At 47.4% G+C, this 266,940-nt stretch overlaps 10 protein-coding genes and 3 long non-coding RNA genes across 39 annotated transcripts; 8 read left to right on the top strand and 5 right to left on the bottom strand.

Annotated features, from left to right (window-relative positions):
- Nucleotides 1-9,158: 9,158 nt before the first annotated feature.
- CELSR2 (cadherin EGF LAG seven-pass G-type receptor 2) lies at nt 9,159-36,470 on the top strand. Of its 4 annotated transcripts, none has more exons than XM_011285046.4 (34): nt 9,159-13,010; nt 17,360-18,007; nt 19,924-20,146; nt 20,561-20,676; nt 20,853-20,941; nt 21,325-21,482; nt 21,922-22,085; nt 22,239-22,364; nt 22,729-22,895; nt 23,176-23,463; nt 23,547-23,721; nt 23,956-24,097; nt 24,256-24,376; nt 24,776-24,959; nt 25,136-25,237; nt 25,876-25,970; nt 26,186-26,395; nt 26,879-27,062; nt 27,163-27,291; nt 27,378-27,558; nt 27,719-27,886; nt 27,985-28,111; nt 28,226-28,426; nt 28,796-28,970; nt 29,291-29,403; nt 29,534-29,613; nt 29,701-29,827; nt 29,918-30,040; nt 30,664-30,791; nt 31,241-31,329; nt 31,435-31,629; nt 31,758-31,928; nt 32,077-32,311; nt 35,424-36,470. In XM_011285046.4, exons 1-34 carry the CDS (start codon nt 9,680-9,682, stop codon nt 35,707-35,709), a joined length of 9,051 nt encoding a protein of 3,016 aa, XP_011283348.1. In that variant the 5' UTR covers nt 9,159-9,679; the 3' UTR covers nt 35,710-36,470. The 4 variants fall into 4 exon arrangements, with proteins under 4 accessions (XP_011283348.1, XP_019693120.1, XP_003990449.2 ...); XM_003990400.6 differs by lacking the exon at nt 35,424-36,470 and adding an exon at nt 32,632-34,379 and having other exon boundaries at nt 9,160-13,010; XM_011285047.4 differs by lacking the exon at nt 35,424-36,470 and adding an exon at nt 32,775-34,379 and having other exon boundaries at nt 9,160-13,010.
- A 467-nt stretch (nt 36,471-36,937) lies between these two features.
- PSRC1 (proline and serine rich coiled-coil 1) lies at nt 36,938-40,884 on the bottom strand. 3 transcript variants are annotated; one of them, XM_045033259.1, is made up of 8 exons: nt 40,761-40,884; nt 40,231-40,288; nt 40,082-40,139; nt 39,184-39,625; nt 38,687-38,830; nt 38,377-38,495; nt 37,977-38,070; nt 36,938-37,547 (listed from the first exon to the last, which is right to left on the bottom strand). In XM_045033259.1, the coding sequence occupies exons 1-8, from the start codon at nt 40,791-40,793 to the stop codon at nt 37,347-37,349; spliced, it is 1,149 nt and encodes a 382-aa protein (XP_044889194.1). In that variant the 5' UTR covers nt 40,794-40,884; the 3' UTR covers nt 36,938-37,346. The 3 variants fall into 3 exon arrangements, with proteins under 3 accessions (XP_044889194.1, XP_019693130.2, XP_019693131.2); XM_019837571.3 differs by having other exon boundaries at nt 38,377-38,625; nt 38,716-38,830; nt 40,761-40,779; XM_019837572.3 differs by lacking the exon at nt 36,938-37,547 and having other exon boundaries at nt 37,973-38,070; nt 38,377-38,625; nt 38,716-38,830; nt 40,761-40,785.
- On the top strand, nt 40,861-51,854 carry LOC111561790. 3 transcript variants are annotated; one of them, XR_006582839.1, is made up of 4 exons: nt 40,861-40,991; nt 42,408-42,583; nt 47,254-47,555; nt 50,791-51,854. It is a non-coding gene; the product is annotated as an uncharacterized LOC111561790 (long non-coding RNA). The 3 variants fall into 3 exon arrangements; XR_006582840.1 differs by having other exon boundaries at nt 40,863-40,991; nt 42,467-42,583; XR_002744634.2 differs by lacking the exon at nt 47,254-47,555.
- On the bottom strand, nt 42,170-61,642 carry MYBPHL (myosin binding protein H like). 9 transcript variants are annotated; one of them, XR_006582833.1, is made up of 10 exons: nt 58,980-61,515; nt 50,369-50,457; nt 49,613-49,808; nt 49,260-49,399; nt 48,957-49,116; nt 48,718-48,854; nt 47,438-47,624; nt 46,240-46,285; nt 45,648-45,698; nt 44,964-45,059 (listed from the first exon to the last, which is right to left on the bottom strand). XR_006582833.1 is itself a non-coding variant. In XM_045033257.1 (9 exons), the coding sequence occupies exons 1-8, from the start codon at nt 59,230-59,232 to the stop codon at nt 46,275-46,277; spliced, it is 1,173 nt and encodes a 390-aa protein (XP_044889192.1). In that variant the 5' UTR covers nt 59,233-61,515; the 3' UTR covers nt 42,170-44,536; nt 46,240-46,274. The 9 variants fall into 9 exon arrangements, 8 of the variants coding, with proteins under 8 accessions (XP_044889192.1, XP_019693125.2, XP_044889191.1 ...); XM_045033257.1 differs by lacking the exons at nt 44,964-45,059; nt 45,648-45,698 and adding an exon at nt 42,170-44,536; XM_019837566.3 differs by lacking the exon at nt 45,648-45,698.
- A 17-nt stretch (nt 61,643-61,659) lies between these two features.
- Nucleotides 61,660-129,782, bottom strand: SORT1 (sortilin 1). Of its 3 annotated transcripts, none has more exons than XM_023258962.2 (20): nt 129,471-129,782; nt 106,802-106,861; nt 105,290-105,363; nt 95,779-95,881; nt 95,079-95,243; nt 91,329-91,402; nt 87,004-87,053; nt 85,995-86,122; nt 82,726-82,870; nt 81,590-81,745; nt 79,834-79,940; nt 76,862-76,964; nt 76,355-76,523; nt 75,324-75,514; nt 72,901-73,090; nt 69,119-69,235; nt 68,401-68,509; nt 66,865-66,971; nt 66,466-66,589; nt 61,660-66,249 (listed from the first exon to the last, which is right to left on the bottom strand). In XM_023258962.2, the coding sequence occupies exons 1-20, from the start codon at nt 129,780-129,782 to the stop codon at nt 66,235-66,237; spliced, it is 2,499 nt and encodes an 832-aa protein (XP_023114730.1). In that variant the 3' UTR covers nt 61,660-66,234. The 3 variants fall into 3 exon arrangements, with proteins under 3 accessions (XP_023114730.1, XP_023114729.1, XP_044889186.1); XM_023258961.2 differs by having other exon boundaries at nt 85,995-86,125; XM_045033251.1 differs by lacking the exon at nt 129,471-129,782 and adding an exon at nt 129,045-129,064 and having other exon boundaries at nt 85,995-86,125.
- Nucleotides 129,783-129,946: 164 nt separating this feature from the next.
- Nucleotides 129,947-133,854, top strand: LOC123378995. Its single transcript, XR_006582838.1, has 2 exons — nt 129,947-130,164; nt 133,780-133,854. It is a non-coding gene; the product is annotated as an uncharacterized LOC123378995 (long non-coding RNA).
- On the bottom strand, nt 133,745-158,282 carry PSMA5 (proteasome 20S subunit alpha 5). Its single transcript, XM_003990402.4, has 9 exons — nt 158,130-158,282; nt 153,774-153,840; nt 147,326-147,452; nt 144,827-144,894; nt 143,811-143,918; nt 143,613-143,671; nt 142,627-142,729; nt 141,527-141,613; nt 133,745-133,996 (listed from the first exon to the last, which is right to left on the bottom strand). Exons 1-9 carry the CDS (start codon nt 158,156-158,158, stop codon nt 133,919-133,921), a joined length of 726 nt encoding a protein of 241 aa, XP_003990451.1. The 5' UTR covers nt 158,159-158,282; the 3' UTR covers nt 133,745-133,918.
- Nucleotides 158,283-158,379: 97 nt separating this feature from the next.
- On the top strand, nt 158,380-168,902 carry LOC102902651. Of its 5 annotated transcripts, none has more exons than XR_006582836.1 (5): nt 158,380-158,583; nt 158,786-158,842; nt 163,747-165,668; nt 167,211-167,399; nt 167,498-168,902. It is a non-coding gene; the product is annotated as an uncharacterized LOC102902651 (long non-coding RNA). The 5 variants fall into 5 exon arrangements; XR_006582837.1 differs by having other exon boundaries at nt 163,759-165,668; XR_006582834.1 differs by lacking the exon at nt 158,380-158,583 and having other exon boundaries at nt 158,590-158,842.
- Nucleotides 168,903-190,270: 21,368 nt separating this feature from the next.
- On the top strand, nt 190,271-204,609 carry SYPL2 (synaptophysin like 2). Its single transcript, XM_023258963.2, has 6 exons — nt 190,271-190,649; nt 190,810-190,884; nt 197,717-197,841; nt 198,928-199,129; nt 200,274-200,465; nt 201,829-204,609. The coding sequence occupies exons 1-6, from the start codon at nt 190,596-190,598 to the stop codon at nt 201,979-201,981; spliced, it is 801 nt and encodes a 266-aa protein (XP_023114731.1). The 5' UTR covers nt 190,271-190,595; the 3' UTR covers nt 201,982-204,609.
- Nucleotides 204,610-206,281: 1,672 nt separating this feature from the next.
- On the top strand, nt 206,282-214,905 carry ATXN7L2 (ataxin 7 like 2). Of its 4 annotated transcripts, none has more exons than XM_011285161.4 (11): nt 206,282-206,451; nt 208,366-208,431; nt 208,594-208,698; nt 209,103-209,310; nt 209,614-209,900; nt 210,493-210,575; nt 210,932-211,182; nt 211,986-212,184; nt 212,328-212,449; nt 212,940-213,735; nt 214,754-214,905. In XM_011285161.4, exons 1-11 carry the CDS (start codon nt 206,325-206,327, stop codon nt 214,766-214,768), a joined length of 2,259 nt encoding a protein of 752 aa, XP_011283463.3. In that variant the 5' UTR covers nt 206,282-206,324; the 3' UTR covers nt 214,769-214,905. The 4 variants fall into 4 exon arrangements, 3 of the variants coding, with proteins under 3 accessions (XP_011283463.3, XP_019693133.3, XP_023114732.2); XR_002161151.3 differs by having other exon boundaries at nt 212,940-213,903; XM_019837574.3 differs by having other exon boundaries at nt 212,940-214,905.
- A 154-nt stretch (nt 214,906-215,059) lies between these two features.
- CYB561D1 (cytochrome b561 family member D1) lies at nt 215,060-221,921 on the top strand. 3 transcript variants are annotated; one of them, XM_003990404.6, is made up of 3 exons: nt 215,060-216,474; nt 217,009-217,046; nt 217,638-221,921. In XM_003990404.6, the coding sequence occupies exons 1-3, from the start codon at nt 216,327-216,329 to the stop codon at nt 218,139-218,141; spliced, it is 690 nt and encodes a 229-aa protein (XP_003990453.1). In that variant the 5' UTR covers nt 215,060-216,326; the 3' UTR covers nt 218,142-221,921. The 3 variants fall into 3 exon arrangements, with proteins under 3 accessions (XP_003990453.1, XP_003990455.1, XP_044889196.1); XM_045033261.1 differs by lacking the exon at nt 215,060-216,474 and adding an exon at nt 216,508-216,603; XM_003990406.6 differs by lacking the exon at nt 217,009-217,046 and having other exon boundaries at nt 215,060-216,341.
- A 3,733-nt stretch (nt 221,922-225,654) lies between these two features.
- On the bottom strand, nt 225,655-230,388 carry AMIGO1 (adhesion molecule with Ig like domain 1). The gene has a single exon (XM_006934974.5). It carries the CDS (start codon nt 230,386-230,388, stop codon nt 228,907-228,909), a length of 1,482 nt encoding a protein of 493 aa, XP_006935036.1. The 3' UTR covers nt 225,655-228,906.
- Nucleotides 230,389-257,776: 27,388 nt separating this feature from the next.
- Nucleotides 257,777-264,656, top strand: GPR61 (G protein-coupled receptor 61). The gene is made up of 4 exons (XM_045033262.1): nt 257,777-257,891; nt 260,591-260,780; nt 261,021-263,250; nt 263,925-264,656. Exon 3 carries the CDS (start codon nt 261,640-261,642, stop codon nt 262,993-262,995), a length of 1,356 nt encoding a protein of 451 aa, XP_044889197.1. The 5' UTR covers nt 257,777-257,891; nt 260,591-260,780; nt 261,021-261,639; the 3' UTR covers nt 262,996-263,250; nt 263,925-264,656.
- The last annotated feature ends 2,284 nt before the right edge of the window (nt 264,657-266,940 follow it).

Raw genomic sequence — 266,940 nt, forward strand, 5'->3', positions numbered from 1 at the left:
GTTTCCCTGGGGAGGGTGATGGTTAGGCTTTTTATTTGCTGCCTTTCATCTGCAGTGTACAAACACTTCACTTTAATAACACCTTATGTTAGTATAGTGCTTCTCTTCCAGGAGCCTAACAGACTTCCTATACTGATCTCTTTTATCTTTGTGACAGTCCCAGACGAGAGGGTGGGGACATGATTATACGTCTTCCATTGTACAGAAGACACGGTACCAGGCGAGTAAGGGAGATGAGACGACATGACCAGGTGGGAGCCAGGAGTCCCTACTTCTCAGCAGTGCTCAGTGCCTATTGTGTTTCTTTGGAAGATGAGGGCATGGCTCCGAACTGGCCTGTCATTTAGGAGCCTTTACTTGATCTCCACGCCCTTAGTCCCTAAGCAGCAACTTCCCCAGGCCTGCCTGAGCTTGGCACCCAGGAAGGAGGCTGTGTGCTGGTCTTCCACTAGGGACTTGGGACTGATCCTGTTCATCTTGCTACTGGAAACCCTGTCGGACTGGGCCACCCATAAGGATGACCACGATGACTTTCCTGCCACCAGGTAGGCTCCACCAGCCTGCCTCTACTGTAGCCCATTGCCCTCTGCTCTGGGATAACAAAGCCAGGGCAAGGGGATGCAAGAACAAACTGCTCCGCACCACACACACTTCCCCGTTTGAAAAGCCTATTGGGCTTTAGGGTTAGAAACTTTCAAGTGGCTCTGAACACCCCCAACTAGCCCTAGAGGTCCCTATACTTGCCTCCTCTGCGCTCTCCTACCTTCTTCTGCTCTTGGTGCCTGTGACCTTCCTTCCACCAGGAGGCACTGCTTTTCTCCATGCCCTAAAAGTACCCTGGGAGGGCAGTTGCTGGGGCTCTGAGCCTGTAGGGACCTGGCCTGGCTTCTGGCTGCCCTGACCCTGACTCCCTCTCTGCGCTGGCTGACATACGTTCTCACCTGACCAGTTTTCTGGAGCCTTTGGCACCTGGAACCTAGACTGCCTATTGCTTTATGCAGAGAGAGCCTCCTGCTCTATGCTGTTGGCTGCCCAGCTTCCCACACCAGCCTTCTCCTACCTGCCCAATGGCTGGGTAAATGCGGACAGGCCTGGGAGCCTGTGTAGTGAGAAGGAATGAGTGGAGGCCTGGAAAGTAGCCGATGTGTGGCCCAACTCGTCTGTTAGCGGGAAGTCTGTATTCCTTTCTTACTGATGGGGCCGGAGGAGAAAAAACATAGTTGTGAAGGAAAGGATGACCCTGCGGCTGAGGTCCTTCCCTCAGGTCACACAAGAACATGCCAGTAGGTGGGCACACATGGGCAAACACACGCATTTACTGAGTGCTCACTCTGTTCCAGGCACGATTAGGAACAGGGCTTACAGGAAGAATGGGACACAGTCCTTGCTCTCAAAGAACTCACAGTCATTAGGAAAGGTGTGGCTTGCCTGCTCCAGAGTGAGCTGAAAACCAGACTCCTTCCCTCCCTGGAGCAGTGGGATGGACCTGATGCAAGCCTTGTTTAGGATGGGAAGGCTGGCCTGGACGTGAGCACTTGGGAACCGTCCCAGATAACCTTGACTCCACCCTGGCAGTTGCCTCCGCAACCCACAGCTGATGCCCTCATCCTTGGCATCTTGACCTGCCCCATCTCCAACCTCAGCTACCCAGGTTACCTCAGTTGGCAAACAACCCCACAGGCCTGGTGGAGTGAGTCAGAGTCCTGGGTCCTTCACCAACCCTTGGTTCCCACACCCAGGAATTCAGGGCCCAAAAAGCAGGTCTGGGTGCTTCAGGCAAGAGAGAGGAGGCACCTGGTCTCTCTACCAGGAGACAGGGACAGCTAGAAGCCAGACTTTCAGAACGCAATTCTAAAGAGCCAGGCAAGCCTAGGGACCCAGTGTGAGACTGCTGAGAAGTTCAGTTTATTAGCCACCAAGGAGCCAAACGCAGTGGTGAAGCCACTCCTGGGATCTGACACTTTTCCTTGTCCCGCTTTTCCTTCGCTGAAGCTTTTCCGGGTTACCCTGGGTCCTAAGAACGGCTTCTCTCCACCTCGACCTCCCCCATACCTCCCACAAGGGGCCTGGGGCAGCCCTGGCTGCACTCCAGGGATGAGTCTGACAGGCAGAACTGGGATGGGCCCTAGAGAAATGTGCTGCATGTCGGAGCCTGTGCCAGAATGAGGGGCCTGCCCCACTCCCCCGTCACCTCCCAGCATGGGGTTCCCCAAGAGCTCCTCCCAGATAGACACAAAAGGGGGGTGCAACCCCACATCGCCTATGGGTGAGGTTCTGGTGGGGCTGACACCCCTGCCTCTGACGTTGCCCTTTTAAGAGCACCCCCTTGGGGGGGGGCCGGGGGTGCTGCAGGCAGGTTCTTGTTGCAGAAGCCTGGTGCTGTGTGGCTCCCCACCGACCTGCTGGAAGGAAGACTGGGACGCCAACCCTGCCGGGTCCCAACCTCTGGATCCCAGGGGGTTCCCAGCAGCCACTGATTCTGAGAAAGCCCCCTTTTCTGAGGGGAAGGTCATCTCTTTCACTGCTCTGATTGGTTGGCTGACAAACCCTGCATTTTGGAGAGCAGTCCGGTTCCCTCCACAGGACTTGGACTTCCCTCCCCCCACTTAAACCTGCTGTTAGAAATGGTCTGGGAAATTATTTTCATTGAGGTGTAAATTGCTAATAAGATGGTGCGACCCTTCAGGGAGACTTTTTTTTTTTTTTAAACCCCGAAGAAAGGTAAGAATTAAGCTTCCATTTAGAATAACGTTCATCCTTTTCTCCTTCCATCTTGTCTCAGAGAAAGAGAAATATATATATTGTTTTCTTTCCTTTTTCCCCCCTTGTTTCTCTACTCTTCCTCCAGAACCAGCCCTTGTCTACTTGTTCCCTGGATCCCACCACCATCGGGCATCCCTGAATCCCTGCTCATCAGCTAGCTCTCTCCTGAACCTCCCTCTCCCCTCCAGTCTCTCCCCTCCTCACCCATTCCCCTCAGTACCTACCTGCTTAGTTTTCCCATCTTAAAAGAGCTTTCCTCCTGCCCTGCCTCTGCTGTCGAATTCAGTCAGATCCCATCTAGCTCCTTTCCCTCAGAGATAAATAAACAGCAGACACTTGTAGGCTCTCCCTACCTCATCAGCATTCTGGGCCCTCCTAGTCCCCACCCCCTCAGAAAGAAGGTGGAACGTTCCAGACAGAGGGACCAACAGGAGGGAACAGGAAGAAGGCCTGAACAGCAGGAGAGCAGAGAATGAGGGGATATTGAGTTAAAAGTAGAGGAGCGGGGTAGGATAAGGAGATTGTACCTGCCCCTAGATGCTGGTTCCCCGGATCTCTGTCTTTTCCCTGCCCTTTCTCTGCATGCTGTCCTACTTTACATCCCAAATCTGCCATCTCTCACCATGCATCTCCAGCTCTTCTACCCCCCCGCACCCCCCCCACACACACATACACATTGACTTCTCCACCAGGATCTCAAAGTCCCAAGCACAAAGTCCAGCTTCCTAGCTGATCCTCTGCCCTCTCCCTCCTCTGGGTATTCAGACACCCAAAACAAACACCTGAGAGTCACCCTGGACCACTTCCTCCTCATCCCCAGTGGCCTGCCTCACACAGTCTCACTGAGTCTCTTGGTCACTCAGATCTGCCCCCTTGGCAGCCTGTTCCCCAGCCACAACACAGGCTCTCCTCCTGGACTGTTGTCCTGCTAGTCTGTACCCCCAACTCCTCCTTCAGTGGGACTAGTCACGATGTGGGGAGAGGCTTCTGAAGGTACAGCCACCATCCTGCCCTCCCCAGCCCCAACACTGCAGGTGGCTCTCTCAACTTATCAAGTCAAGCCCAGACTTCTCAGCCAGAGTCCACACTCTTCCAAAGCCTTCCCTAACTCCTCCACCCCACATAGAAATACTAACACAGCTCAACACAGCTCTACCACTACATTTGTCTCTGTCCACATTAGACAGATTAGTCTTGTTCATTTGTGTACCTCTCACACCTAGTTTGGTGCCTGGAGCATAACTAAGGGCAGACAGGGCTCTCTCCTAGGCCTGATCTGATACACTTAACATTTAAGTTATTGCAGATGTTGCTTTGGGATATGCTGCTCGTAGCTCAGCCCCAGGCTCCGTCTCTTTCCCTGTGTGCTCGGGAGCCAAAAATGATCTCAGCTGGATCTTGGATGGACTATACATCAGCCGTATGGAATGCTAGACCTACTGAGCCACCCTCAGCAAATAGCATGACACTGCGGGTGGAACCTATCGCTGGGTTAAGGCATCTAGTGCCATCTTTTAATGAGCTTCAAAGAAAGTCTATCTAAGTTGGCTGGGACATCAGGCCTACAGCTCCTGGCTGCACCTGGCATTGGAAATACAGATTTGTGGTTAAAGTAAGTGAGTTCAGGGCTGTCCACAGAGGAGGCCAGAGGCACACCTGGCCTCCCAGATGGTAGCTCCAAGAATGGACAAACACCTGGTCGTTCCTCTATGCCAGCCAGCCAGCCTGCCAGTCTTTCATCCAACTACTCATCTATCCATTCATTTAACCAGTATTTACCAAGTGCCTACTATGTGTCGCCTACTGTGCTCGGTGCTAGTCTTCAACACACACGTATTCTCTCTGCTCCTGGAACTTACTGCTAGTGGCTGAGACAGATGTCAACCAAATAAATTAACAAATAAATGCTGTATGTAATTATAACTTGTGATACGTGCCAAGAAAAAAGGGGCTATTTAAGGCTACCATATTCAACAGCTGGAAGGAAGCCAGGGTGCCCAGAACAGAGTGAAGGGGGTGGAGGCTGGGCCCCTCTGGGCTTTGTGGACCAATATGAGGAAGTTGGCTTTTATTCAAGCACCTCCAAAAAGCCCAGCGCAAGGTTTTCAGGAAGAGAGCAACATGCTCAGATCAGACTTTGCAGTATTACTCTGTGAAAGACAACAATAAGGGGTCTTTTAATCAGATAAATCCAGCATGTGGCATATCCAATAAGAAAATTGGCTTGGACTCTTCAGTCACTTTCACATGGAAGGGAGGGAGGGAGGGAGGGAGGGAAGGAAGGAAGGAAGGAAGGAAGGAAGGAAGGAAGGAAGGAAGGAAACTAAAATTATATACAACCAAAGGTTATATATAAACCTCTGGTTTGAAAGTAGCAGCTATCAAAGACCTCTGAGGGATAGCAAGGAATTTGGATTAGACTGGATATTAGATGATACCAGGAATCATCTTTTGTGTTCCGGGTGTGGCAGCTACCCTGTGGGGTGCAGGAGAGAGCTCCAATGCACAGGGGCGTGCTGGGCTGCGAAGGGTTGAGGCGCCATGCTGTTTGCACTTCACTTTCGTTTCATTCCCTAAAAACTGCGAGAAAAAAACATAGTGTCCACAATTAGTGAATCTAATTGATAGTATCTGAGGGTGCATTGTCCCACCTCTGGCCCTTTTCCTGAACACTTGCCATTTTCCAAAATAAAACATTGGGAGAGATTTTTTTTTTTAATCTAAAAAACGTTTATTGATTTGGAAACAATTACTTGGGCTGCTGAGTGGAGACTGGTTTGGAGGGGAAGCAATCACACGAAGACTCCAAGCATCCTCACAACTCTGACGGAGAGCCCCTCAGTGCCAGGCATGGAGTTGGGGGTCTGTCCTCAAGGAGCACCCTCAGCTGGGAAGAAAAGTGCAGGGAAGCGGACTGGGCACACAAGGCAAGTATGGACCAGAGACACTCAGGTCTTGGCCTGCCCCAACTTTTGGTTCCTGGTCCCTTCCATCCTACCCCACCCCATAGTCCCAGAACAGAAATGTCTGAAGTTCCACATGGCCAGCCTCTCCCCTCCCATTTCTGTGCTCTTTATACAGCAACACCGAGCCCAGAAACAGGATCTTGCCCTCGGAGAATCAGGATCCCTGCACCTCTCTCTCCTGCCTGAGAAACTGCCCTGCCCACCCAGCAAAGGTCACCGTGACCCTTCCCTTTTGCAGCCTCTCTCCACACCCCTCCTTTCAAGCAGGCCGTTGGTCCTAGAACTTCAGCCCACAAGCATCTGCCCTGACAGGGGTCACCTGGTTCTTCCCAAATGTGGCCTTGTCTGCCCCTCTACTGTGCTGGGCCACAACATACCCACCCCAACCTTGGCTTCAGCCAAGGTGACACATCTCAGTCATTCATAAGTATAATGCTTAAAAGCATGAACTTTGGAAGCAGATTGCCTGGGTTCCAATCCCAGGTCTGCCATTTACAAGCTGTGTAACCTTGGAGAAGACCCTTAACCTGCAGGTTAAATGGATTTGCTTATGAATTCCTCTTGCCAGGAATGCTGTTTCTGATTTGAGATGCAACCTAAGTCCTACCAGGGCTTTCTGGAGGATTTACTCGACCCTCAGTGCTCGCTCCTCTGAATTCCTTTAGTCCTTTCTGTCTCGGTTGCTCCTGGAGCACTTCACCCATGCTGTCATGTTCAGCTGAGAGCCAGGGCCAGGCCCTATGCAGAAATGTATTTTCCATATGCCCGGGGAACCCTCAGGAAACAGCCCGGGTGAGGAAGATCCATGAGAGCTGGGGGAGAGCCTGGGGCTATCCCAGCAGGTCACTTTCCCTCCCCAGCCTCCACTGTAAAGCTTGGCCTAGAAGAGCAGTAAATTCCCTTTGAACAGACTCCAGGATCTTGCTTCACCCTGGTTTTCTCCCACATAGGAGGGAGGTCTAAAGGTTCCTTATAGCTGGAAAGTTCCATGAAATAGGCAGCCCTTCTTCTAGGGGTCAAGGAGGACACCACCAGGGCAAGCCCTAGTCGGAGACACTGGTGCACAGAAGATTTGGAAGTTTCCTTTCAGCTTTTGGGAGGTGGATGCTGCTGAGGAGGTGACAGTGGATGGAGAGGCAGCTCTGTCTTGTGCCCCTGGGGGCAGGGCAGGGAGAAGGTTAAGGGCTATTTGCCAAATGCGCTTGGAGATGAAAGGAGAGGTCCATCACGTCCCACAACCGTCTACTTTTGGGTAGAAAGGCCACCGACCCGGAGGAGGCTTCCTGTTCCTGTGCCTTCCATGGCAACCCGTGCCTCAGTGCTAGGTTCCAGAACCGGGATCCACACATGACCCAGAGCCAAGGCTGCTGCTCTCTCCCACCCAGAAAGCTTAGTTTAGTACAAAAGGAGAGAGATGAATGGAAAGCTGCAGTTTCCCCACGTGTTGGCTTAGGCCTTCATCAGAAATGAGAGTCTCATTACCCAACCCTGATTCAAAGGATAATTAACAGATGGTATAATTTCCGAGCATTCTCCGTGCCACATGGCTATTAGGTGAAGAGCAAAATGCCCACGCAGCCCCAGATCCTCCCAAACCAGAGTCAAAGCAAGTCCAGAGCGGCAGAGCCCTGCAGAGGCCGCTTAAGCCATCCCTCTGCTTCTGGAGCTGCCTTTGGCCTTGCCCAGAGGAAGAAAGCTCATCTTCAATCCAGGCGAGAGCATTCCCAGGAGCCACGGGTCCCCCTCCCACTTCCTTCTCCCCATCCTTTCCACCGCCACCACCAGAAATGTAGCCTAACCCTAATCCCTCTTGCTGTCCCCAAGGCCCATCTCCTTTCCTTTCCCCTGAGGAGAAGGTGATATATCAGCTCACCCTAGGCATCACTGTATGGTCACACTGTGACCCTGAGCCCCAGGTCCCTGAGAGGGGATTCATGTTTCCCTCTACTGTGACCAGAACCAAGCGTTGGAAGGGAGCATCTGGTTCAATGCTTTTCAAACTAGGTTCCTCCAGAGCACAAGCCCCACAAGGTGGCCCAGGGATGTATTGATGGGCAGAGGGGTGGGGATAGGGCAGAGCCCAAACCTGCACTTCATTCCAGGAACACTACTTTTATCTGTTTAATATTTTGGACTTCTACTTCAATTTCATTTGAAAAAGGGATTCTACTGCTAATTTAACTTGTGGAAACCTTATACAGGTACCTTATTCAATCCTCTCATTTTACAAAATGGAAATTGAGGTACAGGAATTTGACCAAGGTCACATAACCAGAGGGTGGTGGGACTGAGACTAAAGCCCTACCCTCCTCCCCAGGCCAGCCCTCATACTGCCTGGCCAGGCCCCTTGCAGTCTCTGCAGTTGGCCCTATTGTCCCTGAATAGGCGTCTCTGGTTGGGAGGTGAGACAGGGAAGCCCCTTCCAGACCACCCTCCACCAGCCCTGCCTGGCTTTTCTTCATGGCCCAGTTTCCATGCCTGGGCCACCTCCAGAGCTCCTGGAATCCTACACACCCCTTTCAAGTGCAAGGTTCAGTCTGTAGGCCTACACTGTGCACCAGGCACGGCTGTTTGTTCATCACAAAGCTGTGGGTGGAAGGAGGGGAACAGCAGCTGGACACTGATGGGGAAGGAGGGAGGGGGGCAAAAGGTCATCTCTCCAGACAGGAGGCCCTATGGGGCAGTGAAATCCACTGGTCTAGGATCTAGGAAGCCTGGGTCCTAACGCTTGGCTCCATCCCCAACCAGCCTTGTGACCCGGTAAAAATTTCAGCCATTCTGGGCCTCAGACGCTGGTGATATTAGTATGTTTATACCGACTGGCTTTGGCTTTGGCAGTCCCAGCTTATCGCTCCCTACAAAGCCCAGGGGTGTCCAAGCCCAGCAACTGGACCCCAAGGGGCATCCTAATTAGACCACAACTTGGATGAGGGGTGGGGATGGGGGTCTCAGGACTCTGTGTTCCAGGGAGGTGGGGTGTCACTCTGGAACATGGGGGAGGCTTTATACTGTTGAGCAGGCCCCTTTTAGCTCAGCCTGACCCAGGACCCGAGGGCTCTTATCAGCAGCCGACCATGGTGACTGGTGTGAGGTGGGGCCTTGGTCTCTGAGAGCCCTTCAAAATATTTTTGAAAGCCTGTAAGCACACTTAGGGCACAAACACCGTTATTCTCATTCTCTGTCTGGCTTCTGATTGTTAATTCTTCTCTAATTTGTGGTAGGGATCTGGCCCCGGCCCAGGGGCAGGCCTGGGAAGGGATTGGGAATGGAGGTCTGGCCAGCGGGAATCCTAGGACGTCGGTGCGTAGGAGGGCGCCGGGTGGGGCCCACCTCCTTCGGTGCGGCTGGCGTTGCCGCTTTAAGGCGGCGGCGGCGCGAGCAGGTCTATGGTAATGAGCCGCCGCCGCCGCGGCTGCCGCCGCTGCTCTGCAGAGCTCGCCCGCCCGCCGGGGAGGCGAGGGATCGTGGTGGGGCTGGGCCCTTGGCCGCGGAGACAGCAACAGCCTCGGCGGGGACGCGGGGCGCGAGCGAGTGGCGCGGGGCAGTCGAGGACGGCCGGGGTCCGGGTGCGTAGCTCCGCGGGCTCAGGTGGGCGATCCCGCGGGGGCGAAAGGGGCACCTCGAGACTCGGGAAGTCGGCAGGGCCAGGGTCGCGCGGGGCCCGCGGGCGCAGGTGGCGAGAGCCGGGCGCGCAAGTGGAGGCGCGGCGCCAGCCAGCGGTGGTCGGGGTGACCCGGGCGCGGGCCGGGATCGGGGAGCGGTGCGAGCCCGGGTGCGTCGGAGAGCTCAGCGCCGGGCCCCGCCGAGGCAGCAAAGCGCAGGCCCGAGGGGCGCACGAGTGGCCCCCGGGGACTGGCGCCCCGGCCTGGGCATGAGGCGCGGCGGGGCCGGCTGGAGCCGGAGGAGGAGCCGCCGCCGCCGTTGACCCGGCCGGCCGGGAGCAGGGAGAGATGCAGAGCCGGGCAGCCCGCGCCCCCCTTCCAACGCTACTGCCGCCGCCGCCGCCGCCGCCGCCGCTGCTGCTGCTGTTGCTGCTGCTGCTGCTACTGCCGCCACTGCTGGGAGACCAAGTGGGGCCCTGTCGTTCCCTGGGGCCCGGGGGACGTGGCTCCTCAGGGGCCTGCGCCCCCGTAGGCTGGCTCTGTCCAGCCTCAGCCTCCAACCTCTGGCTCTACACCAGCCGCTGCAGGGATGCAGGGACGGAGCTGACTGGCCACCTGGTGCCCCATCACGACGGTCTGAGGGTCTGGTGTCCAGAATCTGGAGCCCACATCCCCCTGCCGCCAGCGCCTGAAGGCTGCCCATGGAGCTGTCGTCTCCTGGGCATTGGAGGCCACGTTTCCCCCCAGGGCAAGCTCACCCTGCCCCAGGAACACCCGTGCTTAAAGGCCCCACGGCTGAGATGCCAGTCCTGCAAGCTGGTGCAGACCCCGGGGCTCAGGGCAGGGGAAAGGTCAGCAGAAGAGTCCATGGGCGGGCGTCGGAAAAGGAATGTGAATACAGCCCCCCAGTTCCAGCCCCCCAGCTACCAGGCCACAGTGCCTGAGAACCAGCCAGCTGGTACCCCTGTGGCATCCCTGCGGGCCATTGACCCAGATGAGGGTGAGGCAGGCCGGCTTGAGTACACCATGGATGCCCTCTTTGATAGCCGCTCGAAACATTTCTTTTCTCTGGACCCGATCACGGGGGCTGTAACTACAGCCGAGGAGCTAGATCGTGAGACCAAGAGCACCCATGTCTTCAGGGTCACGGCACAGGATCATGGCATGCCCCGACGCAGTGCCCTGGCCACACTTACCATCTTGGTGACTGACACCAATGATCATGACCCTGTTTTTGAGCAGCAGGAGTACAAGGAGAGCCTCAGGGAGAACCTGGAGGTTGGCTATGAGGTGCTCACGGTCAGAGCCACAGATGGTGACGCCCCTCCCAATGCCAATATTCTGTACCGCCTACTGGAGGGCCCCGGTGGCAGCCCCTCTGAAGTCTTTGAGATTGACCCTCGCTCTGGGGTGATTCGAACTCGTGGCCCTGTGGATAGGGAAGAAGTAGAATCCTACCAACTGACAGTGGAGGCAAGTGACCAGGGTCGGGACCCCGGTCCACGGAGTGCCACAGCTGCTGTGTTCCTATCTGTGGAGGATGACAATGACAATGCCCCTCAGTTCAGTGAGAAGCGCTACGTGGTCCAGGTGCGTGAGGATGTGACCCCAGGGGCCCCGGTACTCCGGGTCACAGCCTCAGATCGAGACAAGGGCAGTAATGCCTTGGTGCATTACAGCATCATGAGTGGCAACGCTCGGGGACAGTTTTACCTGGATGCCCAGACTGGAGCTCTGGATGTGGTGAGCCCTCTTGACTATGAGACAACCAAGGAGTATACCCTACGGGTTAGAGCACAGGATGGTGGCCGCCCCCCGCTCTCCAATGTCTCTGGCCTGGTGACAGTGCAAGTCCTGGATATTAATGACAATGCCCCCATCTTTGTTAGCACCCCTTTCCAGGCTACTGTGCTGGAGAGTGTCCCTTTAGGCTACCTGGTCCTCCATGTCCAGGCCATTGACGCCGATGCTGGTGACAATGCCCGCCTGGAATACCGCCTTGCCGGGGTTGGGCATGACTTTCCCTTTGCCATCAACAATGGCACAGGCTGGATCTCTGTGGCAGCTGAGCTGGACCGGGAAGAGGTTGATTTCTATAGCTTTGGGGTAGAAGCCCGAGACCATGGCACCCCAGTGCTCACTGCCTCAGCTAGTGTCAGTGTGACCATCCTGGATGTCAATGACAACAACCCCACCTTTACCCAACCAGAGTACACGGTGAGACTCAATGAGGATGCAGCTGTGGGCACCAGTGTGGTGACAGTGTCGGCTGTGGACCGTGATGCCCACAGCGTCATCACCTACCAGATCACCAGTGGCAACACCCGTAACCGCTTTTCCATCACCAGCCAGAGTGGTGGTGGGCTGGTGTCGCTCGCGCTGCCATTGGACTACAAACTTGAGCGGCAATACGTGCTAGCTGTCACTGCCTCTGACGGCACACGGCAGGACACGGCACAGGTGGTAGTGAATGTCACTGATGCCAACACCCACCGTCCCGTCTTTCAGAGCTCCCACTATACGGTGAATGTTAATGAGGACCGGCCAGCAGGCACCACGGTGGTGCTGATCAGTGCCACGGACGAGGACACAGGTGAGAATGCCCGCATCACCTACTTTATGGAGGACAGCATCCCTCAGTTCCGCATTGATGCAGATACAGGGGCTGTCACCACCCAGGCTGAGCTGGACTACGAGGATCAAGTGTCCTATACCCTGGCCATCACCGCCCGGGACAATGGCATTCCCCAGAAGTCTGACACAACTTACCTGGAGATACTGGTGAATGATGTGAATGACAATGCCCCTCAGTTCCTTCGTGACTCCTACCAGGGCAGCGTCTATGAGGATGTGCCCCCCTTCACCAGTGTGCTGCAGATCTCGGCCACTGACCGTGACTCTGGCCTTAATGGCAGGGTCTTCTACACCTTCCAAGGGGGTGATGATGGAGATGGTGACTTTATCGTAGAGTCCACATCAGGCATCGTGAGAACGCTTCGGAGGCTGGATCGTGAGAATGTGGCCCAGTACATTTTGCGGGCATATGCAGTGGACAAGGGGATGCCACCCGCCCGCACGCCTATGGAAGTGACGGTCACTGTGTTGGATGTGAACGACAATCCACCCGTCTTTGAGCAGGACGAGTTTGATGTGTTTGTGGAAGAGAACAGCCCCATCGGGTTGGCCGTGGCCCGGGTCACAGCCACTGACCCTGACGAAGGCACCAATGCCCAGATCATGTACCAGATAGTGGAGGGCAACATCCCTGAGGTCTTCCAACTGGACATCTTCTCTGGGGAGTTGACCGCTCTGGTGGATTTGGACTATGAAGACCGGCCTGAATACATCCTGGTCATCCAGGCCACGTCGGCTCCCCTGGTGAGCCGGGCTACTGTCCACGTCCGCCTGCTTGACCGCAACGACAACCCACCAGTGCTGGGCAACTTTGAGATCCTTTTCAACAACTATGTCACCAACCGCTCAAGCAGTTTCCCTGGGGGTGCCATCGGCCGTGTGCCTGCCCATGACCCTGACATCTCAGACAGCCTGACTTACAGCTTTGAGCGGGGGAATGAACTCAGCCTCGTCCTGCTCAATGCCTCCACAGGCGAACTGAGGCTGAGCCGGGCATTGGACAACAACCGGCCTCTGGAGGCCATCATGAGCGTGCTAGTGTCAGGTAAGGAAGGGCCCAGGTGGTGTCAGGTGGGGGCGGCCATTGGAGGAGGCCCTGGGCAGCCGTCCAGGGAGAAGCCTTGGACTCACCTCTCTGCCCAGAGGCTGGCACAGAGGTTGAGGGGTGAGAAGCAGCTTGGGAAGGAGCCCTGGGAATCCTGGCAGCTGGTGCAGGCCCCGCCTGCCACCCCAGGCTGGGCTGGGCTGCTTCGGTTGGCTGCCCCCTGCCTACCACCCTGTGACGTGGCAGGGCAAGTGTGGCGAGGCTGCCCTGGCTATGGCTGCCAAGAATTGTAAGAAAAAAAAAGAAAAGAAAAGAAAAAAGGCACGTGGAAGACTGGGGGGGCAGGAGAGCTGGGGGAGGGGTAGAGAGGACTGTGTTGTGTGTGGGGCAGGGAGGTGAGCCGGTCCCCTCAGCACCCCTTCACGCCCGGCAGGGTATTCTTGTGATCTCATAACAGCCTTCTGACAGAGCAGAGGGCTGTGGGGCACAGGGTTGCTGCCGAGGGGTCAGGACCCTGCTGTCGGGCCTCTTCTGGCCCCTTCTGGCTCCCGGCTGAGCCCCAGACTGGCTGAGGGGGACTTTGTCTAGTGCATTCTTTTCCCTCCAGGCAGAAAGAGCCTGGCCTGGCTACCCCTTCAGAGCTCCCGCAGGAAGTGAAGCCAGAGCTCATTGTCTCTGTCCAAACAGACCCCACTGTCAGAGGCCATGGTTCGGGGTCCAGCTTGGGGGAGGGGCTGCGGTGAAGCCAGGGCCAGGCTGAGGCCTCCTGGGCCGCCTTGCCACCCCGTGGGCTCTTCTTAGGATGCTAGGCTTTCCTTGCTGTCTGTGACCAGCCTGGACTCAAGGAATGGGGTATGGGGACCAGGATGAGTGAGGGGACTGGTGGTCTTTGAGGGTAGAGCCCCCTGCTCCGGTGGGGAGAGAACAGAGTCCTGGGGCGTGGGAGCCTGGCCAGGACCCAGGCTAGGCATTCCTGCTGCTTGGCCAAGCGCTCAGCCTGCAGACTCCCTGGACAGAGGGTTGGGGGAGGAGAGTTGGGGGGGGGGGGCGGCATTCTGTCTTCTCTGTCAGCTATGAGGAGTGATTGGCAGTGGCAGGGAGGGGGCCAGCCCCAGGTTGCCGAGTCCCTTCCCCAAGCCTGGGAACAACTGGCACCCCCATGAGGGCCCCTTGTTAGAGACACCCTAGGGATGGATGGCCCAGGATACCCCATTCCAGACACATAAGGGAGGAGAAGAAAAGAGTCTGGCACCCCTCTATTGCCACCTCAGGGAGTCTGGGCCTAGAGGGCAGTGAAAGACCTGTGAGATGCAGGGTGTGGTCAGCCCCCTCCCCGCTCTGGGTCCTTCCTGGACAGATGCCTCCCCTGCCCTACTCCCTTAGGTGGCCACAGGAGCCAGGGGATAAGAGATTTTAGAGGTCATGGACAAGGCTCTGTGCCTCTTGAAGCTTCAGTTTCCCTCCAGGAGGAGGAAGTGAAGGGCTCGCGCTCCTGTATCCTGTACCTTTTCTGCTGGGAGAAGCAAGCTGTGGGGAGGGATGGAAAAGAAGGGCCTCTGCTTCTTGTCCTCCCCACAGCCTGTCCTAGGCGAGTATGGCAGGACACTGAGGAGGCCCCACCCAGCCTTCAGGCTCCTACCTGGGCAGAACCCCTGACCACAGCTCCCTGAGAACAGAAGGGAAGGCCTCAGGCTGGCCCTCCAGCCCTGGCCCCACCATGTCCCTTAAGCCCTGACCCTTGGAGGCAGTCACCACGGCAACCCCAAAGTTAAGGGAGGCTGGGGTGAGGGGGAACTGACTCCCACTGCCCCTTTGTTTTCCTTCTCTTGTTCTTTGTCTCTCTTTCTTACCCGCCCCTGCCCACGGGGCCCTCCTGCTCTGCCCCACTTCATTGCCCTCTCCTGATCTCCTGTGTAGTAGCTCTCTCCTCCTTTCCCACTTTCTCCATTGCTGGCTCTTTTTCTGGGTCTTTGTTTTCCCCTGTTTGGTCTCCATGTTCATGCCCCTCTGACTTCCCTGCCTCTTGTCCCTGTGGCTGAAGCTGCCCCAGCTTGGGCTGGATGGCTCTTCTGAGGCCCCAATTCTCCCTGCCTCTTTCTTACTCTGCTGGAACACACAGGAACTCTTGTGCGTGGTCTGGTCAGCTCCCAGAGCGGCAGACCCCCACCCACTCCCCCTCCAGGCCTACCACTTCCGGTGGCACATCTGCCAGGGGAAGACAGGTTTGGAGTCTGATTCTGCCACAGTCTGGGACCTGGGACCCCTGTTCCCACCCTGCCTTGACACCTGAGGGGTGACCTAGGTCAAGGCAAGGGAGAGGAACAAAGAGGAAGGACTGAGCAGTAGGTTGACTGCTGGGGATGAGGGACAACAGAAGAGGGGGCAGGTGGCCACAGATGGTAGACCAGATGGGAAGCAACAGAGACACATTGGGTGAGGGGCATGGGCGGGGCCTGGGACGGCAGTGGGGAGACACAGGGAGGAGTGCTTGTTCCCGGGGCTGAGTGGTGGTGAGGTTTCTCTTGCTCACTGGCTTTGACTGCCCCCTCCGCTCCCTAATCAGTTAGGGGCTCTGTGTGGACTCTTCGGCAGCTTTCTGCCTGGAAGGACTATCCCATCAAGGAATCACTGGGCAGAGGCACCAAGTGCCTGAGAGCCCTGTGCCAGCTCCCCACCTCAGTGCAGGGTGGTCTGAAAGAGGGAGAAAAGTAGAGCCTGAGGTCATAAATCTGGGCAGGCCTCCTGGAGTAGGTGAGCTTGGGGCAGGTTAGAATAGTAGGAGGACTGTGGGTAGGCCAGGTGGGAAGGCACAGCGTGTTCGGTAGCTCTAGACGAGAGTAGGAGGAGCAGAAGTGGGGAATGACAGGCAAGCTTGCTGGTGAGAGCAGGCAGGCTTTGGCAGTCTCTGCGATGAGGCTGGAGGGCAGGTGGGTGGACCAAAGCCATGGCTGAGATGGGTGTCTGCCTTCAGCCTTCCCTGGCTGAGCTGAGCTGCCTGGTGTAGTTAGCCACCTCCCGTAGGTACGGCAGAGAAGCAGAATCTATTCCCAGGTACCTCCCCTAATCCCACCCCACCCCAGAAACACCATCTTCTGCCCTGTTCCCACTAGGGGTTCCTTCTTAATATCAACTCAGGGCCCCTCCTGCTGTGTTTAAAAGATCATTTCCTCACTATGGAGACATCAGCATCTTAGCATTTACCGGACACCTACTATGTGTAGGACATTGTAGTAAATTTAAAAAATGAATACCCTTTACAGCCCTGCCAAGCCATTTCCTCCTCCCCACTGGCCTCCAGCTTTCATTTTCGAACTAAATAAAATCCAGTGTCACGTATATGTGCATTCAGGTGTGCATGGTATTTCTGGGCTTAGAGTGTGGGTGGAGTGAGACACTAGAGTGTGTTAGCACCTAGCTGTTTATAAGTGAGTGTGTGGCCTGCAGGTGTAGCAAGCATTTGGGTGCAATGCAGTGAGCCAAGTGGGCGATGAATAGCTAGAGGCCCAAGGCCGGAGGGGAGATCAGCCTAGTGGGGCTTTTCTGGGGTTTCAGGTTGGAGAGCTGCCCAGGCCCTTCCATCTCTGCCCCCCACCCCCATCTCTCACAGCATCAGGGCAATGGGTGGTGCAGCCCCTGGAAAGGTGGCTCAGCTGGATTTCCTGGGGTGAGGCCTCCCCAGGCTATCTTCAGCAGCCCAGAGAGTTGGGCGGGAAGAATGCTTTGTGTGGGGCGTTGCTATGGGGATAGCAGGCCTGCGCCCAAGCAGCCATGGGGCTCAGTGGGAGGGGGACTGGGTGGCCCACTGACCCAGTTCACCCCTCACTCTGCCTCGGTGGGGGAGGAGGGAGCACAGCCAGGGTCAGGGTTATGGTAGTGTTGAGGTATAGAGGCTGAGGGGGTAGGATGATCATTTTTGTGGGTATCTCATGGTGCTCTGGGCCCTGTAGAAAGGTAAGAAATAGGCAAAATTGGGTTCTTGTGCAGGGAAGTCCCGAATTTTTTGTAAGAGAGTAAGAGTCATGGCTTGGACAGGGAAAGGTGCACAAACATTAAAAGACATGCCGTTCTTCACAGTGCAGGGTTTTTGTAAAGTATGCAAAGAGAACTTGTGAAAAATGGAATCACCTTAAGTGTGGGTGGGGGCCGATCCAGCAAGGTGTGACTTCCCTACATGTAGTCTCTTAGGCACTTTTTGCCACTGTGGCAACTGGGCAATTCAGTAGTGTGTGGGCTGGATTTCGGCTCCCGCTCCCTTCTTGGGGTGCTCCTGCCCAAGGCTAGGTCTCCGGCTTGGCACCCCTGCCCTCCCAGCCCTGTGCCGGGTCCTGACCCATGTCACTTATCCGCAGACGGCGTGCACAGTGTTACTGCCCAGTGCGCACTGCGTGTCACCATCATCACGGACGAAATGCTCACGCACAGCATCACACTGCGCCTGGAGGACATGTCACCAGAGCGCTTCCTGTCCCCCCTACTGGGTCTCTTCATCCAGGCGGTGGCCGCCACGCTGGCCACACCCCCAGACCACGTGGTGGTCTTCAACGTGCAGCGGGACACCGACGCCCCCGGTGGCCACATCCTCAATGTGAGCCTGTCGGTGGGCCAGCCGCCTGGGCCGGGGGGCGGGCCGCCCTTCCTGCCCTCGGAGGACCTGCAGGAGCGTCTGTACCTGAACCGCAGTCTGCTCACGGCCATCTCGGCGCAGCGCGTGCTGCCCTTCGACGACAACATCTGCCTGCGCGAGCCCTGCGAGAATTACATGCGTTGCGTGTCGGTGCTGCGCTTTGACTCCTCCGCGCCCTTCATCGCTTCCTCCTCGGTGCTCTTCCGGCCCATCCATCCCGTTGGGGGGCTGCGCTGCCGCTGCCCACCCGGCTTCACGGGCGACTACTGCGAGACTGAGGTGGACCTCTGCTACTCGCGGCCCTGCGGCCCCCATGGGCGCTGCCGCAGCCGAGAGGGCGGCTACACCTGCCTCTGTCGCGACGGCTACACGGGTGAGCTGGAGGGGGTCGGGGGGAGGTATTCTGGAGGGCTAACGCTTCAGTGCAAGCACAGATCAGGCTAAGGACCGGGGCTGCCTCGTTCTTTTCCAGAATAAGGCAGGCACAGGTTACACTGGCCATCTGCAGATCCCACTTGCTCCTCTACAGCGACCTACTGGGGAGGGAGGAGGTGGGAGCCCACCTTCTCCCAGCACTCCCCACCCCCATCCCAGGCAGCGTAGTAAGTGAGGTCAGCGCCTGCTCTAGAGGCAGCCGGCTGGGTTTATATTCCAGCTTTGCCACTAGTAGTAGTTGTGTGACCTCGGGCAAGTTACTTAACCTCTCTGTGTCTCGGTATTTTTAAATGGAGATGATGAATTGATTTACCTCACAGCGTGGTTGTAAGGATTAATGTAATTAACTTAATACATGTAAAGAGCCAGCCCTTGGAAGGTGTTGGCTGTGATTTAAGAGACCACTGGACTCAGGCGACTTGTTCTGAGTCTCACCTCACGGCTTGACTAGACCTGAGGCTGGGCCTGGAATCTGGTCTCCCCCACCACTGAGCCAGTTACCTTTTTGGGCTGCAGCCCATACTTTTCTTCCCAGGCGTTGAGAAGAAGGCATAGAACAAACTGGAGGGGTTTGGGTGCGGGTCAGGGTTGTTTCAGAAGGTCTGTGTACCTTTGTGACCCTGAGCAGAATAGCTCCACCCCTGCGCAGGTGCTGGGAAAAGGGTCAGGCCTCCCAGTTGGCCTGTGACCTGGGTTTTTACACATCCCCTCCCCAGCCTCTGCTTTGTGCTCCTGACCCCGCCCTGCAGGCTCCTGTTTCTCCTCAGGACACCCCCTTCTCTTCTCCCTGGGCCCTTCCTTCCCAGATAGGTTAGGCCTACTCTCTCTCCTCCACAGCCATGCCCACTGGCTCTGCCAGCGTTGGCGGGCAGACCCCACCGCCTTTCTGCTGCATCTTCCTGCCCAGAACTTGCCAGACTTGACTCCTCTCAGTCTGCTGTGGGTGGGGGTGGAGGGGAGGGGAGGGCTTGGGGGATGGGAGGGGAGTCTTTGTCCAGGAGGATGGGGAGGGGGGCTTAGAGTAGGCGAACAACAGTTTCCATGGAAACAAGAGCCAGTCACTAGGCACAGGAGCTGAGAACCTATCTCTAGAATCTGGGAATGGGGAGGGAGAGAAAGGGGTGGATTTTCCCATCTGATGTTGTTGGAATTTTCAGTTCCTCCACTGAAATCCTGGTCTGCTCCCAGGGCTCGGTTCCCCAATCTGTCAGCATCTCCCAGGTGCACAGAGGGCCTCCTTCTGGGCCCCAGGACTCAGGGCGGGAGTTCTCTGCCCCATTCCTGGGAGTCTCCAGCTTCCCCCACCCCTCACCCCCCACCCATAACTCTGACAACCGAAGTGGAAGCCTGGTCTCTTCCCCAGAGAGGGAAACTGATCTTGGCGCCTGGCAGAGACAAAAGCACCAGTGGGAGGGTGGGAGGAAGGGGGTTTGGCACCAGCCCTGGTGTTGTCCTGCAGGCTCTTTCCTCCATGCACATCCACCCCTGTGGGAACAGAACACCCCCAAGCTTGCTTGGAAGCCAGGACACCAAAGGCTAACTAGGACCTGGGCCTTATGACCAGAGACCCCGGCAGGCCTGTGCACTTGAGCCCCAAAAGGAGTACAGAAAGGCCTGGGAGCTTCAAGGAACTCGCAGGGGAGCAGTATAATGGGATGGTGGTGAGAATGGCACGGTGGGCCAGACACAACACCCCAGTTTCCTAGATCTCAGAGAAGGTGGGCACATGAAAGGAGGTGCAGATGCTTGGGAGAATTTGGGAGTGTTATGGGAGGTATCGCTGGGTGAGGAGCCGTCCCAGTTACTCTACCCTCTCAGGCACTTGATATCCGCCCTGGCTTTCCCCTTGCCCAGGTGAGCACTGCGAGGTGAGTGCCCGCTCAGGCCGTTGCACCCCAGGTGTCTGCAAGAACGGAGGCACCTGCGTGAACCTGCTGGTGGGTGGCTTCAAGTGCGACTGCCCATCTGGAGACTTCGAGAAGCCCTACTGCCAGGTGACCACGCGCAGCTTCCCCGCCCGCTCCTTCATCACCTTCCGTGGCCTGCGCCAGCGCTTCCACTTCACCCTGGCCCTCTCGTGAGTGGCTGGGCCCTGAGCTGGGGGGAGGGAGTGTGGCAGGAGCCTGGGGTGTCTCCCATTCTGCACGCAAGGCAAGAGGTCAGGCAGCGAAAGTGCTTGGAGCAGGTTGTTGGCAGAGCCAGCTCTGCACTTGAGAGTTGCTTGTGCGCTCTGCCAGCAGACGTTCCTTGCCCGCCAGGGTCCACTTATCACTCTTCCTACCCCACTTTTGAGGGTGGGGAGTCAGGAGGTCAGGGTTCTGGTTTTAGTTCTGGTTTGGGCTCATCTTCCACGTTCCAACTCCACAGCCCATAACCTTAGCCAAGTGTCAGCCCTCTGGAGTGTCCTGAGTAGGATCAGGGAGGGGCTAGTTAGGTGGCTGGGGTTAGGCTGGTGCCCCGCTCCCTGCCCCCATCTCCACCTCCTGCTCAGGTTTGCCACCAAGGAGCGCGATGGGCTGCTGTTATACAACGGACGTTTTAACGAGAAGCATGACTTTGTGGCCCTCGAGGTGATCCAGGAGCAGGTCCAGCTCACCTTCTCTGCAGGTGATCCCGGTTGCCCCATGTCCTTGCCCGTCTCCCAAAGGCCCTATGTGTCGTGGCCCCTGACCCCAAGCCACCCGCCCTCCCAGCCCAACCTGGGCCCAGTCCCAACTGTGAGCACACCCTCCCCATTCCCAGCCCTCATCTGACGTCCCAGCTCACCTGGGTCCTTTCCCCAGGGGAGTCGACCACCACTGTGTCTCCATTTGTGCCCGGAGGGGTCAGTGACGGACAGTGGCACACAGTCCAGCTGAAGTACTACAATAAGGTGAGTGTGGGAGGGGGTCAAGGAGCTGGAGGGTTCTGTCCTTGGCTCAGGTGCTCAGATCTAGGTGGTGCTTCATCCAGGGGGGCTGGTAATGGGTGACACTTCTGACGGAAGGGGGGGAAGGGGGTGGGAACTTGTCACTTTGCCGGGGTGTCTCCCTTCCACCCGGCAGTACTAGATGTCCTCTGTCCTGTTAGACAGGCACACACTCCAGCAGACATTGAGGAATGCAGTCGAGCACATATGTCACGTGAACACACGTGTGCACACCTGTATATATGTGTGTACAGAGCGGTGTCAGCATGTGCTGGTGCCTTTGTGCCTGGCCCGTGAACCTAGTGGGCTTCTTGAACTGTTTCTCTTCTCTGCCCTTCCCTGTCCAGCCACTGTTAGGTCAGACAGGGCTCCCGCAGGGTCCATCTGAACAGAAGGTGGCTGTGGTGACCGTGGATGGCTGTGACACAGGAGTGGCCCTGCGTTTTGGAGCTGTCCTGGGCAACTACTCCTGTGCTGCCCAGGGTACCCAGGGTGGCAGCAAAAAGTGAGCAGGGGAGAGGGCTGAGGGATGGGGTGCAGTGTGGGGCCAGGCAGGGAGGGAAGGTTGAGACAGTGGGCCTCAGGGAGCCCTGAAATGGAAACCAATCCAGATGGCAGCCTTCCCTCATCTTGCTTCCCTTAGCCCCTGCTCAGGCTTCTGCAGAGGTTTGGGTTGGGGAGCAGGAACGGCAAGGTTAGGCGATTAGGGCAGGGTCTCATGGAGCGGTCGGGGGGGGGGGGGGGGCGGTGCAGGGGGGATGGTGGGTGTGAGATGAGAGTGGCTCCAGGTTGGGATGCCCCGCTTTCTCTGTGCTTTCTCCAGGGCCCCTTGGGCTCCTGCCTGGGCCCTTCCCGCCTCTGGCCTGGTGGCAGGGAGAGGAGAGAAGGAAGAGCCAGAAGCTCCCCCGTTTTGCCTCACGTTGCCATCATTTCTGCTCCCCCAGGTCTCTGGATCTGACAGGGCCCCTGCTGCTGGGTGGGGTACCTGACCTGCCCGAGAGCTTCCCTGTCCGCACGCGGCACTTTGTGGGCTGCATGAGGAACCTGCAGGTGGACAGCCGGCACGTAGACATGGCTGACTTCATCGCCAACAACGGCACCGTGCCTGGTACGGGGACCCGGGGCAGGGGCAAGGCCAGGAACCCAGTGCAGAAAGGAGGGCTGGGCCTGGTATGGGGACATGTTGGGGGTTTCAGAGGCCCCTCCGGCTACAGGTTTTCTGTCTGGAGCCCCGACCCGAGCCCCTTTCTCTCCCGTCTAGGCTGCCCTGCCAAGAAGAACGTGTGTGACAGCAATAGTTGCAACAATGGGGGCACCTGTGTGAACCAGTGGGACGCGTTCAGCTGCGAGTGCCCTCTGGGCTTCGGGGGCAAGAGCTGTGCCCAGGGTAGGAGGGGCAGCCAGCAGAGGCTGAGGCCCGAGAGCTGTCAGCAATGCTGGGAACACTGGCAGGGTCGGGGCAGGCGCTGGGCAGGGCCCAGCCAGGCTGGGCTGTAGGTGGAAAAGCGTGTCTGGGCAGAGCCCTGAGAGGGTAGCACTGGAGACAAAGGGCCCAGTCAGAGGCAGGCCTGGGCACAGCATGGGGCAGGCGCAGGACAGGTAAATGCTCTGGAGGGTGGGGCCAACGAGGGGAGTGGGCACTAGGAGGGGCTGTGCCCTGCCTCCCACACAGCCACCACCTCTGAGCATCATACCCCCTGGGGCACTTGGCTGCTCCACCCCTCAGAATCTGCCTTTATCTGCCTCCTCAGAAATGGCCAACCCGCAGCGCTTCCTGGGCAGCAGCCTGGTGGCCTGGCACGGCCTCTCGCTGCCCATCTCCCAGCCCTGGCACCTCAGCCTCATGTTCCGCACACGCCAGGCCAACGGTGTCCTGCTGCAGGCTGTCACCAGGGGGCGCAGCACTATCACCCTGCAGGTGATGCAGGGAGGGGGTAGTGACCAGGGCTGCTGTAGCCTCCAGGGGGCTGGTCAGAGATGGCTGGGCGGGGTCTATTCTTGTCCCCAAGGAAGAGGCCGCTAGAGCTGTTTGTTGGATCACTGCTGCCATCTATTGGCCCCAAGGGAAAAAACACCTTTTCTTCTCTGGCCTCAGCTGGGCAGTAGGATGGGTTTGGTGGTCCAGGAAGGACGGCAGTGGGCTAGAAGAGATGATTAAGGCAGTCTGCTGACCCTCTTTTCTTTTCTCCTGCTGCCAGCTGAGGGAAGGCCATGTGGTGCTGAGTGTGGAGGGCACAGGGCTCCAGGCCTCATCTCTCCAGCTGGAGCCAGGCCGGGCCAATGACGGCGACTGGCACCGTGCACAGCTGGCGCTGGGAGCCAGTGGGGGCCCTGGCCATGCCATCCTGTCCCTTGACTACGGGCAGCAGCGGGCAGAGGGCAACCTGGGCCCCCGGCTGCATGGGCTGCACCTGAGCAACATTACAGTTGGGGGAGTGCCTGGGCCAGCCGGTGGGGTGGCCCGCGGCTTCCGGGGCTGTCTGCAGGTGAGCCTCCTCCCCTGCCTCCCAGTCCTCACCACCTGGAGGCCTGCTCCACAGAGGGCCAATACCGCTTCCGTCCCTCCCAGGGTGTGAGGGTAAGCGAGACGCCCGAGGGGGTTAGCGGTCTGGATCCTGGCCGTGGGGAAAGCATCAATGTGGAGCCAGGCTGTAGCCTGCCGGACCCCTGTGACTCGAATCCGTGTCCTGCCAACAGTTATTGCAGTGATGACTGGGACAGCTATTCCTGTAGCTGTGATCCAGGTATGCTAGGGATCCAGGGAAATGGGGCAGGTTGGTGGGTGCCCAGGGTCTCATTTCAGCTCTGCTGTGTGACCTGAGGTGGGTCATATGATCTCTCTGAGCCTTGTCTCCTGCACTGCAAAGCCATAGCCAGCTGGTATGATTCTCAGACTGGAAGGTGGTGGATGAAGGCAGGTTTGAAGAAAGTGCCAGGGGAGGGTGGGCTTTGAGTCTCTCTCATCCTTATGGTCCCAGGTTACTATGGCGACAACTGTACTAACGTGTGTGACCTGAACCCATGTGAGCACCAGTCCGTGTGTATCCGAAAGCCCAGTGCCCCCCACGGCTATACCTGCGAGTGTCCCCCAAATTACCTTGGGCCATATTGTGAAACCAGGTAAGTGGACCAGGGCATGACCGTTGCCTGTCTCTGGGGTGTCCCTCAGAGCACCATGAACCTGGGTGAGCCACAGCCACAGTCAGAAGGGCCACACAAGGCTGCACCAGACAAGGATGGCAGAGGGAGCTCATGTCCGCCTGGGCTCCTCTCTGCAGGATTGACCAGCCTTGCCCCCGAGGCTGGTGGGGACACCCCACGTGCGGCCCGTGCAACTGTGATGTCAGCAAAGGCTTCGACCCAGACTGCAACAAGACAAGCGGCGAGTGCCACTGCAAGGTGACAGCCCCCACCTGGCCTCCACAGTGGCCTCCTGGGCCCTTAAGTGGAGAAGGCCTTACTGCAGAGAGAGCTCAGGGCTGTGTGCCCTTGCTCTGACGGGGTGGACAAGTGGCCCCGTGCTCTGATGTGTCTGGGGTGTGGGGGACCCAGGATGGATACTCTACCAGTGAACTCTAGGCTGGCCTCACTGGTTGTTTGCAACCAGTTCTGACTGGTTGGCATCTCACTGACGGGCTAAACCGCAAATTGTTACCAGTTAAATATTTTGAATACCATACCTGGGGGGACCTGAAGTCAGCGAGCCTCCCTCCAGAGGGGCCACAGCTGAAAGGATCCATGAGCATCCAGGAGAGAGAGCCTGAGCCAGTGACCCGCATCCTCTGTCCCCCCTCTCAGGAGAACCACTACCGGCCCCCTGGCAGCCCCACTTGCCTCCTCTGTGACTGCTACCCCACGGGCTCTTTGTCCCGCGTCTGTGACCCCGAGGACGGCCAGTGTCCATGCAAGCCAGGCGTCATTGGGCGCCAGTGTGACCGCTGTGACAACCCTTTTGCTGAGGTCACCACCAATGGCTGTGAAGGTGGGGCTCCCATGCTGGGTCGGTGGCTCTCCTGCTGTGTGCCAGGTCCCGATGTCCCAGGGATGCCAGGAGCAGGGGCTGGTTGCAGTCCTGAGGCTGCTGAGGGCGGGCTGGGAGCCTGAGCAGAGCTGCAGGGGGACAGCTACTCCTGGGTGACCCTGTGTGTTTCCTTGCAGTGAATTACGACAGCTGCCCACGGGCCATCGAGGCTGGGATCTGGTGGCCCCGTACCCGCTTCGGACTGCCTGCTGCTGCTCCCTGCCCCAAAGGCTCCTTTGGTAGGTGCTGGACTTGGCCTCTCATCACTAGGACTGGCTGCAGATCCCGGGACCTCTCTCTGGTCTCCAGGTCCTGGAGACTCCATGTCCCACACTGTTGCTCTGCTCCCAGGGTTGCCGGGATGAAGGGCACCTACATCCTGAATTCTTAACAAAAATGCTGAAACACCTGCCGTGTGCAGCCACAGTGACGGGTATAGAGATTCAAAGATGAATCACACAGCGTTCCTTCCCATCCTCAACTCACCGCCTGGAACGGGAATTATGCCACTAGAAAGGCAGTCTGGGGAGTAGGGGCTGTTGGGTGCTGTTCCAGGGGACCCAGCCCCAGTCCTGGTCCTTGGACTGAGATGATGAACAGAGTTCATAAGCAGAGAGTGGCAGAGAGCACAAGGTGCAGAGGGACAGCGATGTCTAGGGGTTTGAGGAGAGTGTGTGCCCTGTGCTCCTGCATCCTTGTTTGGGCCCATCTTGCAGGGGTTTCTTACTCTTCTCATCTGGGCTGCAGGAGGGCAGGGCCCTTGTTTGCTTGTCTCCTGTCTCTGGCCCATGAGGTCCTGGCACCCGGGAACTCTGGCAGGTCCGGGAAGCATCCTGTATCTGTCCTGAGGCCTGCCATCTGGGCTTCCTTCCCCCAGGGACTGCCGTGCGCCACTGTGATGAACACAGGGGGTGGCTCCCCCCAAACCTTTTCAACTGCACATCAGTCACCTTCTCAGAGCTGAAAGGCTTTGTAAGTGAACCTCCTCTCTCCCCTCACTGCTGCTAGCTTTGAGAAAAGGGCTTTTGGAATTCCAGCCCCCAGGGTGCCCCCCACCGGGAGTGGCCATTTCTCCCTTTTCCTGAGGCCCTTTTACTCCAGAGTTCCAGTCCTGCCCTCTGGGGACCTCACTGCTATCCTCCTGTGCTGACCTCCCGCCATCCCTGTCCTGTCCGGGTCCATCCTAGGCTGAGCGGCTACAGCGGAATGAATCAGGTCTGGACTCGGGACGCTCCCAGCGGCTGGCTCTGCTTCTGCGCAATGCCACACAGCACACGGCTGGCTACTTTGGCAGTGATGTCAAGGTGGCCTACCAGCTGGCCACACGGCTGCTGGCCCATGAGAGTGCCCAGCGGGGCTTTGGGCTGTCTGCCACGCAGGATGTGCACTTCACCGAGGTGGGGCTTGGATGGGGCAGGGCTGGCTGGTTAGATGGGGGTCATGGTGAGTGAGCCCGTTTCTGGGGCAACCTGAGGGCTGAATGGGGAACACTCTCCATCCCTGCCTTTGGGGACCTCCCAGTTGGCATGAAGCCTCCGGGAGGTCCCTCGAGCCATGGAATTTAGAGCATCTCCTTCCAGCTCTTTTTCTAGTAAGGTGCTAACAGCATCTAACATTTGTATTGGGGCGTGGCCTGACCAGGTTCCTCGGAGCAGAGGCCTTGCCCACCTTGCCAGGCTGGGGAGGAATCAGTATCTAGCCATGTGTGTGGGTCCAGACACAGGGCTTGGGAAGCTCCTAGTTCCAGAATGAGGAGGGAAGGTTTGAAGGAGCGGCATGGTTGGCGTGGGTAGCCAGGGCTGGTCGAGGCACAAGTGGGGCCCGGTGGTGGGGATGAGAAGGTATGGGGCTGCAGCCCACTGTGACCATGCCTACCCCAGAATCTGCTGCGGGTGGGCAGCGCCCTCCTGGACGCGGCCAACAAGCGTCACTGGGAGCTGATCCAGCAGACGGAGGGTGGCACGGCCTGGCTGCTTCAGCACTACGAGGCCTATGCCAGTGCCCTGGCTCAGAACATGCGGCACACCTACCTGAGCCCCTTCACTATCGTCACGCCCAACATCGGTGAGGCTGGGTCAGGGAGGGGGCTGTGGAAAGAGGCCCTGGCCAAGGTGGCTGTGCTGGGGGCCTGATCCAGGGTCTGACCTGTGACCCTTCTCCCTAGTCATCTCTGTAGTTCGCCTGGACAAGGGGAACTTCGCTGGGGCCAAGCTGCCTCGCTATGAGGCGCTGCGGGGGGAGCGGCCCCCTGACCTGGAGACGACGGTCATTCTGCCTGATTCTGTCTTCAGAGGTCAGTGGGGAGCCAGAGGGTGGGTCAGGGGCCAGGCTGGGGCATCTGTGCGGGGCACAGCTGAGTGGACAGTGTCCCGGTCCCAGAAACACCCACCGTGGTCAGGCCCGCGGGCCCTGGAGAGACCCAGGAGCCAGAGGAGCTGGCTCGGCGTCAGCGGCGGCACCCAGAGCTGAGCCAGGGTGAGGCTGTGGCCAGCGTCATCATCTACCGCACCCTGGCCGGGCTGCTGCCCCATAACTATGACCCGGACAAGCGCAGCCTGAGGTGAGCAGCTGAGGAGACAAGGGGTGGGTGGGATGCAGGTTGGGCGGGTGAGTGCTGAGGCACAGAGAGGCCAGGGGTCGGGGCATGTCCAACTGATGATGGGTGTTCCCTCAGCCATGGGACTGCCATAGTGACTGTGTACCTGCCTGTTCTTCATCAGAGTCCCCAAACGCCCTGTCATCAACACGCCGGTGGTGAGTATCAGCGTCCATGACGATGAGGAACTTCTGCCCCGTGCCCTGGACAAGCCAGTCACGGTGCAGTTCCGGCTGCTGGAGACGGAGGAGCGCACCAAGCCCATCTGTGTCTTCTGGAACCATTCCATCCTGTGAGCCTAAACTGCCCTTCCCCCAAGGCTTTGGGCGGAGAGCCAAGCCCCTGGGTGCCTTACACTCCTGGTCCCCTGCCCCTGCCTCCCTCGTGCAGAGTCAGTGGCACAGGTGGCTGGTCAGCCCGAGGCTGCGAGGTCGTCTTCCGCAACGAGAGCCACGTCAGCTGCCAGTGCAACCACATGACGAGCTTCGCCGTGCTCATGGATGTGTCCCGGCGAGAGGTTGGACCCCCAGGGGGCAGCCGCGGAGCTAGGGGTGGGAGCCCAGGGCACTGGGCTGGATTCTTAGGCCCTGCCCTTCCTAATTCTCCTGGCCTCTTGCCACCTGCTCTGCAGAATGGAGAGATCCTGCCGCTGAAGACACTGACATATGTGGCCCTAGGGGTCACCTTGGCTGCCCTACTGCTCGCCTTCCTCTTCCTCACTATCCTGCGTGCCCTACGCTCCAACCAGCATGGCATCCGACGGAACCTGACTGCTGCTCTGGGCCTGGCCCAGCTGGTCTTCCTCCTAGGAATCAACCAGGCTGACCTCCCTGTAAGATTTCTCCTCTCACCCAGAGACCGTCCACAACTTCTAGTCCTATGAAACTTCCTATAGTCCTCCCCAGCTCCCCAGTCTCTGCTTCTGCAGCAAGAACTCAGAGCCCAGCCCAGCACCCAGCCCATGGTTTCCTCTTCTCCAGCTCCCCCTCACCTTCCCCTACCACGCCCCCCTCTGCCGCCTCCCCCCCCCCCGCCCCCGCTGCCTCCCCGTCCCCCAACCCACCCCCCCCCCCGCCAGCATCCTAGGAGTACCTTCCTCTGGCCCACACTTCCCAAAGCACCACCTTACACCCAGGCCCTTCCCCTGACAAGACGCTCTGGGTGTGCCCTGGTCACTGACCAGGCATGGCTGGGCCCCCAGTTTGCTTGCACAGTCATCGCCATCCTGCTGCATTTCCTGTACCTCTGCACCTTCTCCTGGGCCTTGCTGGAGGCCTTGCACCTGTACCGGGCACTCACCGAGGTGCGCGACGTCAACGCTGGCCCCATGCGCTTCTACTATATGCTGGGCTGGGGTGTGCCTGCCTTCATCACAGGTACCTCCCACCCCCTTCCCGGGCCTGAGGTTCTGCATCCCTAGGCCCTGGGTCCACCTTCATGCCACATTCTCCCCACCCACATCCCAGTCCCAGAGGCCCCATACCCCCATGACCCAGGCTGAGTTCTCCGTAGGCATGCCTCTCAGTCCTTGAGGCTCCCCACCAGGGGCTGGGTCCCCCATCCTGGACAGGTCGGCATGGACACATGGTGGGTGGAACCCTTTGTTCTCTGCACCTGGCCCTGTGAGCCCATTTGACACCTGACTGGTGTCAAGGCCCTACCACCCCTTCCCCTGCTGTTGTCACCATACCCCCAGGTCTAGCCGTGGGCCTCGACCCTGAGGGCTATGGGAACCCTGACTTCTGCTGGCTCTCCATCTATGATACGCTCATCTGGAGTTTTGCTGGCCCTGTGGCCTTTGCTGTCTCGGTAGGTGCTAGAAAGTGGGCTGGGGGTGAGCAGGCTGAGTGTGTCCCCATTTAGGAATGGGGAAACTGCTGGGCCCCCGCAGAGTTGAGTAGAAGCTGTCTGTCCCCTGATGATCGCCCTCCCCTGCTAGATGAGTGTCTTCCTGTACATCCTGGCAGCCCGCGCCTCCTGTGCTGCCCAGCGGCAGGGCTTTGAGAAGAAAGGCCCTGTGTGAGTATGGGGTGTGGGTGCCTGGGCAGTGGGAAGGCATCGGTGTGGGAGGCCTCCTGGCCGGGCTCACAGCCTCCCCCTCTCCAGCTCAGGCCTGCGGCCTTCCTTCGCTGTTCTCCTGCTGCTGAGCGCCACGTGGCTGCTGGCGTTGCTCTCTGTCAACAGTGACACCCTCCTCTTCCACTACCTCTTTGCTGCCTGCAATTGCATCCAGGTACCTGGCCCAGGGCCATGGAGATGGGGGTGTGAGGCTTGGCCATGGGGTGCCCGATTCCACACTTAGCTGCTGTCTCTCCCCTGCCAGGGCCCCTTCATCTTCCTCTCCTACGTGGTGCTTAGCAAGGAGGTCCGGAAAGCACTCAAGTTTGCCTGCAGCCGCAAGCCGAGCCCTGACCCTGCGCTGACCACCAAGTCCACCCTGACCTCGGTGAGGGAGCCAGGGATCAGGGACGTGGGATCAGGGAGGTCTGGGGCAGAGAGGAAGAGGCAGAAGGCCCAAGGAGCTTGTTCTCTGTGCTTTTTGCCCCACTTTTTCTTCATCCTTACATCCTTTCCTGGAAGGAGGAAGGGGTGGTGAAATGGTATGTGTGGCCTGGGAAGAGGGGGACACGGGGGTAGGGAGGAAGGTTTTGACTCAGAAGAGTTGGGTGTAGAGCTGGGAAGAGTAAGGTGAGGAAGTGACCAAGACAGGTGACCCAGTCACGGATGCCCAACATCTGAGAATCCCTCGTGGATCTTGGTAGATTTTCTGTGCCCAGCACATTCTCAGGAGATAATTCCTGGTACCATTTTTTACCAGGAAGCCCTGATATAGCTGAGTCCAGGGTACTTGGCGTGCACAGGGCTGGCCCAGGTACGGCAGAGCTATGGCTACTACCAGGCCCTGATATGGGAGTGGTGGGGGGAGTGGAGATGTGGGGCCTCTCTCTTTCAGACCTGGGCATGTAGGTGGTAGAACTTAGGGCAAGCTCCCTCGGCCCTTCTGCTCCCCGTTCAGGGGCCACCCCGGCCTGCTCCCCCTACCTACTGACCTCTCCGTTCCATGCCTAGTCCTACAACTGCCCCAGCCCCTATGCAGATGGGCGGCTCTACCAGCCGTACGGAGACTCAGCAGGCTCGCTACACAGTGCCAGCCGCTCGGGCAAGAGTCAGCCCAGCTACATCCCCTTCTTGCTGAGGTGAGCCCTGGTGACGGGGGCATCCACAAGGAGAGAAGAGTGCTGTGCCTGCTGGAAACCAGGCCAGCCACCTGCTGGGAGTTGAATAGCACACTTGGTGGCTGGCTGACTGGTGGCAGCTTAAATTAGAAGCAGGAGGGGGGTGCCTGGGTGGCTCAGGCCGGTTGAGCGTCCAACATAGGCTCAGGTCATGATCTCATGGTTCGTGGGTTTGAGCCCTGCGTCGGGCTTCATGCTGACAGCCTGGAGCCTGCTTGGGATTCTCTGTCTCTGTGCCCCTCCCCCATGTGTGCACACACACTCTCTCTCTCTCTCAAAATAAATAAATTAAAAAAAAAAAGAAGTAGGAGGGGCATGGGGCAGGAACAGGGAAACGAGAGAGAGAGAAAAGAACGGGACACTAGGCAAAGGGCTGGGCTGACCCTTCTAACATGGCCTTGTCTTCTCAGGGAAGAGTCCACACTGAACCCTGGCCAAGGGCCCCCTGGCCTTGGGGACCCAGGTAGCCTATTCCTGGAAGGTCAAGACCAGCAGCATGGTGAGAAGAGAAGCCCTTGATGGCCGGTGGGGGGCAGCTGCCTGGCTTTTGTGGAGGGTGTGCAGAGGCAGGTTGGTCAGCCGTGATTTCTCCCCCACCTCCCAGATCCTGACACAGACTCTGACAGTGACCTGTCCCTGGAAGATGATCAGAGTGGCTCTTATGCCTCTACTCACTCATCAGACAGTGAGGAGGAGGAAGAGGAGGAGGAGGAGGAGGCCGCCTTCCCTGGAGAGCCAGGCTGGGACAGCCTGCTGGGGCCTGGCGCTGAGAGACTGCCCTTGCACAGTACCCCCAAGGGTGGGCCGGCGCCAGGGCTTTGGCCTTTGAAGGGGGCAACGGGAGGGCCAAGGGCCTGGAATTCCTAGGGTAGTGAGTTCCTAGCTGTCTGTCTTCTCTGGGCCTTATCAACTTCCTTTCTCCACCAGATGGGGGCCCAGGGTCCGGGAAGGCTCCCTGGCCAGGAGACTTTGGGACCACAGCAAAGGAGAGTAGTGGCAATGGGGCCTCTGAGGAGCATCCTTGGGAGAATGGAGATGCCCTGCCTCGGGAGGGGTCCCTGGGCCCCCTTCCAGGCCCTTCTGCCCAACCTCACAAAGGTGAGCAGGGCATGCCCAGCTGCCATGCTCCCCCCATTTGGCAACCTCACAACTCACCTTTGCCCCGTGGCTGGTAGGGCTCTCTAGGGCAGTCCCATGAGCCTACCACTTGTTCCTCATGGCGCCTGCACCCCCCCTTCCCCCACAGGCATCCTCAAGAAGAAGTATCTGCCCACCATCAGTGAGAAGAGCAGCCTCCTACGGCTGCCCCTGGAGCAGGGCACAGGGTCTTCTCGGGGCTCCTCAGCCAGCGAAGGCAGCCGGGGCGGGCCCCCTCCCCGCCCTCCACCCCGGCAGAGTCTCCAGGAGCAGCTGAACGGGGTCATGCCCATCGCCATGAGTATCAAGGCGGGCACAGTGGATGAGGACTCGTCGGGCTCCGAGTGAGTGAGGCTGGCTGGGTGGGACCGGGCGCAGCCCCTCAGAGGCCCGGCTGGGCTCCCAGCTGCTTCCAGGCCTCGCCAGGCTGCTCTGGCAGGCGGTCGGGGGACGGATGGGCTGGCCAGCTGCCTTACTGTGACATGCCCACAGACCATGGTGCCCCATGGGGTCAGCTCAGCCCGCATCGGGCAAAGTGAGGGAGGGTGGGGAGCTGGGGTTGCTTTTCTGTTTCCTTCTCCTGGTGGAAGCTTCTCCCTGTCTTCTCTGCTCCGACTAACCCCCTGTCTGCCTTTTCTGTCACTTTCCTTTCCTGCCTCTCCAGATTTCTCTTCTTTAACTTCCTGCATTAACCCTGGGCCGGTGGTTCCTACACCCTGAGGCTCCCTTACCTTCCCCAGCTGCACTCATGCCCCCACTCCTGTCTTGTGCTCTATCCTGCCCTTGCTCCCCACCGCCTGCCCGCAGCAGCGACGAAACATCCATCTGAGGAGCCTGGGCCTTGCCGGGAGGGGCGCCCACCCCACCCAAGGCCATCTAGTGCCAACTCCCTCCCCCACCATCCCCTTCACTGCACTTTGGACCCCTGGGGCCAACATCTCCAAGACAAAGTTTTTCAGAAAAGAGGAAAAAAGAATTTAAAAAAGGATCTCCACTCTTCATGACTTCAGGGATTAATTTTTTTTATATGCTGGAAACTGACTCCCCTTTCCCTTCCCAAAGAGGATAGGACCTCCCAGGATACTTCCCAGCCTCTCCTCAGTTTCCCATCTGCTGTGCCTCTGGGAGGAGAGGGACTTTTGGGGGGCCTGCCCCTCATTTGCCATCACCAAAAGGAAAGGACGAAGCCACATGCGCCCAAGGGCATCAAGCCCTGCAGGCTGCACCCCGGCAGGCCTCAGTATGGTGAGGGCGTCAAGGTGGAGGGCACTCCTCACTCTGCCTGTGCTGCCCCTCCCAGGAACTGAAAAAAGCCCTGTCTGGCGAGGGGGCAGAAGGACTCCACGCCCCCAGACCCCCAAATGCTGCATGAACACATTTTGAGGGGAACCCGTGCCCCTGGGCGGCGGCCGGGCCACCCCAGCCCCTCTTCTCTCCCTGGACTCTGGCCACGCGCTGCAGTCCAGGCGTTTGCTCAGTTCGCTGACCCAAAAGTGCTTCATTTCCCTGCCTGACCCGCATGGGGAAGGCCAGTCGTGTGTTAAGTTGCGCTTCTTTGCTGTGGTGTGGGTGGGACGGGGAGGAAGAGTAAATCCAGGGCTGGCTCAGTCGCCCCCAGACGTCTCAAGCACAGGTCTCAAGCCTGGGTTCTGGTGTCCACTCACCTACCCACCCGAGATCAGACAAATCCCACTTTGTCTGACCTGCTGTGGCCTCTGAGACATGTTCTATTTTTAACCCCTTCTTGGAATTGGCTCTCTTCTTCAAAGGACCGGGTCCTGTTCCTCTTTCTCTCCCTGTCCCACGCCCACCCCCAGCTCCCTGCGAAGAGAGAGTTAATATATATTTTATTTATTTGCTTTTTGTGTTGGGATGAGTTCGTGTCCGGTCCCAGGGGGTCTGATGTGGCTGTGACAGGTTGGGTGTGTACCCAGCAATCCTGGCCTGGGGGCCTGAGGCCCTTCCCCTGCTCCAGGCTGTCATCTCCTGCCTCCTCTCCTCCGGCCTCCTCAGTTTTGCCAACTGCAATTCATTTGAGTTACTGTTTATGCTAAGCATGTACTCCTGACTTGTCACTGACTTTCCTCTGGAGCAGGTGGCTAGAAAAAGAGGCTATGGGTGGGGGAAAAAAATGTTCCTGTTCTCACTTGTAAGGCTGGTTTTTGGCTTTTCTGCCATGGATTCTCCCCCTGACCTCTCCCCTCAGCAATTCCTGCAAAGGGTTAAAAATTTAACTGGTTTTTAACTACTGATGACTTAAACAACACAAAGATGCTGGATGCTAACTTGATACTAACCATCAGATTGTACAGTTTGATTGTTACTGTAAATACAGTAGGGTTTTGTGTTTGTTTTTTTCATTTCCCCATACTACTGAATAAACTATAGCTCTGTGCGGGTTGAGCACTGTCATCACGTGCTTCTGTGTGGTACCCTGTCCTTCCAGAGGGCAGCTCTGGAAAACAAGAGCAGGCAGGGCCCTAGGTGGGCCAGGAGGTCAGGGGACTCAGATGCCAAGCAGCCGATGAGCTAGTCCCTCTACCAACACCCCAGCAGTAGCCAAATAGCCTCATCAGCACAGAGCCCATGTCCTGGCACGTCCAAGGAAGATGCGGCAGGTGGCAGGAAGGTTTCCTTTTCACCAGGATAGGAGGGACTCGTGTGGCTGGAGAGGCTGCAAACAGCAGGCAGGTTTCCGGTCCAGTCGCTTAGGGGCTGAGTCCTGGGGACAGAATTCAGGAGGCAGGGAGGGCAGAGTTGAGTGGCTGAGTGGCTGGTAGGAATTCAAAGCTCAGTGACTAGGTACCTCCTGACCACTTCTCTGGGCCACTTTGTGTGTTTTGCCATTGGAAATGCAGCAATTCACACTCAAGCCAACTACATGTTCTGCAACATTACTTCTCTTCCCAAGTTTTGTATTTTCTTCAAAGGTCTGTTCAGCAAACTAGTTAGGGAGTTAACATGGGGGCACTAGAGGGTGCGTAGTGATTAAGAGCACAAGCCCTGGGCACCAGACTGAGTGACTTAATTTCTTTGCCTGCAAAATGAGGATGGTAAGAACATCTGCCTAATTGAGCTTTTATGAGACTTAAATGAGTTAGCACATGTAAGGCGCTTCAAACAGTTCACAGTGCATAGTAAGAGGCCAGTAAATGTTGGCTTCCCTCATTGCTGCTACTGGGCAGGGGCGGGGTTAGAGAGCATAAAGAGACAACTAGAAAGGCGGACCTGAAGGGAAGGAAGGAAGCAGGTAGCTGAACAAGGAAGGCAGCTGTGGCAGGTGGGCCTCCTCCCTCGCTGGCACTGCCTACTGAATGTTGCTTAAGCCGGCTTGGGGCGGGATGGGGGTGGGGCAGGATGGGGGCGGGGTGGGTGGGGATGGGGTGAGGTGGGGGTTACGAAATTCAAGACTGACCGAGAGCAAAAGGAACATGCCTTGTCCTTTCCGGCCACCAGGTGGCAACAGCACATGGGTCTGCGGCTGGTTTTGTCTCCCAAGCTACACACACGTGCCATCTGCTGGCCACACCTAAGTGCTTGCCTGGGCATGCCGACCTTCCAGCGCTTCTGCCAGAGCCGGGACTCACCAACAGGCCCTGCTCGCCAGACACCCGCGCAGGACACAGCTGGGGAACACACCTCAGGTTTTCTGGCCTCTGCCAGATTTCTCCAGAGCCAAATACTCAAGTGTGTTTCCACATCCCCTCCCCCAACTCAATTCTTGGAATCCCAGAGGCTGTAGGAGTTGCTGACAGAGGCTCAGGGAGAGGGGTGAACATCTAGGCAGCTGTCACTGTGATATAGGGGAAACGTGTTACATGAACTTTAAGATCGGCCATAAAAAGAAGACAGCAGTGGAGGGCCTCTGTCTGGGGAAGGGCATTTCAGTGCCTATGTAGGGTGCTTGTGGGCATATGTATGTGGGGGGCAGGGGACACCAGCTGACACTCCACTCCCTCTGCCCAGTTGCCTATTGCCTTCCTTAAGTCACAGCCTAGCCTTCTAAGAGGGAAGTTCTCTCAAAACTCACAAGGAATTGAATTGGTTCTGGTTGCAAGAGTCAAAGGCTGTGAGTCAAAGGCTTAGCGAAATCTGTTAAATGAGTCTCATTCATTCAACAACCCCCCACCATCTTGCACTCAAATTTATGTTTTCAATAAATAAATGAAATTCTCTGCCACATACAAATGACAACACTAGGCACTAAAACCTAGTGCCAACCCTCACGTCTAGGAGGGGACATAAGAGAACACCAACAATATCTAATGATATACGTGACGAGGTGTTCCAGTATCTTCTACTGAAGCAGTCAGTGAAACTGAATACCAGGGGACCCATCAAAGGGTCCCCTCATCTCAGTACCTCAGGCTAGATGATGAGGCATTCTCAGAAGGCTCCATTCTCCGGGTGCCCGAGTGGCTTAGTAGGTTGAGTGTCCACAACTCGATTTTGGCTCAGGTCATGATCTCACAGTCTGTGGATTCGAGCTCCGCATTGGGCTCTTCTCTGACAGAGTGGAGCCTGCTTGGGACTCTCTCTCCCTCTCTCTCTCTGACCCCCCCCCCCCCTTGCTCCCACTCTCTCTCGCTCTCTTTCAAAATAAATAAACTTAAAAAAAAAAAAAAAGACTTCATTCTCTTGCCAGGAAAGGACACCCAAACTTAGCAAGCTTAGGATATAAATAATTGACCAAGACCCTTGATAACCTCACATAGTGTGAATCAAGCTATATTTTACTTGATCTGGACCTTCCAGTAACACACAAATCCTGTGAAAAGGCAGCTTGTTCCCATCTAATGCCAACAAAGGGAGGGCGGATAGTCACAGCTGGATGAGCTGCAATCACAAGAGCCTTCGGCCTATTGAGGCCCCAGCCTGGGAGGCTCCTCCTGGCTCCCTCATTGGAATAACACAGGAGTTTACTACGTATTTGTTTGAAATTGGAGCATTTACTTTCACACATACAGAGATTATAAAAATACATTCATTTTATTTTAGAAAAACGCAGATTGATGTAAGCTTATCATAAACTGGCCTCTTAAGAGTCACAGAATTCACAGGAAATAAGTTCTAGAGACCAGGTGCCTGCCTCTGCCTCTCCAAACAGGCCTGCATCCAGTAGAGGATGTGATTCAGGACTGTTCCTCAGAGAGCAGGGAGGTTAGCTACAGAGGCCATTCACATGTAAATGTCCAGTGAGCCAAAGCCTGGGAAGAAGATCAAACTCTCTGGGACTGAACACAAGAGTGGGGGGTGGAAGAGGACAAACCACTCTCCTGCATTTCTCATTTTCTGCTTGTTAATTTCACTGTTGGGAGGTGACCTCTTTTTCCTAATCCTCTTTCAACCCACAGAGTTTGATTCCCCTCCAGCTCAACCCTAATCCACCCCATCTCCCATCTCTTCACTCCTGGGGCACCAGCCCTGGTGGCATCTTTTCCTCCTGCTCCTGGGCCAGAATCTTCTGGAGTCAGGGCCTGCCTTCCATGAGAGGGCTTGGGAGGTCGAGTAGAGGTGAGTCCAGGCAGTGACTGTAGTGGTTTGCTCCTGAATTTTTGCTTGCTGACCTGATCTCTTTACCTAAAGAGTCAGAAGGAAGAACTGCTTTAAACTGTCCCTCTTCTGGGCTGTCTGTCTAGGTGGCTCAGTTGCTTGAGCATCTGACTCTTGATTTCAGCTCAGGTCATGATCCCAGGGTGGTGGGATCGAGCCCCGAGTCAGGTTGTGTGCTAAGCATGGAGCCTACTTAAGATTCTTTCTCTCTCTCCCTCTGCCCCTCTCCCCTGCTCTCTCTCTCTAAATAAATAAACAAACAAACTTTCCCTCTTCTTCAAGCCTATTTGTCACCGAGCTGAGTTGAAGTTCCTCAGGGAAGGAAGAAATGGGATTCCCTGACCCTCTAGTCTCCCCTCCTCATTCCCATCTTACCACATAGGATTCAGGGCTGGTGTGCCTAACAGTTTGGAAGCCTCAGTGACAGGGGAGAGAGAGCATCTCGACCAGTCTTACCTGGTGGGTCCTGGGACCGCCACTTTCCTGGGGGGCTGCAGGTTGCTGCGAGTGGCAGCAGTGATGGGAAGATTTGGCCGCTGGGAAACAGGAACTTGATGGGGGTTAACAAAAGAAATAAGTGAGCAGAAAGTTCAAGTGACCCTCCCCGAGTGAGTCTGGGATTAGTGCCTTTCCTCCCACCCAAGGTTACAAAACATAAAGTATTTGAAAACCACAGTTCACACTCTTTGCCCGGGCCCACATCTCTCCTTAGCTCAGTCTCCCCATCTTCAAATTGGGCTGTAATGAAGATGGAGAAAGGGGTCACTGTTCCCAGCTCTGGGAGGGTGCATTCAAGCTGGGCAAGGGTAGGCATTCTTCCTCCTGATTTCCAGCCATTACGTCCACTCTTCCTCACCTCTGTGCCCTACAGCACTTGGTCGTGGAAGTCCTTTCCGAGGTGGCAGAGAAGCTGGAGGCAGGGCACCTTTGCTGGGTGGTACACTCCGGCTGGTGAGTGGCATTCGGCTGGCAGGCCTGGGGATGGCAGAGGGAACAGGCAGTCGACTGGAAGGCTTAGCAGCTGCTCCCTGCGGCCGAGAGAGGCGCTGAGAGTTGCCGGTAGGAGGCTGTGGGGCCAAGACTGGTCTGACAGGGGTAGGCGGGCCTGGTGGAGAGCAGTAGAGGAATTTTGGGGTCAGCTCCGTACCCTCCCTCCTCCCATTCACCCACAGTTTTGCTGCCCAAGTCTCCTCACTTGCTGTTGCTCTCCCACTGGGCCCAGCTTTGCCCCGGACTGGAGGAGTAGATCGGGCGAGAGGAGAAGATGCTGGGCTTTTGGATGTAGGCAACAGATTGCAAGTGGGTGACTCCTGAAATACAAGAGAGAAAAAATAGGACTAGAATGGAAAAAGAATCTGTTCTGCTGGCTGTTTGAGGAATAGAGGTGGAGAGCTGCCTAGATCCCAGGAAGCAAGGGCAGACGTTCGCTGCCGACATCGTCATCCTCATCAATACCATTTATTGTGAGCTTATTATAGACCATGTAGAGTTATGCACAGACACTGTGCTAAGTGCTTTGCTTATGGTATTTTGCTCAATTCCAACAGTCCTGAGGTAGAATTTTACTATCCCCACTTTACCAACGAGGAAACCACTCTATGGCTGTACCGAGGCACGCACTGGGTCTGAGGGCACACGTCCAACCCAGGCCCTCCAAACTCACCCTTTTCACACTGGAGGGCCTCTTTCCAGATGCTGCCCGGAGAACCCTGACTGACCCCTTCTTATCGCCGCTCCGGAGTCGGGGTGTCAGGCCGTTTGGGGAGGGGGTGCTCCGAGTCAAAGAACTCACAGTGGGCAGCAGGTCTCGGACAGGACTGTCCTTCAGCACAAAGGTCTCCCGCCGGGGGCTGGGCTTCACCCTGCGAGGCCCCAGGCCCTCGCCCGTGCTCTCCTGCTCCTGCAGGGCACACTGCTCCAGCTGAACTGCCAGCCGGTTGGCCTCGTGGAGAATCTCCTCCAGCTTCTCTGGACTAAGGGGACCCAAGCTGAGCCTCAGCCCCTGGGGGGCTGGGGCCACTGCATTTGGATTACTTCGATTGGAGAGTCCTCTTCGGAGCGGTTTCTCTGGAGTCACCGACACTGCTATGTCTTCCTCCTCACGACTGAGACAGAAAACAAACCAGGCGCCATGCCCACACAGAAGAGAGCAGGAGACTGCAAAGGAGACTGGGCAACTCCTCCACAACAGAGCCAGGGACACAACCCCAAACCCGGAAGCCCATGCTGGCTGTGAGGGTGGTCTCTAGGCGATGAGATGCCCCGTTCTATGAGGCCTCATAGGCCTTTAGCACTTACCGACACTGGAAATTATGCCAGGATGCGGACGGAGCAAATCCACTTACCCTTCTTCTTAACATCCTGAAATCTCATTCCAGCTTATCCCTTTTCCCCTCCCCCAAAAGTGTCACAGGGGCCCATGTCAACAAGTCACCCAGCAGCCCCAGGGCACCCAACCCCAATTACCAACCTAGACCCCAGAGGACAATACTTCAGCACTAAGGGGACAGAGGCAGACACGCACTGTTGGAGGAAAGCAAGTAGGTTAAAGAGGCTGGTACCTGTCAGATGGTGACAGCCCTCCAAAGTCCAAGGTCTCATCCGCTATGAACTTTACATCTGTAGGGGAGGAAGGAAGGAATGCCAGCCTCGGGTCCCTAACGCCGTTCTCAATCGCAGCGCCTTACTCCTCCCTCCTTACTTTCCTTACCTTCCTCTAAATCTTCCATGTTCCAGCCAGCAGGTGCACAAGTCAGATTAGACCTGAGCTGGAGACAGAATACACCTTTTTTCAGGTCTCCATCCTGCCCAAGGCCCCCAGCTAAACGCAGGGTGCAAGCCAGGGGATGAGGATCATGCTGGAGATAAAGCAAGGGTCCCAGGGGTAGCACCTGCCCCTGTAACTAGCCCTGTGAACTCCGGGGAAGGTGCCGAGAAAGCACCATCCCCCTCCTCAGGTTGCCCCGCCGCCCCCCTACAACCTGGGCTCTTCTCACCGAGGGCGGTCTGCGCGCCCCATCTTCTTCCCCGCCACCACCCTCCGGTTCTCTCTTTCCCCAAACCACCTTTCCACTCACACGGCACCACACCCACACCACACCTCCAGCCCACCCTCTGTTTTTACTTTCCGCCCCGCCTCACCTCTCGCAGAAAGCACTTGCCTCCCACCACTCAGTCCCGGGAATCAGCCCTGAGGGGGTGGGGCTCCTTTCGAATCTCTCAGGCCCCACCCACTCTCACCACATGCGCTCCGTGATTGGTGGTTCCCAACATCCCTGCCCTCAGGGGCGGGGCGGCATCGACCAGCCGGCCGGAAGTCTGCAGGTGGGGGCTGTGTGGAGAGCGGTTCTAAAACAGACTTCATCCGGTGGGCTAAGGCGGGGAGGCCGCCTGCGCGCGCGTGTGTCCGGGAGCCTTTCCTTGGAGGAGGCGGGGCCTCGTGGCGGCGTGCGAGGGACCTGACCAATGACTGTACGTTTCTCACCCTGCCAGCTGGGCGGAGCCGGGCTCCCCGCTGGACCTCCGAGCGCCAGTCACCCTAGACCCAACGCTCCTCTTGAGGAAATTTGTTTTTAGGGGCTTACTCCATTTGCGAGCACCGCGTTTGCCATGTTTCCTCATTTGTGATTTTTCCAAGTTATGGAAGCACCTAGACATTTATATTTTAGGTATATTGAGGTTCTCTAAGAAGTACAGCCTCCATTATCTTTTTTTAAATATATACAAGTTAGCATATAGTGTAATAATGGTTTCAGGAGTAGAATTTATCGATTCATCACGTACATATAACACCCAGGGCTCATCCTAACAAGTGCCCTCCTCAATGCCCATCACCCATTTAGCCCATCCTCCCCTCAACCCAACACCCCTCCAGCAACCTTCAGTTTGTTCTCCGTATTTAAGAGTCTCTTGGTTTGCCTCCCTCTGTTTTTATCTTATTTTTCCTTCCTTTACCATATGTTCATCTGTTTTGTTTTTTAAATTCCACATTTGAGTGAAAGCATACATTTGCCTTTCTCTTACTGAATAATTTTGCTTAGCACAATACATTCTTGTTCCATCCACGTTGTTGCTAAATGGCAAGATTTCATTCTTTTTGATCGCGGAGTAATATTCCATTGTGTATATATACACCATATCTTCTTTATCCATTCACTAGTTTGGTATATTGAGGTTCTCTAAGAAGTACATCTTCCATCATTATTTTAAGAGAACATTCAGAACCGGAGGTAAACAGGGTTTTTGGACACGGAGACTTGGGTCCAATTCAGCCGTGACTCCTCTGCCATAAGGCAGGCAGGCTTGAGTGTATTTGACCTCTCGCTTATCTGCCGAGCAAGAACCCTGACCGTCAGTCGTGGTTTCATGGCTAGAACTACCAGAGTCAAGTTTATACCTTGTGCCTTAGGGGCTTTTGAGGGGTGTTTGTAACTTGCTACCTCTAAACTAAAAGCTGTGTCTGTGAAGTGCTTAAGCCTACTTATTCGAGATCTTTTTGTTGTTTCCAAGTGTTGCCTGTGAATAGGCTGGGGCCACCAGTTAACAGGGCTTCTTAGAAATGTTCTAAAAATTTAAAACAATGGCTGGAGAACGTTAGTCTCCAGAGTTTATGACCATTCTTTTGGCTATTTAGAGGCTTTTTTTTTTTCTGGTTTACTTTCTAGTTTTTAGCTGTGAAGCTGACGTGATGAGGTTTGCAGGCACGAGATGTTACTGTAAGAAATGCCACAGGAAGCAAAGGAGCCTTGGGGTTTAGTGGGGGTGCTAAGGCAAAGGGCGGGGGGGGGGTGCAGAACTTGCAGGCTTGTGTGAAGAAGAACTGGGAGAAGAGGATTGCCTGGTTTTCTGTAGGCTTGTTGGTGAGGGTGGAATTTTGGTTGTTTGTAGGATTCAGGTTCTGTGGAGGTGGGAAGACCAGACAGAGCCAGTAGTTTCCCTCTCTCCAGGCAAGTGGTGGCAAAGTGAAGAATGAAGGGAAAGAAGCTGCTCATTAACTGCATTCCTGCTGGGCCAAGGAGCAGCCTGACTGGGGAAACCCCGCCCTTGCTTCTTCCCAACCTCAGGTGAGTGGGGACGCAGTTGTAGCAAATTGGAAGTTAGTTCCTCCTATGGAAACTCATCTCCAATTTCCTGTCACCCAGTTATGATTTTGAAAGCTGTTGCAGTACCAGAAAAAAAGCAATTGAACTACTTTCTCCTCCATCAGAATAACAACAAAACCAGAAAGTACAGATTTCAGGCACAAGAATTCTTTACTCAGCCTAAGGCCACTAACCTGGGAATTATTTGTCCCCCTCAGCCCAACCCCTAAAATGACATCTATGAACAGATGTTCAAGATTTTGGATAAATAGACGAATTAATGAAGAGATTACACCCCCTCCCTGGCACGTGATAGACCTTACTTCAGAAGGAACTCCCTAGTGTTGAGGGCATAAATGACAAAATTAAGGATTCCAGTACAGTTCTTCTTGAATGTGGGAAGATTAACTATGACTGGAAGTCTTGTTCAGCGTGAAGATTTTTTTCCTTCACCGTGAAGGTTCAGCATATAGGAACCTTGAGTACTTTGATAGCAGAGGCATGGGGCGGTGGGCTGAGGCCAGAGGTCTAACTGATCCTTAGGGCATCGTAGCTGGGTGTATTCCACTCCTTCCTGACCCCGGCCCTGCTTCAGCTGAAGGGAGGCCTCCTGGCCGTTGTGTCCCCGACTAGCTGGCTCTGGACTCTGGTCCCCCTCTCTCCCCAACCTGGCAGTTGCAGCAAGGGGTCCCGCAAGGGCATTTGACCGTACAAATAATTTGTGTGGCTAGTTTCTCAGTTTTCCCAAGATGCTACATAACTAGTGACATTCTGGATGCATGGAAAAAGTTAATTATGACATATAATGGATGCCTTGGGGGGCATTGGGGCATTCTCATAGTGCTCCAGTTGAGAAAGGCTGGAATAGACATTGCCTCAGCTGAAAATAGACCTTTGGTGTGAACAGAAAAGCCTGTCTCAGTTTTCTCAGCCGGAACACACCCTCCTCCTCTTCAAAGCCTTGCCTAAGATTTACTGCCTCCTAGCGGTCTTTTCTTTCTTACAACCCATGATCCCACCCCCCAGACCTGCTACAGTTGAGCGTCGCTTGGGTGAAAGAGATGAGAGGAAAGAGAGAAAGCTTGAAGTCAGGCAGACCTGGTTCCAATCCTAGCTCTGCTAACTTACCAGCTTCGTGACTTGGAGCAGCTTATGAACTTCAACTTCCCCATTTGGAAAATGGAGATTAAAAGTGATAAAGCCTGACGTTCAGTGTCTGATGTCGAGAAGACTATTTCAGTTACGTGCTACTGTGTAACAAACCACCCTAGTATTTCGGGCTCGAAACCCCAGATCTCATGATTTTACAGTTTGATTTTACAGACAGTCGTGCTAGGAGGACCTGTCTCTACTCCATGACCTCTCTACTCCAGTCCCAGTGGATTGGACTTGACTAGCGCTGAAAGGTCTCAGGCAGCCACACATATCTAGGGCTATGGTGCTGGCTGTCAGCTGGGATGCTGGGTTGTCCTGCATGCGGCCTCTCATAATTTGGAAATCTGTCCTGAGATTCAACTACTAGACCTCTTAAGGTCTAGGCCCAGACTGGCACAGCATCACCTCCACTACATTCTTTTGGTTAAAGCAGGTCACGTGGTCAGCCCAGATGCGAGGGGAGGGGAACAGACCCCAACTCTCTGGGAAGAGCATGATGCCCTTGCTAGCCAAGATGGGGGGAACTGTTGCTGTCTTTTGTAGATGCCATTACAGAATGGCTTTAATATCTTACTTGTTATGAGAATGAAAGCAAACATGTAAGCAAGAGCACCTCACCTTTATTCTTTCCCCAAGGCTTAGTGAGACTCTGCTCCAATTTCTTCAGTGTCTCCCAGCCCTCAAGTCTTAGTGCTTGGTCTTTAATTAGCTATGTACGTATATGTGTGTTCTGCTGTCTGCATCTCTGTGATGGATGTGCATCCTCTTTTCCAACTTATACTGGAAAGATCAGAGAGGAAGAGACCAAGTCATGTTCAGCACCTCTTTCAGCACCAGGCACAGGATAGAGTTGAACTTAGCTCTGTCATAGACTCTAAACAAAAGGACAGTGTTAGAAACCTCTGTGGAAGAGAATGTGGATATAAGAAGAAAGAGGAGGGGGCACCTGGGTGGCTCAGTCAGTTAAGTGTCTAACTCTTGATTTCAGCTCAGGTCACGATCTCACGATTGGTGGTAGCGAGCCCCGTGCCGGGTTCTCTGCTGACAGTGCAGAGCCTGCTTGAGATTCTCTCTCTTTCTCTCTCTCTGCCCCTCCCCTATCTGCACATACACACACTCTCTCAAAAAACAGACAAACAATTTTAAAAAACGGATTCCAACTTTCTAAATGGTTTTCCCATATAGAAAGGCTCAAACAGATGGACACTTATGCACCAAGGATCCACACGTTTATTTAGATTAGTCCAAAGCAGATGTTGTGCTGGAGCTGCTTAAGGACACAATCTCCCCACAGTCAGGCTTCCTGGAGGCACAGAAAAGAGAGGGTATGTTGTGGCTCTAACAGCAAACAACCAGTGCACACCCAAGACGCTGAGGCAATTCTCCTCACGGTCCCTGGGTCCCGTGCTATGAATTCTCTCCTTACCCTGCTTTGTTGCTGTGTGCTGGCTGAGAGAGAGGTGACAGGGCAAGTCCCGACACAATATAACATTAACACAGAGAGGGAACTAAGGCATGGCCAGAGAGCTATCTTTGCAAGCCAACTGGCAGAGAGAGAGCTCTCTTGAGAAATCTGGACTTTTAATGCGTCCCTGAGGGTTTCCATTTGATCTATATCAATGATGGGCTCAAATAAATGGCATCTGGGATGGTGTTCATTCTGTTTTCGTCAGCCAGGAACTGCAAGTCCCAGGAGACATTGGGAACTGGTTCTCCCTAATTCTCCCATGAGCTGCTCTTTCACCCCACTCATTAGTTCATGCACAGCATTTCTACTGTGAGTGATTTAGAATCTGAAGAAGCTATCAAATTTTAAACGATGATCTGAGTTGTCCTTTGCCAGTAATGTGCTGCTTGGGACCACATACCCGCGTGTTCAATTATTACTGACCTATGATGATAATGGTGGTTTTCTTCTCTCAGAAGGGAAGGAGTCCACAAACTTCAAAGTAAAAAACAAGCAAACGAATCTGTTTCTTACCATGCTTATGACACGGCGGTAGAAACAGTTAGCAGGAGCAGCTTCCTGTCTCTTTTTTCACGCTGCTGCCGCTTGGTGGTGGTGACCCACCTCTACTCCTCTACTCTACTGGCTGTTCCCTTGATGCCTTTTCTTATAGCACCTGCCCACCTCCCTTCCACTGAGCCCCCTTACACTCGGATAGATGCTATCACTCCTTTCCAGAGGACCATTAGATTTAATACCTATCATCACTTTGAGTACAGAAAGAGGACATGACAAAAGTAGTACCAACTATGGTAAAGTCCTTCCATGGAGATGATAGTATTAGCTTACAAAAAAAAGTGGTTAAAAGGAAAATAGTTATCAATGACTGCATGGTCGAAAGGCTTAGTTAGGAATACAGATATGTATTCAGATCTGTATTCTGTATACAGATATGTATTCCTAACTAACACTAACAGATTCAACACTAACTGTAAATACAAAATGCTCTATTCAGAAGCCCAGTCCCTCTCCTTACCTTTGTCAGAGTTGCCCTAATTTTCTTTGGAGTCCTCAGTGAGGAGCTGCAAGAATTCAGACATTTCTCAGAGTTAGCATCTCAGAAATTTCTGGGAAACCTTCTTTTTTTTTTTAATTTTTTTAACGTTTTTTTATTTTTGAGACAGAGAGCGATAGAGCATGAACGGGGTGGGTCAGAGAGAGAGCGAGACACAGAATCTGAAACAGGCTCCAGGCTCTGAGCTGTCAACACAGAGCCCGACGCGGGGCTCGAACCCACGAATTGCGAGATCGTGACCTGAGCTGAAGTTGGACGCTTAGCCGACTGAGCCACCCAGGCGCCCCTAAATTTCTGGGAAACCTTCTTGTGGAGCATTGGGAAGGGATATACTTCTCATGTTTTTTGAGAGTCCATTATGTAATTAGGAGTCTACACATGGGGAAGAATAGGGCACGTAATGGCCCATTCATTCCTGATTCATGCTATGCACACTTAGAGAGTGCCCACTGTGTCAGAAACTGGGCTCATCACCGGGGGGACAAGTGTGAATCAGGCTGTACCTGCCCTCACAGTGCTCATGGGTTAAATGAGAAACCAGTAAATAGGCACTTATATAACAATATGTTAAATGCAGTGATGGAGATCTGAACAAGTTGACAGGCAAAGATAAATGAATGAATACTTTAAAAGAGGTATGGGGGGGGCGGTGCCTGGGCAGCTCAGCTGGTTAAGTGTCTGATTCTTGATTTGGGTTCAGGTCATGATCTCATGATCCTGAGATCAAGCCCCACAAGGGGCTTTGTGCTGAGCCTGGAGCCTGCTTGGGATTCTCTCTCTCTCTGCTTCCTGGACTGGGCCGAAGACTGTATAAAAGAAAAACGGTCTGAGTAAGGAATGTCTTGGGCTCTTTTCCACCACAGTGCCGACTCCTCACTTAGCCAATACTGGGAATCTTGGGGGGAGCTGATCACCACCTTGTGCTTCAGGTTTCTCCTTTGCAGAATGGAAATAGCCATTCTTTCTATGTTACAGAATTGTGCTGGAGAGAAATAAGATATTGGATAATAAACGGCCCCTCAAATACATCCTGATGATGACGGTGCCCAGTGCCGAGAGCACGTGAAGGGGAAGCCAACCAAGCCCTTCTCCATGCAGGCTTGTGGCTCTGCCCCTGAATTTTCCAGCTGTGGAGAGAGGGTATGAGTTCTGCCCTTACCTCTCACATCCACCCGACAGTCCACAGATGCCTCCCCCAGGGGGTTAACTGCCTTGCAGGTGTAGATACCCCCATCAAAGGGACCCGGCTTGCGGATTTCGAGAGAGCAGATTCCCAGGTGAGTGAGGGCTCGGTACTTGGGGTTGCCTTGGATATCCATCTTGTTCTTCAGCCAGATGATCTTTGGCTGCAAGATAAAGGTGAGGGGGCCAGCATGGGAGTGGTGAGAAAGTTGCCCATTCCTTACGTTGGGGGAGGGGTTCCCTTACTGGTATCCTGAAAATCCTCCCAGGCTCCTTCTGTTGGTTGAAATGAGCACCTGAAACCTTGCCTTGTTCATCAAGTATTCCTGAGTAGAAAAAAGGTAGGACCTTCTGTGCTTTCCCCTGAGGCACCGGGCCTCAGAATCCCCTCTTTTTTGCATGTTCGTTGTTGAATCATTCATATTCTGTTTCCACTGTTGGCTAGGGAGTCACTGTTGTCCCCTCTGGTTAGAAAGTAGTTTCTAGAGTGGGCTTATTGATACCCTCTTTCTGAGATGTAGTACTCTGGCCCAGGACTCCTATGCAAAAGGTACTTGGTAAGGTTGTTAGGTTTTTTAAAATTTTATTTTAATGTGTATTTATTCTTGAGAGAGAGAGACAGACAGAGTGTCTCTGCTCAGGGGATGGACAGAGAGAGAGGGAGACACAGAATCCGGAGCAGGCTCCAGGCTCCGAGCTGTCAGCACAGAGCCTGATGTGGGGCTTGAATTCACAAACCGCGAGATCATGACCTGAGCTGAAGTCAGATGCTTACTGACTAAGCCACCCAGGCGCCCCCTTGGTCAGGTTGTTAGTGATGTTTTACGCGGTGTAGTGTACAGAAGTAGTGACTAGATCGGAAGTAGACTTGCTCAGGGTTATGGCCTCAACTCTAGACAGCTGGTAGGCATATGGCCCTGAGCAGGTGAGGCGTGGTGGGTGACTAAGGAGAAACCAGCGGGACTCCATCACCTCTGCCAGAGAGACAACTTGAAGCTCATGCCCAACTGCCAGCAGATCGGCAAGTGATCCTCGCAGAAGAGGAGCAGACACTAAAAGGAAAACTGGAAACATCATCCACGTCAGCCTGTCTTGGACTCTAAGTGCCCTAGCTGTTCCTAACCTACGCAACCTGCGGTGGAAGAGGCAGGCGATGGTGATGGGAACACATGTTTTAGAATGCTCTCCCACGTAGCGGAGGTGAGGGCAGGAGCAGGGAGCGGCACAGCACGGCCACCATGCAGAACTCCTGCTTACCTTGGGAGAGGCGCGGACGCAGCAGAAGAGCTGGGTATCATAGCCCATGACCGTGGTGCAGTCTGCCAGAGGCTGGGTGAACTTTGGGGCTTCAGAGAAATCTCGCTGTGCAAACCCCCCAGTCTTGCGAAGGGTAGCTGAGGAGACCGAGAAGGGCCCTGCTGTAGTGCCTGAGATCCCCCACCCTTCTTCAACTCTCCACCCTCCACCCTTCCCAGCTCCGAGTCTCTGCGCCCCACCTGCTTTCTGGATGTGGGCAAGGTCAGCAGTGATGGGGGCTGTCTCACTGAGCCCGCACTGGTTCTCAGCAAAGACTCGAAATGCATAGGAGTTGCCCACGATGAGGTTGGAGACTGTGAAGCTGGTGCGGTGATAACGTTCCAGCACCGTGAACCACAGCTTTGGGGGCCCAAGAAGATGCCGTGAATGAGATGCCTGTTTTGTGAACTCACTCCACCTCGGCTCACCGCATGGAGGTAGCAGAGCCCCATTCCAGAACGTGTGATTGCTCCCTCCCCACTCCCTCCCTAGCTGCGCCTCACCCCAGATTTTGTGTCAGCCTTCTGCACGGTGTATCCGAGGAGTGCCGTGTTGCCTGTGTCTTGGGGAGGTGTCCACTCCAGAGTAGCATTGGAGCCCCAAACATCCACCAACTTGATACTCTGAGGAGGGCCTGGCCTCTCTGAAAGGGCCAAGCATGGCAGTGGGCAGGGTATGGCTCACATATGCATGGGAATCACTTCGGGGTGCCCTTCCCCTTCTCTGCTCAGCTATGCCCCCCCTCGCCCACCACTGTGCCCCACACTCGGTGTGGGGAGTCACCCTGGCCTCCCCAGCTGTCTGTGATGGCTCCTCTAGCCTGAGGACCAACTCGCTCCCACTCCCCCTACTGTACCGATCACCAGGATGTCAATGGTGGCAGTGGCCTCCAGCTCGCCCAGCCGCACGCTGAGCTGGTAGCGACCTGAGTCAGCACGTTGGGCTTCTCTGATGAAGAGGATGGAGTCCCGCTCCCCATTGCGCACACTCACACGGCCGGCATCCAAGGCACAGCCATCATGTGTCCAGGTGGCTTGAGGTTTGGGTTTGCCCTGAGAAATGGGAGTAAGGCGCTGAGCAGCCCCAAGAGACCTCATGACCCTCCCTGTTGCAGTGGGGACTAGATCCACCCCAGGTCCACATGGTGACTGGACTCGCAACTGTGAATGCCTTGAGTTAGAAGTTCGCACACTGTCCCAGGGGACCTGCATCTTTCAGCAACAGCTGAAAGGATGTGGAGGAAGGAAGGGGTTTGGCTTTGAGTCTCCCGCCCTCTGAGAGTTTAGATCACCCGAGGCAGCTGGGGCTAACAATAGCTGTCTAAACTCCCGAGAACCCTCCAAACTGAGAGCTCCCAGACCTCTGCTGACCAAGGGGCAGAGGTTAACCTCAGCGGGTCACATGGGGGCACGCCCCACCCCATCCCCCCCTCAGGAGTGCAGAGGGAAGAGTCGTTCTGCCTCAGACTTCTGGTGACTTGGCCCCGTCCACTCCAGGCCAGGACAACTTCCCTACTGCTAGCAGGACTCTCAGTATCTGCTTCCAAATCAACACCCTGGCCTGGTCCCAGCCCGGACCCAACACGGAGTCAGCACGGGGCCAGCATGCTTACCTGGAATGGGATTAGTAGGTTCACGGTGTCTCCGACCTTCCGGATATAGGTCTGCCTCAGGGCGCGAGGTAGCCAGATCTTGGGGTGCTCTGAATGATAGAAGGAGAGAGAACAGTGGGTGGTGAGCCTCCTGTAGTGGGAGGCGCAGAGCTCAGAGGAGGTGGACACTGCACCCGGCTGTGCTCCATGGGCAGACGCCCCAGGTGCTCGGCAAATCAGTCCTCTCCTAGGGGATGGGAAGATTGCTCCCTTCGTCTCGCTGGAATTTCGGGATGAGTGATTGGCTGAAATATCCTCTGGAGAGCATTCAGGTCTTGGCAGAAAGCACTGGAATGTGAGCCTGACGCTTACTTCTTTTAATTTGTAATGCTCAGCTACTGACTCTTCATTAACCGAGATTTCCTTTTTCTGTTTGTGCACAGACTGGTCCAGCCTGTAGGGTTTGCCTTTCTACTCCATTTCTGCATTTGTCCTCAACAGCACTCCATTTATCAAAGCCACTTTCAATGTTAGTCTGGACCTCCAAGCGTCAGCCCTGCTTCCCAGTTTGAGGCCACACTGGAGGAGAAAGTTTTCCACTCTGCAGGCAGAGTCAACACCCTGGACCCACCGGGACAGCACTGACGTCACTGAAGAGGGAGCTGGTGTCTGGGTCCCTTCCTCTGTGTGGCTATGCTGCTTGGACGACCTGTGCGATGCTCTTCCAGTTGGTGGAGGATCGCTTTGTACCAACAGACTCTGGGAATCTGGGAAAAATTAGGCCACCCCTCCCTGCTCCTTGATGTTCCAGGCCTGTTCCAGTGAGTCGAGGGATTAGTTTATGTCCCTTGGCTTCCAGGATGGAGGCAGGAGACGCTCAGGAAAAGTGCTGAGTGTGAGGTTTGGAAGACGACCAGGTGTGACCGCTTTCCTCTCCGGATGTCTTGGGCTGCCTCGGCTGAGAAAGTGCAAACATCCCACCTGGTTCCCTTGGGGGCCTGGCTGAGACTGCACCATTTTCTAGCTTTCTCGGGGCTCCTGTCTCCTTCTTCCTCAGGCAGACAGTCGCCTGTTGCTGCTGTCAAAAGTGGAATGTGACAGCGCCTCATTCCTCACTACCTCCCCGGCCTCTCTGCACAATTCTTTTGTGGAGTCGTAAAAAACCTCACCCAGGTCACTACCGAGGCAAACAGCACCACTGTGTGATAGTGGGCTGTAAACTTTCTGATAACGTAACATTTCCCGACGATACATTGCTGAGCACTCCATTCCACTTCACGGTCTGTGTGTTCACTTACAAATTGAACTGTTTAAATATGTACATTATACAATGCAAACTTTTGGTGAAATTTAAAATACAGTACGTAGGGGTTCTACTGTGTTCTTCCTATACCTCAATTTGTAGCCCACTGTTTAGAGAGCAGGAACCTCCTTCCCATGGTCTGCCCTGTCACCACCCCGAGGTCACTTTTTGCCTTTGGAAATAAATATAAACACAGATAGTGCACACTGTCCATTTTTATTTATCTAGTTTCCTTTTTCACTGTGTGGCTTATGTTTCCTCCTGGGCTGTGCTTCTTAGACTGCACCTCACCCACCCCTGCCCCTGGCAAAAGCAGGAACGAAGTGACACGGGGCCTCCTCAGGTGCTCTGAGCGGCTGGCCTGCCTGGGTTGCTCAGGGCCTGGCGCCCCAGTAAGAACGGCGGCGACAGTGATGGAGCCCCAGGCGGCTGGGCGACACTTCTCTGGTTGCCCTCTGTTCGACTTTGGCGGTTTGGAAGGGGGCGGGGCACGAAACACAGAAGAAGCGTTTGTGTGATGTGTTCCTCTCCTGTGGCCCTCTCGGCAAGCGACCAAGGAGTTGAGAATGAGCGGATATGACTTAAGGGTTTTCTGAAAAAAAGAGGGTGGCAGTTGAAAAGGAGGGTCAAAACCTCATCTTGTTGGGCTTGGTTCCCTACTGTTGGATGAGGAAATAGCCCTTCACACTTGCTGGAGGGAGGGCTGGAGAGAAGCCGGCTCTTCTGTCCCCTGCTCTGCCTGCATGATGCAGAGGGAGCTTGATGAGCGCCAGGATCAAGAAGACAGGGAGGAAAGGGCTCGGAGAGAGAAACACACTTGTGAAGTTGTGCTGCCTCTCCGTCTAGAAATGTACGTCCAAAGGGCCTGTTCTCTGAGCACAGCATACCTGCCCCCTTACCTGCCCTCCACTGTCCACCTGGGCCTGCACACCTTGTCAGGGCTCTGACAGTGATCTTGCTCTTAGGAGGAGGCAGCAAAGAGGGGACGGCAGAGGGATACCCTCAAGAATTGAAAAGGTTGAGGCGAGGAAACCAGCCGTCACACCTGGAAGATATGTTGTCTGAGTCCTGCTCTGCTTAGAGCTCAGGTGGGGAATGGGCTTCTATAGAGGGGTGCATGCCCACTGATCTATTTGTGCCCACTTAGTGTTTCTCTTGTTTCTTAGAGAGATACTTTGGAAGATGTTAGCATTGGTTCACCTGAACTAAGGAGAACTATTACAGAAATAATTTTATGTGGAACATAAATTAAGATAGTGGTATTCATGGGGCTCCTGGGTGGCTCAGTTGGTTAAGTGTCTGACTTCGGCTCAGGTCATGATCTCACGGCTTGTGGGTTCGAGCCCCGCATCGGGCTCTGTGCTGACAGCTCGGAGCCTGGAGCCTGCTTCAGATTCTGTGTCTCCCTGTTACTCTGCCCCTCCCCTGCTTGCAGTCTGCCTCTCTCTCTCTCAAAAATAAATAAACATTAAAAAAAAACTTTTTTTAAAGATGGTGGTATTCAGAGGAAGATGAGCAGAATGGCCCGGGGTCCAGAAGGGATCCCAGCGGAGGCAGAGACAGGGGAGAAGGGCCCACAGCTAGCATGGCAGTCTCTTCCTCCCTGGGGGGCGCCTGTGCCAGTTCTTTGTTTGTAAGTGGGATTCCCTGACAAAACGTGAATTGATAGGGGACAAAGTTAAGTTAGTAGAATGCTCTGAATCTGAGGCTTAGTAGGTGAGGATTCTGCTCTCAGCAGGCTCCCAGACCACAGTGGGGTGGGGGGGGGGGGAAGAAGGAGGACAGGCTTGGGCAAAAGCAGCTGACAGTGCAGGAGGTGGCAGGAGACAGTGTGGCAGCTGCAGGTGCCCAGGCAGCGGCACACTCCTTCCCAGCTCGACCTGGGCCCTCGCCCTTTGCTAAGAATGGTAATTGGAGGGCTCATTTGGGGCATCTCTTTTCACACATCTGCAGTCAAGAGAGGTGTTAATTGTACCGACCTTGGGGAAACATGGCTTTTCCCTGAAGCCCAAGGTCTTTCTCCTCCTCAGATGCCAGGAGGGATGTAAGCCAAAGACTAGAGCCCTAAAGCACAACCTAGGTTTTCTTTCTTTCTTTTTAAATTTTTTAAATGTTTATTTTTGAGAGACAGTGAGCAAGCAGGGGAGGGGCAGAGAGAGAGAGAGGGACACACAGAATCTGAAGCAGGCTCCAGGCTCTGAGCAGTCAGCACAGAGTCCGATATGGGGCTCGAACTCACAAGCAGTGAGATCATGACCTGAGCCGAAGTTGGACACTCAGCCTACTGAGTCACCCAGATGCCCCACAACCTAGGTTTTCTAAGACCAAGTTTGAGACAGCCACAATTTGGTTTTCTCCCTTCATGGAGTGTAGGGGAAAAAGCATTTTGAAAACAAAAAGTCCTTTGAGAGACATTGGCTTCTGACCTGTGGGGTCGTCTTTCCCTAAGACAGAATGTGGTCTAATTCTTTCTTTAAAATGAACAGAGAAGGAGACTACTTAAAGTCCAAAGATCTTGATTCCTCTTGATTAGAAATTTCCTCTTAATTCTACCCTAATTTCATTCTGCTGAAGTTTATGCCCATTTCCTTATTCTGTGCTCATGGGGAAACAGATGTTCATATTCTCTCAAAATTTCCCTTTACACAGTTAAAGCCTGTCCTCCAGCAATTCCTGAAGTGCCATGTAGTTCACACTGATGTTATTACTTATGGCCTGGAGAGTGAAGGAACAAGACAGACACATCGAAAGAAGGGAGGGAGCTGTGTGTGTGTGTGCAAGTGTGAGAGATAGAGTGTGTGTGTGACAGGGTGTGCATGAATGTGTGTAAGGGGGTGAGAGTATGCGCATGTGTGTGTGTGTGCTCGGGCCTGTGTGAGTGAATGGCTACCCATACAGGGCAAATGCACAAGGTGAGTGATGGCTTTGAAACAGGCTGTGGACTTGGCCTTATTAGAAACTTGCCTGGAGGAGGTCACAGGAAGGGTGACCTCCAAAGTACCTTGTGGGACAGGAGTGTCACCTTCTTGAAGACGGTGAAACTAAGGTCAGGAAAAAACAGAAGGACGTAGAAACAGGCAACTGCTGTCTGAGAAGATCTGCCACCCTTCCTTTGGGGTGGTCCTCCCCATCACGCTTGCTGTGTGACGGCCACTCTCTCCAGTGCAGTTCCAGATCTTCGTGATCTCAACCCCTCCCCCCCCTTCCAGTTCCTGCAGGGCCCCTCACGTCTGTGCCCACCCCTCTTCCAGCAGTGTCGTCCTCTCTGGCTCTAGCCCCTGGTTCCTTTCGTCATTCTCTAGCTGAGTAACTGCAGCCCCTGTAATCTGAATTTCAAGCGCCTCACTCTCTCCTCACCTCTACGACAGAGGGTGGCTAACTGCCTGCCCAAATGCATACTGTCTCTTCCACGGTGTAGCGCCTTCTGGGAAGGGGCTGCCCTGGCCCCCTCGCTATAGGACCATCAGACTAGCTCTTGCCAATGAAGTGCAAGTGGAAATGATGAGAGTCACTTCTGAGCCAAGCCTTCAAGAAATGCGTTCTCTACATCCTCTTCTGCTAGCTGCAGCCACGTGGCTGAGTACAGGGCCCTGAGGCACAGCAGAGCCACAAGAGGGAAGAGGCCTGGGTCCTGGAATCATTGCATGGAGAGCGCTTTTTAATAGAAATAAATAGAAACAGAAGCTTTTTCATAGAAATAAACATCTATTGTTTTTGAGCCTTCAGTTCTGAGGCCTCTGTTACATCAACCGGCAAACCCCGACGAGCACAGCCTCTGCCCCTAGAGTGCTCCCCTTCTGCCGCTCCAGCTACCAGCCATCCTTCAGCACCACTACGACCTCTGATCCCCTGTCTTCCTACCCCTTCACTCCCTGTCACCCTCTCTGTTACCACTCTCTCTCCCACCCACCTTAGATTCCAGTCATTACACTCCCTCCCTTGTGTCCCCACTCAAATTCCTTACTCCTCTTTTTCTCCACTGCACTCTCCTAGCAATGGCCAACCCCAGTGACATGCTTTCCACCCACTCAGTGCCCACATCCGCACGCTGGGGAAAAACACAAGCGAGGCTGACGGTAAGCTGATGGCCATGAGCAGTGACTACTAACTCCAAATGGCCCCTGGCAGTTCTAGTGCACTCTGCCTCCTATTCTCCCAGGTGACTATTGGGTACCTCCCTCTTCTAAAGCCTCCATACCTTCTCCCTTATCCTCATCCTTAGTTGATGATCTTGCTAGTGTCTCAGGCCTGCCTACAGCCTTTTCTTAGCTCAGCAGCTAGAAGAATCCTTAAACCCTATAGCTGACCATGTCAGTTTCTCACTTAAAACCCTGCCCAGGCTGCCCACCAGTCTCAGAGTTGAACCAGTCTTCACAAGGGTCCTGCTACCTCTCTGCCGGCAAACCTACCGTTCTCTTCCTCACGCTGCAACAGGCCCAGTGGCCCCAACCCATAAGGCACACACTCCTGCCTCAGAGCCTTTGCACAGACTGTTCTCTCTGCATGGAAGACATTCCCTCCAAGTATCTGCATGCATTGTTCTCTCATCTCCTTTCAGTTGCTGCTCAGATAGCACCTAATTAACGGGACCTTCACTGAATATCCTGTTTAAAACTGCCGACATGTTTCCCACCCCCAGCACTTTGTGCCCTCCCTCTCTGCTTCATTTCTCGGCACAGCGTTTATCACATCTGACATCTTACATATTTTATTTATTTATTATCTATCTCCTTACACTAGAACGTAATCTCCACAGGGGGAGTTACTTTTGCCTATTTTTATTTCTTTAGCAGTGTGTGGCAAGGATAGGCATAAAAGAAATATTTGTAGGAGGAAGAAAGAAGATAGGAAGGTGGAGGAAAGCAGGAAGAAGGAAGAAGGAAAGGAAGGTTGCTCCCAGGCATGGGCTCCAGCTTCCCAAGGCTGGAAGACACAGAAGAGTTTGGATTGAAAAGAGTTATTCTGAAAGCAGTTATTCTGAAAGCAGCAGCTGGGCCCTTCCTCTGGGTCTCAGGGTCTCCTCTTCACCATGGCAGGGGTACAGCCTGTCCCCCAGCCTCCCACCCAGCGCTGCCTGCAGGACCCAGTGCCTCCGTACAGTGCTGAGGGGAGACGGAAACTTGTTTCCTAGTGCCGGCCGCCTATGTCTGCTCATCTTGTAGCCACATAGCAGGCTTTCCTGACTAAAAGCTCATGTTGGCCAGTTACAATTTATTTTGACGTTGCAAATGCACGTCTGCCCCTGGTGCCTGCTCCGTTTCCTGTGCACACGCACGCTCGCTGCAATGCTCCTCTGGGTCCGGCGGTGCTCCCCGTGAGGTACAGGAGGGGTTAAGAGGAAGAAAAAGACCTCAGAGCTCACGCGAACATAGGGACCATCTAGGCTGGGTCCATGGCACCTGAAAGACCTTTGAATGGGCTTCAGGGGTTCTGTGGGCCCCCTGAACATTTTCTAAGCATTTTTCCTGGGATAAGATTCTACAGATTTCATCAGATTTTCCTAGGGGTCCACAGCCATCAAAAGGTCATCCTTCAATTTACAGATGAAAAAATGGAAGCCCAGAGAGGTGCAATGACTTTCCTAGGGTCACAGGACAGAGCTAGGACCCTGTCCTCTCTAAGCAGATAACAGATGCAAACATATATTGCAAATTATCACAAGCACTGCTTACCTTCACTGACCTCTGGGATGCTAATGAGTGGAGCTGCTGGCGCGGGGGGGGCGGTGAGGCTGTACTTGGGGCTGGCCGGGGGCTGTCAGGAGCGACGGCCCAGAGTGCCCACTCACAGCCAGAGGGAGGAGCGTGGCGGAGACGGATGATGACCTCCCCCAGGGTCTTATGGAGGGAGACCAGCTGAGTTGGGAGTCAGCAGTCCCGGCTCTCACTCTCTCTCTGCCTGTGTCGCTTATTCTCTGGATCCTTACGGAAGAAATGGTTTTCTGTCTCAAGACCATCCCAGCCTAGTGTGCTCACAATAACTCTGCTCCCCTACCTCTTCTTTTTCAATGGAAGGAACTCAGCCGGCTCTCTCCCTGTGGCATTGAAACAGCTCCTGGAAACCCAGCGCCTCCCGTGAGGATGACGAGTGGCAGCCAGCTTTCCCTACTCAACCCTGTTTGCAGGTAGAACTCTGTCTTCACCCCTAACTTGGAAATATTTTATTATCTACTCACATTGTCATTTGGCCTCTTCCCAGGTACTTTGGGTCACCTCAACAGTCCTCCTAACCCCCTACTAGGTAGACACTAGTAATTACCATTTTACAGAGAGGAAATTGAAACTGAGTAGTTGGTTAGCTTGTCCAAGGGCACAAAGCTGCTGGAGGCAGCCTGGGAATTGAGTCTAGGTCACAGCGTCTTCTCCTACCGCTCCCTACCCTCAGGTTTCATGCGTTTCTTGTTTGTGGTCTCTGCATCCCCTGCACTTAAGATGTCGAGGGGCCAAAAGTAGAGACTTTGTGCAGGTAACTGTCTTAAATGTTTGAGGCAGCCCCCGTGGTTCCTTCTGCCGGTTACTGCACATGAGACGGGAAACGCCTGGCTCCTGCCTTCCACCTCTGGTCGGCCAAGCCAGGCACCGTGGGCGACACCCCAGGTGAACATGACAGAGGCCTCAGCCAGGGGCAGCTGGGGAGTGGGTGGCTGGGCTGCTGGCAGGGAACCTGGGACTGGAAGGGGCGCCCACCACCTCCTGGCTCAAAAGCGCCTCTTCGCTTAGAGGCCCAGAGAGACCACTGTGGAAGGGCGGCCAAATGCTTCTCCTGGATGGGCTCTGCTTCCATGGAGCTCAGACCCTGAGAGGCTGGGATTTTCCATGGGAGCCAGCTGGGGTGTTGGGGTAGGTCCTGGACCTGTGGCACTGCCAAGGGAGAGGCAGAGTGTCATGGGCCGTTCACCACCAGCTTCTCAGTTGCTGTAAGTTTTTCACTGCCCTCTTCTAAGCCAGACGGCCACCATCTCACCCCTCAATCCCTTCCTGGCTGGTATATATCAGGTCCTAGTATATATTAGGTCCTCAGTCCCTGGGACAGACATGTTATTAAAGGTAAAAATATAAACAGATCAGTTTTAGTCGCTGGAAAGCGTCACATACACCATCCCCTGGCTTCTCAGCTAAAAAGCACAAACCCAGCAAAGACACATGAGCAGCAAGTAAGAATCCACCAAGCAAAGGGGTGGGGGCTCCAATGAATGCTCCCCCACCCTAGGCACCAATCCCATGAAGCTTCCCTCTGCACAAACCTGAGGAGGTACAGTCAGGGGGTGAGGGATATCCTCCCCAACTCCTACCACCCAGCAGCCCCACCCTTCCCAACCCCACGGGTCACCTTCTATAGGGGACAGGAGCTGGGGAATGGGGCTGCTGGCTTCCTGTCGAGGTGAAGCTGGGGGTCCTTCTGCATCCGCTGGGCTCGTTTCTTTCACCTTCAGTGTGGATCCTGAGGAGGCCACCTCGGGAGCTGTGGCTGCCTCCATGCTGGGCCGCCCGGAGGCTGGGCTCCAGAGGGAGATTTTCACTGTTGGTGGTGAGGGAGGGGCTAAGCACCTGCTCTCCAGCCTGGCCTCCGGGGTCCCAGCCATGGGCTTATGTAACTGGCCTGGCCTTTCCCCACCCGGCTACTCCCAGCAGAAGGGCTGAAGTAGGGGCTGGGGAAGAGAGGGAGATCAGACAGCAGCCCAGAATAGCCGCAAGAGGACTGAAGTGGCCCGGCTCACACAGCCCGGGGGTGGGGTGGGGGTGTGTGTGGTAGGCTTTGAGCTTCAAACAGCTCCCCTGGCCACGCACACAGATCATACAATGGGGCTCCTGGCTTAGCAGGCTCAGCGGTTCACACGCACACCTTTCACCTTTAACGGCTCCCTCTCTCTCTGTGCCGTGTTCAGGGAGCTGTAAAGTCTTGTCAACTCGCCCTTTTCAGGGTCTGTCCCCATCCCCTCCGCCAACCCCCCTAGTGGTGGGGAAGGTAGAGTCTGCCCTCTGGAGCTGGACTACCTGGACTCACTTTTGGCTCCATCACCAACTAGCTTGTGCGACTTGCATCACAGTCTCTCTCAGGTCTGTTTCCTCATCTGTAAAATGGAGACGGTAATGCCCATAGGGTGGTTGTGAGGATTAGAAGAGGTAATCTGTGCAAAGTGCTTAGCAGAGTAGAGCGAAGTGCTTGATAAATGGGAGCTATTTTTAGGTTGGGCCAGCACGTGGCCCTCTGAGAGCTCCCTTGCCTCTGAGATAAAGTACCAGTAAAGCGAGAGGCAGCAGTGGTGGAGGGGAGCCAGGGGCATGAGGTCAGAGTATATGTGTGTGACTTCGGGCAGGGCTACTCACTCATTAGCTAGGTGACCCTGGGCAAATCACCGAGTCTGAACCTCAGGGCTCTGAAACCAGAGATGATGATGCCATGACTGTGTTGAGGCTAAAATGCTAGTAGTCGAAGGAAATGGCCAGAGCATAGGAAGTGTTGTTGGTTACATACTAAAGGTCCTATAGGATTTCTAGGCTTACCAAGCCATCATTCTACACGTTCTGTACTGTGTCCAAATGGTTTCCTATCATACCCTCACTTTCTTTGTTCCAGAAACCAGCATCCCCTTTGTGTGTGTGTGTGTGTGTGTGTGTGTGTGTGTGTGTGTAAAGACTTTATTTTTAGAGCAGCTTCAAAGGGTTCACAGCAAAGTTGAGTAGAAAGTACAGAGTTCCCATATACCCCTTCCTCCTTGCCACCACCTCTTTTATGGAAAAAAAAAAAAAAAGAGTGTGGTTGAATGGATGAGCTCCTTACTCATTTCTTCCCTCTAGCCCTCAATTTAGAGACAGAGTCGATAGGATCCCAGGAGCCTGTGCTACAATGGAAACTCCCCTTTGCAACTTGTGTAGGGGCTGAGGCCAGGAAAGCTAGTAGACACACTTCTGGCCCAGGAACCTATTTATCAGGAGCTGGGATGACTGAGAGGGAGCTGTGTGGCTGGACCTCTGAGGCTGCACTTGGTGCCACATCAGGATTCGTGTGAAGGTGGCTGCCCGATTTCTTTTGCCTGAGCCAGCCAACAACTTTATAAGTACAGAGTTCCGACATCAGGAGACTCCAAAACCCCCTTTTTCCACCCTACTTAACCCATCCTTTGGTGAAACTGGTCTAGGCTTTCAGTCCAAGCCCTTTGTTGCAATAGAGGTGTAAAGAATCAAGGTAAAAATGGAGACTCTTAGGGTCTGTCCATTATGAAGTCTAATTTAATGAGTCTAGGTGGGGTCTAGGAATCTGCATCAGAAAAAGCAACCTTAGTGATTCTGGTAAAGTCTTAGGACACTAGGTGAGATAGACTTGCTGAAAATAAAATTACATACATAATCTCCTAGGGGAGGAACTCTTCAGCCAGGTGGCGGGGCTCCTTAGAAGCAAAATCTTTTGCCTCTTCAGCTTCAGATCATGATGTTAGAGTAGGTATTCATTGGAAATATCACCCAAGATGGCAGACTGAGAAGCAATTTTCAAGGCTCAGCTAAAGGTTCAAGGGAGTTGGGGAGGAACCTCTCCTAAAACACAAGTTTGGGGAGAGAGGAAAGCGGCAGCTCTTTGAATGTCCTTAAATGAAATGGATCAGGCAGGCTAGGAGTAAGAACAGCAAGAGAAACCTGAGAGAGGCAGGGTTGTTGTCTGTCAAACCTGCCTGAAGGAGCATCTAACTCAGGAGAGTCATTCTATGCCGCTGTGTCCAGAAGGAAGAGTGTAGCAGTGTACTGAAAGGGTGTGTGGGGTGTGAGACCGAGAAAGCTGGCCCCACAAATACCCATGGGAGGTAGACTTTTAGGAGCGGAAAGAACAAGAAAAAACTAAGTAATCCCCCGCAACTTACCTAATACCTCTCATGTGACAAATGCACAGTCCTGCCTCTTTTACTGGCTTATTCTCTGGTGGCTGGAGTTTGATTTCTGAGGCTAGAAAACTGGAAAATCTACCATATTAACAAACTGTACATATTAACAAACTATAGCTTAGTCATTTCAACAGGTCAGGTAACAAAGTCCAGTCTGTTTTATTTCTAACCCAAATATTGCAAATATACAGAAAATTACCAGTACAAAGTTAAACACATCCAGATTTATTTACACAATGCTAAAGAAATTTGAGTTTGATTTCCGTTTTGTGGAATTTTGTAATGGGGTCTGGCTTTTGTTGTGTAACTGACATGGGTCACTGAAACTTGATTATCCCACCCCACATGCAATTTTCTGTCCCAAGGGAACAGAAAACTTGGGTTTTTAGCGCACATGCAGTAATGATGTTAATACTGCTTTACACTTTAGTAGGAAGGCAGCTGTCCCACAACTTGGGGAAGGGGCAGAGAAGTTATAGGACAGGGAGGGACCACATGCTCAGAAAGGGGACAAGAGACAAGAAAGGGTTGAACAACAGGCACATGGGGACCCTGAGCATTTCTGTGCATGAGGATAAGGAGGGTACGACCAAAACCCTCCTTCCCTAGACGTCCAAACACGGGAGGTGGGCAGAATCATCGGGGAACATTCAAGTCACCCGACCACAAACTGAGGGCATGCGGAGGATGAGAATGTCATGAAAGATTTGGGACACATCAATAAATCATTAACATGTACACTATACAGTTTATACATGTATATATGTACATATATATATATATAAAGGTACAGATTAGTTTATGTTATTCTATATAAACAAGGATGCTTAAGAATGTACTGGTGTGAAAAAAATGCATACAGCAAGTTGTTGAAGACAGTTTCAAATTAATGTTCTGATTCTTACTGTTATAATGAGACATAACCAAGGAATCAACATGGTCCTGCTATTTCAATCATCCTTCATGAGGGCAAGGCCCGGGCTCTGCTCGGGCAGGACGATGCTCCCAGAGCTGCTGGGCAAACGGGCAGCAGATGAAACAGAAGGTCTGGCACCTGCTGAGCGCCAGTGCCGGTAAGTCTGGCCCTCCCTATCGCTCCGTCATGTGGCAAGTCTTACACTTTGGTTTTGCTCAAAGGACATTTAAGTCCATGTTTATTTCCCTGCTTGCGGCAAGGCAGTAGCAAAATTGAAAAGCTGAATCTCTTATTTTAGTAGTTCCAAGTATCCAGGGTGAGGGGTGAGGGGAATGTACCAACAATGGGCAGGATGAGCTCTAAACCACTGTATATAGAAGCAGGGCTCTTTGGAGCTCTCCTGAAGGAAAAGAGAACCTCCTATACTTGGATGATTTGCCTAAGAAACAGAGAACTGACTGAAGCTCCGGCCAGCCCTCTCTGTACCCTGGTATTGTGACCAAGGCCACGGAAGAACCGGCTGCGCTTTATAGAGCCGGTGCAGGAGCTGGAGGTGGCCAGCACCTGACTCATCTGTCAGGGATGAAAGGCCAGCTTGGGCATGTAGAGGCCCAAAGACAAACCTAGGAATTAGAGAGGTACACGCTGGAAAGCCTAGTTAGAGGCAGATGGCAAGTTCTCAATTTCAGTTATAACTAACCTACTGAATCTCCTGAGCCCAGCTTAGAACTGCCAGAACCCTCCAAACACTTTTGATTCTTCAAAGTGGTGTTCCCATTCAATCACCAGCCTCGGTATATGCATCTCTGGTCTCTGGACCCACTAAAAACCAAGAACCCCCCTTAGGTCCAAGACACCTGTCACAGGTGAGGGATGGTGAGTTCTCCACCTGAATTTAAAAGCCCAGACCACTCTGGACAGTCTGACATGTCCAACTTATCTTACAATGCTAAATTCTATCACTGAAACCTCCAGCAATAATCTCTCCTGCTACCATCAAACCTGGGATTTTATTACACAATGGTAAGCTATACTTTACGCAAAGATAATGCTCCTAACCTAACATCAGTAGAACAAATTAGAACTTGTCTTCCCTCATAAGCTATCATGGATTTAGGCTGTTATGCTTTCTGGCTGAGGGCATACATTTCTGAGTGAGCAGGCTGATATGGAAAGCTAACTAGCCAATGAAGGGAATGAGCCAGGCTTGTTGGCAGTCCTCCAACCAACGGGAACTAGCTAGCTAGCCGGCCAGGGCTGAGCAAACAAGGAGAATGGAGAGGGGTGGCTCATCAAGGGAGATCCCACGCCCGCAACGAGGTGAGGGGCAGTTTCTAAACACATATTCAAAATCACCATTCATTTGTGTTTTCAGCCGTGAAAAACAGGAGAATAAGACTTGCCGTTTACCAAGGTGACAATAAGGCTTCACACGCTGCTCTGACAGAAATGCCACTGACCCTTCTCCTAAAGAACAGCAAATCATCCAGAAGAAAGAAGCCCTTCCCGCTCCAGGTATCCAGCACCTGCACGCATAACAAGGTCGTGAGCCCTGAAGACGGCCAATGGACAACCGGCACTGCTCATCACACACAGGGACCCTGGACAATTTACTCACTTTTTGTATCTCAGCTCCATCCCCTAAAAATGCGTATTACAAACCCCTGCCTTCAAAGGAAGAATCTCACTGAGGATGTGGTAAGGTTCAAATGACATACTGCGAATGAAGTCCTCTGAAAGCTGCCAGGTTTTACAGAAATCCCAGATACCATTATAAGCAAAGAGCTTTAACCATACTTGGTTACAGAATACTAACTTTCCTACATCCTAAAATGAATCAGAGAAATACTGCATACCGGCACAGGTACTCCAACGGGTAACACGTATATGCCGTGGGCAAAAGGTGTGCAGCAGAAGTGGGTCTTTTCTGGGCATCAAATTCACTTTGGACAGGAGGTGAGGGTGTCTGGGACAAAGGCTGACACTTCATCGTTTGTGAGCCGGTCAAATGAATGAGCTTTTCCTAAAAGACCAGTGCTCTCTAGCTCAAGCAAATATGAATCCTCTTCACAAAAACTGCCCTAACTTTATTTTCTAACTAGGGCTCCCTGACTCATTTAATTTTCCTGCAGCTTCAGAGTCTCTAACCTTCTCCATCCACCCCCTCTCCCACTTTCCCTGCTGCTGTTAATCCATTCTGGGGAGGAGAGAACACGGCCATCTGCTCACTCATTCTGACAAAAGTTAATTTGGCACATTTACTTTTTTGTGACTTTACAGCCATAAAATGAACGAGCAGCAAAATGGCAGTTACCAAAGAATGTCCCAATCATAATTACTGGGTGAAACTGTGGCCAGCACAGTAGGGATGCTAAGACCAAGCTTGTACCATGCTATATTCCTGGCGAGCAAACATCCAAGCCGTATGAAAACTAACTACTGCAGCTCGCCGCTACTATATGGCCATCTTCAAATCCACCTCGCTACATTCTACCGTGAACTTAATTTGAAAAGTGTCAAATGGAAAATTTCCTTAAATTTAAAATACAAACCTAATGTATCACATAAAACATCACCTACACTGGAAGTGTGTCTTCAGTTGGTTCGGCCAAAAGTTTCACGGCAACAGATTCCTTGGCAAAGCTGGGAAAAATGGGTGAGGAGGAGAGCCTGGTAATAAAGTCCTGATTTTCAAAAAAACAGCCTATAAATCTGAAAATGTGTTTAGTCCTGGCTCCATGTATGACAGCAATCCAGGAGGAGGCACGCAAGTAAACGGCCATCCTGATGATTCACCGCCGTGCCAACAGGTGGCAGAGGACATGGAAGACTGTGTGATGTTCAGTCCGTAGGGGCCACACTGGGCGCCCTCCCTCGGCTCTAGCAAAGAGGTCACTTGGCCTGGGCAGACATCCGGGGCAAGCCCTAACCCTGTCCTTGAGCAAATCCACTGGCACAAACATGAAGCACGGTTGGAAAGATCTTGGAAGAAGCAAGAATTTGTCCTTTAATAGGTGCTAAATCTAGTCAATTCTCTGCTGCTCCCTTCTTCCTGCCCCAAGTTAAAAATATTGCCCTTTAGGTTTTCCTGATTTAGTGTCTTAGAAGCACATGGTTAAGTCAGTTGTCAAAGGGCAACTGACAAGGGTATACTCCCCGATTAAACAGGGGAAAAGAAACACCACTGTGGTCTACGGTCCCCAAAAAAGAAAGAAAGAAAAGGCAGGGTGTGTGTGAGGAGCTGGTGTGCAGTGTTCTCGGGGCAGGGCTGTCCCTGGCCGGGGAAAGGCTGCCCGGGCCGTGCCAGTCATTGCAGCCTCCAAGTCCCTCTCGGCAGCTGCTTTGTGTCGCCGGCAGAGCCCAGGGACAGCACCGGGTGCGTTGTGAACATTGATGCTGGGGTTGGCAGGAGCCCTGAAGCAGGCGCCATGCAAAACATGCGAGAGTGGGGTTAGTGAAACGTTCCCTTCTGATTCCATTTCGTTTCCCTTAAAAAACAAAAACAAAACCAAAAGAACCCATACTTTGCAAAAAGAATTTGAAATAAAAAGTTAAAGAATTAAAAATTTCCCCCCCCCCTTCTCAGGGCCAATTATGAGAGTGTTTAGGGTCCCCCCCCCCACCCCCCCGCCCTGCATTTCTTTAGTGAAGGTCCTTTTGGCTTTGGTGGAAGCAGCAGAAACAGAGCTGGGTCCCTCGCAATGGGAAATTTATTCCCCCCATTCGGAGCCACAGGGAGTGTGAGAGGTACTGCGGTTCCATCATCTGTCCTCGGTCCCAGCTCCTTGGAGGAGCTATTCCAGGAGGTCCTGAGAAGAAAAACAGAGACCGTATTATTTACACACTAAAAAGTTCCTATTTTGAAAGTTATGACCTAGTTGCTGGGCTGGCCAACTCTCACAGTCATTAAGTTGCTGCTTCTGGCTTTTACCTTCCTTTGCCTCAGTCAGATCTTGATTATAAACAGAAAAGGAAACACTCCTGTTTTGTACTTGTGGCCCACCCCTCCGGAAGAAATGGTTTACCTCATCTGAGTCGTCGTGATAGCCGCTCTTGTTAGTGTGGGGGGCTGTGTCCAGAGCGTCCACGCCATCCACACCATTGGCCTCGGCATGTTGCTGAAGCACAGAGTATCGATGCACCAGGAACCTGGGGGTGGAAACATCTGTGAGTCCTCATGCGGTGAGGATGGATGTGTTTTTCACAGGAGTGTAGATTTTCCGAGTTTTATATGTTCACAGAATGAGTCATACATATACGCTCCTGGTCGGCGTGTGGAAAATATAAATTCTGATTTGGGCCTCCTGCTTTAGGGACATCACTTCAACAAGCTAGTTTTTGCCCAAGAGCAAACTCAACCGTGCACCCTTGGCTGACTCTGTGATTTGAATTCAGTACTTCTGACTGACTTCCATGCTCCTTACCTTCCCCCACACACGTATTTCTTCACGAGGAGCACCCCCGCTACGACGGTGACCAGCATCAGTCCCACGGTGGCCAGGATAATTGGAACAGAATTGGACTTGGAATTCTTAATAAATTAAAACACAAACAATTTCAGCTGTGCATATTCTAGGACTGAATTCAAGGAGACTGCCCATTTCCCTGGCCTCTCTGTGAATGATCCGCAGTCTCTAGGTATTTACTGCTTTCCCAGCCCCCCCCACGATGGGCCCGCTCAGTGCTATCAGGAGGGCATCACTGGTGGCAGAGGGTAACCAGAACCTCAGCTCCTTGAAGCTGCCAGAATGGTGCAGACTCAGGGGCTTTCACGTCAAAGTAACATTGGGAGCCCTTGGCAGTGAGCTCGGTCAAACAGCAATCGTGACTGTTCCCGGCTACCAGTGTGTAAGTCGTGGAGCACTTAAGGGTGCAGCAGGAAAGGGAGGCACGATGGTAACAGGGGGTTGGAAGAATCTGGAACAGAGCCAGCACCCGGGAAGAAGCTGTGCCAATGCCTTATCAGGCAGGACAGCATATAACACTGAGACGTGTTTTTACTTAATTTTTGGTATGTTTTTACAAATAGGCCTTTTCATATCATTGTTTGAGTGTGACCTACCTGCTTCTGGGTGGGAGATAGGGAATGTGTGTTTTCAATGTATCCAAGAGGAGGCAGAGCTGGATTCTGGGACAAGCTGTGTCCCTGTGGGTGGGAGTCCAGTGCAATCACAGACACACAAACACTGAGGACAGCTGCCAGGAGTGTGGGGTGGGGGCGGGGGGGGGGCGCAGAGGAGGAGGAACCTGCCCCCTGACAAGTACACACACCCACGCATTCTTCTCCCGCTACCTTCCTAATCCCACCTCGGTCAGGCCCTCAGTCCTTAGAAGGCTGGGGAGGAGGGGGCTGCGGACTGTCCGCCTCTCATTTTATGGGTTAGGAAACTGGTGTTCACAGTTTACTGCCCCGGTCCCACTGCTGGTCCAGTACTTCTTTATCAAGAGGTTTCCTCTTTACCATTTCCCACACCCCAGCCAGACAGTTCAGTACTACAGATCTGTAATCAGCCCATGTCAAAACCAACCCACTGAGACCATCGTTCAGTTCTGCACTCGGCACGCACTCAGCATGACTTGGAGCAGAGACCACCTAACCTATGGCCCAGGGCTCCTCTCTTCCACAAGACTACGGTGCAAGACTCCGGTCTTTTATAGCCAGGCTTCAAGCCTTTTTCCTAAATGACTCTCAGCCTCAGAAATGTCCTCAACTTGATGCTTCCAAGACTCAGAACAACTTTACAGAATTCCACTTTGTTCCCCCAACAAAGAAGTTTCTGGGGACGAGTTTCTCACTGCGTCGCATGACCCATCCTCCACCCTAATGGTTTCCTGTGCAAAGCAAAGCCCGCCGGAAGTAGTTCGGCCACTTTTATTCAGTAATAAAATTCTTAATGTTTTTTGTTCCTGGCAGAACAGGAAACCCCACTGGTACCTAAACCAGAACTACTTTCATATACCTGCTTTTCAGGACTCAAAAAGTTACTTGTACATTTCTTTTTCAAGTCTTTTACTTCTCGAACTGGATTCACTCCACCTTGGCATCTGTCTCCTGGAATTTTCCGGTACCTGAAAAGGCAGAAGACATTTTTTATCAGACCACTAGGATGTATCCCTGGATTCTTGTTAGTTCCTGAAAACAAGATTTGAAAAGTGCAGAAAAGCATCTCCACCTTATACCACCTCTCAGGCCAGAGGGGAGAGCCACAGGAATGTTTCAGGGACATTTTGTGTAGTTTCAGGCCTTGAACAGACCAAGCATCCCTGGCCATGCTGCGGGGACATGCCCACCATTCTGCCTTAAGAGATGGGGCCAAAGAACTGTGACCCAGGGAAAGCACATTAATACGTGGTACAAAAATGGGAGGGGGAAATATGTATCCAGGGAGGGGGCACTGTGTCCCCTCCAGAGCAGCGCTGCCTAATGCAGTAGCTACTTACATTTCAACTAATTAAAACTAATTCAGTGCCTCAGTTGCTGCACACGGTCAGCAGCCACCATATGGGACACAGCAGGTTAGGGAGCATTTCCAGCACCACACAAAGTTCTGTTAGACAGTGTTTTGCTAGCGTGCCCTAGGATGCCGTGTGCTTGGAGATGTGGAGTGCTGTGAGTGGGGGTCTCACTCTGCAGGGTGAAGACTCCTCTGTCACGATTTGAGAGGAGAGCCGCCTCACCCATTTGTTGTCAGGTGCTCCTCTCTGCCATACAGACAAAACTCCAGGTCGTGGCCCTTCAGTTCTGGCTGCTCCACACATTTGGAGTCATTTTCTGGACGGAAGTAGCCAAAATCACTGCCAAGAGTCAGCAAAGAAAGTATCTTTCAGAGTTGCTGAAAGACAATTAAGTGACTAGTAATGAAGGGTTTCTGAGGAGCAGCGGAAGCTTAATATTCCAGTCTTTGGTTGCGTGAGAGCAGCTCAGGAAGGCCTGTGTCATCTGTAAAGAGGGTCTGTTCAGGAAGACAGACGTGAAGAGTAAACTGGGGGACCATCAGCTTACGGATCAGGCCTGGTGGACTGAGGACTCAGCGGCTGGGAGCCCTGCACAGACCACGCGGACTCCAGGAAGGGGATGACTGCAGCAAGCGGGGGGGCGGGGGGGACTGTGCACCGAGAACAAAGACACTGAGAAACAGTGGCAACAGCGACAGATCTAAACCCACTATGCTTAGGAATCTTTTTATTTACCTCCAAATCGCTCATTATTATGTTTTTGGGAGGTATTCCATAGGGTGTATGCCAAATCTTTCCTGCCTGCCCCATTTCTGTCCCTCTTAGCTTCTTAGATGACCTTTGTCTCCAGTGCAAATGCCTGTTGTGCCCTCCATCCTACCCCCCTTTCTCTGTTTCTCCCAAGAAATATACCGCCTCCTCTCCAAGGCTGACCCCGTACATGAGCGCCCTGGGCCCATCCTTCCTACTGCCCTGGGATCTGGCTTCACTGATGGTATGGACTGACTATCAGTCCCTTAGCCTGCACATGTCCTCTTCCTTCCCCCTCTTCTTCCTTATCCTTCTTAGAAGGATATTTTATACTTGTTCTATTGTACTCATTTCCTTTTTATTCCATGCATTGTGGCTTCAACCCCCGTTATCACCTTGGAAGCGAATGTCTGAGGCCCCCAAGACTCCCTAGTCATGCCACTGTGGAGAGCCCTCTCTGGCCCTGCCTGTGTGGTGGCCCCGACACAGCACCTGCTCCTGCTCCTGCCCCTGCCGTTGCAACTGTGCCCGCTGGTTTCTCTTGGCACGGTTTGCACTTCAATCTTCCTAGCCTGGAAATGCAGACCCTTTCCTGCGGCCCACAGGTCATCCTCTTACTCTGTATCTGCTCTGCAGATACACGAGCTTCATTATTTGTTGCAACTAAAACTTCCAGGTTTTACCTCTCTTGAGCTCTGATCCTCCATTTCCAAGTACCTGCTGGATGTCACCACCTAAATCTGCTGACAGACCTTTAAATAAAGTGTCCAAAACATGTCACAAATTCTCTTTCAAGCCAGCCTCTCCCAACATTTCCCTATGTTTGTCCAGGGCACTGCCTTCCTTCCATTATCGAAGTCGAAAATTCAGCCTGGGCATGCCCTATCTGGACCCTACTCACTTTTTTTTTTTTAAATATATTTTTTATTTTTTAATATTTTTCCTACTCACTTCTTTATCGTGACCTCTGTGACTTCCCCTCATGGCCTATCTCCCGACACACCGTTCCCGAGCATGCCGGTGGTATCTACACGTACGCCAGTCCACGGCTTCAATGACTTGCTTCTTCCCAGATGTGCAAGGTCAGGTCCTGCCACTTGTCAGGGATCGGCTCCAATGCTGCCTCCTCCACAAAGCCTCCTTTGACCCATCTCCTTTCAGCTCTAGATGGAACAGCCTCTAGGTTCTCTACATCTTCAAGGCACTGTTTCACAGCATAATTACGTGCATCTTACCAGGAGAGTCAATAACAGGCTTTCCACCATCACTTTGCACTGCCTTGTGCACAGCAAGTATGCGATGGATGCTTGGGGAATACACAGATGATGCTTGCACTTCAAGGTTTTTGTGACAGATATTTAGGGGACAGGGTAAGAAGATGCAGAAGACACCACCCCTCTAGCACGGAGGGGGAGTTCCGGTGAAAATTTTAGGATGTCCAATCCAAAATGTCCGGGAAAGTGCCCTTCCTGCTCACAGAGTACACATTTCTTAGGCACGGGTGGCACAGTGTGTAGGCTCTGGGGCCGAGCTGCCACGCACACATTCCAGCCGTGCCGTTTCCCAGCTGGGTGATGGTGGGCGAGTTAGCGGTAACCTCTGAACCTTCATTCCTCCCTTTGTGAGATGGAAATGGCAACAGTACCTAGCTCAGGGGGCTGCCATGGTTAAACATAAATTGTTCGGGACAGTGCCTGGTATAGTTACTGCTCAGGAAACATCAGCTGCTACCATGACTACTCAATGATGATCAAATACAACATGCCCTCAAGGAGTCGAGACTTTACTGGTAGAACCAAACCTGTGCACAATAACCAAAACACAGCAAGAGCTGTACGGCAGAAGCCCAGATGAGTGAAAGCTGGAGAAGGCTTTACGGAGGTGAGAACTGAGGTAAGTATTAGAGGCCAAATAGGAACTCCCAAGCTTGGGGGTCAGGCAGGGAATGTGGGAAGACTTTCCAGGCAAAGGAAGCAGCAGGTAAAATGGCATGGAGCTCTGAAGAAGCACAGCTTGTCTGGAAAGCAGGAGAAGGTCAGGTAATTAAGAGCCTGGTCTGGGTCCAGTCTAGGATGTAGAGTGTCCCAGTGTCAACAAGCTCTAGCCCTAATATGACACCACAGTGACCGGAAGGATCCTGTTTCCTGTGGAAACACAGAAGACAAGACCTCTGGCCCATTCTGCATTTAGATGTGAGCCACACATGGGGAACCACACCGGGTCAGACTGGGTGTTCGCTCAGTCCCAGAGAATGTGATGTGGGAGGACACGACTGCTACCTGTCTGCATTCTTTTCCAGATCCTTTTAAAATTTTTATCTTTGAAAGAGAGAGAGAGAGAGAGAGAGAGAGAGCGAGCAAGCATGAGCAGGGGAGGGGTAGACAGAGAGAGAGAGAATCCCAAGCAGGCTTCCTGGTGCCAGCATGGAGCCTGATGCGGGGCTCAAACCCACGAACTGTGAGATCATGACCTGAGCCGAAATCAAGGGTCAGATGCTTAACCGAATGAACAACCCAGGCGTCCCTTTTCTAGATCTTTTAGGATCCACTTTTACTTCCTGTCAGTATGTTTTGCAGGTAATGAATTCCATAAGATTACTGGCTGTGATGGGAAGCAGCGCCTCTTATTTGACCTAACTTACCCTGCTTGGCTACCTGGGGCCTGCCTTGCCCTTATGTAATCAACTAAGTCCATGCCAGTAGGGTAACTAACCCTTCAGCCCAGATGGTCCTGAACTTGAGGCAGTCCATCTGGATGGCCTCTAGACCTTGATACGACATCTGGACCATCAGTACTCCAACATCCCCTCCAGTCTCCTTCAATCTTGCAGATGATCCAAAACCTAGTGCCCTACCCGCTGAACTCAGGCCGCCAGTGTTTAGTGAACACATGAATTCCAACTTCCTCCCAGCTCCTGTACTGTCCTTCCTGGTGTTTCTGCCCTATTTTCTCCTCTCTCTGTTTCTGAGTTCTCTTCCTCCTTATACACCTCCCTCCCTTGCTGTCAGGCCAGGATTCCTGGGGGCTGTTGCTGGCCCTGTCCAATAACTGACTGACTGGCCTGATAATATTACCTGTCCAATTGCTAATAACTCTCGGTCCCTTTTCTGTGCCTCCATTTCCTCAGTAAGAGCAGCAGTTCTCCACCCTTGGAGAAGAAAGGATTTGAATATTTTTCAGCACTATAAGTCAACGGTCTTTCACTACCTCCTGCACAGCAAAGGGGCTGACAGAGACGTGAGGGAAGCTGATACCAGAGGAAGTCCTCCAGGGAGCAGGGGCAGACGGACGGCTGCTTGGTCACAACATAGTCCCGACCATTCTGGCAGACAGATGACTTGCGGAGCCGCAGGTACTGTTCTTTGTAGCCTAAGATGCAGCCGTCTCCGTAGTCTCCGGGGTCAGCAGAGTGAGCCAGCCATACGGTATAGTCCTTCTCCTCACCTAAAGGGAAGACAGGCTGTTCAGGCCACCGCACCCACGTGTGCGAGGCAGCTGTCAGGCTGAAAGGAGAGGAAGGACAAGAAAAAGGGGATGTCGGACTCATCCCACTGCCTCATTTTGGAACTGCAGACAAGAGTTACGTCAGTTGGAGCCTACTAGCAGTTGGCACCTCCTCGTGTCAGAGGAGGACACTTCACATCTCACCGCCCGTTTGAGTATTAGGAAGAAGCTTATTTGTTTCAAAGTGGGCAGCTGGATGGAGGACCTCTAAGCTTCCTTCCACATGGAGAGACTGCTGCCTCCATGTCTTGCACACCTGTGCTGTTGGTCAGCAGGAGCTGTCACAGGTAAGCAACCAGGCGTTTCCTTTCAGGAGACAGCAGTTAGCCAAAAGCTAGAGTTCAGTTTCACCGCTCGTTAGTTTGCCTCAAACAGAAGGGAAGACAATCTCTTTCTAGACTTTTAACTTCAGATGACTGGCTTTCACGTAGACTGCTGATGACAGTCAATCCAGCTTTGTAAGTCATATCACCCACTCCTGGAGAAATGACTCAAAGGCCATGGCCTAGACTGTGGATTAGGGTTTTATCCTCTGGGATACGAAGACCAGCGCAGAGTCTGTTAGGGAGCAGGTGTCTACCAAATCTTTTAATGGCGTTAAACTTCAGGGATAACTGTAGAGCTGCCTTCTGAGGGGAAAACTCACAAGCCAGCTCCTTCACAGCCTATTTAATGAATCTGGATATTAAATAATGACTCTCGGGTATTAAATCATATGTAAACACCTTGTAGAAAAGGCCCAAACAGTGCTTCTGCTTCCTCCAGGAGTCACTAAACTAACATTCTGAGGAAACAGACCCATTGTGCCATCTAATAACAGGACCAAAATTCAAACAAAGCTACTTGAAACCTTAAGTCTTTTATCATAACATGCCAACAAGAAACCACGGCTCGCAGGGTGGGAGACTTTTCTCCAGTTTTCTCTTTTATCCTCCATATTTTTCAGTACAGTGTCAGCATCTGTGGTACCGGGGCCTGGGTCTGCTTATGATTCTTTAGCAACACCTTGCAATGAGCATTTTACCTCCTTTTCGGAAGCCATTTTCCATGCCTCTAACATGCCTTCCAGTCTGACATCACAGAACTCTGAAATGGTCAGTGTGGGCTTCGAGCTCACCCAGTAGCCATTCTAGAACCTCACCTGTGACTGACATTCAAGCCAAAACTCTTTACACGAATACTTCCTCACTTCAACGTTTTGATAATCAGATGCTCTATGCAACACACTTTCCTCTAACGCTTCTCTTACAGTTCTGTTGCAATCAAGGGTGAAAAGCCCTGAAATGTCATGAAATAATTTTAGATAAACACAAGGACGCATTATCCTTACAAGCAGAAAAAAGTCCCATAAAGTGTTACAGAGCTTCAACAGTGTGAGGCCACACTTATAGCCTTAGCCACACACGGCTGGTCTGAAGTGAGATTTACTCTAAGGGTAAGGGTAAAGTATACACTGGATTTTGAAGTCTTAGAAGAAAAATATAAAATATAAAATATTTCATTGATCTTTTTTTTTTTTTAATGTTATTTTTTGAGAGACAGAGACAGAGCATGAGCAGGGGAGGGGCAGAGAGAGAGGGAGTCACAGAATCCGAAGCAGGCTCCAGGCTCTGAGCTTTCAGCACAGAGCCAGACATGGGGCTTGAACTCACAGACCGTGAGATCATGACCTGAGGTGAAGTCGGACACTTAACCGACTGAGCCACCCAGGGGCCCCACATTGATAGTTCTTAACACTGCCTACATATTGAAATGATTTTAGGTATAGTAAGATGATTAATTATTTTATATTATTATTAAAGTGAATTTCACCTCTTTTACTTCTATAATGCAGCCAACAGAATAATTTAAATTACACATGTGGTCCTCATTTTATTTCTTTTGGACAGTGCTAGTCCAAAGAAGGAAGCTGCATTTCTGATACCATTCATTGCATTGCCTTGAACATCCTTCAATCCTCTTTCATATGCTTTTTTTTTTTTAAGTAGGCTCCATGCCCAACGTGGGGCTTGAACTCATAACCCTGGAATCAAGAGTCATGTGCTGTACTGACTGAGTCAGCCAGTGGCCCTCATATGCATTTTCTTATTCCAGCTAAAAGAAATGAAATTGAATTATTAGGAAAATAGGCTTATATGTTCTGGTAGAAAAGGTCAAAGGAGACTCTACTCACAGTTCCTTTCAAGGACATCTTTAAAATCAATGGTATAGGAGACCCACTGGCGGGTCAGGAAAGATTCTGTGAACCCCCATATGCTGATATTCATGGACCGAGCTCCAGGTTCTGAAGCCAGACCGGTAAAGTAGATGGGATCCTTGGTGAACATGTAGGTTTGCCAGCACTGACCTTCATCTGTGGAGAACCTGAAACCACAATTAGAGAACAGTCGTGACAGAGGATCAACATGTACGGGAGTATCAGGAAACTACTCTGGCTGTTTGATCCCAAACCAGAGAAAACCCTCATATTTATGTCATGGCTTAGTGACTGATAACTATATAAATTTTTAATGCCCACAGATAACAGGGTAGGTAAAAGAGATTCATTCAAAGAATATAGAAGAAAATGCCTTTATAAAAATTGTTTCAAAGGAAACAGAGGGTAGCGACCCATGTACGAATGGGCTTCTGAATAAACATACAAAATTATTTTAGAGAACTTATACTTAAGAAGTAATTTTCCATCCAAAGTGCTTAAATGCTTCTATATGATTCTTGTGGAGAGAAAGAAGAATTATTTATTTACTTATTTATTTAAAGAGAGAGAGAGAGAGAGAGAGAGAGAGAGAGAGAGAGAGAGAGCGTGACCGCACACACGTGCAAGCCAGGGGGAGAGACAGAGAATCCCAAGCAGGCTCCATGCTCGTTGCGGAGCCTGACTTGGGGCTCAATTCCATGACCCTGGAATCATGACCTGAGCTGAAATCAAGAGTCAGACGCTCAACGAACTGAGCTACCCAAGTGCCCCAAAAGAAGAGTATTTTTAAAAAGTGACAAAAAATGTTAGCTAGAAGAACTCAGAAGAAAAAGCAAAGATACCGAATGTGGGTTGCTCTAGATGCAATCCTTTCAAGAATGTTCCCTACAGTTCTTAGAATGCACAAATTTGAATCAGGGTCCATAACTATCCCTACCTCCCACAGAAAAACATCCCACAGTTGCCCTCCATGCAGATAGTGTGGGTGGAGCAGAGCTCATGCATACTTAATCACATTGATAGGATGGCTGCTGTGCTCAATGGCCACAATGATGCCTCCAGAATCCAGGATGGTATAATAGTGGGGTCCTTCGAGCATCTTCGTCCAGGAGTAGCCCCCATCATCTGAGATGTACACATCCGGGATCATCACTGAAATGGCATCCCCTACACTACCTGCAACACAATCCGCCATCTCGTCAGCAAAAATCAGCAATGAAACGGAGAGGGTTTACTGCCAAAAGAATAATTTTCAGCGAATTTACTCTGATTATTTCCCATCATACCTCTTGTAATAGGAAAAAAAGGCCACTGAAAAGTTGGGAAAGGAAGTCATGTTTCTCTCTCTGATGGGGAGTCTAATGAAAAGCCCAGAGTATCATTATTATTCGAGAAATTTCACAAAGGATGGTAAACATCATGTATGGTGGTTTTCTTATAGGATTCAAGGCTGTGGCTGAGTTTTAGTGTGCTCAGCTACTTGCTCCTGTGGAGATGGGGGGCGGGCTGCTCACCATGGGCAATGACTATGCCGACGGCCTTAGGCTCTGACAGTGGGGCCATTGGAACGTTTAGTTTCTGGGAGATGCTGTAGGAAGCGTGAATATGAAGGCTGCACTGTGAAAAGAAACCAAAGCTCAGATTAAAACCAAAGGTGTAAATTTTTAATCATCTCACAGAGCCTTCTAAGAAAGCTTTGAATTTAACCCAGACTTCAGCGGGATACTCTCTTAAAAAAAAAATTGTGGTAAAAAATACATACCATAAAAGTCACCATCTTAACCATGTTTAAGTGTACAGTTCAGTGGGGTTAAGTACATTTATACTGTTGTGCAACCATTACCACCATCCATCTCCAGAACTTTTTCAAACCAAAACTCTACACCCATTAAACAGTAACTCCCATTCCTCCTCCTTCCAGACCCTGGAAACCACCATTCTACTTTGTTTCTATGAATCTGACGATTCTAGGTACCTTATATAAGTGGAACCACATAGTATTTGTCTTTTGATGACTGGCTTATTTCACTTAGCATTATGTCCTCAAGGTTCATCCATGTTGTGGTATGTGTCAGAGTTTATTGAAGGCAGAATATTATTCCACTGCATGTATATGCCACATTTTGCTTCTCCGTTTATCTTCAAAGGACACTTGGGTTGCTTCCAGCTTTTGGCTACTGTGAATAATGCTACTATGAACATCGGCATGCAAATATTTCTTCGAGACCCTGCTTTCTTTTGGATATATACTCAGAAGTAGGATCGCTGATCATATGGCAGTCCTGTTTAATTTTTTGAGGAACCGCATACTGTTTCATATAGTGACTGCACTACTTTTCATACCCACCACTGACGCACAAGGATTCCAACTTCTCTACATCCTTCGCAACACGTTATTTTGTTTCGTCTTGTTTTTGATAGTAGCCATTCTAATGTACATGAGAGGCGTGAGAGGTGATCTCTCCCTGTGGCTCTGATTTGCATTTTCTTAATAATTAGTGATGTCAAGCATCTTTTCATGTGAGTTTTTGGCCATGTATATATTTTCTTTTTTTTTTTTTTAAGCTTGTTTATTCTGAGAGAGAGTGAGCAAGCACGGGAAGAGCAGAGAGAGAAGGAGAGAGAGAGAGAATCCCAAGCAGACTCCTTACTGTCAACATATGAGATCATGCGGGGCTCGAACTCATGAACCGTGAGATCATGACCTGAGCTGAAATCAAGTCAGACACCTAACTGACTGAGACACCCAGGCGCCCCTTGTATATTTCCTATACAGAAATGTCTACTCAAGTCCTTTAACCATTTTTAATTTGGGTATTTGTTTTTTCTGTTGTTGAGTTATGGTCTCAGTGGGATATTCTTGATTCCAAAATGGATTAGTATATCTAGGAGCAAATTATGCAATTATTTTCTCATGTGTAATGCTTAGTTTATTTTATTCCTGCATTACACCGAAGCCTCTGATCAATATTTAAAGCGTGAATAAAAAACATGAAAATAAAAATAAAGCATGATTCCACACAAATAAACTTGATCAACACCTGACATACTTCAGATACCGTACAAGATGTGGTGCTGATTCAAAGTAAGACCCAGTCCTGTCTTTAAGATTTCTGAGAAACCAGTTGAGTTATAAAGCACAATGAAAGTTAATGTTTTAAAAGAGGTCTGTGTTGGATAAAATGTTCATTTTATGTCATATATTTTACTGCAGTAAAAAGGGGTTCACACAAACTACGGACGACATGAAGAGGCAGGATTAATTCTAGGTGAAGATGGGCCCTCAGGATGATCAGGATTTCCGCTGCTTCTAACAGCTCAGGACTGGGAGAGTCAGGCATAAATTTCCCAAGAGTCACGTGGGCAGTGCCACAGAGGCAGGAGTGCATGTAGGGTGTTCAGGGGGCAGCAGAGGGCTACAAGGAACATGCCAGTGATCAGATGGACAATGACAATGAAAAGGCAGAAGAGAGCCTGACAGGGGAGGAGAGGACCTTCACTCACCAGGTCAGAGGCACAGACTTTATTCACAGGCAAAGGGGAACCCTGAAACGTACTGAGGAGGGAAAGGCATGGAGTGTGAGAGTGGCCAGGCAAGTAAAGAGGCCACTGCACCGCCCAGGCTCAAGGTGAAGAGGGCAGGCACAGGGCAAGGCCACAGTAGAGGGATGGAGAAAAAGGGGAAAGGAGAAAGGGCACCAGGTGGTACAGGTACACTATCTTACACGGTCTGAGGCTCTTAAAAGGAAACAAAATGTCCCGCCTACAACAGCAGAGTGGATATCGGCCACAGGTATTCTGAGAAGAGCTCGGGAACCACCAACACTGTCATTTTTTGAGGAAAACTCCAGGGTTCCCCGAAGCTCTTCTCAAACTCTGTAACATCCAGACACAAGACTTGTTTCTCTTTTCTTTTTTTCTTGTCTGTCCAGACCCATCACTCCTGGAACCTGGGATCTCCTGGAGCAATGCCTTTGTATCTCTCTTCTTAGCCTCTCCTCAGAGGGGCCAGTTCTGGCATTCATGGGCCCTACCGTGTCACCATCCACACCCTCTGGCTGTGTGGAGCCCAGGCAGAGGGGAAGAGAAGGCCAAGTTCTCTTCTGTTTGTTTCTGGCCAGCACGGCTTTGCACTGCTCATGAATGGCTGGTCCCCGGCGTCACGTAGAATTCCTTAAGTCTCATAGTTGCCATGCTGACTCTTAACTGATCACCGGCCCATCTTCCGTTCTGTTTTCATTCAGTGGTTTAGTAAAACACAAAATTTTAGCCTTTAGTTTTGTTTTTCTTTAAAAGACAAATAGTCCATAGTATTTTGGCTTTTCCTTTTCCTACATTCTACATTACTTTCATTACTCTGATTCCCAAACTTTCCACCTGTAGCAGCTGTGGTCACTAATCAAGTACAAAACTTCATTATTCAAAGGCCTGAAACCGATCAGAGCAGGACACAATGGCTGCACAGGACACATGGAGTAAGACACACCTCATTCTTGTTTTTGGCTGTAGCATCACATTCACTATTTTCAGGCTTCCTCAGGTGCTTCCACCTTCCTCCTTGGTCAAAAGTGATCATAGTCTGGATAGAGTTATCTGAATGGGAAAAGAACAGTCTTAAGTCTGATAGACCGGAAGTACCTTATTAAATTCAGTTTACCATGGCATCTCTCGCTCCTGGGGCCACATAATGCCATTAGAACTCTAGAGTCCTACAAGCTTGTAACATCCAACAAAACAGCTCAGTGTTGGTGAGTAACTGAAGCACTCTATGCTATTTGAAGAAGGCTTCCCACCGGAATAGGACTCAGCTGATTCCAGAAATCATCTAAACTGATACTCTTGAAAAAATATCTTTTTTCTCCTTACCAGCACAAACAGGTTAATGTCCATTCTCCTTCCTTGCTTGCTTGCCTTCAAGATAAAATCTACAATGGGAAGGCATCCCAATCTTTACTCGGATAAGGCCAGGATACCAGGCTTGTTATAGGGACTCTCAAGATTTGAATGTATGTGCCTAAGTCTGGCTCAATAATTCCTAATTTTCATCTTTCCACTACCCCATACCCGATCTCTCCTATACCTTTTCTTTTTTTTCTACATGCTCTTCCCTGTTCTCTATTCTTAATAACATAAACTATTGCAAGTTTAAATTCAGAGACAATATGCTTTGAGTTTCCCAAGGAAAATCAAACAAGAAAGCAAATGAAGGACAATTCATTTAGTCAATAAATACTTATTGCATGCCTACTATGTGAAAACTGTTGTGAGCCTTCGGGACTATCTCAGTGAACAAAACAGAAATAAAACTTGGTGAATGTACATTCTAGCAGGGTCAGACAAACGCCAGACACTGTAAACAGGTAAATTATATAGTATGTTGGAAAATAAGTGCCATGGAAAATCCTGCCCTGCTAAAGAGGGGCTGAGTGTGTGTGTGTGTGACTAGGGGAGGGCAGACAAGCTCCCAGTGGGACAGTCATGGCAGGCTCTATAGCTCTATTCAGAAAGCAACATATGAGCACAGATTGGGAGGAGGATGGTGTCAGCCTTGCAGATATCTGGGGAAACAGAGAACAGTCCCTGAAAATCTCTAAACCACGCGTGTGTGTGCCTGGTGTGTTTAACGACTGGCAGAGGGCTGCAGTGACCAGAATGCAGTGGGTGGAGGGGAGAGGGGTGGGAGGAAACAGGTCAGTACTGCTTAAGACCTTGCCGACCACTGCAAGATCTTTACCAATAAAAACAACCTCTCACCTCCCACCAAAAAAAATAAATACATCTATAAACAAAACCTTAAGAGTCTTTGTACTTTAGAGTGACGTGTTTATTTGTATAACTGGGCCTTAAGCAAAGGTGAGCTCTGCAGAACCTCAGAGCAGAACACCAGAGGAACGCTGGCTGGCTACAGCTGTGCCTTCTACAAGGAGAAAAGCAGGAAGTGGTTCAAACTCAGGCTCATTCCTCTAGGCCTAAACCTCCCAATATAGAAAACTCATTGCTTTCATTTATTTAAAACTTCCTCTACACAACATAGAACCCAAACAATCTTTCTTTCTATCTGCTGCTGCTTTGCTCTTTTTAGTTCTATTTACCATAACTGATGTAAAATGAAGAGCCAGTATTGACATGGATAGGCTTGCCGGCTAGGCAAGCAACAGTACTGGGGGGACAGGACCACCATTGTTTCTGAAAGTCTCGACTCCCAACACTTTCAGCTGAAGGACAGCTGTGCCCAGACTTACCTTCTGAGAGCACACTTGTTATGTAGACCCCGCGGAGGGAGGTCACATTGGTAAAGTCCGTCTCGCCACCTGTGGTGGTGTAGAGATGTCGGTCCAAGGACTTGGAATAGACAATGCCTCGATCATCTGAGGTAAAGATTGTGCCAAATCCAGTATCTGAAATAGGCAAACAAACAAAAACAGTAAGTCTTGTGGGGAGGGAACAGAGAGAAAAACAACAGTCCAACCATACACATGACTAAATGGCTGACTGACTGCATACATTAGCCAACTGTCCCTCTTCATGATGTAGGCAGAGACCTGAGCATTAATCATGGTTTGATACTCATGATTTTCATGTCCACCTTTAATTCTACTACCCAGCTTGGTGCCTGGAGTCTGGTAGATACTGTTTGTTGAATGAATTAACCAGATGCCACAGAAAAGCCCTTCCCAGATATATTCTGGTGGCAGAGGCAATACACTTAGATTTATATCATACATACCTCTAAATCTTTATATTCTAAACCAATGCTTCTTGAACTATCTGTGGTGAAGGATCAATTTTTTTTTAAGTTTTATTTATTTAAGTAATCTCCACACCCAACATGGGGCTCGAACTCACAACCCCGAGGTCAAGAGTTGCATACTCCTCTGAGCCAGCCAGGCGCCCTGGTGAAGGATCAATTTTTAAATTTCTATTATGGCACAAACCGATCCTTTGTAAAATATAATAAAAATTAATCCTAAGAAGAGTGAAATACAAAATCTAATCCTCAATGTTTTAATGATTAGATTCAACAGATGTAAAATTACTTTGTCAAATGGTAAGAGGAGTTTCTCAATGTTTGCTATTGCTTTGGTGCTTATTTGGCAACAAAGAGCTTGCAAACCGTATAGCACCGGTCCCCCGACCATTCTTTGAGCAGCACTGCTCTAGAATACTTGGACATACACATAAACCACATTCTAGAGCCAAAAGAAGGGGCCTTCTTAACAGAGACTACACAGTATCTCTAAGACAGAGTATTCAGTAGGACACTAATAAAAACCTAGGGGTAAGACGAAATGTCAACACGTAAGAAGGAAGCTCAAAATAGAACTTGATGTTTAAATCTCTATGCGTTCAAGGGTGGGCCACTAAAAAAAGCTCTTACCTCCAGGTTCATCTACATGCATGAACACCATGTCATCATTAGCTGCTAGAATAGAATAGAACTGTTCCTGCCCCACAGAAGGTAGCTGGGCCATGCTCCACGTGTCCCCTTGATCTGTTGATACATGAATCCTTCTCGTTGTATCCTGGAACAAATGCCAATATTTAACTTTTCAATTTTCCACCAAGATGCCATGTGCAGGGACATGAATAGGAACATTATTATTCATAATTGTAAGTCTCACTCTCCATTTCCTCACTGGGTACAATCGTTATAAATGACACGTCCTAGTACCAATTACCAAAACAATTTCTTAAATTTTTTTTGTTTATTTATTTTTGAGAGAGAGAGAGCACGAGCAGGGAAGGGTCAGAGAGAGAGGGAGACACAGAATCCAAAGCAGGCTCCAGGCTCCGAGCTGTCAGCACAGAGCCCGATGTGGGGCCCGAACCCACAAGTCGCGAGATCATAACCTGAGCCAAAGTTGGACACCCAACCAACTGAGCCAGCCAGGCGCCCCACCAAAACAATTTCTAACCCCTAGCAAAGTTCCAGGCAATGGAACAATCCATTCTATTGTAAGCAAGGCTATCTTGGCTTCCTCTTTGGCTTCTTCATTCTGGTATGGCCCTGTATGATGTAATTCTCCCAACCTCTGACATTCCCCATTTTCTTCAATAGAGCTAAGGGTATGATGGGGTTGTCTTTAGTTTGGCTTTACAGCCATTTGCTATGCTTGCTCAGATAATTCTTAAAATGATGATTACTGTACCAAAGTTAGGTCCCTCTGAGACAGTCCTAGCATAACCCAAAGAATGAGACAATTAAGAGTCTAGAAAATGGAGACGAAACTCATGCTTGGGAGATCACAGGGAAGTCAAGATGTGACATGTCTCCTCTTTAAGGAAGTCTCTCTAAACAGCCATAGTGAAGGGAACATGCACAGGCTAGGAAGAGGCCAAGGAGAGGCAGAAATTAATATAGGGGAGCTGATCAGGGAGTATTTATCTGTTGAAAGGAGTCTGTTAGGTAGGCAATTAACACCTCCTTTCAGATAAATAGCTTAAAATAGCTACTAGACATAGTTAGCCAGGGCACAGGAATGAGTCCCAGGGCTTCCTTACGTTAAATACTCTTAAAATTTAGTGACAAGTACATTTAACCTATCTCTAACTTATACCTAGATGTTTACTTTCGGTCTTACTCATTGTTACAGGTAGAAACTAGAATTAAAAAGCACACACTAGACAGTAGCAGTACAGAGTAGGAGGCTAACTCTGGAAGCAGTCAGTCTGATTTCCACCAGGGTTCTATCTCTGGGTGACCCTAAGCAAGTTACTCAATTTCCTCAAATACAAATTGAGGTGAGAGGCCAGCTCTAGGGCTGCTGGGAAGATGATCACAAAACTGCTTGAGACAGTTATGTATAGTTACTGTGTCCACTTCCCCGTCTCCACTCCCCCTTTCTCTGAACCCGCTGTAATCAGCCCGTTAACCCCGGTGCTCTGATGAAAACACGCTTGTCCAGGTCACTGACAACTTCCACTTTGCCAACTCCAGTAGACAATTCTCAGGACTCATCTAATTACGTATTTTAGTTGAGTTTCACACAGCAGATCACTCCTCCTGCTTGAAACACTTTCTCCCCTTGGCTTTCGTGGAATCCCTGCCCTACTCCCCGCCTCCCTGGTCCTTCCTTCTCAGTCTTCTTTGCTGGATTTTCATCTCTTTCCAACCTTTCAGCATTACTAGGGTGCTCTGGCCCATGCTCAGGCCTCCAGAAGATAACATCTAGTCACATAGCTTTATATACCATATAATTTGGAGAGATTCATATACCCGAATGCTTACTCAACATTTCCACTTCGATATCTAGCAGGCATCTCATATCCAAAACTGAATTCTTGATTTCCCTCCCACAAACTTGGTCCTCTTGTGGTCTCTGCCATCTTAGTAAATGGTACCACCATTCACCCAGTTGCTCAGGCTAAAGACTAAAGTTATCCTGGGTTCCCCTCATTCCTTCACAATCCATATCTAATCCATCAGCAAATCCTACTGGCAACACGTTAACAATATATCCACACTCTTACCACTTCTTCTCTCATCCATGTTAATAGCCTGGTCCAACCTACCATCTTCTCTAACTGCTGTCATGGCCTCCCAGCTTCTCTTGGTTCTTCCATTCCTGCCCCTTGTCAGGCTGTTGGTTCCTGCACCTACCTATTCTGTCAAAAGAGCAGCCAACTTACACCATTCCCTTGCTAACAACCCTTCAGAGCTCTCCAACACATGAAGAATAAAAGCCATGCTCTTGGGGTGCCCGGGTGGCTCAGTTGGTTAAGCATCCGATTTTGGCTCAGATCATTATCTCATGGTTCAGTTTGTGAGTTCAAGTCCTGCATCAGGCTTCTGCTGTCAGCTTGGAGCCTGCTTTGGATCCTCTGTCCCTCTTTCTCTGTCCCGCTCTGACTCACTCTCTCAAAAATAAACAGATTAAAAGAAAAAAAAAAAAAGCCAAGCTCTTAATTGTGACCTATAAAGGCCATTGGCTCCCCCTCTTTGGTCCACCTTTCCCTGTGCTCCAGCCATGCTGCCCTTCTCACTGTTCTTCAATATTTCCAGCATGTTCCAATCCTAGGGTCTTTGTGCTTACTGTTTCTTCAGCCTAAATGTACACAGAGCTAAGTTCTCACTTCAGTCAGGTCTCAGACAGCCCATCCAAACCACCCTATCTAAAATAGCACTGCTCCAGTTCCTAATGCATTCTATTTCCTTACTCAGCTATAGATTTCTTCACAGTTTTAATTGTTAACTGATATTATAATATCGTATTTATTAGTTTAGTGTCGATCCAATTCCCTACTTAAAAATAAGCTCTCAGAGCAGGACATTTATCTGTGTTGTTCACTGCTATATTCCTGGGACCTAGAATAGCACCTAGAATATAGGTGGTACTCAATTAATGTCACTATTTCATTACTGGATAATGAGCAAATGGGACTGCTTTTTTCAGATGCCCATGTCTGAGTAGAGTCCAAACACTGGGGCCACGCATCCCAGAACAGGTACCACAGGTCATGTGGTGACAACAGGCTGAGCTACAGAGTAGCCCTGAAGAATCAGTCAACTTCTAGGAAGACTCCCTCCAAATCTTAGTGAACGTTGCAAAAAAGTCAAGAAACTCTGTCAGTCCTAGCAGTAAAAGGGACTCGTTTGAGACATATTTACAGAATATTAGAAATCGCCAAAAAAAGGGCAATACCCACCTTATCAGCCATCACGGAGGCAAAAAGGAAACGTCCCCCAAGACCAAAGGAGTAGATTTTCACACCGATGGTTTTGAAGCTCTTCCCCAAGTCTGAAGTTCTCCATAATTCCAGTGCCCCAAGGTCAGCTTCTTAAACAAGACAAAATATTAATAAAAATTGCACATACTGGTGAGCCCCTAGTTCAAAACAACTGTTTTAGAATGTTCTTAATTTTATAGCTAAAGGATTTTTAATCTTATGCATGTTAATCAAGTAGCAATATGAAATAACACAGCATTAGGCATAGGAAATTAACATGGGGTTTTATTTTTATACAGGTGAGGTTTTGCACTGGATAGAAAGATAAAGCTTACTTAATTAAAATACAGTGTTATATAAACGTGTCACAGCCACAGCATCCTGTTTTGCTTTCTTCATGCTTGGAAACAATCTTATTTTATTTTAAGTAGTCTTGAGTTTCTGGTTTTCTTGCTGATCATCTAACACCCCTACTGGAATTCAAGCCCCATGAGAGCAGGCCTTGGGTGTCTTGCTCTCTCCATCCTTAGAACGGTGATTGGCACACTACTGCAGGTGCTCACATGTGAATGAATGGATAAATGGAATGGATTTGTTGCATGAATAAATGAAGGATTGTTTTCTGCTTTGAAATGGTGCCACGGACTGGACAGCTAACAACTTCCACCAACACAAACACAACCTCCATGCTCTTTTGCAGAAATCACTATGCACTTCAACTTGTTACTGTTTGTAGTCTAATATTTACTTTATGTATAAGCGTTACTAAAATTAAGTATACTGCTTCTGTGTGTGTGGCTTGCATTTTTATTTGATCTAGGCTCAGTGCTTTTAAAATTTGAATCTGGTTGTAATTTCAAAATTTTAAAAATCATTGCCAGTTATCTTTAGCTATTAAAATCAAGGACAATGGATCTCTGATGTTTCTACTTCTTACAACCATGAGTGGACAACAGGACACTCTTATTTGGGACTAAAATATACTTACTGCAAGAGCCGTTTGCATAGGTGGTAAAGAAGATGGTGTTTTCTGACCCCCTACAAAGAGGCAAAGACAGAAAAGACACAGTTCAAGACTGCTGTCAACTGCAGTCACGAGCTCCAGGCAAGTCTACTAATGACACACTCTATCCGCAGGCGCCAGCTGAGACAGCTTTTGGGGATGCTGCATGCCAGACTCTCGCAGCCTCGCTGGTCAAGGTTCTCGCAGCCTCGCTGGTCAAGGTTCCCCCCAGCCCGGCCCCAGGACTTTCCCCAGTCCACTACTTCTTCACGTGGACTCTTTCAGCGGGTCAGACTGGCCTACTTACTCTGTCCAAATCTGCCTCTTGCGTTTGCTGTTCCTGTTTCTGGCTTAAAATGCTTTTCTCTCTCATGTAACCAAATCTTACCCTCACAATCTTTAGGCTCCAGCTTCAAATTTAGCTCTTCTCTTTTTTTTTTTTTTTTATTAAATTTTTTTTTCTTAATGTTTATTTATTTTTGAGAAAGAGAGAAAGAGCATGAGCAGGGGAGGGGCAGAGAGAGAGAGAAGGGGACAGAGGATCAAAGCAGGCCCCACGCAGACAGCAGAGAGACTGATGCAGGCCAAACCCATGACCCACAACCCATAACTGTGAGATAATGACCCGAGCCAAAACCAAGAGTCAGATGCCCAAATGACTGAGGCACACACGCGCCCCCAAATCTAGCTCTTCTATGAAAATTTTCCTGGCACTCCAACTGGAAAGCTTCTTTGCTGCAAAATTCTGGAGCAGTGATTCTCAACTGGGGGCAATTTTGCTCCCCCGGGTCATTTCCAGTGGTCACAACTGGGGGATGGGCAGTTGTTGCCAGTATCTAGTGGGCAGAGGCCAGAGATGCTGCTAAACACCCTGCGATGCAGAGGTCAGCTCCCCCACAACAAAGAACTGTCTGGTTCCAAACGCCATTAGCACCAAAGTTGAGAAACCTCGTTTCAGGGCACTGTGCTACTCTGCGCCAACCACTCGGCATTCCTTTGTCTCCTATTTAATTATCTTAATCCACCAGTTTATGTCTTCTCTCTCCTATTACATTATCGCATTCTTAGGACAGGTGTGAAGTTCTGTGCTCTGTTGTTTCCCCTCAGAACCAAGTTCCATGCTTTGCATGTGCTAAGTAACTTAGTTCTTTCATCTCAAATAGACAGCAAGGTCAGAGGTTGAATTATTTAAATTCGAACTTGGAAAGGGAATTTTCAGGAAAGCTGATTCAGACCCTGATGGTACTTCTAGATCAGCACCAGCGGAAGGTGTCAATTCAGACCCTGAAGGTACTTATCAACCAGCACCAGCAGAAGGTGCTGGGTCTGAGCACGTTCCTTTGGCACTGCAGGCTATCAATTCCTAGAAATCAAACATCTAAAAGGTGAGGTAACAGTGGCCAGCAGACCAGTTATCCTATATTTAGACACTAATCAGAAAAACGAGTTACAAAAATAAAAAATATTATACAGAATACAAAATACCTTTCAAAAATAAATTTTTACCTTTAAAAAATTTTTAAGTAATCTCTCCACCCCATGTGGGGCTCAAACCCATAACATGGAGATCAAGAGTCACATGCTGGACCAATAGAGCCAGCCAGGCACCCCTTAACTTTCACTTTTAAAGATGAGTTTTCTGTTTGTTTCTTTGAACTCTGGAGGTATAACTGACAACACTTAAAGTGCACACTGTGGTGATTTGATATACATATGTAAAGGTGAGTTTATGGTTTCTTTTTTTTTTATTTTTTTATTTATTTTTGGGACAGAGAGAGACAGAGCATGAACGGGGGAGGGGCAGAGAGAGAGGGAGACACAGAATCAGAAACAGGCTCCAGGCTCCAAGCCATCAGCCCAGAGCCTGACGCGGGGCTCGAACTCACGGACCGCGAGATCGTGACCTGGCTGAAGTCGGACGCTTAACCGACTGCGTCACCCAGGCGCCCCATATGGTTTCTTTTTTTTTTTTTAATGCTTATTTCTTTTGAGAGGGAGAGAGGGAGGGAGGCAGGAGGGAGAGCTAGAGAGCAAGAGCGAGAGCGAGAGAGAGAGAGAGAGAGAGAGAGAGAGAATCCCAAGCAGGCTCCATGCTCAGCCTGGAGGCCAATGTGGGAGCTGGAGTGTGAGATCATGACCTGAGCCTCAATCAGTAGTTGGATGCTCAACTGACTGAGCCACCTTGGAGCTCCCATAAAAGTGAGTGTTAATGACCAAAATTACTAGAGTCTTACTATAGTAACACCCTATGTACTTTAGGTCCATCAAGAGTGAAGCAATCTGTTAACTTAGTTACTTTAAAAGTGACTTCCTTCCAGGGGTACCTGGGTGTCTCAGTCGGCTGAGGTGACTCAGCAGAGAGCCTGCTTGGGGTTTTCTCTCTCTCCCTCTGTCTCTGCCCCTCCCCTACTCACTCTGTCTCTCTCAAAATAAATAAACTTTAATAAATAAATAAATAGATAAATAAAAGTTAGTTCTTTCATGATAAGACCACATAAGGCACAAACACAGTTCACTGAAACACACACAGTGAATGGGGTGCCCGGGGGGCTCTGTCAGTTCAGGGTCTATTGATTTCTGTTCGGGTCATAATCTCACAGTTCATGAAATCGAGCCTTGCATTGGGCTTTGTGCTGACAGTGTAGAGCTGGCTTGGGATTCTCTCTCTCCCTCACCTGCACACGCGTGCTCTCTCTCAAAAATAAATGAATAAAAAAAAAAAAAAAAAAACAGAACAAATGTAGATGTGGCATGTGTCCCTTGGTGGTGCTGTAAAAACCTCATGTAACCAGTGTTTCCTGGGAAAAGGCCATTTTATTCAAGCAATATTTTTTAATACTTTAATTTCAGTAGACATATTTAGCAATGTCTCTATTACACATTTCCCTGACTCCCTAAGTCGAGGACATTAAATATGAAAGTCTTCCTTGGACTATGGGTCATCTTCACGAACATCAACCGCAGGAAACTGTAACACAGTGTTCCCATTAGAAGTCACTGAGGTACGTGTGCTCTCTTGACCTGGCACCAAATAATCACATCCTGTTACAGCTTCTGTTTCTCTTGCTTTGACAGTCCCCCCACCTCCATGCAGCTCTCAGGCAGGGGATTCTCAGGCTGGGTGTGCTTGCTCTTGGTGTTCACACACCCCACCTCTGGCACCAATCTGCTATCCACAGGGAAGCTACATTAATAAGTTTGTTGAAATTAGTCAAAGAGAAGGAAGAAAGAGGTTCTAAACAGGGGAGTGAGCCTAATCAGAATTTGGGAGGTATGAAGGTTTTTAACACAATTCTTGCTCAACTATCTCCCAAACTCCCCCAGTAAATCTCCTTTCACAAAAGCCAGAGGTTAAGCCGCTGACCAGCCAGTTAGGACAAAGGTGATCTGCTCCTGAGTAAGAACTCCTCCACTGCATCATCTGGCTTTTTTTTTTTTTTTAATGTTTGTTTATTTTGGAGGGAGAGAGACAGAGTGCAAGCAGGGGAGGGGCAGAGAGAGAGGGAGGGAGACACATAATCCGAAGCAGCTCCAGGCTCTGAGCTGTCAGCACAGAGATCATGACCTGAGCAGAAGTCAGATGCTTAAGCAACTGAGCCACCCAGGCACTTTTTTTTTTTTTTTGAGAGAGAGAGAGAATGAATGAATATGAGTGGGGGAGGGGCAGAGAGAGAGAGAGGGACAGAGAATCTGAAGCTGGCTCTTGTGTGCCAGCAGCAGCGAGCCTGATACAGGGCTTGAACTCATGTCAGATGCTCAGCTGAGCCACCCAGGGGCTCCTCCTCCACTGCATCATCTTAAGCAGGCACTGGGTGGGGGTGGGGGCCCAGCAAGAGAAGTGAAGGATTTCTGGTGCACGGACAGTGTGACTCTGATGGCCTGGAAGCTCTCTGGGCTTTCTTCCTGAGTCCGTGCTACATTCCACACGACTGAAATGGAGCTCTAGATGAGGGAATATAAATCTGGGCACAGGGAAGTACGTAAGTCCTCAACTCAAAGCTGTATTTTATACTTTCCAACTGATGTCACCATTAATGGAGACTAAACCTTTGCAGGCAGCAGCAACTCAGTCACGTGCCTTGTTTTACACTTTATATTCTAACATTTAGTGAGACTAAGTATTCTTCCCCAGCAGAATTAGAGGCTCCTCCAGGTCAAGATCTGGGTCATACCCCTTCTCTTGTATCCCTTAGGGCACCCTGAAGAGTACTTGGCACATGGTAAGTGCTCAATATTTACTCATGTGACTTTTGGCAGCCCTGTCAGGAAAGGTTTAGGGCTCTGCACAGATGGAGTCTTCTGTTACTCACCATTTGGCCAAACACACTGCTTTGTGGATTTCTTCCCATTTTCCCCCAAAATCCTTGGACACCCACAGGCCATTCTGAAAGATTATAAATGACTTATCAGAATTCCAGCTTTGTCTTGTGCAGCTGCTTATATGACCCTTAATAATTTATATCCAATCATTCAGGACAGTAAAAACACACACTGAAGCTCCATCCATAAGCTGTCTGCGCTATACACATGGTTTATGGTGGCCGTGTCAGGGTTTGGGAAGTTCAGAATGACAAGTGCTTGTGGAGTGCCCAGTACATGCCAGGCACTGTACCACATGTGCACAGGAGACACAAAGACAAATAAGATACGCTCCCTGCTCTCAAGGAGTTCACAGTTTAACAAGGGGTGCAGATATGAAGTTTGACACAACGTGGGGGCGCAGATACGAAGTTTGATACAATGTGGTAAGTTACAGAAACACGGTCTCTGGGGTGAGAGTAGGGAGGGGAGGGGCAATGAATGAGAGATGGTTTGTGAAGACAGCTGAACTAATATTAAATAATGAACAGTGTAACCAAAAGAAGGAAAATGGGAAGATGGGATGTTATTGCACAAATATATCCCAGTACTAGTCAAGGCGAGTCAACATCGCAGGGTGGGCAGGGAGCTAAAAGCCTTCAGACACGGATGGAGCACAAATTCCAAGATGAGGAAAGAAGGGACTAATGCTTGGAAGAAAGGTGTGGGTCAGCTCACAGAGGGCCCTCAGTTTTACTTTTTTAAAGGTGGAGTACTTGGATGGCAATCGGAAAGGGGTGGATTTCTGTTCAGAAGCAGGAAAAGTAATGAAAAAGTAGTGTCACATTAGTTCATGAAGAGTTACTGAGGCCCTACACCACAGCTATGAGGAATAGGCTCCAGAATCTAGAAACTAGATTCAGTAGAACTGGATGATTTTTCCTGTAAGGCAGAGAGAGAGAGAGAGAGAGAGAGAGAGGGAGATCTTTAGCAGTATAGAGGGGCAGCAAGACAGGAATCTGAGCCTTAGGAGGAAGCCAGAAATATGGATTTGAGAGACTTATACATTAATGACAGTGGCAGTTAAAATGGTCAGCGTGGAAGAGATTGCTCACAGTGAAATGAGCGGTAGCGACTCAAGGGTAGGTTGACAGGAGTTTATGAAAGAGACCAGGAAGGAATGGTTAGAAGGTAGGAAAGAACCAAAGGAATGAAGTCCTAAAAGCCAAGCCAACTGAGTTCCCAGAAGGCAAGACTGGCCAGTATTTTCAAATGTAGCAGAGACTTAGTAAGATTAAGATGGACAATGTCAGCTATATCGACAACACAAGCCTACTGGGCCCAGACCCAAAGGAGGCGGGACAGAGATGTCCTGGTGCAGCTGAGATTAAATGAGGATGGTCTGGGCAGAATTTACCCCCAGTGTTCTCCCACTCTCATCCACCATTCTTCCTTCTGTAACTTTTCCTCCTCTGGTAGTTTTCACCTCCCAGCATTTCTAAGGTACCTAATTCTACTTAGAAATAGGTAAGGGTCTGATATCACCTGTTTCACTTTAGTAGATATTGGTCCATCTTATCCACACTGATTATTTTTACTTCCTACTTATCCTTAACTGGAAGAAATTTGAGGTATAAAAGCAGACCGTGGCTACCTCTTCCTGAGGATAGCATGTTTCAATAATCTCAAGACACTTGGTAATGGTGATGAGGTGGTCAAAGGGGGGGCTGGTGATTCTGTCCATCCCTCTGGGGGTCTCTCTGCTCCCTTGAAGGGCCTATAGCTCAAGCTGCTGGAGGCCAACTTCCTGGAATTGTTGCATTAAGATCTGAAGCCTACCCAGCAGGGCAGTTTCCTTCCTCTGGCCTCCTTTGGCTAAACCTAACTTTGACCTTCCTTGAATCTTCCAGCCTTCCCCCTGCTCACCAAAGGCCCAGAACACAGACTACTCTTCCAGTGCCCTTCACCCTCCCTGTGCCAGCCCAGCTTGTCCACATTGATGGTCCAGTTTCTGTCCCAGAATAGTCACCACAGCAATGGCTCTCAAATTTTAGTGTGCAGGCTCAGCCACGAAGGTTGTTAAAAATACTAGCCACCTCACAACCAAAAGTCACTGATGGACTCTATCTGGATTGGGGCCTAGGAACTGCATATTAAACCAGTCTCCCAGGGGTTTCTATCTGATGTTGCTGGACAGAAGAAATCAGAAATAAGATGAGAGAGAGCCATGTAAATGTAAAGTATAATTATGATTATCATAGTCTAGCAACTCAGACACTTTGGGCCCTAAAAATCCATGCTACAGAAGACTGGTCCTCTAGGAAAGGAAAAGTGACACATGTTCCCCAGGGATCTTTCAAAAGAGAGGTGGGAGGGTCAGGGAGGGACACAGGTTTCTGGGAACAGTAGAGGAATGTGCTAGGGGATGCAGAGATTTAAGACTCTGGATAGTTAATACATGAGTATCAAAGACAGAAATCAATATGCTTTATATACTGGGAACTAACAAAAAAAATCATAAAAATGTGGTTTGGCCATAGCAAAGGAGTAAGACCATCAGAAATTTGACAATTTATGCATGTCCCTTGCAGCATAAGAATGAATACATTAAACTGTTTTCTAGTTCGTTACTCTGATAGTACACATTTATTCACTTAAAAAAAACTGGAATGACAGCTAGATAGCATACTTATCTGGACTAGATAGCACATGAAAATCATGCCCTTTACCAAATAGGAAAAAGATGCAAAAAATACATAATTAATGTCTTAAGAAGTCACTAGAAAGCAGTCCAATATAAAGAGCATATCCTACCCTCTTGCACTGTTGGTGGGAATGCAAACTGGTGCAGCCACTCTGGAAAACAGTGTGGAGGTTCCTCAAAAAATTAAAAATAGACCTACCCTATGACCCAGCAGTAGCACTGCTAGGAATTTACCCAAGGGATACAGGGGTACTGATGCATAGGGGCACTTGTACCCCAATGTTTATAGCAGCACTCTCAACAATAGCCAAATTATGGAAAGAGCCTAAATGTCCATCAACTGATGAATGGATAAAGAAATTGTGGTTTATATACACAATGGAGTATTATGTGGCAATGAGAAAGAATGAAATATGGCCCTTTGTAGCAACGTGGATGGAACTGGAGAGTGTGATGCTAAGTGAAATAAGCTATACAGAGAAAGACAGATACCATATGTTTTCACTCTTATGTGGATCCTGAGAAACTTAACAGAAACCCATGGCGGAGGGGAAGGGGAAAAAAAACAAAACAAAAAAGAGGTTAGAGTGGGAGAGAGCCAAAGCATAAGAGACTCTTAAAAACTGAGAACAAACTGAGGGTTGATAGGGGGTGGGAGGGAGGGGACGGTAGGTGATGGGCATTGAAGAGGGCATCTTTTGGGATGACGACTGGGTGTTGTATGGAAACCAATTTGACAATAAATTTCATATATTAAAAAAAACAACAAAAAACTGAGAACAAACTGAGGGTTGATGGGGGGAGAGAGGGAGGGGAGGGTGGGTGATGAGTATTAAGGAGGGCACCTTTTGGGATGAGCACTGGGTGTTGTATGGAAACCAATTTGACAATAAATTTCATATATTGAGAAAAAGAAAAAAAAATTTCAAAAGGACATAATTGGAAAAAATAAAAATAAAAAAAATAAAGAGCATATCCTAGAGCACCCTTTTAAAACAGTATATTTTGAGCCTATAAAAATGCAAAAAAGCAAGACAAGTTCCTCAATTATACTTACTTCAGTGCTGAGGGCTAACAGGTAATCAGAATTCTGAGGGCTATACATCATCTGAGTCAGAGGGTGAAAAGGGAGATTGGTCTGAACAAAGTTCTTTGCAAAATCTGATGATCGAAAGATTCTTCCTCCATGACTTCCTCCAGACACCTCTGCTGTTAAAATCACCTGATCAGGAAGAAAAAAGTTCAGATACAGAATATAATACTATGAAAGCACAGGAAGTTCTTACACCATTTCCACCAGGTGTTAAGAAAATTTTCAAAAGTAAGAAGAGTCATAAAAACAGTAATATTAGTTTGTGCACTGCACTCTTCAACTATTAGTCTTGTAACAAATGTTATCCTGAGCTAGCGTGTCATAACTATGAACGTAGCCTGCTCAGTTTGGGATTAGCTAGTTGCCCAAAGACTAAAATGTTGTCTCATGGATTATACATTGTGATGCCAACAACCACTACATAATTATAAAGAGTTTGGCTGGATCTTGGAATAGGGACCAAAAAAAAAAACAAAAACAAAAACAAAAATCCTGTGTGCTGAATTCCGTTCTTTTATGAACAGCACTAAATTATGTTTAATTTTAAAAATACACTAACAGCAAACTAAATATACTGCTGTGTACAACCGGATCATTCCACGATTATCTGACAGCCTGCGTGTGGTACCAAGCACAACTTCGTATGTATCTGAATGAGTCTCACCTTTCCAGAATTCTCAGGACCAATAGCCATGCCAAACTCAGTCCGAATGAAGGTGTTATTGATGAGATTTGTAATATCCTTAAAGTTCTTTCCATAGTCCTCACTGAGAGGAAGAAAAACAAGACACATTAGAATGCGATGGTCAATGAGGACACTGCTGGGCTCCTGCCTGCCTTCCTTTCCCCCTTCCCACTGGCTTGGCTGAGGCGCTCATCCTCCCCTGAACAGCCTCATGGGGGCTGATTCCATCTCTAGCTCTGGTGGTGGGCCTGATTAGTCTGAAGGAAATCGCATTCCCTTACCAGTGATGGGATCAGAAATGGGGAGTGACCCAGGATGAGCCAATAAGACCAAAGAGGGGAATTTGGAGTCTTTTAGGAAACACATCTCTTTACACTTAAGATAGCCTCCTGACAAAACGATGTCTCCTTTTAGATCAGTGGTTCTCAATCAGTGTATTTTTGCCTCCCACCCCCATCCCTAGGTGCAAACGTTTGGTAACATCTTGAGACATTTATGATTATTAACAACTCAGGGGTGAGATGCTACTGGCATCTAGTAGGTAGAGGCCAAGGATTCTGCTGAACATCCTACAATGCACAGGACAGCTTCACAACGAGAAAAAATTATCTGGTCCCAAATGTCAGTAATGCAAAATTTGAGAAACCCAACACTGTAATATGTGAACACAAAGCAAAAAATTGCTACAGGCATTCTGGCACAACGAGAGTGTAGCTTGAAAAATAAGCCAACATACATGGAGAGAACTGCTGAGGGGATTCTGGAATTCCAGAGTCTGTGACATTGGACTGAATAACTTCTGTATTAGTTATGCGCCATTAATTCCCTTATTATTTAAGCTAGTTTGGGTTGAGATGTCTGCTAAATGTAGCCAAAGGCCTCCTAACTAATCTGTTAATGCACAGTACACATGATAAAGCTGTAAACTCAGCAGCAGGAGTCTTAAAGTCCTCCACTTCCAGAGGCTGCCGTCCCAGGTACCGGCCTCTAGTGCACGCAGCACACAAAACACAGCTAGGGAAAACAAACACACTTAATCTCATCTCTTGGGTTGTCAAAGCTTTCCCCCAAGGTTCATTCCAACAATGTCTTTGAGAGGTATTCAATTTCGTGTTTCGATTTTGAAAATTAAAAGCAAAAAAATCAGTAGCTCTCTACCTCTGACGGGTTTAATACTGTGTGCAGTTCTGATAAAACATGACATAGAATGTGAAATCTGCACATTCACTGAATCTAAATGCTCATCAGTGAAGACCACCATGTTTTGCAAGTCAACTGCCCGGTGATAAGTGCAACGTGCAGTGGTCTTCACCAACAGAATAGACGACTTAACAGATGGCACAATTTTGGTAGCAGCCTCAACAAATAATCACAGAACCACAGAACATGAGAGATACAAGGGACTGGGGACATTTTGTCCGACTACCCTCACAGATAAGGAGGTTCAACGGGAGGCAACTGTCAAAAGTCTATGAGTTAACTAGGGGCAATTCTAGTTAACTGAGAATTCTTTACAATTCTTGTAAAACTACAAGCAATTCTCTTAACTCTCAGCCCCATACTAGACCAACTTTTAATTACTTGTGAGTTTTTCTCTTACAACCTGCAGTCTTCCGCTACCTTGCCAGGGCTTGTGGCCTGGCAGTAAAGATGGACTCAGAGGAAGTTGAGAGCAGACAGGAAGGCAGTATTTGTGAGTGTTTGCATAGGTATGCAAAGCAAATTACACGTGACTTTAGGTTGTCTGAATAACTCTTCCCATTTCTTAACACACACACACACACACAGAAGATTCCTAAACAAACTGGGGGTTAGGCAGTGCCCAACCAATCCCTTTATTACCCTTTCCTTGGCTTTGGAGTACAGAAAGTGTTCTTATCTTCCAGACAGCAGGTCAAGGGATATGCACGGACAATTCATAGCTCTACAAGGTACATATCATCAATCGCTCAGACAACCATCTAAAGGAGTTTGTAGTTGCTTGCTTATCACCAGCTTACAAATCTCCCCTCCTTCATGACATCCCCAGGGAACCTCCACAAACCTGTTGGCAAGCCTGCTTGCTTTTTAAGAACTTGGCACAACAAAACATATCCCTCCCCTTCAGAAAGAGAAAGCAACAATGCACAAAACAAAAAATCATCTGTGACACGACCTTAGCCACTTAAAAAACAACTGGAGTACAATGGACTAGTATCAACCTGCTAGGATTTAGGTAGGGTTCTGCTAAGACCACATAAGGCCAAGGAATACATTTTAATATAACACTTTATTTTATTATTTTATTTTTTTTCTTGAGAGACAGTGTGCATGTAAGCGGGGAGGGGCAGAGAGAGAGGGAGAGGGAGAATCCCAAGCAGGCTCCATGCCCAGCGTGGATCCCGAGGCGGAGCTCGATTTCACAACGGACCATTAGATCACAGCCTGAACCAAAATCAAGAGGTGGACGCTTTAACCAACTGAGCCACCCAGGTGCCTCAAAACTTTATTTTAAAGTAATTTTATTTTCTATCAGCACATTTATCCACACACAACATGTATCATGAAAAGGAAAACAACGAAACATTTTGAAAAATAAATCCATTTTCAAATTCCACAGGATAATGAATAGCATTATAAACAGCAGTCAAATGATAAGTTAACAAAACCCTGTGAAACCACCTGCTTTAGGAACAAGTCTTTTGAACAAAAAATAACCAATTTCTTGTTGCCAAAAAGAAATGATCACTTATGCATGTATCTGTGCTGTAAACATATGCATAACAATATGCACGTGTTTACAGCTCAAGAAACCGTTAAAATAAAAATATTATTGGAATATAACCTAATAACCCCAAAGAACAAGAAAACTCTAGACATTAAAATAAATGAAAAAAAAAAAAAAGTAATCCTCACATGGAACTTCTAGTAAAAGCATGCAAATTCCTAGCAAGATGAAGGACTCAAAAGAGGGTTTTCCCAGAAGACTCATATATTGACACTCAACCCCAATGTCAACAGCCAAAAATTGCATCCTTGTTTTTGAACACTTTTCATTTACAATACATTGGAACTTGTAATACCAGGCATTTGAACTGCAGACATTTAATGAAATGGAACAGTATAAGAGTTCTACAATATCTCAGATAATCTTACATTTTAATTTTCTCAACAATCAAACAAGCATAGATATCCTTGTCTGCTTGGCTTTCAGCCTAACCATTTTTCTGTTTCTTTAGTTCATTTCTGCCATGATTAAGTTGCTATAAATTGCAACATAAAAGCAACAAAGATGACAATAAACTTAAAAAAAAATAACTACACTTTTGTCGTTTTCACTAATCAGGAAAGCTTACACACTAGATCCTGATTGTTCAGGGACTCCATAGGTGCAAATGTGACTACTCACTCAAATGTATTTGTAACCCTAAAATCAATACTCATGGCACTCTGGCAGTCATTTGCAGGCATGCACAGAGTGACGAACATCTGAGTAACCCAGCGTGCCCATTCCCAGCTGAGGTCCAACGGGGAGCTGCTCTGCCTTCTTGTTCCAGCTCTAATACTGCAAATAAGGGTCTTCTTCACAGTCTATTTATTTAGCACCACGCCTTCTGCATTTTTGCATTTTTTGTTGGTTATTCTGCTGTTTAAAATAGCCCCTTAGCACAGTGTTGAAGGGCTACCTAGTGTTCCTGCACACAAGAAGGCTTTGATGTGCCTCATGGAGAAAATAAAGGAGTTAGATAAGCGTCTTTTGAGCAGGATCTGGTTGTGAGCTCAACATTAATGAATCAAGATATATTAAATAATGTATCTTTCAACAGAAGCACACACAAAACAAGGTTACGTACTGACCAATTGACAAAAATGAATGTTGTGACCAGAGGTTTGCAGGAGCCTAAACCTTTCTTTCTTTCCCCTAGGAGCAAATGGTTCAGTATTCACTAATGCAGCGTTCAAGGAGACTTTGTAGAAAAATGAAAATCAGCTGTACTGAGATTTCCAGTTAAAAGACCAATAGGGAGAATGTAGCATACTAAAATGTGGCTACATAATTACAGACCTCAAATCATAGACCAGCCAGTAAAATGGGCAGAATGTGAATTTACATTAGGCTGAAAAAAAGACTTTTTACTTAACCCCGATTGTCTAATGCTAATTGTCTAATGTCTTTTAATTCTAATCTTTTTTTAATCCTTATGCAAAAAAGGATACAGGTTTTCTGTAGAAATTTTGAAAATATAAGTGGGAAAATAAAAAGGGTAAGATATTGTGGATAAGATCCCAGAACTTTTTTTTATGTTCATTTATTTACTTTGACAGAGAGCACGAGCAGGAGAGGGGCAGATAGAGATGGAGAGAGAGAATCCCAAGCAGGCTCCATGCTGTCAGAGCAGAGCCGGACATGGGGCTCAATCCCACCAATGGTGAGATCATGACCCAAGCCGAGTTTAAGAATCAGATGCTTAACCGACTGAGCCACCGAGGTGCCCCAAGTCCCAGAACTTTTCATCACAAGGAACATGAGGATGTATCCAGTGTCCTTATTTTGCTTTGGTTGACAAGGCAATGCAATAGGTATTTTCATGGGAATACTTCCTACGTGATGAAAACCACCTAGTTTCATGATTTTTATATGCCTTAAGTTTGTAAAAGTGAAGTTTTAGTAAAAATGCCATCATCATACATTTTAATAAACTTTTTATTTAAGGAAAAAGAACAGTAAAATATGTTTTATAATGGACTTTATGCTACCCTTGTAGCATATGCAGTCATTGTTAATAATCTACTACAGTGAAAACTGAACCAAGCATATCATTTAAAAGAATGTCATACAAGATGTCTTAGAGAAGCCAGCTTACTATACTTTAATATCTTGTATACCTTTAAGTTTACCTTTCAAGTAACATCCTCAAAAATTTATACTGACTATGGAATAAACTTTAATTTGAAATTTCTTAAGATGCCCTTACTAATTTCCAAAAGTTGAACAACTCTCAATAGGAAATAAAATAGCAGCAGTTTTGCGGTAATTAGGTACAGAATTTTGATGCACAATAATGCTTACATGTGTCTCACTAAGTTGATCTGACAATGAAAAGTTAGCCTCAAGAGGCCATAAAACAAAAGGGTGCAAAATATCTTTCAGTTGCCAAAAACCAAATTATGTTTACCACAGATCTAGTTTATTTCCTTTTTAACTTCACATTTGAAAAAGGCAAATGAACTTTACAACCTATTATATAAATTATTCCTTAACAGAGGGGCGCCTGGGTGGCGCAGTCGGTTAAGCATCCGACTTCAGCCAGGTCACGATCTCGCGGTCCGTGAGTTCGAGCCCTGCATCAGGCTCTGGGCTGATGGCTCGGAGCCTGGAGCCTGTTTCCGATTCTGTGTCTCCCTCTCTCTCTGCCCCTCCCCTGTTCATGCTCTGTCTCTCTCTGTCCCAAAAATAAATAAAAAATGTTGAAAAAAAAATTAAAAAAAAAATTATTCCTTAACAGAGAATCAAAATTTAAACTATTCAAATATAACTCTTTTTTTTTTTTTAATTTTTTTTTCAACGTTTATTTATTTTTGGGACAGAGAGAGACAGAGCATGAACGGGGGAGGGGCAGAGAGACAGGGAGACACAGAATCAGAAACAGGCTCCAGGCTCTGAGCCATCAGCCCAGAGCCCGACGCGGGGCTCGAACTCACGGACCGCGAGATCGTGACCTGGCTGAAGTTGGACGCCCAACCGACTGCGCCACCCAGGCGCCCCTCAAATATAACTCTTTTAATTGAAGATACTATTATTCAATTTTACCTAATCATTAATGCCTAGGGCTTTTATTTATTTCCCAAATCTTCCCATAATTCTTTATTTTTTTTAAATGTTCATTTATTTTTGAGAGAGAGAGAGACAGAGAGAAAGCAAGCACGCGCACGAGCACCAGAGGGGGAAGGGCAGAAAGAGAGGGAGACAGAATCTGAAGCAGGCTCCAGGCTCTGAGCTGTCAGCATGGAGCCCGATGCGGGGCTCAAACTCATAAACCGTGAGATTGTGGCCTGAGCCCAGGTTGGAAGCTTAACTGACTGAGCCACCCAGGTGCCCCACCCACAATTCTTTTTTATAACCTAAAGACCAACGTATACTTCCCTCTAACTCAGCGTAGGTAACAAAGCTTCTTTCTAATCCTGTGAGCCTCTGGGCCCTACTACTCAGAGCAGCTGGCATGTGAGGAAAGTGCCTTTTCTTTGAACCCCAAATGAACCTTTGACCACATAAGATTTGGTACGGAAAGATAATCCAGTAAGTAATATAATCATGGGAGCTGTAAAAAACAGAAGAGTCTCAGAGTGCATTGAAAAGGCTTTTATTTTATTTTTCAGTTGGGCAACCTCCCCCTATTCAGGACTCATCTTAATCGAACTACCCCCTCCCCTCCAAAGCAACACGTGCCTCTTGGCTGGCACGTTCAACAACATGAGTCACTTCACAGCAGCCAGGCCAGCCCAGGGGGAGAAGCAACGAGGCATATTTAAAGTTTCCACCTAAACTCTGGAAAAGGTCTCACTTCACAGCAGGGAGGAAATAATTAATATTCAAAATGACCTTGGCAAAAACAAGAAACAACCAAACAAAAACGCTGCTGTGCAACATGAAGCAAAAGAACCTTAGTAACATGAGACTATCAGAAACAAATAGCACTGCCCTCTGGTAAAATGTATGTTAGGGGTTTCTCACAAGACTAGACAAGTATAGGATGAAAAGGGCTGAGTCAGATGGTAGTAGGTATTTTAACAGTGACATTTAGCGATACTGTTTCTGTTTTGGTTTTGGCTGCCTTAAAGTAAACACAAAATTGAAAAGCAAAAGGATGGGAAAAAAGAGTCATGAAAATACATTTTACTCCCCCTGGGTATGACTCATGAACCTGTCAGGAACAGTTCTAGCCACACGATTAAAGAGCAACATAGAGAATAAAAAGTGAATTCAGAAGGCAAGCAAATAAGTGATGCAGACAATAGGGATAGAAGGTAGTTCAACCTGGAGGAGGAAGAGTTTAGTAAACAGCCTTCACAACATGGCTCTTTGGAATCAATAGGAGAGGATTTGCTACCAAAAAATGAACTGGAAATCAGCACCTTCTATGACACATACATGTGTGATATGTATCACAGCAGCATTAGTAATCCTGAAAAAATTAGCTACAACCTGAGTTTCCAAGAGGATAGTGATCAAGTAAATTCTGTCAATCTAACAAAAATGATGAGTTACCAGCAGAGGGGATATGAAAAGTATCGTGGTATGAACATTCACCAATCAGAATGGGTACAGGCTGTGACATGAGGTGTTAGTAAGACTTGCATATTGGCAGCGGCAAGGGGATGTGTGCATTTGTAGAAGCCATGGAAGCATCTGGGGGCAGGCAATCACTTTTTACCAACTGGCACAGGAGGCTTTCAAATTCATTTTAACAACTGGTACAGCAGTGCCAGAACAGGCTGGCTACGAGCCATCCCTGGCTGTTGGCACGGCAGCAGCTGACCCCACCAAGTTCTTACTCCGCGCCAGCCACTGCAAAGCATAACTTGCAACAGTTACCATTGGTAATGGTAATGGTCTATGATGACCATTGTTATCATCTTTCTTTTACAGATGACAAAACATTTAGGGAGACTAAATGACTTGTTCATTCTGCTTGCAAATAAATGATAGTGCTGAGATTCAATCCCAGGCCTATTTGCCAACAGAATCTGGCAACTTTACCCTGCACCATGCTGCTTCCCAAGACTACGTGGCCATATGAATAATATTAAAGGGGAAAATCAAGATAATAAACTGCAAATAAGTTAAGATTATACCTTACAGTGAACTTTTTTCTTTTAAAATTTCCAAATGTCTTATAATACGGTTGTATTCCTTTTATAATGAAATGTAAATTGGTAAGAAAAACTGTATTATATGGAAAGATTTTATGACAGCAAATTTTTTTAAACACTAGAAAGAGTTACAAATTTTTTAAATGTAGTTTTTCCTTTCCCAAACAGGATACTTTTCATCTGTCTGAAATGTTTCAACCGCTGTTCTAAATGAATAAACAAAATCACCTATAAATTATAGCCCTTTCTAGCACTGGGGTTCTACAATGTGTTGTCAATCTTTATCAAATAAAAAATAATATCAGCCTAAAAATTATAGAGAAGCCAAGACATGCATTCATTCAATTAGTATGTACTGCTTGCCTCCTATGAGTCAGCTGTTTGGCTGGTTGTTGGAGAACCCCGAGTTAGTCAAGAACCTTGCCTTTATGGAGCTTACAACAATTCCAGATGGCAATTCCTTCTTAGCAAATTTTTAAGCCAACATCACTGTGTGGAAGGGCAGAGAGCACTGGCTCCAGGCTTAGTAGCAGCAGTCAGTGATCATGCCTACTAGGGAGGGGAGGGTAGGTTGATCCATCTCAGAGCTTCAACATGGGTTCACTCCATGTTGAAGTGAATGCCAACAGTCAAATAAAGAACACTGAGAGAGTACAATGCTCCCGGGAGCCCTACAGGTAGTTTTTATGTCATCTGCTGGGATGTCATATTCTTTAGGTCCCTTGGGGAAAAATGGGATAGGCACAAATGACTGAGAAGACAATCAGCAATTTCTGAGAGTTGGCTGGTCTTGAATCTCATAATTAAGGGAAAGAACCTACTATTTAACCAACCTGTATCTTTGAAAAGACAACTCTAAAACCTTGTGAATGTCACAGTATAGGTTATGACTCCTGAACATACACTGCCAGCCACCATCATTACCAATGTGAACACTATTAGGCACTTGGGTTAGGTCTGACCTGAGGACCTCCTCCTGATCTGGAAACAATCTGTTTAGGGCTTAAAATAGGTACCCATTTTTCTAAATGCTTGGTTATTTACTTTGAGAGAAAGAGAGAGGAAGAATCCCAAGCAGGCTCCGTGCTATTGAGTGCAGTACCCGATGCAGGGCTCGATCCCATGAATCGTGAGATCATGACCCGAGCCGAAATCAAGAGTTGGATACTTAACCAACTGAGCCACCCAGGTGCCCCAGTATCCATTTTATTGTAAGATAAATCACATTCACTTAGGAGGTATAGTGAGGACTGTAAAAACCATTTCAGGGACATAAAAACCATTTTGTGCTATTGCAGGGATATAAAAAATCATAATAAATAGAAAGGTGGCTAAAGTCTATGCTACTTTCCCACAGATAAATACCCATTTAAATTAACAGACACATCCCTATGGACTCTTCCTTCATCTTCCTTTATTGTTTTGCCACTCAATTATGTCAGCCTAATCTCCTTGGAACTAGATCCCTTTTCATATTTCTTCAGGTCGTTAAGTAGGCACTCAGTGTGCTGAGTGTGACAGTCTGGTGAAAATTTAAGATGCCTAGAAGATCCTTTAAATCAGCTTTGAGACTCCATCAAGTCTATAAAAGTAGATATGCTACTCAGCCAATGCCCCAGCCACATGTTATACATCTCACCTTCGATATAGCTTGGACTGTCCAAAAGTCATAATTACCAGTGGTACATGGAAGGTAGTCAAGACTAGAATGATCTGGGAAGAGACAAAAGCATGCAGTCAATAAGAAAGATAGTCTAATTACATGTCTGCATGTGATGGGATTAAATCAACATCTAAGAGGCTGCCAACAGCCCTGGTCTGTAGTAGCCTGTACTGTTAATATCAGAAAACCAAGACATACCAAGTTACTAGGGCTCACAATGATTCAAGATCTCAACTCATTTTGTTGAAATGGTCCCATCACATACACTTGTAACAGTGAGGCAAAAGTAATCAACTACACATTATAATAAAGGAAGGGTTTAACCACTTTGTATCTCTATTATTGTAAGATATTCTCAGGTAAAGATCATCTCTCTTCCTGCTTACAGAGCCTAGAATCGTACGGGCGCTCTAATAGAAGTCACGGTGTCATATACATCTGTCCTTTCCTTCTTCTCCTTGCTGTTATTTCTCCATGAAGGTAATTTTTTAAGTAACTATTTTTCTAGACAAAAATATGCATGGAGAGAAGATTCTGACAGATTAGCACAACAGGCTAAGGAGTCTCAGGTAGCCATGTAACAAGAAATCCTGGAGATGCCAACTCTCTTAGATAAATGGATAAATCATGGAAATTGGCATACAACCCAAATTTTAGAAGAAACTAAGACATGATTAAAGAGACAGTCTACCAGAAGTTTTAAAATTAATTACAGTAAGTAATTTGTAGCTTGCTTTTCAACATCAAAATTATTTCTTTTGGTTCCTGATATAGCCATCACATGCCTAAATGCTACGATACGTACATTACCAGAATCCCAGAGGGTATGAGCTGTGGTCCCTGACCTTGTTCAGACAGCAGGGCACAGAGCCAGGTAACGTCAAGCCTAGATTCAAGACCTGAGGCCACCCTCAGCACACCCTCCTACTGGGAGACTGTCTATACTAGCAGGGATAAGGGGCTAAAGAACTCTCCTTTCACGCCCCTGATCCTGGCAGCGGCTTCTCTGTGGTGGGGAAGGGACAACAGAGGGAGCTGAGCAACCATGAGCCCATGGGCGCCACAGTCCTTCAACACTAACTGTGGGAAAGGACACAGGAACAATACAGTTTGGAGGAAAAATGCCAAGATGTGCAATGTGCAGTTTTCCGCTTCTACACAGGGGTTTTCCCAAGTATTGTGAGGCTCCCGTCTCAGCACATGGCACTCTCCTTTCTCTCTCTTCTTCTTGCTCATCTTGATGCCAAGCAGCCACCAGAGACTAAAATGGTGTCTATCTTCCTATTATGGAAGAAGGCGGTCACAAGATGCTTCCAGTTCTAAAGCAAAACCAAACCAATCATCGTCCTGAAAGTCGGTACCGCAAACATGCATTTTCTGCAACTGAAGTTGGAGACTATTTCAGGAAGTAACAACATTCATTGCTTAAACTCCTAAAATCGACATCTTCTTGCTACGCTGAATTAACAGACTCAAAATACTACTTACCCCAGTGCCATCTCCAACCCAGGACAAGGATACTGAGACACTGAGATCATCAAACACATGCTACAAGGAAAAAGAAAATTCATTTAGAAATGACATCTGTCTTTTGATCTTTGACTTCCTTAAATAATTCAGAACACTATTACTTTCAAAGTAATTCAGTTCATAATTATAAGGGGATACAGATTCCCAGAACAAAATTTGGGAGAGACAGGACTGAACTACTTAACCCAAATTACAAACAACTTGGACATTTTAATTCTCTCTCATACAAAGTAAGCCAAGCAGATGAGTTTTCTTACTGTACCAGATGGGGAGATGGAATAATCTAATTGCTTTCTCCAACAGGACTAAATATAAAGATACAGAAAGTATTCTTAGGATGCTTTAAAACAAGAGATCACAGCCCACACTGACAGATATAATTGTAACCCAATCAGCATAATTTACATTTTTCAAGGCAGCCTTCACAGTACAGCTGAGCAGTTAATAGCTGGATTCCTTTGGCTCCTAGGTTAACTCACTGACCCAAAATGACAAGGGACAGAATCAAAGAGCCAATGCCCTACTTCACCTTTATTTAGTGATGATGATGATGATTATGATAGAAGAACAATCTTAACTGTCGTGGTAAGAGTGAGGAGAAAGAAAAGGGAAAGCTGGTGTGTTAATTCCAAGATATGGTAAGCATGTTAGACTATAGTTATAATCATCATCATAGATGCTTTAGGGTTTTGGTTTTCAAATACTTTCTTTATAAAATAATACATATCCGTTATCGAAAATGTAGGCAATAGTAGGGAGGTATGATAAGGAAAATATAAACCATTTGTAACCCTATCGTGCAGAGATATTCAAGGCTAACATTATTGGTATGATCTACTAGTTTCTATCATTTTTTAACTGAAAAAGAAAGAATTCCAAAAAGGCAACAATGGCACTTGGTAAAAATTTCCAACCATACACAAACATATACAGTTAATCCTTGAACAATGCGGGGGGTGGGGGGTGGTCAGGGGTGCTGACCCCCTGGTACAGTCAAAAATCCGCATATTACTTTTAACTCCCCCAAAACATAACTACTAATAGGCTACTGTTGACTGGAAGCCTCACCAATATCATAAACAGTAGATGCACACATATTTTGTATATGCATTATATGCTATATTCTTATAATAAAATAAGCTAGAGAAAATAAAACACTATAAAGGCAATCATAAGGAAGAGAAAAATACATATACAGTACTGTACTCATCAGAAAAAATCACGTGTAAGTGGACCCATGCAGTTCAAACCCATGTTGTTCACAGGGCAGATGTATAGTAAAAAGTGAAGATACTTCCTCTCCCTCTGCCACATGCCCCACCACCTCAAGCCCCACTCTCCGAGCAGTTAATTAGTCTAGTATTTAGTTCTACTAAATGGTGACAATTATGTGCTTTTCTCTTACAAAGACATATATCTTATTAAGTTTTTTCATCTTAAGCATGCCCTGCCTTTCTGAGTATGAGCAGTTCCTTAGAAGCAGAGGCTATAACTTTATACTTGTTGGTATTCCTTATGCCTACCACGATACTTTACACACTCAATAAGCATTTGTTGAAAATGATTATACGTCCTTCCCAAACCACCAACTCAGTCTCAAAATAGAACATGTCTATAAATGGTGGGAGGCCAGCCGCTTGGTCACTCAAGCCGCTACCCCAACAGAGAGGTCTGAAGAGACAGGACTCAAAACACTAACTGTTTTGCTTATCTTCTAATTTTCTTTCGTGGTTCTCCTGAAAGGGCTTCTGAATTCACCTATGCTATTTCCCCTCTGGATTGTAAGTACCTTTGAAGTCAGCAGAAGCTCTTGTACAATTTCTTGTACAATCAGTGCCTCACAGAGGGCCTGACTAAATGCTGGTTAACTCTCAAATGCTCAGGCAGAGCTTCTCACAGCCTCTGCAGAACAGAAAGGCCATTCATACATGTAAGCTGGCCAAGCATCTGAGAAAACGTAGGGCTGCTAGAGACATCTGGAACCAGAAGCTTAAAAACTGACACAGCAATGTGTCTTGTAAGATACTGCACACAGAGCAAGACAGCATGTTCTCTTGAGTGAGAATATAGTGTCTGAAATTACATCAATGAGCTCCTTGAGGAACAGGAATATCCAGAGCTACCACAGGCACCAGAAAGACCACATGGCCTCACAGTCATCTAAACATAGGCTATCTTTCCAAGGAAGGCTCTGGCCCCCACAACTGACTAGGATACAAGAAAAATTCCACCACCGGAGTCCTGGCTATCTTGATCAGGCCACAGTATAGTTAGTCTTGAGCCAATCATGATCTACAACTCTCACTTTTCAGACAAAGCTCTACACACCTGACCTAGTCAATGCATTACTCACATGTTCCTGTTGCCCAGTCACAGAAGAAGGAGGATTATTAGCTATCACTAGCAACTCCCAGCTTCACCTGAACAACTCAAAGGATGGCTGACCTCATTTATCATCCAAAGAGTTCCTCTGGAAATACAGGCCAGGTTTATTAACTATAATTGTGGTCTTCTGCTACCCTTAACCTTCCCTCTCTTCCCTTCCCAATAACCAATTACATTTTACTTTTGAAAACACATACACTCATTGAAAAACACCCATCCATCCATGGCAGAAGCAACTAACTTTTTTGGGGGGAACAGGAATTATTTCTCATCCTGTATGAGGACCAGGTTCCAGTCTTTAACATTCTCATTCTAGTGAAAGTCAAAGACAAAAATGAAATCAGATCTAACAACAGATCAAACCTCAGGTGGAAAGAAAAGGTCATATGGAAAGAAGACAGATCCAGGAGCGTTGGGGGACCAAGAGCACAGATACAATCCTACTCCTGCAAAGAGAGAAAAATTATGGATGGCCAGGAAAGGGTGGGCAACCTGGTCATGGTTAGGAGACAGAATTCACAAGTGTTGGCAAAAGGCCATCAGTTCATATGGTTAATCATTTATCACACTTGGTACAATGTATATGTCACCCTATGTTGCAGTGGCATCTTAAAATGTTTCAAAATATGTGTTACTTTTAATTACAGCAACAAGAACCTTGTCTGCCTCCCTCACTAGACCTGAAGCCCATGTCGTGCAGGGACAAAACCTTCATTTTAGGAACTAATATACTGCATAGCATATGGACAGCACTCAAAACATCCAATTCATTTTCTTTAAGAACTATTTGTGGGGACGTCTGGGTGGCTCAGTCAGTTAAGCGTCTGACTTCAGTTCAGATCATGATCTCACAGTTTGTGAGTTCAAGTCCCGCATGGGGCTCTGTGCTGACAGCTCAGAGCCTGGAGCCTGTCTTCAGATTCTGTGTGTCTCTCTCTCTTGGCCCCTCCCCTGCTGGCGCGCGCACGCTCTCTCTCTCTCTCTCTCTCTCTCTCTCTCTCACACAAAAATAAATAAAAAACATTAAAAAAAAAAAAAAGGAACTACTTGTAAAGCTCTGAAAGGGCAATGATGAAGTGAAAAGGCCAGACCCACTTAATTTCTCTATGATGGGAAGGAGTATGAACTGTAAAGTTATGTTCTGAGAGGATTTCTGCCTCTGGCCAAGGTGAAGTCACAAGGTCCAGATTTGCCTTCCCACCTGAAACAACCCCCCCCCCCCCCGCCAAAAAAACCCCCCACAGAATATGTAAAACAATAGTTTTCAAGACACTGGATCTCAAGGCAATGATCCCAGAGACATGGGAAACAAATAAAGGCCTCCCTGGCTTACTGTATGGGAAGAATTTCCAGACCACAGTGCAGGGGAGGGAAACTCAGGCAGAGCGCAGAGGTCTGAAGGGATGAGCTGATAGTCTGGGGAGGCCACAGAGGCTGGAGTTCAGTAGTAGAGTGCTAGAGAGGCAAGAGCTGGACAGAAAGAAAACTCTGGAGATCTACAGATGGAGGCTTCCCAACCACCCTGCCAAGCCTTCAGCTGAGTCCTCATCAGTGCATGCGTGTGAGGAAGCTACCTGAGACCAGGGAAAGATCCACCTGAAAGGACTGAAGGAGACCATATGTGGCCCTCACCCAGGAGCAGAAATAATTCCTGCTCCCAACAACCAAAGGAGAAAACCTCATATTTCACAAGGAATTAGAGAGAATACTTGGAAAAACTCTACTTCACCAATGAAGAAAAATTAACCCTTGTCTAAATGCTGTTCTGGTCTTGCCTTAAAAGCTTACCAAAACAAAACAAAAAAAAACAAGAACAAAAAAGGACCAATCCCTTTCCAAGGAACCTAACTATGTGCCAGACCAAAGTTCAAGATATTTATAGGAATATAAAAATATCTAGCACTGAAGAAAATAAAATTCACAATATCCAACATTCAATCAAAAAAACCAGACGTGCAAAGGAGCAAGAAAACAGGACCCATAATGAGAAAAATCAATCAAGCTGACCCAGAAATCACACAGATAATAGAATAGACAAGGACATTAAAAGAGCTGTAATTATACTCCGCAGGTTCAAGAAGTGAGAGAGTAGATTGAGCATGCTAAATAAAGGCACAGAAGATACAAAACAGACTGACATTGGACTTGTAGAGATGGGAACTACAGCGTCTGGGATGAAAATTACACTGGATGGCATCTCCAGGAGAGGAGGCGCTGCAGAAGAGGACACGAACAGACTCGAAGCCCTACCCATGGAAACCATCCAAGTGAGACACAGCCAAAATGACCGGAAAAATGAACAGAGCACCACTGAGCTATAGAACTTCAAGTAACCTAATATATATGTAATAGGAGTGTCTGGAAGATGTGGGGGGTGGGAATAGAAAAAAACCCTGAAGAAATAAAGAGCCCCGAATTTCCCAGATTTAATGAAAAGTTATCAACCCAGAGAGCTAAGAAGCTCACAAATCCCAAGCTGAAGGAGCACAATGAAAACTACACCAAAGCACATCCTATTCAGAATGTTTAAAACCAGTGATAAGAATTTTAAAAGCACTCAGAAGAAGAAATGACATTACATACAGAAGAACAAAGAATCAGTAGACTTCCCCTTAGACACAATGCAAGCCAGTGGATCAGCATCTTTAAAGAACTAGGGGAAAACTGTAAAGATGGAATTCTATACCCACTGAAAATATTTTTTAAATGCAGGTTTTAGAAAAGGAAGGTTCTTCTCTTCTGAAATTGTTCACTGCCCCTCAGTACTGTATGGTGGGTGTTCCTTCTTGACAGCCACAAGAGAAGGACTACGCCAGTGCAAAATCCCACCTTTCCATGTAAAACCAACCATTCTGGTTCCTACTTATCGCAGTTTACATGATCTCTTCCTAGATATTATTCTCACAGCACTTCTAGATGTTGCTGGTACTATAACTATTTACATATCTGGTTGCCTCTCAAATTACGCTAGGAATTCTTAGATGGCAGGCACTGCGATCTGGTATTACCCATCAGGTATAGCACAAGGTCTTATATGTATTAAGTGCTCCACAAATACCTCATAAAAGTCTATTCACAAACTCTTGCTACCAACATTATTGACCTGTGCGTAATCTTCCTTCTACCATGATTGCCAACATTTCAGTAAATAATGGCTAAACAGGGTTTCTCCCTACACCTCTGCCAGCCAGAGCACTGTGGCCACTAGGATATGTTCCTGGGTGCTCACACCTACAATAGGGACCTCACTCCTCTTTCCCTTTATAGTTAGCATCAACTCCATATGGCCCAAACTGGTAAAGATGCCCTGAACACATCAAAGTGTTTGGAGACACTGGCCAGGGGTAGACTACACAGAAGAGAAATCCAAACATTTGAGTACAAAGAAACAATGGTCTGCATACTGAGATTTAAGCAGGGCTTACAGAGGTGGGAGCAGATACAAGCAATAGCAAGACGGCACGGGAATGTTGTTGCGCGGTAGAACACACACAAAGATACGTGTAAGCATTCTGAAAAATTTCAAAGGATAACACAGATAGCACATTAATACCATCTATAGTAAAGTACTGAGTGTGCAGTAGATGCTGTAAGTGCTTGTTAAAATAAATAAGAATTTTAAGATCAGGATAGACAAGTTATGGTAAGAATAGAAGGAAAATAAAAATACGGAAAAGGAAATGTGAGAAGAAAAGTACTTCTGCTTGAAATACCCAAAGAAAACAGAGACGAGGCCACAAGATTACGTGCTCAAATAGGCAAGGTTTCCAATGGTATATACAGCTGAACTTAATCAACCCATAAGTTATGGCTCAATTGTTCAAATCAAAGCAAAGTTAAGATGAATAAAAGAAATATGAGCCGAGGACAAAGCTTTGTGGCTATAAAGAAGTGAAAGGCAGAATAATCCCTTTAAGAGGAGAAAACCCCAAACCTTCAGAACAGTATTACCAATGAATAGCCCACAATATTAAAATACTGAACATATGAAAACATGTAGGAGTCAAGAAGTCCAGCCAACAGAAGGTAGAGGGAATGTCTACCTCAAGCACTGTTGCAAAAACGATGTTACGTGTTAGCTGTATGCCTGACAATTGAAACGGAGAAGGTGGGGAGAATTGAAGCATGTTTTATTTCTGGAAAACAATAGCTGTGTTGCTCCAAAGTAGTATGCCTAAGAGGTAGATTATTTAGCACAAAGAGAACATGATCTGGCCACTTCATATTGCTAAGCACTCAGCCAAGTGTACAATCTAGAAGCAGGCCAAAATTAAGGGAAACCATGTAAAAATGCTATCTATGTGATGAGCAATCCAAAAACCAGTATCCAGTGGGACCACAGAGTAAATACAGTAATTCAGATTACTTAATCATACCCTACAGAAGGAAGCTCAGAAACGAAGCAGTTTAAGACTGGCTATGTAAAATGTCAGTCTGATTCTATCAGGAGCAGGTAAGCATGAAATTTGCTACTTCTAGAGACAGACTTATTAATCTCCTAACACAGTTACTGGCACAGGAACAAGACAGATCAATGGAACAAAACAAAGTCCAAGACTGGACAAGGTTTCTTTTAGTGTATGATGAAGCTAGCATTTCAAGTTAGTGGTACAAGTGATGGAAAAACTAGCTATTTGGAAAAAATAAGCTGGATCCCCAAAACCCTTCTTAACCCCACTCCCAAATAAATTCCACATACAGCCAAGATTTAAATACAAAAAGTCAAATAATCAAACTCCTAGAAAGATGAGTGACTATTTTTAATCTCAGAACGAGAAGACCATTACAAAAAATGATACAAAAAATGGAACCCGTAACATAATATAGGGATTACTTTGACTTTATATAAAAATTTTAATGGCAAAAATACCACATAGCAAGTTTGAAAAATGTCAAAATTATTTGCAACATGACAAAGGGTTACTATAGAAAAGAGCTGTCAAGTCAATAAGAAAAAGACAAAGGCCTCAAAAGAAAATAGGGAAAAGACACAAACAAGCAATTTACAAAGGACAAGGAAACAGCTCATAACATATGAAAAGCTATTCAATTTCACGAGTAATCCAAAGGAAATCAAAGAAGAATAATGTGATGGCGTTTCCACCTTCCAGAAAAGCTCAACAGAACTTATCCAGTGAGGGCACGGAGACCAGGCACCTGTGTGCACTGTCCATGGGAGCATATCAACTGCTACCACTTTTCTGAAGAGATGCTTGGTGATGTGAATCAGAACTCATGCCCATACCCTGTGACCCAACAAACCCAATCTTAGGAATTTATCATAGGGGGTAATTACACATCTTAACAAAAGATGTGTTTGTACCTGGGTGTTTACCACAGCTAACAACTACTGAGCACTTCCTACAGGCCATCTCCATTGCAAAGCATCTTCACACATTATCATTTAATCCATATAACAATCCCATAAACTATCACTGCATCTGTATATTCTAGGTGAGGGATTAAAGCTTTGTTAAATAAGCTATGGTGTGCAATAAAACAACATACCAGGTGCTGCTGAAAATGTTTCAGGTAGTCACTGACATTGCAAGGTACAATATTCCTAACGTGTTGAGTACAAAGCAAGTTATGGAATAGTGTATAAAATCCTGTGTGCGTATTAATGGATAACAGACATCTGGAAGGGGGTCCTTCAAAATTTAACAGCAACTGTCTCTAAGTGGTAGAATTTATGGTGATACTTCTTTATAGTTTTTCTGGATTGACTGAATTACTCCCCACCCCACCTCCAACTATCAGGAATCACTTTTAAACATACAACTATAGAAGTTATTTTTATTTTGAAGAAAGAACATATAAAAGGGTGGTATAAAAAGTACACATAGAACATATCAGTTTATTCTTCTATTAATACTGGCTAATGGGGTGTAACAGAAGGTTACAGGACAGGTCAGAGAACCCCGGACCCCCTGTCACACTAACATGGGTGGTCTTGATTTGAGGTAGACTCCCTAATACCACATCTTAACATCATTATTCACTGACATACTCACAGTCTTCTGTTCATCACCTGTTGAACAGTGATTTCTAGTGTCCCAGATGGTACTGACAGCCGTTTACTGCCCCCAGTAGGGAAGCTCTGGGCAGCAGGGAATCGCTGGCTGGCATTTATAACCAAATTGGTTTTCAGGGATTCATTATGTTAAGAGAGTAAGGGACAACTCGTAACACCTTCTCTGAAATACATCCACCTTGAGAGCTGGCGGTAAGATTTATCCATGCATTTATTGCCTACCATTTTAAAGCCTGAGGTCCACACATTTTAGAGACCATGAATTACCACAAATGTCCATTTCTCTGGTCCTGTGGCCAACTGCTAGTTCCACCTGGAAAAAGAGAAAGGCCACAAACCACAACATTCTTCAGGGGGGAGAACTTTGTCTTCACATCTAATTAAACCAGAAGCCTAATTACTGTTGCTATAGCTTGGAGAACTTAAAGTTAGTCCTGACGGTCACTGTAGCTTGGAAAAAAAACAAAAACAAAAAAACAACCACTTGGTAATGAGAAACTTCTGCCTGTCTTTAGTTACACACCTAATCAAAAGTAAAATACTGGAAGAACCAACACTGGACAACCAAGTGTGGGTCAGGTTCACAGGGCCAGGCCCAGATGAAAAGGCACTTGCAGATGACCCAAATGTCCTGCCATCAGGAACCATCTCTCTGGCTAGTAAACGAGGGAATGAATCCCATGATGGCATCGTTCACACAGATTCCTTCTTGTGACAAGTACATCTGTGTGTCTACCATGGGCCATGCCCTATTTGGAGCACTGGGGAAACAGAAGTAATAATACACATTCTGTGCTTGTGGAGCATTTATACCCCCAAACACACCTCCTACAGAAGTCTAAAAATGAAGGCGAAACATGCTCGACCTTTAATCTATAGACGGCAGCCTGTAATAGTGAAAATAAAACCACAAAAGTGGGTGCAAAAGCCCAGTCCAGTTATTAGCTGGTTGGAAAAACAGGCACAAATTATTTTGTCTCTTGGGCATCCATTTCCTCCAGAGTAAAACTGAATTATGCTCCTTCACTCACTGGAATAATAAGAATCAAATGAAATAACATAAAAAGGCAAGGCCCTGGTGATTCCATAAAAGCTGGGAATTTAAGATTCAGGCTTCCAAACCCCAACTAGGGAACACAGGGACAGAAAGGACACAGTGATGTCCAAAAGAGGTCTGGAACACAACTTAGGTGATGCTCTCGCAGGCAGAGAGAAAATCTTAACAGAATTCAGTTCTGTTAAATAAGGCGCTGCAAGGATCATAAAACATGAGCTAAAAATAAGATCACAAATGTTCCAGTTCTCATGGAGACTATTCTTAGAAATGAAACAGCTAAACACCAAATATTACACAAGTTTTCATACCTACTCAATTATTCAGAGTCTTCTGCAAGGCAGGATGATACACAGGAGAGCAATGGGATAATATTCAACCTGAATTTTATTTCCAGCTCTGCTGAAAGCTGTGTGGAGCGTGAGCGACACAACCTAACTTCACCACCAAGGCAAGGGGGCTGGAGTGACATTTCTGCTAGTTCTTTAAGATTCTATGACTCATCAATAATTTAACCGCTCAGTTTGCTTTTCCACTGGTGTTTGTTTAAACAAACAAATTCAGCTGCCTGCTCCATAACACTCTAGTGTTGCAAAGGGGGGGGGGGGTGGGGGGTGGGCAACAGCAACCTGCGTTACACAGAAGCCCCAAAGAGCCGAATGCTCACTGGAAGGAAGCAAGGGAGACTTCTGGTGCCAGGGTCTGTGCAGTAGAAATCTATGCATTTGACCTCTAAGATAAACCTGCAGACCATCACTCTAAGTCAATTTGCTAAAATGGTCTAACATTAGGAATCCATTTTCTTAGTTTACAAAAGAAGCAAATAAAATTTGGGGGATAGTGTATCTCAAGACAGGATCAGCAGCAAAGAGGAACAGGATATTGCAAGGGGTCTATCACTTCTGTAGGAAAAAAAGTAAACTTCAACGAACAGACAACGGGCCGTTCAAAAGGGGAGAAAACAGCTCCACATTCTCAACAGCTCTTGAGGGCATGAATGCCACACCATATTAAAATAATGTGAGGGGTGCCTGGGTGGCTCAGTTGGTTAAGCGACCAACTTCAGCTCAGGTCATGATCTCACCGACCATGAGTTGGAGCCCCGCATCGGGGTCTGTGCTGACATCTCAGAGCCTGGAGCCTGCTTTGGTTTCTGTGTCTCCCTCTCTCTGCCCCTCCCCTGCTTGCACTCGGTGTCTCTCTCTCTCTCTCAAAAATAAATAAACATTAAAAAAAAATTTTAATAAAATAATGTGAGTGGTGGGGCACCTGGGCGGCTCAGTTAGGCGTCCGACTTGATTTCGGCTCAGGTCATGATTTCCGGGTTCGTGGGTTCAAGCCCTGCATCGGCTCTGTGCTGATGGTGTGGAGCCTGTTTGAGATTCTCTGTCTCTGCCCCTCCCCTGTTCGTGCACTCTCTCTCAAAATAAATAAATAAACATTTAAAAAAAATAACAAAATATGGGAATGCAAGCTGGCGCAGCCACTCTGGGAAACAGTATGGAGGTTCCTCAAAAAACTAAAAACAGGGGCGCTTGGGTGGCTCAGTTGGTTGAGCATCTGACTTCAGCTCAGGTCATGATCTCCCAGTCCGTAGGTTTGAGCCCCGCATCGGGCTCTGTGCTGACAGCTCGGATCCTGGAGCCTGCTTTGAATTCTGTGTCTCCCTTTCTCTCTGCCCTCTCCAGGTCGTGCTCTGTCTCTGTCTCTGTCTCTCTCTCTCTCAAAAATAAATAAACATTTTTTAAAAATTAAAAAAAAAAAGCAACTAAAAACAGAACTACCCTACGACCCAGCAATTACACTACTAGGCATTTATCCACGGGATACAGGTGTGCTGGTTTGAAGGGATCCATGCACCTCCATGTTTATAGCAGCACTATCAACAATAGCCAAAGTATGGAAAGAGCCCAAATGTCCATCGATGGATGAATGGATAAAGAAGATGTGGTATATATATAATGGAATATTACTCGGCAATCAAAAAGAATGAAATCTTGCCATTTGCAACTACATGGATGGAACTGGAGGGTATTATGCTACGTGAAATTAGTCAGAGAAAGACAAATATCATATGATTTCACTCATGTGAGGAGTTTAAGAGACAAAACAGGTGAACATAAGGGAAGGGAAGCAAAAATAATATAAAAACAGGGAGGGGGACAAAACATAAGAGACTCTTAAATATGGAGAACAAACAGAGGGTTACTGGAGGGGTTTTGGGAGGGCGGGATGGGCTAAATGGGTAAGGGTGTTAAGGAATCTACTCCTGAAATCATTGTTGCACTATATGCTAACTAACTTGGATGTAAATTAAAAAAAATAAAATTAAAAAAAAAAAAAGCAAATAGACTAGAGAACCAAGAATGAAAAAGAGGATACAAATGAGGAGACAATTGCATGAATCTGGGTGAAAGATTACAGTGGCTTGAAATAGAGTGCTAGCCAATGGAAATGGAGAGAAGTAGATGGATTTAAAGTGTGTCTGGAATCAGAAAATACAGTATTTGCTGATAGATTCTACATTGAATGTGAGAGAGAAAATCAAAAATGACTTGTACTATATTATAAAGAACTTCAGCCTTTTGTGGTCAACCACTGAAGGGACATTTACTGATAATCCTTAGTACCTGGAGAACTTGTATTGTGGGGGGTACAAATAAAAGTAACTCTAATGCTTTAAAAAAAAATAAATAAAATAACAAAATAAAATAATGTGAGTGGTGGGATAGCATAATTTAATCTCTTCCTAAATGATCCAGGGTCAAACTATTGACTAAGAAGGTAGAGAAATATTTTAGAAGAGTTTCCATTAAACAAAAACAAAAAATCTCTAGCATTTAAAAGGATAGGCTTAGTTTTTGAAAAATTCACTTTTATGAGATAATTCAATTCTGATTATGCCCAATAAATGAGCTAAGTTTCAAAACAGTTAGCATTTACTTTTTACATCCTAGTCCCACTTCGAAGACAAGACAGTGATAAGGGATGGGTCCCAGCTGCCAGCCACTCCCCAATACAGGTGGGGGCTAAACCCTCACAGCCTCTGCTACAACCACACGGGCCTTCTTCCAGATCCTAGGGCATACCAAGCTCTTTCCAGCCTGAAGCCTTTGAACATATAGTTCTCTCTGCCTGGGATACTCCTCCTGATAAAATTCTATTCATTTTCAAGTATCAATTTAAATAATTTCTCAGTAAGTCCTTCCTAATGCCCCCAGAGTAAAAGGCCCTCTGTCAGTTATTCTCCTGTAGTTACTTTTGTTCTTGTGGGTAGTTACTGTACTTATAATTATGTATTTGTTTAATTTTCATTTTTGTCCTGCTGGTTCATAAAAGGAGGGATCTTGTCTGCTGTGTTTCACCATCACTTCCCAGGACCGATGCCTAAGTTTTGGAAGGCGGGCAATTAGCGACTGTTAAGCACAGAAAACCAGTAATGGCACTGAAGTTTAACTGAGCGCTTATGATATATAACGCACTACTACTTTATAGATGAAGCAGTGGGTTCAAAGAGGTTAAGTCATTTGTCCAGAGTCACAGAGTTTGTAAGCCACAGAGCAAAGATTCAAACTCCTGACTCCAGACCACACACTGCAGTCTCCCCCAGCACTGTATGAGGCAAACGTGGTGAAAGAATCGTGCAAGTATCGCTCCTACCTTTAAGAAGTTTATAATGTGGGGAATAAGAAATTTAATAAATGAGAGTGAATACAAGACAGAATACTACAGTTAAGTGCTAGATCACACGGCATAGTTAAATGTGGTAGGAAAGAACAGAAGAAAGCACCTAGAGCTAGAAGGGCATTCAGATGGGAAGAAAAGCCACGCGCACAAAGATGGAGAAGCAGCCTAGCCCATGATGAGCTCAAGGGACTGGTGAAAAGGTCGCACTAACTGGAACAGAGGGTTAACAGAGGCCAGGAAGTGGTGAAATGTTAGCCTAAAGAGATATGCACATAATAAAAAATAATTCCATTGACATTCTGGTCTGCTCTGCTTCCCGGCAAAGTTCCTGAGAAGTGCTGATCACATCTCGTTAATATTTCTTAAAAGTCCACAGAAGATGGCACAGTGCAAAGCTAACAGTGGCTGCTCAGTTACCAAATGAGGGTGAAACAGGCAAGGTGCCATTTCAGGGCTGTCAACTTGAAACCATGGACGCTAACTCTAATAAACTAAAGCTTAATGAAAGAGAAGTAGCTATGAAATGATAAGTAGTCTTATTTGTTCTAATTGTGAATTCCTTAAAACTATAAGTAAATAGCTATATATACTTGAAATTAATAGAACCCAATGAGCCAGTAGCTGATGATGGTGGGATTATGACTTCCCCCCTTTCATCTTCCATAGCTTCAGGAACGACACTTTGGTCAAATAATCTCTCTCTCACCTTATACCCTTTTTCTTAAAATCCCAAGTCCAAGGACATAGGTGGTACATATTTCTTAATCCAGATTTGGTTCCTGTGAGTAGCCATAATAACTCTCTTAGGAATATTACAGCTATGAAAAAAAAAAAAGTTAAGTGCATACCCAAATATTTGAGCATCTAACTGGAATGCATCAGAAGCTGTGTGGAAATAATCATTATAAGATATGATAATGAATACACACTATATCCCATGTCTCATTTTCTCTTCACAATGACCCTAAGACACAGAGAGTAGTCTACCCATTTTATAGACGAAAAGACTAAGGTTCACTGAGATTAATCTGCCCATGATCACCACTGATGTTTGAATCCAGCCAGGTCTGACCTGAGATCATGTTCCCTCCTAACCACTGCCTCAAAAAACTGTCGATCATATTAACAAGTTAAAATTTTGATGTAATCATGAAGGTTATAAAAAGAACACATACGCTTCTCATATTTCTGCCAATCTTGACTCACTTTCCTTCTTGCCACCCCCGCCCAAGCCTGTCACCCAACCCTGCCAAGTGATAAAACCACCTCATCTCATGTATCTCCGCTTATGCACGTGTTCCCCTGGAGTTGGTATTTATCAGGATCATTTGGTTGACATTTGGGCCTGTGGCCTCAAGAACAGATCAACAGGCTTATTAAGAAATGACATAAACAACACATATATGGTACTTCAAGGTGTTCAAAACATTTTCTCTTCAAAGCCTCTGATAATGCTCCATTTTATATGATGGGAAACTGAGGTTTAAAAAGGCTGACAGGTGCCTGGGTGGCTCAGTTAGTCAAGTATCCAACTCTTGGTTTTGGCTCAGGTCATCGTCTCACAGTTTTGTGAGTTCAAGACCCATGTTGGGCTCTGTGCTGTAAGCGCGGAGCCGGCTTGGGATTCTCTCTCTGCTTCTCTCTCTGCCCCTCTCCCACTCACATTGTCTCTGTCCTCAAAAACAAATATAAAATAAAAAATAAAAAGGCTAATTGAGTTCTGCTGAGGGTACAATGACCTTAAGGAGCAGAGAAGAATTCATAACTATATGACTTACATCAGGGGTCTATAACCTTGCCTTATCCCTAAAGCAAACGCATTGATTTAAAATGTCTCTATGAAATACTTCCAAATGTAGCACCACGTTGGGACATCTGTGTTCTACTCTCAGTTCTTGGCCCACATGCAAGTAATTTAGCCTCATCAGTAAAAGAGATATGACCAGCTAATTAGCCTAACAATCTATGATTCAAACTGTTTAGCACATTATCAGCAAGAATTCACCCTTATGCTTGTTCACAAATGTTCAGAACAGAGAAATCTGTTCCTCGGCTTCGTCTTATAGCTCCTGGGTTTCTCATGCCTTGGGTCACATCCTCCTCCAATAAGGTCCAGGAGTCCAGGAGTGTTCCTTAGAACCTTCAGCACTTCAAGTATAAAAGGTGGTCTGCACTGCCCTCTATTCCATTCTCCTGTTGGACGCATTCTTCAAGACCACAGCAATGGTCGACTTCTAAAAAGGATAACTCTTCTTGGCTCCCCATTTCCACCTCTGGTTTCTCCACCTCTAGCCCCCTCTCTAGCACTAAAAGATGTAAGTCCCAACACAAAATTCCCTGCCCAGACACCCCCTCTCTTTCCTCTTCTCATCCCTGCCCAAGAGCTACCTTTTTTTGACTTTTCTATATGTTCTTCTGGAAAGCTTAGATATACTCCTCATCTCTCCATTGACCATTCCCTGAGCATATGTTGGATTTCCCTCCATCATGCCTTTACAGATCTCCTTAATAATCACCTCCATACCTTGATTCTCTCTTCATCTAGGAGGCCTTCCCAGACCACCGCACTGTAGTGGTCAAGCCTTCTTCAAAAATTCTTCCAAACTCTCATCAAGCCATCTCTGAACACCTAAACCCTTAAAGTAGCACCAATGAGGATATCTTTAATGTTTACCTGTGATGATGCACAGGCCTGAACTCCACTATACAGTTTAGTAAGTGCTTAAATGAATGACATCCACATAATACGTTTAACAAAACATTTTGATAGAACTTCATATTTGACCCTCCAAATAATCCTAAAGCTGCTTATCTAGTTTATAAACTTATAAAGGTCACAGAAGTTAAGTGACTGTCCATGAATCACATAGCTATAAAGCAGCAGAACAAGGTCTCAAATCTGGGTATTGAGATCTCTCTTTTGAATTTTGTATACAACATATCTGTAATTTGAATCCCTTTGACAAATAGTATGTACCAGATAGACATTTGATTGAGTCATCTTGTCTGGGAAGTATGAGGTTCATCAAAATTTTTCTTCCCAGTTCAATTCTCTTGATTCTTCAGGGTGATCTTACTGTTGAACAGACTTACAAATTGGCTTAAGTACAATATTAGAGCTTAGTTTCTTAGGTAATACAGGAAGAACAAAACTCTTAACAAAAGCAAGTAAGAGAGAGATAGTACTCAAGCCCTAGAAGGGAAAAAAAACATACATTTCTTCTGATGAAAAAAATCAAGTCAATTAATCACACATACATTTCTAACTAGCACAGGACTGAGTATACTAATGGTAAGCTGACAATCTTTTTTATTAATTTATTTATTTTTGAAAGAGAAAGAGAGAGGGAGAGAGCAGGGGAGGGGCAGAGAGAGGGGGGACAGAGGATACGAAGTGAGCTCTGTGCTGACAGCAGACAGCCCGATATGGGGCTTGACCTCACAAACCGTGAGATCATGACCTGAGCCAAAGTAGGACACTTAACTGACTGAGCCACCCAGGCCCCCTGGCCATCTGTTTTCAAATACAAGCAGTCAGGACAAAAAAAAAAAAAAAAAAAAAAAAAAAAAAAAAAAAAAAGCCCCAGTTTTGGCAAAGTACTGTAGGGAAGGAGAAAAAACAAATTTACTATTATATATTTACTGGGTTTGCTTTTGGACTATCCAAAAGCTTTGGTTAGTATTTGCTTAGCATTAGATTCTTCAGGCAACAAAGAATGATAAAGAACTACCCCAAAAATAAACAAATCAAAGGTCTTTCATAATTATATGAAAAAAAATACTCCTGCTATCTTTAACAACACTGGTATTTCAGTGAAGCAAGCTCTGGAGGTGGTAACAAATTACCCCCAGATGTGAAATCCCAGGCTATGTTCAAGTTCAACTGTGAAGCAGATCAGCCGCAATTTGCTTCTAAATTTGGAATCAAGCAATAAACATTTGTGATCACCACCTCTGGCCTCCTCCTCTTCCATATGAATCAGAATTTTTTTAGACATTTTAAATCTAATCCAAAATTTCTCATGTTGTAGATGAGGAATTGAGGGCTAGAAAGTGAAATGCAAAACAGAAAATAAATTACAGTCACAGAAAACTTTCTCAGCAAAACACCACAGGCTCTGAATGGAAGATTCTGTTTTTACTGTGGTTTCCTGAGACTAGGGTTGAGAGTAGAGTAGGGAAAATAGCCTCAATCTTTAAAAAACAAACAAACAAAAAAAAGAACAACAGAAAAAAAACCCTTCACATGTCCAGCATTCACTTAAAAACCTCTACAGATTTGAAGGGTCTGTCGTGAAGATCCACTCGACCCAGCTAGCTCAAAGATATATATTACTAACCCAGCTTTGATTACAGTCACTATTAGAACAACAATACAAAACCTGTCTAAAACTGACTAAAATTGACTAGCATGTTCCTCAAGGCCCATTTTACTCCTCAAACCCATTTACATAAAGATCAGTGACATGGCTACCTAGACAATGGGAAAGAACAAATTTTCACCAAACTTTAAAAAATGTTTATTTATTTTGAGAGAGAGAAAACAAGAGTGAGCAAGTGGAGGAGGGGCAGAGAGAGAGAGAGGGAGAGAGAGAATCCCAAGCAGGCTCTGCACTGCCAGCACAGAGCCCAACTTGGGGCTCAAACCCACAAACTGTGAGATCATGACCTGAGCCAAAACCAAGAGTTGGATGCCTAATCGACTGAGCCACCCAGGCACCTCAATCAATTTTCACCAAATTTTTAAAAAAGAGTAAAAGATGCAAAAGAAACACTGGTTACAAAAGGATAAGAAGGCAACTGAAAACTTTTTTGGAAATTTACAAATGCACTATTTCAAAATATTTTTGGAGCTACTATCATAGCACCTTTTCCTTAAAAAGCTGTATTTTTAAATTAGATGTTAAATTTGATAGTTTTGTGTACGCTAATATTAGCTTCTAATCACCTAAAACATTTGAACGTCATTTCTTCAGTCTTAAAACACAGTTCACTTTCTGTAGAGACAGAACTTGAGGGGTCGGGGTGCACAGAAAGGGAGGGAGAGGAGCAGACATTACTCCTACCGACCACTACCACTCAGTGTTAAGCATTGCCCTGATGTGATGATCACACAAGGATAACAGGCCAAGTAGGACAAAGTTGGGGAGCACAGTCTCTGCAGTCACCCACTGAGAATCCAATGCTTGCTGGCAGGAGCCGATTAGAAATCGGCAGAGTGCAGAAGAAGCTGCTAATAGCCTCCGTGAACCTGACACGAAAGATCAGATCAAAACAGCAGGATGGAGAGCCTATTATTATTATCATTACAGAAAGAAAATAACCATTAGAAATTGACCAGAACATGAGCCTTCTCCCAATTATTTCCACAAACAGACAAGAGACTCAGATTTCTAATTAAAAATCACTAGGCACAGAGCCAAATATTTGAGTCAGCAGAGAACTTACCTAATTGTCACGCTGCATTCCCTCTCAGCCACTTGTCCTGCCTGGGTAGCTGTCTACCCTCACCCCAGCCAACCTTCAGATGAGGACTAACTAACCTTTCCCCAGATAAATATACTTCATTGAATCTGCTGATACTTGTAACTGAAATCCCCAATGCATACGGCATGTTAACAGCCATTAGGGGTTAAAGTTCTGATTAGTATACTGCATGGGAGTAGAATCCCATGAGGATTTTGCTCATTCTGCTCAACCAGGACCAAGAAGGAAATCCTGCAGAATTCCTATTCTTTGACCCCCAAACAAATGGGTGGAACAGGACTCAAGAGAAGATTAACTCGAGGGTGTGGCTGGGAATGCCGGGGAAGGTAGTATGAAGAGAGGTTGAATGTTGGAATAAGTGAGGCACTTAGAAAGTTGCAGGGGAGCTAAAGGCACTGACCTTCAGATTTCCGGGTGTTACAAAGATCCACGACAGGCTAGAAGTGGCAGCTCCTTGAACCTCCAACAGGCACATTCAGTCCTGTCAGCCTGGACTCGGCCTTGCCAGCACCAGCAAGCACACACACACATTCTTCTTAGAGCTGACATACACACAACACAGTCTCTCCACAGGGCCTGTTTACTTAAGAAACCAGATGCTTTGATGTTGGGGTAGAAGTTGGGAAGTTATGTGTAAAGAAGTAGTTAATGACAGCAGCAGAGGGAGGACAGAGAAGGAGCAGCAGTTTTCTGGCTTTTAATCATAACTTTTGAAAGTTTTAAGGAAATTATCAAATGGTCTGAACCCAGGAATGAGAAGGAAATTATGTCAGCAACCACTGTAACTCTGGCCAAGGCATTTCATCTGTTTCTTTAAGACAGTTTTCATGCCTAACCTCAAAGGGCTACTTATAGGAGGAATGTTTTGAAGCAATCCAACTTAGCAACCAACATTAATAAAATCTATGCTTGCTCAATTTCTCTCATGTACAAAGGTTATACATGTCATGAGCATTCCAAGCACTTAAAGGAAAGAATCAGTAAAAAGGGTGGTATGAAAACAGTTTTGGGTTAGAGGCAAAAAGGGTATTTATTGAGCCCGAGTTTCAGGTCATTAGGGCACAGGTCTCCTAAACCAGAACAGAAAAGTGCTATCATGGTTTAGAACTACCTTGCTTTTTAAGGAAGATGAAACACCAACATATTCTTATAAGCCAAACAAACCATGGGTCCAGGAGATCTGCTAACCCTTCTGAGGCTTTTCATTGTCCAGTCTGAATTATCTTTTCCTGGTATCATTCAGCACACCTTGAACATTTTTAGGGCATTCTCATATACTGACTGTATGGATTAATGTGGTCTAACACGAACAGCACATTTTAGCAAATAAGAAGAGAACCAAGAACTTCTGATTTTCCTTGGGAAGGGAATCCTGTCATCTTATGAAAAACTACTCTAAATGGCACTTTCCCAGCTGTACAAAAGTATACAATATCCCTGATAAAAAAAAAGTTGTTTTGTCCTGCTGATACTTTTATCTCACACTATTATAGTGTGAGATAAAATACTAGATCCCCAAATACTAGATCTCTTCAATATAGTTCAGGAAGATTTATTATGACTTCTGAAAACAGAGAAGCGAAAACCAGAACAAACCACTATGTAACAATTCCTGTTAAGGAGGTGAATCTCTGGGGCACCTGGGTGGCTCAATCGGTTAAGCCATGACTTTGGCTCAGGTCATGATCTCACGGTTCGTGAGTTTGAGCCCTGCGTAGGGCTCTGTGCGGACAGCTCAGAGCCTGGAGCCTGCTTCGGATTCTGTGCCTCCCTCTCTCTGCCCCTCCTCCACTCGTGCTGCTTCTCTCTCTCTCTCTCTCTCTCTCAAATAAACATTAAAATTAAAAAAAAAAAAAAGGAGGTGGACCTCTAAGACCTGCTTTACTCAACCATGTCTAAGGTGAAGAATATTAACAACAGCTTCATTCTGGCCACATATACATGTTATAAATAGGATGGGATCTCTGAAGGAGAGATCATGGACGATGAACAAGTGTAAAAAGAGCTATTTAAAATTAGGTCACTGAGGGGCGCCTGGGTGGCGCAGTCGGTTAAGCGTCCGACTTCAGCCAGGTCACGATCTCGTGGTCTGTGAGTTCGAGCCCCGCGTCAGGCTCTGGGTTGATGGCTCAGAGCCTGGAGCCTGCTTCCGATTCTGTGTCTCCCTCTCTCTCTGCCCCTCCCCCGTTCATGCTCGCTCTCTCTCTCTCTCTCTCTCTCTCTCTCTGTCCCAAAAAATAAATAAAAGTTGAAAAAAAAAATTTTAAATTAGGTCACTGAAAGACTAAGAAAAAAAGCTAAAAAACAAAACAAAACACTGGAAACAGTAACTAAATAAAATGAGAGAAACAGAGGGAAGTTTCTTTTCATATGGACCTTAAAGAACCAAATTTTAAGACCTGCTCTTGAGTAGATTTGGCCTAAGAATCCCCTGAGCCAGTTTTTTCAACCTCTAGCTTTAAAAACCAATAGTTTACAAATGACGTATCAAGTCAAGCCAATCAAGGAAGGTTCTGCAGGAATAAATTCAGGAGGAGCAGCAGGTCCTAAATTAGGTAGGTCAACCAGCAAGAGAAGAATCAAATATGGAGTAAGAATGCTGTGTCCAGCTGACTCCAGGAAGGAAGTGGTCCTGTTGCAAGTTCAGCTTCGGTACTGCAAGGCCTTTCTCAACACCCCACCGTGAGATGGAAGTCTACAACATTATTTCTTCCTCCACAAACAGGAAGTCTTCCCGGTACTCACTCCACCCAATCTGCATCCAACCAGTCCCACCCGTCAGCACTAGTTTCACCACCTTTCCACAGCTCCTGCCTGGAATGCCTTACGTGGGGCTACCCGGCTACCCCTGACTGGTTGTGCCCTGACTGCAGTTGCCCTAGGGGGAGGGGGGGGTGCAGATCTGAGAATTCTGCACAGGTAACAAGTATAGTCCAGGCAGAGGGAGAATGATAGTTCAGGGGGAGACTGAGATCTGGCTGACAGGGAACGTGGCTATACATGGACAAGCGCAGTTAGCCACTCATCTCTGTCCCCCCATGCAACTCTCTTTGAAAGAGCAAGAGCTATAACAAAGAACATATTAAATTGAGAATACATTGTGCAAATATGGGTAACAACAATTAAACTGTTAGTTCTAGAAAAACAAGAGGAAGATGCCCATGTTGCACTGCAGCAAGGAGCCAGGACCTTCTTAACAATGGGCTTTGTCAGGCCAGTAGCGTGCAAAGGTTGAGGGGCTTGTCCCCAGGGCCAGAAATGCTACAATTTCTAAAGTTGCTGACTAGGACCTAGCGCAAAGGAGAGTATCTGCAACGTGCGTCCTAACTGTTGGAAATCTTGTTAACAACAGGATGAAGACATCCTGGTCAGAGTCCAAAGCCAGGATAGAAGGTCAAATGTGAAGACGTAAGAGAGATCACTTATATACTGTCATCCTATTTCCAAGCTTGTTCCTTTGCCTATTAAAATACACACAGTAACCCAGGAACTGCCGTGGGATTTCTGAACACCCGCCTACCCACCCTGAAAGTACTGACCCAGCGAGGACACACCTTTGCTTCTGCACAGCCCAACTTCTCCAAGCACTTAAGAGGTAATTATTCCTCCAGTTGCCTAGTGGGTTATAGCGCTACTGGATCCTAATTATTTACACAGACGCAAAAACAGCGACGCACAAGAGATTTTGACAACTTAAAAAAAAAAAAAAAAAGAATGCCGTGAAAGTCGAAGGCTGCCTCCCCTGTGACGAAACACAGCCGCGCGGGCCGCGGCGTCCCACGGGCCGCTCCCGGGCCGGACTCCGCCCGCCGCAGTTTCGGGGCCGCGGCCAGGCGAGCGGCCCGGGTCTCTCCGGCGGAGACGCGAGGCGCGCGGACGGAGAAAGAGGGGCGGGCTGCGCGGGCGGGGCAGGCGGCCGCCGGGGGCCCGGGGGCGGCACCTCGCAGTCCGGGCGGCACCCGGGCCCGGCGCCCGCTCACCTGGTGCGTGTTGTTGGCCAGCTTAGCGACGAAGTCCCGGACCCGGCCGCAGTCCTCATCCTCGTCGAGCGCGCTGCGGCGCCAACGGCCGCCGCGGGGAACCGGGCCCCCGGACGCGGCCGCGCGCAGCCCCCAGCTCACCCCGACGGGGCCGGACCAGCGCGACAGCGGCGCAGCGGGCGGCGGCGGCGCGTCCAGCCGGTCCTGGCCGAGGGTCGCCGGCGGCAGCAGCTGCAAGAGGAGGAGGAGGTGGAGGCCGAGGCCGTGGGGCCAGCGCGAGAGGCCGTCCGCAGCTCCCCGGGGCCGCTCCATCGCCGCCGAATGCCGACGCCGCCGACACCTGCCGCCCGGCGCGCCCGCCCACCCCCGCCGGCGCCGCGCCACACCCCCCAGCCGGAGCCCGGCGCTCCTTGGATACGCGCAGCCGGGCCTCTCCGCCCCCATAGGCTGGCCGCCTGTCCTTCTTCCCCGGCCCACTCCTCATTGGCTCGCGTCGCCTCCGGCTTCGGGGGTCCTGGATTCGGATGCCAAGATGCGGGACTGATTGGCTGGAACGTGGCAGAGACGGCTGAGGTCATCCCCCCCATCGCCCGGCGTCTCCGGGGCCGGGCTTCCAGAGTTAGCGTAGGAGCTTCCCCCACCCCTCCCGCGTAGCCCCCCTCTCTTGGCGCCCGGACCCACTCTGGAACCCCAGGTTGGGGACTAGGTTATTCCCCCGTCTTCCCCACAGACACCCCTAAAATTCCTTTCATTGCGGCAGCGCCTGGAAAATCTCTTAAGGGAATCCCTGAGCTCGCTCAGCTGGAAAAAGGGGGCTTCGTCATGAACCGGTGCTTCAGGTTTTTAACCCTCGAGTACTGGAGCACTCATTGTCTAATGTAGCAGCCTTCTTGCTGCCAAAAGAGGTAAATGTGAATTGTGTGGGCTAGTCCTACGGAGGCAGATAGACATCAGGACATCCGTGACTCATGCAAGCTTGAAGAAGAGTCCTCCACCATGTATGGTCTCACTCACTTTCTTCTTCTGCAGGGAGTTAGGCCAAAGGTAGAATTGCTCATTGGTTCCCCCAGAGTTACAAAGTAGCATAGAATCAGGGGCAGGTAAAAGGGGCAAGAGAATTACCCAGTGCTTACTTTTAGACAATCATTGCATAGGTGCATGTTGTCTTTACCAAAGTGCCCTAACCCTGCGGTGAGTGCATTGCACAAGTTTGGTTTTCAGTGTATAATGCCCCCTAAATCAGCACCCTGCCTTTAATCAATAAAACCCCCATGCTGTTTCCTTTATTGAAGAAACTGCACACTTAACTTTTAGAACATGCAGCGCAGGTAAAACCTGTTTTTAATCTTTACTGGCTCCGTCCCTTCAGAATGCCAGAAATTGTTCAGTAGAAAAATGTAGCAAATAGATACAAAGTCTGCAAAATGTTACACCCAGATAAAGCCACTAAAAACTACTTTTAACTATAAACTGGACGTAAACCCAAATGAGAATATAATATTCACTGTAGAGCAAAATGGTGCAATGCACCCAACCCAATGTTTACATTAAAATCCTATTCATGTTAATTTGCAAGCAAAAAGATTTACAAATTTACATTTTTTTCCCAACAACCATGATAAGACCTGAGAAGTGAAAAATAATTTTTGAATGGCATTTGAGCAGGGTGGTGAAATCACTAGAATAGTCTTCCAAGTTCTCAGCTGCTGAAATGACAAAGCTCCATGAAAACCGGTGTACAATTTGTTCCTTTCTGTTAATTACCATGTGTCAGATTATTTTTTAAAATACAGATTATTTTTTAATCTATGCCAACTATGGAGTAGATCACAAGACAGTCAGTTCCAGCAGCATGTGATTAGCTGGGGAAGAAGAGGGGCTATAGAGGAATATTTCTTTGTTTGGGTGACACAAAGATGAATGGTCTATTGTCTTACAGCCCTGAAAGGAAAAAAGCCAACTCAACAGTGCCATCTCCTGGAGAAATTACTAAATCCACTTTTAAACTAAGTAGTAAATTGTAATTATGTGCACCTTCACTTTTGAATATATTGCTTTTAGTTACCATATGCTTACAAAATATATATTTCCTTCCTCTAACTCTACCAGCTTCTGGGGACATGGCATTTTGCATATGGCACTGAGGAAGTGTTTTGAGTGAACAAACTGTTCTGGTATTTTACTTTTCTCTGACACAGGCACTAAATACAGAGGTTGCACTTTATCTCCCTTGTGAAATACTGCACAGAAGATCTTACCTTACTTGTAGGACTAAAATATATAGATTACTTATCTCAAAACTGTACTTTCCTCCAAGATACATTCTATAGCAGAAAGATGAACAGAAAAGTTACACATCACAAAACTATTGCTTTTCCTAGTGAGATTATTTCTGGTTCTGTTTAAACTGAACACAAGAAGTGTTGTAGAAAGTTTTAAAGTTCTACAAAAAAAAAAAAAAAACCCACAAAGTTCCATCTCTTTCAAGAATGCTGAAATCCTTTTAAGAATTCTAAAGTTTGAGGGGCGCCTGGGTGGCGCATTCGGTTAAGCGTCCGACTTCGGCCAGGTCACGATCTCGCGGTCCGTGAGTTCGAGCCCCGCGTCGGGCTCTGGGCTGACGGCTCAGAGCCTGGAGCCTGTTTCCGATTCTGTGTCTCCCTCTCTCTCTGCCCCAAAAATAAACGTTGAAAAAAAAAAAAACAATTAAAAAAAGAATTCTAAAGTTTGAGCTATAGAGGGTATGAAACTTACTGCCTCACCAGTTGTATAAGGTACAAGTAACACTGCCTGGGCAGTAAGGAGGAAAATAGTGTAAGCTGAGGCTATGGGAGATATGCTAAGATCTATTTTCCCTTAAACAATACCCATGATTAAGAGACACAACTCTCACCCTAAAGCGGCACACTTTGTGCATGAACCTACACAGAATTAAAGGGAATGCTGTGGTCTAGTTCTCCCCATGAGAAGCTTCATGGGAGCACAGACCATACTGTTTTCACAGCTCTATTCCCAATGCCTAATACATTATTACTTGGCACATAGGAAGTAAGTACTCAGTAAGTTTGTTAGATTTAAATAAACAGAAATTACGATAGGATTTTTCGGTGGCATTTTCTATCAGGATTTGATAACTGGTGAACATGAAATGAATCTCATGATTATCATATTTAAAAAGTAATCTCTACACTCAACCCTGAGATCAAGAGTCCCATGCTCTACCGACTTGCGCCAGCCAGGCATCCTACCGTGTATTTAGTAACAGGGTTAAAATAACCGTAACAGTCTCCGGAACATTGGTGACAATACACTCTGGTTCCCTACTCTCCTTATGTGTATATACAGGGCAAAAGTTTTCTTCCAAGTGTTTCCAGTCATTGTAATTTCCAAAGGCATATAAACACAAGTATCTGTGGTTTTTTTTTGGGGGGGGGGGGGAGGAGAGTTGCCTGGAAACACAGTATGAAATTTAGTATGAATTCAACCTACTCAAATAATCATAACTTATTTTGACATCATGGACAACTGCCTACAAATGTTAATGAAGATAATACACAATTCTGCCTTATCCACATATGGATTAGCCAGTCATGTTGTAGATAGTGCAAGTACATTTCAAATCTCAATGAGATTTCCCTATTACTTAGAAGGTGTGTAGGCTTCAAGGGACCTGGCATTGTAAAATCAAGAGTTGATGATTTGAAACCAGAAAATCTGAGTTCAAATCCCAACAGCTTAATTTTGTGTCCACGGACACACGGCCTTAGATTCTTTATCTGTATGATGACATCCATTTCATATGGCCATTTTGGGGGCTCCAAAAGATTCCTTAAATAATTTCAATGAGTCATAAGATGGCAGCTCTTATAGTTCTTCTTATCTTCATAAAGTGAAAATCTCTTTCCAAATTATCTATCAACACACAAGAACTGAGACAACATTGTAGTTGGCTTAATGAACTACAACCCTCAAAACATGTTAACATCTCCTTCATATAAGAAATAGCAGCAAAAATACCTATTTCATCAGGTGAAACTATGGCACTGAAATGGATTCGCAATGGTATTAAGATCTTTAAACCATTGCGAAGAGTTGGACAAGCTTAAGTTCATTTGCCAACATCAAGGGATTCATGAGATAGTTGATTCTGTTGTAGACAGACACTAAAACAATTTAGAATAGATACTCTGATAGGATAGGGATATTAGTACCACTATCCTTTTTGTCCCCTAAAATGAGCATTTCGAACAAAAGACTGCATTAGAAGAGAATACTCTATTAACAAATTTTAAATTTTTCTTTATTTCAGAACTGTCTTTATGTACAGACATCATAAAAAAAATGCACATACACTGGAGATTTTCCAAGGAACAGGAGCTGGAAATAAAAGTTAAAAGCATTTAAGAGAACTGAAATTGTCCCAGAGAAGTTCTGAGGATCATGCTTCTTTAAATGTCCTTGATAACCTCTTCAAGTTCTTCCTTTGTGAACATGTGGAAATTCTGGCCGGGCTGCACCGTGGCTAACTGGAAAGAAAGCAGAGAAGGGTTAATGAGCTGGGCTCGATTACCCTGCTGATAGCACTAGCATGGTCAGGAGAAGCTGTGTTAGTGATGCAGCTGTTCATTAGGAACTAAGGGATCTGCTATCCAAGGGATATCCTTTCCAGCCACAGGTTCCTAAAATAGCTCTCTGACTCCCAAATAAAAATTCTTATTGACCAAGTTTTCTATTTTGAGGTTAACAGACCACATAGCAGTTAACCAAATGCCTGGTGTCATTGTCATTTCTTGACACTACTTCAACAAGGATCAGAAAAGCAGCAGCAAATTACTTGGGGTCAGTACTTTTTCCTTAGAAATATATGAAAAGTGTGTTTACACGCTTGGAAGTGAAGCTTGTGTGACCTTTGCTTCCTGGCCACCCTGTGTTTTAATTTTTATCGGTAAAATGGGGATAACAATAGCACCTAATTCATACAGAAGTTGTGAAGATGTGTTAATCTGTGTAAAGTGCTTACAACACTGCCTAGAACATTATAATAAGCACCAAATAATTACCGATTATTATTAGGTATATTATTTTCTTTAAAATTTTTCATAATGCAACTTAACAACAAAGTCTGTTTTAAGTTCATTATTTTGAGAGACAAAGAGAAGAGAGAGAGAGCGCATGTGCACATGTGTATGCTCACAAGTAGAAGAGGGGCAGAGATAGAGAGAGAGAGAGAGAGATACAGAGCCAGACATTAGGCTCGATCTCATGAACCATGAGATCATGACCTGAGCCGAGATCAAAAGTCGGATGCTCAACCTACTGAGCCACCCAGGTGCCCCTGTTTTGTTTTTTAAAAGGACTAGCCATGAAAATAAAAGGATTCCATTAGCACCAACACAGGAAATCAGTTGAGACTGACAAATATTAGTTATAAATAGCAGTCCAGATAGAATCTATTTAAACAATAAAATACGAGGGTCAGAAGACAGTTTCAAATTTAACTAAAACTACCAAGTTTTCTATCACCTCTGCTGATAACATAGTCCCATGTTTTGGGGGCCAATACTGAGCAATAGGTGCCATTTGACATTTGCCTAAAAAGCGGTTGTGTTGGTTTTAAATTTCCTCCTATTGCCTTTTTCTTTAGACTTTACAGTTAAACATACTAGGGTATTTTTGGTAATATTCATTACTGATATTTAACATAATCTGAAACTTCCAGAAATAGCATAATCCAATTACATGATGTTTATTATTTGCCGCTTCACCTACAGGAAAAACACAAAAAGACTACTAACATTTTAAAACACCTGAAGATCTGATCTGGGAACAGACTTAAAAAAAATGTTCTCTCAACAAAGCCTGCAGTCTCCACTAGATTCTCCCAACAAAAGATCTATCCAATTACACAAAATGTCAGAACACATATTTATAAAATACATGTTAAACATTATCATTCATGTCCATATAGACCATGGGCTCTATTCCAAGGAAATTAAAATAATGTTATTACTACATCTTTCAAAGACGTGAGGACAGAGACACAAGGTCAATAAAGCAGAGAAGAGTGAGGGCCTACAGAATTTTTTTGTCAAGTTGCTCACAGCTCATAGGCTAGTCTTCCCAAACCATTTCAGGGGCTAAAAACAGAAACCGGGAAAGCTCTGAATAGAAAAGTCTGATAGAATCTGGCTGTAAATTGGTGCTAATAAGACTAGACCCAAATACTGCCTTTAGGAAGGTATTCACTCATCACTAGATGAGTAAAAATAACCCCTTGCATTTGCATCATGATAAACTTATTTACATAGGGAATATGAAAGATACTCTTCTATTTATCTTATTCTTTCAAAAAGCTCTGTGAGACAGGTGAAACATTTTCTTTCATTAATTCAATTAACAATGAATTATTAAGCACTTATGTACTAGTTATAATTGTACTAGGCATTAGGGATCCAAAGATAAAGAAAATCTCTTTTATTTACTAAGGGTGCTGGACACCAAATGCTTTTAATGCCAGGTGTTATAAGAGAGCTGAGCATATGTAGAGGCACAAAGGAGTGATCTAGGGGGAGTCAAGAAAGGTTTCAAAGAGAAGCAACTTTTGAGTTGTGTCACAACTCAAAAATGGGTCACACAGTGGAGAACCAGAAGAGCAGATGGAATGTGCACATGTATAAAGCATGCAACAAGAGGCTATATTTGCAAAATGAAGTAATTCTGAATGGCTAGAGCAGAGACTGCATATGGGAGGAGATAAAACGGGAGGCGAAGTAGGAAAGACAGTATACTATAGTGGCTAAAAGTACAGGACCCCAGGAGGCACCTGAGTAGCTCAGTCGGTTAAGCGTCTGACTTCAGTTCAGGTCGTGATCTCACAGCTCGTGGGTTTGAGCCCCGCATCAGGCTCTCTGCTGTCAGCACAGAGCCTGCTTCAGATTCTCTGTCCACCCCCACCTCTATCCCTCCTCCACTCTCTTGAAAACAAGTAAACATTTAAAAAATTAAGAAAAAAAAAGAAGTACAGGGCACAGGAGCGCCTGGGTGGCTCAGTCAGTTAAACATTTGACTTCAGCTCAAGTCAGGTCAGAATTAGCATAATCCAATTATATGATGTTTATTATTTGCCGCTTCACCTACAGGAAAAACACAAAAAGACTACTAACATTTTAAAACACCTGAAGATCTGATCTGGGAACAGACTTAAAAAAAATGTTCTCTCAACAAAGAGAGACCCCATGTTCACGATTCATGGGTTTGAGCCCTGAGCGGGCCTCTGCATTGGCAGCTCAGAGCCTATAGCCTGCTTCAGATTCTGTGTCTCTCTCTGTCTCTGCCCCTCCCTCACTTGTGTTCTCTCTCCCTCAAAAATAAATTAATAAATTAAAAAAAAGAAAAAGTACTGGACCCCAATCACAGCTGGGTTCAAATTTTGACTCCATCATTTACCACTGTTATTTTGAGCAAGGTCCTACCCTCTCAAAGCTTCAGTTTCCTCTTTTGTAAAATGGAAATAGGAATACCAGTCTGAGAGACGTACCGTGAGGATTAAAAGAAACAATTGCACGCAAAATGCTTAGCAAGGTGCCTAACAGATTAAACATATGACTTAAGAACAGTAAATTATCATACCATGAAAGAAGTTTGGGATTTATCTTATATTTTTTTAAAAAATTTTTTTTTTCAACGTTATTTATTTTTGGGACAGAGAGAGACAGAGCATGAACGGGGGAGGGGCAGAGAGAGAGGGAGACACAGAATCGGAAACAGGCTCCAGGCTCTGAGCCATCAGCCCAGAGCCTGACGCGGGGCTCGAACTCACAGACCGCGAGATCGTGACCTGGCTGAAGTCGGACGCTTAACCGACTGCGCCACCCAGGCGCCCCGGGATTTATCTTATAGATGTGAGTCAGAAAAGATTTCTTTTTCAAATTTTTTAATGTTTATTTTTTGAGAGAGACAGAGCATGAGAGTGGGGAGAAGGGCAGAGAGAGAGAGGGAAACACAGAATCTGAAGCAGGCTTCCAGCTCTGAACTATCAGCACAGAGCCCAACATCGGGCTCGAACTGAAGGACCATGAGACCATGACCTGAGCTGAAGTCGGATGCTTAACCGACTGAACCACCCAGGTGCCCCCAGAAAAGATGTTTTCAAGTGGAGAACAATCAAGACTAGATATGTAATTTAGAAAATCAACCTCAGTAAGCACAATGAAGGAAATGGAATGAAATGAAAGATGGCAAGGCTAGAGGCAGGAAGACTAGTGAGCAAACCTCTGAAAGGATACAAGGCAGGAGAAAATTGAGTGCCTGAACAAAAGAAGGCACTGGAAGTAGGGATGGAGAGGAGGCACTGATATGACAATTATTTACAAGGGGGCAAAAACAGTGAAGGGAACAATTCAGTGAAGGGAAAAAAAAGGGAAGCCGAAGTCTGCTAGGTTTCTACTGTGAACGACAGGTATGCATACCGGTAGCATCATCAACTAGGATTAGAAGGGCAGGAAGATGAAATGGTTTTCAGGAAAGATAATGTTTTGTTTTAGAATTGTCAAAAATTTGGGGCACCTGGGTGGCTCAGTCGGTTGAGCGTCTGACTTCAGCTCAGGTCATGATCTCACGGTCCGTGAGTTCGAGCCCCGCGTCGGGGTCTGTGCCGACAGCTCAGAGCCTGGAGCCTGCCTCGGATTCTGTGTCTCCCTCCCTCTCTGCCCCTCCCCTGCTCATGCTGTCTCTCTCTGTCTCAAAACAAAAACATTAAAAAAAAATTTATAGAATTGTCAAAAATTTGAGGAGTCTGCTTCAGAAAAGTCAGATAATAGGTTTAAAAAGTGACCACGAAATCTGACAAACTGGAGTTAACTTAGCAAAATAAGGAAAGTCCCAGGGAAATATTAAGACACTAACAAATGGTAGCAATTGAGGAATAAATGAGGGGAGAAGCAGTGAGGACAATGGATATAGGTTCTCTTGGGAAAAGACCTAGTAATAAAGATTACAAAAAAGGATGAATGGAATAGCGCCCAGCAATAACATGTAACAGACTGATACACACGAGATGAATTTCAAAAATCATTATGCTGAGTGAAAGAAGTTAGACACAAAAGAGCACATACTGTGTGACCCATTTATATGAAATTCTAGAACATGAAAGACAAATCTATAACGACAAAAAGCAGATCAGTAGGAAGGAACGAACTAAAAAGGGGCATGAGGAGACTTTTTGGGATGGTAGAAATGTTCTATACCTTAATTGTGGTAGCAGATTATACATTTGTCAAAATTCACTGAACTGTATACTTAAAATAGGTACATTTTACAGTATGTACACTATATCTCAACAAAGTGGATTTTTTTTTAAGACAGGATACGAGGTAGAAGGAGGAGTTAACAAAGGTGTGATTTGTTTTGTTTTTCTAAAAAAAGATGCAGCTTGGAAATTTTCCTTTTTTGTAGAGAAGGACAGGCTGGTGATCCAAGGGACAACTGGTAGAGCAGGGGCCCCCAAATGCCTCACTTTCTCAGATTGACCATCAAAATCACCCAAGGAGATTTCAAAAGTACAGATTTCTGGACTTCATTTCCAAAGACTGATGGACAGTCAGATTTGGAAACTATCAGAGTACTGGTGGAGTAAACTGTCTTAGACAAGTGAAAGTGACCTTTTTTAATGCAAAAATAACTAAGTCAGGGAGTAATATAGTTAACGATAGAGCATGGGGGCTCCTGGGTGGCTCAGTTGGTCAAGCATCTGACTTCAGCTCAGGTCATGATCTCACAGTTCGTGCATTCTAGCCCCACATTGGGCTCTGTGCTGACAGCACAGATGGAGCCTGCTTGGGATTCTTTCTCCCTCTCTGTGTCCCTCCCCCACTCACGCTGTCTCTCAAAAATAAACATTAAAAAAACAATGAGAGAGCATGACTGAGACACATCTGATGCTCTTTTCAAAGCAACACTGAAACTGAATGAGCTAAAAATCTATGCAGTTTCAACTGAACCAAGCAGACCTCAGAACCTGCATTGTGAAATCAACAGAGCTATCTCTGAATTACTCTGAGGTAGGAAGAAGGGGGTAGTTTTGGCAGAAATGCCAAGACCCGCGGTGCCTGGGTGGCTCAGATGGTAGAATGTCCGACTCTTGATCTCGGCTCAAGTCGTGATCTCACCATTTGTGAGATAGAGCCCTGTATCAGGCTCTGCTTCGACAGCAAAGAGCCTGCTTGAGATTCTCTCTCTCCCTCTTTCTCTGTCCCTCATCCACTTGCTCTCAAAATAAATAAATAAACATTTAAAAAAAAAAAAAGAAGAAGAAGAAGAAAAGAAATGGCAAGACCCTATCTCATTCAGTACCAAACACCCCCAAAGTACCAGAAAGGAACTGACAAACTCCCTCCTAAGGGTCAGACCGAGAGTATCACTGTTACTAAGAAAGTGTAAAAATAGTATTTATGTAGTAAGTTTTTCCATTTCTATTCCAAACTCCTCTTCTCCCTGTTACTGCTCAAGAAGTAACCCCTCTGTCCCCCCACCTCCTCTCTCCAATTCCACCCACGCTTTCCCAACTTTAGGCCAGCCCCTTGTTTTGGCATTCAAGTTTGCCCCTTTCACTGCAGCCTGTGGAAGCTAGCTGGCTCTAATGGCAAGACATTTCTCAGCCCTTAACCAGCCATCCTTCACCAGGGATTAACCGAAACATACATTTTCTCAATGCACACTGAGTACAGCTGACATAATTCTGGTAAGCGCTGATTGGCTTAATTACTGATTTGTGATTACAGACACAGTTGCCTTTAAAAACATTTTTAATTGAAATATAATATTATGACCACTATCTTGACCTTTTTTTCCCCTTCTTTTACTTGAGAGAGAGACAGAGAGAGACAGAAAGCGAGCAAGCAGGGGAGAGGAGCAGAGAGAATCTTAAGCAGGCTCCACACTCAGCACAGAACCTGACACAGGGCTCGATCCCACAATCCTGGGATTGTGACCTGAGCTGAAACCAAGAGCCAGACGCTCCACCGACTGAGCCACCCAGGCACCCTGTACCCTTTTTCCCCCCAGCTTTTCCCCTTGTTTTTAATGTTTGTTTGTTTGTTTATTTATTTATTTATTTATTTATTTATTTATTTTTTTGAGGGACAGAGACAGATCATGAGTGGGGGGGGGGGGGGGGGGGGGAAGGCCAGAGAAACGGAGACACAGAATCTGAAGCAGGTTCCAGGCTCTGAGCTGTCAGCACAGAGCCCAACACGGAGCCCGAACCCACAAACTGTGAGATCATGACCTGAGCTGAAGTTATACCCTCAACTGACTGAACCACCCAGGTGCCACCCCTCCATCCTAACTTGTGATAACAATCTGGTAATCGAGCCTCCGCTAGTTTTTTTTTTCCATTAGTATTTTAACGTAGCCCAGCAGTCCTTTTGCTTATCCCAGCCTTCCTTTTTCCCTGTCCATAAGGGAAATATGGGAAGGAAAACTCTTCCAAATAGTTCCCACTTGCCTTAACTCTACTGTTGAATTCACCCACTCTCAGCAGATGATCTAACATTCACCAGGGAAATACAGGACCTCTCTCTCAATTCACCTGCAAACCAACTCACTTTTTACTCACCATTATCTCCTTCTCTCCCATCTACTCTTAGCATCCTAAATAAGGGCAGTCAGAATCTGGTCCACAACTCTCTGGTATCATCTCTTGCCACCTCACTCACTACCTTACATATATCTTGCACCCCAGCATCCAGAAAACCCTCAAATTCTCCTTTACATACAATGTTATTTTATATCTTTGAGCCTTTGCACATGGCTGTTCCCTCTTCCTGGAGTACCCTTCTCTTCCTTTCTCCAGCATCACCTCTTCCAGGCAACTTTCCTAATGTCCTAGGATAAGTTAACATGTTTTGGGGACAGTCCATTCTTATTACTATTATAGAAGTATTGGAGCTTCAAAGGATAGCAATAACTTCTTAAGGGCTGAGCATACAAAATGTGATTATCTCCATGGGAGATATGGGAGCTATGATATCTGAATAAAAAACACAAGAGAAAAATACCTCTATATTAGTTGCATTCAGCTTCTCCTCCATTACTTGTTTGAGGATGATGAGTGAAGACTTGATGGCTTCTTTCAGTGTCATAGACTTGAAACAAAAAGGGTAAGAAGAGTAGCCATTATGTAATTCCTCCTTCCTTCAAAGATTTCCCCTATCTCCCTGAATGATGTAGCAAATATTACTAAATCAAGCAGCTTAGTAAGTACAGCAGTGCATTACCAGGTATCTCTAGAATTCAAGTAAACAGTAAATAAGTAGAATACATTTATTCAAAGTTTCAAGTCTTATTTTGAACCAGATCAAAGTCACCAACTTTCATATTAAGTGATCTTTGAAGAAGTGGAAAGGGCTACACTTCTCTAGTTATCCTCTTTTAATACAGAAACAAGATAATATTGGGAATATCCTATGATTCACAACTCCCAAATGATCTAAAAAGGTAGCCCACTGGTTTAGTAAACCTGCTCTTGTAGTACCGTGTTTTGAACCCATGAACCCAATTTCTTCCACACATAAAATCAATACTATCAGGGGTAGAGGGGAGTAGACATCTCTGTGTGAACCAGTAAGTAAGATAGGCTTCAACCACAACAAGTTACCCAAAGCCAAGTCTTCCCATCCTACAAGATAAAAAATGCCAAATGTCTACTTGCTTTTAGAGCCAGACTAGGAAATATATCTGTTAAGTAAAGCTTTCAAGAGAAAGGGTAAACAAACTGAGGTCATCTATACCATGGTACAGCACTCAGCATTAACTACTGATATGTGCAAAAATACGAATGGATCCTAAAAACAGCATTATTGAACAAAAAAGGCAAATGCAAAATATAAACTGTATGACTGCATTTATAGAAAGGACAAGAACAGACAAAACTAATCTACAGTGGTAAACATGGTTGAAAGGGAGGAAGAGAGTGAATGGAGAGGAAATAAGCATTTCAGGGAGTGATGGAAGTGTTCTCCATCGTGTTTTAGGTGGTGGTCACGAGGGAGTGTACTCCTAGAACTCCTAGAACTGAACACTTAAGGTCTTCCCATTTTATGTAAATTATACCTTGATTTATAAAATAATAATAAAAGTTGTGAGAGTACTCAATTACCTTGTGGTAAACTTCTTGCAAGGAGCTCTGGGCACCCTCTGAAGCAGAGCCAATTGCTCGAGCATCACACTGTACAAAGGTCCCAGATGGGTCCATATGAAACCTGCAAAACCCCCCAAAAGAAGGGGGTTACAAATGCTTAAGAGTGGTGGCATTTTATGTAACAAGTATCTCACTAAAGCATATAAATGCTTGGCCCTGCAGTGGAAACTCCGCTGAAATACTGAGGTACAGGTCCAAAAGATGTTGTATGCCTAGAGAAACCAGATTTTTTTTTTTTTAAGTTTATTTAAGTAATGTCTATACCCAATGTGGGGCTCAACTCACAACCCCGAGATCAAAATTCACATGCAAAGTCACATGCAGCTATAGAAACCAGATCTTTTATTTTATTTTTAAAGTTTATTTATTTTAAGATAGCAAGTATGCACGAGCCAGGGAGGGGCAGAGAGAGAGGTGAGAATATCCCAAGCAGGCTCCATGCTAAGCATGGAGCCCAATGCAGGACTTAATCTCAGGACACTGGACCATGACCTGGGCTAAAATCAAGAGTTGGATGCTCAACCAACTGAGCTACCCAGGCACCTGAAACCAGATCTTTTAAAAAGTGTTTAAGAAAATTAATTCATTCCTCAGAGATTTAGAAGTATAGAAGATATAAATATGGCACTTGTGTACGCCTATCTAAATAATATTTGAGGAAAAGGAACAAATCAGCATTCTAAAGCAAAGCTCTAAAACACACCCTGACTATAGTAACAAAGTTGCTTTTAATTCTTTCCAGAATCAGCAGTGGTTCCAACAGGCAAGTTCTTCACAGAATGCTTGTCTTTGTATAAACAGCACAGAATCACTGAACTTTAGAGTTAGAAGCCCTTCATTTTTTATAATTCTACAATAATCCTCTTAGTTTAGACAACCAGTCCCCATCCCAAATTAAAATAATTCTACAAAAAAAGAAACAGGAAAAAATGGCAAATTCTTACAGCTGGGGTCCTTTCTCATCAACTCCTCCAAATAACAGTGCTACTCCAAAGGGACGAGACTAGAACCAAAAAACAAGAGGTATTAAGATAAACAAATGGCTACTGAAGCAGGAGGTAAGAGGGGCTGGGAAAGGTATGTTCAGAGGACAAATGTCCTAAGTCCCTTAGAAGGAAACTTGCCACAAACACCACACTCACCATGGCACCTGGATCTGCATCTTCTTCTCCAAACTGCAGAGCTAGATTGGACACAGCCTGAGTCACACTCTCCACAGTCATTGTCTCATTGTAGGTGAACCAATGGTTCTAGAAAAAGAGCAAAATGTGGTCTAACTTTTAAATAAGAAAAGCATTAAAGCAGTCCACCATCTCACTACATACATCCCTGTGGACTATGGTTGCAAACCGAAGGCTCAGCTCCAGTGTGTTTTTCTTAACACTGAACTTGAATGCTTGGGCCTACATGAGAGGAAGAGAAATAGCTCTAGAAAGAAACTGTGATCAAAGTACCCTAAGCATTAATGACGGACTAGAGGATTATTCCCTTGAAAAACAGAGTTAGCCCTTCACAGCACTAAGCTTAGTCTTTTCACAAAGTGAATGCTAACAGCTAAGTGCCACTTTCCCTCAAAGAGCCTACCTTATCATTGTGTTGGTGTTTAAATTAAATGACTTACTCTTACATAAGTACTGACAGCAAAGTTGAAAATAAGTGCAAAAAGTTTTATCAATCAGGAATTTTTTTCTTACTGGTCTTTTCTCGAAGCAGCAGGTACTCAATTGAAGAAAAAAACAAAATCAGCATTCTTGACCTGGTACATAACATTACTCACCATAGGAGAGCTGTTACTTGCAAGCCCAGCACCAAAGGCAGTTGGGGTAGAATGTCCTTTAGCTATGTCCACTTCCTGCTATGGTGCTCCCACAGTTAATTAGGGAACAGAATGTAGTGCAATGCTTGCTTTATTTAAGGCAAATCAAAAAGAAGCAAGAGACTGTCAGCACTATTTACCAGGGCTTCCTTAAAGCTGCAATGGTTGGATGGCTAGACTCCAAGCCTCAACAAGTTATTAACTAGGTGGTCTATCCAAAATCACTCCTAAGAGCTACATCTGATATTAACACAGATAACCTGCAATACAGCCCAGGCAGCTACATCATTAAACAAGGAACTCAAGCATCAAGGTAAAAAGGAGAGATGATGCTAATTTTACCTGTGTCTCCACTCTGGCTTTATCAATTAAAGTCTTAGCATCAGCAATTAGCCCACTCATGGCACAACCTGCAATGTAAAAGCAATAGTGACCCAGGGGCCAAATCCTAGCAGAACTCTTTCATCCACTCAAGAAATACTGAAACACTGGAATGGAACCATGGCGGCCATACGCAATCCCATAGCAATACACCCAAGAGGTTAGATGGGAAATTATTTGATTATACTGAACACAAGTATAATTATACTACAAATAAATAAAACCATCTGCAATAACTCAGAAGTCCAGTATTAAGATAGAAGACAGGCAAGAACAGCCAAACAAGCATGAATTTTCACATATTACATCCTTAAGCATTCCTTTAGCATTCTCGTAGACCACAATACACTTTCAAACTAAGCGAACACTAACATCCCAACAGAAGAAATAAGGAAAAAAATAACCATGTCACTATGAGCTATAGAAGGCCCCAGGATAAAATCAAAAGCGTTTTCACCTCCCTGACCAAATACAAACCAATTAGTTTAGAAAGAAAGTTTGCCTGATGGTCCAAGATGCCAACGTTATAGCTGTTACTTTATATGCCATAACTTGAAATCTGTATTTCCAGCTTAAGCCTTACTACCACATTTCAAACCTATGAAGCCAATGACTCCCTTAATATACCTACTTGGACATACCACCAACTCAAATCAAGTTCTTTCTTCCTTCTAGACTCCTTGGCCCTCACAACCAATCAGATCCCAAATTCTATCAATCTCCATCTGATTAACCTGTCCAGCATTAATCCTTACATTGTCCATTCTCTGTCCACTGCCTTGGTTAAATCCCTCATTGTTTCTATTTGGATTAAAGGAAATTTCTTTCCAGGTCTCCCTACCTCCAGTCTCAGGCCCCTTCACTCTACCTGCAACCTTGTTATGAGAATTGTCTTTCTAAAAGACTAATCTGGGGGCACCTGGGTGGCTCAGTTGGTTAAGCATCTGACTCTTGGTTTAGGCTCAGGTCATGATCTCATGGTTCGTGGGGTCAAGCCCCACATCAGGCTCCTTGCTGACAGTGCAGAGCCTGCTTGAGATTCTCTTTCTCCCTCTCTCTCTGCCCCACCCCTGCTCATACTCTCTCTCTCTCAAAATCTGATGATATTACCCCAAAGCTTAAAATCTTTCCCATCAAGTTGAAGCTCTTTAGCATGGTAAAAAGATTTCTACTGTCTGACCCAAGACTTATTTCTTGCTATAGTCCACCTGCCAGTCATACCAAACTTCTTGTGCTAGGGTATTCCCTATTTTACACCACTAAGGGTTTGCTCATTTCTATTCCCTCTGACCGGAGTGCTCTCCTTTCCTATACCCACACACTTGTTCACTTAGTGACCATTTCCTCATCTTTTAGAATTCAACTCAGCTCAAGCATCGCTTTATGGAATCTTTTTCTGAAAGTCCCACTACCACTGGTTCCAGACAAAACTAATGATTTCCTCTTTTGTACCCCTACTGAGCACATACTACAGCCTCTCTTAACACCTACGTCACTCAACTGCATTTACTTATTTACATGTCCACCTCCACTATCAGACTGTATGCTTCTGAAACATAAGGACTATGTCTCATTTTTCTCTGTATCCCTGGTGACTGGCATAGGTCTGGCACATGGTAGGTTCTCAATTTGCTGAATGAAGTGACACTGATCTATCTCCAGACACAGAACTTGGGATTAAGTAGACAAAATGTTCTTATCTTAAAAGACTAAATCTCAGCTTCTACATCTGAAAGATACTGTCAAGCTCCTGGAGTCACCATGGCATTGGTTCTGAGGCCTTCAGGCAACTAATTATTTTACCAATATTCCACTAATTAGATGACTAAATGGTTAAGAAAATTTCAACAGTCAACTAAAATGCAGAACTACTCACCCTGTAATGCTACAATGATGCCAGAAGCTAAGGCAGGGAAATTATAACAGAGACCAAAACAAAACAAAAACAAAAAAGAGTGCTGGGGTGTGGGGGATATAGGGGAAGACAGGGAGTAAAAAGATAAATCTGAAAACAGAGGAAGAAGACTGATCTGCTCAAAATCTATTATTCTCATGCTCTCTGAACCTTAGTCACTCTAAAGACCTTTAAGAATTCCTCTTTCTAGTGGACACTCTAGTTTTCCACATGATCCTCTGCTCCAGATGGCTTCCTACTAGGGCTAACATTATGCAACATTGAAGACCCAGCCATTATAGGGAGCTGGCCTATGATTCACCTTTACATATTTCGACAACCATCACATTCGCCAAGTCTAAATTTGAAGGAGAAAGGAACTTCTGGAAGTAGGCTGAGCCCTACAATTGCTTCCCACTCCTGTATTATGCACACTGGCTTACTGCCTGGAAAACAGTAGCTAATAAGGGGATAAGATGTTCATCTAATGAACCTCCTGTGGAACACCAAAGAAGACTAATTAATCCAAGCCAGATCCTATAAAACAACTTCCCCCTACTCCTTACCTATGTGAGCATCAATCTCTACAATTTTCTCAATGCTGCTAGGCTCCATTAGTGGGGAGGTAATTCTCTTCTCCACAGCTAGGCACACACCCTCTGATGTCTGAATCCCAATGGCTGTAGAACCAAGCTAAAAAGAAACGTGTTATAGTTATCATGTACAGGTCAAAGAACAGTCTCACATACTCACCAGGAATCTCTCTGAATACTGCATAAGACAGAAGCTTCAATTAGCCATACCAAGTATTCAGAGAGTATAAACAGCACCCTAATAAGTAATGTGTTATTCCTGTCAATGGCAGGAACACTTGATTTACAGATTTTGTTCTTCTAAAGGGAAAAGTTCAATGAAGTCTTGAAAACATCTGGAAAATGATCAACTCTAATGCCAATATTTTGGAGAGGGGTAGATTCTAAGGTTCTAAACATCAACGGGCAAAAAAGTAATAAAACTAGAATGTTTTTCTTTTCACCTCTGTTCTCTTGACCTGTCCCCAAAGGTAGTATTTCTCAAATCTACATGACCTCCAGAAAAGTAGTGTACATTAAAAAAAGGAAAAAGGTACCTGGGTGGCCCAGTGGGTTGAGCGTCCAACTCTTGATTTTGGCTCAGGTCATATCTCACAGTTTGTAAGATAGAGCCCTGTGCCAGGCTCCGTGCTGGCAGCACGGAGCCTGCCTGGGATTTTTTCTCTCCCTCTCCCTCAAAATAAATAAACAAACAGACAAACAAAAGAAGAAACAAAAACACCACCACAAACATAATTATTAACTTAATCTTTTGAGGTCACTAGCAGTTTACAATATAGCTTAATTTCATCTCCCCATCTCCAGGGCACCATTCTATTCACCGATCCCTCTATGTCTGTTTCTTTATCTGCAAGATGGGGGTAATCAAACATCAAGAAAGTAAATATATTAATACATAAAATGCTTAAAATGGTGCCTGGCACATAATAAATGAGCAACAAAATTAGTCATTCTTCTTATATGCCTAGACTTCAACATCCTCTTACTTAGGTTCCCCATCTTAATCTCTCTCTTAATGTATATTTCATGTTATAGCCTAACTGATCTAATAAAATGCTATTTTAATTATACTTCTTCTCTGAAGAACTAACATCTCCCTATATTGCCTGTCACATAAAATCCAAATAAGCTTCCAAAGCCCTCAAAACCTAATCTCACTTTTCATTTCAAACTTTATTACTCATTATTCTCCAACAAAATCTACCAGGTATAGCCCAACCCATTTTCTCATGCCATATTATTTATCCCTTAACTCACAAACCATGAGATCATGACCTGAGCTGAAATCAAGAGTTGGATGCTTAACTGACTGAGCCACACAGGTGCCCCTGAATTACCATTATTATTTAGTTAGTTCCACAAAGCAATGCCTGCCAGTGCAAGCATCAGACTCCTGCAACCTGTTATCGTAAAGGAGTCCAAGGAATTTCATGAATCATTATGCATAACATGCTTAACATGACTGCAGACTGCATAATCACGTCTCACACATAAGTGAATTATTTTTCAAAAGCATAAAGTTGTGACTTTATTTACAAATGTTTTTAAATGTATATACCAGCTTTTTTTTTTTTTAATATATATGCATAACTACAGGAGAGGACTGTTAAAGAACTTTATGTAAAAAATGGGCATTCATACTTCTAGGTAAAGGTATAGACTGAACACACACATTAGCTCTACTCCTTCCCCTAGCCCCATAATAGTACAAAATTAAAGGATGGCAGGGTCAGGGGTAGGGGGCGATGCACAAATATACTAGCACAAAGAGAATGGGCAAAGACACAGCAACAAAATTTCTAGGAAAGAAGACAAGTTAGTGATAATTTACTTAATAGACCTGAGAAATCTGAACCCTAAACCAGTAGTAAAGAAAATCAAGAAACAATCTGATTTACATTATAGGATCCCAAAAAAGAAAGGGACCTCTGGAAATAGAAACAAAGGAGCTAAAAATCACAAAATCAGTTCAGTGTTACCTAAGAAACAGATTTCCAGATCCCTTCCCCTAGGCTATAAAGCTAGATGACAGCTCCCACCCCCACTCCTATAGAAAACTTTGGAAAGGGTAAAACAGACAGTGGTCTTTGGATTGGGGGACACTAAGCACAGTCAAAGGCAGGAGTACCAGAGTGAAAACAGGGGATTAAGACTGACTAGCTGAAGGTTAAGAACTTCAGCCTTCTTTCCCCATTCAGCTTTGTGAAGCTAGTAGCTGAAACACCCTTCAGGCATGAAATGAGAAGGGGCAGTTTTCTCTAGAACAGTTTTCAAACATTTTGGACAAAATCGACATTAAGAAATATATCTTATATCAGGATCAAAACATACTAACATACACAAATAAATACAATAGAAACAACGTGGGAAAAAAACACAATGAAACACCAATAGTATCAACATGGCATTCTGATATCTACTGTTCTATTCCACTCAAAAAGAAATGCTACCTTGACCCACTAAATTGATTTCAATGCTCACTAATTGGTCAAGACCTGTAGCTTAAAAAACATAGCTCTAAAGAATCTAATCAATTCAAGAAAAAAAAAATTGAAAGAAAAGTTAAAAAAAAATCCTTAAAGAATATATTTCATCCATAAAACAAAAATAGGACACTAATAAGAAAAATGAAAAAATAAAGGAGCTTAGAAATTGAAAAAGCAGTATGCCCAGAGAACTAGTCCAGAATTGGAACAGGTCAGAAGCTCAAAGATATTTTTAAGAATCTTTACTGGATACCTAATGTGCCTGGAAATTTTGAGAAGATACATATAACCTAGAGAGACTTTAGGGATTATTTATGACATGTATACATTAAATTAAGCAAATTTTTAAAAAAGAAGAGCTCTTAACTCCAGGAAAATATTGTGCAGAAATGGAAAAATGGCTCAGCTGTGAATACATTTATTTACATAGTCATATGACTATAAGTGTTGACTAATGATCTCACAAAAGTATATATTGAGTGAATTGCTGTACCTCCACCCCAGGAGGAAAGTGTGTGTGTGTGTCCATGTGTGTGATTGGGGGCAAAAATCTTCATCGTCTATAATGTAAAGTCTGTGGATAATATCTAAACAAAAACAAAATTATTTTCCCCACTTCTGCTGGCTGTCTGCTTCTGTGCTAGAAATATGGAAGCAAATGCCAAGAAAATTATCAGCTAAAAGATCTTAAAGTGTTGCTTTTGGGAAGCTGAAGATAGAGGGGGCAGTCCTCAGGGATTGCTGTTTTTGTTACAAGGTTGATATAATTATTTTATCTTTTGATTCTAAAACTACATGCAGGTATGCCCTAAGAATAAAAATGTAAAAGTCAGAAAATATTACTAGAGAATTTAATTTGGCACTTAGTTGTTCTCTAGTTGTTTTACGTATAGTACATTGCTCTTAAATCTCCAACTGAACAGAGCAGGACAGACTTTATATCTACTTTTTTTTTTATGTTTATTTATTTTTGAGAGAGAGAGAGAGCGTGCGCACAGGTGGGGAAGGGGAAGTGGGGGAGACACAAAATCTGAAGCAGGCTCCAGGCTCTGAGCTGTCAGCACAGAGCCTGATGTGGGGCTTGAACTCACAAGCCGTGAGATCATGACCTGAGCCAAAGTTGTACACTTAATAGAGCCACCCAGACACCCCCTTTATATCTACTTTTAAATTTTATCTGGCAGACTTGTTCTCAACCAGGGGCCATTTTATCCTCCAGGGGACATGTATCTGGAGGACAGTCTAGAGACAGTTTTGGTTGTCACAGTTAGAAGTGTGAGTGCTACTAGCATCTAATCCCGCTGAACACTCTACCATGCACAGGATGGTCTCTCAACAAAGAATTATCCAGTCCAAAATGTCAATAGTCCCTGGGTACTATAACTATTTTGTGGATGAAGGATTTTCATATTATAAGAATTCACAGCCTGTTCAGTTTGGCCTCCAACTTAAATAACTTCCTAAGTTTCCACTCCAAAAAAAAGATTAATATTTTCAAGACAGACTAAGTAATAAAATGTACCAAAATCAAGGGAATTTTCTTTTGAACACTTACATTTACCCCAGATATTTCAGTATTACAATTCTGCCTAAAGTCCACCCCACCCCTTGGTGGGGACTGAGGAAAGGAAGTGAGGGAACATTTGAAGACTCTACCTAGTATTTCTTTAGTATAACTCATAGTAACCAATGTCCACATGCTCAGTTTAATATGGTAATTTTGACACTGCCACAGATTATCCTTCCTTCCCCCAAAAAACCTACTCCAAAGGCATTTTTTCCCCACTTCTGCTGGCTGTCTTTCACCCATGCCATCCATTCCATACCTCCAAATGACAACTTATACTTGCCATTCTTAGTCGTTTCTCCAGCTCCTTTGATGCTACTGAGTACTTATGGTTATCAAATTGCTTTCTCATTGACAACTCGTAAGTTGCCAAGGCGAAAACCAGGTTGTTTAAATACCAAAGAGCCTGAATTTTCACATGGGTTAAGTCACATCTATTAAAGGGTCACATGGCTATTTCTATCTTAGCCCAACCTAGGATAGACATCACATGGTCTCTAATTATCTTTAAGCAATCTGAAAATTACTAGCAGTAAAAAGCTTAAAGAAGAACCCCCTCAAAACTGAGGATTATTCTTGGCTTGGATAGGACTATTATCTTTAAATGCCACAGCTTGAAATTGTCATAATCTTCACAATTCATAATAATGTATGGTTTCAATACAGGGCAAAGATGATCAGAAACAGGCACTTGTAGCTGGCCCACCACTTTCTGTCCCACCATCTATCATAGTGCATCCATCTTTACTTCTATGTCTTCAACTAATCACAGTCTCTTTTGCCCTTTTCTAGATTCTCATACAATAGTTTTCTATAATACACTCTTTTTATAATAGGTAACTTAGAAACACAATAGCTCTCTTCAATTATTTGAAGAACTGTTTTTGGAAAAGGTTTAAACATCCTGTGTGGTTCAAGGACAAAACTAGGGACAACTAAGGAAACTTCAAAGAAGCTTGACTTTGATTTATTTATTTTACAGTTTATTTATTTATTTTGAGAGAGAGAGAGAGAGAATGGAGAGGCAGAGAAAGAGGGAGAGAGAGAATCCCAATCAGGCTACATGCTATCAGTGCAGAGCCTGACACAGAGCTTGATCCAACTAACTATGAGATCATGACCTGAGCCGATACCAACTGAGCCACTCAAGCGCCCCAGGAAGCTAGACTTTTGATTCAATACAAGGATAAATTTTTAAACCATTATGAATTGTTTTCTAACAGAATGAGCTATCTAGTGAGAAAATATTCTATCACTAGGACTATACAAACAGAGGTTATTTAGGGATGTAGAGGTGACTGAAGTACAGAGTAATGGGTTCATCTAGATCACTGATTCTCAATCCTTGCTAGATATTAGAATCACTGAAGGAGCCCTTAAAAATACTGATGCCTGGACCTTCCTTGGATAACCTAAATCAGAACTTAGATTATCCGTAATTCAACAAATGCAGATCCCATGTGATAACTAACTTTAAGTATAGATAGCTCACTTACTGATTTTGTTAATACTGGTTTGGGGCGCCTGGGTGGCTCAGTTGGTTGAGCGACCAACTTTGGCTCAGGTCATGATCTCGTGGTTTGTGAGTTCGAGCCCCGCATCAGGCTCTGTGCTGACAGCTCAGAGCCTGTAGCCTGCTTCAGATTCTGTGTCTCCCCCTCTCTCTGCCCCTCCCCTGCTCATGCTCTGTCTCTCTCTCTCAATAATAAATAAACGTTAAAAAAAAAAAAAAAAAAAAATACTGGTTTGAACTATTTGATTTTGTTACATTACAGGACACATCTCTTATTCAGTCCTGAAAGTGTCCAGTACAAATCCACAATTTTACGAATACAGGTGATGAGTTAAACAATTATTCAAAGTATCTTCCAGATGCTAAGTCTAGACCTCTATATCCCTCTCTTTATAGCCAAGAGGATTATGAACACAAACATGTCCCTTCAGCCCCACTGAGAAAAAGATACTTACATAATTATGAAGCATTTATCTGTTCAAAAGGCTTCAGGAATAGGATTGAAATTGATATTAAAACAGTTAGTGGTTGGGTAAAGGGAGATACAGAATATTTTCTAAACAAATAGCTAAAACATGGGGCGCCTCGGTGGCTAAGTTGGTTAAGCATCCGACTCCAGCTCAGGTCATGATCTCACGGGTCTGTGAGTTGGAGCCTCACGTCGGGCTCTTTGCCAACAGCTCAGAGCCTGGAGCCTGCTTCAGATTCTATACCTCCCTCTCTTTCTCAAAAATAAAATAAAAACATTAAAAAAAAAAAAGGGAGAGATAGCTAAAACACATTTACTCCAAATGTTCTGCCAGCAATGCAGTAGGTTGCCATGAAATTTCAAAAACTTGCTACTTGATACTATACCTTGATAGCTTCAATGGCATATTCCACTTGAAATAATCTTCCTTCAGGAGAAAAAGTATTCACACCCCTATAATTAAAAAAAAGCATTAAAGATTGTCAGAAACAGTGTAGAGAAACAAAACTCAAGTTCCTTGACATCTAGCTCAAACAGCTACAAGATATGCATGTTGTCATTATTCTCCTTTGTCCAAAACAATCTGTAGCTATTGTTCTGTACATTAACAGCTTTTCAAGAAAATGGAACTTATGTATGGAACACTTCTGTGCTACTCCCAGAGACTTCAAACTGATCAAATGAGAGCAAGGGACTTTCTACCTCAACTCTGAACCAAACTGAATTCCCTCATAAATTCAAGCCCCCAAAACTACCTGGCAATTCCCAATATGCTTTTATCCTTCTCCCCTTCACATTACGTGCATTTAATGTCAATATCATACTTTTCAGTAAAAGTCAGTTACAGGTACATTTCTCTATTTATTTGTATGAATTAGTATTGCTATCTTAACAGACTGAGATCTGGCTCATTCCTAAAGCCTAAGCTAGTTTATTCATTCCATACATATTTACACCAATTACACACTAGACTTCTTTTTCTTTCTAAAACACCGTCCCACCTTTTCTTGTTCCATTCTGTTGGAAATCCCTATGGAGAAGAGGCATCAATCATGGTCTTAGCTATAAAAGTCTTCTGCACACAATGGACACTTCAAAAATACTTGAACAAATGAATGAAAGTAGTTATGATCCTTGGCTTATAGAGTTTGGATTTGATAACATGTAACATGATATATAACACAGTGTTTTCAAATTTGTTTTATCAAAAACTCTTTCTTCAAAAAAAAAAAAAAAAGTATATGTATCCCCGAAATACAAAACAGGTAATAATACAAGTTGACATTTACTGCATATCTACTATATACCTGGCATTGTTATAAACCTTTAAATTATTTAATTCACTTAATCCTCAAAATAATCCTATGAAGTAACATTTAAAGACAGATAGTATTTCACAGATGTGAAAGTTGACAAAGAGGTTGAGTAATATGCCCAAAGTTAGTCAGCATGTAAGAGGCAGAGGTGGAATTAGGATTTAGGCAATGTGACTGCGGAGACCTATCTTTGAATTGTTCCACTATACTGCCTCTGGGAATTATTACTCTGGGCTAAATCAGGAGTGAAAGGAGAATCTCACCATCCCAGAATCCTCCTGGCCCCAGAGGTAATATCCCAGAGGTCATTAAAAAAGTTCAGAACTCTAGGAACAATTTTTATTTTATTTTATTTTTTAATTTTTTTTCAACATTTATTTATTTTTGGGACAGAGAGAGACAGAGCATGAACGGGGGAGGGGCAGAGAGAGAGGGAGACACAGAATCGGAAACAGGCTCCAGGCTCCGAGCCATCAGCCCAGAGCCTGACGCGGGGCTCGAACTCCCGGACCGCGAGATCGTGACCTGGCTGAAGTCGGACGCTTAACCGACTGCGCCACCCAGGCACCCCAGGAACAATTTTTAAAAATCACTGAGTGAAAAGTCTGAGGACAGAAGACTGAAATTAAGTTCTAGTTCTGCCACTTAGTAGCTTTAATTCCCTCAAATGAAAAACAAAAAAACAAAACCTATCGTACATCTATCACAAGATAATTAATATTGAATTGCACAGAGTATGAAAGAATTTTGTGATAAAGTACCATGTGAATACAGTATTTTCACCTTAATTCAGGCACTTCATCCTAGTATAGTATTAATTACTACATCTTTATATGGGCTCTGCTCTTGGCTGTCTTCTCAAACTTCACTGTTTCTTTGGGTTATGTCATTTACATCAAGCACCAACTACTCTCAAACCTCTATTACCGGTCTGACCTCTTCCCTGATTAATTTAATGAATCCTGAGCATTTTCACTTGGATATCCCATTAGCACCGAACACTCAATATCTTCCAATCTGAAATATCTCTTTAAATCCAGCCATCCTTGCAAAATCAGTTCCATCTCCTGTCATTCCTATTTCATTTTTATTTTAAAACACCTGCAATCTCTCGGTTCCCCAAGCTAGAAAGTTCTGAATGATCTGACTCATTTCTCCCCATCTTCTCCCACATTAATCATATACCAAGTCACATCAATTCCTCCCACATGGTAACTCAACACTCTTCTTTCATTCTCAACGACCTCATTACCTTTCACCTAACTATTGTAAGCCTTCTAACTGGTATTGACTCACTCTTTCTTCTGCTCTTGTCAAATAATCTCTGCAAAACACAATTATGTAACTTCTTCAAATAAAAATTAATAGCACATGGTTGCCTAAATAGTGACCCAAACTCCAGGGGCACCTGGGTGGCTCAGTGGGTTGAGTGTCCGACTTCAGCTCAGGTCATGATCTCACGGTCTGTGAGTTTGAGCCCCGGGTCGGGCTCTGTGCTGACAGCTTGGAGCCTGGAGCGTGCTTCGGATTCTCTGTCTCCCTCTCTCTGTGCCCCTCCCCTGCTCATGCTCTAACTCTCTCTGTCTCAAAAATAAATAAAAACACTTTAAAATTTTTGAAAAAAAAATAGTGACCCAAACTCCTTCACTACAAAAAAAATCCATCCAATATCCAGCACCATCCTGTTTTCCCCATAGTTCACCACTCCCATACATGTATCAAATGTACCACACAGAAAAGAATGTTCCCAAACAGGCACTGTTTCCCCACTGCCCCTCCTTTGTTCATCCTATATTCTCTGCCTCCAACCTACTGACACTTAGTCCGTATTTATTAAAATCTTCCTCTTTTCTCAAGACTCAGTTTAAATATCAGCTCCTTTTTAAAGTTTTCAATGACCCCCTAATATTGAATGCAACCTCTCTCAACAAACTTTCTATAGTACTTGATTTGAATTTCTCTAATGACATGAAACCACTTCTGACTTGCACTATATTTTTTAAATAGCTCTTTAAAAGGCAAACTCCCATTTAAGAGCAAGAATCTTGATTTTGTTCACTGCTGTATGGCCAGTAACTAGAACAGTGTCTTGTACACAGCAAGCATGCAAGTATATTATTAGCTAAGTGAATTTAAAAAGGCTGTATTTTAGGCATTCTTGGGAGGATATAAACATGAATAACATATAGCACTCATTGAAGATGTTAAGTAAATGATCACAGAACCTTAATAAAGACTTTCTAATAAGGATAATAATGTCTATCATACACCCCCTAACTCAAAATTCTATCACCCAAGGAGGATTTTTTTTAATGCTCTGGAAAATAAATACCAAGTCATTTTACAGGACAGTACGAAAAGCTGTCAGTTTTAAAACTTCACATATGTATATTCCGAGTCAGTAAGAGCATAAAAAAAGTGGGAGTTCCAAGTGATAAAACTTTTGACAGGATCAACATACACTTGACAAGAAATGCAGCTTCTAAAGACCTAGTAGAAAGAAAACATCTGCCTTTCCTGGTTAAACAAACAAACAAAAAAACCCAAAAACATCTTTGCAGCTATGTGAAAATCTAACCTACCCAAACAGAAACTGAAAGTAACAATGTCTAGAGAATTGTCTATGTACAATTTTACTCAGCATTTCCAAGCCCTGAAAAATATTTTTTTTCTTTTAATGAACACAACAATCTCACAACCTTAATTTCAAAAACAGATCTGGCCTTAACACACACACAAACTAAATTGCTTTAAGCTTCTCAAAAAGTCCGAAAAGTCTAGGTCTAGTGGAATCAGCGTGATGAGGAAACTCTTAAGAACCACTCTAAATTCCAGTTCCTATAAAATCAGACTCCACACTCCATCCGGGCATAGCTGAGAATACTTTCAGACTTTTGCAGAAACTATACATACCAGCATGCCCTCCTACATTTCAACCAAAGGAAAGGTTACTCTACTTCCACAACTAAGAAACGGAAAACGAGGTTGTTCCCCTAGAAGGGGGAGCTGAAATTATGAGAGCCATTAAAGAATCTCTAACAGCTTTTTTTTTTTTTCAGGCAACACGTTCACATTTTTTAAAAAGGCAGTCATACTCAGCACGAAAGATGAACGGAGGAGGGGTTGACCCCTGGACTTCTCCGGGTTAAAGGTCGGAGTCGCGGCCCCTCGGCCTTCTTCCCCAAGCACAAAGCGGGGCTTCTCCCTTCCGCACCGAGTTGGGACCCAGCAGTGACTCAGCGGTAGCACCTGGCGCGAGTCTAGCTTGGGGAATCACTGCAGGCGGCTGGGGAGGACAAGAGATCCCCAGGCCGGGCGAGCCTCGGGTTCCTGGGGCGCCCCATGACACGGCAGAACCCAGGCCGTGGACGGGCCCCAGTCCTGCCCACTCACAACCCCGACCCCACTTTCTCCCGACGCACAGACCTGTCGTACTCAGACCGGGTGAGGAACATGGCGAGGGCAGGAAAAGCTGGCAGCAGCTACGTGGGGTTTCTGAGGGCCAACACGAGTCCACCAGCACCCAACTCACCCACACCACCACAAAATTGAGGCCCTGCTTCCAACTGCGCGTGCGCAGGCGACCCCTTCAGCCCGCCCGTCAGTGCCTGCTTCCTATTGGTTGGTTGTAGTTCCCGCCAAGGTGATTGGGCCAAAGTGCCTCCCTGCCAGGCCGCGGTTGGTTCCAGGGACCGCCGGCCCAGGGCCGTCCTTCCGCTTTAAATCTTGCGTGGTTGCTAGGGGCGCTCCGAGCCCTAGGCATGTGGGGAGATTCTTCCCTTGGAGAAGGTGTGAACCCGCCCCAAGATTGGCAATTGGGAGAACTTCTCCGGAAGAGTTGATAGGCTCCTTGTACAATAATCCCCGCCGGAGTAAATTGGTACGGTTTTTCTCCACGCCCTCCACCAGCCCCGCCTTTCGCGGGATTCCCCGCGCTTCCGGCTCTGGCTCAGGCTTCCAGGCGCTGCGCGGGGAGCTCCGGGACTCGCCGTGGGCGGTGACGGGGTGCGCTGCGGTGGGAACTAGCGGGCGCCTTGGGCGAGTCCGTTTGCCTCAGCCCACCCTACCGTGGTTCGTTTCAGAAAAGTTTGGTGGGCTTCAGTCAGTGGGAAAAGACTCCAAGTTTCCTCCTGGTCAAGGTAATTTTACCAGCATTTCCTTCCATTCCTTGCCCTCCCGGCTCCCCCCACCCCACACTTCCCAGTACAGGTTTTAGAGCAGGTAACGCCTTGGATCTGAGATTCGTATTGCTCTCTGCTTTTTCTGTTATTCGTGAAGAATTTAGCTGACGGTGCCACCTTTGTGTGCTTTGTGCTTCGCTTCCCTAAAGGTAAAAGGGCAACGTCACAACTTCATAGAAAGGCTGTAAAATGAATTATTTGTTCAAGAAAGATAGCCAAGTAAGAAGTCATTTGATGGGTAGTATATGACAGAGAGAAATGCCAGGGTTCTGTTTCCAGTTAATATGATACCACTGGTCAAGTCTCCTTCAGGCCCCGTATTTCTCAAGTAAAGTTCATGTTTGGCTGTAGGTTAGATTTGTAAATGAGGCATTTCAGTTGAGGGGGAGGCGGTATGTAGAAATATGCCTTTGGGGTATGGGCTCTGTTTTTCCTCTCATTTATTTCCTGCCTTCATAAATTCAACAAGAATATCGTTTTGTGGTCCCTAGCCAGTCAGATGTTTGACACTTATAAAACAGAAGTTCCAAGTAGCAATCCTCAGCAATCTGTTAGATTGCTGTGAAAAGAACAATATCCTCTAGGTTTCTGGTCAACTATTGTGGCCTTTCTGTTGAAAAAGTGTTGTTAAATTCACTGTGCCTACTCTTTCAAAGTTCTTTTGAAATTAATATATAGTAACTACTTATATACCTACATAGGTATTACCTATAAACCTATATAGGTACTTGAGCATGATAATATTTCCTGAACACTCAGGGATGCAAGGTGTCCTACTGATATCAGATATGGCAGTGACTGCCCCACAAAGTCACTTGAATGTGGAATCTCCTCTGGGTAAATGTGTTTGTGCCCTATATATCATAAATGAAGGGGAGCCGGTAGCTGATGGTGGGTAATAAGGGAAATCTTGTTTTCTCCAAGAAAATGGGTCGTCATGGCATTAAAAATCCAGCACCTAGTATAGTTTCTTGCCCATAGTCAATTCAATAAATGTATCATCAAATGCTGAACCAAGTGTTCCTCTGAGAAAAATGATAAAGGAGCCAAAGAAGACAAAAAAGAAATGTACTAAAGCATGAGAGAATGAGCTACATTCAGAAACTGAGTAAGGTATCTAAACATATTGGAGAGCTAGGCACATTGGTCCTGGAACAAAATGAACTGTGGCAGAATAGTCCCTGGTGGACCGCAGATACTACCCAAATAAAGAAACCAGTAAGAACTGATCCCCAAAATCAATTCTTTACATACCTGTAATTACCTAATTTGTAAATATTTCTGACTGCACATAAACTACAAATTACTGCTTTAAAAAAAGACACCTAAAAGTATGTATAACTGTCCCCATGACTTATAAAAAGAGATATAGAAGAAAAGAGTCGGGAATTGTTTCAGAAACTAAAACCATAAAAGAGAGCACCTTGTACTTTGGTGGCAGCAAAAGCAGGGAACTGGCATCTGGACAGCTAGTGTGATGCTATAGACCCTGGCTTAAAATAATTTTAAAAGCCTCATGGTATCTCTTTGAAAGAAATAAAATGAGAGTTTATTTAAGAGTAAAACAATTGAGGATAAACAAAATGTAGTATGTACATACGACAAAATATTATTTTAGCCTTAAAAAGGAATGAAACTCGGGGCACCTAGGTGGCTCAGTCAGTTAAGGGTCCAACTGCTGCTCAGGTCATGATCTCGCAGCTTATGGGTTCAAGCCCTGTGTAGGGCTCTGTGCTGACAGCTCAGAGCCTGGAGCCTGTTTCAGATTCTGTGTCTCCGTCTCTCTCTCTCTCTCTTTCTCTCTCTCTCTCTCTTTCTCTACAGGATTATTGGTGATCGTCTCCCATGCTCAGTCTCAGGCTGCAGCATTTGGCAGAAATCAGTGATTTTTCAGAATGTTGGAAGTTGCCCACAACTGGCACTAGTGTTTTTTGTCACTTCAGAGCACCTATGGAGAGTCCTTTGCTTTTCCATACAAGAGTAAGCTTAGGAATGCTTTGCTTTATTGTAGGTCAGGCTGCCTGCAGATATGGACCCTTTCCTCTGCTGCCTTATTGCCAGTTACATTAAATACAGTATATGGCAAGAGTTTATTAATCTGTACTATAGTCAACATCCATGCGAGCATATATAATGGCCTCCATGCAGAAAAAAATAGGCAATAAGAAGGAGATGATTATGGTGGAAGTTAAGAAGGAAATCATGGAGAAGTATGAACGAGGTATGCGAGTGGCTGAAATTCCAAGATTTTACAAGAAGCCTATGTTTGCATCTTGTCTGCAGAGGAGGAAGAGAAAAAGGCAGAGGAAACCCTCACTTCAAATGAGATTAGAGAAATGTGTAAAATGTGGGAAACAGTGCAAAATTTTGTAGAAAAGCACCACCCAAAAAAGGCTGTAGCAGTGTGAGCAATGAATCTGTTTAATGACAATGCGATGTCACATTTCCACGAAATCCTCAAAAGGAGGCAAAAGCAAGTGTCATTGGATAAGTTCCTTGTTAAAGTTGCATGAAAAGAAAAAGATTCCATTGAGATAGCAGTGATTCCCTTAGTGACAGTGAAAATTGTCCTACACAATAATCCTCCTCTTTCTTGTCTCCCTCACACCAGCCACGAAGGTTTTCAAAAGTAAGTGCAGGTTAGGGTACCTGGGTGGCTCAGTTGGTTAAGTGTCCAACTTCGGCTTGGGTCATGATCTCGTGGTTCGTGGGTTTGAGCCCCACATTGGGCTCTATGCTGACAGTTCAGAACCTAGAACCTACTTCAGATTCTGTGTCTCCCTCTCTGCCCCTCCCCTAAAATAAATAACCATTAAAAAAAAATTTTAAGTGCATTAATTTGTTTTTCTTTAGACTGTATATTTTCTTTATTATTTTGTATTTTATTACAGTATTGTAATCATTTTTATATGAATATTTTTAGGTTGTAGAATGAATTATATGAGTTTCCATTATTTATTATGGGGGAATTTCACTTCGATATACAAGTGCTTTGGATTACAAGCATGTTTCTGGAACGAATTACACTCACAAACCGAGGTTTTACTGGACTTCTATAAGGCACCTAAAATAGTCAAATTCATAGAGACAGAAAGTAGACGAGTGGTTACCTGGGGCAGGGGAAGAAGGAGCTGGGGAATTACTGTTTAACAGCCACAGAATTTCAGTGTGGGATGATGATAAAGTTCTGGGGATGGATGGTGGTAATGGTTGCACAACGAAGTGAACATTGTTAATGCCACTGAACTATACACTTAATGATGATAAATTTTATGTATATTTTTACCACAGTAAAAATAAATATTTTAAAAGGAAAGTAGTTGAAATGTGAGTTCTTTGAGGACCAGTATTACATCTTATTCAGCCTAGTACCTCGCATATAGTAGATGCTCTAGAATATTTGTTGAGTAAATAGACAATTATTGACTGGTTGCTGTAAACACACTAGTTATATAGAGATTAATGTATGTGTCACTTAGAGAATTAGACTAAGTAGAAAATTCAGTATTTCAAATTGCCACTCTTAAAATATAATTTAACACTAATATTTCTTTTTCTTTTATTTCCTTTGTGGAGCTTTTGGTTGGTTGGTTGATTGGTTGGTTTGTGTTTTTAAATTTTTTTTTTTTTTTACATTTATTTATTTTTGAGAGACAGAGAGAGATAGAGCATGAGAGGAGGAGGGGCAGAGAGAGGGAGACACAGAATCCGAAGGAGGCTCCAGGCTCTGAGCTGTAAGCACAGAGCCCAACACGGGGCGCAAACTCACGAAAAATGAGATCATGACCTGAGCCGAAATCGGACGCTCAATCGACTGAGCCACCCAGGCGCCCCTATTGGTTGGTTTGTGTTTTTAAATAAAATTGATGAAAGTTTGTTGGTCACAATCTTTTTAGGTGAAATACTGAGAGATGAAAAGGACTGTTTCTTCCTGGAGAAATGCAGATCGTTTAGATATTAATGAAAGTTCTGCATTCACCTGCTGAATGAGAGCTTTCACATATTTTGGTACTTTTTGCATATTTTTGCAAAGAAAGAAATATGACCCCCTAATTAAAAGCTGCTGTAATCATTTTAAGAGATGAAACACAGAGATCTTAACTATATTACAATAAAGTATCTACAGATTAGAAGCCTTGTCATTCCACTAGAAGTAAAGGAAGTAATTTCATAAAGCTACTAGCCTAACAAATATTGAAAATACTCAGATTTGTTAGTAAATGTCCTGTATGATTACTTTGTGTCAGGCATTCCTGGGTGAATGGCAGAAGGTATACTTACATGGACAATTTCATAAGTGATTTCAAATCAATATATAATCTAGGTCCCTTTCTCTTCTTAAATATCCTGTTCCCCAAATCCATCTATCCACTTTTATCTCTAGCAGCTACGATTTGCTATTTACATAAAGAGACAGTTTAGATTTGGCTGCTTCACCTTATGATTTATTTTTACTCCAGTCATTTTGTAAGAATATCTTAAAATAAGCAAAGATTTTGAGCCAAGGATATTGACAGATTTAATTAGCTTTGATTATTGCAAGTCCCCCAAAAAATAATAATTGGCCAGTCCTGGCCAATGACTAAGCACGGCAGGAGCTTTACTGAGCAGTGAAACACAACTGACTGAGCAATGCAGCTTCATTGTAGAAATATTTGGGACTCCTCTAATGGGTAGCTTTGGCTTGAGGATCATCCATCAGCCTACCTGAAACCCTCAGAACTGTGCTGCTGTCTGAGATAATGCCTACTCATCCTTTCTTTTCCCTCTCCTTCATAACTCAGAATGTGACTGTATTTGGATGTAGGTCCTTTATAAAGGCAATTAAGATGTTAGGGTGAACCCTAATCCAATCTGACTAGTGTCCTTGTAAGGAGGAATTTGAACACCCAGAAAGACGCTGAGGGCATGTGTGCGGAGGAAGGGCATGTGAGGATACAGCAAGAAGGTGGCCATCTACAATCCAAGGGAGATGCCTCAGAAGAAACCAATTCTGCTGATATCTTGATCTTCGACTTCTACACTCCACAACTGTGAGAAATACATTTCTGTTGTTTATGCTATCCAGTCTGCGGTACTGTATTTTGTAATGGCGGCCCTAACTATGCCAAATACCACCTTGGCAGCTGCTCAGAGGGTCCAAACTAACACAAGTGGTACCAAGAGAGGTCCAAAAACAAAAAACAGAAACAAAAGAAAGCTAGAAAATAAAATGAAGTTTCAGGAATGGCTCACTCACTATCTGGTGGGCAAAGACAATATTATCGTGAGTAGTATACGGACATGGATAGTTCCCAGCACAAGGTGGTGACCAGGCACTAAAGATTTCATCAGTGGTGACCTGGGAAAACATCCCAGTGGAGGAGAAGGAAAAGAATATAATTTCAGGCATTTGAAATGTATGGGGGTCGGGGAGGGCAATGCCTACAAGGACAATGGAGTTGGCCGGTTACTGCTAAGTTGTATAGACACTCAGGCGGGATAACGAAAAAGCAAAGGTCCCCCTTGATTAATAGCCAAGTATGAGAGACAAGAGGACCTCTTTAGTAACTTACAAAAAGGCTTTTATCTCTATAGTGGAAGACCTGACACAGTTATGCCACAAACTTGGAACATGATAGAGGCACAGAGCCCCAAAGACATTTAAATATGTAGCCAAAGCTGGTCAGGGCCCTGGCTGAAAATGCCTGAATGCCTGAAACAAGGGATGGGACATCTGGATGCACAACTGTAAGGATCTTAGCTCTGTAGGCCCTCATGAACTTTGAAAGCTTGCAGAGATAGTCTACCTCTTCGTAATAAGAACTAGTACTTCCTCCATGCTCAAAGACACTGCAGAGCCACTCCTTCTCTACTGGCTACTATGCTAATAAATGGAATCAAATCCTAGCATAACCAAGCTGAAAACATGCCTGACCTAATAAAGGAGGAAAGAGATCCTATACAAAGGATCTGTAAAAGTTAGCATATACAAACAAGTCAGAGGAGTTTTGAGGTTGCTTGATCATGGAGGCTGCAATATTAGACTAGATAATCAAGAATTCATTGACAGCACTTTCTTCTCGGGATTTAACACTGCATGGACTCTTAGGGAGGATGTAACAAACTTATGGGAGGGATGGGCGGGGGAATCTCTTAGAAACCTAGAGAGAGTGATGGCCAATGCTGAGCAAAGTAGAAATGTCTCAGTTGCCCGGGCGCATGGTAGAAGAATGAATTAAAAGACTGGGGGAAGTGGGCATGCTGGAATGGATATGTGTGAAGCCAGAAGACCCATCAGAGGATTCTGTTTCACAGGAGGGCCCAGAAGATACACCATTCACCAAGGCCATCAGAAATCCTCTGGTAAGGGACACCACCACCAAGAAGTTCTCTGCGTTCCTGAGCTAACAACAGCAGTCACAGAGTTAGGACCCATTAATGATTATGGGAAAAATATTCCCCTTCCCCAAGTAATAGAGGCCAGATAGTGGCACTTAGTCACTAGAAGCCAGGAGGCCACAATTAAAAAGACCAACAACATTTGACAAGTGGCAGTCAAGAGGGCTTGACTCACAGGGAATTGTGGAGATGGATGTAGAGCTTGGTATCTCTAGGGGCAAAATAGGTGGGAATCCTATTAACATCTACAACCCAAAAAAGGCCAAAACGGAGGAGCAGGAGACTGAGGGTGGTTTCATCCAGAAAGTCATCGTCCCTTGTTCAGTATCCCGATCTGAGCCACTTTTCAGATCTGAAACTTGTTGACTTAAGAGGCGGCAGATCCTGCGGCACTGCAACAAATGTAAGTGTTATGATTCCCCAGTCCTTTGCTAAAGATACCTATGGCCATTTACTTCAGTGATTGTACACAGTGGGAAAGAGGAATAGCCAGAAATTTAAGAACTATTGGACTCAGTCAACTCAGACATCAATATCCTGAGACCCAAAGCATTGTCATAGCCTCTTGTTAGAGTGGAGGCAAATGGGGACTGGGTAATAATTGGAGTTCTGACTAAAGTCTAGTTAGGGTAGGTCCATTGTGTCTGTGAACCCACCCAGTGGTCATTTCTTCAGTTCTTGAGTCTGTAATTGGAGTTGATACACTTAGCAGCTGCAGTTATACCAACATTTAAATGCTTGACCTGTGTGAAGAGCTATCATAGTGGAGAAGGCCAAGTGGAAACACCTGAAAATGACCTTCCAGACCTGGCTAACATAGTAAATTAAAAAATAAACAAATGAAAATATCACATACCAGGGGGCATGGTGGAAATTAGTGCCACCATTAAAGACCTAAGAAATGTGGGAGGATGGTCCCTATCATATCTCCATTTAATTAGCCAGTCAGGCCCCTGCAGAAACTAGATGGGTCCTGGAGAATGACTCTAGACCACCATAGCAAGTCACAGCCCCAATAGCACCTGCTGTGCTTTATATAGTCTTACTGCCAGTGCAGATTAATAAGGCGTCAGGACATGACGTGTGGCCAGTGGTTTGTTGAACAAATTATTTTACGTTTTGATTAGGAAAGATCATGTGGGACAGATAACCATTTACAGTTTTGCCTCAAGGATAGATTAACTCTGCCCTCTGTCGTAATAAGGTCCAAAGAAATCTGAACCTCCTAAACATCTCATAGAGTAGCACACCGACCCATTGCATCAATGATATGCTGGTCAGACTGTACAAGTGGAGTGGCTAGTATGCTGGAGGCATTGGTAAGACTAAAGCTCCAGAGAATAGAAGAAAAATGCTATAAAGATTCAAGGACTTGCCACTTCAGTGAGGTTTTCAGAGTGTACCATTATATCTTTCCAAAGTGAAAGTCTTGCATCCCTTACCACAAAGAAGAATGCACAGGGCTTGGTATGTCTCTTTAGGTTCTGGAGCAACATATACCACACTTAGGAATACTGCTCCAGCCCATTTACCAGGTGACATTGAAGATTTCCAGCTTTGGGGCCCAGAGCAGGTGAAAGGCTCTTCAGAAGTCCAGGCTACAGTACAGACATCTTTGTCACTTTGGCCATATATTCCAGTAAAATCTTGTATTGGAGGTATCAGACTAGGAAAAGAAGCAGTTTGGAACTTGCAATGGTTAATTTTATGTCAACTTGGCTGAGCTATGGGGTACTCCAGTATTTGGCCAAACATTATTCTGCGTGTGTCTGTGGGTGTGTTTCCAGATGAAGTTAACATTGGATTGGTAGAATGAGTAAAGCAGATTGCCATCCCTAATGTAAGTGGGCCTCATTCAATCAGTTGAAGACCTGAATAGAACTAAAAGATTGAGTAGAAGGGAACTCCTGCTTCATTGCATAGCTAGGATGTTGGTCTTTTCCAGCCTTTAGGCTTGGACTGAAACATCAGCTCTTCTTGGATCTCGAACCCGCCAACTTTCAGACTGGAAATCACGCCATTGGCTTTCCTTGTTCTCAGGCCGTTGGCTTCAGACTGGGAACTACACATCAGCTCTCCTGGGTCTCCAGCTTGATGACTGCAGATCTTGGGACTTCTTGGCCTCCATACTCATGTGAGTCAATTCTTTATAATAAATCTATAGCTATAGCTATACAATCTATATACTTACACCTACATCTATATAACTATAATGTTTCTGTTTCTCTGGAGATCCCTGGCTAATACAGATCTTGACACCAGCCGTGGAATGTAGCTGTAACAAATAACTAAAAATATGGAAGCTGCTTTGGAACTGGATAATGAGTGGAGTTGGAAAAGTTTTAAAGTGCATGCTACAAATATGGACATTAAGGACAATTCTGGTGAGACGTCAGATGGAAATGAGGAGGATGTTAATGGAAATTGTGGGAAAAGTGACCCTCGTTATAAAGTGGTGAATAACTTGGCTGAACTGTGTTCTGTTTTGTACAAGGTAGAATTTGTGAGTGATGAAATTGGATATTTAGCTGAGGAGATTTCTAAGCAAAGTATCGAAGGAGGGGCTTGGTTCCTCCTGATTGCTTATAGTAAAATGTGAAAGGAGAGAGATGAAGAAGGAATTGTTAAGCAAAAAGGAACCAGAACTTGATGATTTAGAGATTTCTCAGCCTATCCGTATTGAAAAACATGAGAAAGCATGTTCTAAAGAAAATACCAATGGCACAACTTGATTATCACTTGATAAAGAGTTTATGGGATTATATGAGCAGAAATGCAGCCAATTTGAACTGAAGGGGATGAAGATGGGACCAAACAAAGGAAGGCTGTTGGGCTTATTGAATTTGACAAGACAGAATGATAGAGCTATTCAGCTGCACACATGCACTATTCTGCAAGAAGAGCGGAAAATGATGCCGACAGTGATTAAGAGATCATCAGGGCCACTACACTACCTCAGTTTCAACAGCCTTTGGTGGGGGACTACCCAACAGGACCTTGGGGGTGATGCTGCCACCTACTGGACCTGGAGGACAGAGCATTGAACCAAGGAGGATTACTTTAAAGCCTTAAAATCTGATGGACTTTGCCTTGCTAAATTTTGAGCTTGCTTGGGACCATCACCCCTTTCTTCTCCCTTTTGTAATGAGAATGTCTATCCTATTACTATCCCACTATTGTATTTTGAAAGTATATAACTTGTCTGATTTCACAGATTCACAGCTGGAGAGGAATTTTGCCTCAGGATGAATCATACCTCCAGTCTCACTCTATCTGATTTAGATGATATTCAAATGAGACTTTAGATGCTGGAATAAATTAAGAGCTTTGGAGATTTGGGGATGAAATGAATGTATTTTGTGTGCAATAATGATGTGAATTTTAGGGGGCCACAGGTGGAATGTTATAGACTGAATGTGTCCCCCTCCAAATTCATACATTGAAGCCCTAATCCCCAATATGATGACAAAGAGGCACCAGAGAGCTCTCTTTCTCTGCCCTGTAAGGATACAGTGAGAAGGTAGCTGTCTGCAAGTCAGGAAGAGAGCTTTCACCAGATCCTGATTATGCTGGCATCTTGATCTCGGACTTCTGGCCTCTAGAACTGTGAGAAAATAAATTTCTGTTGTTTAAGCCACCCAGTCTATGGTATTTTGTCATGGAAGCCCAAGCTGACTAAGAAAGAGCTTATGGTAAGCCCCAGTAAAAACATCACAGTGCAGTCCTTAGGACTCTGGAGCAAGGCCATGCCATCTGCAACTGAGAATTATACACATTTTAAGAACCAGCTACTAGTGAGAACCAGATAGATACTGAGCCTTGATGGAGACAGAACACTTAACCACAGGACATCAGGTAACCATGTGTCCAGAACTACTTATTATGGACTGAGTTCTTTTGGTTCAGATGGACCCAGCAGCATCTGTTATAAGATGGAAATGGTACATACAGGATGGAGCTCAAACACAACTGGGGCACTTGTAAGCTGCATGACCAGGTAGCCCACATCCCCATATAACCCACCACAGCTGCACCAATACCATGACCAGCTGAAGGAAGAAGGGTAAAGCCTAAGTTTGGTTTATGGATGAGTCAGCTTAGTATGTGGGTACAAACCAAAATTAGATAGTGGCTGCATTATAGTTACATTCTTCAGAGTCTTTGAAAAACAGCAAAGAAGGAAAATCTTCCCAGTTGGTAGAATTACAAAGATCATCCCTGATCATCTGCTTTTAGTATAAGGAGAAGCAGACTGAAGTAAGAATATATATAGATTCTTGGGCAGGTGTCAATGGCCTGTCAGAAGACCTAGTAGGGCACCTGGAAGGAAAAGGACTAGAAGACCAAAGACAAGGAGATCTTGAGTAGAGACATGTGGATAAATATACAGGAGTGGGCATGAAGTGTGAGGAGTTTTGTTTCATATCTCACATCCACCAGGGAAGAGGCACTAAGCAATCAAGGAGACAAAATGACTCATCCAATTGTCATTACCAGCCTTAATCAATGGCCACCTTGGAACCTGCATGATGTGTTATAAGCACTCTTACGGATTATGTTTTATCCCCCTTTCAAATTCTTATGTTGAAATTCTAACCCCCAATACCTTAAATTGTGACTTTATTTGGAAATAGGGCTGTTGCAGATGTAATTAGTTAAGATGACATCATACTGGAGTAGGGTGGTCCCCTAATTCAATGTGACTGGTGTTCTTATAAGCAGATAGCCATGTGAAGACAGAGATACACAGAGAGAATGCCATGGGAAGATAAAGACAGATCAGGGTGTTGTAGCAGAAGCCAAAGAATGCCAAAGATTGCCAGCAAACCACAAGAAGCTAGGGGAGAAGCATGGGACAGATTTTCTTTCACAGCCCTCAAAAGGAACCAAGCCTATGGACATCTTGAGCTCAGACTTCTAGCTTTCTGAACCGTAAGATAATTACATATCTGTTGTTTAAACCACCAAATGTGTGGTACTTTGTTAAGGCAGTGCTAAGAAACTAATACAGGCACATAAATGGAGGGGCCTTTGTGGCAGGGATGGAGACTATGTACAGGCCCAAAAGCTTGGACTCCAAATTTCCAAGACTGATACAGCTACTGATGCCGTAATGTCCAATCTGTCATCACAGAGACTTATGCTGAGTCCCCAGTATGGCACCATTACTCAAGGAGACCAACTGGATACTCGGTGACAAGTTGACTACATTGGGTCTCTTCCATCTTGAAGGAGTCAGTGGTTCATTCTCACAGAGATATATAGCTATTCTGGGTATGGGTTTTCCTTTCCACCCACAGATCCTTAGCCAAAATTACTATATTGGGGCTTATGGAATGCCTGATCGACAGATGTAGAATCCTATGTAACATAGCATCTGACCAGGGTACCTGCTTCATGGTAAAAGAGGTGTGGGAGTGGACCCATGGCCATGGGATCCGCTGGACACACCATACCATCCAGAAAAAGCTGACCTCATAGAAAGCCAGAATGACATTCTAAAGGCACAGGTGAAAAGCCACTCAAGGACAACATTCTGAAAAAAATTGGGAGTTATAATTCAGGATGTGTTATACAAATAAATCAGAGGTCTTCATGACTCCCAATAGAAAAAATACATGGATCCACTAAGAAATGGATGTAGGAACAACCCCATTTATTTTTACTGCCAATGACCCACTAGAGGATGTTGTGTTTCCCATATCCACAAATCTGGGATTGATAGGCTTGGGGCTGGTGGTACTGGTCATCAAAGAGATTGCACTCCTATTAAAGGACACAGCAAGGGTCCCTTTGAACCACAAGCTATGACTTCTGCACTTTGGACTCATTATTCCTGGGACCAGTAGGCAAAAAGAGGAGTCACAATCATGACAAGGATAATTGACCCTGATCAATAGGAAAAGGTAGCACTGTTTTTGGTTTTGTTTGTTTGTTTTTGGCAGAATTCATGTGGTTCCCTTGGACATCTCCTGACACTCCCTTGCCCCACTGTAACTGAACATATGCAGCGACCATGACCTGACAAAGTATAGTTACCAAAATCTCAGACCAGGAATAAAGCTTTGGATTATACCACCACAAAAACCACAAAGACCTGCTAAGATGATAACTGCAAGTGAGAGGAATTTAGAGTGGATAGTGGAAAAGGAGAGGATGAGTATCACTTGTGACCTCTAGATCAATTTCTGTAGTCCATCCTACTAACCTTCCTTTTCTAAGTTTCCTTTCAGGAAGAGAGGCCCATGGGAACCATGGAAGAGCTTCTCCCCAAACCTGCATGAAGAAATAAATCTTTGGGGCAAAGGAGTTGAAATGTGGTTCTGAAAATGGGTCCCTGAATTCCCTTTGCAGAGCATAGTTAATCAATGGCCCCAACTACTGACCTTGATCCACCAATATGTTCACAACTGAGGCCATGCTTCTCACAACCTAGTCCTAGCTAATGACTGAGCATCTGGGGTAATAAATCAGGCTCATTTCTTTGAGACTTGGGATTCCACTAATGGGCCACTTTGGCTAGAGAACTACCCATAGGATTCAGAGCTCACAGGGAAATTTAGAGAAAGAAACAGCAAATTTATGCAAAGAAAGTAAAAAGAAAAAGGAAGTAAAAGGAAATAAAGATAAAATCAGAAATCAGTGAAATAGAAAGCAGACATACAAGAGCCAACACTTATTAATCGACAGTCAACAAAGCCAAAATTTATAATTTTCAAAAGAGCTAAATTAATCAACTCCTAGCAAGATTAATCAAGGAAGAGTGCATAAAAACACATTACCAATATCAGCAATAAAAAGGGGGACATCAGTACAGGTCCTATAGACATTGAAAATATAAGATGTTACAACTTTTTACCAATAAATTTGACGATATAGATGAAATGGAAAATTTTATTGAGAAACAGACTTACTAAGACTAAAACGATAATAAATAGAAAATTCCATATTTTATATTTTAAAGAAACTGAATTCGTCATTTAAAATCTACAAATGAAACTCCAGATGGCTTCACTGGTGAATTCTTTCCAACATGTATATTTCTTTTAGAGTCATAAAATGCATATTGACACTTTCTAATACTTATATATTTCACATTCTATTTGTGGATTAACTTCCCTCTGTTCCATGCACCATTTATTTAGCACTTACTATGCATTATGTTAAGAGTTGTAGATATAAAGATGAATAAAGTTTTTGGCAGAGGGAGCTTTCAGGATGATGGAAAAAGAAGACCTATAATGTAAATGCAGTGAAACAAGTGCTAATAAAGATTCACATAAAGTACTATGAGAGATGGGTATGAATCCAGGGAAGGGAGGGCTTTCCAAGCATGAGAGATAAAACAATGTGCCATGTGCTATGTGCATAAAAATAATTGGAAAATAGAGGACATTCATTCTCCCCTTATTCCTTTAAATTTTTTAAATTAATTTTTAAAGTTTATTTATTTATTTTGAGATAGAGAGTGTGAGCAGGGGAGGGTCAGGGAGAAAGAGAAAGAGGATCCCAAGCAGGCTCTGTACTGCCAGTGCAGAGCCCAGTGCAGGGCTCAAACCCAAGAACTGTGAGATCATAACCTGAGCTGAAAAGAGTTGGATGCTTAACTGACTGAGCCACCAGGAGCCCCTTAAATTTTTTGATACCTTAGGGTTCTGTCCTTGGCTTCTGTTTTCCCTCTCTTCAAACAACTTATCCACTCCCACCTTTGTCCCTTTCATATATAAGTTAATCACTTCAAAATATGTATCTCCAGTCTCCACCTCTTTCTTGAGCTCTTGGCCTAAATATAAAAGTGTCTAGAGAACTCACCTATGCAAGGACTTTGCCTCCACACTAATTCCCCCCGCCTCATGGATCACCAATCTTCTCTCCCTTCTTAAAAACAAAAACAAAAACCTCTCTGCCTTGACAGCATGTCTCACCAGCTACTACAATACCTCTCTGTTCCCTTTATATGGTGAAACTTCTCACTTTCTTTCTCTCTACTGTATCTTAACCTTTATGATACATAAAATCTTTTATAAACGTTTTATAAACGTTTTATCTTTTATAAACTCTTCTGAGACCTCTTATCAAGGTCACCAATAACCTTCATGTTGCCAAAACCAATTCTCAATTTACATGACCCAACAGCAGCTTGGCCAGGTGATCATTTCTTTTTTCTTGAAAAGTTGTCTTTAGCTGGCTCCCACCCTCTACTTATTTTCTTCTCATCTCACTAGTCACTCCTTCTTAGTTTCTTTGTTGGATCATCTTTTTTCAACCTTTAAGTATTGGAGTATTCCAGTGTTCCATCCTTGGACTTCTACTCAATTTTTGTTTATATTCACCTTAGAAAGTCTTAACCAATTCTATCATCTTAAATGTCATCTGCATGCTAATGATTCCAAAAATTATAATCTACAGGCTCAACCTCTCCCCTCAACTTCAGACTCCTATCTCTAGTAGCTACTCGAATGTCTAACAGTATTCCAAACTAAACATGTCTGAAACTAAATTCTTCAGTCCCTGTCTATCAAACCTAATTCCCTTCAATCTTCTCCATCTCAGTAAATGGCTCCATGATTCAGCCTGTTGCTCAAGGCAGAAATATTGGGATCATTGTTGACTCTTCTCTACCCTCATTCAATCTGTCAACACATTACATCAGCTCTGCCTTCAAAACATATCCCAATTGTGACCAGTTCTCACCACTTGATCACTTCTACTCTAGTCCAAACCACCATCACCTTTCACCTAGATCCCTTCCTCCTAACCGGCTATCCAGCTTCCACACTTCCCTGACTATAGTCTACTGGGAGTGATCCTGTTAACAGTATAAGATGGAACGTGCCACTCCCTTGTTCAAATCCCTCCAGTGATTCGCATTACACTGAAATAAAATCCAAAGTTTTTTCATTATCTATGAGGCACTCAACATCTGACCTCTTGGTGTATTCTGACCTTATCTCCTTCCACTCTCCCTTTCCTTTTTTCCATGCTTTAAGCATACTAGTCTTGTTGTTATTCTTCAAACATATGACCAACATATCCAATCTCTGGCCATTTGCACTTGCTGTTCTCTCTTCCCGAAATAGTCTTTCTTCAGATGTTCATGTGGCTCATTTACTTTCTGTTCAAATGTCACCTCCTTACAGGGACTGCTCTGTAACTCTCTCCTTCATTTGCTGTGCTTTTACTCTGCTTTATTTTCTTTCAAAGCTTGTAACACTACAAGGATCCTATCATGTATGTATTTGTTTATTGGGCATTATCTACCTTCTCATTCTAGAATGCAAGCTCTATAAGGACAAGAAATTTACCTGTTTTGTTCAGTCATCAAGTACTATCAATTCTACCTCTTAAAGATATGGTCAGTCCACCTTCTCTCTATTCCCACTACTTTTGCCTTTATTCAGTTGCCATCATCAGTTGCTGGGACTATTATAATATTCTCCTACTTGACTTTTACTTTAACCTTCTTTTATCCAGGCCTTTCTTTCAAAGTACTACCAATTTGATATTCATGTCTCTCCTTCATAAAACTCTTTGTAGGGAACACCTTCTTTGCATATTGGATGGAGTTCAAGCCCCTTTACACAGCATCCAAGGTGTCTCCTACCATCTTCTTATCATAACCCTCCAGTAGTACCAAACTTGTAATATCTCCTCATGTCCTTGCCTCTGTCTTTAAGACATGCTGGTTCTTGTACTTAAGTGCCCTTTCCTAACTCTGAGAGACAAATAAATATCTTCCTGTGGCCATACTTCTATTGCATTTATTATAAGTGGTGAATTTTTTTGCATATATGTATGTCTCTTTTTTTTTTCTTTTAGAAAGAGAGTGCATGAGTGGGGGATAGGGGCAGAAGGAGAGAGAGTGGAGAGGAGAGGAGAGGAGAGAGAGAGAGAGAGAGAGAGAGAGAGAGAGAGAGAGAGAGAGAATCATAAGCAGTCTCCACACTCAGCTTGGAGCCTGACATGGGGCTTGATCCTCGGACACTCAACCAACTGAGCCACCCAAGTGCCCCTATGCATGTCTCTTATTAAACTGTGAGCTTTTTTTTTTTTTAACTCATTTATTATTAAAAAAAATTTTTAAGCATTTATACATTTTTGAGAGAGAGAGTGGGAGCAGGAGAGGGGCAGAGAGAGAGAGGGAGACACCCAATCCAAAACAGGCTCCAGACTCCAGCTGTCAGCACAGAGCCCAGTGCAGGGCTTGAACCCATGGACTGTGAAATGATGACCTGAACCGAAGTCGGACACTTAACTGACTGAGCCACCTAGGCACACCTATTTATTTTTGTTAATGTTTATTTTTGAGAGAGAACAAGAGACAAAGTGCCAGCAAGGGAAGGGCAGAAAAAGCAGGAGACAGAATCCAAAGCAGACTTCAGGCTCTGAGCTGTCAGCCCATAGCCTGACACAGGGCTGAAACTCACAGACTGCAGGATCATGACCTGAGCCAAAGTCAGATGCTTAACCGACTGAGCCACCCAGGCACCCCTAAACTATGAACTTCTTCAAAGAAGAGAGGTGTTTCCTTATTTGGGGCATAGCTCCTGTCACACAGTATCAGGTATATGGAGGTGGAACTAGGGCATGGAGAATGTTCAAGGTAGAAGGAACTGTGTTCATGAATACTCTGAGACATAAGAGAGCTTGGCATCTTCAGAGAAGACAGAAGGCCAGTGTGACTGGCCCAGTGAATGAGGAGAGGTTGTGGCAGAAGAACATGTGAAAAAGACTGGAAACCAGATCATGTAAGCCCCTGTTGAACATTCAAAGGATCTGGAATATTATCCTAAGAAAAATAGGAAGCCTCTAACAGGTTTTAAGTAGGAAAATAACAAGATAAAATTTGTATTAGAAAAGAGTCATAATGCTTCCTGTGTAAAGAGTGAATTGAAGGGATGTAAGAATGAATGCAGAGAGACCAGATGGACATTATTGCAATAGTCCAAGCAAAAGGTGATGATTGTTTGGGCTGGGGTGATAGTGTGGGGATGGTGAGAAATAAATAGATTCAAGATATATCTTAGAGGTAAAATGGATAGGACTTAGTGATAGAATAAACAAAGGGATGAAGAAGGTAGATTGCACAACTAAATGGCTGGTAGGATCATTTGCTGAAATGCAGGAGATTTGCCAGAGGAGAGTCAGGAGAAAATAGATAAGTTTTGAGAGGGTAGATATGAGATGCATGAATATGAGATATGTAAGGGGATATGCCAAAAAGGCAATTGAATATTGAGGTATGGATTTCAGAAGAGAGGTCTGGGCTAGAAAAATAACTGGGAGTCACGAACACACACAGATTGTGTGTAAAGCCATAAGAGAGCCTAGGGAGAGATTGTAGCATGAAAAGAGAAGAAGATTATGGATGATGTGGAGCTGACAAGAAATTTATCGGATTGGAGATAATGAGAACATGAAACTGAGAAAGCCATATGGACCTTAGAATTGCCCAAGAGAATGGCAGAAGTTGAGGGGGGAGGAAGGCCGTGAGCCAGGTGCTTTTTAGAGAATGAGGAAAATGGCCAAGCGTTTGGAAGATAATTGCATTGGGAGGGGAGAAAAGATGAGTGGATGAATGGCACGAAACTCAAAAAAATTTATAAGAAGGAAAAGGAGTGATGAGAAACAACTTAAATGTCCCCTTAACTATATACTCTGTTTCAGATAATGGGGATCTTCAAGAATGTCTTCAGACTTTGCAGGTTAAATGGGCTCAAAGAAATTCTACCCCTGCTGTTCCAGACTAAGCCCGTCCCCCAGGGCTTAATCAAAGCAGGGAAGCTGGCAGAGTGAGGCCAAAGCTGTAGGAATCTGGCATGGAATAAGAGTGAGAACTAAGATGAGACATTGAACTAATAAGAGGCACAGGCAACAAAAAAGAAGGAGAGCTTGAGGAAGCATCTTTAACATAGCTGGAAATTGAGTTTAGTCATGTGGCCAACAATCCAAACAATCATGCCTATGTAATGAAATCCCAGTAAAATCTCTGGACACTGAGGTTCAGAGAAGTTCCTGGGTAGTGAACACAGGTGTGCTGAGAAGGTGATGTGTCTGGACTCAACAGCGAGAAGGCATGGAAGTTCTGTGTTTAAGACCCTCCCAGACCTCACCCTGTGCATTTCTTCATTTGGCTGACCCAGATTTGTATTTTTAAAGTAAAGCTGTAATTGTACATATAGCACCTTCCTGAGTTCTGTGAGCAATTCTTGTAAATTTTTTAACATGAGGGGGTCATGGGCACCTCTGAATTTTCACCAGCTAGACCAAAGTGTGAGTGGTCTGGAGGCCCCCAAAGTTTGGCTGATGTCTGAAGTAAGGGCAGTCTTGCTGAGGACTGCCCTTAAACCTGCAGAGTCTGACACCAACTCTGAGTGGTTAACATCAGAATTGTTTTGCAGTTGGGGATGGTGTCAGAATTATAGGTAGCAGAGAATCCTACTCAGACTTTAAAAAGTAAAGGGAATTTATTGGGGCATGTTACCGAAAAGTCCACAAGTATGTTGCTTCAGGCATGGCATGATCTATCAACTCAATGTGACCAGCACAACTCAAATCCAGCATCTCAAATAATGTGACCAGGTTTTTCTCTTTTAGTCTTTCTTGAGACTGGCTTCATTCTCAGGCAAACTCTCCCTTCCTGATGCAGGATGGCTGCCGGTAGTTCCTGAAGTTATATGCTTGTGGATTTATATTCAATTAAAGAGGATAGGGGAGAGAAAGAGATATTCTTATCATTCAAATAGATGTCCAAGAATTGAGTATAATTGGCTTGAATTGGGGCATTTCCACCCTTGAATGAATTATCATGACCAGGAGTATTGCCATAAGTCAATTAGACCCTACCTCTAAAGCCAGAGGTGGGATTTATCACACCCAAACCATTTGGCCATGAATGGCTTTCCTTAAGCAAAAAGTGGGTACAATCATTGGGAAAATGCAGATATGAATACTGTGGAAGCAATCAGTAGTGAAAGTATTCGGTTTATATTTATTGAATTGACTCTTCATTTTGAAAATTAGCTGCATTCTGGAAAGCAATTGCAGATTCCTTTAGTTCTTAAATACTACACTTAGGAGTTGTTGTATCTGTATTCTCGGTGGCTTAAGTATCCTGTGAGGTTCTCTTGGAAACCTAATGACTTGCTGGTGCAATTCAGAAAGAGAAATACAGCTTGTCAGATTATGGTACAACTCATCTTCTCCAGAGATCATTTATGTGACAACTTAATTATTCAGAGAATAAAACCCTAAAAAATGCTTGTACTTAGAGAGCTGACAGAGAGGAAGATGATTCTGTAAAAGAATGTCTCTTTGCCCTCAGCTCTGCAAAACCACTTGGAACTACCAAAATATCTGTCACAAAGTTTATATACCAGAGTTGACAGACTTTATTTTGGGGAAACTTTCCTGGATCCTCACTTAGAGTAAATTCGCCATGATTCCAGATGCAGTTCTAACAGGTTTAGTTATCTGATGTAGTGAACGTCAATTGATTTTGCTTGGTCACTGTCTATTCTTTCTTCTTTAGGCAGAAGCACCCTGATTTGCTTTGGGGGAAACTAGGTCTCTCTAACTTTCAGTTTTGTGGTTTTGGTAGGACTAATACTACCCACAAAGTCTAAGAATGGGCACATAGCCAAGATCTGGCCAGTCCTTGGCCACAGTGACTGATCCTGAAATGCAAATGTGGCCCAAAGTGGGCCACTGAAAGCCCTACCCAGAACTTTGCCTACAGCCCTAATGGGGTTGCTACGTTGTTAGGATGTAAGGCCAGAGTGGCCTCCTTCTCTGCTTCCTACCCATCACCACAGGCACAGCAGGAATAAAAATTTGTTTCTGGTCCTTTCATTAGAATTAAGTCCTAAAATTGGAGTCATTAAGCTCAGAGACCTGTATATTCTAGAGACTTTGGGTACATAGTGCCCAATTGTCCATGGTATGGACACAGATTTGCCTTCCCAGCTCTCCTGCCTTTGGAAAATCCTTTCCCATTCTATAGTAATCCTACCCCAAACATATGGCTCAGATGGAGCTGATCCAGCTCCCAGGCTCCAGAGTTGAGATGGCGACCTGGTCTAGCCAGTAAGAGAACTCCATCTCCTTGACCCAGACAGCAAGGAGTAAGAACAATGTAAACTTGGGTCTACAGCAGCTATTTCTTTACCATGCATACATAGAGAGCCTGAGAATATAGCCACGCAGAGGCAAGCAATGAAAGGCAGAGACAGAGGTAGAGACAGAATGAATCATTTGAACTACTGGATCCAACTTCGTATGAAGCTACTTCCATTCCTTGGACTTTTTCACACATGAGCCAAAAAAAAAAAAAAAAAAAAATCCCCCCCTTTTTTTTGCTTAAACTAGTTTAAACTTAGTTTCTGTCACAACAAACAAAATCTTGCTATAGCTTTTCTGAAAGTATGTCCAAACGTGTTCCTCACTGTAAATGAGGGTGTCCAGCCCCCTACATCTCTTACACACTGAGAATTATCTTTAATAATAGCTTTTTTCATACATACGCCAAAAAAATTGCAAATCTTAGATTTCTACCAAGGTTGAACATTAGTATTAACACTTATCTTTTACTTCATTAAATTGTCTATTTTTGCATGAACTATATCTTATAGGATAATGTTACTTAAAAAAAAAAAAGGTGTAAGGCCAGGCTCATGTGGGGTATCATGGGGAAGAATCCAGCTAGAAAATGAAACCAATGTAGAGGAAACAAGAACAAAGAGATGGAGAGACAGAGAAAGGAAGAACCCAGGTTCTGGTGTTATGATTTGGGACCCTGGAACCAGTCATGACTAAAACTTGGACTTTTCAGTTACAGGAGGCAATAAATTACCTTTTCCGCAAGCCTAGTTGAGTCGGGGTCTGCACTAAAAGAGTCTTAACTATTCATCTGGTGTCCTGGTCAAGCAAATCAGAAGCAACAATAGAAGAGGGTTTTTGCTTAGAGGCATGTGAGTTAGCAGAATTTTGGTATTGTTGTTGTTGTTAGCAATTTTATTTTTACCTTACAAATTCTGAACACTTAATGAAATAAAGTCCAGTTTTTGGTACTTGGAGCTGATATCAAAGGAAGGCAAAGGAAAACTATGATATCTTCCTCCCTCTCTCTCTCAGAAAGAAAGAAAGAAAGAAAGAAAGAAAGAAAGAAAGAAAGAGGAGTAGGGAGAGAGGAAAACAATTTGGGACTCTAATTATGACATCATATCTTACAGTACAGGACAATGTTTATAGTCCTGATGACATTCCTTATTTTTATAACTGCCCTCAATGGTCTTTCACACTTCTTTGATTCTGCTCTCAGCGAGTAGTTATGATACTAGGGCAAAATTGTATTATTAATGTTTCTACTATAATTTCTTGCAAGACCAAAACACTGGATTTTACTTTTTACATGTTCTGAATTTCTTAAAATTTCATTAAAGTTTTAAAAAATTAATGAAGCTATTATTTAACACATTTTAAAACAAAAATTATAAACACCTTACAAAATGTCTTTTTGGCCACTCCTGTCTCTGTGGCTTTCTTCAACTTCACTTCTCCCCAACTCCCTCCCAAACACATCCATCATCTCTGATGTGTTGGTCTGGAAGAGCTTTAAGACTTTCCTGCCCAGTTTAGCTCCTCATGGAGTTTTCAGGACTACTGCCTCTATTGAAAATTACTTCTCCCCTGTGAGCCCAAGAGAAATGACCCTAACTGGGTCTGACTCTTCCCCATCTCCTATGGGGACATTTCCTACTTCACAGCCTCCTCCTTCCTAGTCCTTGCTCAGCATTTTTCCTGTGGGAGTGTGGTGGAAGATGAGGGGATTTGGAAGAAGGGAGTTGCTGGAATTGGGTAGAAAAGAGGGGATGGGGTGGCTTGTGGTGGCAGTGATGAGGAGCCGGCTGGAGTAGCAGAAGGGAGGAGGATTTGAAAAGAGCTAAGAAAGTAAAGCTACTGACCAGTGTCTGAAATAATAGTATTGCCCCAACAAGAATACCTCCATTTTGGTTCTTAAAAAGAACAGTACAGGGGCGCCTGGGTGGCTCAGTCGGTTGCGTGTCCAACTCTTTTTTTCTTTTTAATGTGTATTTAATTTTGAGAGAGACAGAGTGTGAGCGGGGGAGGGGCAAAGAGAGAGGGAGACAGAATCTGAAGCAGGCTCCAGGCTCTGAGCTGTCAGTACAGAGCATGACACAGGGCTCAAACTCATGAACCATGGGATCATGAGCTGAAGTCAAACACTCAACTGACTGAGCCACCCAGGTGCTCCTGAGTGTCTGACTTTTGATTTCAGCTCAAGTCGTGATCTCACAGTTCATGGAATTGAGCCCAGTGTCAGGGTCTATGCTGACAGCAAGGCGCCTGTTTGGGATTCTCTCTCTCTCTCTCTCTCTCTCTCTCTCTCTCTCTCTGTCACTTCCTCTCTCTCTCTCTCTCTCTCTCTCTCTCAAAATAAATAAATAAACATGAAAAAAAGTAATAGAGTACACTGGAACACTGGAATATAGAAAATAGTAATGCAATCATGACTCCTTTTCCTCTGACCTTCAGTCATAGTAGCCTCTAAATCTTGTTAATTCAACTTCAGAGACATGAAATTCCACCTAGAGAGTCTGACTTGTGAAATATTTTTGGCACAGATCTTGAAAGGCCCTGGTTCCGTTTTAAAAAGGGAAGCCATAGGCTTATACCATTTATGCATACTGCTGCCAGGTTAATATTCCTGAAGTTCTGATCAGGCAGTCGCTAATATTTATTGAATACTTGCTATGTGCCAGGCACCAGGCTCATCATACATCATCTTATCTAATCTTCACAATAACCCTTTGTAGTAGGTACTGTCATTAACCCTATTCTGTAGATAAGAAAACAAAAGCTTAGAGAAATTAAATCTCTTGAAAAAGAAACACAGCTACTACATGGCAGAACTAGGTGTGGAACTCAGATTTGTCTGACTGTGGAGCTTGGTCCTTAACCACTTCTATATTACCTCTTCTGCTCAAAATCTAAGAGCAAGCAGTCAGCGAATTGTAAAGGCTTATCATGCAAGGCTCTTTAACTGCCATTCCAACTTTATTTTCTACTACTCCCCTTCATACTTCCTATTTTCAGGGCAAGTAATGTTGCTGATTACCAATTTCCCTCAATAGTTCACACTTCTATGCCTTTATTTATGTAAAATTGCTCTCCCTCCCTATGTCACTTGCTCCACAAAAAAAATCTTTAAGTCATTGTTTACACAATAATCATCATGAATTTTATTTTTCATTATAATAACAGCTATTGATATTTACTCTCAATGATGTATTTTCCCTTAAACTGTTTTCTTCAGAAGGATGTATGAAGATTAAGTGGTTTTTGAGATGTATTAGGCCTTTATAAATTGTTTATAAATCTCAATCCAATGGAATTAGGATTCCAGATAGTAGAAGTCATTTTACCAAACTCCAAGAATTTTTTAGCATCTCCCAAGATTAGGTAAAACAAACAGACAGACAAACCAAAAACTATTAGGACAGAAATTTAGCAAGCTCTAAATCTCCTTTTATAGGGTGGCTCTACTCCTAACAGGAAGAATTTTCAAAAAATGAAGTATCTGCTATTGAATAATTTCATGGATTAAAAAAAATGTTGAGAGAGTGGCATTACTTTGTGCAATTGGTTTGATTACAATATGGTGTCAGCTTTTTAAGAAGCAGTAGCCCAGGGCACGTGGGTGGCTCAGTCAGTTAAGCATCTGACTTTGGCTCAGGTCATGATCTCTCAGCTCGTGAGTGTGAGCCCTGCATCGGGTTCTGTGCTGACAGCTCAGAGTCTGGAGCCTGCTTCAGATTCTGTGTCTCCCTCTCTCTCTACCCCTCCCCCACTCATGCTCTGTCTCTCTCTCTCAAAAATAAACATTAAAAAAAAAAAAGCAGTAGCTGTCCAGAAAATATAAGAGAGGAGAATGTTTTCCATCTCTTTCAGTAGCTGTCATTACCTTGATAATAAAGCCAAAGAAAGACAATCCAAAAAGGGAAACTACAAACTAATAGCTCTCACAAATACAGGTGCAAAGTTCTTCAACAGATATTAGAAAACTGAATTCAGTAATATATAATATATAAGTATATATTACAGAATATATATAAGGGAAAACATAAAGGATAACATATCATGACCAAAAATTCAAGGCTGGCTCAATATTCACTAAACAGTTAATAGATCCACAAAAATATAGTTAAAAAAAAATATATATATATAGTCAACTGATCTTTGACAAAAGAACAAAGACAATTCAATGGAGAAAGGATAGGTTTTTCAAAAGATGACACTGGAACAACTGGATATCCATATGCAAAGAAAAAAAAAAAGCTAGACACAGACCTTACACTTTTCACAAAAATTAACTCAAGTGGATTTTAGACTTAAATCTAAAATGCAAAATTATGAAACTATTAGAAGATAACATAGGAGAAAATCTCAATGACCTTAGGTTTGGTGGTGACTTTTTAGATACAACACCAGGGGCGCCTGGGTGGCTCAGTGGGTTAAGCGTCCGACTTCAGCTCAGGTCACGATCTTGCGGTCCGTGAGTTCAAGCCCCGCGTCAGGCTCTGGGCTGATGGCTCAGAGCCTGGAGCCTGCTTCCGATTCTGTGTCTCCCTCTCTCTCTGCCCCTCCCCCGTTCATGCTCTGTCTCTCTCTGTCCCAAAAAATAAATAAACGTTAGATACAACACCAAAGCCATGACCTATGAGAGAAAAAATTGAAAAGTTTGACTTTATTAAAGTTATGGACTTCTGCTATAAGAAAGACACTGTCAAGAGGATAAGTAGACCAACCAAAGACTGGAGAAAATATTTGCAAAATACATGTCTGATAAAGGACTGTTACCCAAAATACACAAAGAACTCTTAAATCTCAACAATAAGAAAATGGACAACCCAATTAAAATGGGGAAAAGATCTGAACAGACACTTCAGCAAAAAGGACCTACAGGGGCTCCTGGGTGGCTCAGTCGGTTAAGTGTATGACTTTGGCTCAGGTCATGATCTCACCATTGTGAGTTTGAGCCCTACATCGGGCTATGTGTTAATGGTGGAGAGCCTGCTTGGGATTCTCTCTCTCTCCCTCTCTCTGACCCTTCCATGCACATGCTCTCTCAAAATAAATAAACTTTAAAAAAATAAAAAAGAAAACTACAGGTGGCAAATAAGCATATGAAAAGACGCTCAACATCAGACTTCATTAGGGAGTTGCAAATTAAAAAAGGGGGATATCACTGCACACCTATTAGAATGGCTAAGATCCAAAACTCTGACAACAACAAATGCTGATGAGGATGTGGAGCAACAGGAGCTCTCGTTCATTGTTGATGGAAATGCAAAATGGTGCAGCCAGTTTGGGATATAGTTTGGCAGTTTCTTGCAAAATTAAATATACTCTTCCATACAATCCAGCAATCATACTCCTTGGTATTTGTTCAAATGAGTTGAAAACGTATGTCTACACAAAAACCTGCCCATGGATATTTATAGCAGCTTTATCCATAATTGTTAAAACTTGGAAGCAACCAAGATATCCTTCAGTAGATGAATGGATACATAAATGGTGGTACATCCATACAATGGGATATCATTCATCACTAAAAAGAAATGAGTTATTAAGCCATGAAAAGACATACAGGAAACTTAAAGATATATTACTAAGTGAAGAAGCCAATCTGAAGAGGCTACATACTGGGTGATTCCAACTATATAGTGTTCTGGATAAGGCAAGACTATGGAGGCAGTAAGAAGATTAGTGATTGCCAGAGGGCTGGGGGAGGAAGAGATGAATGGGTAGAACATAAGGGATTTTTAGGGCAATGAGATTATTTTGTATGATACTATATGGGTGAATACTTGTCATTATACATTTGTCAAAATCCACAGAATATATAACACAAAGAGTAAACTCCAATGTAAACTGTGGCCTTTGGTTGATAATAATGTGTCAGTGCTGACTCATTGACTATAATAAATAAATGTACTATACTGATTCAAGATGTTGATGATGGGAGAGATTGTGTGTGGAGAGAGGGAGAGGGAGGTGGGAATTTTCTGTACTCTCTGCCCAATTTTGCCATGAACCTTAAACTGTCCTAAAAATAAAGTGTGGTTGTGTGTGTGTGTGTGTGTGTGTGTGTATACACATATATACAGACAGAGAGACAGAGACAGGAGATATATATATCTTTAAAAAATATATTTTCATATTATAATTATATTATTTAATTATAATATATCTTTAAATATTCTAAAAAATATATCAATGTAATCTATCATACTTATAGTCCATAGAAGAAAATGTTCATGAGCATCATTAATTGATACAGAAAAAGCATTTGACAAAATTCAACGTCCATTCATAACAAAAACTTTCAGCAAACTGGGAATAGAGAGGAACACCTTTAACCTGATAAGGGCAATCTATGAAACACTTAGAGCTAATATCATACTAAATGGTGAAAGGCTGAACAGTTTCTCCTAAGAAGTATGAGGCAAGGATGTCCACTCTCACCACACATATTCAACATTGTACTGCAAGTCCTAGGCAGTGAAGTAAGGCAAGGAAAATAAATAAATGGCATTCATGTTGTAAAGAAAGAAAGAAAACTGTCCCAATTTGCAGACAACATCGTTGTCTATATAGAAAACCCTAAAGAATCTACAAAGACTTCATGGAACAAAAGTGCAAGTTTTAGAAAGGTCACAGGATACTAGATCAACAGAAAAATATCAGTTTCTAGCAATTGTCAAATAGAAACTTGAACTTAAAATTATACCATTTATAGTGGCTCCAAAAAATTTAAATATTCAGGTATAAATCTACCAAAAAAAAGGACATGATCTGTATGCTTAAAACTGCTAGTGCTGATACAGAAATCAAAGAAGACCTAAATAAGTGGAGAGGCATTCTGTGTTCATGGACTGGAAAATACAACATAGTAATGATGTCAATTTTGCCTAAATTGATCTATAGATTTAATGCAATTCTTATCAATATCCCAGCAGAATTTTTTGTAGATATACACCATCTGATTTTAAAATTTATACTGAAATGCAAAGGAACTAGATAGCTAAAACAATTTTGAAGACCAAAGTTGGAGGAATCATTTTAGCCTATTTTAAGATTTACTAGAAAACTACAGTATCTGAGCCAGTATGGTATTGGCAAAAGTACAGACACTTAGATTAAATAAAAAGGCCAGAAATAGACTCACACAAATATGGCCAATTGATTTTTTTTATAAAAGTGCAAAAGCAATTAAATGGAGAAAGAATGGTGTTTTCAAAAACAGTTGTTAGAACAATAGGATATCTACATGCCAAATAATAATAATAACCCTAACCTAAATCCCAAACCTTACACAAAAAATAACTCAAAAACATCTAAGTGTAAAGCATAAAACTATTAAAACATTTAGAATAAAACACATTTAGAATTAAAACATTGAGAATATTTGAGAAAATATTTGTGACCTAAGGTTAAGCAGAGTGGTTAAACATAATGCCAAAAGCATGATCCATTTAAAAAATAGTAAAATAGACTTACAAAAATGTAAAACTTTGCTCTGCAAAAGACAGTTAAAAGAATGAAAAGACAAACTACAGAAGGGAGAAAATATTTGCCAATCTCATATCCAACAAGACTTACATTCAGAATATATAAAGAATTCTCAAAATTCATTTGTAAAAAAGAAACAACCCAATTTAAAAATGGGCAAAAGAATTGAACAGACACTTCACCAAAGATACACATATGGCCAATAAGCACATTAAAAGATGTTCTACATTATTAGCCATTGGGGAAATGCAAATTAAAACCACAAAGAGATGCCACCATTTGCCTATCAGAATGGCTAAAAAAAGAGAAAGAAACAAAAAGCCAAAACAAACCCCAAAAGAGCTAATAATACCAAGCGCTGGAGAAGATGCAAAGCACCTGGAATACATTGTTGGTGGGAAAGCAAAATGGTACAGCCACTCTTGAAAACAGTTTGATAGTTTTATATAAAGTTAAGAACATTTATTTACACATGACCTAGAATTCTCATTTCTGGGTATTTACCCTAGAAATAAATACTTATATTCACTCAAAAACCTATACAAGAATGTTTATGTCAGGTCTACTCAAAACAGCAAAAAAAAGAATAAAGAAAAAAAAGGAATAACTCAAATATACTTTGGCAATTGAATAGATAAACTGCAACGGATCATATTTCATAATATGGACGGAATACTATTCAGCACAAAAAGAAGCAATCTACTGATAAGCACAACAATATACATGAATCTCAAAAACTATGCAGAGTGAAAAAAAAGCCAGACACAAAACAGTACATACTGCATAATTCCATTTATTTGCAATTCTAGAAAAAAGCAAAACTAAATTATAATGACAGAGTGCAGATCAGTAGTTGCGTGAGGATTGACTACAAAAGGGCAAGAAGGAGCTCTTTGGAATGATGGAAATATTCTATATCTTGATCATGGTGGTGGTTGCATGGGTATATACATTTATCAAAACTCAAAGTTGAAATGTTCACATCATATGCCCTAGCTGGCTCACTTTTAGGTATAGAACAGTATCAAACTGTTGGTAGAAACTCATTATTAGTGAATCATTAAATCAATCTAGTATGTCTCCTCAGAGAGATATTTACCCTGAAACTAATGATACTTAAGCTTCAGGCTCCCTCACTTGCAAAGCTTCTTCCAAGATCTGGTTACTAATTTTGTATTCTTTTTCTAAAGGGGGCCCCCAAATTGTATAAATTTTAGGCCTCGAAAAACTTACATTGGCTTTTGGATGGCCAGATTTTTTTTTTAACGAAATGGAATAGAAAATAATGAGAATGTTTTATGAAATGTTTGTTTCAGTTTATATAATGGTCATGTCGTAAGAATTTGTCTCTTACCAAGGTTTGTGTTTGAGAGAGAGGAAAAAAAAAAAAGTTGGAAATTCAGTGCTGTGTGTACACATTCAGTGCAACACTGTTTAGAAGAGCAAATATTTGGAAATAACCTAAATGTCCATCAATATGTGAATAATACACTGTGGTATATGTATGTTGTGGAATTCTATATGGTTAAAACGAAGGGACTAAAAGGTGTATGCCTCAGGTTAGACGACTCTCATAAACCCACTGTTAAGTAAAAAACAACAACAAACAACAAAAAAACCACGAGCTAAAGGTTACCTAAAGCACAATATTTAGATAAAGTTTAAAACCATGTGAGAAACAATAGTAAGTCTGGTAAATTTAATGTATTGTATATCGATATATGTCATTATACAGTAAAAGTATTAAAATATGCATGAAGCTAATAATAAACAAATTCAGGGTAGGATAGTGGTTACTTCTGGGGAGGAAGGAGAGAGGGAGGGAATGATATCACAGTATGCACAGGTTTTGTTTTATATGCAATTTTGTATTTTGTTAAAGAATGAATTTTTTTTTGAGACAGAGAAGGAGCGCGCACGTGCGTGCGCACATGCAAGGGGAGGAGGGACCAAGAGAGAAGGGGACAGGATCTGAAGCAGGCTCTGCAGTGACTGTAGCAAGCCCAATATGGGTCTCAAATTCATGAACGATGAGACCATGACCTGAGGCGGCTGAGCCACCTAGGAGCCCCTAAAGAATGGATTTGAGACAAACCAGGAAAAGCGTTAAAATTTAATAAGGTTGGTTCCTAGATGTGTGGGATTTTTGTTGTATTATTCTGAAATCTTTTCTGATTGTGTTATATGTTGTATGCATATTGTTGTAGACCATTGGTAATGAGTATTATTTCATATTTGTGTAGTGTGGGCATTTACACACCTTACACCACTTAATCCTCATGCTGACCTGATGCAATAAGTAGGGCAGACACTATTATTCCTATTCTATAGTAAAGGAACCTCAAACTGCAGAACAATGTGTTAAAAATTGGATTGGGGACTCAGTTGTTTCTTATTTCCTCTAGATTTGCAATGGAAATATGCTAGAGAAGTTTCTTTCAAGTCCAGTCACTCCCTTCTATCCCAACCTCAGGAAGGCACTTGCTCAATGAGGGAATGAATTGTATTAACAATAGCTAAATGTTTGTTCAAAAAGCAGTCATTCTAAATTACCAGAGGAGAACTCCAATTAATGACTTTGTGACGAGGGGGATCCATATTTACAAGTCAATTCTTCAGAAGAACAGGCCGGTTCTTTCCACCTGGCTGCCGCCCCATGGCTCACTCAGTGACCTTGGACAAATCACTTAACCTTTCACTACTTACACTTACACTACTTACACTTACAATCCAGTAAACCGAATGTGTAATATTCATGATTGCTCACTTGGGGCTCCTAACACTTTTTGAAAATTAGGCACCGATTGAAGGTCAATCATAATGCAACAATGACAACTTTTCAATGCAAATTATTCTCTAAGTTCCCTATTCCTCAAAGACTATTTTCACTCTCCATTTTAAAGGAGATCGAGTTTATACTTTTTAATGATTAATAACTTTTAAGTCATTAATATACGAATACCTTTTGTTGTTAAAAAATTAAACAATAGCATAACGAGACAATAAAAAGTGAGCAATTTCTGTTCTGTTGCCCATTCCCTCTTGTAGTGGCTCTTGGAGATTTTGAAAGCAAGCAGTTTGTTAACCTTAAGGTTTAGAAGCTTATCTCAACACTGATAATGCTTGATGAAAATCCTGTCGGTTCTGGGTATTGTGGTGTGGAAGAAGAGAAAAACGGCGCAGAGCGGCTCCAAATCCACGCAAATAGGAAAAGATAAAACAAGAACCCGTGCGTTCCAGAGCGCCAGGCTAGTTCCGACTTTGGCCATGAGTTGGAGCGGCTGTCGTGTACCAGGCTTGGGACTGGCCCTGGAGGCTTCTGGCAACGAACTTGAGCCCCCTCGCGGCCAAACTGCCCGCAGAAGCCACAGGTCCCTTTAAGGCGCCCTGCCGGCCGACGGTGAGCAGAGGGGGCGGGAGGAGGGTTCGCGAGCGCACGCCACGTGACTCGGCTGCCAAGTGCGCTCCCGAGTTTGACAGAAGTTTGAATCGGACTCGAGGGCTTTCTGCAGCCGGAGGGGCTGAGCCTCGGTCCCGGCCTCCGCGAGCGCGAGCTGCAGCGCCCCCGCGACCCGCCCCGCCAGCCTGGAGCCCGGGCCGCCGACGGCCGTCCGCGCTCCCGCACCGCTCGCTGCCCCCGCTGCCGGCCAGCAGTCGCCGGCCCGACCGCGGTGCCCACAGCCTCCCGGCCAGGGAGCCGAGCCCCCGCGCTGCGCCCCGGACCCGCTGCGCCAGCATGTCTTCGACGGAGGGCCCGAGTCGCGCAGCGGACAAGTCACCGCGCCAGCAGGTACTCCCCGCGCGCCCGAGGCTGTCTTACCACCCCTTCTCCACCTCAGGGTTGGGCCGGACCCTTGTTCCGTCCCCTCTCCCGAGTGGGAGTGGGAGGAAAACCGGCGCTTTCCTGGGCCCCCCACCGCCCTGACCCCTCGTCGGCCCCGTGTCCGCAGGTGGACCGTCTGCTGGTGGGCATGCGCTGGAGGCGGCTGGAGGAGCCTCTGGGCTTCATCAAAGTTCTCCAGTGGGTGAGTCGATGCTCCAGCCGCGGGCTATTTCGGGAGCCTGGACTGTGACGCTGACCCGAAGCAATGTGGCCGGAGTGGGGGGCGGGGAGGTGCTGCGGCCGGCCCTGGCGGAAGGGTGGGGGGCGGTGACAGGTGGGCGGGGGAGGGGCGGCCGGGGTGCTTCTCCAGCACTTGATGGCAGGAGGGTGAGGAGCAAGGCATTTGGAGTCCGGGATTCGGTCCTTCTATGTGCAAGGAGCCCTTGCCCAGGGCGCTCACATTTCACCCGAGCGAGAGGACCCGGGTGTAACCTTTCCAGAACTCTGATCCTGCACATACCACTCTTCGGTGGCAGGAGGGGGGAGGGAGGACAAGGAGGAGAAGGAAATCCACGGAGGGCAGAGGAGGGAATGAGGCGGGCGAGGGAAACCTTCCGGCCTCCAAACCCACCAGGACCTGACTGATCCTGAAGGTTGACTCGGGAGACAGGGTCCTGTCTGGCTGGCGGTTGTCCTGCTGAGATCACTAAAGTAATCTGGGTTCCTGTAACTGAGTAAGAGAGTGAATGAATGAATGAATGAATGAATGAATGAATGAATGAAGCCTATGGCTCTAGGATTAAATAAAAGAAAAAATATCAAGACAATAAAAATCACACTATGGCCAAAATGTGGCTTGTAGAATAAGATAAAACATTGAGCTGGGAAGCTGGGGCTCTGGGTTTCAGATGTGGTCCTGCCTTTTCCAGCTATGTGACCTAGGGCAAGTCACTTCTTTGGACCTCAGTTTTCAACATTAGTTAAATGTTGATCACACCATCCTGAGGGTCCCCTTCTGCTCTAAATGGTTGGTATGCTAGAATATTGTCCTTCATTAGACTCACCCTGTGACCTTGAAGAAATCACTTGCCCATGGCCTCAGTTTCCTCTGTAACTGTCCAGGGCAAATACCATCTCCTTGCCTCACTGGTGCTTTGAGATATTGGTATGTTCTCTGTCCTTATAAGTGCCCAAGGCCTCCTGAGTATAAGTTAGGAATGTGGACAGGTGCAGTCATTCTTTCAAATCATGAAAACTAGTTGGGAGCATTTAGTGCACTATAACTGAAGAGATTTAAGTTAGACAGTCCACACACCAAATGGTGTGTGAATAACTTAATTAATGTGCTTTCAGCACAGAATTCAGCTAGGGAATAAGTTACTGTTAATACTGAGGATGATTGAGTTCTAAAGGGCTTTTAACTCACTGGAGACAGGAGTTAGCACTGTGTCCCTGAGTCCTGCCTGAATCATCGTTTGGATGAGAATCATCAGATCTGGAATTCAGGGGCAATAGTGCATTTGGGGTTATCTGTGGATATCTGAGACCTTGACTGGGGCTACAGGCCAGGCAAGGAGCTCCCGAGTGCAAACTCTGGGATCTGATGGGGACTTTCCACTCTCCCTACTGCCTCAAGATCAGTTGGATGGACTGCTGACTGAGCTCTTTCACCTCCCCCACTTCCCTGTTCTGACCCACCACTTGAGTACCAGTGGTGGCCATATAAGAATGTTATTAAGCCTCCATGTGACTGCCATCCAGAACTAGGGAACCATTATGAGGAGCAGAACCTGAAATATAAGAGTACAATTTTATCATTAAACTAGACAAATGGATCTAAGGGAAATTTGAGAAAGACTGTCAAGGGATGAGGGAAACAATGAGGTTATTAGACCATGGAATCATCCTTCATGGGGGGATTCTGTAAAGCTTCCCTCTTCAATCCTTCTATCCTTTTCTCAATGCCCTCCTTCTCCAATACCCACATTTCTGTAAAGGCTGCACAAAACAATGCCTAGGAAAATGATCCAGTCTCCTCCCAGGGTCAGCACTGATCCCTAAGAGTTAAGAACCATTTGACTTTTATGATCCTCAGCTTCTTAGAGGGGGTTGATGCCTTTCTCTCATAGTGCTAAGTCCAGGGGCCCAGGGCTAGACTCTGAACTCAGAGTCTTCATTCGAAGGGCAGCATCAAAAGGAGACATGATTTGCTTTACTGCCATCCGAGCAGCCTGAATTCAGAGCATGAGTTTCACTTGCCTGAGTCTCTGCAGGATGAGCTAATATAAAAGTACACAGGAACCAGCACCAGAAATTACAGTGAAAATGTCATTTGGGATTTTCAGTCATTTCCTTATTGGAGGGGATCAAATGACCCTGACTGGAAAAGGAAAAAAACGAAAAAGAAAAAGAAAACACAGATCTTGCGTTTATCGTAATGATACTTGAAAACTTGTTGTCATTGTTATCAAAAAGCAATTTTGCTGGAATCCTAGTAAGAAGAAAGCAATGTTAGTCTTTTACTATTCAGGAGCTTGGCTTAGAGCTTGGCTTTTTTTTAATTCAGAAATTAATCTCACTTCAATTCCCAGTTCTGGAGTCTCACTAAATCTACAGAAAGCTAGCAAAATAACACGGGTATAGACCAAGTATTAAAGAACTGGTTTCCTTAAAAAAGGAAAGAGGCAGATCTTTAGGCCAATGGGCTTTGGTTTAAATGCAGCGTCCTCTGCTTTCTAGCCATAGAATCTGAGGTACCTAGGGTAAGTAACAAAATCTTTGTGGGCCTCGGTTTCTTATCTGTAAATGAGGGTAAGATCCATCTCATGGGTTCACTGGGAGGATTATAAGAGGTAATTTCTGTAAAGCATCCAAGCATTCAGCCCAGACAGTCCAGGAGATATTCAGCAAGAGTTGGTTCCCTTTCCTCCTGTTCCCAAACCTCCCCTTTCCCCAAATCTCCTCTTTATGCATACTCTCAGCTAGACTTGTCCTTTGGTTGGATTATTCAAATATCACTGCCAGATCCTCACTTTGAGGGTAAGGCACAAAGGAACCTCCTGGATTACTCTGTCACTGTTCCCATAATAAGTCATATCATTATTAACTGTACCCCTGATCAATAATTTGAGGTGCCAAAGCCACTTACTTGGCTCTGGGGTCTCTATAATGAAAATAAACTATTTCAGTTGGTGTGGGGAAATGAGAATGAATACTATTAGAGTCCATCAAACCAATAAGATGACTGTAGGGGTAAGATTGGAGGGGAGATCTTGTCTTGTGCTCTGCACTAACTAGGGATGGTAGTGTCCCCAAGGCTGACAAAGGATCATCACCATCAAGTAAGTCAGCACCTAACTGGCAAGGTTATTTTGACATCTTTCCCAAAGAGATACAGAGGCAGGAGGGGGAGGGTGTGGAGAGCAATATAGGACCATCTCTGTCCCTAGCAATACAGGTCCAAGAGGAGGAAGGTGGAAGGTTGGCATCAGAACTTCAGAGATCCACCCCTTCCCTGTCTCAGGGACTCTCTCTCTGTCTCTGTCTCTCTCCTCTCTGTCTCTCTCTCTCTCCTTGGCTCCTGTTCTTTTTGAGCAGTTTGCTCAACTCAGAAACCCTTATGCCTGGTGACACGGATGGTTTCAGTTCTTTCCTGCTCTTCCCAGTGGTTCAGTCACCTGGTACATTTAGGGAAGAAGGCAAATCTGGTACAGAAAGGTGGAATGGGCTCGGGCAGGGTGTCTTTCTCTGCTCCTGCATGCCAGGTGCACAGCTATTCCCTGCCTCCTTACAATCCTCCCTGAACATAGGAGAGATCCCCTTTTTTAGCCTCAATAATTTTATGATGCAGAATTTTATTTTATTTATTTGTTTGAGCATGACACTTTTTTTTTTCTTTTTCCGGATGTAAACTCTTAAAAGAAGGTACCGGGTCTTACTCATCTTTGTGTTTCCAGCACTTGGCACAATAATGCTTAATAACTGTTCGTTGATTAAGTAGAAAGAGCACTGGACAGGGAATCAAGAGATGTGAATTCTAAGGCTGGCCCTCACAATGGCTAAATGTGACCCTGGGAGAGTCACTTAATCTTTTGGGACTTTAGTTTCTACCTCTGTGAAATGAGACCACGGGGCTTGATAATCTCTAAGATCTTTTTTGCTCTGCTGTCCTGTGAATCTATGAAGTTCCCCTCAGATTTTTCCCATTGTCCACTTACATAACAAACTTTATGTGATTTGTCATCTCGTGACTGTGTGATGTTCAGATTTAATTATATATTCTGGTTGATAAAGAGCTATGTAAGGTGTTTAGGGATTCCTGACTTTCAAAGAATCAGAACAGAAGAGGATGCAGCTAGTGCTAAAGTTATTCATGGTATATTTCACTCTCTGAGGAATCAGAGAGCAGGATTCAGGATTTTCAGAACCTCAAGGTGATCATCCAGACACGGCAGAACTTTGGGCAGTGACGAAAAAGTTCTATTATCTGTGTTGTCCAATATGGCACCTGCTAGTCACGTGTGGCTATTGAAATGTGGCACCTGAAATGTGGCTAAATGTGACTGTGTCACTGTGAATTTTTAATTGTTTAAAATTTTAATGAAGTTGAATGTAAATAGCCACACTTGGCTAGTGGCTACGTAGCATTGTGGATAGTGCAGCTCTAGAGTACAGGCTCCATGAAGACAGAGATTTTTCTCTTTTATTCACTACTAAATGATAGTGCCAGTACACAGTAGGTGCTCCATAAGTGTCATCTTTCTGTAGATGTTCAGGAGTGCCTGTCAAGGAAGTGCTAGTGAAGAGAAGGCTCCATAACTCACCATCCGTTGCCCCAAGTTAGGAATACCTATTTTCTTAGGGGACTTTATTGGGTAAAACTATGCTGCCCTTCTTAGAATGTGATGCTCTAAATTGTGTGTCCAGTTCTGAGCACCAGAAGCTCATATGAGCTTCAAGAGGCTCATAGAGCTGACAAAAGTTAGAGAATTCCTATGAGGAAGAGCTAGAGAAGCATCATTGTTATGCCAGTGAGGAGGCTTGGAGTATATAAAGGGTAATGATGCAGAGGCTTTGGGCAAATTCTCTTCAGCTCTGTCAAGATAAGCAAACAGGGCTCTACTGCAGTCTCTGTAAATTAAGCCAGATGAGGAGGCTATTCAGGCATTGGAGAGAGTTATACTGTCTCCTTTCCTGGATGTTTTTTTTACAATGGAGACAATTCTCAGTTGTCTGAACTAAACCTCCTGGAAACAGAGGTGCTCATTGTGACCTTTAGAGATGGGTCAATGGCTCCAGCATGGAGAAGATCTGCCAGGGCAGGCAATGCAAGGCGGGGCAGTGGCACCGGACACCGCCGAGGGGCAGAGCACAGCTGCCGGCAAGCCCGGCCAAGAGCACGCTGATAGTATTACCCCCATCCAGTGGGAGAAAGGCCTCTCGATTGCCTGCTCCAAACCCCTTGTTTAACAGACGGGAAAACGGAGACTCTGAGAACAGAGTTATTTATTAGAGGTCACCCAGCTCATCAGTGACAGGGCCAGGACTAGAATCCAGATTTCCAAACTCCTAATCCAGGTCTCTTTCAAAACTCCATAACGCTATCAAGAGTTAGCAAAATCACGTGCACATAACTCTATTCTAAACTCTGGGTGCAAGCCTGGGATGTAGATGAGCTGTCTTCTAGGTGCTTAATGCCCAAGATATGGAGAAACATACAGAAAATGATCATTAACAGAATAAGCTCTGTGCTTAATAAGAATGATTACATCATATACAAGCCCGTATAAGGTAAGTGCACAGGAAACGGGGCCTGAACAGATGATGCGGGAGGATAAGTGACTCCAGTTTCTCACCTCCTTTTCTAACCAGTGTGTTTCCCCAGAAAGAAATTAGAAAATCATAGGTTGAGGAAATTTCATTTCACTCAAGACAGGAGGTTTAGTAAAATGTGATGAAAGGTGGAGAGGAAAACAATTCAAGTGACCTGAAATGCTTCTGGTTCTTAACACTGAGCAATGAATGGCAGCATCAACAGATAACAAGGGGAAACACTGCGGGGGGAACAGTGGAGGCTGATAAGGCAAGTGGAAGGTACTTTGCTCTGGGCGTGGGCCAGGACTGTCAGCATGGACGCATCCAGCATTGTTGCTGCAAGGAAAAGTACCTTTGGAGGAAGAGGAGCATAGCTCTTCCCCGCTTTGCCCCTCTGAAGGCTTGGTGGAAGTGGAAGTTGCCACTTCTCGCTATACCTCCAGTGAGGCTGGAAGCCCCTGGAAGTTAGCAACAAGGTAACCACAAGATTCAATGACAGCTTCAAAGGAGAAATGGAAAGAATCCCAAAGCATGCCTGACCTCATCACAGAGGAATTTATTTCTAGGGTGCCTCTTCCTTGGGGGGGGGGGGGTGGAATTCAAGTCCACCTTTATCCTAGAAGTTTCCAAAAGCCTAAATTGTGTTGCTTATCATCTTTTTTTTTTTTAATTTTTTTTTCAACGTTTATTTATTTTTGGGACAGAGAGAGACAGAGCATGAACGGGGGAGGGGCAGAGAGAGAGGGAGACACAGAATCGGAAACAGGCTCCAGGCTCTGAGCCATCAGCCCAGAGCCCGATGCGGGGCTCGAACTCCCGGACCGCGAGATCGTGACCTGGTTGAAGTCAGACACTTAACCGACTGCGCCACCCAGGCGCCCCAATGTTGCTTATCATCTTAAGGAGGCTACCTATATTCTCCACTGTCACATCCAATGGGGAGATGTGGAAACTGTCCATTTCTTCTTTCTCTCTATCTTCCCCCCAGACACCACTCAAAGTCAACCTCATTCATTTGACTGTTTGGTCCAGGACTCAGATGCAGTGAACACAGCATCCTGAGGCTGGAAGACCAATGGAAGCCATGGGTCCCTACCCAGGAGGGAGTTGATTAAAGGAAATCCTGGTCCCCTCCACCGTATCTGCACCTGTTAAGAGTCAGAAGGTGGTTCTGATGAGATATACCTTCCGACTCTCAAAGGGGCTTCCCTCTCCCTCAGCTCTTTGCTATTTTCGCCTTCGGGTCCTGCGGCTCCTACAGCGGGGAGACAGGAGCAACAGTTCGCTGCAACAACGAAGCCAAGGATGTGAGCTCCATCATTGTTTTGTTCGGCTATCCCTTCAGGTGAGCAGGAATTGATTCTGACCCCACACAGCCTCTCTCGCTTATTTGGCAGGACCTGCTTGGTCTCTTCCTTCTCCAGAAACTTAAAGGCCTTTTGTTGAGTGCCGCTCCAGGTTCAAATAGAACTACAGGACTTGGGTCCTTTCCACCCTTTAGGAATTTCAGACTAACCATAGAAAAATATCGGGGAACCTCAGATCGATCATTGTCATAATAATGTTCCAGTCCATAGATAACCAATAGCAGGTATAACATAGTTCCTACAGAAAAAAACCCATGCAATTGGGGATGGAGGCTTATACGAGTCTCAGCTAGTTGGGCAGGTCCTTCTGACCTTCAGCAACCTCCTCCCTGCCTTGAAGGTTAGGGAACTTGTTAGTACTAAGATCCTAAAGAGTTGACATGGGGTGCTCACCTGGTACTACTAGAGTACAAGGATGTGCACCTTGACCAGGAGGCAGAAAAGAATACTTTTTCTGGGCTACTTGGGAGCTTAGGGAGGGGAGTCCCAACTGTTCAGAGGAGAACTGGGAATAGGACTTGTCTTTCCAGGAATTTTTAGTACCAACGATTAACTATCTCTTGTATATTGCAGGGTGTTTGTTTTTCTCTCCTTATTTTATCCCATATAGTCTCATTTGGGGGGCCTGACTAAGGCCTGGGAATGGGAAAGTCCAAACTAACCTGGCCACTGTGGGCCTGTGTGCCCCTTTCCCAGGGGCAAAATGAAGCTGATCTCCCTGGTGGTTTGACTATAAGAAATAGATGGATTATTGTGGTAGTGACCTGAAGGGCCCTGGAGATCCTTGGAACTACACGGTCACCATATCTGGACAAAGTAGATGAGTGTGGGGTAGTGGCTGAACGGGAGGTAGAGTTTGACCAGAATTCCAGGGAGATTCCTGTTTTGACTGCAGGGTTTCCTCCAGAAGCATTCCTCCCCACAAACCCCACCCCCTTTCTTGGCTCTGTAAGAGTCCCAGGGTGAGAATGAGCACAGGACTACCCCTAGGGCAGGTACAGTCTTCTGCCTCCACAGGAAGAGGATTGCCCCGAGCTTAGGATGGCATCCCCTGCCACCTGCAGGTTGAACCGGGTCCAGTATGAGATGCCCCTCTGTGACGATGACTCCACCTCCAAGACTATGCACCTGATGGGGGATTTCTCTGCTCCCGCTGAGTTCTTTGTGACCCTGGGCATCTTTTCCTTCTTCTACACCATGGCTGCACTAGTTGTCTACCTGCGCTTCCACAACCTCTACGCAGAGAACAAGCGTTTCCCCCTGGTGGTGAGTAAGCAGAGGCCAGAAGTGGGGTGGAGAAACTGAGAGATGTGCTTTCTGAGACTGATGTCAGAGTGAGAGGGGAGGACACCCATATGTGGAAGCTCCTGAATCTCCCTGCCAGCTCTTCCTTGTTGATCCCTTCGGGTTCTGCGGTTCCCACAGCTCCGATGACTCTGCCTCTACCAACTTTCTGTCACTTGCTGTGCTCACAGGAGGCATAACAGCATCAAGAAGTGGGCTCTGGAGTTGGGCTGCCTGGGTTCAAATTCCAGGGCGGTCCCTTACTGGCTCTGTGCTCTTGGACAAGCCACTTATCCTCTATAAACCTCAGTTTCCTCAATATAAAATGGGGATAAAATAATACCCATCTCGGTGGTGCCTGGGTGGCTCAGGGGGTGTTAAGTGTCCCACTTCAGCTCAGGTCATGAGGTCACAGTTTGTGGGTTCCAGCCCTGGGTCAGCCTCTGTGCTGATGACTCTGAACCTGGAGCCTGCTTCAGATACTGCGTTTCCCTCTCTCTCTGCCCCTTCCCCACTTGTGTTCTGTCTTTCTTTCTCTCTCTCTCTCAAAAAAAAAAAAAAAAAGAAACATAAAAAAAATAATGCCCATTTCATAGTGTTTGGGGGAGATGAGGTGAAAATGCATGTAAAATATCTGGTATATAGTTAGCTTCAGTAAGTGTTGGCTATCATTAATATTATTCCCCCTTTACTGTCTCCCTATCCCAGGCATGCAAGGTGGAAGGGGTGCTTCAGGGGACCCCATTTGTCTCTTGCAGTCTGCTCTCACTCTGACAACAGTTGTAGCTGAACAATGGTGACCAGAGGAAAAGCTTGAAGGGGAGAGTGGGGAGTTTAAGACACTTGGATATGGGGGTAACATTGACCAGCAGGTGCCTTGATACATTGTTGCCTGACCTCAGTTCTGAGGGCATGGGGAGGGGTGGCCCTGGGTAGCAGGGTTCCTTTGGTGGCATTGAACAGATTCCTTAAGATGATCTGGGCTCCCAGAGGTTCTAAGTATTGGGTAGGATAGGAAGAGGCGGCTGTCCTGGGACCCCAGGATCCCAATGCATTCTGGCAAGAGGAAAAGAAGTAATCACGGGGGTCTTTCTGAGTGTATTTCTTGTTCCTCTGCCCCTTTCAGGACTTCTGCGTGACTGTCTCCTTCACCTTCTTCTGGCTGGTAGCTGCAGCGGCCTGGGGCAAGGGCTTGACAGACATCAAGGGGGCCACACGGCCATCCAGCCTGACCGCAGCCATGTCTGTGTGCCATGGAGAGGAAGCAGTGTGCAGCGCTGGGGCCACACCCTCCATGGGACTGGCCAACATCTCTGTGGTGAGACCTGTGGCCACTGAAGGGGACCGGGGGAGGCAGTGCTATCCCAGATGCCCAGGCCTGTCCCGGCTAGCAGGTTCTGGGACAAAAAGAGAGGGTGTCTCTCCAGCTGGCATCCCTTACAACTGGAGCCGGTGACCCTAGCACCTAAGGATGGCTGCTGGTCCCTGGCTGACCCTGAGAAGACATTTTGGTTTGGGGGGAACCCAAGAGCCATTTAGCCTCCTGTTCTTTCCTCCTTCTGTACTCTGTCTTCCCATTTCCCTTCTCCCCGCATCCAGGCATGCCCTTTGTGACTGCTTTCCACTCCTCCTTTACAATATGTGTTTGTGTGTGTATGTGTGCACATGCGAGCATATGAAGGAGAGCACAGGCTGTGGCTGGGCTCACGGCTGGGAGCAGACCCAGAGTGAGTGAGAAGAGGTTCACTGTCACTCAGGCCTCTAGACTGGAAAGGGGTTTTGGGCAGGTGTGGGTCCAGCAGGTATGCACATGTTTGGCCATCCCAGTTGTTAGAATGGGGAAATCTTTCCATATCAATTGGTAGATAGCTGAGGCCTGAAGCTTTTCAAACACCCCCTGTCACCTTAGCCCTGCCCTGAAGATGGCCTGGAACTCTTCAAGGCCCAGCAACTGAAGGGTTTAATCGCTGGCACACCAGGGAGCCTTCTAGAACTTGCTGGAACCCTGCTGATCAGTTTTAGCCCCCAACATTTTATTGTAAAAATTTTCACACATCAAAGTTGAAAGAATTTTACAATGAACACCCACACACTCATCGCCTAAACTGCACCATTAACATTTTACTAGACTTGCTTTATCACACATCTACCCGCCTCCCTTCATCCATCAAACCATCTGATTTTTAATGCATTTCAACGCTAATTGCTTTGACATCAGTTCACCTCCCCCACCCCAATACTTCCTGCTGATAGGTTTTTAAGTATTTTTGAATAAATAGTTGAATATAGCCCGGGCTGGGTCCCTGGTCTTAAGAAAGGAGCACCTTGGACAGCTCTGGTCACACCCACCCTTGAAAAAGGCACTCCTAACAGTGCTTTGGAAAGCGCCGCCACCAGAGCCCCTGCTCCTTGCTCTGCTTTGCATGATGCTTCACTCCAGGGGCCAGACTCTCCTAGCAACCAAGCTACAACCTGGGTGCATGCTGTGGACAGTTAGGGACTTTTGCCAGAGAGCCCCTTAGTGGGTATCAGCATTGAACCCTGCCTGTATCTCCAGTTCTCTGTGTTTTAGTCTTCTGAGCCCCCTGTGCCTCTTCCTTCACCCCTCACAGGAACTCCTCCTCCCTGTTCCCACAGTTCCCCCCTTACTATTCTCACAAACTTCCCTGATGTCTTTGCAGCTCTTCGGCTTTATCAACTTCTTCCTGTGGGCCGGGAACTGTTGGTTTGTGTTCAAGGAGACCCCGTGGCATGGGCAGGGCCAGGACCAGGACCAGGGCCAGGGCCCCAGCCAGGAGAGCGCAGCTGAGCAGGGAGCGGTGGAGAAGCAGTAAGCAGCTCCCACCTGGCTACTCCTGAACAGGACAGCACCTCTTCAACCACCTCCAGCTTCCAGGACCTCCCTCTTCCTCCTTCTCCAACTCCCCTCCTCCATCATTCTGGGCTTTGAGCTTTGAGACATCGTCGATGGATGGGCAGGCATCAGCTGTCAGAAACCCCAGCGGCCCTACCAGTGGCTTCCTATCTCTCCTCTTGCTGGAGCCTCGGATGGCAGGAGCTCAGTGCTTCTTGTCTACGGCATGGACCCTAACATTTTGCTTGGGGTCTTCCTCGTACACTTACAGCCTCCCATTGCAGGAGAGGGTTGGGGGCAGGAGACTGGTTCCTAGCAGCCACTTCTATCAACCTGTCAGCTTCAATAAAAATGGGGGGAGGGGAAATTGGCTGGCAGCCTTCTTCCTGGTCCCTTGCATGAAGGGCCCACCAGTGGTTTAGTGACCCCTCTTCAATGGTTGTTATCTAAGCCTTGTGTCTGCCCTGATCTCCAGTCAGCCTGAGCCCGGTATGCTTCCCACTTTTTCCTCTGGCATCTGCTTGCCCACAGAGCCTACCATGTGGGAACCCAGGAGGCCAACTAGTCTAGAAGACAGCCCTGTAGGGGCTCCTGATGAGGCCCAGACTCAATGGGGAGCAGATATATTGCAACTGGGTTGCAACTTCAAGAAACTGAAGCCAGGAAACTTGCTGGGGAAGCAGTTTCTTCTATTCCCTTAGCCCTCCCACCCCTCCAGGCTGGTGCACCTTCCACCAATAGTAAACTCGTACTTGCCTTAGAAACCCCTGACCTTCTTCCCTGTCCTCCTTCTTGGGCTTAGTCTCACACAGGGGACACTAGATGAGGGGTCTAGGAGCAACTCCCTTTTAGCCCTCTCTGCCTCCAACCTCTCTGTCCATCTCCCTTCCCCAATCTCTTGGGTCTGAGGCATTCAAGATCCTTTTCCATGTCTGTCCAGGCTTTCCTTTCATTCCTATGGGGCCATATAGGGGCTTTGGAAGGGCCCAGAGGACCACCATGAGGCTAAGTTGCCCCAGAGCCCCAGGACATGGATGGATGGGCCTATTTCTTCCTCATTCTCTGCTCATTTCCCCCCAAACCCCCAACTCCTTCTGTGGCCCCTCTTTCATACTCCCCTGTCTCACCTTTACGAAAGGACACACCCTCTCGGTTTGCCCTCTGTTCCTCCCCTGCTTCCTCATTTCTCCCAGGCTCTATCCCTCCCCACCCAAACCCCCAGTCCAGGGCAGGCCAATGCTATTGGTGCTTCTTCACTTCGGGACCCAGTTCCATATTTGTCTTTGATATGTCTCCTCTTTCTGACACCTCCTTCAGTCCCTCTCTGGACCCCAGGGCCTAAGAGTCAATGCTGACTGGGAAAGGGCCATCCATCTCCTACCCAGCTCGAAGCACTTCAGTCTGCCCTGGCCATAGGGCTGCTCAGGGAAGGATGAAGAAGGAAGAATCCAGCCATTTTCTGATCCAGTGCCAATTAGCCCACTTATCATCCCAAAGGTGAATGTGCCCTGTGCCAATTTCTCCTCAGGACTGAGTCATCCCTTCCCACCTTCTCACCTCCCTAAACACCATCCCCAGTAATGTGCACTTTCCTGGGGTACCCAGAAGACAGGACCTTTGATTTGGGGCCCGTCATTTCTTTGGGTTAGATTTTCCCCACTTGACAGGGGGAGTGTGAGATTTACATCCTCAAATGCTCCAGAATCCTTCAGTGAAATAATTAGGTTTTTTGTTTTATTTTTCTTTTTAGATTTTGGGGGAGGGATTTGAGGAGAGAGGAGAGGAGACGGGGATGAGAGTGTTTCTAAGTCTGAACCTCTCTCTGTCCTGAGCTGTCCCCATGGTTACTCAAGGAAAAGGGGGGAACAGTCTTGCCTGCAGCTCCAGAGACACAGAGAACAAAGAGGTGACCATTTTTCTCTAAACTGGCCCCTGTGAGGGTCTGTGAGCAGCTTCTACTGGAACTTTGTTTGGATTCTGTGTATGTATTTATAATTTATTTGAAATGTGATGGATAAAGTGTTCTCATTTGGGGGCTGAAGTTAGCAACTGGCCCTTGAGCTAGGGGAAGGGGAGTGGGGTGGATATTCACTCCTGCCAAGGACTCCTAGCCCAGAACTCTCCCTAGAGCAGAGAAGGCTCTTTCTCTTCCTCAAGAGCCTAGCTTGTTCTCATCCAGAAGGGCCTTGATTTAGGCTATGGCCTCTCCATGACCACCCTAAGAGGAAAGGCTACTTCACCTCATAACCTCCAGCCAAGTGCTGAGGGCAGAGCTGTCCTCATAGGACTCACATCCCCTCTAATCAGGGCTGGCACTACTGCTTTGCCTAGTAGGGCCTAAGGTAGGAGACCGTGTCTGGTTTCTTCAGACTGCAGGAGGCTAACAGGCAGGGCATTTGCCCTTTGCCCTCCTAAATTCTGACTCTGCCAGGGTACCCACCAGGGACTTTTTCTGAACTTGAGTTCTCCCCACTATCATGGTCATAGGTCTCCTACTTCCAGGATTGAAGATCGGGGTGGGGGGAGAATGTTGCATGTTGTTTTCTGGTGCTTGTTATTACACATTTGAATAAACAGTGCTTCAAAGCATTTGCCATGAAGGAGCCAAGCCTAGAACCCTTCCAGAGATTTTTTTTCCCCCTCTTCTCCCATTACTTTAAGTTATCGGACAAATATCAGTATTTCCACCAAAACATCATTCCACTCCTTTCCACGCTGCACTCCAAGCAATAGAGTCTGCATTTTCTCTTTTGGTGGCACCGATTTGTCCAAAGTAACTGAGGCTCATGAGCAGATTTACAGTAAACTCAAAAGGCAAGAGATAGTGGCTTCCACAATACTGTTTCCATTTGCTCTGTGACCCAGACAAGCTTCCTGTCAGGAGGTGAAGGCCATATGCCTTGTCCTCTTAACTATAAAGGTTCTTTCTGAACAAACTTGCACCTCTATCCCCCTTCTGACATGCTACCTTGCAGTCCCTATATCTTGGACACAATATTGCATTCAATTTCACCAAGTTCCTGGACCCCCTAGGGATCATCTGTCGTTCTCAGGTTAAGGATCTCTGCTCTCAGAGATTATCTTTGCGGTACTTAAATCTTCCCTGGGTGAAAATGAGAAGAAAGTCTGAGGTCTTGAGGTCACAGACCTTGACTTATTTGCCTCCAATTTGGTTTCCCTTTAGCTTAAGAAATTAATATGGGGTGAGGTGTGAGGAGTTGAAGAGGGAAAAGAGAACTAGTATCTCTTTTCTGGTGTGATGCGGGGGGGGGGGGTAGGCTTTTGTCTCTTGATTGTGTGAGGGTGGGAAGAAATGTTATCAGCTGAGAAGAAGAAAGAGAATGATTAAGGTATTTTCCAGGCCATAGCAAGGAAAATGACAGATCTGATGAGAAATCTCCCTATGCTGAGGCTCTGGTAGCAGCCCTTCCAGCAGAGAAAATATTCATTAGAAAAAGAAGCCAAAGTGATGGATGGAGTCGGGGTCCAGCCAGGGTTTGGGAAGAGGCGGCACAGGGTATCGATCGCAGTTCTCAGGAGGAGAGAAGGATCAGCAGAGATGCCGCAAACACCAGCAGCCTCGGGGCCACCCCAGTTCCGGGGCTGGCTCTGGCTCGGAGATAGCCTTCTGTCATCCTGACAGGTGATCTTGATCAGCTCATCTAGGTCCTTCCAAACCCAGACAACGCCACTCCAACCCTCTGCCCTGCATCAGGGCAGCGTGGGTTTCCCACAGATGAAGCACAACACGGTAGACGAGGACCCTCCCCCCCCCCCAACCCTTGTGTCCTTCAGCGCATCCTACAGACTCCCTCCCCTTGCCCTTCTGATTCACAGCGCCCACCTCCCTGCACCTACCCTATTCGATCTACTGGGGAGCGAAGTCGCTTCTTGACCGCCAGCCCGGGAAGGGGCGCCAGCCAGCTGGCGGAGACACGGCTTAGAGGGGCGTCTTGGGCAGAGAGAGGTTTGGGGCTAAGGTGTGTATGCAGTGAGCTTGGAAGAGTGGGCTGGTAGCACAAAGAATGTATGCACAAGGGTTAGGAGAGGAGGTCCTGGGGCTTTGGTCTCTTTGCCCCCCGCATTTGTGCATTTTGCAGGGGCTTTTGCAGCAAGCACGGTAGGCAACAGCACGCCCTCCAAGACTACATTTCCCAGAAGGCTACGCGGGAGGGAGAGTGAGGGGCAGGCAACCTGTGCTGCGCTTGCGCAAAGAGTGAGCTGGAAAGGTGGGAGGGAGAGGGGAGGCGTGCCCGCGGCGGGGCTTGGGGGGAGGGGGCCGCGCGGCGGTGGCGCCGGGGCGGGCGCGCGTCCGCGGCGGTGATGGCGGTGCGTGAACGCGCGGCGGCAGCAATGGCCGCTCTGGAGCGGCGGGTGCCGAGTCTCGATGACTTCGCGGGACAGAGCTGGAGCTCGTGGGTGGAACGGGCCGACCTGCCCGCGGCCGACGGTGAGTGAAGCTCCCCTAGAGTCCGGGGACCCCATCACTGTCTCCCCTCCCCCTCTCCGGGCCCCCGCCAGCAGAGGGGAGCCGCCGACGGGAGCCGCCGTCCGGCTCCCCGGCCCCCCAAACAAAGGACCCGCCGGGTCCTAGTGCCCGCCTGCTCCGTCACCTTCGCGCCTCCGGGTCCTAGCGCCGGCTCACAGCCCGCAGCCCACCCTGCCCACCTCTGCTTCTGCCGGTGCCCAGTACCTGCCCCCACATCTGCTTGCCTTTATCTTTCTCTTCGCCTGCTGTCCTCTAGCTTCCGCCCCTCCTGCACCTGCCTAGGGCTTTCCCCGTCCGCAACAGTCCTCTCCACGTGTTTCCCACGCACCCCACTTCTGTGCCCCCCTCCCAACCCCCCTTGTTCTTTCGCCTTCTGCCCCACACCTCCTGCTCCTCCTCGGCGTTTGCCTGCCGGTTACAGTGCTACTGGACCCCCCCCCCCCGCCCCCTCCGCCTTAGTTCGTCGGTCCATCCATCAATCCATCCTCCCTTCCTCCCTCCTTTCGTCCATCCATCCCTCTCTGCCTGCAACCCTCAGTCCTTTCCCGGGCCTCTTGCCCTCCCTCTTGGCTCTCTCCCCTGACCCCCACCTTCTCTAGGCCCCTGAGTGCCTTTAGTAAGGGGGCTGACAGCCCCTTCTGCTGATCTTTGTCTCCTGGGCCCCAGGGGGCACCTGGCCTCGTGGCCTTTGGGGTGACAGCAGGCATCACAGCCCTGAAGAAGTTTGCAAGTGAGAAGAGGTGGAGGAGGAGACCGCATGGAGCGGTCTCTGATGACACTTGTTCTCCTCTGAGACATCCGACTCCCAGCTCAGTTCTGCCCATCACTGCATTTAAACGGACTTAAGAGTGGGAGCTGCCCCTTGTCTCTTGCATGCCTAACCCACTACCCCTCATATCTGGAGATTATGTAAGACTGTCAGTGATCTTCTCATCCTAGAAAGGGGCAAATCTATTAGTAGGCGTTAGAAGCACATCTAAGTGGAAGCCCAGGCTACCCCAGGACTGCCCCATGCTGGGTGGGCAAGGATGGGGCCATTGTCAGGGTCTGGGTGCTTTGAGAACCGGAAATGGAATCAGACGGGTTTGGTGACTCAGAATTGATTTTTTTTTCCAAGGGACAGGGAGGGGGCGTAGAGGAGGGGAGGGGAGAGGAGTGAGGTAGGGGGATGGGGGAAAGAGCTGCTTTGCACAGCTAAGATGTTTTTGTCATCAACCCAGAAACTGAGGTACAAGGGCAACCCTTGCCCAAAGCCCTCCTAAAGAGGGGAGGGGCTTGCATAGCTGACCAAGGGGACTTTGAAGATGCCATAGGACCCCCAATACAGCAATTTCTGTGCTCTGTGACCATCCTGTCAACGCAGGACCTGAGAAGCTGGGTGTAACTTTGTCAGTGCCATGGTAACCCAAGTGGAACAAAATTGCATTCATGGGGATGGAGTCCTAGGAGAGTATATGTTTGGTATGGCACAGAGTGGCAGAAAGGGCCCATCTAAGAAATCTCAAGAAGGGTATAGTAAAATATGCTAAGGATTGTTTCTCATTTAAATGGGGAAGCAAGCCCAGAAGGAGATCATATTTACCCACAATCACTCAGCTAGTCAGCAGTGGAACCCTGACTTGCACCTTGGAGTGAAGGGTCCATAGCAAAGGTGCCAGGATCCCTTCTAATGGAATTAGCTCATTGCAGAGGTAGCAGGTAAAGGAAGAATGGGCGCTTGAAAATGACCCACTGAAAGCTTCTCCAAGTGGTCCTGAGCACCAGGAGCTTGTTAGGGAGTGTGGGCTTCCTACTGCTTGGCTGCCAGTGCTGGTTGGGTAGGAGTTGGGGCTTCTGGGGTAGGGGTGGGCCTTCTGAGCTGTGTTTCTCCTCCAGGGGCTGAGTTGGAGGAGAGTAACAAAAACACAAAGAAGTTGGATGCCATGACCCTCATTAAAGAAGGTGGGAGTTGACACACATTAGGGCTGGGACCTGGGGCAGATGGGGGGCTGCCGGGGTGGGGGTGGGGAGGGTATCTTCTGAGTGGGGGTAGGAGTGCTCTCTGATCTTACAGGGAAACCCTGGGATCCCCAGCCCCAGTGATAAGGACTTCTGTCATTGCAGACATGTCCATCTTCGGGCACTGCCCTGCCCATGACGACTTCTATTTGGTTGTGTGTAACCACTGCAGCCAAGTGGTGAAGCCTCAAGCTTTCCAGAAGCACTGCGGTGAGGGGCGCCCTAGGGAGGACATAGAGGGAACAGGGGAAGGTGGAGCACGGAACTCTGAGGACAGGGTCAGTTGGGAGGTCACGTGGGTAATAGGGGAAGGCGCTGGGGATCAGAAGGTCCTGGGGGCAGTTTCAGAGGATTGTGGCAGGTCAGAGTGATTGTTTGAGCAAAATTCTAGCATCTGGTGGAATTAGAGGAAGAGCTAAAAGGTTCAAGAAACTGGATCCTAGAATTTTTGAGTCTTGAAGGCTCAGATTCAGGTGGGAAGACGGCAAATTTAAAATCTAGTCTTGGGAAAGTCCAGAGTTTGTATTGTGAGTCTATGAGCAGGGCTAGGAGGTTGGGGAAGGAGGCAGTTTATATCACTCACCTCGATTACTCTCTCCACCTCCTGGTGACAGAAAGAAGACATGGGCCCCTCAGCAAGCTTTACGCCCGGGCCCCACCCCCACCTCCAGCCCCTGCCAGCTCTCAGAAATGCCATGTAGTGAATGGGCAGGGCCCAGCTTGTAGGGCCCCAGGTTCCACCAAAACCTCCAGGGAGAAGGGCCAGGGGTCCCGGAGCCGTGGCCACCAGCCTCCTGATAAGACACAGAAGGACAACCTCTGGTAAGGAGAGGCTGGAGACTCCCTGAGACCAGCCTTGACCCTGACCCTAGCCCAGGGAGGGATTAACACAAATGCAGGCAGCTGTGGGGCCATGGGCACTGCTCACAGCAGGAGGCAGCCAGCTCTCTCTGCCGCTCCCTTCCATATGTTCCAAGGAATATGGGGTCCCCTTTTCCCATGTTCTGCACCCCTGCTGGAGCCCACCCAAATTCCAGGGCTGGGAAGGAGATGGCTCTGGGCTAGAGTCCAGGGCCCAGGCCCAGCCCCCCTGCCCCCCAGCCCACACCCTCTCTCCATATGTAGCCTTTTCGTGCCTGTGGTGAATCTGGAGAAGATGTCCAGTCTCCCGAAGCCCGATGGACACGGAATCAGGGTGGCCCCGCCCTCTGCTTTCCTCAGCCAGCCTGGCGGCCTCACCAAGGACTCCCCTGGAAAAACCCCCATGGCAACCCCTTCTAAAGAACCTCCTGGGAGAGAGAGCATCGAGATGACCCCCAGCGAGGGCCCCAGTCACCGGGCTGAAGGCAGCCCCCCTGAAAAGGAGCCTGGTGGGGCCAGACTGCCCCCCAAAACCCACCGGAAGATGGCTCGTAAGTAGTCATGATCTTGGGGGTCAGGAAGGTAGAGTGGGAATCCTTTTGGACTACTTTGTCCTTGGACCTGACGGAAAGGGGTCAGGAACGAGTGGGCCCGGCCATCACTGGTTGCAGGGTACGGGAGCCCATGGTCACCCCTTGATGTGGACACGTGCTTAAACTCCTTGCTTTCTAGGAAGGCTCTCTCCAGCCCAGGTTTCCTGATCAAGGCTAAGGGAGCTTATGCCCAAGCAGGGCATCACCCTGGGCTGTTGACCTTTAGCTCTTTTCTCACCTAGATCCAGGGCACCCGATCGCTCCCACAGCTGGTTTCTCTGGCATCCCACATACCTGTGGCTGCTTTTGTTTCTTGATATGTGTTGCCCTGTTTTGGACTTGGCATTGCTAAAAGGAGGGCCTGGGCTGGGCATGGGGATGGGGATAGTTCTTTCGCCCAGCAGGGAGCTGCTGGTGCTGGGAGGCGTTTCTCTGGGAGGCCGCAGCCCTGGACTTGACCGCCAGAGGCTCTTGTGTCTCAGGCCCAGCTCTCCCTAGGCCTTTCCATGGGAAATGGCCATGGGGTTCACAGGAACTGTTTTCCCCACAGGGAAGGAGTGCGACCTCAACAGGCAGTGTGGGGTAATAAACCCAGAGACCAAAAAGATCTGTACCCGCCTGCTAACCTGCAAGGTAATCCCAGTCCCACCGCACCCTGAGGGACAGCACACACACAGGTCCTGGGCAAGGAGAGAAACCACAGTGTTAGCCAAGATCCAGCTCAAGGGGTGGGAGTAAAGCCCCAGTGAAGCAAGGGGAGAGGAGGCTGTTCTCAGTGGGCCCGCGGTGGAACAGTAGGTAGGGGTGGCTTCCAGATTGCCCCACTCCAATGGAAGGTTCTGGTCCTTTGGGGGAGTGAAACAAAGACACACAAATACACCCACAAACATACTCACAGCCCCCTTCTCCACTTGCCCAGGCTAGAGCACACTGCTGCCTCTTACTCCTGCTCAGCTCACACCCCCTCCCCACCCTTCACCCTATTCTAGATCCACTCAGTGCACCAGCGCCGGGAGGTCCAGGGCCGAGCCAAGGACTTTGATGTGCTAGTGGCAGAACTGAAGGCCAACTCTCGCAAAGGGGAGTCTCCCAAGGAGAAGAGCCCAGGGCGCAAGGAGCCCACTCTTGAGCGCCCCTCCCAGGAGCCCCCCTCTTCAGTCCAGGTTGTGGCAGCGGCCGCCCCCAGCAGCACCTTCTCTGCTCGCGCCAAGCAGACCTACCCATACTGTGCACTGCCCAGGTAAGTCCAGGATCCAGTCCCCCATCTGGGGACACTTGGTCTGAAACCATCAGGGACCCCGGGAGATCGACCCAGGGAGTCTCACTCTGCCTTGAGTTGGGGGGGATACCTGGGGACCCCCAGCAGTGGTGTGGAAGTAGGGGACTACCTGCTTCTAACCAAGCATACTGTAGTACCTCAGCCTCTGTGTAGCTTGCCAGTTACAGTACCTGGGATAAAAACATTTTCCCAGCTGCTTCTGACAGGCCAAAACTTGTAACTGGGGAACCGAAAGGGTCAGGGTCCTGGGTGAGGCAGTCCTACTGTATTCATTCACTGGCCCCTTCGTGTGCAGAGGCTGCGCTGGAGCCCTGGGAGAGCCTGCCTTGCCGGAAGGAGACACATGCATCTCTGCCTGTTACACAGGGGGCAGACGTGAAACAGGCTCAGCTCACAGACAGGCTCATGCAAGAAGGGGGTTGAGAGAATTGACTGGGCTGACCAGAGCTGGGTGCAGTTAAGCTCAGAAGATTTTCTGGAGGAGGCAAATCTGGAGCAGATTCCCCCCCCCACCCCCACCCCCCACCCCCCAGGAGGCAGGGCCTGGGAAGTGAAGGGGCTGGGGAGAGGATCCCTTGGGAGCTGTGGCCCCTGACCTTTCCGGCTCTTACAATGTGAGCTCTGTTGTTCCCTCCCTTCCTGTCCTCCTTCCTCTTTGTCTGATTGCCCAGCAGGGTGTCTGCCCTGGCGGTTCAGGGACACCCCCACCCCGACCCACTCCTGTCTCAGTCTCATCGCCCTCACATCCCCTTTGGCCCTTCCAGGTCCCGGGCCTCCTCTGAGAGTGAGTTGGATGATGAAGGCCCCTGTGGTGGTGATGGGGACCCAGGCCTGTTCCCCTTTCCCCTGCCCCGGGGTGGGGCCCAGGCCTCCAGCGAGGAGAGTGAGGAGGAGGGGACATCTGACGACCTCCACCTCCCCCCTGACTGCCATTATGCAACCCGGCCCCCGCGGCCACAGGCGGTAAGGAACTGGGGCAGGGACCTGGGGTGGGGGGTGGCCCAGCCCTCCTGGCCCACAGTGCGGGGAGGAGGTCAGATCCTTTGTACAGGAGCCCTCCCTGCATCCCAGGCCCCGCTAACCACGGACCTTCCTTCTGCCTCTAGTTCTGCACGTTTGGGAGCCGGCTGGTGAGTCCAGGATGCTACGTGTTTAGCCGCCGGCTGGACCGGTTCTGCTCAGCACTGAGCTCCATGCTGGAGCGGCACCTCAGCTCACACATGTGGAAGTGAGTCTCTCAGGCCCAGAACTTCCCTCCCTAGACCTCAAGCCCCAGACATACGTGAGCTTCAGAAGCCCTAATTCTTCTCACATACCTATGGATGTGGTTCGGCGTTTGTCGGGAAGACCCCAGATAGAACGAACAGGAGGCGGGGAAACTTGGCAGCCTGAAGCTGGGCTAAGGCAGGGCATGGGTGGGCAGTCTGGGAGGGAATCCCGACTCTTAGCCATCACTTCCAGTACCTCTTGGGTGACTAGGGATAGGGGATGTCCAAACTGAAATTTGAAACGAGGTTCTTAATGGGTGTGTATACTAGTTCATTCCTGCTTATCCCTGTGCTGTCTTCCTAACCCTCAGTTCCAGTGTCTCCCAGCAGATGGCAGCAAGGCCGGGGCTCTGTGGGCCATCTCTAGGTGGGGCGGAGAGACTGGTGTATGTCGGAAGGGAGGGCCTCTTGTTTGCTTGGCATCTCAGTGGAGCTCTCTCTCTGCTGCAGGAAGATCCCACCGGCGGCTGAGCCTCCATCCCACCTTGTCAGCTCCGCACTCGCTGCTCCCCTGAGCCCATCCTCTACTGGCAGCTGCCCCCGCCTTCCAGGCCCACCCCTCAGACCTGCCTGCCCAGCCTCCACGCCCCCCGCCAAGGACGGCCTTGTCCCCAGCTACCCTGCAGGCTCCCCCAGTGTGGCAGCTGCCTGCAGCCAGGCGGAGTGCATGGGCGGGAGCCAGGCCATCACCTCACCACTGCCTGCCAACACGCCATCCCCATCCTTCAGCAAACTCCCGCCTTCGAAGGCCAGCAAGTCGTCCAAAGGCAAGGATGGGGCTGAGGTGGAGGCCCCTTCTCGAAAGCGAAAGTTATCACCAGGCCCCACTACTTTCAAACGGACCTGCATCCTGGATCCCCCTGGAAAAGGCAAACCCTCTGGCTGCCGGGGCCTCTCAGCCAAGACTAAAACTGCCCTGGGCATGGGGCTTAATGGGACAGTGGGGCCAAGAGTGAAGCGGGCAGGGCCCCTGGACTGTCGGGGTTCCCCTCATCAGCCCCCTACTCCAGTCAAGGCTTCTCAGCTGGACAACCGGGGAGCGGCTGGACACCCAGCCAAGGCCCTGCCAACCAATTGCCTCTCTGAGGAGGAGGTAGCCAAGAAGCGGAAAAACCTGGCCACTTACTGCCGGCCAGTGAAGGCCAAGCACTGCCAGGCTGGCGCCCCTGCTGATGCGGCCTGTTCTGTGCGCCGCAAGAAGCCGGGTCCAGCCATGGCCTTTGAGGAGAAGTGTTCTACACTGAAGGTACCAGCCCAGCTCCCTGAAGAGCATGGGCAGGGAAAAGTCAGGATGGACGAGGGTAAAATACACAGTGGGGACCTGACACAGAGAAGGTGCTAAGTAAATGTTTGTGTAGGGAAGGGATGAAAGAGGAAATTGAGACAGTTCCTGGGCCATCTTCTCTAGGGAGAGGTAGGTCAGCTCTTCGAAAGGTAACCTAGCTTTTGTTTGATGGGCCTCCCTCTATCTCCAGCCCTCTCCCTTGAGCTAAAGAGATGCTGCCTCTCCCCTGCCCCAACACCTGCTTCTGTTTTAATCAAAGGGCCACTTTCTGAATTGGCTGTGGCCTTCACACCAGGAACTACAGCTACCTCTGTCCCCTGAAGGAAAGGCAGTTGGACTCCATGAACTCTGATGGGAAAGGTTTGGGCAATGGGGTGGAGTCTGGGTTGCCAAGCCGTGGCCCGACATGCTGGGCAGCAGGGTGGGCAGGCTGGTCCAGTTCTTTGGTTCTGCCTCGGGGCATCAGGGCATGCAAGGGCAGGAACACCACCCAAGGTCCACATACGTATATGTGTCCACCTTGCACATGTGCCCACTTCCGGGTTTTCAGGGGCTAGGCGAGTTTTCCAGGGTTTCTGGTAAAGCCAGTAGCCAGGTTTATGTGCCTCTTCTGATGGCAGCCCTGGAGTAGCATTATATGGGCTATCCATTTGATCTCAGCCAGGAGGGACTTACTGGCGGTGAGACAGGGGATGCCCTTCCGGTTCAGGCACGGGCCAGACGTGTACCAAATCCTCTGGTACCCATATGAAAGGGTTTGGGGCAGTGCCCCACACGTGTGTGCATGTGTACATGGGTGTTTTCAGGCTGTCCCTGTTGGGCTGGCATTCATCTCTCCCTTCACCCTTCACCCGGCTTCCCTCACCAGCCCAGCAGGAGAAAAGCAAGCTTTAGCTCCAATGGTCCACACAGTGCACGGGTAGGAGGCCTGCTAGGCCCCCCAGCCTGACCGTGTCTCTTGCCTCTTGTCTTCCTGCAGTCTAAAGCCCATTAACAAGAAAGTGCCTGCCCACTGCGATGGAGCCGCCAGCACCTCCTCCCCTCCAGATCCGGGCCCCAGGCTGCTGCCGCTTTTTATAACTTTATATTATTTTTTTTAAGAAAAAAAAAAAACTCTTTAAAATACCTCAAGACTGTCTCCCTGTTCTGTTGCTGCTAAGAAAATGTAAAAACAGAAACGTAGAAAAGGAAGGAAAAAGATGTAATAAAATGAGTGTCCTTGCTGTCCCCATCTGCACCCCAAGAGGCCAAGATGATGGGCAGCCAGACTCCAGCTCCCATCTCTTGCCTGCAGATGTCTCTTAGCTCTTATATTTTTGTCCTTTTAAACAATGTGGAAATGGCTGGGGTTTGTGTCATGGGGGCAGTCTTCTCTTCAGATAAGATGATGAGGCATGTCGCTCTGAGTGAGCAAGGCTAGCCAGAGTCTTTACCCCAGAGATGACTCCAGTCATCAAGGGAAACTTGACGGGGTGGGGAGCCACACCTCCGGCTCTACTCTCAGGTCTTTGCCCTGAACCTCTGCGGGAGTCAGCTAGGGCCCTTCTCCAGTCTTTCAGCCTCCATCCAGTCCTGGGCCTCCATCCCATCTCTGAATTATTGCCTCAGTCTCTTCAGCTGTTCCTGCCCTTCCCGCCTCTCACTAGCAGCCTTATTTTCTCAACCACTCGGGGAGCTCGAATTGAGTTGGTAACTGCTCTAAGGATGTCCGTGATTTCTGCGGGACAGCCTATTTTGGTCTCTCTGTCCGTAGCCTGTGGGTTTGCCCTTCAGGAAGGGATAGGGTCTCTTCCAGGTAGGCCTCCTTAAGGTGAACCACACCTTTTTGGAGGCAAGAAGGGGAAGGGTATGATCACTTACAGAACTTCTGGTGTGGGAGGCAGCAGGAATGTGGGAGGACCTGGTCCCTTAGGATCACCTGGCTCCCCAGGACTGAACAGATGGTGTGGAGGTGGGAAGGGCTGCGTGTGCCCTAGTTCTTCCCTTTATCTCACTGGAGACTAGTGCATGTCCCTCCTTTGGTCCTCAAACCTGAACTCACCAGGCACAGGGCACTGTTTTTTGGCCTTGTCCTTTTGGTCTCTTTGCTTTTAGGCGGAAAAGACTCTTATTCCCTTAACAAGCCAGAAGAAGGGATGGCAGGAGGGTGTAGGCAGGTGGAGAAATCCAGTGTTTCTAGAAGACTGTTCAAACCACTGGTCTCACGCTCTTGGTTCAGTGTACGAAGTTTGTGATTGGGGTTTGGGTGGAATCAGTTACCATACGTGTAATTTCCACAGGCTACTTGAGGCGTAAGTCCTTGTGGACAGAAAGGTGCAAATGAGGTTGACCGAAGAAACCAGGCTGGTCGCCTGCTGTCGGGTCCCCTTCTGCCCCCAGGGCTCCCTAGGGCCGACGCGCTTTCCCCCCAGCCCACAGAGGGCGCTGTGGGCGAGTCCGCCGTACTGCCGGCGGCGGCCCGGGGAGGGGCCTCTCCCGCCGTCGCGGCCGCCTCCGCGATCGCAAACCCGGAAGACGCGCTCTAGCAGCTGTGAGTGTGCGCCGGCCCGGCCATGCAGCCCCTGGAGGTAGGTCTGGTTCCCGCTCCAGCGAGGGAGCCGAGACTGACCCGCTGGCTGCGGAGAGGCAGTGGGATCTTGGCGCACCTGGTGGCTTTGGGCTTCACCATCTTTCTGACTGTGCTGTCCCGGCCGGGAACCAGTGAGTGTGCAAGGCGGGGCGGGGCCAGGAAAGGGGGCGGAGCCGGGATGCTGGAGGAGCGGCGCCTGGAGCGCTCGGAGAACTGGCGTGGGGACCCCGCAGTGGTGGGGGGAGGCGTACTGTGGAAGGGTAGTAAGGGCGTGGTGGGGCGGGTCCCCGGGAGGTGGGTCCTGGAAGGATCCGACTCTGGGTGCTGGGGTGGAGAGGCAGACACTGAACTGACCTCAGCTCATCAGAAGCAGAGACCCTCATGGAGAATACAAGCAAAGAAGACCAAGGTCCATTCTAGGACTGGGCTGACAGCTGCGAGGTGCCGAATGGGGAACACAGGCCAAATTGATGCATATTTGTCCCCTTAGTTGGTCATCGTAAGGCCCCTTGACTGCTCCACTTTGCACGGAGCTCCTGATTCGTGATTGGAGCTGGGGATAGTACACTGACCTTTCCCCTATAGCCAGATTTTTTGGGCTCCAGCCAGCCACAGGGGCAGAAACAATGGTGCCCAGCCATCAGTCTGTTCTCTTTGATTCTTAGGTCTTTTCTCCTGGCACCCTGTATTCATGGCCTTGGCGGTGAGTTTGGGCTTCTTTTCTGCAGCTGATTCGTTAGAATATGCCCATAGGGAAGCATCCAGCCTTCCAAAGGCGTGCAGCCTTTCTGAGGCTCAGAGAGGTGGGGGAAAGAGCAAGGGCCCCATCTTTCCCTGCAACCTATGATTGGGAGACATGGAGGGCCGGGCTGTAGTTAGTATCAAGTGGTTGAAGGGGGTTGGGAGAGTATGGAAGATGTATCTTTCTCCCCTATGGTCTGAAAGGAGGAAGTAGAAGGGGTGTTGTCCAGTCACCCCCCCAACACCCCTACCCCCTCAAAGTTCAGGAACTTGCTAAAGATTTGCTTAATATTGGTCAAGAAGTGGGAATCATTGCCTGTGGAGGAGGAGGAGGAGGAGGTAGGGCATGGATGTCACCCTGAGTGATAAAACTTCCACTCGAGTGTTGATTCTCCATTGTGCCCAGAAATCCTGACCTGTGATGTAGGAGGTCCTGGTGGGAGTTCTTTGGCCTCCATCCTTTGTACCCCCTGTTTGGATGTATGAGAGCACCCCTTTTTTCTTAGGCCTCCAAGCTGGCCTGAGGCTCACGGGCCCTCTCCTGTGTTCACAGTTCTGCCTCTGCATGGCTGAGGCCATCCTGCTCTTCTCGCCTGAGCACTCCCCGTTCTTCTTCTGCTCCCGAAAGGCTCGGATCCGACTCCACTGGGCAGGGCAGACCCTAGCCATCCTCTGTGCAGCCCTGGGCCTGGGCTTCATCATCTCCAGCAGGACCCGCAGTGAGCTGCCCCACCTGGTGTCCTGGCACAGCTGGGTAGGCGCTCTGACCCTGCTGGCCACTAGTGGTCAGGCACTATGTGGGCTCTGCCTCCTCTGTCCTCGAGCAGCCAGAGTCTCAAGGGTGGCTCGCCTCAAGCTCTACCATCTGACTTGTGGACTGGTGGTCTACCTGATGGCTACAGGAACGGTGTTCCTAGGCATGCACTCAGTGTGGTTCCAGGCCCAAATCAAAGGTGCAGCCTGGTACCTGTGCCTGGCACTGCCCCTCTATCCGGCCCTGGTGATCATGCACCAGATCTCCAGCTCCTACTTGCCAAAGAAGAAAATGGAAATGTAAGTTCCTCTGAACTTTGAATGTAGGTGGGACACTTGCCTTGGACTTAAATGTTTCCTCTGGTGACCTTCAAGGGATCCACTTCAGAAGTGGTAGGATTTTTGTACTTCTTAGCTGGGCCAGGGGCCACAGAAACCCAAACTGCTATTGCTGACGACGATTCAGGGGGCCCAAATGGGGAAATATACTGGGTGCAAGTGGAAGGTAAGGGGGGGGGGGTGTGGCCTTGGTCCTGAAGCCTCCACTCTTGATGGGACACAGAAGTGTTGGGCGGCGGCGGTGATGGTGTTGGCAGTCATTTCTTGCCTGTGCTCCTGATGGAGAGTTGGGTTGCTGTAACTTATGAATGAGCACAGTGGCTCTTTGGGTCTGTTGGAGACAGCAGTGTGGAGAGAGCCCATGGGTTATGGTTCCTGTAGGTTCTAATGTGCAACCTTCGGCAAGTCACATGCCTCAGGACCTCAGTTTCCACATCTGTGTCATGGGTGAGTTTCTAAACAGTCTCCCAATATTCAGTGTCTGTCAGGTTGATGTCACAGAACACTCTCCCCGCTCTGGAACGGTGGCTGGACCACTAAGCAGACTCAGGATGTGATTCATACATTTGTTATTCTCTTATCCCGCTGAAGGGACAGGTCTGTCTTTGTGGCCTTCCAAGAATCTGTGCCAATTTGGCTCCTGGACTAGGGCACAGAAGGTCAGGCACTGTGGAAAGAAGGGTCCCATGTGAGGCTCTTTTGAACTCCAAGACAGTAAAGGCACTAAAGTCACTTTAAAGCTTTTGAAGGAGCAGAGGGGCATTGGCCTAACCAAGCCTATGGCTCCTGGCTGGGCCTCTTAGCTCAGTTAAGAACTTCCTTCAGCCCACCTCAGAATCTGGGCTTGAGGGCTGCATGTCATGGGTTCGCACCTTCCCCGACATGTGTTCTCAGTGGCAAAGTAGTCCTGAGCTTCTCATGTTCAGCCCTTCCTCGGGCTCACATTCTTGCCTTAGCACATAGCTTTATGTAGGTATTCTGAAACTTTTAGAACAAACTAAGAGCTAAGGAAGAGGGGTAGGGCTTTTCTGATCTAGGGAAAACAAAGTCTCCCTGGTCCCTTTCTCAGCTAAGCTTTTCTCAGTTGCGGTCTCTTGCCAGCTCTTTGGTCTAGGAGGGGGCTGAGTTAGTTGCCAGTTGGCAAAAAAGGGCCGGGTCCTCTTCCCTGCAGAGACCCCTCCTTGTTCCAAACTGAAGCTAGTACCCCAGACCATTCTCAGTGGTGAGAGCTGGATGCCGGACTGGTTAACTGTGATCTGGCTTGGTCTCAGAGATGGGACCTCCATAGATCATGACAAGGACTGAAGATGGCTAAGCCAGAAAAGCTGATGTTGAGGCAAGTAAAGACAGCTCAGGGGATACTCTGGGAGGTCTGGGTATAGGGGCTGGAGCTCCAGGTCCCAGGAGCAGGGCAGGCGTTCCTAGATGGCAATAATTTAGATGTCCCAGGTCTTCCTAAGATGTAAGAGCTTCCTGTCTGGGTGGCTCGGAAGCAAGGAGGTTGGTATGATTTAACAGTCCAGGACTTGGGACTGCGAGGGCACAAGCGTCCTCTGAGTGGATCTCATTGGGTCAGATGGCATCTCCAGGAGCTCTCCAGACCCAGGGCATCCAAAGGGGGTCTCTGCTGTTCAGAGGGTGATTATACCTGTCTCATTGTCTGCTCTTCTCTCTCAAACTACCCAATGTGGTCTGAACTTGGAGAAGATGGTTCCTGGGGCATTCTTCCCTAGTGTCACTTGGATCAGGGACTCCATCTCTTCTCCCCCTGTCACAGCCAGTGCTGGGAGTCCCATCCTGTCTACAGCAGGGTGACAGGGCCGGTGAGGTTCACCAGCTTCTGCGAGCCAAGCAGGCAGCGCCATAAAGCCTGAGCCTGCCTGAGGTGTTGCCTCCTCCCAGGTGGTGCGGGGGCTGGTGGGCGGGCGGGCAGGCGGGCTGACAGCCGGCAGTTTGCGTGGGCTGTGCCAGCTGATGTCTATTCCCAGCCCTCGGAGGAAGGGGGAAGTCATTTATATTCTGCAGGAGGAAGGGGCGCCAGCTGTCACCTATCTGACCAGGAGGCCTGGAGGGCAAGGGCACAGGGCCGAGAGGAGGGCACAGGTGGTCTTCTGCTTAGCCTGACTGCAGTATAGGGAGTAGGTCACCAGGAGGAGCCCTTCTTCCCGGTTGGCCAGGTTGTGGGGGGACTTCCCCCCCCTTCTCTGAATCCCATCACCACCTGCCCTCACATCCTGGGCCAGCAGCTGGACAACCATTAGACCTCAGTGCCAGGGCACTCTTCCTCCAGCTGGGAAGAGGTAGCTGCCTGCTACATATGCCTCCTGCTTGTGTGTTTCCTCCTCCCTACACCCTGTTACCCCCACCTCTCTTTATCTCCCCATCTGGGATATTAGCTGGGCTCCTCAGCAATGAGGCAGAGGCCTTGGGGGAAGAAGCGAATGTCTACCCTTTTGCCCTTGTTCCCTGGCTAGGGAAAGCTGCTAGTAGTCAGCCTGTACTGTCTTTTTTAAAAAAAGCCAGGGTGCTCAAATTAAAAAAAAAAAAAAAAAAGCATGTCATTTGCACAAATTTGCATATCAGGCTCACTAAGACTTGATTCCAAATATGATATTTTAAACTCAACCTTGAGGACATTAGAAATGTAGATGTTTTTTGTAACCAAATCCAAATGGTAACAGGATTACCAGTCTGGGTTCAGACCCCTCCCCCAGCCCCCATCTTTCCCGTAACCACTCCCCTTGAGCCCCACCAGAGCTGGGGTTGGTGTTGAATGGCAGGAGCCCTGTGTCTTGGGGAATTAATTTTTCCAGCCTCACCTTCTTGGCTGTTCAGCTGCATCAAAGGTAGGCCGCCGCCCCTTGCCAGCCTGTTTCTCCTCTCCCTAGCATCTCACAGGGCAGACTGCCCATCCCAGTCCCTGACACCGGCCTGTCCCTTCTTTCTCATTGTCTCCACCCTTCCACCCCCGTGCATGGCTGCTCTGGGTCTTGTTTTTCAAACCTCACTGTGGGAGATCTAGGCATCTTCCCTGAGCCAGCTGGCTGCTGTGCCAAGGCCTGTTCAGAGTTAACAATAATCATTAGCTGCACAGTGCTGGGGCCTTTCAGCTCCAGGGCTCTAGGCACTTGCAGGCTGAGTCAGCCAGCCCTCACCTTCCCCCTCCTTCTGGGCAGCTAGAGTGTAATGGAATGGGGAGGGGGTGGTCAGAGTCTCACTTCCCAACCATGGCTTGAGGCTGCTTTCCTTTGGGAGTGGGCCTTGAGCTTCCTCTGGGTATATTACTAAGGCCTTTTCACCTGACAGAGATCAAGACGAGAACACAGTGTAGGTTCTGCTGAGAGTGGCAGTGGCCGTCATTGACCCTGAACCTCCAGTACTCCTGTCCTTCCTTCTGTTATCTGTCTTAACTTCCAGAGGACACCCCTGGTCCTGATGCCCCAATCTCAGCATTTCTGGTTGCCCTTTGCAACCTTAGGGAGCAGGGAGGCTTCTGGGGTAGTGCTCCACTCTTCCTGTATCCGGTTGACCTAAGAGCCTGTGTATCATGCAGTAAAAAGCACATTGACCTGGGAACCAGGAGGGCTGCAGTCTACATTTGCTCAGCTCCTAACACTGGTGTGGCTGTGGGCAAATCACTTACTGTTTGACCTACCTCACAGGGATGTTGTGAGGGTTTGATGAGAAAATGCATGTTAACAGGCATTGGAAAGTCCAAAGTATTAAATGTAAACAGGTGATAGTATGTTCTTGTCCTTGACTCTTTCATTCAGCCTGGCTCTGGGTTTGATGCTTCTTTTATAGGGAGGCGATAAACAGTTACAGCTAAGATGCTTAGAGGACCCAAGTCCCTGGCAGCTCGTGTCGTCAGCCATCCCGAGAACACACACACATTTCTTCCTTCTAGATGAAAGGTCAGCTCTCATCCACTCCTGTCAGGAAAGCCACCAAGCCCGGCAAAGCCAGCCCTAAGTGCTGCTGGTTTCAAGGCATGGGGCTGGTGTAAATCCGGAAATCAGTGCAGTTGTTCCCTCATCCAACCTGAAGTTCCTGGAGCTGGTCTGTCTGAATCTCTCCTACCTAATTCTGCACTTCTGAGGGAAAAGTGGAGCAGGCAAGCCAGGGAGACAGGAGCAATAGTAACGGACACAACACCGCCACCCTGACTCTCTGGTTTCCCCTGTAGCCCCAGGCTGAGCAAGGCCCGCCTCAGGCCCTCATGCCCGGCACTGGAGATGTAGAGCTGACACGCGGCCCCTAGCTTGTTCGCAGTTTTTTCTCTTTCCTCGTTACAGGCTCTTGGAGTAGGATCATAGTCCCCTCCTCAAAGGACTTTATTGGAATTAAAACACACACACACACACACACACCCCATGACAGCAGTTCTATTTAAATGTCAAATTAGGGGAAGGATACTTTCTATTCCATTTGAGAACTGCCAGCAGTCTGCTGGGAGTGCACAGAGAGAGGCAGGAACAACAGCAGTGCAGAGGCTCCAGTATTCAGTTTTTTATCTCAATTGTTTGTTTTCGATCCTGGGATCCAGCAGTGAGACACTAGTCAGGCGTTGTGGGCATAGCCTGAGCAGTTCTCACCAGCACAGGCACAGAGCAGATATAGGTGACATACAGGAGGACAGGGCCCCAGAACTGCCCTGGTGGGTGTTTTGAAGTAGACAGTCCCCAGCAGTGGGCTAAGCTTAAAGCAGACCCGAATTACATCCAGTAAGAAGCCTTCCCCCTAGATATCCACCCAGAAGGCTTGGCTAGTCACCAATGTGTAGGGAATAAGAGTTCCAGTTTTTAATCTACCTGCTATTGTCAGAATTTCCCAGATGATTTTTTTTTAACCTCTGCTAAAAGCAGATTAAATAGCTACTTCAGGCCATTCTGTGGTACCAGAGGATTCAGCTCTTTGTCTCACTGAGTATACATGAGGGGCCCCCAGCACCCCTCTCTTTAAAGCAGGTTGTGAGTTATCTCACCGGGCTCAGGACTGAGCTGGGCCTTTCTAGCTAGACCCCACCCAAAGCAAACTGGCCAAGTGAAGGAGCAGTGGGAGGTGAGGGAAAAGCAGCACCTACTTCTGTCCAGCTACAGTGCTTCCCCCTCCCTCCCCGTGTGCCTACTTGCATGTACACACACAAACACACACGTGCATATACACACCCCTAACTTAGGGGCCAATGACTCTCACCTTATGCATTCCAGTGCTGTAGGGTGCCTGGAGGGCTCCCTGTAAGGCTCTGTGTCCTGGCTCACAGAAAAATGGTTCTCAGACTGTGGTTCCACGCCCTCTATGTGTGGGACAGTAACCACACTGACACAGACGAGAAGGCCTCAGGGCAGATCTAAGTATCTTTGCCACTTGGTATTTCCTACCTGACAGCGTATAAGCCTGATGAAGGGGCTTGATGAAGCGGCTGCATTAGCCTTCCTCTCTCAAGCCCCAGGAAAGGATGCATCTGGCACAGGCTCACTGTAGCCAGACCAGAAAAGCCAACCTTCCTACTGCATAGGCCTGAGCCTTTTCTACATTGTGGATGAGGAAAGGAGCTTCACGGTGGCTTCCTGGGAGACGCGGTAAGTGCTACAAGAACTACAACTGCAGAAGGGAAGGAGGTGAGAGGTCAAATGGAAAGGAGAGTAGGCTGGCCAACGCAACCGAACTTTCTACTTCTGTTGCACAAGGCAACTGTCCTGTTAGCCTCCACCACTCCGCCGAAATGCCACCTAAGAGGAGCTGAGTGCTACAAGACATGGTAGACAAAATTGCACATCTTGGCCAGAATCTTAGGGAACTTCTTGTGGTTTGGGGATGGGGGCTGTGGGGCTGAGGTGCAGCCATGGCCTTGGGAGGGAGGAGAAGGGAGCATCACAACTTTGCAGGCTCAGAGACAGGGCTTGGCACAGGCCATGACAGAGGGGAGAACTCCCAGCAGCCTTCCCAGACCTGTTCTCTTTTTTTTTTTAATTTTTTTTTTCAATGTTTATTTATTTTTGGGACAGAGAGAGACAGAGCATGAGGGAGGGGCAGAGAGAGAGAGGGAGACACAGAATCGGAAACAGGCTCCAGGCTCTGAGCCATCAGCCCAGAGCCTGACGCGGGGCTCGAACTCCCGGACCGCGAGATCGTGACCTGGCTGAAGTCGGACGCTTAACCGACTGCGCCACCCAGGCGCCCCCAGACCTGTTCTCTTTACCAGCGTCCCCTTCTTGGCCAACCTCAGCCACAGCAAAAGCTGCTTTGAAAAGATGAAAAAATGCTATTTAAATGTAGACTGTGGGGGCACTCTGGCATCAACATCTGCCATTGCGCTGACTGCCAGCTCTGATTTGTCTGATGTAGCTGGAGTGAGGTGTCCCCATCTCTTCACCACTTTGGTTGTTCCTCATGAAGAAAACAAGACAACTTTCCAGACAGCGGAGGGCTGCCCTCTGGCCAAGATTTTATCAATGTAGGAAATTAGGTAATGATTCAAATTCCTTTCTTTCTTCTTTATACCATCTCCTCTCCCCTTTTGGAATCTACCAGACAATCCCCTTCCAGAAGTACCCAGAGAGTACCCAAAGAATTTGCCTGTTCAGAGTTTAGTAGAATCCAGTCCAGTAGAATCCTGATAGATTGTGTCTGTACCAAGAACCTGGGGGTTGCATTTCTCTGTTGTATGCAATGCCCAGGACACGCTAAACTATCTGTGAATATTAACTTGCCCATTCGATGAATATACGTTTAGCCGAACTTAGTTACCATTTACAGCATGCAAAAATACAGGTAATAATCAAAATACTGAAACTGAGCTGCTTTCCACCAATTCTTCTAATCTAGTCCAAGTGTTTTCCATAGCATGGTTAGTAGGCTTCATCCAGACTTTTAAGAAAACTCTGTGGGGAGGCAGCCCTCCTCCCCAGGGATCTAGGAAGACTTCATTATCTATAGGCTGTAGTCTCAGGTAAAGGAATTTCTAAACTCTCTCCTGCTGGTCAGTGGCATTTCTTTTGAGAATCCTATCAGGTTGGGAAACTATGGTCTGCTGGCCAAAATCAGGCCGCTGCTGGGTTTTGTATGGTCTGTGAGCTAATAAGAGTTTTAACATTTTTAAATGGCTGAAAAAACTCAAAAGCCATGTTAAAATTATGTGAAATTCAAATTTCAATGTCTGTAAATAAATTTTTACTAGAACAGAGCCACCGTCATTAGTTTATGTACTGTCTATGGCTGCCTTCCTATCACAGTGGCCCAACTAAGTAGTTGTAACAGAGAGTGTATGGCCTGCAAAGCCTAACGTATTTACTATCTGGCTCTTTACAGAAGGAGTTTGTTGACCCTGGTCTATTTTCATGCCTGGATGTGGATTCTACCCTTGCCTTTATAATAGCATTTAAATACCTCTCCTTACTTAGGCCACATACTTCTGAGGTAGAGAAAGCCCCACCCACAGGCTGAAAAGATAAATAAAGCAGTCACAGACTATGCCAGAACAGAGACTCAAGCCAGGTTTAATGATCATAGTCTAGTGTCAGAGCCCAGAGGCTCCAAGGTCTGCCAGCCTGGATTGTACATAAGTGGGAGGGATAGGATCCTGGACTGGGAGGCCTGCTTGCTTTGCCAGCAGGGCTACAAGGAAGTACAGAGGAAAGAACACACAGAAAATTGGTATCAGTCGGCTTTACTGTCCCCAGCTGAGTGTACTCTCTCCTGGCCCCTTCCTAGGAGCCCCATAAATACAAGCAAAGAAAAAAGATCACAAATAATCACATAGACAGATTGTAGAGCCCTGTCATATTCTGTCTCCAGGGACAGCTGCTTCCTGGGAGACATGTCTCGTTTATGGGTGCAGGGTAGGGGGAAGGGAGGAAGTGATTTCTCAGCCTTTTCTTATAACCAGACCTGGCAGTTTCCTACACAAGGTTCTAGTGAGCTCATATATACTGAATACCTAATCCCCCAAGTAGAAAGCTGCCTTTGGGTTCTATCAACTGAAACCATGGGAAGAGGCTAATCGGTTCAATCTCTTGGTGGGGCAGCTAGGCACATCTACCAGTCTTTCAAATGAGGGGCCTACCTAGTGGATACAGTAGGGATACAGGGCCTTACGAGGGGCCTTTTCCTGGTCCCTAAACTGGGTAGGACTTATGAAGAGAATGGCCCTCTTAGTCCTCAGGAACTCAGAATGCTCTAGAAGGCCAATTTCATTTGACTTTTAAAGATTTTCAGAGCCCTAGGTGGTGCCTAGCGGGAAATTGCAGCATGGAGATGAAATTTTCCCAGGTTCCCTAATAAGTCAGAGGAGGGATGCCTGGTTCCTATAGCTCCATTAACAAAATCCCCAGAAGTCTCTGGAACATAACCAGACAAGTTTTCCTTCATGCGCCTGTCTTTCCGGGGCAGTTAACACAGGGAGAACAACTTCTAGCTGCTTGCTCCCCTGCCGGTTTCCTTCTGGGTCTGTCATTGACCTAGTTATACATTTATTTCTCACATACATGGACTTTCATCCAAGGAAGGTTTCGGAGGGGTCTGAAGACCCAGCTAGCTCCTCATGGGCCCTTCTCCCCAGGTGCCCTGACCTGTGGTTCTCCTAACCCCAGCCTTTGCAGAGAAGTTATTTGGTGCCAGGGGGATGTGGGTAAAGCTTCAGGGAGTTCAGAAATTAAAAGTACAAGAGTTGGTACTTGGGGAGCCTGGCGCAGTCACTGTCTCTCCTATGGGATACAAAAGCTGTGTGCATGAAGCTGTGAGCATAGGCGGAACCCACTCTGACAGGGGACGTTAGTGGGGACTGAAGAATCACTGTCCTGGTGGAAGTCAAGGTGCTGGTGTGCATGCGTACCTATAAGCGTGCGTACCTAGGAGCATGCAAGTACTTGAGGGAAAGGCTGCACCTCTCCCAACAAACGAGGTTACTAATTAAAGGACGGACAGCAGTCTTGACATCCCAGGCACAGACAAGGGGAAGATGTTGCGTTCCGGTCCCCTTTCCCAATCCCGACAGGCAGCAGGAGTCAGGCCCTCCTAGCAAGCAGCCCTCACCCACAGGTCGATGACACCTCTTGGAACCTAAAAAGCAGGTCAGAAAGCTAGAAGATCTGGAGGACTTCCAATGGACAGGGGACTTGGTTGGGAGAAGGGAAGACACTGAAAAAGACCAACATCAGAGGACATTTTCACCTGTGCCCTGCTGGTCCCCTTGCCAAAGCTCAGAGCACCCATCTCCCAGGGCCTGCAGTATAGTCAAGGGGCGCAGTCATCTCCAGACCCAAAGTATTCTGCAGCCTTGGATGGAATGGAATGTTGGGCCTGTTCTTAAGTTCCTCTGGCCTGACCACCACAACTGCACAGACCTCTGGCTGAGAGGGATGGAGGTGGCAGAACTTTCCTAATGAGAGTTCAGTGCCACTGTCTGTTACACGGTTACCTAGAACCTTGTGGAGAGGGGCAGAACTCTAAGCTGCACTCCGCCTTGCCATTCTGGGGCAGAATTCCAACCCCTCGGATAATGAAATCCCGTGCTTTGGCTCTGCAGCAGGGTGAGATCTAAGAGAGGCTGCTTTGTCAACACAGAGAAAATACATAACTGGTTCCCTCCATGCCCAAGCACAGTCTAGTCCAGCTGGGGCCAGACTTTCCAGGATTCCTCCCATTGCAGAGCAGCGTATTAGGGAAAACTCAATCCCATCTGAACTTGCTAAGAAGCCTGAGAGAAGAGATGGCAAACACGAAATCAGGTACGTCCAGCTGGATGCTACATGATAGAGGCTGATTTACCCTCCTCCGCCTAGTGTGAGGCAGCCCCATATCCCACGTCTGTGGCAGGCACCCATGAAAGCTCTGCCTCCGGCAGCCCCCACCCTGGTCTGACACACAGGTGCTGGGAACCAAATGATAATCAAGGGTTTACCAACCGGGGAATTAGCAAATCTGGAGCTTATCCCCCATCTACAAGTTTTGTGATGGCACGTATGCTGTGACGCAGACCCCCTCCGTTCATGCTGTATCCCTCTGTGCCACTGGTTCCGGGACAAGGGACAGATACCACCTCTCACATTGTTGCCACATCTGACAGGCAACAGGCCAGGCTCCTGCAAAGATCCGTCCATCCAGGACTCATCGGGAAAGAGAGGCATTAGTGGGAAACCTCACAATAGCTTTGGGGAGCATTACTGATTGAGGCCTCAGCATTTTCCTGACTCACTTTCCCAAAGGTTTCCAATTTCCCCAGCTGTGAAGTGTGACTTCCTGGCCAAAGAAGATACTACAGCTCTTCCCCAGTGTCGCTCCTATGGAAGATCCCCCCCAACCCCCAGCACACACAACACCGCAGGTGTGGGTGGGCAGAGATAGAAAAAAAAATTTTTTTCCCCCAAATGATTCTCTTTTAAGGAGCTAGGGATGACCTCAAAAAAGTTTCGGGAATCTGCTCTTCCCCCCGCCCCTACCTCATTCCCACCCAACTCAGACATGCTCCTCTTCCTCCACCGCACTGAGAATTCCCAGGGCTTTGGGTAAGGGTGTAGCACTTGCCTAAGGATTTGACATATCCATATTTGAAAATCGTGGCAGCCACACCCTGGTTGAGGTCTATGCCAGCTATTGTACCCGTGACCAATTCCCTCACGGTCAGGGGGAACCCACTCCCTTGGGCAGCCAGCCCTCTCTTCCATCCCCTCATATCCTTCAGGGGTGCATTACCTCTCCTGGGGCAGAATCTCCCCACCAACCCATCCTGCTCACACCACAATGGGTGTATCAGAGAAGACCGAGCTGACCGATTCTGGATCCGACATCCTCCGCTGGCCCTTGCCTGTTGCCTCGGGCACTGGCAGGGTGTTGCCTGGCTTCAGCTTGCCATTTTGACCCTGCCCGGGGCCAGCAGGCTCCAGGAAAGCCACCCGCCGGTCAAAACCATCATCCTTGTCCCCACCGGCCATAGGATCGTGATTGGGTGTGGTACTAAGCATGGAAGAGCTGAGGCTGTCTCCTTGATGGCTGGATGGTTTCTCGACACCCCGGCACCAGCATCGGCAAGGGGTTAGGTACAGGTATATGAGGACCAGGACCACACTGAGGATACAGCCCACTAGGGTGGTATAGGCTGTGTTGAGGGTGTCGTGGTGTCCGTGCAAGGTGAAATTATACACTTTCAACTCCACAGACAGTGTCTCGTTGAAAGCCTCCCCCATGGCGTAGCAGGTGTACACACCCCCATCCTCAACCTGCACCTGCTGGAAATGAAGACTGCCGTCCTTGGACACGGTCACTGTGCTGTTGGCCACCTCATCTAGCACCCGTTCGTTGCTTGGCGTCACCCACACCTTGGTCATGCCCTGCTGCTTGGTGTCACACTTGATGGTCAAGGTGTCCCCCAAGTGGGCTTCCCAGGCACGCTCCTTGTACTCGCTGCAGTTGAGGAAACTCAGGTTGAAGACATTGTGCAGCTTTTTGGAGCTCATACAGTACAGGTCCTCCTGAAAGTCCATCACGGAGCTCAGCTGCCGGTACTGCCAGTGCGAAAAGAGCTGGTAGAGCTCACAGTCACAGTGCAGGGGGTTGTTGTGCAGGTACAGCCCGTTCTTGACCCATGCCGGCAGCTTCTGCAGGTCGGGCAATGGCAAGTTCTTCAGCTTGTTGGAGGAGAGATCCAGGAGTGTTAGTTTGGGTAGCTTGGCTCCTTCCTTAACCAGCTCCAGAGGGAAGCGGGAAATCTGGTTCTGGCTCAAGTAGAGTTTCTGCAGCTGGGTCATGTCGTCGAAGGCGCAGCGGTCCACTGCCATAATATGGTTATTGTAGAGCAGCAGCACCTCCAGCGCTTGTAGTTCACTGAACAGGAACTCGTCCAGTGTACGGAGCTGGTTGGAGGAGAGGTCCAGGTAGCGCAGGTTGGGCACTGGGGAAAAGGCCTCAGAGGAGATGAAGTTCAGGTGGTTGTGGCTCAGCAGCAGGGACTGCAGGTGGATCAGGCGTGTGGGCGTCCACTCCGCCCGCAGGCGGCTCAGGTTGTTGTGGCTGAGGTCTAACAGTGCGGTGTAGCTGGGTAAGGAGTGGGGCACGTTGGGCAGCTGCTGCTTGGAGCAACTGAGGATGTTGCTGGCGCACAGGCAGGCAGCAGGGCAGCTAACCACAGGACGGGCGGCCCTGGCCACCTCAAAGAGGAGCAGGAACAAGGACAGCAGCAGGAGCCAGAGGCCTCGCGGGTCACGCTGGGGTTGCATAGTGTCACTGGGAAGGGCGAGGAAGGCCACCAGCAAGATCTGGGAGGGAGTCACCCGGGCATGTTCTGGTGGGATAAGGAAGGAAGGCTCACTTTGACTACAGGCTTCAGAAAGACAGCCTGGGTTTGTGGTCACTAGCGCCTCTGAAGGGAAGGACCCTTCCTCCTCCTCCCCCACCCCCCTCCTTCCCCTCCACCCCAACGCTGGGCTAGAAGAGAGAGAGATGCTGGGTAGTTCCCAAGCGCTGTGCAGGCAGTGGGCTCAAAATACTGGGCAGAGGAGGAGGTGAGCACACGGGCCTACCGGGCTGGGGTCACAGGAGTGTAGGATGGGGGGTATGCGCGGGATTGTTAGGAGCTGTTGGTTTCACAGGGGTTGCAGCGGGTTTGACAGCAGGGTCAGCGGGGCCTCTGGGGAGGAGCCGAGGGAAGGTCAACAGGGCACCGGTTGGGTAGGGCGCCTACCGACAGGGCTGAGGGTTCCCGGGGCCTGTGGGGGCGGGCTCCCCCCGGGACCGCTGGTCACTGCACCTGCTCGGCAAGGACGTGTCTCAGCCCATGGCGGGTCCGGGAGCTCCGTCGCGGCCTCCCCCGGCGCCTCACCGGCCGGCCTGTCGCGGCGCCCGCCTTACGCAGGCGCCCGCGCCCGGCCACATCGCCTCCCGGGGACTCGCCGGGCTCCGCTCCGCCGCGCCGCCGCCTCGACCGCCGTGCCCGCCAGAGCCCACCGACCACGGCCGCCGCCTCCGGCTCCGCGGGTCCCGCGTGGAGCGGTGCGGGGACCTGGAGACGCCGCGATCCGAGCCGAGGGAGCAGCGTGGGGGCAGCGAGCACCGCGCGCGCGCCCGTCGCCGGAGCCTCGGGGCGCGTGCGCGCGGCGGGGGCGGGGCGCACGTGCGTGTGTTTGTGTCGGAACCGGACAGGCGGCCGCGCGCCAGGTCGTTCTTTCTCGGAAGGGGGTCCGGGCGGGGACCTGAGGACGGAAACTGTCAGGAAGGGACTCTGGCCCCTAGCCCCTCTCTGACTTCCTCCACCTTCTTTCATTCTCTGCACAGCCCCCAAGCTTCTACCTACCGAAATCTCTGCTAGGGAAACTAGGTCTAGCTGGAATGAATCCGCGGCAACTGACTCCGGGGCAGGAAGCGTCACATGTCTTTTAATCCTACAAATTAAAGAAATCTGGCTCAGCGCCCGCCTGTCAGTGTTGGCGGGAAATTCATTAGTCACGTTCTGAGGTTCCCCACTTCTCTCTCTAGGGCTGTGAAGTCTCAATATTTGGGGGGAAGAGCCTTGTTTTTGTGTTTGTTTCAGTCTTGCTGCTATTATTCCACGACTCTTGGGGTAACCACTGAAGGATACATTTCCACAGCCTGCAAGCCAGGAAGGTAAAGGAGTGGTGGTCTTTGGTGCATGTCCAGGCCCCGGGATCCTACTTTCCCAGGCTACCCATGAAGCGATCCCTACTGCACCCCTGACGGGCGCGCGCGCGCGCGCGCGCACACACACACACACACACACACACACACACACACACACAGATTTCATACAAGCCAGGAATAGGTTTCCACTTTTGGAACCTCCAAAACCTTTCCCCGCCTGGGGGGAAGTCGTTCATCCCTCAGGCCTGGCCACTTGCCCTCTTCCTGAACCAGTACCAGCTCTTTCCCCTCCTCTTACGGAGCAATTCCAACATCGTTTCTCTGTGACCTAATCCTCAAGATAAAACCGGGAGGGGGAGTGGGGACAGTGAGGAGGGGGGGGGGTCTTCTTTAGGATGGTCCCTGAAACACCAAGAAGCTGTTAACCAGTGTTTGGTGTTGGGGGTTAGGCGTGGAGTGAGGGAGATGTCAGAAGAGCTTAAACCTTTTATAACTCAAGACTATAGCTGTTTCTTGGGATGGTAGACCCTGAGGGAGAAATTACCTTTTTATTCTTTCTAGTTTCTTACAACAGCAGGAACGAGACTGAAATTAATGTCTCAATACATTAGCCTGCTAAGAGTTTTAAAAAGAAAGAATTTATATCTGTCACATATGTTTTAGGTTGAATTTAAGTGAACGTATTATCTCTTCAAGGGGTATTAGCATGTTAACCTTATGCATAGCGTGAAAGATCTTTCCCTGTTCATTTGAGACATCAGTGATAAGGTGGGGAGAGTATTCGGGGAGGAGGAAGTATTGAAATGACATTGCATCAGTACTCTATTACCGCTTAACAAATTACCCCAAAACTCAGTGGCTTACTACAACAATATGCATTTATTGTCTGTCATGGCTTTTGTTGGTCAGAGATTCAGATACTGCTTGGCAGGCAATGATGGCATGCAGGTCTCCCATGCTGTTGCAATCATATGTCAGGTGGAGGTACAGTCACTGGAAGGCTTGACTGGGGCTAGAGAGTCAACTCCACAGAGGCTTGCTTACATGGCTCACCCTTGCAGCTGACTGATGGCAGGAGGCCTTGGCTCCTCTCCATAAAGGCCTCGCCACAAGACTGCTTGAGTGTCCTCACAGCATGGTAGTTGACTTCCTTTAGAGCTAGAGATCCAAGAGAGAGCAAGGCAGAAGTCACAATGACCTGGCTCTCCAAGGTCACGCCTGTTATCTCCACCTTGGTCACATGGACCAGGCTTGATTCAGTATGAAAGAAGACCACACAAAAGCATGGATACCAGAAGGAGAGGATCATTGGGGGCCATCTTGGAAGCTGACAATCACACACATCTTCTTTGAAATCACATCTATTTCTTAATTTTGAAAAATTTCAAACATACACAAAAGTAGGGAAAATAGTATAATGAACTCCCATATACCCATCATCCATATTCAGTAATTATCAAGGGAATTCCCTCATTTTATTTTGTATAAGTATCCCTGAGGAACACATACTCTTCCCACCCCATCCCCCATATCCTATACTAACTTTCCTTAGACCCCATGTTCCAGGTTCTTTCTTTCTCTCCCTTTTCCCCTTTATGCTTAAGGGATGGAGGAGAGACAGATACAAAGAAAGAGGGCCCCTTATGCTGGACACCAGTCTCAAGTGTGGGAGTCCGCAATTTGGAGAAGTCATCACAGATAGGGACCTCAGTCAATCCTTTTTTTTCCCCCCAGCTCATCCAGAAGTAACCATGCCATTTTCAAATTTTAATGTGCATATGGATAATCTGGGGATCTTGTTAATATACAATTTCTGAATCAAGAGGCCTAGGGTGGAGAACCTGAGAGTCTGTATTTCTAACAAACTAATAAGGTGATGCAGACCCTGCTAGGTCACAGACCACACTTTGAGTAGCAAGGGTCTAGAGCTGTGCTGTCCAAATCGGTAGCCACTAGCTACATGTGGTCATTTAAATTAATTAAAATTAAATAGCATTGTAAATTGCCTCTTCAGTTTCGATACCACATGTGGCTAGCTAACCCTATTGAACAAAATCATGGAAAGTTCCATTGGATGGCACTGGCATGGGGAATTGACTGATGCTAACTCTCTCACAGCTGCTTTTTAGACCAGAATAACTATTAATTCACAACAAAAAGGAGACCTTGGTAGGATAAACAGGTTATTTATAGTGGGTATTTATATCCTCTTGCTGGAATGGCTCAACCCAGTGTTCCTAAATACAATTTTGAAGGTTGTTTGGTCAGCTCAGCATTTGAGCAAAAGAGGCTGGATATGTCTACCAGCTTATGAGACTAGATAACTTAGTTTTCTCTATTCTAGAAGTATTTTTTTTCTTTTCTCAATAGCTAGTATTGGCCATCAGAATCAGAACTGGAGAAGACTGGAGGAAGACACCCTATTAAGAAGCTATGTTTGACTCTGCTTTAAAGACTCCATGGGACTGGCCACCCTTCTTTAGGACAATGTGGTCTAATTTTCTGGACACACTTAGGTGTTCCTTTCTGTGATTCCATTAAAAAAATTTTTTTGTTAACGTTTGTTCATTTTTGAGAGACAGAGAGTGAATGGGGGAGGGGTAGAGAGAGAAAGAGAGAGAGAGAGGGAGACACAGAGTCCAAAACAGGCTCCAGACTCTGAGCTGCCAGCACAGAGCTCAACGTGGGGCTCAAACCCACGGACTGTGAGATCATGTCCTGAGCCAAAGTCGGATGCTTGGATGCTTAACTGACTGAGCCACACAGGCGCCCCTCTGTGATTCCATTTCACATTGTGTATATGTCCTTATAGAACTTTTCACCTACTGTTTTGTCTGTTTACATGTCTGCTTCCCCATTAGTTTGTAAGCTCCTTGAGAGCAGGGATTTGCCTTAGGTCTGGCCAGTAGTAGGCACTCAAAATATGTTTGTTGAATTAATTAATTAATAATTGCATTAAATTTGCACATTTATTATATGTTAGTCTCAATGCCTTGTGTAGAAGTAAGGATAAGCATAAGGTTTGGGCTTGGACAAGTCGCAGCTATATACTGGCTGTGTGACTTTGGGTATTTTGCTTTCTTCTACCAAATCTCATTCCATTATCTGTAAAATGGGAACAATAATAGCACTTGAGCCTACTTCATTGGGTTATTTTGGGGATCAAATGAGCTAACGTTTGTGAAAGGTCTTTATCATTTATAAGTGTTATCTTTTAAAAAACTCCTAGTTTTCTCCATAAAAGTTAGGAGATCCTTCGGTCTTGCTGTCAACATGTGCGTAGATTACCTTGCCCAGTTACCTGCCTGTTCCCATGCTCTAGGGTATTGCCTGTTTGGAGCATTCATTCAGATTTACAAGATCTCCTTCTCTGTTTATCTTTTATGACTTATAAATATTTACAACTTTAAATAATTCAAATTTTAAAAAGTTTTTAATTTTAAATATTCTTATATTTTTTAAATTTTTATTAAAAAATTTTTTAGCATTTATTCATTTTTGAGAGCAAGAGACACAGAGCATGAGCAGGGGAGGGGCAGAGAGAGAGGGAGACACAGAATTGGAAGCAGGCTCCAGGCTCCAAGCTGCTTGCAGAGCACAGAGCCCAATGTGGGGCTCGAACTCACGGAGTGAGAGATCATGACCTGAGCCAAAGTTGGACGCTCAACCGACTGAGCCACCTAGGTGCCCCTAAACGTTCTTATATTTCGTGGCAAACCCCGGTATGTAACTAATATCAGCACCATTTTTGTAGTTCCTGGAGTATCTCCAAAAAGAGGAGGCTCTAAAATGAAGCTATTTCTGGGAAGGGTGGCAATAAAGATTAGTCCTTTGTTAAGTATTGCTTAAAGGGCTAAAATTTAAGCCCTTAGCATTGGGTTGAGCTCTAGCAGGTCACCCATGTTACCATTTTTGGTTTGTCCCTGAAGGTCCTTAGCTTGGAGACTTCCTGTTGCCACCCATCTCTCCCCCCTCCTTAAGCTATCACTCATTTCACTGACCCTTTTGACCTTTTAGCTTGCCCTGTAGCAGGCCCACCCATTATTTACTGCCCAGGAGGCAAACATTTTCTCTTTTTGGGGATTCAAGTGACATCTGACTCTCCCTTTTTTTCCTACTCCTTACCCATTTCTACCTCAACCCTGTCCACTTCCTCAGAAGTTCCACTTGATCTGGAGAAACTGCCAAGATATGGATGTTAACCATGGGCAGAGAAGGAATGACTGGTAGAGAGGTGCCATAGACACCTGTCAGTGTCCAGGGCTTTTCAGGTTTGTCAAATAGATCTGAGGGCACGTCTTCAATTACAGCTCGTGCTCTTGGTCAGGGTTCTTCTGTAGGGGAGCAATCACTCCTGATGGCTAAATCATGAACAACTTTCTTGACTTTTGACACTCACATATGGATGTCTCAAAATAGCCCAGCACTGAGTCATCAGGTAAATGTGTCTTTGAAATATTGCTGACAAATAAATTCATGGTACAAAATGTTATTTCAGCCTTTAGGGGTGGGGTTCTATGACCACAATCACCCTGCAGCTGAGCAGACATCCCAGAGATTGGAAGAGTTTGTTCCCAAGCACTATTATAAAGAAGGCTTCTCTGGAGCTCCCGCCATGTGAACCTGGATAACCAGGAGGTCCTGCAAAAGGAGTTTAGCCTTTTTTCGTTAAGAAGTTTTGTCATCAGTCTGGAAATATTTTCTCATCCTGTACATGCGGTCCTCTCTTTTGACTTCTAAAGGCTTTATATCTGAAATTAAATTCTAACTCATGTGAGACTTATCAGTAATTCTTATCTATGAATCCTTGATTAGTTTGTATTATATCTGGGAAGTTAATATTCTTGTTTAGGAAGTCCGTGCTTTTATGATTTGGGGGAGGATTAGGGTTAAACTGAATGTTAAACTTTCCGTTAAGGATTTTTCTCCCTTATCTAAGTCCATTGGACTAACTCTTTGAGTTAATCTTTTTCCTCTAATGATGCTTTTTGAGTCCTTAGCTATTCATTTATGTCTGAAGTTTCTGCTTTTCAACCACTTATACTGTTCTTAGCTGATTCTAAGGCTAATCATAATGTTAGCCTGTCTGACCCTTACCCATAATGACAGAAGTTTAGACTACCGGGGCTGGAAGCTACCTTAGAAGTCAAGTTCACAAGCCGGTTCACAGCAGAGCTGAGTTAACCTGAAGAGAAGAGGGAGTGTGGCCTTGCGGTTAAGAGCATAGTCTCTGGAGCCAGGCTTCTTGAGGTAATATTCTAGCTCTGCCACTCACTGTGTGACTTGAGCTATTACGTAACCTGTAAAATGGGCACAATCAGAAGACCTGCCTAATGGGGTTGTGGGGATTCAATGAGTTCATGTACCTAACAGACCCTCTAACGTGCAGTAGATGCTCTACAAATGTGAGCAGGTAGGAGTGGGTTACATCTTTCATTCTTGTTCAGGGTTCTTTTCGATGCATCATAACACTTCCAGGGATAATACAAAGCAGACAGAACTGGGGGTGGGGTGGGGCAGAATCTGAATTTGTGGCCTATGTTCTCCAAGGGTTTCAGGCCCAGACTTTGGGCCTAGCAGAATTATAAGCGTTAATGAGTGGAGGGGCTAGGATTGGAAAGCCATGGTAGAGGCTGAAGTTGCTGAGGAGAGCCCAGGGTCAGCAATAGAGCAGTCAGTTCCTATTCTTTCTGTGAGGGCACACACCAGACCACCAGGAAGGGCAAGCTCCAGCTCCCCAGAACAGGCAGCAGCACCTTTAAAACCCGGGGCAAAGGAGCTCCTCCTGCACTCATTTAGGGTCAAACCATAGCTGGAGTATCAAGTTCAGCTCTGGACAGCTCATTTACAGTCTGGAGCACAGCCAGGGGTAGCTGATGGATGTTACCACAGTCCAGTAATCGTATCATAATGCATTCTCTCACAAAAAAAAATCCGTTGAATCCCTAGGACAGACCACTGTGTTATGTACCTTGGGGTGAGGCTGCATGGAGTGAGATGAAAATATGCTTTAGAAATGGTTTCTTCCCTCTAGGACCTAGAAAGTACGTATGTGGATTCTGTTCAATTTCACAAACATCTGTCGATCTCCTGTTATGTTCAGGGCTCTCTGTAGGTGGTATGGCCTTTGTGTCCCAGTAGAAAGAGCACTGGGCTGTGTCAAGAGAGCTGGGTTCTAGTCTCACCCCTGTCGTGAACTAGCTGTGTGGCTGTGGATAAGTTACTCTGGGCCTCAGTTTTCTCATATACAAAAATGGGAGCTATGATACCTGCTCTATGAAAAAATTCCAGAGCCCCTGATCTGCGGACCCAGAAATTTCGTGAGAGGAGTCTGGGAAGGATTTTGATCATCAGGGAAGTTGGGAAACATTACATGTTAGGGCAGTGTTCTCCTTGGGTGGGCCTCAGGCTGCTTGCCTCAGAATCTCCAAAGAACTTAAAGGAAAAGATGATTTCAAGGCCCACTTCAGACTTGCTTAGAACCTCTGGAGATGGGGGCTTGGGAATCTGTACTTAAGGTGAAGCCTGGTGATTCTTGGTACCCCCAAACTGGAGAACCACTATCAGAAGAGTTTCATGAGGATTAAATGAGAGTATATGTGAACACTATCATTGCTCGTATATGAGGGATGACTTAGCAATGAGACCTTTTACTTTGGGAGGAAGTCATAATAACCCCTTTGGAAAGTTGAATGGTTGCATGTTAGAATGTTTGGAACCAAAAAGAAGAGTCATACCTCATAGTTTTCAGAAGAGAGGTTTCTTGCAGGACCTCACAGAGGTTTACTGTAGCTAGGGAGTTGCTTTATTAGCTGTAGTCACTGTGGACCCAATGCTTCCTACATTTGGAGAACTAAAACAGTGGTTTGAAATGGCAGAAAGAGGCTTGCAGCCCCCAAAGTACCCACCTTCTGTGGGTACCACAAGGATGTCTACTTCCCCAGTAAGAGAATTGCGATGAGTCACATTGCTGCCATCTAACATGGAGAACCCTTTCGAGCAGAATTTCTATCAAACCATTTCCTTCAGCCTCCTGTGTGTCCCACCCATATGTGGTCAACTTCAGTATGTGAATTAATCCCCATCCAATCATCTGTGGTTAGAGTAGCAGAGCTAATTTTGCTCATGACACATGACAACTTTGGGATCTGCTTTCTTTGGAAAAGGAAGGAAGGAAAATCAAAAAAAGCAAGCATTTTGAGGCCCCTTGGTTTGTCTAGTATACATTTCCATGAGGAGGAGGGGGTAAGCAAATGCAGTGTGGCTCTAAAATTTGGTGATACAGACTCCTTTGTGAAACCAATGGATTCTCTTCCGTTAAGCACATGGGCAGACACACAAAATTTTATACACATTTCTTAGGGACAGGGATCTTAGAAGGCTCATGCATGGAATCCTAGGTTGAGGACTTCTGTTCTTTAGGGCCTCTAAAGGAAAGAACTGTTCTACTGGGGAGAAGTGTCAGAGAAGCAGATTTCTGTCCCATGGACAGAAACATCTGCTGACATTTCAATTGTCCAATAATGGATTGTTTCCATCTTGAGGTAATGATCGCCCCATCACAGAAAGCATTCAATCAGGGGCCAGATGACTACTTTGCACGGATATCTTTTCATGTGTTTGTTCATTCATTTTATCACACACACCTCATTAGCATATAGCAAGAAATCCTGTGAGTGTTTAGGAATAGAAAAGAGAGGGGTGCCTGGGTGGCTCAGTCGGTTAAGCATCCGACTTTGTCTCAGGTCATGATCTCATGGTTTGTGAGTTCAAGCCCCACATTGGGCTCTCTGCTGTCAGCACAGAGCCCCACTCCAGATCCTCACTCCCTCTCTCTCTGCCCTTCCCCAGCTTGTGCTCTCTCTCTCTCTCTCAAAATAAAAAAGAATTTTTTTAAAGAAAACGAGTAGAAAAGTGAAATACAAAGGTAGACACATAAGAAACAGTCTCCGTTCTCAACTGTCATGGTTTGGCAAAGGAAACAGACACAGGTGGCCACAGTGCTTAATGACAGATAATATATGAGCCAGGGTACAAAGGGCTTTAGGAGTCCAGAAAAGAGACTTGAGCAAACTTGTGGGGAATCCTGTGTAGGGACAAAGATTGACCAGATGTCTCTTAAGTCCTCTTTGGGGTATCCTATGTGGCAATGGCACCAGGATGTGTCATGAGAGGGCTTTATCTACACTATTCCAAACAGGTGTACAATATATGGGAGCAACCCCAGGGTACTTGCTATGCAAACATAACTTCAGGACAAGCCTTTCACCTTCCCTTACTCCCCACTTTCCAACCAAATGGGCGGCCTCTTAGCCTGTCCTATAGAGAAATTTTGGAGCTGCTACTGATCGAAGGTTCAGTATTTCACAAAGTTATCAAGACAGGTCTGAGCCCTTCTCAGAGATTGCTATTTGAATGGAGCACCTTTGGTCTCCTCTTCGGGCTGGAAAGACAGGGACGACCAGTAAGAATGTGCTGGTGAGGATGAGGAAGGAGGCAGGAGGGAGTGCTGGTGATCATGGAGTGTCTGTCCTCAAACCTACAGCCATCAATCCGCGATTGTTCCCCAAACTTTGAGGTTTGAAAGCATTTCCTTCCCTCCGGGTTTTTCTTATTTTCTTTGCCTGCTTCCACAGACAGTATACCCGCCCTCTCTCCCTCCCATCAAGGTCACCACTCAGCAGGCTTTGATAAATGTCATTTTTTTTTTGAAAGTCGCCTTGGAAAAAGGCAATTTGACTGCAGTGAGGCAGAACAGGAGCTGAAGGCCGGCCGCCCTTTATCGACCAGAGCCCAACCCCAAGAACAAAACGCAGAGGAGTGTAGCACTGCCTGGGGCTCCTGGTGATCCCAGGGCTGCCTCTCCCCAGGGAGCTGCGTGCTGTGCTGTGCGGGAAGCCTGCGGGCGCCAGGTCCTGTGGTCTCCTCCTCCCTCTCCCCCTCTGCCCAGCCCTTTGTCTGCTACTTGTTTCCTGGCTGGTAACTAAAGGTCCCTGAGAACCCCCACAGCTCTGGGGGCGGGAGCCCTCTCCACTGTGCAAGCAGTGGGCTGCTGATTAGTGTGGGGAATAAATAACAGCAAGCTAATTATCTCCTGATTGTGGCTTGCCTCACTAACAAGGCTGGGCTGGAGTGGTGATGCGGCAGTTGATACTATTCCAAGCATGCTTCTGGGTTCAGGGAAATTTCCATGCCTTTCCAGTCTGGAGACTTTCCCTTCCCAGATACTCTGGGATTCTAAATGGAGATGTTCCCACTCCTGCTTCACCTTGGAATTGAGAGACTCACCCCAGACAGACTGTTTGTGTCAGACCCTGGTGGGTGAGGGGAGCTGGCTTCTGGTAGAAGCAGAGAAAGGCTTTCAGGGAGGCTTGGGGGTTGGCCAAGGTCATGGAGAGATAGGTCCTCAGGGAGCACACTCTCCAGCACTTAGTATCCTAATTACATCTGCTGCTCCGACTGTTAGAACTGAGTGGCTCCCATCAGACCTGCAAGCAGAGAAGGAAAGTACTAAGAGCACTGGCCTGGGACTTGAGAGGTCTGGGTTCTAGTCCTACCCTTGACTACTTCTGTGACCTTGGACCTGCTTCTTAATCACTCTGGTCCTTGATTCCCTCCGTATGAAACGAAGGTCAGGCGACCCTTGGGGCTTTGCCTAGCTCTAAATATAACTGTGTGACTCTAACTCTGTAATTTGGACTGTGATATTAGGAAAGCTTCTGATGCTTCGTGTCCACATTTCCAGACTGAGTTTTCCTTTCCCTCGTTTAGTTGCATTGTTCTCCATCTTCTCCTCCCACTATACCTGACTTCTCTCACTCTCTCAAATCTTGAAACCTTGTCTTGCCTAGAGGGAGAAGGGTGAGGAATACCCCTTCTGGGAAGATTTAAATTTCTAGCAGCTTGGGCTGTGTTAACTTGCTGAACCAGTAATTGTCAGCTTATGAAAAGCCAAGATGTGTATGTGACCAGTAACTGCTGCTGGCCTATTGTGTTCAGAGGAAGAAATCAACATGAACCCCTGGGATTTAGGTCTATCCTGAGACTACAGGCCTTGTCACCACCTCCACACCAACCACAGAGTCCACTTGTAGGAAGTAGGACTGTCCTCTTTCCTTGGGGATACTCACCTCTACAGGCTGGCTAAGTCTCTCTCTGCCAGAGATCAGGTGTTAGACAAACCCGATGTTTCCATCTGATAAAGATAAGCCCATGAAAGAGCAAACTCTGGGCCACAGTCCCCTTGGGAAAAGAAAAGGGAGAAGGGGAGGCACTAATATATATCTGGGCAAAGGAGGAAAATGTCACTTTTAGAATAGTGAGACATTCTGAAAGATAGAGTTACAGTGTCCTGAGGTATCAAATGCATGTACATGGTCTTATCTGATGGGAAGAGCCCTCAGGTAGGGCTCATTCAACCTCAGAAGATTTCATTCAACATTATGCTTCATTGCTTTTTTTTTTTTTAATGTTTATTTATTTTTGAGAGAGAGAGAATATGAGAGAGAGAGAAAGAGAGAGCGTGAGCAAGCAGGCAGAGTGCAAGTGCACAGAGAATCCGAAGCAGGCTCTATGCTGACAGCACCAAGCCCAGTGTGGGGCTCAAACTCATGAACTGAACTGCAAGATCATGACCTGAGCCAAATTTGGACACTCAATTGAGCCACCCAGGTGCCCCGTTTTTCTTTTAAGTTTTTATTTATTTAAAAAAAATTTTTTTTTCAACGTTTATTTATTTTTGGGACAGAGAGAGACAGAGCATGAATGGGGGAGGGGCAGAGAGAGAGGGAGACACAGAATCGGAAACAGGCTCCAGGCTCTGAGCCATCAGCCCAGAGCCTGACGCGGGGCTCGAACTCACGGACCGCGAGATCGTGACCTGGCTGAAGTCGGACGCTTAACCGACTGCCCCACCCAGGCGCCCCAAGTTTTTATTTTTAAGTAATCTCTACACCCAACGTGGGGCTTGAACTTACAACCCTGAGATCAAGAGTCACCCACATTAAGACTGAGCCAGCCAGGCACCCGATACTTCATTGCTTCTAAAGGACAAATTTGGGCAATTCATTTACTCTCTGTATTGGTAGGGTGATCTATCGATGTAACTTACAACCCCCAAGTCTCAATGGCTCGTCACAATAGAAGTTGACATTCTCACTCACATGAGAGTTCAATACTGATGTTCAGTTGATGGCCTTCAGTTGATGGGGTGAATCAGGTACCCAGCACTATCCGTCTTGTGGCTCTGCTAACTGGTAGAGGCTTTGAAATCCTTTACAGTATCCCCTATATTCAGTCAGCAGATGGGGGAAGAGACAGGGAGCCTGCAGAATTGTGTGGAAGGTTTATGGGCCAGGTCTGGAAATGACATTCATCAATTTTGCCCATATTCCACTGTCCAGAATTCTGTCATGTGACCACATCTGACTACAGGGGAGGCTGGGAAATGTAGTCAAGCTATGCACACAGGAAGTAAAAGAAAATGGTCTGGTAAACAACCAGTCTCCAATATATCTTCTTTGAAGTTTTGTTTCCAAACTTATTGGTAAGGGCAAGGGGCTTCTACATTGTCATCTCCAAAAGTTACCATGAATATAAAATAGATTATGAGAAAGCTTTAAAAATGCAGAATGAATGAATATATACATATTATAATTTTTCTTTCAGACTAATCTAGAAAAAACTTCATAAATATTGTCTCTATAACTCTATTGGACACATAAACAGTGCTCTACTATTGGAACAGATGTCTCTAGGTTATATGACGAAAATCTGAGTGACTGTGAAATTGATTTCATTGTGTGATGAAAACAAACTCGTCAATAAATCTAATCCTTTAAAAAATTATGGAATGTGCTCTTCCTGTCCTCTTTCCCTTTGATCTGGATGGAGACCACATGGATGACCACATGGTCAGCAGAGTTGGGGCCAAGATTTGGCTGAGTCAACTGGCATGTTTGGTGAACTGGGCTAGAGAAGATGGCCTGTGTGGTTAGGAAATTGATTATAAGTAAAGGAATTAAGAAAATAGATAATATATTGAGGATAATGGGCACCATATTTGTCGAGGTTAGTGAAAGGAGTTATATTTATGGAAAGGGAATAAACCCCATGGTATTAGATCAGAATTGGAGTACCTTGTTTCAACTCATGGTTTTAATATAAATAGATGTGTGTGTGTGTGTGCGTGTGTGTGTACACACATATATATTTCTAACTCTGTCTGATGTGAGGTCCTAAAAGCAATGATAACCCAGTAGCTGCAAGCACACCAAGCACCCAGATCTTGGTTTCTAAATATCATTTTCCACTAAAAAGAACCAGGACTGATCAGCCTGAAAGTACTAGATGAGCCTGGAGTATCTTGTTATGCTGTAAAGTGAGGAAGGGCTCAAAGAATGATGGGAACATGTCAAAAATATACAGAATCCAGGTGCCTGGGCTTAGTCAGTTGAGCGACAGACTCTTGATTTTGGCTCAGGCCATTATCCATGGTTTGTGGGGTCGAGCCCCACGATGGGCTCTGCACTGACAGCACGGATCCTGCTTGGGATTCTCTCTCTCCCTCTCTCTCCGCCCTGCCCCTGCTTGTGCTCTCTCTCTCAAAATAAATAAACATTAAAAATTTTTTTTCAATATACAGAATCCATGGGGCACTTGGGTAGCTCAGTCGGTTAAGTGTCTGACTCTTGATTTAGGCTCAAGTCGTGATCCCAGGGTCATGGGGTTGATCCCCACGTTGGACTCCACACTGACAGCATGGAGCCTGCTTGGGATTCTCTCTCTTTCTCTGCCCTTCCCCCACTCACACTCTCTTTCTTAAAAATAAGTAAACTTAAAAAAAATCCTTCATGAATTCTCATTTTGGGGTACCTATGTGGCTCAGTTGGTTAAGAAACCTACTCTTGATTTTGGCTCAAGTCATGATCTCAGGGTTCGTGAGCCCTGTGTCAGGCTCTGTGCTGACAGGATGCTTAGGATTCTCTCTCTCTCTCTCTCTCTCTGCCCCCACCCCCTGCACTCGTGCTCTCCCTTTCCCACTCTTTCTCTCTCCAAATAAATAAATAAACATTAAAAAAAAAATACAGGGGTACCTGGGTGGCTCAGTCAGTTAAGCTTTCGACTTCAGCTCAGGTCATGATCTCATGGTTTGTGAGTTTAAGCCCCACATTGGGCTCGCTGCTGTCAGCACAGAGCCTTCTTCGGATCCTCTGTCTCCCTTTCTCTCTGCACCTCCCCTGTGGGAAGGCGCTAACTTACGTTAGAATGCCAACTGATAATTTTTTTTTTTTTTTTTGCCAACTGATACATTGGAACAGGGTCTCTGTATTAGATGGTAGTTTTGTTTTTTTTAAAATTTTTTTTTCAACGTTTATTTATTTTTGGGACAGAGAGAGACAGAGCATGAACGGGGAAGGGGCAGAGAGAGAGGGAGACACAGAATCGGAAACAGGCTCCAGGCTCTGAGCCATCAGCCCAGAGCCTGACGTGGGGCTCGAACTCCCAGACCGCTAGATCGTGACCTGGCTGAAGTCAGATGCTTAACCGACTGCGCCACCCAGGCGCCCCTAGATGGTAGTTTTGTATCGATGTTAGTTTCCTAATTATAATGTGTACTGTAGTCATGTGGGAGAATATCTTTGTTTTGAGGTACTATGCACTAAAGTGTTAAGAATTAATGGGGCACCAGGCCTGCAACTCACTCTCAAGTGGGTCAGAAATTACACATATATATACACGAAAGAGGGGAGGGGAGAGGGCAAAGGACATACTCAAAATGCAGCAAGTATGGTAAAAGTAAAACAAATCAGGAGACTCAGCAAAAGGTATAGGGGAGTTTTTGTACCTTTCTTGCAACTTTTCTGTAAGTTTGACATTTCAAAAAAAAAAAGTTAAAAGGATCATAGGCTATAATAGTGTGTGGTATACAGCAGGAGTATAGTACACGGAACATGTGTACCTTTGGTCTCAGGCAGGAGAGACATTTGGTGAGGGGTGGATGTTCAGGGGAGGTGAGAAGCAGGAGAGTCACGGAAAGCAGACAGGAGTTGGGATAAATGACCCAGATTGTCACCTAGTAGTTGGGTGATCTGGGAAAAGGCACTTCACCTCTCTAAGCCTCAGAAAATAGTGTGTCTCACAAGAATGCCATGTGGCTTAAATAATAATATATGTGACAGTCCTTTGAAATTCATAAAATGATCCCAAATATAATCATTAATGGTATCTTCTTTCTCCCAGAAAACTACAGCTGATGAATGCAAAACTGTCCCTCACTGACATCTCTTTCAGTGCTTCATCTGGTTACTATCACAACGTTGTTATTCTCAAAAACATTACTCCTTTAATAGCCTGAGAACTGAGGAGGTCTGGCACCTTGGAAGGGGGGCAGCTGATGGCAAAGCCACCAGGGATTGCCATGATGCACGTGTCTGTATCCGTGTGTGTCCACACACATCCTGGAAGCCTGGATTTTAGGTGCCTTCTCTGCAAGCAGAGATACCCTGTGGGGACTGATGAATGCTGTTATAGATTCATAAACATCTGCTAGTGGGGCCTGGGAAGTCCCTTCTAGAAGGAAAGCTCCTTTGCTTCTGTCACTCCTGACAACAATGCTTGTGCGCGCGGTGTTATGATACAAACCATTCTCTGGCAGCTTAGGATTCAGAGTCCTAATGCTACACATTGCTGATGAGCTGACAGACAGCAGCATGGGGTAATAAAAATCATCGTTCCTGTTTGTACACTTTCCAAAGCCTCTCACTGATATTCCCTCATGTGGGCCTTAGAGCCACAGCAACCCGTGCAGCAAACTCCTCCCTGTATCTTTTCACAGGTCAGGAAAGGCTGACGGTCCCAGAGGCCGGGACCGGCCCCGGTTCACAGAGCTAATAAATGATCCTGATAGGACATCCAGCCGGGACTCCTTCCCATGACACTCTGACTGGAGATGGTCTGTCGCTGGCACCTCTCTCACTCCCTTTTCATGACCCCTTTCCTGCCTCGAGGCGCTGCTTCCTGCTTGCTCTGCTTCTCAGAGCTCTGGGTCCACAGCAAAGCCACTTATGCCAGAAGTCCTTTCTGTCTGGCCACTCCCTCCCCCCCCCCCGGTTTTGCTAGAACCAGAAGGATTTGGCGTCTTTGCACCTGCTCTCTAGAGCCAAGAGAGAAGAGAATAAGGATGAGGCTTGGGTCCCCGGGACCTCACCTAGTGCCCTCTCTGATTCCCAGGCCAGCTGCTGGGTCGTCTTCTGGCCCATGTAGACATCTCTTTCCTCACGGTGCCAGCAGAAGGAGCAATACTTGATTTCTTCTAATTCGCTCCATCCCTGTGAATCACGCTGGAGGAAGTTCAAGCAATGCCACGTTATCACTAGGCTCCCTCTGCCCTAAGCACCTTTTGCACCTGTACAGACAGGCAGACAGATTAACATCAGACATAGCAGAGCCCAGCTGGTCTTTGCTTGATCCCATGAGTAGCAGCTGTTGCCGACCTGATGGAGGCTCGTGGGAGAAGGGGCTACTTCTGGTGGCAGTGGTGTGACCAAGGAGCATTCTGATGGGCCCCAGGTCCCCTCTGTGTTCTGAGAGCCCTGTGAGAAAGAGGGTGTGCTCTGGGTTTGTTAGAGATCGATTTGTTGGCTTTGTTTGGACCTGCCGGATGGGTCAAGAGTGACCCACTAGATCTTGATCAGTGGCTTTTGGAACTTGTAGCTGAGGTCCTGTGGTGGAATGGGCCAAAACACGGTCAGGAATGGTTTGGGAGTTGGCAAACCTGTCTCAGATTTGCCTTAACCAGCTAGGCGTCCTTGAGCAAATCACTTCTCCCCACTGGGACACAGTTTCCTCATCTGTAATGTGAGGAATAAATTTTAAAGGCCCTTTCTGCCCTTTCTGTACCTCTAGTTACTATCACTCTGGTGGCTCTTCAGGGCTGGAGCCCAGCCAGAAGGAACCCAGGTCTGGAAACCAGATCTTCTGACTCTCATGCTCTATATTCACTGCTGATTCTGGAAACCAAGGTCATGGTGGGAAGTTTAGGGAGCAGAGGGCACTGCCTGGCTTCTGTTCAGCAGGGCAGGGGAACTGCCCAGGAGCTCAGCATCTGTACCCAACAGGACTTCCTCCAATTGGTGCTCTTCCCCGAGGTAGAGGCAGGGTGGAGGGGAGTCCAGGGTCCATCAGTCTTCACAACTCTCCTGGTAAGTGAAGCCTCCACCAGTGGCCTGAGGACATGTGCCCGAGAGAGATCATGGGGCATGTTAGAACTCAGTATAGAACAAACAGGACAGGAACAGAGAAAACTAGGGCCACTTGATGGCAGTCAGCCGGGCATAGTAGAGCTTCAGGCATATTAGAGCTTGCTTGCCCCCTCTGGAGAATGGCTTGGGATATTTTGGAGGTCTCTTCCAGCCTTGACATTTTATGACTGCATAAATAAAAGGCTGGTTCCCTTCACCCTGAACTCTCCTCTGACAGTGGGCCTCCTGGGGTCAGGCAGTGTGGGTAGTTTTCCTCCTGCTTGGGTGTCCCCCAGCTGACCTGCCTCCACCCCCCCCACCCCCTCCCTCCCGGCCAGGTAGAGAGAGAAAGAGAATGAGAGCTATCACCTCTTTCCTCCCTCCTTCTACCACCTGGAACCCCCAAGGAGCAGAGCATCCCCTGCGATCTCCTCACTCCAGAGGAAACCAAGCCGGGCGGAGCCCAGGGGCACAGAGAGGTGGGCCCAGGGCCAGCAGAGGCAGCTGCCTGAGGTGTCCTCTTGCTGTGGGGGTGGAGAGGAGTTGGACTTTGAAGGTCTCCTCTGAGACCAGCGTGGGTAACCTGAACCTCTGTCCTGCCCTGCTCATGCTCTGAGAGAGAAGACTCAGAAGGCCAGGTCAGGGTCAGCCCAGGAACCCCGATTCTGTCCCTCCAGGCTGGAAGGAGTTGAGCTTTTGTTTGAGAACTCCAAGGAGCTCAGCTCCTGGCAGCCCAGCCCCGGAGAGCCGCGGCCCTGTGAGTGCCAAAGGAGGCAGCCACTGGGCTGCTTCCCCCACAGACAGACGGGGTATTGATCCTACTTGCACACCCCCTCCCTCTCTTCACTTCATGGTGCAGCTAATGGTCTGGAAAAAACTGGCCAGCTGTTCCCCAGCTGTGACATAATGAGCTCAGGGACGATCAATGCCCGTTCCGGTGTCTAATTAGGCCTGGGAGCCGGCTGGGGTGAGAGTGCGGCCTGTTTCCTGAGGGCACCACTCCCACCGCAGTCCCCAGCTGCTGTCTGCTGGCAGCCACCTGGGCCCGCGCATCTGCGCCCTGAAAGGGGGGGGGGGCCTCGAGTGGCCCTGGGGAGTCTTCTGACCCAGAGCTCCTTCTCTACAGCAGAAGGGCTTCCATAACCATGTCAGGTGGGGGCGGATAGGCTGGTGGGGAGATCCTGGCCTTCAAGGGAAGCTCCTGTGACACCCAGCTTGCTGTGACACCTCAGTCTGGGCCTGGCCTTGGATTCCAACCCTGCAACCCCCTGCCCCTGAGACCCTGCCTAGGACCCTCCCCACCACTGGTCCCAGATGCCGAACCCTGGGACTGTAAGGAAGAGGCTGGGAGCAAGTTTGGCTCCTGGCCCGGCCTCCCTCTGCTATTTATACCCTCAGTCCAGGGAAGGATGGATCAGATTCTCAATGTGTTCACTGCAGAGGAGGAAGTGAGGGTGGAGAGAGAGATGGAAAGGGAAAGGTGTTCACTGAGGCAAAGAAACAGAGAGGTGGGCAGCAGAGGCCCATGGTGAAGAGGTCCTGGGGCATGGAGAAGCCTAAGAACTGAGAGTGAATTCTCGAGAGATCAAAGAAGGGAAGCCAAATAAGAGACAGAAAAGTGAGAAATGGGGCCACGGGGAAGAAAGAGGGGATGGGACACAAAAAGTAGGATACACCCTGTGCTGGGTGGGGTCAGGCCCCAGGTGCCAGATCAGATGCCCCAACAGGGTAGGTGCTGGCCAGTGTGTCCAGGGGCCTGGTGTGAAATTATAGGCATTGAGAGAATGGCTGGGGTCAGAGAGGCACAGGGAACAGGGCTCATCTGGAGTTGGGCAAGGATCTTCCCCTAGAATCCGGGCTGTGAGCTCTGCTTTCTGGGGGTGAGGGCGCGGTGGGGAACTGGAAGCAGAGGTCAGAGTAATGTGGGGGGGAGGAGAGGAGGCAGCTGCTGGAGACTCTGGCGTGCAAAGGCCAGAGAGGGAGGGGATCTAGGCTTTCTGCAGTCTCCACGTTAGGCAGCCCAATCTGGCCCTGAGGCTTTTTGGGTAGCCTGGGCCTAGTGGGCGATACCCTTCAGACAGCCTCCAGCCTTCTTACTGTTCACACAGTCATATACAAGTCAGTCAGATGGAGGCCCTTAGAGGGGTCTTTCTGAGGCCCAGCGGACCCTAGGAGGCCCTTCCTGCGTCTCTTGCCAGTCCTAGCACTGCATTCCTTCCTGACTGTGATTCCCAGAGGCATGACCGGTTTGCAGAGCAGAAGTGCCCTCTGCTATTTCCTGCACCTGCCCTCTGCCCCTGGGGCCCTGAATCTTTCAAGCTGTCAGGGCCCTAGAGAGAGAAGCCACTCAAGGACAACTGCTGACTCAGGCTCAAACTCTAAAGCTGCAAAGGACCTTAGAGACATCTACAAGCCTATCCCAAGCCCTCAGTCGACACTGAGGCTCAGAGGAATTAGGAGAGTAGCCCCAAATGCACTGCTCACTTATGCAGATGCAGCCTCTGGACTCCAAGTTCAGTGCTCCTTCCAGGATGCCAGTCTGTCCGTCTCTTCCTAAGCACCTCCTAGGAGCAGGGGGGGTTTTCTCTTAGAGGCTTGGCCCTCTTGCCTGAACCCCCAGCAGAGATTGTGGGAAGTCAAAGAGGTGAAAAGGTCAGGACTCAGGACAGCAAGTCCCCCAAGAAAGACAAAACGGGTGGGGATTTATTTCCAAGGTAGCAGCAGCCTGTCCCCTTGAGGCTTCAGTCTCTGTGGCCAACACTGCCCTCTTGTGGCTATTGGCCATCAGGGCAGCCTGGGGGAAGTTTCCTCCTTCCCGCCTAGGTCCTCACCATCCCAGGACCCCTGCCCTAGTGTGGGGCTGATTTAGACCCTGCAGGGCTACCCTTCCAGGCTAGGCCATCTGAGAGACCGAGCTTTCACCTACCATTCTCTAATATGGTCCTCAGGCTGACCATTGCCACCCTCTGAGGGGCCATCTCTCCAAATCCCTGAGGAGCCCTGGCCGGAATTCCTTGGACTGAAAGGCATAAGAATTGAATTTAGGGAGGGTCCTGTATTTTGGTGGATCAGGAATCTGTGGGGAGGACTTTGTAGAAAAGGAGAATGTCTGGGAAAAAGGCCACAGGGCCTGTATCCCTGTGCCTAGCAGCATCCAGCCTGCAGAAGGAAGGGTCAGGCTGCCTGAGGGTTTGGTGGGGCTGATGAGATCAGGGCCCCTCATTTAGCTGGGACTGACCCAGAAATGTAGAGTAAGGGTGCCCCCCCACCCCAAGTCAGAAAGCAGGCACTGCTAGTGTGCTCTGTGGAGCCCAAGTTGGGAAACCCAGCCTAGCTCTTTGTTCTTAGGCCAGAGCGGAGGACCCAACTGTGAGCTGGCCGTCCAGCACAGAATGAGCAGTGGGAGGTCCAGGGTGCCGTGTCCCTGCACATCAGGTCAGGCAGTTTCTTATGACACCACGAATCTAGATGGGAGGATTTCCAGGCACTCAAATTATCCTACCGCTCCACATTTTACCTCCTCCGCACGGAATGGACACACAGGTCACTCTGAGAGCCCCACCTGGGGCCATGAATGTCACATGGTCTCATTGCTTCGTCTCTGATCTCCCCTTTCCTCTGAGTTGACTCTGTTGTGTGTTCGAAGACACCATGTCCTTGGTGACCTGTATGTTTTCCCTCCTTCTGGGCCTGAATGACAAGGAAAATTCCCAGCCTTGAGTTCAACCCCTCACTCTGGAACTTGTGAGTTCGGTAAATACTTATTGACTGACTCACTGAAAAGACAGGAGACAGCACATCTGAGGTCCTTCATTTCCCTGTTCAAAACATTTTGCTGTGTTGGCCTTTCAGTCTGGCTTACCCACAGCCTGACCAATCTACCTCTCCATTCTCACTTCTTCCCTTCATGTGAATTATTTTTCAGTCAAACTGAACAAGTCACAGTGCCCTGATATTCCCTAAACTTGCCTGTCCCCATGTTTTTTTTTTCTAGACCAACTCCTTTCTCCTTGACTCTTCTCTTCCTTGACCCCCTTCATTTACTGCCAGTGAAAATTCAATGCTCCCCTTTAAGACCCATGCCACTTCCTTCGTGAAGTCTGCCCAGATTTCCTGAGGGAGTGGTTCACTTTTTTTTTTTTTCCCCCTTTAAATCTCCACAGCACTCAGATTCTCTCTGGAAGCTTATAACCTGCCTCATCCCTATCTTAGATGGTAAGCACCAGAAGGGCAAGTTTTGTTTTCATCATTTTCATCATCATTGCATCATTTTCCTTTCATCCCTCTCACCCCCTACACAGACATTTTCATAGAGTAGGTACTCAATAAACACCTCTCGTATTGGGTGAAAGGGAGCTTGTAGTTTGGGCTGTTGGGAGCTGAAGGGGGTGGGGAGGGGGTGCTCCAAAGCTTTAGGAGACTATAGAGGTGTGTTCAGAATGGGGAGGCCAGGACCTGAGTGCGGAAGTGAGTGGGGAGTCTAGGCATCCTCAAAACCTTGTTGGGGAGAACAGGGGGCTGGGTGGGGTTAAAAGGGCACCGGGTGTTAGGGGAACCACAGGTTGACCTCAGCATCAGGTTTGATGGACCCCAACTGGCTGTATCCTTAATGACAGGCCAAAAACAAAAAGGGAGGTAGGAATTCGGAGGCTTGGATTCTCATTTCCTTCACTGGTCAGCTGGGTAGCCTTGGGCAAGTTACTTCCCCTCTCTGGGCCTATTCATCTATAAAATAGGTACCTGGCCACCTATGACCCTTTGAGTTCTGCTATTCTGATTCTATGTCAAGGTTCTGAAGTAGAGGGGTGCTGATCAGTGGGGAGTTGTATATGCCCCCTCCCCCCAGGCCTGAGCACCAGGAATGACCCTAACTAGGTCCTGAACAGTGTTTCTCGGAGAAGGTGACAGAGCCCAAGTGGTAGCCTGGCTTAGAGGGCGTGGAGGTGGGTGGCAATAGTAGACGGTGTACCCAGTTCCGAGCAAGTCGAGTGCCCAGTTATCAGACCACAGGGAAGGGTTTTCAAAGATTCCCCTTCCTTTGTTATGCTTCCCTGTCCTCTTCCTTGCCACATCCCCATCCTCAGTAGATACAGATCTGGGATGTGAAGCCCAGCTGCTCAACTGTGTGGCTCTGAGAAAGTCAGTTAACCTCTCTGAGCTTCAGTTTCCACATTTATGAATGGAGTTACTTAAATCTAACTCAGAAGATTGTTGTGGAACTCTGTGAAAGTGCCCAGTACTGTGTCCCTGCTGGATCTCCCTTCCTGAGCCTGGAAAAGGGCAGTTGATACAGATCGCTTCACAGGCCACAGGGAAAATGGTTAATGGTGCCCTGTGGGTGCACTGGGGGTGGGATGGGGCTTTCAGAGGGTAGGCAGATGGTGGGGAGTTTGGATGGGAAGAACAGGGAGAGGGGCATTGCCCAAGCAATCCCTGACTGTTAGGAAGACCCACTCCCCCTGTAGACCTACTTATTGTATAGTTGTCAAGGACCCAGGAACTGTCTGTAGTTTTTCTTTGGGGGTCCAGCCTTGAGCCCCAACTGATGGAAGAAGGGTGGGCCGTATGGGGAAGGCTCCCCTGTCTCCTAGCAGGCCTGGCCTGCACATGCACTGTGGGTGTTCCTGCCACTCTTTTGAGCCTGGTTCATCCAAGGCCCCCAGTTTCTAATCTGGTTGGGAAGGATTTATTTTTGGGTCCCTGTAACCTAGCAATGGGCTCACATGACCAGTGGCAGCTGCAGGCTGAATATACCGTTGGATCCTGGCTCCTGGCAGGGGGTGTAGGCCAGACTGTGGGGGGAATAAAGGGAATGGAAAGGCTCTCACTCTGCTTTCCTCTTCAGCCCCTCAGCCTGGCCCCCAGATCGTGGGCACAGGGGTGGGTGCCCGGGGAGCAGGCATGGCTGGTGCTGGTACAGGGGATCTGGACAGCCAGCCACGAGCCACGGCGGGGAGGTCCCAGCTGTGAGCCTGCTGTCTGTGTGGGGAGAGCTGGGTGTCCATGTGGATGTGGGGGGTGCAGAGAAGATCCAATGCTGGCATCCTGGGGGGCAAGCCCAGGCTGGGGAGTGGGCGGCTGAACTGACAGTCCACGTTGTGGGATCTCAGGGACACCCCTGGTCGATGCTGGAATCCCAGCATTCAGCTTCTTCCCTTTGTTCCCTGTTAAATTGTTAATATCCCTGGGAGAGGGAACACATTAGCTGCTATCAGCGTGAGTGGATTTATCAGCCTCTTTCCTGAAAGCAGGTTTCAACAGAGGCAGAGAGAACGGAGGAGGGCCGTGGGTGCCACTAAGCAGGTGAGGAGTTACTGGGAGAGAGCTGTAGGCACATAAAAGGTATTTGATAGATATTTATTGACTAGGTGGATGGACAGATGAAAGGTACACTTGGTTCGCTTCCAGGTCTCCTCCTGAGGGAGCAGGAAAGGGCTGGGGGAGGCCGGGGAGCATAGGGCAGATGTGACCCTGTCAAGGGGTGCCGGTGGGCAAGGGTGAGTGGGACAGGGCCGCCCCAAGGAGCAAGCCTGGGATGGAGAAATTAGACCTTAGGACCAGGGAGCCCATCACAATACTGAGGAGAGGGGTGCCGCTGCCCCCAGTGTAACAGGAGCCCATTTCTGGGCCTGCATGCGGCATGGTGGGCAGTGGATTTCTGACGTGGTCTGTGTGACCACCCCAGTTTCTCCACCTTGGTCTGCCCCATCCTCCCTTGCGCTAAACTCTAAAAAGAAGGATTGGCAGGATGGGATGGTGGCAGGTAATGTCAATAGCTATTCCAAATGCTGATTTCGATCATTTAATGAGATACAGCATAAGAAGTGCCTCCGCAGGCCGGGCCCTCGAAAAGTGGTATCTCCACCACCATCATCATATCATCGCTGTTATTATTATTGTCATCAGCTGCCCCAGGGCCAGGACAGGAAGTTTTCCCTCCCTCCGTACTCCCAAACCAAAATGGCTTTCAGCAGCTGAGAGGATGCTCCAAGGTCCACTGCCTCCGTGGAACCACCTGTCCTAACAGCTCTCTGGGAGGGGCCTCAGGGCCTGGAGACTGCCCGCTGGCTGCCACACCAGTTGTTTGGCTAGCTCCCCCAAGCCTGAAAAGAAGGCTGTGTTTGTATTTCAGACTTCCTATCCCTATTCGATAAACTAGGGGTTGGGGGGGGTGTTAAGAATTTGTGCCCATTTTAAACAATTTTTTTTAATGCTTATTTATTTTTGAGAGAGAGAGAGAGACAGAGCATGAGTGGGGGAGCAGCACAGAGAAGGAGACACAGAATCGGAAGCAGAATCCAGGCTCTGAGCTGTCAGCACAGAGCCTGATGTGGGGCTCGAACTCATGAACTGTGACATCGTGACCTGAGCCGAAGTCGGACGCTTAACCAACTGAGCCACCCAGGTGCCCCAATTTTTGCCCATTTTATAGATAGAAAAACTAAGACACAGATGGTCAACTTACAGGCCAAGGTCTTACCACCAACCAATACAGTAGAGCTCAGCTAGGACCAAGGTTTTCTTCCCAATCCAGTGCTCTTTCTATAATCCTGTTCTGATGAGCCTGAGTCTGCCCTGGTTCTTTCCCAATCCTTCGAAGGGGCCATTGGCTGGGACCCTGTAGGAAGCATGTGGGTGCTGATTAGGTTTTACCTGATTGATCCCATAGGGTTTGACTGATCTCAAGATGATCCTGCCAACATGTCAGCACAGGGTTTGATAAAAATCATTTGGCTGTCTACAGGTTTACGTTTGATATTTTAATTTCATTTCCCTGTACTAAGGTATATGTAGTTTTGTTTTAGGCTGTTGCTTGAAAGGCAGTGGCCACTTCTATGGAATAGGCTTTAGGGCTTCAGCCCAGAGTCTCATGTTAGGTCTCCAGAGGGAGCACGGAGGAAAGAGTACATGTCTTGGCTCCAAACAGACCTGGGTTCAAATATTGGCTCTGGCACTTCCTATGTGTATGATCTGCGGAAAGTCACTTAACCTCTGGCGCCCTTTCCTCATCCATAAAGTAAGGGGAATAAAGGCTGCCTCATAGAACTTGTGTGGGGAGTGAGTGGAGGTACTGTATGTAAAGGACCTGGCACTCGTAAGAGCTCGAGAAATGGTGGGGGGGATACTGGCGATCACTGCTCCAGCTCTGGGATGATCGGGGGCCTCTTTGCAGGTGACCTGGGGCCTGGGGCAGCCACCTTGCTCTCTCTGGGTTTTCTGGGTAATTAATTCATTGTTTTTATGGCTCTGTGGGTTAGGTCTGGTAAACAATTCCAGAACTCTCTTTCTTCCCTTTTGAGGACAAAAGGAATTTCTGGATAGGCAAGTCTCTGGGCAGAGGGCTCTGGAGTAGGTTATCCTGTCTGAATTCCTGGTCCGATCTCATGTCTCTGCCATGTGTGGCTTTGGACAATCTCTTCACCTCTCTGGGCCTCAGAAACATGGATGTTTTGTCCTGTAGGATGTCTTAGAGCTCTGCAATATTAGGATCCTATCCTTGGGTGTCAGTCATATACCTAAGGGAAGTGATCGCTTCTTCATAGTGGGAAGCCATCCTTCTCCATCTCACCTCCAAAGGCTTAACAACATGGCCTTGGACCCTCCATGGATAATGTACCCCAGCTCAGTCCAGTCCTATAAATCCAGATTAACCTGAGCCTTCCCTAGTCCCTGGTGCCCGCTTTATCTTCAGGGAGAAGCATTGTGGATCCCACCCCCCCCCCCATCTCCATAAGTTTTCACAGCCCACACCAAAGAAATTTACAATCTAAGAAAACAATGGTAATTTGCCTGTTTGAGGGACAAAGGCAGGGTTAGGACAAGGCCTTTAGCTCCCCTTCAAAACTGAATGTCTGGGGCGCCTGGGTGGCTCAGTCGTTTGAGCGTCCGACTTCAGCTTGGGTCATGATCTCATGGTCCATGAGTTCGAGCCCCCTCATTGGGCTCTGTGCTGAGGGCTCAGAGCCTGGAGCCTGCTTCTGATTCTGTGTCTCCCTCTCTCTCTGCCCCTCCCCTGCTTTTGCTCTGTCTCTCTGTCTCTCTCTTTCTCTCAAAAAAAAAAAAAAAAAATTGAAAACAAAACTGAATGTCACTCCTAAACCTATCCTTTGTACATATTTGGTATCTGCCAAAGAAGCCAGACCCTGAAGTCTTGGCCGCTGCCAGGCCTAACCCCGGCACCCTGTGTCTGCACTAACTGGCCTGCTATAAGGGCATCTTTGTTCTAATGTCACACGGAAGCATGCAATGGCACGGCTGTCAGGAGCCTCAGGATCATCTCTCCTATATTCTCTTTGAACAGATAAGAAATCTATGGCCGGGAATGGCAAGTGACTTGCCCAAGGTCATACAACTAGTAAGTGTCAGAGCCAGGCCTTAAACCTGGATTTTCGACGAGCACTGGGTGTTGTATGCAAGCAATGAATCATGGGAATCAACTCCCGAAGCCAAGAATACACTGTAAACGCTGTCTGTTAGCTCACTTGACAATAAATTGTATTAAAAAAAAATACAAAATGGATTTTTCTGATGCTAAATAGCCTTTATACTTCATCAAGCTGGCCAGGAGTGCCTCCCCTGCCTACGGTCACCTAGTCCCACTAGAGTTTTGAGATGCCAGTCCAGCAGCCTGGGAGAAGTGAGGGGGATTGGAACCACCCCTGGGTGTCTTCCCTGGGGGCACTGGTGCCTGGCTCCTTGCTTCAGAAGTGGCTCCAAGGGGCTGGGTGGGAAGCAGGAGGCCATTAGGACCCAGAAGCTCGTGGAGCATCTTGCTCTGCCGGCTGCCTCTCACTGCTCACTGCAGTGGTTCAGGCTTCAGCAGCCTTGGAGAAGCATCAGCTGAGAGGAGCTATCACATGGGAGCCGGGAGCTGCTCAGCAAAGGTAGGAGTTGCCGACTAGGCCAGGAATGGGGGCCAGTCCGATGGCCTGATGGTGAGTGCTGAGGTACTCTGCAGGAGGGTAGCTCTGTGTCCCAGGGACCAGCCCACCCAGCCCACCCTACCTTATGGTGGGCAGTTTTGTCAAGGGATGGGCTCCCAGGTATCTCAAAGGCAGTATTGGGGTGTGGGCATGTCTGAAGCCTAGAGATGGGGGTTGATCTCCTGCCAGCGGGAGTACCCACATCCCACGGGCAGACAGGGTTCCCCATCTGTCTTGCTCCATGTCATAGAGATGGGTACCCCACATCCTAGGAGTGGGTCCCTTGATATCTACGCTCATGGGCAACTCTGTGTCCTGGGCGTGGGCAACTCTGCTGGGGAGAGGTGTGGTAGCCCCCTGGAAATCTCCCCTGGCTTACGAGGGGGCATGCTCTTTTCTGAAGAAAGGCTGGGCTCGGGTTCTTGAGGTGGAAGCTCTGTATTTGGGAAACAGGTGCATGCGAATCCCAACGACACCTCTGTGGCCTTGGGCTCGGCACTTATGCACATCTTGCATCCTGAAACAAGGATATTTGTAACTTGACCATGCCCTTGCTGGGAGACCAGACTTTAGCCCCTGTGGTGGCAAAGCCTGCCAGGTACTGAGAGGTGCTGGAGGTGAGGGAGGGCTTGCTGGAAGGAAGCAGTGGGAAGACGAGAGCATGTGAGAAGGCATGATGATGTGAGCTAGGGGTGGAGTGAGGCTCTCTGGGCTTCCCCTCTGACACCGTCATGCACAACCCTCTCATCCCCAACGCCCCCCCCCCCCCCCATCAGTGAGAAGGGTGCTGGGGAGCAGGAATGTTGGTCCATCTGTTAGGAGGTAAATTGGAATCCTGGTATTTAGGAGTCAGTGTGGAGATACCGGCAAGGCCGAGGGGGCTATGGAAACGAGAAACGTCCAATACCTTCTTGCCTAGGGCTCCATCATGGCTGCACAGAACCCCCTCCATCTCCACGTGGATACCATGTCTGCTTCCCTCAGTCTGGGACCCTGGGTGCACCTTGCTGGCAGACTCTTGATGTCCATGCAGACACGGAGGCCTATCCTTCAGCTCCCAGGGCCTCAGAGCCACATCTTCTGGGCCCCACTCCCAGGTGGAAGGGACGAAGAAGTCACGGCCTGGAGAGTAAGGGGCAAGGACACCTCCCCTAGCGTTGCTCTCTGCATTTTTTCCTGTCAGACTGTCTTGTGAGAAGCTGATGTCTCCACTTTTGAGCCCTGTCTTCACCTTCTCTGTAGACCCTGAGCCTATGTGGCCATTTTAATTGTGAAACGAGCTTTCTGTTATCTCCGGGGAAAGGCATCTCTCTAGGCAATTGTCCAAAGTTAGGGCTGCCCCAAGTCCAGGAGCCCAGGTTACCCTTTCCAAAGCAGAGTCCCCTGGCTGGCACATAGTTGATCTACTGAGTGTATTTGGGAGTATGTACTCAGGGGTAGGGATTTAACAGATAAGTTTGAGTTTGATATAATTGACAAAGTTATATTGAGTACTTATTGCATGCATTAGTGCAAGGTTGGTGGTAATGCCAAAACCCAAGGGTGGTTGTAAGGCTGTAACTATGGAGAGGGAATGGGGCCTGTCTGCCTTACGTGGTCCACTTCATTAGAGTCAGAGAAATGATGTGGTTTTTTTTTTTTTAAGTTTATTTATTTTGAGAGAGAGAGAGAGAGAGGGAGGGAGGGAGAGAATCCCAAGCAGGCTCTGCACCATCAGTGCAGAGCCTGATGCAGGGCTCGAAATTACAAACCACGAGATCATGCCCTGAGCCGAAGTCACGACTGAGCCACCCAGATGCCCCACGATGGGGTTTTTAATTGAGCAACCACAAGTCCCTTTATAGCCCAGGAACTCACAGAGTCATTAAGTGTTGTCAGATATGGGAATCTTGGCGGTCGTCCAGTTCAACCTTCCCATTTTATAGATGAAGAAACTGTGATCCATGGAACTTGTGACTTGTCTACAGACAGCCCATCAGACTTGGCATGTCCATAGTTTGCCTCTAATTTGCATACCTTCACACATTATACTGAGAGACTGTAAGAATAGGATATGGAAATGAAAATAATTTATAATTGCATTATTATTTCAATTATATGCAAACTTAATATGGATAACGAGACACATAAAACATTTGATCTGCCCTTTGATCAGGAGAAATGAGGGACGCTGAAACCCCAGACTTCGTCCTCTCCCAATTTCCTTCAGTTGCCTTCTCTGCTTTATGCTCCCCTACTTCCATGATAACAGTGACCTACCCTCTCTCACCCCTGTGCCCCTCTTAGACACCTACTCCTCCCTCCTTACTCTGGATTCTGCTAACAGTCCAGGACCAGGAGGACTCTGGGCCAGGGATCTGCTCCAGTGATCAGAGACCTTGCACCTGGGGAGTGTGAGGTTGGGAGCATTTCCTCTCCCATCTGCAGGGGCACAGTGGCCTTGAGAAGCTAATGAGTGGGTGAGGAAGGGCAGCTGTCAAGTGACTTACCCCTTTTGGCTTGGGGGGCAGTGGAGGCTGGATGAGCTGACATCCCAGCTTCCTTCCAGCTGGGACATTTTGTTTTCACTGTTCCTTTTCAACACTCCCCAAATGGCAACTCTGTGTCTTGGGGGGTGGTGATGTCACAGGAGACTAAAGCAAGGTCCTTCCCCCTTTCAGGTGATCTCTTCCAAATGGGAGCCCCAGAACACTGACAGACATTTTTAGAGATGGTTCAAGTTCAACGACTATTCATCGAATGCCTACTGCGTTCCAGCCGCCGTGAGGGGCACCGTCTGGTGGGTAGAGTACTGGCCCTGGAGCCCGAGCGCTTGGGCTGCGGGTACACATGCAGACCTTGCCACTTTTGGTAAGTTATTTCCCCTCTCTAGGCCTGTTTCATCAATTGCAAAATGGGGATAAGAATAACATCTACCTCATAGGTTGTGTGAGGATTAAAATGAGTGTATTTACATACAGTGCTTAGAACAGGGTTTGGCATGTGGAAAGCACCATGTAAATGTTATGCTTATTGGTAGTATTGTTATGAAGTCTCACCGGACCCTCCAAACACAGTTGTGAAGTAGATATTATTCTCTTCATTTTACAGATGTCTTTGTGAGGAAACTGAAGTTCACAAGAGTCACAGAGTTAGCAATTCCCAGACCTGAAACTGGAAACCAGATCCTGTGTCCCTTCTACTCCCCAACAGCTCCTGCCATTTGGAGAGTCAAGAAATCGGGAAATTTACATAAGCAACTTTAAAACTGGGGCACTATCCTGGAGCTCAGCGGGACCCCGGGAGAGGGAGAAAGAGGATTTAGAATCTCTGGATAACAATCCCTGAGAGGGGAGAAGGGTATGGAGAACAGAGGAAAGGAAAAGAAACAAGGAGCCCGAGACCACTCAGAAGGTGGAGTGTTGAGTGAGTGAGGCTCCAGCATCTCTCACATCTCCTGCTTCTTCGATGTCACCAAGGTGGACCAGAGCCACCACCTTCCAGAAAGGAGAGATGAGCTTCTGAGCCCTCCGTTTCCTATGCACAGTCTGACCTGGGAGGCTGGCGGTAAGAGCCTGTCCAGGAGGCTCCAGCAGGAGGCGCCCTCCCCCCCCATCCCCACACACCAAATTGGGAAGCCTGGGCCTGGGCTGGCCATCCCAGGGTCACTGGACTAGGATGGGGGATGGGCCTGTGACGGGAGGTGCCCTGGGTGTCCTCTTCCGGCCCCATGGAGTCCTCTCCCATCCCCCAGTCATCAGGGAACTCTTCTACTCTGGGGAGGGTCCCTCAAACGCCAGGTCCCTCTACTGCCAGTGGGGTCCCAGAGGTGGGGCTGCGGGACGTGGCCTCAGAATCTGTGGCCCTCTTCTTCATGCTCCTGCTGGACTTGATCGCTGTGGCTGGCAACGCCGCTGTGATGGCTGTTATCGCCAAGACACCTGCCCTCCGAAAATTCGTCTTTGTCTTCCACCTGTGCCTGGTGGACCTGTTGGCCGCCCTGACCCTCATGCCCCTGGCCATGCTCTCCAGCTCTGCCCTCTTTGACCATGACCTCTTTGGGGAGGTCGCCTGCCGCCTCTACTTGTTCCTGAGCATATGCTTCGTAAGCCTGGCCATTCTCTCGGTGTCGGCCATCAACGTGGAGCGCTACTATTACGTTGTCCACCCCATGCGCTACGAGGTGCGCATGACGCTGGGGCTGGTGGCCTCTGTGCTGGTGGGTGTGTGGGTGAAAGCCTTGGCCATGGCTTCTGTGCCAGTGTTGGGAAGGGTCTCCCGGGAGGAGGGAGCGCCCAGCACCCCCCCAGGCTGCTCACTCCAATGGAGCCACAGTGCCTACTGCCAGCTTTTCGTGGTGGTCTTTGCTGCCCTTTACTTTTTGTTGCCTCTGCTCCTTATCCTTGTGGTTTACTGCAGCATGTTCCGAGTAGCTCGAGTGGCTGCCATGCAGCACGGACCGCTGCCCACGTGGATGGAGACGCCCCGGCAACGCTCCGAGTCTCTCAGCAGCCGCTCCACCATGGTCACCAGCTCGGGGGCTCCCCAGACCACTCCGCACCGGACGTTCGGGGGAGGGAAGGCTGCGGTGGTCCTCCTAGCTGTGGGGGGACAGTTCCTGCTCTGTTGGTTGCCCTACTTTTCTTTCCACCTCTACGTGGCCCTGAGTGCTCAGCCCATTTCGACTGGTCAGGTGGAGAACGTGGTGACCTGGATCGGCTACTTCTGCTTCACTTCCAACCCTTTCTTCTATGGATGTCTCAACCGGCAGATCCGGGGCGAGCTCAGCAAGCAGTTTGTCTGCTTCTTCAAGCCGGCTCCGGAGGAGGAGCTGAGGCTACCTAGCCGGGAGGGCTCCATTGAGGAGAACTTCCTGCAGTTCCTTCAGGGTACTGGCTGTCCCTCCGAGTCCTGGGTTTCCCGACCCGTACCCAGCCCCAAGCAGGAGCCACCTGCCGTTGACTTTCGAATTCCAGGCCAGATAGCTGAGGAGACCTCGGAGTTCCTGGAGCAACAACTCACCAGCGACATCATCATGTCGGACAGCTACCTCCGGCCCGCCCCCTCACCTCGACTGGAATCCTGATGGGCTTCTGGACACTTGGAGGGAGATGGGGCTGGGGCCATTGACGACTGAAGGAACATCTTGTGGGATCACCTTTTCCCAGCTAGCAGGGGCTGGGGCTGGGGTCTCTGCACACAGCTTTTGCTTAGCTTTTTCTGGGTCAGGAACAATGCCAACAGGATGAACGTGTGGCAAAAGCCTTGGACATGGCTCTGATCCTTGACTACTGGGGGAGGGAACCTGGTGAGATGGTAATGAGAATAAACGGTCACCAAGGTGAGATAATGCCTTTCAACCAGTGAACTTTCCATGCCTCAGAAAGCAGGGAGACTCTCTAAGGGTAGGAGTTGGAGGGTATAGAGCAGCAGGCCAGGTTTGGAGTTAAACTGGGGGTCCTTTAGGATATTTCATCTTTCAGTGCAATTGTCCAGGGCAGTAACTGCACTCAGGCAAGGTAAGAAAATGATCTTTGTCTTCTCCTTTCCTTGCTAGGTTTAAGAAGAACGAAATAAAGTACAGCCAAATGTTTCCATTTGAGTTAATGGCTCTTTTTCTAGTTTTAGACCTGAGGGCCAGCTGGATTTATTCCTTTCCTGAGTTTGGCCAGAAGCAAGGGGGAAATAGCAGCCAGGGTACAGAGAGTAGAAGGCAGGAAAGCTGACTGCAGCTCTCTCCCACCCTCGAGGAAGAGCCCTTCTGTTCTATTCTTCTGTCGCTCTACTTCACGTGGGAGATCAAGCTTGGGGCTTGATCTCAGCAAAGGCAAGGATATGACAGGATGGCTCTTTCTCCTCATTTTTTTAGAATGAAGAAGTGGAAAGATTGGGAGTTGGATGGCTGAAGGTGGGGGTTAGCATTTGAATGGCTAAGATGGTTGGATACAGAGAGGCCAGATAATCACCTTGACCAATAAAACTGTAAATCTTTTTTTTTTTTTTTTCCCTTTCTAGGATTGGCCTCCCTGATCTCTCTCCTCATGGCAGTGACCCACCTCCAGCCCCCTGGACAATCGGGTACAAGAGACTAAGGTTGGGAATGGGAAGGGTGGGGTTTCCATGATCCATTAAATGCCTCCCTTCTCCCATTCACCGCTCTCAAAATTAGCTTCAGTGACAAAAGACTTAAATCTCTCTCCTACCCGAAGCCCTGGGTTGGAGAGAGGGCACAAGAGTTGGGTTCAGCTGTTTACTGATTGAGACTATAGGAACTTGTTGGTTGGTATTGGTGGTGGTATTTTCAAGCAGGGGGAATAGTTGAAAATTGGACAGGACACTCATCTGGGACTACCTGTCCATCCACTTCCCTCTGTTGAATCAAATAACACTAAAGGATTGAGGCAGGACCAGAGGGTGGTTTGATCTGTATTTGAACAAATTCCTGACTCATTGAACATTAAAGGGTAAGATGGGCTGGTGGGAGTGGGCCCTTTGAATGGCCAATAAATAATTTTTATTATAAAAAGTTATACTGATATCAACATTTCCTATTTTAGTCCAATTCAGTACATAATAGTTGAATACCCAGTATTCTCTGGGACCCACACAGAGTCACTGCCTTTGAGGAGTTCATAGTCTAATTTGATCAGGCACCTTGTATTTTTACAGAGCATTTATATCTGGTAAAACACTAAAGAATGTTGGAGAAATATATTAAAGAACACATTGCAGTTCAGTCCACTGCAGCAAGATACTTACATGGAAACTTCCTGTGGGCTGTGGAAAGTGTGAGGGTTGTAAATGAAACCCCAGTTGAGGAAAATAATTTACTTACTGAGACTGAGCAAATCTCCCTTTAGATCTAGGAAAATTTACAGGTTTTTGTCTTCCTACCACCAGACTTACTCTAGTCTAGGACCCATTACACTGAGGAAATCCCTTAGATAGTATATATACCAAGGAGAATCTTTTGTGACTGAAAAACAAGTTCTCCTCGCTTTCCTCCCTTTTAAGATAAACCTGCTAAGGGAGGAACCTCATTCCTAGATAACAGGAAAAAACCTCTTCAAACATCATTGATCAGCTAGTAGGCCCTAAGCATTGCCAGCAGGTGGCAGTGTGAGTCCAATGGAAACAGGAAAGGTGTGCGTTGGGGAAGGGGGGCTGTGGGGAGAGGGAATGGGGAGAGGGGAGGACATTAAACATTGCCTGGCAGCCATTTTGTTAATTTATTTTTCCTTTGACTTTGCCCTCCAACCCTTCCTTCAAATATATCAAAAAAGAATTTTAAGTGCAAGGATATCTCTAATTCAGGCTGAAATCTCCTGACACTGTGATCTCACTGGCATTTATTACAGAATTTGACACATGCTGGTTCATTTGCCATTTATTTTTCCCTGCTTGAGTGGATCATGAAGGAAACAAATATTTCTCTTCTATTATGCTGAGAATTCTCCCAACAATTTCTGCCATGACCACCTTCCAGTTGTTTTCTAGTCACCAGGATCGCTTGGTAAAGTTGGCTATGTAATCCTTGACTGTGCGAGCTGTTCCTGGACCAAATTTGACTTCTCTAGTCAGCTCAAGAATCAACAGGTTGAGACAACTTTCCTGTCAGTTACTTTTCCTGCACCCCAGTGGTGTTGGGGTAACCCTCAAGCCTAGATGAAAACCTTGTGTCATCAGGTCTCCCCAAGTAACATCTTATAGTGGCATGGTAGAAAAGGGGTGAGTTTGGAGGCAGACATCTACTTACTCACTGTGTGACCTTGGGAAAGATGCTTAATTTCTCTGAGCCTATTTCTTCATCTGTAAAATGGGGGTAACATTACCTACCTCACAGGGTTGTTGTGAGGATTAAAAGAGATGACCATGTGGAAGCACCTAGCCATACCTGGCAAATAGGTACTCAATAAATATTGGTTTTTCTTCCCTTTCCTCTTGCCCTATTCCCCCATAAGTATTGATTATGAGAAAGCCATCCCTTTTATTCTAACAGTCATTTGGGAATGAGTAGGAGGCTTTTTAAACTTTGAAGAACCTGCATTACTAAATTATACTGGATGAAGTTGTTCATTGTGGCTCTCAAGAAATCCCTCCAGTTAATGAATCATCACCACAGAGAGCTTTCTGTTGGGGCCTTATCTTCTAAGGTTTAAATTCTATTAAGGAAATAGTTTTTAATCCCAGGGGAAAGTTTGGGGGACTACGAGAGTTTTCCTCTCTAGAATGTATGATGAGAGTATTTGTGCAGCTATTTGGTAGTAAGGGTGAGTTAGGACCACTTTCACGGTAGTACCCAGAATTAGGAGTGAAAGGGCTGAGTCTCCAGCTTTTGCAGTGGATTTATTTTCAGGTGATGAGAGAGCTGAGAAACAAATCTACTAGAACTTCCCTTTTTGTGTGATACTACAACGGGAAATTTTAGTAGGAGTTTCGCAGGACGCACTGGTTTGTTTCGGGGTGTGGGACTGAGGCTAACTGATTTTGGTAGAAGTCCGAAGCCCCTTAACGCAGGATCATCTATCGGCACTAAAACTGGCTTTTATTGGAGAAAGGCGGCATGGAAATTTTTTGGAGGAACTACACGCTTACCTTTCAGGTAACAGAGAATCTTGGCGATTTCAAGTGGCCTTTTGCCAACATAGTCGCTTGGCAACTCGTAGCTAACGGCACAAGGACCAAGGTACATTTTGAGAGCAGGAAGCGGTGGGCCAAAGGAGGGCAGAAAGGGATCGTTAAGGTCCCAGGCACGGTCAGTCTTACAGACCTCAGATTTGAAGCGTGGCCGGGCCCCAGTCTCTGCAGTTTGTTCTCATCCCGTAGATCGGGCTGAGACAACCCTGGCAGAGAAAGTTTCCTACACTTGGGAAGGGGCTCCGGGTCTCCATAGCCAGAGATCAAAGGGGCTTTCCGACCAGTGAGAAATCCCCAGCAGAAATTCCGGCGCGGGCTGTGGCCTCTTAATTTGGGACCCTCCCCCACCTCCAATCCAAAGCCTGCTGTGTGACCTCAGGAGGGTGCCACGAAC

This window comes from Felis catus, chromosome C1 (genome assembly GCF_018350175.1).
Source record: "Felis catus isolate Fca126 chromosome C1, F.catus_Fca126_mat1.0, whole genome shotgun sequence".
Lineage (NCBI taxonomy): Eukaryota > Metazoa > Chordata > Mammalia > Carnivora > Felidae > Felis > Felis catus.

What these genes read in the sequence shown, in the direction of transcription:
- PSRC1 (XM_045033259.1), bottom strand. Translation starts at nt 40,793, where the DNA reads ATGTTGGGAACCACCAATCACGGAGCGCATGTG. An exon ending in CATGGAAGATTTAGAGGAAG is followed by an intron (nt 40,140 to 40,230) that starts GTAAGGAAAGTA and finishes CCTCCCCTACAG; the next exon opens with ATGTAAAGTTCATAGCGGAT. An exon ending in GCGGTCCCAGGACCCACCAG is followed by an intron (nt 37,548 to 37,976) that starts GTAAGACTGGTC and finishes CTGACTCTTTAG; the next exon opens with GTAAAGAGATCAGGTCAGCA.
- AMIGO1 (XM_006934974.5), bottom strand. Translation starts at nt 230,388, where the DNA reads ATGCAACCCCAGCGTGACCCGCGAGGCCTCTGGCTCCTGCTGCTGTCC.
- MYBPHL (XM_045033252.1), bottom strand. Translation starts at nt 59,232, where the DNA reads ATGGCTGGGACCCCGGAGGCCAGGCTGGAGAGCAGGTGCTTAGCCCCT. An exon ending in AGGCTGACACAAAATCTGGG is followed by an intron (nt 49,117 to 49,259) that starts GTGAGGCGCAGC and finishes GGGCCCCCAAAG; the next exon opens with CTGTGGTTCACGGTGCTGGA. An exon ending in TGCCCACATCCAGAAAGCAG is followed by an intron (nt 48,855 to 48,956) that starts GTGGGGCGCAGA and finishes CGGTCTCCTCAG; the next exon opens with CTACCCTTCGCAAGACTGGG.
- CYB561D1 (XM_003990404.6), top strand. Translation starts at nt 216,327, where the DNA reads ATGCAGCCCCTGGAGGTAGGTCTGGTTCCCGCTCCAGCGAGGGAGCCG. An exon ending in GCTGTCCCGGCCGGGAACCA is followed by an intron (nt 216,475 to 217,008) that starts GTGAGTGTGCAA and finishes TTTGATTCTTAG; the next exon opens with GTCTTTTCTCCTGGCACCCT. An exon ending in CTGTATTCATGGCCTTGGCG is followed by an intron (nt 217,047 to 217,637) that starts GTGAGTTTGGGC and finishes CTGTGTTCACAG; the next exon opens with TTCTGCCTCTGCATGGCTGA.
- SYPL2 (XM_023258963.2), top strand. Translation starts at nt 190,596, where the DNA reads ATGTCTTCGACGGAGGGCCCGAGTCGCGCAGCGGACAAGTCACCGCGC. An exon ending in TCATCAAAGTTCTCCAGTGG is followed by an intron (nt 190,885 to 197,716) that starts GTGAGTCGATGC and finishes CCTCTCCCTCAG; the next exon opens with CTCTTTGCTATTTTCGCCTT. An exon ending in GACTGGCCAACATCTCTGTG is followed by an intron (nt 200,466 to 201,828) that starts GTGAGACCTGTG and finishes ATGTCTTTGCAG; the next exon opens with CTCTTCGGCTTTATCAACTT.
- SORT1 (XM_023258961.2), bottom strand. Translation starts at nt 129,782, where the DNA reads ATGGAGCGGCCCCGGGGAGCTGCGGACGGCCTCTCGCGCTGGCCCCAC. An exon ending in TGTTAGCCCTCAGCACTGAA is followed by an intron (nt 91,403 to 95,078) that starts GTAAGTATAATT and finishes ATAATCTTTCAG; the next exon opens with AATGGCCTGTGGGTGTCCAA. An exon ending in GAGCACCTGACAACAAATGG is followed by an intron (nt 68,510 to 69,118) that starts GTGAGGCGGCTC and finishes CTGCCTTTTCAG; the next exon opens with GTACCGGAAAATTCCAGGAG.
- CELSR2 (XM_011285046.4), top strand. Translation starts at nt 9,680, where the DNA reads ATGCAGAGCCGGGCAGCCCGCGCCCCCCTTCCAACGCTACTGCCGCCG. An exon ending in TGTGCCTGCCTTCATCACAG is followed by an intron (nt 28,971 to 29,290) that starts GTACCTCCCACC and finishes CCATACCCCCAG; the next exon opens with GTCTAGCCGTGGGCCTCGAC. An exon ending in GAGGACTCGTCGGGCTCCGA is followed by an intron (nt 32,312 to 35,423) that starts GTGAGTGAGGCT and finishes TCCGGCCACCAG; the next exon opens with GTGGCAACAGCACATGGGTC.
- GPR61 (XM_045033262.1), top strand. Translation starts at nt 261,640, where the DNA reads ATGGAGTCCTCTCCCATCCCCCAGTCATCAGGGAACTCTTCTACTCTG.
- PSMA5 (XM_003990402.4), bottom strand. Translation starts at nt 158,158, where the DNA reads ATGTTCCTCACCCGGTCTGAGTACGACAG. An exon ending in AAGCCAGAGTGGAGACACAG is followed by an intron (nt 143,919 to 144,826) that starts GTAAAATTAGCA and finishes CTCTTTTTCTAG; the next exon opens with AACCATTGGTTCACCTACAA. An exon ending in TGCAAGAAGTTTACCACAAG is followed by an intron (nt 141,614 to 142,626) that starts GTAATTGAGTAC and finishes TTTTGTTTCAAG; the next exon opens with TCTATGACACTGAAAGAAGC.
- ATXN7L2 (XM_019837574.3), top strand. Translation starts at nt 206,325, where the DNA reads ATGGCGGTGCGTGAACGCGCGGCGGCAGCAATGGCCGCTCTGGAGCGG. An exon ending in CGACCTGCCCGCGGCCGACG is followed by an intron (nt 206,452 to 208,365) that starts GTGAGTGAAGCT and finishes TTTCTCCTCCAG; the next exon opens with GGGCTGAGTTGGAGGAGAGT. An exon ending in AACCCACCGGAAGATGGCTC is followed by an intron (nt 209,901 to 210,492) that starts GTAAGTAGTCAT and finishes TTTTCCCCACAG; the next exon opens with GGAAGGAGTGCGACCTCAAC.